At 43.3% G+C, this 243,793-nt stretch overlaps 1 protein-coding gene across 1 annotated transcript; it reads right to left on the bottom strand.

The window, feature by feature from the left end:
- Positions 1 to 4,357: 4,357 nt before the first annotated feature.
- cftr (CF transmembrane conductance regulator) lies at positions 4,358 to 150,057 on the bottom strand. Its single transcript, XM_041215962.1, has 27 exons — positions 149,982 to 150,057; positions 137,881 to 137,991; positions 129,344 to 129,455; positions 124,620 to 124,835; positions 118,219 to 118,308; positions 114,736 to 114,899; positions 111,294 to 111,419; positions 110,725 to 110,971; positions 107,968 to 108,060; positions 99,901 to 100,083; positions 94,373 to 94,564; positions 77,095 to 77,189; positions 70,286 to 70,372; positions 68,430 to 69,177; positions 64,120 to 64,248; positions 52,689 to 52,726; positions 38,181 to 38,446; positions 36,139 to 36,218; positions 34,107 to 34,257; positions 27,684 to 27,911; positions 25,034 to 25,134; positions 23,269 to 23,505; positions 19,976 to 20,131; positions 17,977 to 18,066; positions 6,355 to 6,527; positions 5,452 to 5,557; positions 4,358 to 4,795 (listed from the first exon to the last, which is right to left on the bottom strand). Exons 1-27 carry the CDS (start codon positions 150,032 to 150,034, stop codon positions 4,589 to 4,591), a joined length of 4,479 nt encoding a protein of 1,492 aa, XP_041071896.1. The 5' UTR covers positions 150,035 to 150,057; the 3' UTR covers positions 4,358 to 4,588.
- Positions 150,058 to 243,793: the final 93,736 nt, after the last annotated feature.

Raw genomic sequence — 243,793 nt, 5'->3', positions numbered from 1 at the left:
TTCAACAAAGAAAAATCAGGGAGACAAATCAAGGGAGAAAGAGAAATATTGAGGTTGAGGGACGGAGAAAAAAAGATTTGGGAGGGAGACAAAGTGAACCCCAATACTTTCACATTCCCAAACATTTTCCATTACGGTGTTAGATCATTGCACTTTTCATACAATCAAGCACCAATCACCCACCACAATCACCTCAAAACCATGCTTTCAGTCCCACTTCAGAAAATTGACTACAAATCTAGGCTGACATTCCGATGCAAGTACTGAAGGAATACTGCATTGTCAGAAGTGCTGTCTTTCAGATGTGATGTCAAAGTGAGGCCCCATTTCCCTCCCATGGCATTACTTTAAAGAATACCAGGTGTCTTAGTGTCCTGGCCAACATTTATCCCTCAACCAACTTCACTGAAACAAATTATCTAGTGTTAATCAATTGCTACTTATGGGAGTTTGCTGTGCACAAATTGGCTATCGTGTTTCTTACATTGCAACAGCAACTAGACTCCAAAACTACCTAATAGTCTGTTAAGTGCACTGAGTTATCCTGCATTGAGTGAAAGGTGCTATTTATATGCTAGTCTTTCTTCTATTCACTGCCAACACTCTCCTGTCACCTCTTACCTCAAGTGCCCAAATTTGTTGGACCTCTGTCTATACCTTGCTGCATTTATTGCTGTGTATGCATGTGGCCTTATGTGGTCACCCCCCCAGATTAGTGTTTCATTCTAAGATATGGCCGGTGCTGCTCTTGGCATGCCCTGTAACACCTTCCATTAAACCATGATTAATTTCTTGGATTGATAGTGATGAGTAGTAGAAATATGGAACACATGCTCCCAAAATGCTGTGCATGTTAACTTCAATTTCCATGACCAAACAATCTTTGTAAAAAGTTTCAAGGGTTCAGATCAACCATGATCGGATTGAATTGTGTAACGAGCTCAAGTGGCTAACTGCTGTTCTTAATTCTTATAGGTGTTCAAACTGGGGACATGTTTGAGAACTAATTTGATATGAGGAAAGTGAAATGAATATAGCAAAAATACACAATTGTTTAATTTTACCCATTTACCTTAAAACATTTTTCCACTATTTGCCATTTCCAGAAATTCTACTGTTGAAAATAGGAATTGCATTTTTCTAATGTTTTCCTGTAATTATTCCATACACTTCAAAAAAAATCTTAATGGTGTTCACCATGGTGAGTGGTTCAAAAGCAGCAAACATACATGAAAAAATTGATCAGAATTTTTGCACCCAAAGACCAATTGAACATTAGAGTAAGCTACAAGGGAAGGTACTTAAAGTAGACAGTATAAATCAAATTGAATTAATTAGATGCATTTCAGGAGAAGGGCTAGATTGAGATATATGCACAATCACAAAATATTTCCGGTTGGTAGTTTGTTCTTTTCATAAACAATGCCGTGTACTGCATAATATTAGTCTGTCTCAGCACTAGACATGCCTATGTATGTGCATACCTGTATATTAAACATACTACTCCATTAAACCAGCTGAACATTTTGTAATGAATTTACATACACAGAAACATAATCCCACGTTGAGTAGGATTATAAATAAAATCCATTTTTAGAAAGTCAAATTCAAATGTATATACTTTTAAATTATTGAATACTTTGACATAAGCTCCATTTTGATGCAGTACATTAAAATCAATGTGCTGAAATTTGGCAACAGTTAAATACAAGTAAATGTGAAATTATGGAAATCTTTGGAAATGGCGTAACAGTGTTAATGCTTGAAATGACAAAGAAGTGATTTTAATATAAGCAGTATGTAATACAAGAACAGAGTTTAAATCCTTTCAGCAATTCAGCAGTTTCAACTTTCAGTGGCAGCAATCTCACTTCTGAGTTAAAGGTCTTGAGTTCAAGACCTATTCTGGAGACTTGAGCACAATCTTTGCTGACATTTCAGTATATTACTGAGGAAATTGGAGGTGCCATCTTTCAAATGAGGCATTAAACTGAAGCCCCATCTGCCACCTCTGATAGATGAAAAGATCCTATGGCACTATTCAAAGAGCAGGGGAATTTTCCTAGGACCCTGGCCAAAAGCTATCCCTCAACCAACACTCTCAAGCATATTTGGGCATTATCTCATTGCTGCTTCTGGGACCTTGCTGCATGCAAATTGGCTGCAGCATCTCCTTAGATTATGTCATTGACCACACTTAGCTATAAATACTTTGGGATGTTGTGAGGTTATAAAAGGCCCTAAATTCAAATTCCTTCCATCCTCTTTTCAGCATGAACTTCTGGCATCATTATATAGGTTAGAATAAATCACAGAAAATGACTCGGTAAGTGCTTCATTCCTGCACTTCCTTTATATTAAAGACTGACAATCTATTTTGAAGTTTGCAGTTTATATTCATTTTATGAAAGAATTAACTTTATCAATAGCAATATAATGTTCACTTTTACATTACGCAATATACAAATATTGGCCAAGTGGCTAAGGTAGCACCCTTATTTTTAAAGGGTTGCATAACTAACTTGTGAATTACAAGCCAGCTGACTTAAAAATTCAAATTTCTTTCCTACAATAAATATTCATTAAAGATCTTGATAAAGAGAAAATAGTTAGAAGCAGCCAGCACTGATTACTTGGGTTGATTGAAAGTTACTTTTCCAGTCTTTTTTTCTCAAAACTGTTTAGATTTGGATATTTGAAGCATTTGATCAAACAGGACTATATATACAAAGTATGTGAATTAGATTTAATTTGCACAGTTACTCCAGAGTTAAAATGAAATAATTATGTAACGTATGTGTTATTGAAACATTTTTATTTCACACAATTTTTGTTTCACATAAACAATAGTTTCTCTTCAAAGTGATTAAATTTCCCAACATATACTAATTACTTAGGCATGATTTTTGCAGAATGTGTTGGTCACTCAATGACAGAAGTAATTTCAAACAAAACATGGCTATTTACTTGCTTCTGACATATTTGCATTAAGCCAAATCGGTAGACAATTCTAAGTTTAATTGTAGAATTGAGAAAGAAATTATTCTTTGCATTATAATAGTTTACTATTTGAATTCAAATAATTTTGTGAAAAATTCCTAGCATTAAGAAACCACAGTTTATTTTTAAAATATTGATTGAAGTTGTATAAAAAGTATACATTTGTTTACAGTGCAAGAGATTAAGTTCTTTTCTTTTAAAATACTGAACACGACTTAAGATTATTACTGTTTAAAGGTAATAAAGTACTAAAAAAATCTATTGCTGTTAAAGGTTAAGCTTGAACTGTGAAGGCAATTTTATATTAAATGAGTGGAGACATTTTCCTGATACCAGTTTTCTGTTTTCCACATGGAAATTTGTTACACAGTCATCATTTTAGTTTATAACATCATATTTTCCATCAATGGAACAGCTATAAAACAGGAAGATGAGTAACGTTACTCCATTTTAATTTGTGTAAAACATTTTAAATAAACAGTTCCAACGACAACCACCACCCGGAAGAATGAAATGGGTGCATGGGAACATCATCTCCTCCAAGTCACACACCTTCCTGACTTGGACGTATATCACTGTTACTTTGTGGTCGTTGGGTCAAAATCCTGGAACTTCTGATCAAACAACACTGTGGGTGCACCTTCACCATATGGACTGCAATGATTCAAGCAGACTCACCACCACTTTATAGAGGACATTTCAGATGGGCAATAAATGCTGGCCTTGCTACTAATATTCACAAACCAAGAACAAATCTTTAAAAAGTTCTGCAAAACTATATATCTTGTAGAATCTAAATTGCTATGCCTTTGTGGGTGGGGTTTGAATGACTACAGAATACTCTCTAATAATCACTGAATAAATATAAAATTGTAATCTTGTATTTCATATTGATACAAAATGTTACCATAGCCTTGGCAGGGTTAATAATTTGGAATAAATGTTTAAAAATACAAAGTTATCTCAAGCCTTCTACATATTACTTTCTGAATTATAGTTTAAATATAAGGCTTAGAGCAACACAAAGGACAACTTTACAATGCATCCCCTCCTTTGCAATCATTTTGTTCCTTCTCATGCTTAAGTTATGTAGAGTGGCACATAAATGTATTCATGAAACACCATTAGCAAATACTGTGTACAAGGTGTAAAACTTGTAGTTTGGTGCCAACACTGAGTATTTTGACTTCTTTAAACCCAACTATGACCATTAACAGATGTCGTCACACTGGTAACTGACAAAAAGCTCCTGTACTGACAGCAATGGAAGGCAGTTGGCTCTTAGTAGAGAAGCCCTTAATTTTAAAAGAACTTTGCCAAGCCAGTAGAATTTTGTTGAACTGTTTTCCTACATTAAGTTCCATGTGCAGTCATCCAGTATATAATATGGATTAACTTCAATCCAGATATGTAATTACACTCTTGACCCCAGAATACTTGAAGGTTGGATAAAAGCCTTGATCAGGGTACCTTTATTTAGCTAGCAGTTTCTAAGAGTAATGAAGAGTTCTGTGCTGTAGATACAGTTGTCACAGTTCTTTGTTGGGAACTGCTCATGAGTATTTTGTGCATTTTGTTCTTTGTAGCTTTATAACCTTGTTTCTTGGAGGTCTTCTTCTGCCTCTTCCTGTAAGGCACTTATTTTTGGCCGTGTTTTCCTTTTGCTCGAGTTCCTTCTGTGAGTGGTAAATAGCTTTGCACGGTCCAAATGTCCAAAAACCTGCTTGAAAAGGCTTGCTTCAGTTAAAAGTTTCTGCAGAGCATCAAACTGTTTAACTGAACATCCTTCAATTACCTAAAATGAAATTTAACATATGATCAGACATTAGACAATAGAGGTCCATTACAAGTCATCTTCACATAATTTAACTCTGGTTTTAATCAATTGAAGTCTAATATATTATTTTACTAACAGCGCTTTCAATTGATTGCTGTTGCCAAAAAAATAAGACAGATATTGTCAAGTGAGGACACAAACTGCAGCTGGGTTGAGAGTGAAAAGCTCTCATTTTCTCACAAGATTTGTTTAAAATGAATTATTTATTTTCTCTAAAACAGCACTTTTTGGCAATCTTTTAATCCCGTAAAGTGATTACTAAAGGTGACCCATTGAGAAATTGTTCTCTCATGGCATAACAGTTGACTTATGAATTGGATATAAAGCTGCTCTAGAAGACACATACTTTAAGTGGTAATAAAAATGTTGGTCTGGGTGAATGCACAAGTCTTTCAGGAAAGTGTGCTGCATCAAATTTTATTTCCTGTCTTTTTCACTGATCTGCTAGATATCAGTAGTGATATCCTTCCCAAGGTCTAATGGCTGGGCCAAACTTTCCTCTTCCTGCCAAACACTGCTCCATCTCTGCTTCAATACATACTGCACACCATGGTTCATGTAAAAATGTTACTCAAGCCAACTACAAGGGATAGAAGACAAACAAAAGAACATACCAGAAATTGCTGACACTCGAGTAGAGCTTCCACTCTGTGTTCTGAGAGTATAACAGTACAATTTGAAAATGTATGTTTAAGCGTTTTCCTTATAATTTGGAATGTTCTATCACAGAAAAGAACAGAAAATTCAGTTTGGAATTTTTCATGTTTTATCTAATGTAATATAAACTCATCTTTGCTGGTAAATCTTAATTAACTGCCCAAGAATCTCTTAATACAATGGATTTGATATAAAATAATAGGTACAACCCTTTGAGAATTATCATTCTTCTATGTACAATTAGTTATATGTTTTTTAATTCATTCATGGGATGTGGGCATCACTGACTGTGCCAGCATTTATTGCCCATCCCTAATTGCCCTGAGTGGCTTGCTAGGCCACTCCAGAGGGCACTTAGGAGTCAACCACATTACTGTGGGTCTTGAAGTTATATATAGGCCAGACCAGGTAAAAATGGCAGATTTCCTTCCCTAAAGGGTGTTAGTGAACCAGATGGGTTTTTACGACAATCGACAATGGTTTTATAGTCATCATTAGATTCCAGATTTTTTACTTTCACCATCTGCCATGGTGGAAATAAAACCCAGATTCCCACAGAATTACCCTGGGTCTCTGGAGTACTAGTCCAGTGACAATACCACTATCCCCTTCATGTCAGTTATCAATTAGAAACTACAAAATGAAATTGGAAATAATAATGGTACAAAATTATTTTCAGGAGCAGAGAAACAACTCTGGTATATCAACCATTTAGCAGTTCTTAATATTTGAACTTCAAAATGAATGCAATCCAAAAATGAACAAAACGAATGTTTATTATTTATTATCTGTAAGGAGCGAATTGGCTACTTGTAGTCATCATTGTTTCAATCTATTCACACTTTGTAGCTCAAACTTACACAGGGTCCAGATGAGCAGTAGGTTCATCCAGAAGTAGGATTTTGGCCTTGCTGAGAATGGATCGAGCCAAACACATGAGTTGTTTGTGGCCATTGCTGAGAATATAGCCACCATCCACCAAAACAAAGTTAAGATTATCTGGAAATTGCTCAATCATTGATTTCAAGCCAACCTGCAGTAATATAATTAGCATCAGTAAGCCAGTCTGTAGAACTCATTAATAATAACATAAGAAACAGGAGCAGGAGTTGGCCATTTGAACCCATGAGCCTGCTCTATCATTCAATAAGATCATGGCTGATCTGATCTTCGCCTCAACCCCACTTTCCTACTGTTCCCCATAATCCTTGACTTCCCTATAATTCAAGAATCTATCTCAGCCTTGAATATATCCAGTGACAGCCTCCACAGCTCTCTGGATTAGTGAATTCCAAAGATTCACAACCCTCAGAGAAGAAATTCCTCCTCATTTCCATCTTAAATGAGCGACCCCTTATTCTGAAACTATGGTCCCTAGTTCTAGAATCTTCCACAAACATCTATCCTTTCAGCTCTTCCATATGTTTCAATAAGATCACCTCTCATTCTTCTAAACTCCAATGAGTATAACCCAATCTGTTCAACCTTTCCTCATAAGACAACTCTTTCATCCCAGTAACCAACCTAGTGAAACCCCTCTGAACTGACTCCAATGTAAACATCTCCCTCCTTAAATAAGACCAAAATTGAACTAGGTGTGGCCTCATCAATGCCTCAAACAACTGTAGCATGCCCTACTTTCGTACTCATCCCCCTTGCAATGAAGGCCAACATTCCATTTGTCTTCTGAATTACTTGCTGTGCCTGCATGCTAATAGTTTGCTTTTCTATTCTTCCTACCAAAGTCATGATCTCACATTTTCCCACATCATTTCCATTGCCAAATGTTTTCCCACTCACTTAGCCTATCCATATCCTTTTACAGACTCTTTGTCCTCACAACTTGCTTTCCGACCTATCTTGGATGGTCAAAAAATTTTGCTACAATACACTTGGTCCCTTCATCCAAATTATTAATAGAGATTATAAGCAGTTGAGGCCCCAGCATTGATCCCTGTGGCACCTCACTAGTTACAATTTGCCAACCTGAAAATGATTCATCCATCTCTTCTGTTTTCTATTAGTTAGCTAATCCTCTATCCAAAGCTAATTTAATACTCCAAACACCAAGAGCTCTTATCTTATGTGGCACCTTATTGAATGTTTTTTTGGAAAACCAAAAACACAACATCTACTGGAGAGGGTGGGGGATTGGGGTGGGGTGGGGGGGAGAGGTGGTGGGTGGCGGTGGTGGGGTGGAGAGTTTGTTTGGGAGGCAGAGCGTGGTGGGTTCCTTTTTATCCACCCTGTTCATTACATCCTCACAGAACTTTAATAAATTTGTCAAACACAATTCCCTTTCATAAAACCATGTTGACTCTGCTTGATTGTATTATTTCTTTTTCCAAATTGCCTGCTACTTCCTTAATAATGGATTCCTGCATTTTCCCAATGACATATGTTAGGCTAACTCATCTCTAGTTTCCTGCTTTCGGTCTCCCTCCTTTCTTGAATAAGGCATCACATTTGCGGTTTTCTACTCTGCTGGGACTTTCCAGAATTGGAAGATTAAAAGCAATGGATCTAAACTCAGATTGCGACAGAGAGAATTATGGTAGGTTCATATGAAATCTGAATGCATCTCTTTAATTCAAAGAAGATTCATTTGTATTTCGCTGTCCTCCCTGAATCTCCTGGCAATGTATAGATTCCCTCATAAGGATTATCTATATTTTGCGCCACTGGGCCTATGGATTTTTTATATAACACTGTATCACGGTGCACAGTTGGACAGAGAAACAATTGCAAACTTTAATGGAAAAAGCTTGAGTTTTCATGAGTTTCTTGCCATGCTTGAGCTCCTTGCCAGGGTTAAGCTCAGCTCCTCAGCCAGAATCAGCGTCCGTCACGGTTCTGTTCTCAAAAGGGTTGTAGCCAGATAACGGTCAAGTGCACACAAGCTCATGAAGTCAGAATATTTTGCACCACACTACATCGTACTACTCTCAAACTACTATGATAATTCTTTTGTTACTCATTTGTTTTGCTCCTTTGGCACTCATACAAGTGTGAGCCCCCTCTTATTGCATGTCCTAATTTCTTTTCTACTTTTGCGCTCTCTCATCAACTGATATCTGAAATATCAATTTATTATCTACATTTCACATTTCACACCAATATTGAGCCAACTTAGAATCTAATCAAAAATATATATTTTTTGCAACATGTTTTTATTCTTAAAGAACCCTAATCTTATTTTCTGATAATCACCCATCTGAAAGTACAAGCATCAGAAAATAACAAATTAAGCTGTTATTTCAAAGAATTTTATCCTGTTTTAATTCCATTGCATTTTTCATATGAAAACTGCCATTTAAATCTATGATGAAAGCAAAATACTACGGATGCTGGAAATCTGGAATAGAAACAAAAAAAAATGCTACAAAAACTCAGCAGGTCTGGCAGCATCTATAGAGAGAGGAACAGAGTTAATGTTTCGAGTCCGTATTACGACTGTTCTTCAGAGCTAAAGAGAAGTAGATATGTAATGGATTTTATACTGTTTAAGAGGGGGTCGGGCAGATGGAGCAAGATAGATGGCCAAGGATAGGCAGGAGCTAAGGAGAGATTGACAAAGATGTCATGCGCACAAGACAAAGGGAATTTTAACAGCAGTGGTAAAGGCTAAAGAAAGTGCTGATAATGGCATAAAGGTAAGAGCAGAATGTGTTAGTGGCAGAACAAGGGTCAACTCTCTGTGAAAGCACAACATAGAAACCAGTGACAGATGGCCCTCTGGGGTGGGTTGGGGAAAGGATTTAAATAAATAAATTAAATTAAAACTAAAAAAAAAAACTCCTTTCAGGTGAAGCAGCACTTCAATTGCATCTCCTTCAATTTGGTCTACTCTATTCACTGCTCCCAACGCGTTCTGCTCTACACCAGGGAGACTAGATGCAGACTGGGTGACTGCTTTGCGGAACACCTTTGCTCAGTCCTCAAGCATGGCCCAGACCTTCCTGTCACTTGCGATTTCAACATACCATCCTGCTCTCATGCCCACATATCCATCCTTGGCCTACTGCAATGTTCCAGTGAAGTCCAGTGCAAGCTGGAGGAACAGCACCTCATCTTTCTATTTGGCACTTAACAGCCTTCTGGACTTAACATTGAGTTCAACAACTTCAGACCATGAACTCTCTCCTCCCCCTTTACCCCCTTTTTAATCCAAGAGTTTTTTTTGTTTTTTATGTTAATTTTAATTTTTAAAAATTTATTTTATTTATTCATTTTTTAAATCCCTTTTCCTCCAAACCAACCCACCCCACACAGGGCCATTTGGTATTGATTTCTACGTTGTGCTTTCACAGAATGCTGACTCTTGTTCCACTATTAACACATTCTGCTCTTACCTTTATGACACCATCAGCACCTTCTTTAGTCTTTAACACTACCGTTAACACTCCCTTAGTCTTGTGCCCACAACATCTTTGTCAATCTCTCCTTAGCTCCCACCTACCCCTGACCTTCTGTCTTGCTCCATCTGATCTACCCCCTCTCAAACAGCATAAAATCCATCACATTTCTGCTTCTCTTCAGCTCTGAAGAAGTCATACGGACTCAAAGTGTTAACCCTGTTTCTCTCTGCACAGATGCTGCCAGACCTGCTCAGTTTTTACAGCATTTTTTGTTTTTATTTAAATCTATGATTTTTACAATGTGATTTGGATTTATCAGGCTGCGTTGTGATAAGCAAATATAATATTTGCAAGGGAACTTCTGTCATAAAATAATTCATTATCCAGTGAGTAGCTCAGCCACACAGACTAGGAAAGTTGGATCCTTGGTCTGTGTTGTATGAATAGAAAAGAGCAACTTGGTTTTATGAAAAAGAATTCATGTCTAAAATTTTATTATAGAGTTGTCTGAGGATGTCATGAGTAGAATAGATAAAGGGGACCAGTAGATGTCGTGTACTTGGATTTCCAAAAGACATTTGATAAGATGCCGCACAAAAAGTTAGAATACAAGCTGATTGCTCATGGTGTTAGGAGTAATATTTTAGCATGAATGGAGGATTGGTTAATGGACAGGAAGCAGGCTGTAGGGATAAATGGGGCATTTTCTATTTGGCAGGCTGTGACTAATGTAATGCCACAATGATCGGTGATGGGGGCTCAGCTATTTACAATCTATATTAATTACTTAGATGAAGAGATCAAGAGTAACATATTTAAGTTTGCTAACAATGCAAAGTTAGTTGGAATGTGTGTTGAGAGGAGGACACAAAGAGGCTGCAAAGAGACATCGACAGGTTAATTGAACGGGCAACAAGATGATGGAGTATAATGTGGGGAATTGTGAGGGTATTCATTTTGCTAATCAGAATAACAAACAATATTTTTTAAAAGGCATGAAACTGTTAAATGTTGATATTCAGAGAGACCTGAATGTACCTGTAAATGAACACAGAAATTTAGTAAAAGCAAAATACTGCGGAAGCTGGAAATCTGAAACAAAAACAGAAGATGCTGGAAAAACACAGCAGGTCTAATAGCATCTGTGGAGAGAAAGAGGGGGGTGTGCTTTGGGGTGGGGGGGCGGTGGGGGGAGAGCGGTGGAGGTGGAATGGGGGTTGGGGTAGGAGCATAAAAAAGGATAGAAAACAAATAAAAAGATAAAATGTATATAAATGTATAAATGAAATAAACATAAATGTAAAAAGAAGTTGGATTAAAAAAGGGGTAAAGATGGAGGAGAGAGTTCATGGTCTGATGTTGTTGAACTCAATGTTAAATCCATAAGGCTGTAAAGTGCCTAGTTGGAAGATGAGGTGCTGTTAAAGTCTCTCATCTTCCGATTAGGCACTTTACAGCTTTCTGTACTTACCGTTGAGTTCAGCAACTTCGGCATGAACCCTCTCCTCCATCTTTACCACTTTTTTAAATCGAATTTTAAAATTTATTTTTATTTTTTGATTTGTTTATTTTTATTTATTTATTTCTACTCTTTAAAAAATCTTTTTCTCTATCCTCTTTCCCCAAACCCCACCCACCCTCCCACAGGGCCATCTGTCATTTCTTTCTCACCCTCCCCCTTTTCTCAACAGCATAAAACACATGGCATTTCTGCCTCTCTTCACTTTTGAAGAAGAGTCATATTGTACTGGGAACATTAACTCTGTCTTTCTCACCACAGATGTTGCCAGACCTGCTGAGTTATTCTAGCACCTTTTGTTTCTGTTATGATCGATTTAGGGGCTGGTTTTCAATTGCAGGTTCTAGCAATGAAAACTGTGTCCATGGATGGCATCGCTGGATCCTAATGCCCCTGAAATGTGAAAGAAATTTCTAAGCATGGGTTGGTTGAGGGGGAGGGGGTGGGGGGAGAGCCAGGAATCCACATTTCTCCAATTCACTGGTTGTTGAGCTCATGAAAAGGCCTCAGAGAAGCAGTTTGAAATTTTCAATCAACAGGTATGGGGACGCACCCAGGGTGCAGCTGTTGTGCACACAATGGGGAATGACAAGGGTTAATGAACGCATTGGTCAACATATTTGTCCTGGCCAGAAGGCATGAAGGAAAATACACATATATATATATATATATATACATATATATATGTGTGTGTGTGTGTGTGTGTACCTATGTCAGCCTGGCTACTTTGTAAAATTATTATTTTTATTTAAAAAATGGACAAGGCTTTACCCTAAGTAGACATGACTCATAACAGAGAAGTGTCTAACTTTCAGAAACCAGCAGGGACCTTTTTATCTATAAAGAGGTGCTAATGCCCTCTGTGACTGCCAACAATCAAATTCCAAAGAAATGCACCAACCTCCTTTTACATTTCTAAGGTACATCTCCAGCCAATGGAGACAGTATGTCTGCAAAGGACAAAAGGGACCCTGATTCCTCTATTAAACACCTCAAGATTCCAGACCTGGAAAAATACATCTTTTGTCCAACACCCAGGAGAAGTGGTGGTGGTGGGGGTGGGGGTATGTCACATGACCTCCCCCAAGCTGCTAGAACCTGTAATATTGCCGTGTGGAACTGAACCCAGGCAGTCTACCATTTTATTATCTAACAGTTATAAGCAGAAAGCGTTCTGTCCAGGTGAAGTGCCTGGCACTCATCTACACTGTGAACTATTGGAACATTGGAACTTCTGTATCTGTGCCTTCCAGACTAATTCATCTTTATATGCCTTCTCCCATCGCGGCAAGTCCTCGCTTCTGGAAATTCGGGATCACCCTGCAATAGTTTTAGCCTGCTAACCTCTGAAGGAATACCCCACTGGATCTTTTGATTCTGGACTCTGGACTCACATGAAACCAGAACTCTTATTTTTATCATGGTCTTGTCCTATATGCCTTTCTTTCCTTTATCTCTCTTTTATTGTATGAGTGCAAAAAAGGGGCAGACATTGCGAAACCCCTTACCACGTTTTGTGTGTGTGTAAAATAAATCAATCCTCTTACTTTACCTTATCTCGAGTTTGCTGTGGGGTTTTTAATAGAATACTGTATAACTCCAGACTGAAGGGTTGGGCAAAACGTGCCACCACTTATAAAGGGGGAAATCAGAAATCAAAAAACATCTTTCTGTTTACGGCCAAGTAACGAGAAGAGAAATCAGGCTGTTCGAAATTAATCCCCCTCCTGTCCATAGCATTTAAGAAACAAAGAATAATGCTCAGCTGCTCAAGCAATGGCACAGAGCTGCTATCGCTGGCACTGAGAAGTTTGTATTGCTGAGCAGTGGGTAGTAGGAATCGTGAGAGAGACGTGAGGCTCATGGCACCACCTGGGCAGCACAGGTTGACAGAAGAAGCCCTGGTGAATGAATGAGTACCAGCTGAGGCAGTTAAAATCAGAGCAGGCTATTCTGACTTTGGACAGGGTAAGGAGGAGGACCTTCAGTAGATGTAGTGTCCTGGTCAGGAGAAAGTCAGAGGAGCACAGACTGGGGCTGCAAAGAGAAGAAGGTGCTACCCAAGACATTGGGTGTACCACCCAAGAGTCAGCTGCCTACAAATGACAGAATACCAGTCCCATTGGAGGTTGCGTCTATCCAGCAGATGGTCTAAGACATTTGCACTCTGATACTTCATGGCGCCCATGGTCATCCCCTATCTGCAGCTGTAAGGACACCTTTGCCGTGAATGTTTATGTTTCCAGGTCATTCCAGGAATCAGCTGTGGACTTGGGTGGAAACTTCTAGTCGACAGCTCACCATTTCCTCAGGCTGGTCACAGATGTCCTCTTTTGGAGGGCAGAGGCCTACATCTATTTTGTGACAGATTGTCCAGTGCAGGCACAGGAGGCATTGGGCTTTGCTGCCATTGATGGGTTCCCCAAGGTCTAAGGGTCATCAATTTTACCCATTCTATTTCAAGACACCGACAGCCCAGCCAGCCAGATTCCTGAAATGAGAAGGTTTCCACCTTTGAAGGTCCAGGTGGTCTATGACATCTTGCAAGTGTGTACTCAGTTCCTGAGCAGCTGTCATGATTCCTTCATCCTGCCAGGTTACACACCACTTCAGGCCAACATCCAGATTCCGTGGGTGGTGGTTGGGGGTTAAGGGTTATCCATTCCCCAAAGAGGTTGCTCCTGATCCCTGTCTGGTATTCAGACACAGAAGCAGAGAGGCATTGCAACCAGATCCATCTATGAACATGAACCTGCATTGAACAGACCATCTACGTGATCAAGCAACACTTCTGTCGACTCAGCTGGTGGGATGATGTCCTCCAGTATGAGTAGGCCAGGGTGTCTTATACTGTGGTCATCTGCTGCACGCTGCACGACATAACAATACAAGGAGGATGGATGGAGGGGAGGACCTAGAACACTATTCCTTCTTGAAGGAGGACAGGAAGGGGGAGGTGATGTCGCAAACCTGGACAACCTGACACCGATGAAGGAGGCAGTACTGGACACTGCAAGTGTGCCATTATGTCAGGCCTTGGACAATGGCAAGAAAGGAGAATGTGAAGAGCAGGCTTCTCCATTGTACCTGCATCTGGCTAAGATGCCAGACATTGGAGGAAGACCACTGAGGCCATCACAGGCAGCTAACAGTGGAACACCTTGATTTCATGCCCACCCCTACACGATGCTCCCCACTGTAGCTGAGGATAAGGTGGAGGCAGCCTCCTCCATTGGACTTGCATTCGGCTGAGATGCCCGTGGCTTCCATCCTCATCACAAAGGTGCCCATGGGGGCCACCCACAGGCAGTTACCCTTAACGTCACTGCACGGACAGCCTGTCACAGGGCACTGTGGCATAGGTAGTTCCTGACTTGGAATAGCATGGAGAAAATTCCTGCCCAATTCGTGCCATGACTCTTCAACCCGCTGTCATCTATTGGATTGATTGTTCTTGTTGAGTAGCCTGAGTCCTCATCACAACTTTCTCGTATCTCCCACAGGGCCAGCAGCAGAGGCTGGGCAGAGCGGTACTGCACAGTTGTCACCGGCCTCCTCGGCAAGGGGATATTCTCCTCAGAGGCCAAACCATCACATCATGACTCCACACCATCCACCAGCACAGATACATTCACCTGGGCTGATTAGAATGGGGAGCACTGGGTGAGTGGTACCTTACCAGTGAGCAGGAGGAGGAAAGTGAAGTAGAGTGAGCAGTGGGTAGTTCCCCCTGGAGGACAGAGGACAGACATAGCCATGCTCCAGTGGGTAAAGTTGCTGATCCTTGGGTGTCACAAACATGGAGGGTCAGATGAGCTACGATGGTCAGAGATCTCTGAAGCATTGTAGAGCCATGAACAGACATTGGATGAGTCCATGCAGTGCAAGTCTGGTAATGTCTCTGGGATTTGCATGCATGAGAGAATGGCCACCCTCTTGGAGAGCCATATATAGCAACTGGGTGCATGCAGCAGCAGGATGCTGACACACATAGAAAGAGTGAGAGTCTCTATAGCATGAACTGCTCAGTGTCTCTGATGGCACAGAGATGTTTGGAGTGGATGCCAGCCGTATCCCAGCTGAAGGCCCCATTCAGCATTCCAGAGCGCCATAAAAGGGTGAAAAAAGCTGAGGTGGGGGCCAATACCGAGAGGGACCGGCAACACCCTTCACCTCCTCGGCCATTTCAGTCAGGAACTACCCATGCCACAGTGCCCTGTGACAGGCTGTCCGTGCAGTGACGTTAAGAGTAGCTGCCTGGGGTGGCCCCCATGGGCACCTTTGTGATGAGGATGGAAGCCACGGGCATCTTAGCCGGATGCAGGTACAATGGAGGAGGCTGCTCTTCACAGACTCTTGTCTTGCCATTGTCCAAGGGCTGACATAATGGCACGCTCGCAATGTCTAGTACTGCCTCCTTCATCGGTGTCAGGTTGTCCAGGTATGTGACATCCCCACCCATTCGAGATATCTTGTGACTGTTGTGCAATGCCTTTTCCTGCATCGTGAGTAGCCTGGCCTCCCTCACCTATTCCAGCATGACATTGACATGAGCTGTTGTGTTCCTCAGTCATTCTCCCTTCTCAGATGTCTCCCGTATGTGAGGGTGGCTGACTTCTCAGTGATGCAGCTGGCCACTTGCTCTGACAACGTAAGGGAGAATTATGGTCAGTCAGTTTGTTTGACCTGTGTGCATGCTGTATAGAGAGCTAGAGGCTTTCATTCAGGTGTCACTCGCTATTTATCTTTACAGATATTTTCAGGCCCTTGAATCTCTTTTGACGCTGTACCCATGTCTTTATGATTACTCCTATGCTGCTGACCTCTGTTGCCACCTCCATTCAGCTCCTTCTAGAGTCTCTGGGTGGGTTTCTTCAGCCAGAAGCCAGGAATATCTCTCATCTCTCAGCTATTGCCTTGGTTAATGCCTCAACAGAGGAATCTGAGAATCTTGGCACCTCCCGTGGGTGCTGGGCCTCCAGGAACCCCCTGTGCCATCTCCTCAGCAAATGGCAAGCCCAATCTTAGCAGCCGCTCGCATTTTCAAATGCCGTCCATTACCAGGTCATGCCCCCAGGCTGCTCCCAGCACCAGTAATTTGGTGCTAAACTTGCCCCCAGGTCTAATAGGCCATTTTTATTTCAAAATCTAGGCACGCAATAATACTGACACGACATGGGGTGGGGACCCGGAAACATTCCAGATGTCAGGTTCCTGACCCTGTATTGAAAATAGAGCCCCTGATCTCTCAAAGAATCATGGAACAAAGGGAGTGGGCAGGGAAGTGGAATTGAAATATGATTGTATTGAATGGCGGAACAGATTTGAGGGGCCGAATGGTCCATTCCTACTCCTATTGCTTATGTTCTTATGTTGAGTTGTCTACTCTCAGTCAGAACAGCAGTAGCTATGGAGTCAGAATCCCTGGGTTAAAGAAAAATCAGCCCCAACTCCTAATAATTATTTCTGTTTAACAACTCTGCTGGAAATGCACATGTGTAGGTATCAGGTCAGAACAGAGTTAAACTCACCTATAATCAGCCTGTATAAAACACTAGTTCAGCCTCAACTGGAGTACTGTGTCCAATTCTGAAATTCTGGGCACTGCACTTTAAGAAGGATGTGAAGGCTTTAGAGGCAGTGCAGAAAAGGTTAATGAGAATGGTCCCAGGGATGAGGGACTTCAATTATATGGATAGATTGGAGAAGTTGGAATTGTTCTCCTTGGGGAAGATAAGATTGAGGGGAGGTTTGATAGAGATATTCAAAATCAAGAGGGATTTGCACAGAATAGTTAGAAATTGTTCCCATCGGTGGAAGGTCAAGAACAGTTTGACATTAATTTAAGGTGATTGACCAAAGAACCAATAGTGACATAAAGAAAAACATTTCTACACAGGGAGTGGTCTGTGACTGTGGTGGAGGCAGATTCGATCATGACTTTCAAAGGGGAATTGCATAAGCATTGGGGAAAGGGCAGAGAACCGGCATTGACACAACAGGCCAAATGCCCTCTTTCTGTTCCATAACTACCTACAATGCCAAAAAATGGAAAATAGTTTGGGCACTAGGCATTGTCTAGGGTCAAAGGTGAATATTGGTCATTTGAGTGAGTTGCTGGATAACAACCAGGCAACCATGCCCCAACAAAGAGTCAAAACCTTCAAACAGGAATTAGGAGAAAGTGAAGTACTTTTCTTTTTGTGGAAAAATACATTAGGAAAGAAACAATTAATGCTAGATTAAGACTTCTCACTTTGATATTACTTGTGTAAGAAAAAATCAATCTACAGCAAATAGCTTGAATTCACATGCTGGTTAAAATAGAAAGCAGTTTGCTCAATGTGAACACAGCAGATGTATGCAGAATACAAAGAAATCATGAGTAATCATGCTGTGAACTTTGGAGTGTACTCTCCAATGTCTTAGTTATTTTTCAATTTGATGTAAAGGACATTATTTGTAATGTGAAAAAATTCAATTAAATTACAGTTATTTATTCTGAAATTTGGCATATTGGCATCGCAGTTGTTTCAGTCCATCCAGGGTAGTGAATGATGTACTGTATTTATAATTATCACCCTACAAAGTGACATATGGTTTACCTCTTCAGTGACATTCCAGATCTCCTCATCACTCCACTGTTCATAAGGATCCAAGTTCTTCCGGAAAGTCCCAGAGAACACAAAGACTTTCTGTAAGGTGGAATATTGAATGACAGTTGTTTTTCTGAGGGATTTTGTACACGTTTATTACTGTTTTGATGGATATCATCATCAGTGTGTCATCACAGGATGAGAAGGTTGGAAAAACAGAAGGCCTTTCAATTCATTCTCTATTGTTTAGCCAGTGGTCCTCAAACTTGTTTGGTTGAAGGACACATTTTCAAATGAATTAATAATCACGAACCTCCCATTTAAATGATAACACTATATAATGCTCATAACATGAAGCTGCTGCATATAAAGACAATATTAATAATTTTAAGTAATCAGGTATTTACTTACAGCTATCAATGAAATGGGTGTGCCTGCTTCTCACTGCAGAGGCTGTCTATCTTTAGAAAGGCAGGAGTGTAGAAAGAGCAGGAGGCAAGAGGAAGAAAAGCATGGAGAGCGAACAGGAGCATGGGGAGATCAGAGCACAGAGATAGCAACTGGGGAGCAAGTGGAGAACAGCAGCAGGGTGAAGGGTGGGGGTGCGGGTGCAAGGAGCTAAGCATGAAGGGAGAGAAAGCCCAAGACAGCTGGAGCACAGAGGGAGCAGGAGCATGGGGTGGGGTTGGGGGGCGGTGAGCAGGAACACAGGAAGGGGGGAGTAAGAGCATGGGGGGGAGAGCAGGAACATGGCGGGGGGGGCAGTGGGGGGGGGAGCGGGGAGGGGTGGGGGAGAAGGGGGAGCAGGAACACAGAGGGGAGGAACCAGAACACAGTGGGTAGAAGCAGGAATACAGGTGGGGGGAAGCAGGAATATGGGGAGGTGGGAGCAGGAACACCGGGGGTAGTGGTGGGGTGGGAGGGAGGATAAATGCAAGCAGCGAGCACTATGGTAGTGAGGGAGAGCAGGAGCATGCACAGAGCAGGAGCGTGCACAGAGCAGAGCATGCACAGAGGAGGAGGAGCATACACAGATAAGGAGAAGCATGCGCAGAGCATTCACAGAGCAGGAGGAGCGTGCACAGAGCAGGAACATGCACAGAGCAGAGCATGCAGAGAGCAGGAGCATGCACAGAGCAGGAACATGCACAGAGCAGAGTATGCACAGAGCAGGAGCATGCACAGAGCAGGAGCATGCACAGAACAGGAAGACCGTGTAGAGCAGAGCATGCCTCCAGCCACTACTCATTCATTCCTTTTGAGCACAATGTCCTAAATAATGTTTCGCTGGCTGTGGGGTCTAGAATCAGAAAACACGGTCTCAGAATAAGAGGCAGGCCATTTAGGACTGAGATAAGGAGGAAGTTCTTCACTCAGAGGGTGGTGAATCTTTGGAATTCTCCACATCAGAGGGCTGTGGAGGGTCAGTTGCTGAATATATTCAAGACAGGGATTGTTAGATTCTTAGATATTAAAGATATCAAGCGATATGGGGTAAGTGGCCTTGAGGTAAGTCGGCATGACCTAGTTGAATGGTGCAGAAGGCTCGAGGGGCCAAATGGCCTGTTCTTATGTTCCTATGATTGCTCACATTGCCAACCTGTAAGGTTGGCCCTGTGTCCTGGACCCCATGGAAAGCCTCTACAGATCCAAGCTTGAGAGACAAATCCAGTCCTGTCATAGCATAGCATGACCTGGACTCATGCGCCAAATCCTAATACTGTTCTACAACCTTTGTGTGTGCCATTTTAAATGAACATCTGCTAGAAGCTAATGAAAATCCCAAATTCTTGAAACAGCTCTTAAGGAAGGAAAATAATTCAAATTTTCTCCTTGAATTTGAAAACTGCTGTAATCTTTATCCTCAGTCTAGGAAAAATCATCACACAATATCCAATATCATTGCATTCATATTAATGAAAGAAAATCAATAAGTGACCATCACTGATATGCGGTACATCTTCTATTCAAAAGTCTTTGCAACTGCCTGCATTTTAGAATGCATTACCTGTGGAATGACGCCGAATGCTTTTCTCCACTTCTGCAAGGAGACTGAATTCCAGGATATCCCATCAATCAGGATGTCCCCTTCAGTAGACAAGAGACGCAGAAAAGCAGAAAGTAATGTGCTTTTTCCAGCACCTGTCCGTCCCAGCAGTCCAACCTGTTGTATCCAGAGCACAGTGCTCAAAAAACAGAACTAAACTAACACAGGTAATGGGCTGAACCTATTTAAAGAGGTAGGTACGATATGGTAACAATGCAACTAAATTTTGTCGCAGAGCAAATCACTTCTAGTGCTTTACTGTATTTCAGAAGTGATTCATCAAACAACTGTTATGATAAATAACTGCTGCAAGGAAACATCTTGGAACCTATCGCTTACAGGTGCCATTAGGTTTTATAATAAAATAGACTCATGACTATTTACTTAGTATTTATGTGAAATAACTTTCTATAATTCTAATAGCGAACCCAAATCTTGCATCAATTTCCAACATGGTTACATAAAAACTGGCAAATAACAGGATACAATTACTGAAGAACTCGTAAAGACTCTGCTGGCCGCAGCCTGTTTCAAAGGATTCTGGGTCTTCTATTGACAATACACATAGAGAAGACATACTAAAAAATTGTAATATTGCAAGTTGGTAAGCCACCTGGTCCAAATGGAATACATCCTAGGTTGCTGAAAGAAGCAAAAGGTAAAAACAGCAGAGGCATTGGTCACAACCTCTCGATCCTCATTTTATACTGGATAACTTAATGTTTCACCACTATTTGAGAAACGGGAGTAGGATAAATCAGGAAACTACAGGCCAGTCAATCTAACTTCAGTGGTGGGGAAGTTATTTAAAAGCGCTATCAAGGGAAAAATAAACTTTAATTTGGAAAGGCATGGGTTTATTAAGAAGAGCCAGCATGGATTTATTAAATGCAAATTATGTCTCACTAACTTGATGGAATCTTTTGCTGAGGTAACAGAGAAGGTTGAACAAGAAAGGCAGCCAACAAAGTACCATACAGGAGGCTTATTAAAGAAAGAAAGAAAGATTGACTTGCATTATATAATGTCTTTTGCAACCTCTGGACATTCCAAAGTGCCTTACAGCCAATGAAGTACTTTTGAAGTAATGACTGTAGTAATGTATGAATAATGGCAGCCAATTTGTGCAATGCAAGCTCCCACAAACAGCAATGTGATGATGACTGAATAGTCTGCTTTGTGGTGTTGGCTGAAGGATAAATATTGGCCAGGACCCTGGGAATAACTCCCCTCCTCTCTCCTCTTCTTCGAAATAGTACCACAAGTCTATCTTAGAGGTCAAGCAGCAAGATGAAATCTCTGCCAGTGCAATACTCCCTTAGTACAGCACTGGAACATCAGCCTTGATATTTATGCTTAAGGACAGAATCTTCGGGTCAGCGAGCGGGGGCAGGGCCGGCTTACTGTGGCGTAAAATGACGTGCGGTGATGTTGGCCATCCACCCTAACTTCACTGCGCGTCATTCAGATTTTCAGTTTGGCAGGCGCTCATCCGAATTGGCTGTGCGCCCACTGAACTGTCAAAGGCTTATTAAGGCCAGTTAACTATCAATTAAAACAATAAACTGAGATGTCCATCCAACCTTAAGGTTGGTGGACAGGCGAAGAGCCCAGGCGGCCTTCGCATTTTTCATGGAACCTCAGGATGAGGTCTCATGAAGGTTTTTAAAGGTTTGAAAAATTTTCACATAAAATTCATAGACATGCCCCAGCTCTTGTGACAGTTTCACATGAGGGGACATGTCCTAAAAAATTTTTTTTTCCTTTATTAAAATATTTTAAACTTAAACTAATCTCCCCTGAGGCAGCTCTGTGCCTCAGGGAGATTTCTGTGCTCTTTCATGTGCGAAAGAGCACAGGGCCCGACTCAGGCAACCGCCCATCCCCCACCTGGAGTGCTCAGTGCTTCCGGGTGTGCGTCACGCTGGGTGGGCCAATTCCATAAAATGGCAGCGCCCAGCCAATCATGGGCGGCAATCAGCTGCATGCCCGCCCACACCCACTCCCACACAACCCCACTCTTGATGGAGAGAAAATTCCCCTCCAAGTTTCTAGAGTAGGACTTGAACCCACTCAGATGCAAGAATGCTATCAAGTGAGCCACATCTGACGCACAAAGATTATTAAAAAGATGAAAGTCCATGGGATTAAGGGGAAACTGGGGTTAGGGATACAAAGTTGGCTCAGTGACATGAAGAAAAGGATATTGAGGGTTGGATATTCTCGATACTGGGAGGAGATTTGCCAGTGGTGTTCCCTAGGGTCAGTTTTGAGTCAATTATGCTTTGCAATTTTTGTAAAGAACTTAGACTCGGTTGTATGGATCAGCATGATAAAGTTTGCAGCTTATAGGAAACTTGATGCTGAGGGTAGTTATAGGCTCCAGGATGACACACATGGGATGGTGAAATGGGTAGAAGCATGGCAGATGGAGAATACAGAGAAGTGTGAAGTGATTTACTTTGGGAGGATTAATGTTGAAAGAATATACAAAAATGGCATGATTTTGAGAAGCATAGATAAGCAGAGAAACATTGGTGTCCATATACAAAAATTTTTAAAGATGGTACCACAAGTTGATAAGGGGGATAAAATGTATATGGGTCACTAGTGTTTATAAATTGAGGAATGGAATATGAAAGCAAAGATATCATGTTAGAACTTTATAAATCACTGATTAGGCCTCAGCTATAATATTGTGGACAGTTCTGGACATCACTCTTCAGGAAAGATTTAAAGGCCCTAGAAAAGGTACAGAGGAGGTTTACCAGGGATGAGGGACTTCAGTTATGGGGAAGGGTTGAAAAAGTTAGGACAGTTCTCCTGGGAGTAAAGAAGGTTAAGAGGTTATCTAATTGAAGTGTACAAGATGATGAGAGGTTTAGATAGGGTAGATAGAAAAAAACCTATTTCCTTTGGCAAGTGGGCCATAGATTCAAAATTATTGGCAAAGGAGCTAGAGAGAAGATGAGGAGAGTGTTTCTCACTCAGTGTTGTACATTTTGTACCTGAAAATGTGATGGAAGCTGATTCCATAAATAATTTAAAAAGCGACAGTACTTGAGGATTAAAAACTTTGAGGGGTATGGATAAAAAGTGGGACGTGTTTCTGATCATGACTACTCTTTCAAAGTGCCAGCCAGGTACTATGGGCTGAATGACTTCATTCTTTATTCTATGATTCTATAATGTCACGAAAGAACATTGGTTTAAGAGATAATTCTTGCATTGCAATGGATGTATTTACTCCTTACCCGTTGTCCTGCATTTACAGAGAAGGAAAGGTCCTGCAGCACTGGGCGCCCATCATTGGTATACTTGGCTGTGAGGTTATTCACCATCATTTGGCCTCCAGATGGCCATTCATTGGTGAGGTACTTGTTTTCAATTACAAGCACATCCGAGGGGTTGTTGAGATTATGTTGGTCCTTGGTTTCAAATCCTTCCGGGGGTATGTCAACATATTTAAAAACACGACTTACAGACCTCATCTGAAGGAAGAACATTTTAAGGGTCAATATAAATGTATAAGCTTAAAGATTCCATTGGTCCTCAATTATGATTGCCAATTGTTTAAATTTGCAAAAAATTCACCAAATTCAACTATTCACAAATTTTATTTTTTGAGTTTGTAAGTAATATGCTGTAATGTACTATAAACAGGTATGCAATGGTATAATTCAACTTGGGGGTCGAAGTGATCAGTTCTTAACCATTTGACAATATTGAATCATGGTGACTTGTAAAGACTGGAAGTTCTTGACTTTGAACCTCTCAGGTAGAACCTGTAACATACATGGTCATAAGTCAACTGAAAATGTTTTTATTACAAATGGTATCATCAATGCCAATCAATGTACAGCTGACATTCATCAAGAGCAGCTCAATACGATTATTTTGTATAATTGTTGGTCATCTCCCTGGCTTCACATAATAGATAACAGACTTTGTAAAATCAGCCCATCTCTTAATCATATTCCTCAGGATTTGACCTTTTTTTTCATAGTTTGATGCCCTCTTTAAAATTCAAAAGGCACTTTTCTTCTTTTTTCCATTTTGTCTGCTGGGAAGGTGTATGTGTGACCTTCACTCAGGTATTCCCCAATATCTCTCAGGAGCAAGGAAGTCTTACTGCAGCTATACAGGGCCTTGGTGAGACCACACCTGGAGTATTGTGTGCAGTTTTGGTCTCCTTACCTAAGAAAGGATATACTTGCCATAGAGGGAGTGCAGAAAGGTTCGCCAGACTGATTCCTGGGATGGCAGGATTATTGTATGAGGTGAGATTGAGCCAACTAAGCCTCTATTCACTGGAGTTTATAAGAATGAGAGGAGATCTCATTGAAACATATAAAATTCTGACAGGGATGGACAGACTGGATGCAGGGAGGATATTTCCTCTGGTTGGGGAGTCTGGAACAAGGGGTCACAGCCTCAGGATATGGTGTAGACCATTTAGGACTGTGACGAGGAGAAGCTTCTTCACTCAGAGGGTGGTGAACCTATGGAATTCTCTACTGCAGAAGGCTGTGGAGGCCAAGTCACTGAATATATTTAAGAAGGAAACAGATTTCTGGACGCTAAAAGCGTGAAGAAGCATGGGGAGAGTGCAGGAGTACGGTGTTGAGATAGAGGATCAGCCATGACCATATTGAATAGCGGAGCAGGCTCGAAGGGCCAAATTACCTACTTCTCCTATGTTTCTTGTTTCTACAACCAGTTACTTGGATGTGCACAATGTTATGACTGTCTATGATTTTTCTCTCCATGTGGAGAGGTATCAGGCCTTGCTTGATGTCTATAATGTTGCTAATTTTTACCTAAAAGTAGGACTACTGAACATGTGATTTTGCTGTGTTTTCACAGGCATTTTAGATTTTCAGCAGGAAACGAGTCTTTCAACATAACCTTGCCAATGGCTCATTATAACATCATTTGACCAGTGCATTAAATTACAATATGACTTCATGAATCATTAAACATATCCAAAAACAAAAGCATATTCTGAGTATTCTTTACCAGACTATCCACGTCTATGCTTGAATTGACAGCCCACTGCAGAGTGCTTGTGATGTTCATGGCTAAGGTGAGGACAATTCCAACTTTTCCTTCCCCGACATCTAAAGAAAACAATTGATTTGTAAATTCATAAGACTCTGGAATTCCCTAAACATCACCACCTCTAAGCCTATCCCTTCCTTTAAGACCTAGCTTCAATCTATTATGTTGACTAATCTTTTAGTCACCTCTTCTAATATGTCCTTGTTTGGACTGTGTTTTTGTCTGAATACACTTTTGCCTCAGGATGTTGAACCATGTTAAATGTGCTTTAGGCAAGATGGGCCAAACGACCTCTTTCTGTGCTGTATCATTCTAAGTATCATTCAATACACGAAAGGTAAGTTATTGTTAAAGCCTTGTTTCAATATTTATTGAACCAGCCACATCCAACTCTTATTTACATATGAAGGTAAGCATAACAGTCTGAATTTTTTCATATTCATTCAAGTGATGTGGGCTTCACTGGCTGGGCCAGCATTAGGACCATTCCTAGTTGCGCTTGAGAAGGTGGTGATGAGCTGCCTTCTGGAGTTCCAGGATTTTGACCCAGCGACAGTGAAGGAACGGAGATTATATTTCCACATCAGGGTAGTGAGTGGCTTTGAGGGGAACTTCCAGGTGGTGGTGCTCCCGTGTATCTGCTGCCCTTGTCCTTCTAGATGGTAGTGGTCGTGGGTTTGGAAGGCACTGTCTAAGGAGCCTTGGTGTGTTTCTGCAGTTCATCTTGTAGGTGGTACACACTACTGCTATTGTGCGTCGGTGGTAGAGGGAGTGAATTTTATGGATGGGCTGCCAATCAAGCGGGCTGCTTTGTCCTGGATGGTATCAAGCTTCTTGAGTGTTGTTGGAGCTGCACTCCTCCAGGCAAGGGGAGAGTATTCCATCAGACTCCTGACTTGTGCCTTGTAGATGGTAGTCAGACTTTGGGGAGTTAGGAGGTGAGTTACTTGTTGCAAGATTCCTAGCCTCTGATCTGCTCTTGTAGCAACAGTAGTCATATGGTTGGTCCAGTTCAGTTTCTGGTCAATGGCAACCCCCAGGATGTTGATAGTGGGGGATTCAGCAACGGTAATGCTATTGAATGTCAAGGGGTGATGGTTTGATTCACTCTTGTTGGAGATGGTCATTGTCTGGCACTTGTGTGGTGCAAATGTTACTTGCCACTTGTCAGCCCAAGCCTGTATGTTGTCCAGGTTTTGCTGCATTTGGACATGGACTGCTTCAGTATCTGAGGAGTTGTGAATGGTGCAGAACATTATGCAATCCTCAGTGAACTTTCCCACTTCTGACCTTATGATGGAAGGAAGGTCATTGATGAGGCAGCTGAAGATGGTTGGGCCTAGGATACTACCCTGAGGAAGTCTTGCAGTGATGTCCTGGAACTGAGATGTTTGACCTCCAACAACCATAACCATCTTCCATTGTCCTAGGTATGACTCCAACCAGCAGAGAGTATTCCCCCTGATTCCCACTGACTCCAGTTTTCTACGGCTCCTTGATGCCACACTCAGTCAAATGCAGCCTTGATGTCAAGGGCAGTCACTCTCATCTTACCTCTGGAGTTCAGTTCTTTTGTCCAAGTTTGAACCAAGGCTGTAATGAGTGGCCCAGGTAGAACCCAAAATGAGCACCAGTGAGCAGGTTATTGCTAAGCAAGCGCTGCCTGATAGCACTGTTGATGACCCCTTCCATCACTTTACTGAAATTGTCACTTTAGGCAAGAAAATTATATAAATAGGCACAAAATATGGTGCAAAAATTTCAGGTAGTACCTATCTATTTACCAGTATTTTATACACATTAAATTTTAAGAGAAATGACTTAGGTTAATGTTCCTGAAAATTGGTGACCATAAGTTCGGTGAGATTTCACTGACATGGCCAGAAACTGGGCTTGGACTCAGCTTTGAGCCCAAGTTTTCAGGAAGGCTTATTGGGGGTTGAGCCACCGTAACTATTCTAAGGGCATCACCATAAGGGAAATAGGGTAGGGTGTGGACTGCAAATTCCATGGAATTATTTTTGGAATTTGGTTGATGCTACTGGGCAACCAATGGATTAATGTAGGGCCATCCTCCATGATCATGACCTGGACCTCAAAGATTAAAATGATTTAATGGTGATTACTTTATAATGGGGAGCACAGGGTTAGCTGCAAGCTGTTTTTGAGGGGATGGACTCTTCTAGCTTTGGGACTCTTCAACTGAGCTTTTCAGTCACGTTAGCATGAGCTTGCTAAAGTCATAATACCCCATGAATTTGGGAGGGTCAGAGGGCAGGTGACAAAGGGTGCTCTCAGTACAAAGATGTGCTACCCTCTGGACATTTGAGGCCAATATTTACTAGTATGTATACATTATGTAAAAAGGTTGAGGTAAGGAATTTAAGGGCTAAGAAGAGTTAAGGGCCTCTTCCAAATATTATATCCCAGCTACATTATTTAACATTCAGTCAGTGCTTCAATTATACAAGAATTATAAAGAAAAATTACATCAATTAAGCTTGGTCACAAGGGCTTCTGATGAAAGGCCCACACATGAAACATTAACCAACCATTACTCTTTGGTGTTGATGGATGTGCTGCATGTTTTCTTTTTATCTCAACTTACTGTGTGTTGCTATGGAGATAAAAGTAATTGCAATAAAGAAGAGGACAAATACAATATCAATCCTCATCTGGAACCAACGCAGTGTTGAGAGGTAGAGAAACCAGTTTGCAGTGTGAAGGTTCAGAGCCTTGTGAAAAAGTGTTTCAAAGTAAGACTGTCGTCCAAATGCTCTTACTGTCCACAGTCCTCTCAAGGATGTGATGAGATGGCTGAAAATAGGGCTGCGAGCTATAACAAAACAGATGTAAATACAGATATTGTTATTAGCACAGCCTCCAATGGTGGATTAATGCCAAAATTATGGGGGAGAATTTCCACATGGTACATTTGCAATTATACTATTAACATTTCTTTTGCACCCACTGGAAATCAGCAGAGGTACTTACACACTTTACAGGGTCAACTCACTTGCATTATCTCTGGAGGAATTGTTGATGTAAATCTCATATAAAATGCATGTACACTGTTCAAATATATTCAAAAACAGCCTTTTAAAAAGGCATCGCAAGCTGCACATCTCAGCACCAAACTGTGGAATAACCATATAAGTAAGAAGCATTGTTTGGCTCACTCAATTGGCCCTTAGATAATTTCTCATTGATATTTTTATCATACTTTTCAAAAATGCCTCAAGCAGGAGCCTCTGATATAGGTAGCTATATCAGAGGCATCAGGATGTGGTATCCAGATACAATAGAACATAGAATTTTTCTAATGCAGACGTTCAAGTCCTCCTTGAGTAAATTTGACATTTTAATTCTATTTTATTCTCTGAATATGGAGGTCACTAGAAAGGTTGACATATATTGCCTATTCTTAGTTTCTGTTGAGAATATGGTGCTGCAGTCCATTTGTGAAGGTACTCCCACAAGTAGGGAGTTTGAGGAATTTGACCTAGCAACAACGAAGGAATGGTGATGTATGTCCGAGTCAGGATGGGTGTATGACTTGGAGGGGAACATGGAGGTGATGGCGTTCCCACATATCTGCAGAGGTATCTCTGACAATGAACTGCAGACCAGTGCTAAGGAAAATAAATAACCTCACCAGGACAGGTCAGATAAAACAAGGGACCATCTTTTTCTTATTCCTTACCTAGACTGAACTCTCTTCCTTTTAGTCCATCCCGTTTTAAATCAAAACTTGGATAACTAACCCACCATGATTAAGGACTTGAACCTGGCATCTTGCACTATATCTAGAAGCTGCCACTGGCATTCATTTTGATATATGCAAATAATATCAGCTAGAACTCAACGGGTAGATCATGGAAATGTTCATAAAGCACAAGGGAGTTCAGGGAAGCATTTTCATAGATTCTGCCTGATTTTCCTGCCAAAATAATTTCCTGCACCATTTATCCACTGCTGATCTACTGAAAGCCACAAAGAAACTCACCCGCGTCTGACAAGCAATTAATATCATTGAGTGTGGGGGATAGGGTACCTTAAATGTGAAGTGTGCCAGCTGGAAAAAAGTAGCAGAATTATTAGAAATATATGTATTTATATATAGTAAATATGGAAACCATTAAAGGTGATTAGGATTGTCCAATGGAATAGGATAGTTTCACTTCTAGATCCTAAGTTCAAATCCTACACAGGCTGATGAGAAAAAAGCCTCCTCCCTCTCTGGTGGTTATAAAATGGGTTATCTCAGCTTGCAGTATTTTCATTGTGTCTGGACATTGCAAGTTCCAAATATAGAGAATTGATTGTAGAAGAGATTAGGGTGAAAAGGATAACACTACAATATGTTCACACGTATTTAAGTGTCTGTTAAAATGTAAAATTGATTATTGGGTGATTTTGTTGTTAAAAAAAAACTACACAGAAAATTACTGGAGTGCTAACAGAACACCTTTTTTCAGATAATATACTCAGAATATCACCACAGAATAAAATATTAGCATTATAATTGTTGTATCTGCCTTTAAGGGGTAGCAGTATGCCATTGTAGTATAAAGGTGTTAGGCAGAGCAAGGGTTAATGTGGGACCGGAATGTCATCCACAATATGATGTATAAAGTCAAATGATAGTGGACTGTGGCGTAAAGTCCAGAAGGGCCCAGCATGGAGGCAGCACCCATGCATGTCAGTATCTGGAACATTTTCACAGTTATGGGTTAACAATAAATGGTTTATGTTTAAACATACAAGTATCCAGATCTCTTAGTGACACTAAACGAACCTTTACAATGTGGTGAGCATGAAGGATGGACACTAAAATCCCAAAGTAGCTGTAGAAGAAATCCAGATTCTCGAAGCATGAAGTAATAAAGGAACTGAAGACTGACCTGAGCATAGAGTGCCTAAACTGAAGAGACAGTTGGAGATCACATAAAAAGAAATTGAGGACACAGTTGGAGATTGCCTAAATAAAAAGGTCCATTACAGACGTGGAGACTGAAGGGCTCCACCAGAGCACATGGAGGTCCATGGCCAGGCATGATCAGAAAAAGGCAGAGTCAAGAAAACTGGCCTGATCATTAAAAAAAGGCTGAGCAATTTTTTTTTAAAAAGGTAAAAAAGGTGAAACAAGAAGAATCCACTGTAAAGAGCAATCCATTGTGTAGGTGAAGAGCAGACATGAATGAAGGCACAGTCCAAGAGGCATAGCCAATTCAGAAGAAGGGTGAGCAAAATACAAAAAAAGAGCTGAACTTACCTTTTAAGATAAACGGTAGTCTCAGGATCAGCACATCCAGAGGGCAGCTGAGGGAGAGCTGCAGAGGAGGGGTCTACAGCCGGCACCAAAACATGAGGTGGCCGAGCTGGATTGTAGTTAAAAAAGAGAAGTTTTTTTAAAAATAGCAGGTGGAATAAAGGGTAAGAATCACCCTGAAAAGTGATTTTCACAGCTTGGAGGAGCAAATTGCTGCAGTTTTACAAGCTTTTTCTTGTGCTGCACACAATTTTTTTAAAAAAAAGGCCTGCAATTGAAGCAGGAGCCCACCAAACCTGACAAGCTATGGTAAGTTCTGAGAAAAAAAAACAATAGTTGTGGAGCCATCTTGAAAATAGATTAAAAAAACCAGTCCCTGCACAGATATTCTTAAAAGGGCAATTATATTTTAAGCAGTAGCTACAAAAAAAATTAAAAACAGCTATGGAGAGAAAATTAAAACCACCAGACCCATTTTGGCTATAGCAAAGGCTAAACCAGACCCAATATTAAGAGTCTTGAAGAAAAAATTTTTTAGATTAGAAGAGTATATAGGATTAAGTAAGAAATTAGAAGAAGTACAAGTTAATGAGTTTCTCTACTTGCTTGGTATATGTGGAAAGAACAGACCTTAAAATATCTAGAACACCTCCAACAAAGCACTGAAGGGGTAAGGCGACGCCAGGCCATGGAAGATCTCAGAGCGAGGGAGGCAGGAGACCCCAGAGTGAGAGACACAGGAGACCCCAGAGCAAGGGAGATGATACTCAAGCAAACCACAAGATGGTCGCAGACTATGTCAGTACAATGAAGTGCACAAGCTGAAGAGTTTAGTTCAGAAGAAAGAAAAGGCTGAGAAACAGCCAAAAGACTTAAAAATACCCAAAATGTTACGTGGAATGAGCAGATGGCTGTGAATGAGTGAAAACTATCTAAGGTAACCCCAAAAGAAACAAAACCTGCAAAAAGAGAGTAAAGCTACCCCACAGGAAAATGCTCCCTTCAAAGCTGAACTGGAAGATTTAAAGAGCCAAGATTCAAGCTGAGTATATACCTTTGAAAATGCACGATAAACTGAAGTCTTCACTTAACCAAGCTGTTTGAGATTTGAACAAACATATTTCAGAGATGACACAAATGTACCAGGAGTAAAAAAGGACCCTCAATTCCACAGTTGGCAAATAGAAGCAAGAGTTGAGAAAATTCAATCAAATGTACAACAGCCAGGCAGAAAAGCAGATAGAAAAGGCACTCAAAGAAGTTGCAACCCTGAAAGACTCTTTGAAGAGTCAATGTGTAGCCATGGAAAAACATGGGGAGCTAAAAAGGGTGTTGAATACTACTTCAGAAAAAGCTGCATTAGAACTATCAGTAGCAACAAGGCAATGCACTAAAGCATAGTGTGAGTTGACAAAAGGTCACCAAAAAATAAATAGTTGAAAGAACAATTTATTGTCCTTCCAGATTAAATACAAAAGAAGTACGTAACCCTTCAGCAGAATGAAGAAATGAAGACTGTCTTAAATAGCAGAATGTAAGAACAGCAGAAGAAACTTGAGGATATGCTGCCGAATTATAAGAAAACTCAAGACGAAGCAATCAAACTTCGCAAAAAAAGGATCTTCACATTTAAAAAGATCCCTTTGGTCAGAGTTTGCTCCTCTAGAAAATTACAAAGAGAAGCAAAATGAATTAACGCCACTCTGAAAAAACTGAAGGACCATTGGCAGAGAAGACTCAGCAATGTTCAGTATTCCAGGAGGAAGCCAAAAGGTACAAGAAAGAGACTGAAGAACTGAAGAACCAGCTGAATGGAAAAGAGGAGGCATTGAAAAGAAGAGTTATAGAACTTTCCAAGCTGCAAGCAGATAATGAGGCCACGAGAAGCATGATTACAGAACAGAAACAATTTAAGACTTCAGCAGAGGCAGACCTGGTCAACAGTAAAACCAAAATGAAGGACAAGGACAAAGCTCTGCTGCAGGAAGAGAAAGAAAAGATACAAATAAGATGGGAAAATGTAAACCTAATGCTGAAGCTCATGGAACTAGAAGAAGAATCACTGGATGCCTCAAACATACCGAGAACAACTAAGTTATTGAAAAATGACATGGCTGAAATGAAAATCAAGAATCTAGAATGTAAGGATAAAGGTGAACAGTTGCAAGGAAAAGTAGAAGTTCCCACAAAGCAGTGTGAGGAGTCTCAGAAAGAATGAGCAAAAGTAAAATTGAAGAATGTGACTCTGAAGGATAGCACACATGAATCAGGCTCTGCTAAGGAAAAGCTGGTCATTGTAGAGAACCAACTTTCGCGTACGGAAATGAGTTTGATGAAATATTGGAACTTTATCATGAAAAGAGCAATGAAATGCTTGAATATCGATCCAATCTGTAGAATACGAAAGATTAAATGAGCAGTATGGAAGAGCAAATCCAGACTTTAAAAGCAGAAAAGGAAAGTTCTAAGAAACAGATTGATGATCTAGCAAGTGAATTGGAAGAATCTAAGGAGCAGTCAATGACTATGGAAGAAGGACTCCAAAAGGAACTGAATGCCCAGGTGAAGGTGTTAAGTATAAGGATCTCACAGATAATTCTGAAACAAAGACAACTGAACTCACCAGAGTAGTTGCTGAGCTGAATGAAAAGATTCAAAAGCTTGCAAAAGGATTGGAAAATAAGAGAGTAACAAATATTTGGTTGAAATTGTGCAACAAGTTTAAAGAAAGGTTCCATTGGTGAAACGTCAATGACCAGCAAGAACATGGTGGACCCCATAGCTAAAGAAAATCAAAGTCCACTCTAGGAATGATTGAAGTGCACATTCTCTTCGGAAGGAATGGTGTCCGTGGTGTCCGAACAAAGCAGATGGGCTGTCGATAAAGAGAAATACACCTCAAAGGAACAGATAAAGCAAATCAAATGGAGACAGCCAAGTACTGGAAACACAGCAAGTCAACCCAAAGCAACTGATACTACTATTCCTCCAAACATGACAGATCAAGATGTGGAAGAATTGTCAAGCCTCAACACCATCTGAATTTATAAAGTCAGAGACTTGAGCGGGGGAGAAGGGGTAGCAAGTAAAGTATTGTAGATAGTTATACCTCATTGGAAGGGAGGGGTTTCTTTAGAAAAAGGGGGATGTTGTATCTGCTTTTAAGGGGTAGCAGCATGCCACTGTGGTATAAAGGTGTTAGGCAGAGCAAGGATTATTGTGGGACTGGAGAAAAGTACCGTCCACGATATGATGCATAGAGTCACATGATAGTAGGCTGTGGAGTAAAGTCTGGAAGGATCCAGCATGGAGGCAGCACCCATGCATGTCAGTACCTGAGATATATACATAGTTATGGGTTGACAATAAATGGTTTATATTTAATTATACAAGTCTCCAGAACTCTTAGTGAGACACTAAACAAATCTTTACAACAATAAGGAATGGATATAAGACCCTGTAGAGCGGATCTTCTAACTGTTTTTTCAAGAGTCAGAGTACAGGTAAATTATACAGAACTAAGGTTACAAATCTCCCAGTTCATTGTCTGGCTCCCATGGTGATTCTACTGATTATAAAGATTAACCACTGAAAAATAGCTTTGTCTCTCAGCTAATAGCCAAGAGAGCTGGATTTGAGTCTGTACTCTGGAGTTCTAAAAGAGACAGGCTCCATCCATGATTTTGTTTCATATTGTTTTCATTTTCACTGCAGAATATTTCCTAATGAGAGGTTTGTATCTGCTCTATATGTGCTTACCTTCAGACTCCAGTTGCTTGAGCTGCTGTGACGTGCGCAGGAAGTAGGCCCTCAACATGATGAAAATAACTGCCACTGGAATTGCCGCCAATAGAGTGTAGGGTTGTAGCACAGATACCACACAGATGGCCCCCACAACAATTAGTATCAACTGTAAATGGAATGCAAAACCATTAAACCTCTAGCAATTTATCAACTAAAACTATACACCTTGTACAACTAGTAAGAGCCAAAGAGTCAGAGTGTCCCTAGCTTTCCCCCTTTGGTGTTCACCAGAGATTATGCTCCAGTGTCCAAGAAGTAGAATGAATAGCCTACTTCCATATCTCTGGTAATACTGCTCTTTTCCAAAAGGATGATCCAGGTTTGATTTATTGAACACTCCCTATCTGATATCTACCTTCCTCTTGTGAGAAGGTTCTGTTCATAATAGCTCCGTTAAGATCAAAAATCAGTGGCATGAAAATAAAACTTTCATCCTCCCACTCCAGGATGCTGCATGTGCATGCATGTCCTCCTAATATACTCTACTTTAGGAATTCTAAAACAGAATCCACCCATTCATAAATATGTAACATATAAATACTTCGTGTAATGCCCCAAGTGCTAACATCAGATATACACTAGTCTCTTTGCTTTCAGCAAAATACCCAGATGAAATGTGATTTCAGTCTTATTCATCACTCGTCAACCTCAAGTGGCCTAGGCTCATGTTGTGTCAGTGAATATGGTCACGCTCTTTCTCCTGATTTCTCCATGTTGTTGATTCGCTCTGTCTTCTTCTGCTTCTGTCTCTCTTTCTCTTCTTGACTGTTTCTCTTTCTTTAATTTTTCCTCATCTGCTCCTGTGTTCATTAATGTGCTCCTTACTTGAAAGTACAATGTGGCAGGTGATATGCAAAGTATGGCATTGAGAGAACTGGAGTATTATTGGGTATTTTGGTGACCTGATCTTTCTCTTTTCCAAAGCTTTCTGGACTAAGGTTAAATGGGTTGTCTCGATACATGAAGAGTGTGTGCACTTCATACCAGGCAAAGAGAATATATAATTGTGTGAGTTTCTCAGTAGCTTAGTTTAGAGAACCCTTAAACGTAATGCTTTTTATTCTATGTACAGGTTTAATACAACCGAGTGGCTTGCTGGGTCACTTCAGAGGGCAATTAAGAGTCAACCAGATTGCTGAAGAACTGAAAATATAAATAAAAACAAAAACTTCTGGAAAAGCTCAGCAGGTCTGGCAGCATCTGTGGAGAGAGAAACAAAGTTAATGTTTTGGGTACAATATGACTCTCCTTCAAACTGAAGAGAGGCAGAAATGTGATGGATTATATATTGTCGAGAAAAGAGGAAGATCAGGTGGAGCAAGATGGGAAGGTCAGGGATAGACTAGAGGGCAGGGCAGATGAAATTACAAAGATGTCATGAAACAAAAGGAAAGAGAGTGGGAATGGTAGTATAAAAGGAAGAAAGCATTGGTCCAGAGTAGGTGTTAACAGCTTAACAGAGTTGGTTTCAACAGCATAAAACCCAACACATTTCTGCCTCTCCAGTTTCAACTGGACTCGAAATGTTAACTTTGTTTCTCTCTTCACAGATGCTGCCAGACCTGCTGAGTTTCTCCAGCATTTTTTTTAAAAAATTCAGATCTTCAGTATCTGCAGTAGTTTGCTTTTATTTATATGTATGACTATAGGACAGTCCAGGTAAGGACAGCAAATTTCCTTTTCTAAAGGGCATTAATGATGCACATATGGTTTTTATGACAATCTGGCAGCTTCATGGGCACTTTTATTAATACCAGATTTTTTATTTCATATTTTCTAAGCTGAATACTAATTCTCAAATTATTACGGTGGGACTGAATTCACATTCTATGGATAGTTAGTCCAAACCTCTCGATTTCTAGCGGAATAACATAACCATAAAAACTACTGTGCCTAGAACTTCATACATGTTCTAGATATAAAACCAATTTTTGGTACACAGAAATTAATGAGACATTAGAAAGAAGTTCATCTTAAATTCGCTGACCTGCACAAAGTCAAAGGCGGTGAGTGGCAACATGTCATCTATTATGGCAGTATCTTTGATGAATCGATTTAGAATTCTGCCTGCAATTTTAAAAAAAAGCTATAAAGAATTATCTGAAACAACTTTTTTTGAACAAAAGTAATTATTTTGTTGCCTTGAAAGTTACCAGGTTTTTCTCTGTTTTATCCTGGTTGTTTTAAATATTATGCCAATGCACACATTCCATCAAATAATAGACATTTGAGAGGGTAAGAAAAGTACCTTGACTAAGGGAAGGATTATTAACACAAGCCCTTCCAAAGTAGCTAAAGGTTTATGAATCCACTTCTAATGTGTTGGCATTATAGGGTGTGCCGATGGAAAGTTTATTGTACAGATGATATTCATAGCTGCTCTCACTGCACAGGAGGGCAGTGCAGAATAGAAATTAATGGAGAAAGATTTTTCATAGTGCAGCCAATCCTTGGAATGAGGACAGATGGAAGACAAGACAAGCAAGACAGGTGATAAATTGGTGACCCAGCAGCTACATTATTATCTAGCCAAAAAAAGCAGCCAGTTTGCACACAGTAATGTTTTGCAAGCCGCAAATGAATGAATGACCAGATAATCTATTTTTGGTGTTGTTAAATTAAGGGAGAAATGTTGCCCAGAACACTGTGAGAGTTCCGGCTCTTCTTCAAATAGTGCCGCAGGGTTTTTAACATCCAGCCGAGTAGGCAGACAGAATGGGTATTTAATATTTAATCGAAAAGACGGCACCCTCAACAATACAATATTCCCTCAATACTACTCTAATATATCAGCCTAGATTATGTACTAATGTTTGGAATAGGACTTGATTTCACAACCTTCTGATTCAAGTGAAAGTGCATCATTTGGCAACACACCATCCTTCATGTCCAAAAGACATCCCTTCTAAAGTCACAAAAATCTGTAGAAAGGTGTAGCTTATCACTGAATTGTGTAGCCTTTGTCAGATTCAGCTATAGTTGCAAATTCACCAAAGTCAGATAAGAGACACGCATCATTTGTAGTACAGAAGTCCCCCATGCTGCCACTCTATAATGTGTTTTTTGTTACGTGTAGATTTATGCATTCTGATTTTGAATGCACATTTACTCTAGAATGCTTTAAATTGCTACAGCTTTCAACTTTAATTTCTTTTCAGTTTAATTCAAGGCCACAGAAATAAAAGGCAGACTTGCCAACATGTGTGACACTTATGCCTTGCAAATAGCTTAATTTAACTGTAAATTTTATGTTTAATTTACATGTCCATTATCTTACGTTCTGCCCTCTAGACCCTGGTAGATTTGTGGTAAATGTAGAAGATAAAGCACAGCTAAAGCTAATTAATAATCAAATTCAAACCATCAAATCAATCAGCTTCTTAAATTTATTGTCAAGTTAACCTCTTGCAGAGGAGAAAGTCCAATTTTTAATCCTATTTGCTGGCACAATTTTCTTTTGATGTTATTTTATTAATTTTGAAACTATTTGCAGTACTCCAGCATAGTGAAACCTATGGGGCCTGTATGAAAATTAGAGAACAACAGCAAAGGATCCAAGTGATACAGTCTTAAAATTTGACAGCAAAGCAATTTTTGACTATTCCTGCTTTATTTAAAAGCTATGACAAAAATACTACAAGAAGCAAAGATAATTAAAAGTTTCAGTGCAGTAGATCCCACTGAAGTTTTCCTCAAAACCCAGCCTCATTCAGTAAGATAAAACAAATTAATTTAAATGTCTGATGCATGTTTCATATAGCAGCTAAAACAGCACACTAAAACAATGACACTCACTGTGGTAAAAATAACATGCTACCAAACACATTAAGGGCTAGCCTTTTATTCTCTCAAAGTATCGCACATGTCTGAATGTCAGATTTCCATGAATTACAAATAGTTCTCATCAAAGGACTACCTCTCTCCACGTTTGTACTTCATTGAACAAAATTCTGGCAAATAAAATCCAAACTTTACTTTCAAAAATGGAATTAATGCTTACAGACATGAGTTATTCCATAAAATTAATACCTGCTTTCATTTGGTTGAAGACAGTCATGGGTGCTTGGAGAACTGAGTGCAACATTCGTTTATGCAGGTCTTTGGAGACTGTAACAAGAGTGTGGACCAGAGGCAGTCCTCGAATAACACCGAGTGCGAGGAAGCTGTCTGCAAGTCCCACGTAGATGTAAAATATATAATAACAGCTGCCATTGGTAATAAATTTAGAAAATACAGTAAGGTGGGAGAGGTCTGTTGAGGAGGCATTGGTTTGTGAGCCATTGTCTTCTGCTAATCTGAAACAAGCAAACATACACAATAACTGAGAAAGATGTACTTTTTTACTTGACAGATTGATTGCTGAATATCACTAACTCCTTTTTTTTTAACCTACCAACCTTTTGTTGTGTTCAGTCTGAAACTGTGATGAGGGTATAACCCAAGAGTGGTGAATTCATTTGAGCTGAATCAGCCTAAATTGTCATGATGAAATATATACAATTTAGTGGTCAAAAATGGCTAAAACTACACTAGCTTTGAATATAGCCTTTAACATTTGCTTAAAGCTTTAGGAGTGAAAGGCAAGTTATGAAAGAGTGTGACAGGAGCTTCAACCATTCCTGAATTTCCTGATCATTCTTAAATTTCCTTAGTAATTCAACATTGCAAGCAAGTCCAATTGTACCCTGGAATGAAAACATTAATACTACAAAAATACAGTATATGTGCAGAAATATAAACATCTGCTTTACCATTTCGGGAACAAAGACAGCTGTAAAAATTTATCTTTTAAGTGATATTTTTAAAGTCAAGGGACAAAGTTTGAGGTAGGCATCAGGGATTTTGTGTACTGGCTTGGGAGCACCTCTTTTCGGGAGGCCTGCCACAAGTTGTTATGTTTACTATGGGGTCACTTTGCTTGTGAACTGGTTACACGCTTATCTGTCAGCAGTTGAGTCGATTACAATATACTGCAGACGCAGAGACCAAATAAAATGAGGCACATGCTATTTATTTACACAGACAACAGAGCACTGACATGATGTGTGCTTCTCCAACCAGGCCTTACTTTAGACTAACATTAACATGGTAGCCCATGCTACACAGCTACAGTCTTACAGTCATGTGGTCAATCAGTACACATTCTCTTAAAGGTGTATTACACCTCAGATTACCACAAGTGCCAATCAGACAATTAACTGGGTGGACCTTTCCTGGGACTGAGGTCCCCAGGGCAGAAAACCCTCGAGGGCTGCAGGCCAATCAGTGGCCAGCAGTTGTGATTGCGGGCAGTGCTAGTGGGAGTGGTGGGAGATGTCAGCTATGCACCCACCCAAGGCTCAGGATAGCCACACGTGAGTGATGACTAGAGTGGGCTCATGGGATAGGCATTGAGAGGGATGAGGGAGAAAGCAGCAAGGGCAGGGGGTGGCTCTCAATGGGCCCCCCTCCCCAGTGTTAGGTCCATCAATCAGGTACTGAGTACCTTTGAATGAGAGACTCCTTTAGAAGCCTCCAGCAACCCCAAAAGGGATTTATTTTTGGGTTTCCTAGCTAGCAAGTCCCCACCAGCTGTTGGATGAATACCAGTGGCAGCGAGGTGAAACCCTTAAATGAGCATTAATTGCCCACTTAAGGGGCTCAATTGGCCGGGGGGGCGCGGGAATGGTGGGAAGGCCATCCATGAACTTTGCAAAAGTAAGAAACTCTACCAAAACCTTATATTAAGGTTATTCCAGTGTTCTTATGGCTGGCCTCCTAACTTACAAACTCCGTAAACTTGAGCCCATGCAAAATTGCCTGCCTATTTCCTAACTCACACAAAGTCCTATTCACCCCTTGCTCCTGTGCTTGCTGATCTTCATTGTCTCCAAGTCTGCCGACGGCTTTTTTTCAGACCCCTCCATGACTTTGCCCCTACCTGGTGTCCCCCTTTTGCCCTAATATCTCCTTATGTAGCTTGGTGTCAGATTCTGTTTGATAATGCTCTTGTGAAATTTCTTGGGGTCTTTTCACTATGTTAAAGGCAGTATGTAAATGCAGGGTGCTGCTGTATCAATTGCACATGATGGCTGGGAATTCATAGGGCCCCAGGGAGAGTATTGGGAGGCAGATGGAGCAGCCTATGGTAGGGTGAGAGGTGGCATGCCCATCACATTCTGGCCTCTACTGGTGTAGCCTGGCAGTTTTCTTGTGGCTTTGGTGGGGTGCCTCCTGATCTGACATCCAGTGAGCCACAGAGGGCCACCTGGTAGCACCTCCCACTGCCCTCACAAATGCCTCCCCTTCACCAGGATCCTTCTCAGTGAGTCCAACCCCATTTACCTGAGTTGCAGGGCCACCTTCTATCCTTGCTGCTGCTGCCTGATAGCAATCCGAGCAGTGGCCACTGCTCCCTGTGGTGTTGCTAGGACAAAAGTGCTGCCAGCCATCCAACTTAAAGGGTCAAGTTCCCTGACTGCAGGTAGTCAATTGTTTGCTGCATGTAAAATGGGGTGGGGGTCCCATGACTGGCTGTGGCAGGCTAGCCCCTGACTTTCCAGCCAATGGATGGGACAACATATCCCAGCTGGTATGTACAATTGCCTTCCATACACAGTCTTATAACACTTGGAACACTTCTAATAGAGTAGGGTACAATTCACAGCCGTTCCTTTCACTGTTCCTACTCTAGCATTGTCAATGCTTTCCCCACGACAAATCATTACACCTACTTAATACAAGTTTATATTATCAGACCCATTAGTTCTATCATGCAGATAAATAGGTAACCCTGTACTTTTTGCAATTTCAATGTGCCAAACCTTTCAACACTTGTGTACGTCAGCTTCAACTGAATATCATGCATACACAGAAGTAGGTTCCCTCAAAGGTACTGAGAGAGCAGGAAATGGGGAAGTAGGAGACTGGGACCCAGCTTAAGACTTGTGACAAACTCTGTTCTTTTTTTCAACACTATTGACTCATTCTCTGAAAGCAAACCTGTTGGATCCAGTGCCCTTGGTTTGTTGTGGCTAAAGGGTCCAGGTTGCACGCTTTGTTCAGGGTGACCGAGTCGGTACAGAGACAAAGAACATCTGGAGATAGTTGTTAGAATAAACACATGCTGTTTATTTACAAACTAACTCTACCAGTATACTTGTGTGCTCACAACATAAAACTCTGTCTTCACTCTTCAGTGACTAACTCAAGACTCTTTCACATAGAGGTAGCCCACGCTACTCTGCTATTAGACAATAAGATAATGTGACCTTACATTACAATATTTGTCTTAAAGGTATATTACATCTCAGGTTACTACATCCCTTCCCCCCTTTGCTGAAAAATACATTTTACAATTTTTCAATACATCAAGTTATTTAGACAGTTCAATTATTTACAAAGTCAGTCTCTCTGGGGGTTTCCTTATGCATGAAGAACGTCTCAACTCTACAGCTTCTGAAGTTTGCTTTGGAGTCTCCCTTACTGAAGTCACCTGAACTTCAGGTTCTACAGCAGGTACCTGTAAATTTGTTTCTTTGACTCTTTCAGGTACAGTTGACCCATTTGTACTTGGTTGAGTTCTTTCAACAGGAAATGTTGATTCAGTCTCGACAACTGGTGGAATCACTTCTGGATATTTGGCTTCTCCACTTCGTATGTGTTCCACATGTCTTCTTATTATTTGATCTCAACTTTTACATGGTAGGAAAGAGCAGCACTAATTTCACCAAACAGCCATGTTGGTCCTTCTCTAAAATTTTTCACAAAAACTTTCTCTCCTACATTAAATGTTCTGCTCCAACTGTGACAATCATGTCCCATTTTCTGATTTTCCTGCCTTCTTTCTACTTCCCCCCCCCGCAAATTTGGCATAACTAGGCTCAGTCTCGATTGGAGATGGCGCTTCATCAACAATTCCGCAGGTGTGACACCTGTTGTTGAATGAGGGGCGGTTTGATAATAGAGTAGAAATCGTGCTAATTTAGTCGCTATCGAATAGCAGGACAATTTCTTTATACCAGGTTTGAATGTCTGAACCGCTCTCTCGGTGAGTCCATTGGGAGAATGATGGTATAGAAATGTTTTCACATGAACAATACCATTGAGGCTTGTAAATCAGTTGTGAATACTGTTCCATTATCTGATATTAGCACTTCAAGTAATCCATTTGTAGCGAAGCTTTGTCGTAGTTTGTCTATTGTCGCTGAATATGTGGGTGACCTTACTTCATATATGTCCATCCATTTTGAATGCATGTCTATTATAAGGAGAAACATTGTTCCCATAAAAGGTCCCACATAATCAATGTGTACACGTACTCATGGTCCTCCTGGCCACTCCCAGGAGTGTAATGGAGCTGTTGCAGGTAATTTTGACACTACATACAACTTTTTACTAGGTTTTCTATCTCTCCACCCATTCACAACCACCACATATAGCTATATGCTATTGTCTTCATTTTAGAAATTCCAGGATGTGAACTGAGAAGCTTAGATAACAATGGTTTTCGTCCTTTCAGAGGAACAATTATACGAGCTCCCCACAATAAAACACCTCCTTGGATGGTTATCTTGTATCTTTTCTGGAAATACAGTTTTATTTCATCGGATTCTTGTTTGTGACCACCCAGAAAGAACTTGTTTTCTCACTTTGGATAAGACTGGGTCACAGTTCGTCCAACCTTTCATTTGTTTAGCACATATCGCTAATGAGTCCGGGAGGTTTAATAACAAGATGTATTCTTGAGGAATTGTAACATTCTCAACTTTTATCTCAAGAGTAAACAACTGAGTGCATCTGCATTTAAATTTGACTTCTGGGTCTATGAATAAAAGTATACTCACATGCTGCCAAGATCAACGCTCGTCTTTGTACTCTTGCCGAGGCTATAGTGGGCATAGCCTTGTCTTCCCCGAATAGCCCTAATAATGGCTTGTGGTCTGTTATGATAGCAAAGTGATGACCTTGCACAAATTGATTAAACCTTTTAACACCGAAAATGATTGCCAGGCAGGCCTTCTTTTTCAATTTGAGAGTACTTTTTCTCTGCTGTAATAAGTGTTCTTGACACATAACCTATAGGTTGTTCTAATCCATCATGCACTCGATGAGAAAGCACCACTCCCACTCTATAAGCTGATTCATCACACGTTATTATCAATTCTTTCTCTGGATCAAAATGTACTAGAAGTGTAGATGACTGTAACAACTTTTAACTTTTGTGAAATCTTCTTCTTATGGTGTTTGCCATGACCATCTCTGATTTTTCTTGAGCAAACAATATAATGGTGCCAGTTCTGTCAATAGGTTAGGCAAGAAGTGTCCATAGTAGTTAATCATGCCCAAGAATGATTTCAATTCGGTTGTATCCTTCAGTTCTGGAATTCTTTAATTCTTTCACCTTTTTTTCAAGTGGATGTAGGCCTTGTGAATCGACCTTGTGACCTGGGTAAGTTACCTCTTTCACCTGGAATGTGCACTTATCTTTCCTCAATCTCACTGCAACCTGCGAAAAAAAACTTTAGAACTTCCTCCAGGTTCATCAAATGTTCTTTTCTGTGAGTCCAGTCATAAAAACGTCATCCAGATAAAGTACAACATGGGGCAGTCCCTGTAACAAACTTTTCATGGTTCTTTGGAACATGGTGCAAGCAGAAGATACGCCAAATGGTAAACGGGTGTATTGATATAATCCCTTATGTGTACTTATGTTGATAAACTTTCAGGATATCTGCTCTCATTCCAATTGCTGGTAGGCATGACTCAAATCTAACTTCGTGTTAGCCTTTCCATCTGCCGAATTAGTGTATAAATCTTCAATTTTAGGTATGGGGTGTCTATCTTATTTTGCAACTTGATTGACTGTTAATTTATAGCCCCTGCATATTCTAATGCTTTGGCCAGGTTTGAGAACAGGTACAATTGGAGCAGCCCACCCTGAAAATTGTACTGGTTGTATCACCCCCAGTTTTTCTAATCTGTCCAGTTCTGCTTCTACCTTATCCCGCATTGCATAAGGTACTGGTCTTGCCTGCATGAATCTCGGTGTTGCCTTGGTATCTACATGAATTTTTGCTTACAGACCTTCAATTTTTCCAAATCTGGCAGCATCTGTGGAGTTAACATTTCGAGTCCGCATGACTCTTCAGCAGAACTAAGGAAAAATAGAAAAGGGGTGAGATATAAGCTGGTTTAAGGGGGCAGGGGGGTTGGGACAAGAAAAGCAGGATAGAAGGCCAGTGATAGGTGAAGATAACCAAAATATATCACAGATAAAAGGACAAAGAGGTGTTGAAGGTGGTGATATTATCTAAAGGAATGTGCTAATTAAGGGTAGAAAGCAGGACATTCCTTTAGATAATATCACCAGCTTCAACACCTCTTTGTCCTTTTGACTGTGATATCTTTCAGTTATCTCCACCTATCACTGGCCCTCTATCCAGCTCTTCTTCTCCCAACTACCCCCCCCCCCACCCTTAAATTTATATTTCACCCTTTTCTATTTTTTCTTAGTTCTGCTGAAGAGTCATGCAGACTTGAAACGTTAACTGTGCTCCTCTCCACAGATGCTGCCAAACCTGCTGAGTTTTTCCAGATATTTTTGTTTTTGTTTTGGATTTCCAGCATCTGCCGTATTTTGCTTTTATTTCAATTTTTCCGAGTTCTTCCCTGAAAACTGAGGCATATTTCTGTAGTAGCTGTGAAATTCCATTAGTTCTTAGTTGGAAGATTTCATTTTCATTCCAATTTAATTTATTTCAGCTAGTTTCATCCGAGAAGACCAGGTCCCTTGCCTGCTTCTACCATCAAGGGTAATCTTACTGTTTGACCTTTATAATTTACTGAGACTTTACATACGCCCTTGATTTGTATGCTTTCTCCTGTATAAGTCTTTAGTTGTTCAACAGTTTCTTCTCATTCAGCTTGCGTTCTCCATGATTCAAGTATTGAAGAGTATGCTCTCCATTCATCACAGTAGCTGCACCAGTATCCACCTCCAGTCTGATAGGCTTCTCATTCACTCTCATGGATACATAGATATGCTTTGTTCTTCCTGCCTTTAAATTATACAGTGAACAGATATCAGCATCTATTACTGCAGGCTTTTCAATGCTGTCTATCTCATTGGATTTTTGCCTCTGTCTGACAGTCCGCCTGATTCCACCTTTACAATGTCTCTTGAGGTGTCCATATCGATGGCAGAAGAAACATTCAATATTTTAAAATTGTGTTTCATTACAGGGCTGTCTACTTCCATCTCCGATACCATGATGCCATGCTTTTGCTGCTGAGATTCCCTTTTTAATTTGTCTGCCATCAGTGGCTGCTTCCCGCTTTGGAACAAAGCTCTGCACTTTCAGGCTGTTTTTGGTTGAAGCTCCCCGCCCAGCATGGAGGACAGCACCATTTTGTGCTCCTCAAATGGCTTCTGAGTCTCGCACTGCACCTTCCATTGCCAGAGTGATTTCCAGCGCCTTCAGAGAATCTAGATTTGTTTCAGCCAACAATCTCCTCTGGATAACATTTTCATTTATGTCGCACACCAACCGATCCCTAAGCATATCATTGATTAGAGTACCGGACTCTCAATATTCACTTAATTGCTTCGGACTCGCTACATAAGAAGCAGCTGTCTCCCCTGCAGCTCTGATTCTTGAGTTGAATTTAAATCTTTGTATGGTCACTGATGGCTTGGTCTGGTAATGATTTCTTACGAGGTTCATTAAATCATCAAACCTTTGGAGTCTGGGGCACTGGGCACCAACAGGTTTCGAATTAGCCCATATTTCTTACTCCCACACATGGACAGAAGGATCGTGCACCCTTTCTCCTCCCCTAGTGTTGTTTGCCTATAGGAAGAACATGAGGCGTTCAACAAAGTGAGACCAGTTGTCCGAGGTTGGATCGAATGGCTCTACTCTTCTGAATTGCAGCATCTCTTAGGAATTAATTTGATGCTCAGAAGGAAATTTTCTTTAACTTACAACTATTGTGTGAGGTATGGTCTGGAGATCAGTTGTTCTGGTTTCGTTTGTTTTTCTCTCTCACTTTTTACCTTGGTTTTCGTTATTTTTGATGATTTTACTCTCATCGTCAGTTTGTTGATCCCAGTGCCCTTGGTTTGTAGGGGCTAAAGGATCAGGATACATGATTTGTTCAGGGTGACTGAGTTGGTACAGAGACAGAGAACATCCGGAGATTGTTGTTAGAATGAACACATGCTGTTTATTTACAATCTAACCCTACAACTATACTTGTGTGCTCACAACATAAAACTCTGTCTTCACTCATCAGTGACTAACTCAAGTCTCTCTCACATTGAGGTTCCCGTGCTACTCTGCTATTGGACAATAAGATCATGTGACCTTGCAGTACAATACTTGTCTTAAAGGTAAATTACATCTCAGGTTACTACAAAACCATATGCTGTTTAATCAATTTGATGTCAATCATTTAATGAAAAACTATATCTCAAGAGTTGACATCAAGAGATCATTGAAAAAAACAATTTGCCTTTGCATAGGATCTTTCACAACCTCAGGGTATCCAAAACTGATTCACAGTCAATGTAGTATTTTTGAAATGTAGGTCATTGTTGTTGAGTTTATGTGCTCTGGTCCTAGGATGGGCCACGGGACTCAATGCCATTTGGGTTATAGACAGGAATGCTACCATTGAACTAAGGACATTCTTCGTAACATGCGTTCTTCTTTTCTGTTTCTATGTGAAGCTAAGGGCAGAATGTTCCTTGCCCACTGCAGTCAGGCATCACGGTAGGCATGGGTGGGCAATATGGGGGTAGGGGGGAAGGAGTAACCTTGGTTTCACAACGTTATGAAACCAGTTTGCAATTGTTTGCTCTGCCCATCAATGGCGGGCCACGTTTCCCGCCATCAGGAACTTCATTGTAATACACCTGCATATCATTACAAGCCCAGCTCACGAGAATCATTCCCCTCCATGCTGGATCATCCAAGCACCTTAGTGTGATAGCACACCAACATGTTTCACAACAGCATAAGGTATGCACCTGGCGAGCTGCACTTTGACGGGAACTCGGAGGTGAGTGCACAGTAACGTTGAGCAGCACCCGCGATGGTCACCTGTTGAACTTCAAAGTCGAGGTGCCAGACATTCAGGCAAAGGCACAGGCAAGTCATTATTTCCAGGCTAGCTGACAGTGCGGTGCCAGGGCAAGGGCTGCCCTGCGGTTGTGGTAGGTTACGGGGTGGGGGGTGGGGGGAGGCAAGGGCTGCACTGCGGTTGTGGTAGGTTACGGGATGGGGGGAGGCAAGGGCTGCCCTGCAGTTGTGGTAGGTTACGGGATGGGGGGAGGCAAGGGCTGCCCTGCGGTTGTGGTAGGTTACGGGATGGGGGGAGGCAAGGGCTGCCCTGCGGTTGTGGTAGGTTACGGGATGGGGGGAGACAAGGGCTGCCCTGCGGTTGTGGTAGGTTACGGGATTGGGGGAGGCAAGGGCTGCCCTGCGGTTGTGGTAGGTTACGGGGTGGGGGGAGGCAAGGGCTGCCCTGCGGTTGTGGTAGAGCATAAGCACATGAGGGTGGAGGAAGCAGCTACATATTAAGGGAACCTTGTATAAAGTGACCATTCCTCCACTGCTAACACAGTTCAGGCACAGCCATATTGATGTGCTTGGAGTTGGGCCTCTAGCTTACCTGCCCACTCAAGCAACGCAGAGGAGTGAAAGTTCCACCAAATGCTCCAGAGCTTTTCACCCCTCGGGCACAGACTGCAAACTAATGAGCATTTTAGTGGGCTGCAGGACAGTTGGACACCTGCACATGTTGTACAATCTCCTTGCTAAAGCTGGGGGTAGAGCAGTCACTGGTGGAGGTGCTCACAGCCCCTGGCAATGTCATCATTCAGGTTTGGAGCAGTCTCTCCTATGGTTCAAGCTAACAGTGCAGCCTTGCAGTGTGGCTTAGGGGAATGCCTGCACCTGAGCTGAAAGCATAGCATGCAGTCCAATGGGCAAAGCTGCCGCCGAACAGTCAGGTGGAGTCGGGCAGAGTTGGTTGGGGTGTCGGACAGCCATGCAGCGCACCAAACTCTGGCCATCCAAGTGGTGGACAGCACTCTCTGGGATGCATTAAGGGGCCTTCAGACTTAACCAAGAAAGGTTCTTAGAACACCCATGCTAACCCATATGTCTCTCTCTCTTTCATCTTGCAGGAGGAGTACATCAGGAGCATGGAGCCTGGTGACATAGCTGTATACATCATGGCTTACAGAGAGTGGAGACGAAGGAGAAGAGAGTGACGGAGGTGTCTGGCTGGGCAGAGAACAGCACCCTCAGGAAGAAGGGACAGCTGGGGCTCCCATGCACATGCTGAAGAGCCACAGCAAGGTCACTGGTCGGGTCCTAGCTAGAACAAGGGTCTATAGACGCTGCCTTTCTTCCTGCAGATGACCAAGAACCAGTGTCACAGAAGACTGTGTATGTCTAGGGAACTGGTTGGTCATATCTGCCATCTGCTGCACCTGTTGGTGCCAGGGGGTCATGGAGGGCATCCACTGCCAGTGGCCATGAAAGTGACAGTGACACTCAATTTTTAGGCCAGAGGCTCCTTTCAGGGCTCCGCAGATGACGTCTGTGGGATATTGCAAGCCTCCACACACAAATGCATCCATGAGGTCAGGGATGCCATCTTCGCGAAGGCCACACAACTTAGTGTGCATTACACCTGGAACCAGGAAAGCCAGGATGCCGAAGCATCCAGACTTTCCCAGATTTCAGGTTTCCTACAGGTGCAGGGGGTCATCAACTGCACTCATGTGGTGCTCAGATCTCCATGGCAACAAGCGGTCAACTATGTCAACCACGAGGGTTTCCACTCACTGAATGTTCAGCTGGTGTGCAACCACCACAAAGGTATCCCGCACGTCAGCCATGATTGAATGGCGGAGCAGACTCGATGGGCTGAATGGCCTAATTTCTGCTCCTATGTCTTATGGTCTTATGACGGCCAAATCAGAGGCCACCAGCCATCAAAACAGCGTGTTTCCTGGGAATGCATGATTAATGAGGTGGGTTGTGGCGTGAAAAGCCGCCATTGTGGCCGGTTGGTAAAACATTCTTTTCCCGGCCCGCTACTGCGTACAAATCTGGGATGTTTCCACCCTGAATTATGGTTTATAGAGTTGGAGAGTGCCAGCACCTCACAGTATATGTTGACTCTTAATTTTGAAAAGCACCAGTTCAGCTATATCCTGCTGGGTTACTTTAAGAGTGAGCTTGAGGAGAGTGCGCTGTGTGATACATAGAGCATGAGTGGTTGCAGGGTTTGGGGGAGGAGAAGTAGGAACCTGTTTTCTGAAAAGGCAACTCAATCTATCCTCAGTTGCCATATAAATGCAAGATGTATGTTTGGCAGTTCAGTCAGCATTGGAAATCATCTGTGTATGCAATTTGAAAGCACGCTTGAAAATTCCTCTTCAAATGACTTTGTATTAAGAAGTGCATAACAGCAACTCTAAATACTCAGTTGATGCAATTGAAATTATGACATGTATTTCTGGAGTAAAGGCCAGAAAATGATATTAATGTCTAACTGATGACACTGTTGCCATATTAGCATAATATAGTGATTTACACTTAGTCTTAGTTCCTCCAATCCCATGCAGGACAATGGGCAGCAAGACTCTGCCTTCTGCCCTGGTGCAGCACAATCTCTTTTGCTTCTGAACTGCAGGATGAAAGTGTGTTTCCATTAAGAGTCTGGGGGCTCCCAACTGAGGGTGTTCAATTGCGTAGTGTTTCCACGTTATGTGTGCAGTTTCTGACTGAGTGGGGTCCCATGGTTCTCTGGGCGTTCTGGTTATGTTTGGAGTGGGGAGCAAATGTTGCTCAGGATACAGATAGTAGTAGGGAGGGTGCAATGGTGGTCCAATGAGAGTCAGGTTGCAAATGGTGGCCAGGAGAGATTTAATGGCGGTCGAGGGAGATTACCGTCATTTAGAAAAATATTAATTAAAATGAACTGTTATGTCTAAAAATGAGTGTTAAAAATAGAATCTACACAATTTACATAAAGCTTTACAGTAAACTGAGCAATCTGAATTCCGTAAATTGTGGCATATAAGTCGACCCAGTGTATACGATGATGCCATTTTTCAGGCATCAAAAATCATGCGTTTGCATATACTTGGCGTATAAAGCAACCCCCCGTTTTGAGCACAACATGTATATTCGCATAAGTAGTCAGTAATATTTTCACCTCACAAATACATATTTTACTTACCAGTACCTTATAACTGGGGGCAAGGGATTAAGCAGGCAATACAGGCTGTATTGCGAAGACCTGCATGAGTTTAAGATACATGTAGTCTTTGCATCAGAGGCCAATGACATTTCAAAATGGTGGCCACCCACACCTTTATACTCAAGTGTATAAGTTTACCCTGTTTTTGGATGGGTTTTTCCAAGCCTTCAAAGGCTAACTTATACACTGACATCTACGGTATATGAAGGCACATCAAAACATTGTGCAGGCTGTGTATTTCAATTTGATAGAAGTGCTTGTATCTCTGGCAGAGGTTCCTACAGTGGGGCATATGGGTGAGGATGGGAGCAGAAAGAGGAGGTTTCCTAGCAGCCTGTTGTTCTACAAGCAGTACTGTAAAGGCACAAGCCCCTCTCACCTTTCAGCTGCCTGGCTCTGGAAACCTGCGAAACCTGGCCTCCTATAAATAGATGCCTGTTAAAGTGAAGGCATGAGGCCTCATTGTAATATTTAAATGTCCAACCTGCTTCCTGCAAGTGGGATTGTTGCCCACTCTTCATCCCACTTCCACAAATGGGAAGTGGATGGGTTCAGTTCCTGTTCCAGATTTTTTTCCATTTTAATCTCTGACATGACTCTAATCACTTTAGCAAGTTAGAATTCAGCCCAAAGAGATTGAAAATGATAAGACTGCTTTATGTGCAGCAAATACATCAGCATAAGATAAAAGCAAAAAACTGCAGATACTGGAAATCTGAAACAAAAACAAAAATACCTGGAAAAGCACAAGAGCTGTTTTATCTCGCAAAAAGCATTTTATTTTTAAAAATAACACAGCTCCAGAGGCCAGGTCAAGGCCATTTTACACACACATTTCTAGGATGATGCAGCAAAGCATTTAAAAAGGGTCCGTGTTCCGGAACCATTTTAACTCTCAACCCAATCCTTATGGAACAAATTGTTCTTGTTCTTTCACTCATGAGAGAAACCTTCATAATTCATTCACAGCTTGGGAGGTCTGGAATCACACTGCCAGTAGTGAAATATTCTATATACTTATTTTATGTTTAATTGATCTGTGTCTGGAGATTACAGGGGGCCACTTTTGCAATCACTATCACTGCCAATGGGGATAAAAGGGAAATTGTTTGAAGTCACTTGTTGGATTGCGCTAAATATACAACCATTGTGCCAAAAGTCAATTGAAAGAAAAGGGCTCAAAAGGCTCAGCCTTCATGAACATGAACACTTTTTATTAATTGTTTCTATGCATGTCGTGTGTAATGCCCACTGGATACCAATAGAACCTAACTTATTAAAAGGTCAAACACAAACTTATTCTTCTGAATCTGGCAAATGTAAAAATTAGGTGAAAGAAAGGTTTTAGCTTTTGAAGTGTCACTTCTCTCATTCTATCCAATGAATGCTGTCAATTAAAAATTGTCCACTTGAGAAGGGAAAGGCTTAGCATTCTAACAACTCAAGATGCAACATTTAATAATGTACTGTCTGAGTGCATGCACCTCTTCATTAATAAAGTTACTGGAAACAGAGCAGCAATCAGGAATATTGGGATTTCACAAGGGCATATGCAAATAGTGTTAAACTGAACAATTGCAGGAGAGCTTAGAAAACATGAACCGGGTTAAAAGGAGCCAAAGCAAAGGCAGCAATTGTAACTATTGTAAATGATTGAGAATAACTGAAGTTAGTGTTTATTGCTGAAAGGTGATTAGAAACAGGAAGCATACTCATTACAATAAGTCATCATATAAATTGACTGGAACATTAAAGAGTGAACAATAAACCAGAGGTGATTTTTCCCTGTTTAACTTGCATGTGTAACATTGCTTAAAACCTTTTTTAAAATAGGAGCCTTATGTGAAACCAACACAAAGGAAATCTAGAACTTGTACAGATTGGAGAATGCCACTGACATAATAAAGTGTATTAACAATGCATAAAGCATTTAATTCATTTACATTTCTCAAGATTGGAGCCAACAGCTGCACTTTCCTGAAATGCACTTTGAAACAGATGACTCATATATACTGGTCATGTTTCTCTTTTAGGGCAGAGGTTTGCATTAATGATTATAAGGAGCTCAAGTAAAATATTAAAAATTGGTCTGAGGAAATAGTTTCTGTCAGTACATGCTATTGTATTAAACAATTAGTCTGGTAAAGTCTTAGCAACTTCTGTTTAGTAGTCTGGTCGATACAGCATCCGAGTCATCTGCTGATAACATGTAATCACTAAACAATACATAGGTACAATTATGTTCCCCAAATTGCAAGCTTCATTTCTACTTACCCATTGACTATCCAAAGTCCAATCAAAGAGGCAGCCACCTTCAAAGAAACAATGAAAATGGTGATATTAAAATTTTGTTATATTGTATCAGAGAACACAAAACAATTTCGTAAACCACAAGAAAATAAGCTCTTTTGTCTCCTGTTGAATTATATGTATTTCGCACTGCTAATGTATATCAGCAATTATCAGTAAAAGTACACCTCTTAACCTTCATAACATAGGGAACATTCTCTTTAAAAAAATTCAATAAATTTGCAGACATCAGGGTAGAAATTCTTATGCATGGCACAAATATTTCAGATGCAAAGCATATCAGTTTAGCTGTTGAATGACATGTGTCCGATCTATGCAGTTGTTGGCTCTACTGTTAGATTCATAGGACCCATATATTAGGCATGCAAACAGATGCGAGGTTCCTTGAATATGTAAATTAGGGACCTAATGCCCGTTGGGAGGCCTTTAAGAAATTTGTTTTCGTTAAGAGGCACATTCATAATTCTTCAGTGGCCCCAGCAACCACTGGAATCATGATATTTGAAGTGACCCAGCTTCATACAACATCATACAACCTCAATTAGTGAAATCAGGAAAGTATCTAAATGGGGTTTGCCATTGTTACTTTTAAACAGCTGCTTAGATGTGTGTGAAAGCATTCAAACTCTCTGTCTTATCTTTTTTAGTGTTTCTCGTATGCACTCCACACCAACAACAAACTTTGATGCAACAAAGCAACACAAGGCATTTTACAAGGGGTTGAAGAAGAGGGAAAAAAGTGAGAAGAAATGACCAAAGGTACTGAGAGTTACTGTTAACTTCACCAGCAGGATGTTAAACTGGCAGAGCGGATCACCCACCCACTGCAGAATCTGCTTGATTTTCAACCCATTGGCCAGGATTTTTCGCTGAGTGGGCGAGTGTCCCAACATCATCGCGCACTTGTGCGATATTTTGCTTGGTGGGCACACGTGGCAGTCAGAGCCATGCCCGCCATTAATTAACAGGCCAGTTAAGGCCCTTGACATCCCAACTGATGGCAATTTAACGTTACCTGTGTGATTTCTTTGCTCATCGCAAGGGCAAAACGGGCAGGTAGGCAGCCTACAACTTGTAAAACCTCATCCACAGGCAGGATAAGAAAGGTCAGCAGCATCATCAATGTGAGGAGAGGAGTTTTGGAGATAACTGGCTGCTGGTGGCGTATTGAGACTTGGCAGCTTAATCTCTGATCGGGGCATCATTCTTAGCATTCCCATGTGTCATTTCTAGACTCATTGGTGTCTTCCAGGCTCCCTGAAGATTCGGACCATGTGGACCCTTCCAGATATCAGACACCCTTCCATTTCCCTGTTAATGAGGATTGTGGTCTCTGCTAGAGGCACCTCCTCTGAGGAGAAAGCGAGGGACAGAAGGGAGAGGAGGCCATGTGTCCCAGTGCAGCTTCTAAGGGAGCCAGGAGAGGCATAGGCACAAGGGGTGCAGGGCTAGTAGATAGTCCAAGGCAGAAGGGGCTGCAGAAGATGCCACTATCCTGCTGCCAGGGTTTACAGGCAGCGATGCAGCTGCCTCAATATGTCTGAGGTGTAATGCTGAAGGAGGCTCCACCTCACAAGGGAGGCTGTGACCTCCATTTGTCAGATGATTGGGCCTGAGATCAACTTCGGCTGTGTGGGTGGAGACCCCATGCCAGTGGCTCTGAAGGTCACAGTGACCCTCAACTTCTATCCCTCTGGGTCTTTCCAGGACTCAGTGGGGGATCTGTGTGGAGCGTCCCAATCAGCTGTCCACAGTTGCATCAAGCTGGTGACAGAAGCTCTGTTCAGGCGTGCATTGACTTTCATTCACTTCCATAAGGATGAGGCCAGCCAGGCTGAGCGAGCCAGAGGCTTTGCAGTGATTACTGGGTTCCCCTGCATCCAGGGTGCAATTGACTGCACACATGTGGCCATCAAGGTGCCAGCAGGTGAACCGGGTGCCTTCGTCAACAGGAAGGGATTTCACTCCATGAGTGTGCAGATAATGTGTGACCACTGGATGCAGATTCTGCAAGTCTGTGCAAGGTACCCAGGCAGCTCCCATGATGCGTACATCCTGAGACACTCCCAGATGTCGGGGCTGTTCAGTGCTCCAGCCCCTGGATGGATGGCTGCTGGGTGACAACAGCTATCCCTTGAAAAGGTGGCTCATGACGCTTCTCCGCCACCCAAGAACAGAGGCAGAGCAGCGATGCAACAGGAGCCACGCCTCCACAAGGGCGATGCTAGAGAGAACCATAGGTCTTTTCAAGATGCGCTTCCAATGCCTGGACCATTCAGGGGCCGCACTGCAATAACTCCCCAGACTGGGTGTTACCAACAGTGGTCGCATGCTGTGCTCTCCACAAACTGGCACTGGCAAGGGTGGACCCACTGGAAGAAGAGGATCTTAACGCAGCTCCCAGGCCACAGATGGTGAATCCAGTTGTGAGTCAGAAGAGGAGCACAGTGAGGAGCATGTTGAGGGCATGGAGCCAGACCTCAGTAACCTCCAGGGAGGCAGGGACACAAGGGACACCTTGATCCAACGCTTCTTCAGCTAGGCTACCAGTTAAGAACTACCACCTCATGCCAGGGTTGCCGCCTCCACCCTGGATCACAGAAATAACCCTTTCCTTGGCCCCCAAGATACACTCAGTTCCTGTGCAATAAAGTTTTGAGCCACCCACGTCCAGCATTTCATACTAACCTACCCTGCAACTACAAAACAAATGAAGCATATTCAGACCAATAACACAAAAGCAAATGTACGTTAATGTTGCAACTCACATAGTATTGAACAGAACAATATCTGGTGTTGGCCTTCACACTATTAAAAAAGAAAAACAAAATATGGGAACAAAAGATCACCTGTGATCAGTCCCTCTTGTGCTTAAGGTGCATTAAACTTATACTTACGGGTGCTACGTCTAGGTGCTCCCCTCTCGCTTGCACTGGCATTGGAGACAGCCCACTGACTCTGCTGTCCTATTGGCCTTGATGACCTTGGCAGTCGTCCTCTGGCCAGGGAGCCTGTGCTGGCCCCGTCTGGGAGGGAGTGGCCAGTGCCACGGCTGGCAATTCCCCCATTGTTGCAGCTTCATCAGATGCGACAGTCACTGGCAGAGGAGCGGAGGAGCTGCTGCAGTCATCAAGAGCTCCACGAGAGGAGCCCACAGAGATGCCAGGCAGCTCGTGCGCTAACGTGAGGATGCTGTAGACCTCACTGCTCACCACTGATGGGTGGGCACCTAGCTGGGATACTGGGTGCCCCATCCATCTCACACATGGACACTGACCAGCAGAGGTCAGTGCCTGTGTGAGGGCTTGTATGTCTGGATGTAACCCCAGGAACCCTGATCCTGTTCCTCTCGCCACTCTCTCCATGGAGGAGGCGATGCGCTCGGCCATGAGGGTCAATGCAGTGCTCATGCTCCGCAGGGACTCCTCCACAACGGACACCATGGTACACATTCCCTCATGTATCTCCGCCAGATTCTCCCGCACACCCCACTGGACATCCAGCATCTGCTGCCCAATGGACAACTCCAGAGGTTCAACATCAGCCTTTGACTGAGCACCATTCTGGTCTTCAGCAGTCATCTGACTCCTGCTGCCCTGGACACTCTCTGCTTCCACCTGCACCTCAAGCAAGTCTGAAATGCCCTCACCAATGTGCACCGAGATATTAGCTGCCGAACTAATGCCCACTGAGGTGCCAGTATCTGCGCTGGTGCCTGGTTCAGCGAGTGGGAGTGACACAGGTGCTTGGGGAGCATGATGGTCGTCCAGGGTCAGGGGTGGTCCTTCAGAGACCGGAGAGCAAACACCTGCTGGCGAACCTAAAAGAGAGAAGGAGAAAGTTAAAGTCATCACTCTGTCACTGTGCATGCCAGGCACCCTGGTGAGACAATGGAAATCTGTATCATGGTGCCCTCGTCTTTCAATGATTAATGGGGATCCCAGTTTGAGGCTCATATCAATGAAGAGGCTACGCCAGAATGGCCGCACATCTCACTGCACTGCCCTCTTACCTGCGTCTGACACCACGGCCATTTGACCGAGGTGCATGGCGCTTCTCGAGCTTCAAGGCCTCCTGCTCATACCGGGAGAGGATAAGGAGGTGTGGGTGGTCCTCTGCCAGTCCACGACCTCTCAATATTGTTATGGGGTGTCTTCTCCAGAAAGGACAGAGGAGCATTGATTAGTCCACTCTCTACTTGCAGCGCCATTGCAGCCTGACCATCCCCAGCTGCGTTGTGGCCCTCAAACCGCAAGGCACTCAGTCAAAGCAGCCAGGGCTCAGCCCCTTGGCCAGCGCTGGTGTGATTGACAGTTGGCACTCAGACTCTAACACCCCTGAACTCCACGGGGGGATGGCCAGCCCAAAACAATTCAACACACTGACGTGTGCCAACATGGTACTCCTTCCTGAGCGCAGCAAGTCACTGAAGCACTTCCGGCACTGCACCCAGATGTGCCGCACCACGTTTTGGCTGCTCATCTGGATTGCCATCTCCTCCCATGGCCTCTTTGTGAGGTGCAGTGGCCTCCTCTTCCCATCTCTGGGGACAAGGGTGTCCCTCTTGGCAGCCACCTCCTCCAGCAGGGCCGCAAGGCACTCATTGGAAAAATGGGGAGCTGAGCACCCACCTGACTTGCCCTCCCACCTAGCTTGCTGACGAACTCGAGTCCATCTTTACAACGGCAGACAGATGTCCTCCCCGGGCAGCCTTTCCGGAGCTGCCTGGGCTGTTTTTAAACTGGCCGCCAGATCTCTGCCCCCGCTCCGCCCTTCCCGACCAGTGCCGAGTTGTGTTTAGCGCTGGGCGGGCCTTAATTAGCCTGCCAGCGTGAAATCACGGTCGGGCCCCGATTGCGGGTGGCAGTTGGCTTCCCACCCGCTCCTGCTGAGTTCACCCGATGAGGGCAAAATTCTGCCCATTGATTTCTAAAAGATCACAAAGACAAAAATCCCCTTCCCTCCTCAATGCCACAGCACAGCAGAGCGGGAATCGTACCCACAAGTGAGATGAGAGCATGACCGGATTGGAGCTGCCAGGTTTATGCCATTTTTGCAATGCAGACTGGCACCTGTGGAAGCATTGGCACAAGTTGGGCACCATATGGCAGTAAAATCTTGTCTGCAATACTGGCAGGACTGCCCTTGAACATCTGATTAATTTGAAATTGTCCCTTTTTGTTAGAGGGTTAATATCACAGAAGTTGACAGTTGTCACCTGGAGTGTTCCATGTTATGACCAGAGAATGAATCACGTCAGTCGGCCCCACGTATTTTATTCTTGTCAACTGGATGATGGTATCTTTTGCAGTATTTGTTTGTTTGGGGCAGAGGAGGATGAGAGCAGTGGGAATGTGTTAAATTCCCATTTAAGATGGTAAGATGCCATCCTGCCAGTCCTGTTTCTTTTCTGGCTCCTCCAGAAAATTTGGGGCCTACATCTAAATCACTTCAAGATTTTGCTGGCAATAAGAGAAATGAAGATATTGAATTTAGTCCATTCAGACTCCTATGTCCAGTTTCTAGGATTACACAATTCAATTCTCGGGGGACAATTTCAATTTTATCTGCCTCGCCTGGATAGTGTCACTCCTGGGGCTGAAGTTTACGTGCCCCCAGTGGGCATGTTCCCACGATGGGTGCATATAAAATGAGGTGGGCACCCATCCCACTACCTTCCCGTTCACCTCGGAGCTCATCCCCATAATAGAGGGGGCAGACAGGCAGCGAAATCGGCAGCCCACCCGCTATATTAAAATCACCAATCAAGGGTCAATTAAGCTTGTTATCAAGACTACTGACCCTAACGTTATGATCCAAGCTGATGTTATTACTGGACAAATCAGATCCCAGAGTGGAGCCTGGCTTAATAGATCCTAACTTTTATTTTTTGTTTAGAAACATGGAGGGTAGCCACTGAACAGAGTCACAGGAGTCTGCTAATGAACTTCTAACAAAAGAATAAAACATTTATTAAACAAGAAAAGGATGAACTATATTAGTCCTTCACCCACAACTATAACTTTACAGATATATACAGATTCGTAAGAATAACACAAATTGCGAAATTTATCTTATACTCTAATGTTCATAATAATATACAGTCCATGTAAACCAATAGGTGATCTAGTCGGATACACCACATTCCAAGATCGAGTGACAGATGCCACCCAAAGCAGATGCTATGGATCTGTCAACAACTTCCCCAGATGCTCATCGCACTGTGAGACAACTGGTATCAGGGAAACTATATCTTTCACATGAGGGTTTCCAAACTCCACTCTCGAAGAACTAGCCTTGGAATCTTCTCCCAAACGATGCTTTCTCTTGGATGTCTTCCATAAGGGTCCACCTCCTGGGTTTCAGTCTCTCCTTCCGATGTTCCTTTAACTTCCACTGAACAGGATCCGTTCCAGATTCCTGTCCTTGTCCTTTGACTTAACTGTCTTCTTGGGATCTATCTCCTGTTCCACTCCCTGGTTTTAGGACATTTCTTTCTCGTTCTAAGGGACCTGCTCCCTGCAGCTCCCTCTCCTGTGCCCAGCTTCTCCTGGATCCTTCTTCCAACTGAACTAAAATGGCTTTCTGCTTCTCCCTGTCTCTCTATGGGCCTACTGTTGCTAGGCAACAGTGTAATTTTTTTCTACTTTGTTTTAACTTCCCTAAACCACTCACCCTGTGGTAACACAGCTTTCCATTTCAAGGGTCATAAAAACTGATTAACAATGAGGGAAGGTGGTGGCATAATGGTATTGTCACTGGCCTAATACTTGATAAGTAATACTCTGGGGGCCCAGGTTCAAATCCCACCATGGCAGATAAAAGTCTAATGATGGTCATAAAACCATTGTCAATTGTCATAAAAACACATCTGGTTCACTAATGCCCTTTCAAGAAGGAAATCTGCAATCCTAACATATGACTCCAAACGCAACAGCAATGTGGTTGACTCTTAGAATGCCCTCTGAACTAGGAACAATAAATATAAAAACAAAAAACTGCAGATGCTGGAAATCAAAAACAGAATTACCTGGAAAAACTCAGCAGGTCTGGCAGCAGCAGCAAAGAAGACAAGAGTTGATGTTTTGAATCCTCATGACCCTTCAACAGAACTGATTGAACCTGTTCTGTTGAAGGGTCATGAGGACTTGAAACGTCAACTCTTATCTTCTCCGCCGATGCTGCCAGACCTGCTGAGTTTATCCAGGTGATTCTGTTTTTGTTTAGGAACAATAAATGTTGGCCAAGCCAGTCATGCCCACATCCCATGAATGAATAAAAAAGGCTTACAACCTGAGCTTCAGACTCGCTGCCTCCATTCTAAAGTGAAACCAAATTCCAAACTTGCCCTTCTTAATATATAACTTAAAGCTATAGCTTATTCCTAACAAAAACAACTATAATTATTTAAAACTATCTCTAGTTCCTAACTCTAATAATATACTGCACATATATACGTTTGGAAGTGGGGGGCACAATTTTTAACCTGAAATGGTTAAAGGCAGGAAGGAAGGTGGAGGCTGGCCTTCGCCAATCTCGGGGCAGCCCCCCCTTAGACTGAACCCCCCTTTGTTTCTACCCGCTCCCTCTCTTAAACTCATCCTCTTCCCACCCACTGCCCCTGTCCTTAATGCTCCCAAACCCAGCCCCCCCCCACCCCCGCCCAAGTATGCACACTTACCTTCTTAGGGATCCTAGGCCTTGGGCTCCACTTCTCACCTGCAACCCTGGCAGCTGCCACTGATGCCCTTCTGGCATTGCCAGGTCTGACAGAGCTGCCAGGCAATCAGATTTGCCTCAATGAGGGGCAGAAGTCCCATCCAGCCCTGGTTAATGAGACCCACAGCACTTTATGGCTATGGGGTTGATCGGCTTGTTTTCAGTCAGCTTCACGTCAACATGGCTTCTGGGACAGGGTGTGCCATCCACTACCCCAGCCAATCCCCACCCCGTATTATTCAGCCCCTGGTCTCAGAGACTCCAGGATATGCGAGAGCAACCACTCTTGATTGTCACGTGTGTACATGAGCACTTTGATTAGCTGCCCTAGTACCTCTTGATGTGGCTCATTGTCAAATTTTGTTTGATATTGGCTCCTGTAAAGTGCCTCAGGACATCTTACTATGTTGAAGACACTATAAAAATGCAAGATTTTGCTGTTCTGACTCTACTGCCAACATACATTAAAAAATTGCACTGAGTGCAGTGCTTAAGATCTGCTGTCCTTAGGACATCCCAACCAATGGATTACTTTTGAAATGGAGAAATTGTTATTTATGTGTGAAAATGCAGCAGGTCATTAGCACAAAGCTTGATTCCATAAACAGTAAATAATGAATAACCAGAAATAATTTGTTTTTGGTGGAGAAGTGTTTTCATCTCCAAGGAAGCACGAATCATTAAATGATAATTTTAAGAATAAATATGATCCATGTACTGGAAACGTTGGCAACACAAGAAATGTGTAGGTTGCTTAGTGAGATCTTTGAATTTTTAATTCCTGCAACCTAAAACTCTATTTACCTACATTTTTGTGTTTTTAAGATGCTACATGGAGAATAGACAATAGAAAGCAGATAAGGCTAAAATGATTATGAATTTGGATGAAGACTTTAAAAATGTGTACAAAAACGTTCTTACAGGTTACTTTGTAGCTGAACATTATGCATTTATATGGTAGGGTGGATAATTCAAGCTTAGTTGTTAAGCCCTACATGGTACTATATGTGTCTCTGAGCTTCCTGCGCATGACCTACCTGTCTAGAATAGAGCCTGAGTTGTAATTCAGCACTGGTTCCTCTCCTCCTCATGACCAATGAGGGGAAACAAGCAATTGCTATTTGGGACAGGAATATCCTGGCATCATAACACAAAAGGGACTTAATCATACATAGATTTAATAGAACTGTCAGGCCAGTGACTTTGTTTTCCTTTTAATGTGAAATATCGCCAGACTTCCTTTTGGATGAGTTGTGGGCATCTTACAGCATAGATGAATTTAAGGTAAATATTAAATACATGAGGGAGAAATGAATAGAAAGATACGTTGATGGACTGAGATGAAGTAAGGTGGGAGGAAGTTCATGTGGATCATGAATAATGGCATAAACCTGGTGGACTGAATACCCTGTTTATGTGCTGTAAAATTCTATTTTTAAGCACTGTTCAGACTGCATTAAAACCAGTCATTATTAGCTCATGAACAAAAGCTTAATAATACAACTACACACAGTTGCATTCCTCAATCTTGCCCCAAAACAGGATCAAAAGCTGGTGGATACAATTATTGTGTGGCCAAATCAAAGCAATAGTGGGTTTTTAATGCATTCTATAAGATGAGTTTTGTTCTGCTTTGAAACACAATGGGCAAAATTTTACTGACCTGAGCTGCATACTGTTGATTTTCAACTCCACAGTGTGTTTCCGACATCGCGGATTGCTACTCAACCAGAGGCCCCGCCTGATTGACAGCTGCACCTTCAGTTGGGTAGGGAGCTGGTTTCTGACAAGCACATTAAGATATAGGTTTGCACTGGGAACAGGGTGTCAACTTGCGATGGGGATTAATCAGGGTAAGGGATGGGTGAGTGATCAATTAAGAGGGGGGATATGCCAAGGTGGGGTCAACTGAAGTTGGGTTTGATCAGGGGACAGGAGACATGACCAAGGGTGGTGGGCCAGATCCATAGAGGGGGGTCAATCGGGGAGCGCAATGATTTTTGGGGGCTGCTGACCTCAAGGGATGGGGAGGTCAGGATGCAGGGAGATCAGAGGCCTTGTGCTCAAGTATGGGTTTGTGGGAAATAAGGGCTTTGTGGTGGTGGTGGGGGGAGGATGGGGCTCGATGAGGGTCGGGAAAAGGTCAGAGTTCTCAGAGGGCAAGTTGTTGAGGGCAGGACATCAATTGTGGAGGGTCCTTAGGCAGGCACCTTGATCCAGGAGATGAGTGTAAAGACTCTTATGTCCTGAATCCACCAAATCCACCCCTCAAGAAACGTGCCAGATCCCTGTACTCATCTAATTCTGGCCTCTTGATTTTAATCACTCCACTATTGGTGGCAGTGCCTTCAGCTGTCTAGGCTCCAAGCTCTTGAATTCCCTCCTTAAATTTCTCTGATACTCTGTCTCTCTTCCTTTAAAACATTCCTTAAAACCTATTTCTTTGACCAAACTTTTAGTCATCTTCCCTAATATTGTCATAGTTGGCTCAGTGTTTAGTTTTGCTTTATAATGCTCCTATAAAGCACCTTGAGACATTTTATTATGTTAAAGGTGCTATATAAATAAATGTTATCATTGCTATAATCAATTGTGCAAGTACAACATGATGAATTTTCCTGAAAATGGTAAAGTGATTGTCTATCTCACTTTAAGAAAGTTTCAGGATTTCTAAATGTGGCTTTCATTTTTGTTGGTAAATTAAGAAGATCCAACATCTACTTTGTTCAAGCATTTCCTCAATAGGGTCTTCTATTAATTTGCTGCTGGACCTCATATAAGTCTGCATTAACTGAATATGGTGCAAAACTTGAATGTCATATGTGGAAGGCAACATTTCATAGGTAATGAGTTAATAATTTTGCATCTGCAGCTTGTTCAAATGTATCAGAAAAATAGTGCCAAAAGGTATTGTAATGAGTTCTAGCGAAATGTATCAGTGAAGGGGGACATCAGAGGCAGCAGTAAGGAACACTAATAATGAGCTATGAAACGTCAGCCTGTCAATGTTCAGAGACAGAGTGAATGGCTAGATAGTATCAAGGCAAAGACTCCTGACTTCCAATCTAAACCTGCTGGTCAAATTTTACTGCATTACTCTAGCTCAAAACATTCTGCAGTTAATTAATTGGAAAATAATTAACATAATTAATCTAATCTCCTTTACCATTGTTGCATCCAGCATTTTTGAATTGGCCCTCAATGGCTATTCCTGTATCTAGTTTCAAAGGCATCGCAAAAATAATTTTTCTTTTCCGAAAAATCCAGGTGTGCAAAACTTGTAAAATGCAAAGGGTAAGAATTCAAGTACTAACTTTACTTAAAGGAGAAATATGTAATAATAATCTTTGGAAAAACATTTTTGTGTTACAAATTCATGCCACAATGATAAAATGCAAAACTGCATCAGGTATGCATGAGCTTATTATAATCTAAATGATATATGGCCCATCTCCCTCTCAAACATAAAGGGTCTGTTAAATACTTTTTAGTTTTAATATTTCTGCATTTATTGTCAGTGGCTGTTTTAAGGTGACAATTTATAGTAATTGTCCTTGTACAGAGCATAAAATGTGTTTACATTTTATTAAATAAATGGAACTATATGGAGAAAAAGGAAAACACTGAAAAGATAAATAGCTCATTATTTCCACTGTACTTCTATTTATTATCTTACCTCTGCTAAAAATATAACAAGGCAAAGGATGAGGACAAAAACCAAGCTGCGATTAATTGTAACATATCTGAGGTAAGTGCTCCATGTGGTGGTAACATTACGGATTTCCTCTTCATCAACAAAACATTCCTAAAGCAAAACAGAGAGGTGCTCAAACAACAAATAAAATACTATTTAGACAATAATTACTGAGTCCTTCAGTTTCAGCAATGTTTAAATTGCAGAATTACTTCTTTTTTGAAGGATTAATTTCAATCCCAGTAACGTATTTGCCATATCCTCGAATCTAAACATAGAAGCTCTTTAATTGTTGAACCGTCTTTGAACTTAGCTGACACCTTGTTTGCCAGTTGCCTGAGAAAATACTCATTAAATCTGTAGCGAACCTGCCAGTTCTTAACGCTTTGATTATACATATAGTACACAATTAAGGACGGGATGAAAAGGAATTACTTAAAGGACATTTTGAAACTATTTCCCAACCACATCACAAAGTGAGCTTTTTAGTCGCTATGCTACTCTTCTTTAGAAGGTGTGAGAATGAACTTCTCCATGGATGGGTCAATGTCACTTCTTGACCTGCCAGTAGAATGCTTGAGTGGTATGAAAAGGAGACTCTGGCTAGTTTATATTGTTTGGCTCAGGTGACCTGCCCAAGGCTATTAAACTTGCCAAAAGGGAAACCCAAGTGTGCAATGACATTTAAGAGGGAATTTGAATAGGTGCGTTAAGTGTACCAGTCATTTAGTATTATAAACAATGTGTAAGAATGACACTGGTTTCACAAACATTTTTCACTGATTTATGCTTTTCATAAAAGTCTCCCAATTGAAATTTGTATTTCACAATAGAAAATCTCATTTTAGTGGAATGTGATGCTGCTGAATAAAGGTGGGTCAAGGCACATTATGTAAGGCAAAGTGCAGGGAGTGCTACTTGTTATCTATCTATGTCTTATCTAGCACAGCAATGCTTTATAGAGCCAAGGCAGGTGGTTAGAGTTAAAAGATATATCAGCCATGATCACACTAATTGTTGGAATAGGTTTGAGGGGCTCAATATTACTCCTGTTCTTATGATTTTATGTTTATGCTGATACTGAGTGGCCAAAATGTTTTTCCAGCACTAGCATTCTTTATCTTTATGAGTACAAATAAAGGATTTATTTTTCATTTCCTCTTGCACCTCAGAATGATTTCACAGGAAGGAATAAAAATGAAAAATGACAAAACCCAATCAATTTAATGCTTTTGATGAATGGAAATATGAAAAAGCTCAATGCTGTGAAGGGTTTTTTTTTATTCTTGACAATCATTGCCACACATTCAGATCCCATATAGCATTATGTCAGTTCAAATCAAGTCTGCCTGCTCAATTATGCTGGTCCTTTTCAGTGCAATTTCACCCAAATAATTCAAAATGACACAGAAGAGAGTGGAATCTTAAGTGCAATTTGCGTTTTACGCAACTCGAGTTTCCACAATCCTTTGCACTTGTTTAAAAAACATTGCACCAGAGGTTGACCCCATCCACAAAATTAGCCACGCCCCCAAATCAGATTAATCACCATTGGGAGTTTCTGCTAATTGCACTTGTTGGCAGGCCTTCCAGGAGGCTCAAGGAATGAAGCTGGATCATTTGGGTGCACTCATTTTAAAAAGTTTTAAATGTTTTTCTTTTAATTTGCTAAGTAACCGACTACTGTACCACATTCTAACTAGAAAATAGTTTTGTACATTTTTCAAAAGACATTTTCAATCATTTAAAATCAGGTGCACTGATTGAAAATGATCATTTTTGTGATAAGTCCATTTGCAGCTGTATTGATCAAACTTTATCAAGTTTAAGCTCTTGAATATTACCAAGGAATATTTTAAAGCAAAAAGTTACTTTAAAAAGTTATGTTTTAATTTGCACTGGCTCATTCCAGATTTTGCACCCCATGGCTTGCAAATGAGATTGAACAGAAACTCGTGTTGGGGGTGGGGGGAAACACTTTTCAAAACAGTTGCAGTTTTGTGCACAATTTATATTGGAATCACCAATTGCGCCCAAAGCAGAAACTTTACCTCTACGTCTTTACCTCTTCTTACTTTTGTTGCATGGATGTGAGTCACATGTTAGTTAAATAATGTTAACATTGCAATTAAATGACATAAATTTGCATCACTGCTATCCTCCAGTTCAGTTACATTGGGATTAGCAGAAATAATGCCTCTTGTGCCCAAGATAAGGTCCAACTAGAAATTAACCAAAGGGATGTCTAGACCCATGTTGTCCAATAGGATGTTGATGCTCACCAAACTTGTGACAGTCAGGTCACCATATTTGCCACAATATATAAAATATATGCTAAGAATGGGGGGAATCTTGTAACAATCTCCCAAAGATGAACTGAGATTGAGGAACAGGACATAAGATTAGCAATAGTGCACTGCACTGTGACAGCAGCTCTGTCAAAGAATATTTTTAGCAGCAACCAATCACTACACAGCATCCAGCCATGGTACAGCAACTAAAATATTTCAACATGCTTTCACTTCCTTCAAGGGGATGGGCAGGGGAGAGCAACTTTACCACGTGCTTTCATGGAGCTAGGCTGCAGTTTTTTGATGTTAAGGATTGCTTGTCCTGCGGGATTTTCGAATTACTTTTGACATAGCCACGGATTGTGTCAGGCAGAATCTGGAACAACATCCTCATTCAAATGGGGAGCCACAGGATCCTTATGTCCTCCTGGTTAAAATCTTTCACCTGATGAAGAGCATCAATTTGCCACATGTGGTGGGTGAGTTGGGAGCATATTGGTCCCACTAGATTAGATAAACAAGGGGAACATTTTTGTAGTTGGAATTAAAGTTCCATTATGTTGCAATAATCAAAACCACAATTATGGTCACATAAAACCAACACAGGAGAAAAACTTGCCAATATTGGTGGCTTCACCACTACTGACACTGGGTCATGCTGTAGTAAACCTTTTAAAACCCTGTGATCAAACTACTTTAAGATAACCTAGATACCAGATCATCACAGCAAGATTTAGTTTGTTGTAAATATTTGTAAAATTGCTGCTAAAATACATGCCATTTACATCAGCAGCATAAATGGCTTGTGATAGAGACACATGGAAATTTCAAACAAAAGTTGCTGAAATTGAAATGAACATTAAATGTTGAAAAAGTCTTTAAAATATTAACATTTTGTGAACGAATGTACAGAAAAGAGGTACATTTGCTGTTGCAGTTCTATATTAAAGCTTTAGGTGCTGTACTGTTCCAGTCTATTAACAAATCAAATAACTCTGCTTATGTTATCTTTACATATCTCTGTTATGTTTACAGTACAAAAACAACACTCATTGCCTTTCTTTGAAGAATAACTTCACTATTACTTTCTTAAGACAATCTGAATTGATTCTGCTACAGAAGGCATAATCGATGTATCCTGCAATGGTACATGTAAGCAAATTGAATTCAGTGAAATAACATAGTTCCTGTAAGCTCCTTATACTCTATTCCTAACTATATATCTTTGTTCAAGAATTGTTTCTAAATGTTTTCCTGATATGTCCATCTCAAGTCAATTGTTAAAGTTCAACACAAAACATAAACAAAATCCTGTTAAAATATTTCAGGCCATCCTGTTAAGCTCAAACTCATGTTTTGCAATGGAACTTTGCCATACAGTTTTTTGTTCTTTGACTCTTCAACTCAGTACTGCAGGAGCACAGTACTGTAATGGTTATGCTACTGGATCAATAATCCAAAAACCTGGATTAATAATGCAGAGTCATGCATTCATGTCCCAAGGAGAATTCAAAATGAATTAACTAAATCTGGAAATAAAATCAGTAATGGTGACCTTGAAATAAGCAGATTGTCATTAAAAACCAATTTGCCTCACTAACATCCTTTAGAATGAAAATCTGTGACTTTACCTGATCTGGCTTATATTTGACTCCAGGCCCACAGCAATGTAGTTTATTCTTAATTAGCCTCTGAATTGGCTTACAAGACAATCAGTTATACACAAAGAGGTGGTCGGTCCACTATCACAAATTCAAGGGCAATTAGAGATGGGCACTAAATGCTAACATCCCATGAATTAATATTTTAAAAAGTACTAATTCTTCATGCAGCCAATTTGTATAGGTCATCAATATTCTAAACAGGATTTTGTTTCTTTTATATTAGCTTGTGTTTTTTTAAAAAATTGGCTGTGATTCTTGGAAGACTATTGAGAGTCTTTGTTGTTTTACATGGAAAATGTCAAATTATAACTTTCATTGTTGGAGTATTTTAACATACCTTTAGATCTTCTTCATTTATTTCTTCACTAATTTCGAAACTTCCGTCTTCAGACAAGCGCCTTGAGTAAATATCTATCTCAGAAGAAGTATAGTTGGTTTGAGAAGCCATAGACATTTTGCGTACAGTGCTGCGTCGTGCATGAATCTTGTTCGGAGATGCTGAAGACTTAGTCATGAGTGCCAGTACAGATTGTCGTCTGTGTGCCTGAAATGGAACCTCACCTTTGAATATATTACTCCGGGGCTGTATGGGTTCCCCCAGTTCATTTTCTGGAATGAGAGAAAAATGCCTTTCACTTGGCTCACTGACAGCATCTTCTATACCATTCGCCTGAGGGTATGACATAGCTGTTTGTACGAGGGAAAATTTTTTGTTGGATGTTATTGGATTGATTATAAGTGATGATTTTCTTTTCTCATTGAATTCTGTTGGTGGCTGCTTAAATGATGCTTTTCGAGTTTCGTTGAAGCTTCCCAAACCAGCCCCATCTCCAGAGGACACAGAGCACCGGCGAAGGGTTTCAGTGAGAATTGAGCTTCTTCTTTCAGCGCTAAAGCTATCGAAACCCTCAGAACCCAGCAGCTGTGAACTGAAGTCAGGCTTTTCACCCTGAAGCTCAGAAAAAGTCCCGTAGAAATAGCAGTGCCCCTCGTGCAAGAGCAGAATTTTATCTGCCTTCTTCAAGTGTTCCAACTTTGAAGTCACCAGGATTCGAATTTTGTTAACCATCAGCTTACAAAGACAACTATTAAAAAGAAATACGTTATAATCTGGTCCATTTGCATCATAGTAGTTAGAATTAATTCATTTAATTTTTGAGACATTAATCTAAATGTAAGCAATTGTGTATAATTAAAGTTTCATGTTTGTGCTTTGAGTATTTATTGATGTACATAAAGTGAATGGATTATATATCATTTGTTTGAGGGTGCAATTTAACAGCTGAAATATACACAATGAAGGTAAGGTAGGCAACAATCTTACAATTGACTATTTTATTCCAATTTCCTGATCATATAATCAGTTTTCCGGGTAACTTTATTTGTTGTTGATTATCATATTAACTGCAGTGCCCTGGAATAGTATGGGGAGTAACAACAGGTCAGTCAAATATGAAATTACCGAATCTGCAAATAATTTATAGAATTCCAATTCAATTGGAAATGGCTCAATCAGTGAACACTGGAAAATAATATCACAGCTCATTCTTGTTGATTTAATAAAACAATCAGCTTTCTGTAAGTGCAACACAGATGAAAACTATTGTATAACTAACATATTAAAGATGTACCAAAACACGATATTGTTTTTGGCTATCAGAAGCCTAACCTATAAAAAGAAAACAATCCAGAACTATTGTAACTTCAGTATTAAAAGCCACCACTTCCATCTTTCAGAAAGTATTGAATGGGTGGAATGGCCAATTTAAATGTTTTTTAAAAATTCAAGTAATTACTTTCAGCAAGAAATTTACTGTCTTCGAGCAAGTGAGTTATTAACAGATTTGAATAAATTAAATAAAATGTTTAGTTTAAAGTAACTGAATACCCTATCTGTGTAGCAGAGTTAGATTAGTATTTGCCATTCACAAACAAAGTTGTCATCTTCTACCCTTACTGGAATACCTAATCCTATGAATCCTATTTCTACTGCTAATTTGTAAAGTGGACTACTGTTGAAGGAAGTCACATCTCATTAATTACCTCGTTCACTTTGTAATGATACATTTATAGAGCTCCCATCTCAATTATAATTTGATTTATTTATAGGTACTACATTCTGTGTTTAAAAAAATGACATTAAATACATTTGCAGAGAATTGTTGTATTTGTTTATTAGTTTCTACAAGATACCTTTCAAATATGTCCTTTTCTGTAGTTACATCAAGATGACTGAAAGGTGAATCCAGTAGATACAGATCAGCATCTTTATATAGTGCTCTACAGACAGGAAGAAACAGTAATAGACAGGTTAGCCAATAATGTTTTTATAGCTTGGCTTGAAAATGAGAAGAACCTAAATGACACCAGATAAATTAAGTTACAGTCAAGCAACCAGTTTGCTGGTAAATTGGCAACAATGTTAGTGTCTTAATAACCAATTCTGTGAATTTGTTGATTTTACCACTATTTTGTCTTATAAAACTTAGCAAAACAATAGCCGCTTGTGTTTAAAAGGCTGTGAGAAATCCTATGAGTTACTAAGCACATTTTTAGTTCAGTTGAGTTTTTTAACTTCAAGATACCAAATAGAAGTTTTTGAAATCTTGACATTTGCTAAGAAAGCATTCCCTAAACGGAAATGCAGTGCTAGCTTAATATTTCTGATGTTGATTGGATCAATAAAAAGATTGGAATCAACCTTATGCATGTAGCCTTATACAATAATTTCCAGGACAAGCTAGAATGACAGTTGATCAAGAGATACTGCCATGGTTATAGGAGAAGAGGCATTGGGTTCAAGTGAGAGCTCGCATTGAGGCTTGCTGAACATCATGGTTTCATTGTATATGGAACAGTCAGACTGGAATTGACCTTTTCCTCGATCATTTCAGCTAAAGGAGCACATCTGGCATTAACTTTCTCATGTCAGAGAAATGGATTTATATGCTATCAACTGATGACCCAGTACATTAGAAAATAAGATAGTGTCTTTAGGTCAATTCATTGCACACATATGGCTTTCAACCGACTATTTAAAGAGTGCATCAGAATATCAGTGGTATTAAATGATTCCTTCAGTCATATTCTTGTGTCTGAATGTTGTCTTTTATATCTTGCTCTGCCTGTAATGATACATGCTGGATTTTCTTAGTGTACTGCTTCAGCTTTGTGGATATCAGTGATGGTATTATCTTCTTGGAAGATTTTGTAACTTTTCCACAAACTTTGGCCATATTTTATGCCTATATCACTGATCCAACCTGAGGCTGACACAGTCAAAGTTGACTCTAAGCTGGGGCAAATGAATGGCAGGCCAATTTATCTTCAATTTCAGCACAATTGTGGATTGATAAAAATGCCAGCAAACTAATTGATGAATTACATTATACTATTCATCAACACAAACAGGCATGGTAGAAAAGTTAGCCACCAGGCAAATATTCTATGTAAACATGATTGGGTTCCGTGTTTTATGGTACACCATCTGCAAGGATTAAGTCTGCTTCTGCAGAAAGATATTAGATTCGTATCCTGATTAGCGGAAATTTAAAAAAGTAATTAAAATATGCCATGTTAACATTTCATCTTAGGGTAGATCTTTTTGTCTCGCCCACATTGGGGGAACCTCAGAGCAAACTATACTTGTGTCAAAACACATCGCTCTAAATGATAATGGGAAAGCTGAAGTGACAACCTTAACATATGCAGCTATCCACCAAGGATGAACTTCGCCTGAATTTTACCTTCGGCGTGCATACACGCCCGACACGCCGGAACGTAATATGATGCGTGATGACACCGGGCGTGCGTCCTGATGTCATCGCGCACTTGCACGATACTTTGTTCGGTGGGCTCAAGCTGGAGTCGGCTGCCTGTCCGCCAATAATTGAAAGGCCTATTAAAGTCTTTAAGACCTAATTAACTTGAAATTTACGCTGCCTGTCCAACCTAACGGTTGGCGGGCAGGCGAAAAGTTCCAAGCAACCTTTACATTTTTAGAGGAAACCTCATCCACGAACAGGATGAGATTTCCTAAAGCTATTACAAATGAAATAAAAACTTTCTTTTGAAATTAAAATCATGTCCCATCTCATGTGACAAAGCCCCAGAGGATTGGAGAACGGTCAATCTAACACCATTATTCAAAAAGGGAGGGAGACAAAAAATAAGTAACTATAGGCCAGTTGGCTTAACATCCGTCATTGGGAAAATGTTGGAGTCTTTTATAAAGGCTATAATAACAGAGCATTTAGAAATACATAATCTAATCAAGCAGAGTCAAAATGGCTTCATGAAGGGGAAATCATACCTAACAAATTTAGTAGAATTCTTTGAGGAGGTAACAAGCAGGATAGATATAGGGGAACCAGTAGACGTAATATATTTAGTTTTCCAAAAGGCGTTTGATAAGGTACTGCACATAAGGCTACTTAATAAGATAAGAGCCCATGGTATTAGGGGTAGTATATTAGCATGGATAGAGGATTAGCTAACTAATAGAAGACAGGGAGTTGGGATAAAGGGGGTATTTTTGGTTGGCAACCTGTAACTAGTAGAGTGCCACAGAGATCAGTTCTGGGGCCTCAGTTATTTACAATATATATTAATGACTTAGGTGAAGGAAGTGAATGTACTATCGCCAAATTTGCGATGATACAAAAATAGGTGGGAAGGCAAGTAGTGAGGATGACACAAGGATATAGACAGATTAAGTGAATGGGCAAAAACGTGGCAGATGAAATATAATGTGGGAAAATGTGAGGTTATGCACTTTGGCAGGAAGAATAGAGGAGCTGAATATTATTTAAATGGAGAAATACTACAGAAGGCTACAGCACAGGGGGATTTGGGAGTCCTTGCGCATGAATCACAAAAAGCTAACATACAAGTTCAACAAGCAATAGGGAAGGCAACTGGAATGTTGGCCCTTATTTCAAAGGGAGTGGAGTATAAAAATAGGTAAGTCTTGCTAAGACTATATAAGGCAGTAGTTAGACCACACCTAGAACACTGTGAACTATTTTGGTCCCCTTATCTAAGGAAAGATATACTGGCATTGGAGGCAGTCCAGAGAAGGTTCACTAGGTTGATCCCAGATATGGAGGGATTTTCCTGCAAGGAGAAGTTGAGTAGGTTGGGTCTGTACTCATCAGAATTTAGAAGAATGAGAGGTAGCCTTATTGAAACATATAAGATTCTTAGGTGGCTTGACAGGGTAGATGCTGGGAGGCTGTTTCCCCTTGTGGGGGAGTCTAGGACCAGAGGGCATAATCTCAGAGTAAGAGGGCACCCATTTAAAACAAAGATGAGGAGGACTTCCTTTTCTCAGAGGGTAGTCAATCTGTGGAATTCTTTACCGCAGAGAGCTGTAGAGGCTGGGCTGTTAAGTATATTCAAGGCTGAGATGGACAGATTTTTAATCAGTAAGGGAATAAAGTGTTATGGAGAAAAGGTGGGAAAGTGGAGTTAAGGCTTATCAGATCAGCCATGATCTCACTGAATGGCAGAGCTGACTGTTATGGGCTGAATGGCTTACTTCTGCTCCTACTTCTTATGGTCTTATGGACAGGACTTGACTGCAGGAGCAAGGATGTCTTACTGCAGCTATACAGGGCTTTGGTGAGACCACACCTGGAGTATTGTGTGCAGTTTTGGTCTCCTTACCTAAATAAAGATATACTTGCCATAGAAGGAGTGTAGCAAAGGTTACCAGACTGATTTCTGGGATGGCAGGGTTGTTGTTTGAGGAGAGATTGGGCTGACTAGGCCTGTATTCACTGGAGTATAGAAGAATGAGAGAGCATCTCATTGAAATGTACAAAATTCTGACAGGGCTGGACAGAATGAATGCAGGAATGATGTTTCCTCTGGCTGGGGGGTCTAGAACAAGTGGTCACAATCTCAGGATATGGGGTAGGCCATTAAGGACTGAGATGAGGAGAAACTTCTTCAATCAGAGGGTGGCGAACCTGTGGAATTCTCTACCACAGAAGGCTGTGGGGGCCAAGTCGCTGAATATATTTAAGAAGAAAATAGATAGATTTCTAGACTCTAAAGACTTCAAGGGGCATGGGGAGAGAGCAGGAGTATGGCATTGTGATAGAGGATCAGCCGTGATCATATTGAATGACAGAGCAGGCTCATAGGGCTGAGTGACCTGCTCCTGCTTCTATTTTTCTATGTTTATCTATTTCTATGGCCCATGGGTGGGCAGGAGTCCTGTTGGCTCTCCTGTCACTGGTAAAATTGCAATGGGGCAGGCGAGTAGCCAGGGGCCATGACAGTTGAGGACCCGTTCCGTCAATCTGCTGCCTGGGGGGTCCATAAATTCTGACCCATAAATGCAGAAAAATATTGCTGTTCTTAAAAAATACAATTTTTTAATTTCTTTGATGTAACAATGATTGATTGATTACTTGTTCAAGAAGTAATGTTTCCTTTTGATGGCGAAATTTGTAGGTGATAATTAACCTAGTTCTAATAGCTAAGCTGTGTAGCAACAAAAAACGGCAAATGAGCAGCAAATTGCATCAACAGAGAATATATAGGGGAGAATTTTCTCCCTGTCGGGCAGGCTGGGAGAGAGCTGTTGTGCAGCCGGTCACCGCCCGTGCCTGGCTGCGCGCCATTTTACGTGGGTGGGCCAATTAAGGCCCACCCAGCGTGACGTGGCCCGGAAGTGCTCAACGCTATCTGTATGGGCGGAGGGAGGAGGGAGAGTTGGGGCCTGCACCCTTTCATACATGTGCGAGAAAGAACACAGAAATCTTCCTGAGGTACGACGCTGCCTCAGGGAGATTAAATTGATTGTGAAAAATTGAAAAAAAGAATTAAAAAAATTATTCCGACATGTCCCCTCATGTGACAGTGTCACATGAGCTGGGGCATGTCTAGGAATTTTAATAAAAATATTTTATTAAAGTCATAAACCCTTCATGAAACCTTATCCGGCCCATAGATGAGATTCCATGAAAAATGCGAAGGACGCCTGGGCTCTTCGCCTGCCCAACAACCTTAAGATTGGACAGGCAGTCCTGACAAGTACTTCAATTAGTTGATCAATGACCTTAATAGGCCTTTGACAGTTCGGCAGGCGCACAGCCAACTCCAGTGTGCGCCCGCCGAACTGAAGATTGGAATGACGCACAGTGATGTCGGGACGCACGCCTGACATCACCGTGCGTCATTTTATGCATCGGTGTGCAGGGCCCACCCCCACACGCTGACCAGAAGATTCTGTCCATAGCTTATGATTCTCCTGCTGTGAATAAATATCTATGGAATAATTAGAACATGAAAGGGCAGTATAACCTATTGAGAAGCTATCACATGTTATGATTAATGCTTTTTGGCTTTTAATTTAAAGTTTATTGAAAACATTGAGCAGTCCACATACACACCAATCTGTTAGACTCTTATACACTTTTTGATGGGAACTTCCATTAGACCTTAAACAAAAACTGTATGCAGCCACAATGTGTTATTGACATCTTTAGTGCTAACTAAGAAACCTACTAGTTGTGAGATTGAGGCACTCCCTGAATAAAGTTAACTTTGTGACCTGTAACACTAGCATGTCAGGAGCTGCTCAGATGAAGCCCTATGCTGCTCTTTTATTTGTTCCAAGGGTAGCAGTGACAGATTATCAGAAACTGCATGCAATAACAAATCCTCATTAATCACTTAGATTATTTTGGGGAACACACTACTACCTTGTTTCTGGAATCTAAAATTAGTTGCCAGCCTGCAGGTACAGACTGAATAGATTTTAGTTCATAAACTATAGCATTATCTTACTGAACACCAATCAAAAAAAATTATTCAGTCACTTGTGTTAATTACTGCACTGTCCCAGTTCATCAGACTCAACATTAAACTGTACTTGGGAATATATTGTTACACAGTACTGCATTAGCATCCCTTAATGACTTCAGTAATGTTAATCTCACTCTTACATTAGTGCTATTTGGACTGTATGAAATGCTTTCCTGTCTCTCTGTGTTAGCTGAGATAAATACCAGAGAAAACTATTATCTCAGAATGGAGTTGAAGCCTCATCAACTACAGTGTGACTAACATTATGATGGCCAAAAGTAGCTAGTAATACTACAGCAGCAACAGCTCTACAATAGTACATGCATGTACACTATTCAAAGAGCAAATTTAATCCATGTGACGACATTTTTCCCTGTTCATTTTTATGGCACTAAATATGTATTTAATAAAAACAATTACAAATATTTTCTTGAGGCGAGGAATGCTATATTATAAGATGCAGGTGCTCCAATACACTTGAGTCAGATTGAAAGAGGTAACTTGGTGGACAAAGTTACCTTACTGTGGCTGATTCAGTTGGAATATTACAGAAGGCATTTTATTACATGGCTATAGGTTATTACAGGATGATTACTGAGGCAAATTTGAGAATTTTAAAAATCACATGTTTTCTTAGGAACTGATATAATAATTTGTATTTGTTTTTACTCTTAATGGTTTCAACTGTAAAATGTGATACTACTCATGTACAGCTCCTAGTAATGTTCAGTTATTGGTGACCTGCCCAACTTCTCAAATGTGAAATGTAGCATGGCACGCACCAGGAGATTGCATTTTAAAATGGAAACCATTAACAATAAAAACAAATACAAATTATTTTATTGGTTCCAAAAAACATGTGATTTTTAAAATTCTTAAATCTGTCTCAGGAATCAACCTGTAATGATCCATAGCCGTGTAACAAAATGCATTTACCTTCTGTAATATCCTGACTGAATCAGCCACAGTGGAAAGGCAATCTCCTGATGAAAGAATTGTCAGTCAGGACTAGGCTGCTGTTATATCCTATTTCTTGATAAAATAAATCATCTGTGGAGGGTTCTATTATAAAAGGATGATCATACCAGGAACAATGAGTTTCTCAGTAGAAAGAACTTCATAATCAAACACATCAGCTCCCTTTTTAAAAAACTTATTGTTACAATGTTATTTGTAATACCAACCTTGCCAAGGAGATTCTTGCCCGTTGACCTCCACTGAGAGTAATCCCTCCATCTCCTAGAACAGTCTTATCCTTGTTAGGAAACACTGTGATATCCTAGGGGAAAAGAGTGAAAAGCCAATGTGTCAGCAATCCTTATTTTGCAGTAATGAAAGTGGTTACTTTCAATGATATGTTCTGAGCAACTGGGTATGTGACCTTGTTACTTTCATTTGACTAAAATGCCAATAATGGCTATCCAATCCAGTTCAATGTTGAATTCCTTGAAATAACATTCAAGGTGAACTTTTTGGCCAAAGTGGGATGTTGGTACAACATAAATGCAGTGCAGTAACATGTGGATTTTTGCTCAGGGTTTCCTGTGTTCACACCCTCAGCTGTGCCATTGGAAGATAATGTTCAACAGGTAAAATCAGGGAAAATTGGATAGTTTTTTTGAGCCATTCTCATCAATCTCTTACCAGCTGGTTAGAGGTTCAATCTCCTGTCCAGAGAATAGAAAGTGGTGCAGAAAAGGGAAGAAAATTTTACATTATCAGTGTTCTGGATTTGGAATCAAATTATCTGATAGCGTTGCGGAAACAGATTTAATATTAACTTCCACAAGGGAATTGGATACGTACCTGAAAGAGGAAAAAGTACAGGGATATAGGGAAAGAGTCAGGCAGTGGGACTAGCTGAATTGCTCTTCAAAAGAGTCAGCACAGATTGCCTCCTTCTTTGCTGCACTATTCTATATGTTTCTATGATAAAATAGAAAGGACATATACATAACAAAATGAAATGTAAATCAGTAGCATTCAGATTACTATTAAATAATAATGGGCCATAATTTCCTATTGCAGGGCATCTAAAGGCATCTCAGAACCATAGAAAAGTTCAGGCATAGAAAGAGGCCATTCAGGCCATCATGTCTGCAGGGCCAAAAGAGAGAAAATAAAAGAAACTAGCCATTCATTTTAATCCCACTTTCCAGCACCTGGTCCATAGCCTTGCAGGTTACAACACTTCAGTTGCAGATCCAGTTTCCTTTTAAATGAGTTGAGCATTTCAGCCTCAACCACCAATTCAGGCAGTGAATTCCAGACACCCACCACCCTCTTAGTGAAAAATCTTTTCCTCATGTCCTCTCTAATCCTTCTACCAATAACCTGAATTCTATGCCCCCTGGTAATTGACCCCTCAGCTAGGGGAAACAGGTCTTTCCTGTCTACCCTATCTGGGCCCCTCATAATTTTGTACACCTCAATTCAGCCTCCTCTATTCTAAGGAAAATAATCCTAGCCTATCCAATCTTTCCTTATAGCTGCTATTTTCAAACCTTGGCAACATTCTTGTAAATCTCTTCTGCACTCTCTCCAGAGCAATTATGACCTTCCTGTAATGTGGTGACCAGAACTGTACACAAAATTCTAGATGTAGCTTAATCAGTGTTTTATACAGTTTGAGAATTGCATCCCTGCTTTGTATTCAATACCTTGTCCAATAAAGGAAAGCATTCCATATGCTTACTTTAACACCTTATCCACCTGTCCTGCCACCTTCAGGGACCTGTTGACAGGGGGAAAAATTGTCCCAGGTTTGCACTTAAGTGCGGTAGTGGGTGGGTAAAACAATGATTTATCCACTGGCCTCAATGGCGCGTTTTCACGCCCTAACATCCCTAACCTGCCGCATTACTTATGCATTCCCAGGAAACACGCCGTTTCCATGGCAGGCAGGCTTCCATTCACCCTCCACACCATCACCTCACCGCTTCATCACACCGAGCGCCATATTTAAAGTGCAACCGCACGCACACATCTCAGTGCTTCCAGCCCACGACTGCTGAAAGGAAAATGTCCATGAAGGGCAAAAAGACTGCAGCCCCAAGGTTCAGTAACGTGTCCTTTTGGATGCCGTGGAGGTCTGCCACAACGTCCTCTACCCCCGCTCTGGCCACTGGATGGGCAGCGGTATCACCAATCCAGCATGGCAGGAGGAGGTCAGCGCCAATGCCCTGCAAAACAGGACAGCCACCCAGTGCCACTGCAGGATGAATGGTCTCATCCGTTCCGCCAGGGTAACTGACTCTTCTCATCACTCGCAACTCACACTCTCACAAATCCATTACACATCCACAGGGATTTCACACCTCAAGAGACAACACCACTAACTCTCACACTCACCATCACATTCCATCAGGTTCATATCCTCTCGAGCTCGAGTCCTCATCCCGTCCATAGTTCCGCTCACCACACAAACGTTCCGTGCCTCCTGCTCACACTCTCACCGTCTGTTTTCATGTAGGAGAAGGTGGTTCACAACAGCAGGGGGAAGTCTCAGACCAGGGATGGAGGGGCCCACATTAGACCCTTCACTCACTTTGAGGAGTGTGCTATCGTGCTGACTGGTGAGGACATGGACTGTGCCTGCGGCAACCGTGAGGTCAGCGGTGAACTCCCACCTGAGAATCCTGCGCCCCATCATCCCTCCCTCAACGCAATTGTGAGTGCTCTCTCTCCTGCTTTTGACTGCTGCCATGCACTAAAGATCTCTATGTTGATTCACAGGGAGCTCTACCAAGGGACTGATACCCTCAGCCAGCATGTCCCTCAGCCCCGTCCACATCTTCATCGTCAGCCAAGAGGACACCTCCTCCAATGAAGAGGTGGAAATAAGCTGCCTGGAAGACCCGTCACAGCGCTTGCCCAGACCCTGCATCAGCTCAGTCACACATCTCAGTGGGACCTAAATCTAGAGCAGGCTCGGGTTCACAACCCGGTGGTCACTGCACCGACATATGTCCACAGCAGGTTCAGCTGAGCTCCACAGCACTCGGAGGACTGCTAGGGAGGAGGCAGTTGTGAGGTCTGAGTCAGATGTTGAACCTCTGGATTTGGCCTTCCAACTCATTGTGGAGAGTCAGCAGAAGGCAGGGGAACATCATGTAGAGCTGTTGAAAGCCCTCAACAGAGTGGCATGCAAGTTGGAGGAGTGTATCTGCCTGCTCTCTGTTGCAGTGGCACCCACACGTGCACATATGGAGCCTCCATGGGAAGGATGGCAGATGCCATGGAGACCCTGGTCCAGTAGAATGCAGAGATGTGCGCAGACCTGCACTCCATCACGGGAGCCATGGGTGAGTTCCTGCATTGGCAATGCGAGAGGGAAACAGGGCACCTTGACATCCCTCCCGCTGCTCCTTCCCCTCAAGGGCTCAGGACTGGGCCCTCGGGCACCCGAGGAGAGGAGAAGTGACATTTGACACCCCTGTGTCATCCACTCAGGAATCTCAGAGACTGTCCTCTCCCTCCGAGTTCCCTTTGCCTGTGCCCCTTCAACATAGGGGGAACAGTTGGTCCACGATTGATTATAGAGGAAGAAGTGTGTGTGCGGCAGGGCGTGTAGGAGCCTTGTGCAAGCACTCTCCCAAGCACGCGGATCCTTCATGATACACACTCATCTCCAAGGTCCTGTGCACTTTGAATGCTGGTTGCTGGGGTTCACTTTCAGTTGTCCATCTGAGCTGGCGTGCATCTCCGCCCATCCACTGATCACTCTCCCATGCAGCACTTGATCTCACCCACCACGACTCTCATTTCACTTTCAAAACAAACGTGGTCTCGTTTCACTGCATTGCATGCTCCCCTGTCTTTTCCCCTCCCCCGGTCACCCATTTCCTTTCCCCCATTGTAGTTGACCCCCCCAACGGCATCACATTCCACCTCCCCTTCGTGACCTATCAGCCATAACCCTTTACTTTTGAAAATGTCCAGGTGAACATGTACGTTCCCTTCCTTCCCAAAAATCCCACCCCCCACCCCCATCCACATTCACCTCCCCGACCTCCTCCTTCTCACCCCCAGGGTCCATGTCTACCTCCAGGTCCCCACCAACCATCCTCACCATCCCTTCTGTTGCCACTGTCGGCCCCCCCATCCTCTCACCCTACAGCCTCACTCTGCCCTCAGCTATTCTCACCCTTCCTCCAAACCATGCCCACCCTCAGTCCGCTCCCCAGGAGGCAGACATAGACCTATCTGACCCCTCCCATGCACGTTCAACTGCACGTCCCCCGCTCTGCAGCCCTTCCCCCCTTTGCAGCCTTCCTCCCCTGGAACCCCTTCCCTCCCCCACGCCAGTCCTCCTATCACCCCCACCCCCAGACTCCCCTCCCCTTAGTCCCTCCCCCTTCCTGACTCCTTCCGCCAGCCTTACTCCTACCTCTTTCCTGACTCCTTCCTCCTCTCTTACTTCTTCCTCCACCTTTACTCCCTCCCCTCTCCTCACACCTCCCTCCCACCGGACAACCTCCCGTCTCCTCATCCCTTCCTCCCTCTGGACACCCACCCCTCAGCAAACCCTTCCTCCCGCTGGAAACTACCCCCTCTCTGCACTCCTTCCCTCTCCACACTCCTTCCCTTACATCTTCCACCCCCTTATACCTACCTCCCCAGTTGCCATCTTTTCCCCCTTCTTCTCCTCATTCTCCCTCTCCCTTCCCAATTTCCCCCCGACACCTTCATTCCCCCCTCTCAACCTCACCCCCCCAATACCTTCATTCGCCCTCCTCTAAACCCCTTCCTCCGACAACTTCATTCCCCCCTCCCAACCTCAACCCCTGACTCCTCTTCCTCTCCCAACCGATCCTACACCTTCGTCTCCCACCCCCTTGACCATCATCTGTTGTGAGCAACAAAGGTGACTTTCTAACTTCTGTGAGCTGTTTCGCAGCAGAGCCATGTCCATGAGAATCCACCCAGCATGCATATTCCTCCAATGTGCCATTGGTGTTGGGGTCCAGCATCTGCTGCTCCTCGGATGTCCACAATGTGAGCAAGGCCCTGGCAGGTAAATCCCAACCTCTGCACATCGCACTTGTCAAAACGCGTTCTACACTGACACGTTTTCCCGCCAGCGTGGGCCGACAATCCAGCGGAGGGAGGACAATTCCAGCGGGTACACCTAATAATGATATGCTGATGTATTACAATGAGGTTCCCGATGTCTGATGGCAGAGAGCATGGCCCTCCATTGGCGGGCTGAGCAGACAATCGCAAACTGGTTACATGCTGTCGTGAAATTGATTGCGCCATATTGTCCGCTCACACCAACGAACACACCTGACACCAGCGGGCATGGAAAATCCTGGCCATGCGCTCCAAGATTTCTTATTTCTTCTACTCCCCTCAATATCCTCTCGTTTATTGAGTATTCCCTTGCTTTGCTGGGTCCAGTAACCAAAGTTGGAGAAAAACCTTTGGAATTCCACTGTTGTGTGGGTGCTGTGGTAAAGTTGCTGGATTGCCTATCCAAATTTAAAATCTCTTTTGGACTGTTGCCTTAAACAGGGTGTGTAGTCTAATTTTTGGCTACTTAAAGACACTGCCTCAAAGCAGTTTCTCACTAGCCAATGAGGTTGTGTTTCTCCCATGATGTCACTCCTAGGTTTTTTTCCAAACTCAGCCCTCTCATGCAGCTTTTCAACTCCTGGGGCAGGATTTTACCATCGGCCAGCAGGAGCAGGGCCCACTCGCCGAAGCATAAAATGACGCGGGATGACATCGGGTCAAAATCCCGACATCACCCCGCCCCATTTAAATTTTCAGGAAGGCGGTACCGCAGCAAAATCAACTGCGGGACCGCCGATCTGTCATTGGCCAATTAAGACCTTTGACAGGATCAATTAAGCAGTTAAAGGACCTGCCCATCCAACCTGAAGGTTGGTGGGCAGGCCAGGAGCCCCGGCAGCAACTAGAAAAAACATGAAACCTCATCCACCGGCAGGATGAGGTTTCAAGTAGGGTTTTAAAAATTTTAATAAAGTTGTTATGGAAATTATGAACATGTCCCAACTCATGTGACATTGTTACATGAGGGGACATGTAAGGGAATTTTTCTTTTTCTCTATTTTAAGTATTGTTGAAAGTAGAGTCGATCACCCTGAGGCTGCACTTAGCCTCAGGGAGATGAGTGCGCTCTTTCAAGCGCATGCAGAAAGAGTGCTCTCTCGATTTTAGGGAACCCCCCCCCCCCACCCGCACAGGAAGCACATAGTGCTTCCCTGCGGACATCAGGCTGGGCGAGCCTTAATTGTCCGCACCTGCCTGCAATTGAGTTAGCTCTGCCTACCCGACAAACAGAAAATTCAACCTCTAATCTCCAAACTCGCAGAAATTACCCTCTGTACCAGCTGCACTCCATCATCTTCCATTAGTTAAACTTGTTCTTGCATGATAAGGCTTTTAAGTTTTTTGCATGATAAGTTACTGAAAGTGTGAGCTGATAATGATGAAACTAGGGAAACTGGCCATTTGGTACTGAGTGAACAAGGCAAGCAACTTGGTATTTCTTTAACAAATCAGATTGAAGGATTGTAAAATTAACCACACAAGGATTGAGAAGGAAGTGTAAATTAGAATGGGTGAATTCAATGTCAAATCAAATGCAGAAAGAGAAATAAAGAGAAGGAAAGAAAGATTATATTGAGAAAAAGAGAGAAAAGGATAGAAAGAAAAAGTGAAAAAGAAAAGTTTCAATTAAGAAAATTGAAGTCTCTAACAACTATTAATTCCTGAAGGACTGAGACTCCATGTTTGTAACAGTTAATTTGCAATGGTAAAGACATTGATTGGCAGTAATTAACATATTGTTGAAAGGATAGTTAGACTTAAAATAACAAAACTTCCTGTGGAGAGTTTAGTTTGTATTTAATGTGCAAATCCAGGAGCTTCATGCTAATCAATGAATTTCAATGGTGAGGCAGACAGTGAGATATCGTTTTCACTAAGCTATTGGCAGAGTGGCACAACTCAAAGAACAACCTTTCAATATTCACAGCCAAGTTCTCACCTGAAGTTTCTGGGCTACTTGCACATAAATAACAATGAGTGCTATTAGCCTTACTGTTTCTTGACAGAAAATTTTAGCCAAGACTTTCATGCGATAGGATATTTTGTGTGGGTGTGAAGCACACCTTTAATTTAGGAGTTGTGAATTTTTACCTTTGACTATTACAGGAAGAAATAAAGTGTGGAAATTGTATGAAAACTTGAAGCCAATAACTGGTATATCAAATGAATAGAAATTTAATAAGTGTTTGAAGTTCACACACTGATGACCACATCAAGAAATGACAATTAATTGATCAAAAAGTGTCCACTTGCAAAAATTCTTTTCATTCATTTACGGGATGTGGACATCGCTGGCTGGGCCAGCATTTATTGTCCATCCCTAGTTGCCCTTGAGAAGGTGCTTTCTTGAACCGCTGCAGTCCATGTGGTGTAGGTACACCCACGGTGCTGTTAGGAAGGGAGTTCCACGATTTTGACCCAGCAACAGTGAACGAACGGCGATATACATTATATAATAATGCTTTTCTTTCTTGGCTAGCCTTTCTGTTTACAGCCTATAATAGATTGCATTCTAAATTGCTTTATTGATGTTAACTTGCTATGATTTATTTCCACATTAGGTCATGTTTGGAAGTGTGCTCTGTATTCAGTGTTAAATATTTATTTATTTAAATTGGGATTCTTATAACTTGCTCAGTGACAGCCTGTCCTTGCTTTTCAATGATAAAATCATTTTAAGCAGTCAAGGAATTACTGTTTTTTTTATGGGAAGAATTTTCCTGTCGATGAGCGGGGCTGGGTCCGCTTGCTGATACGTAAAATGATGCACAGTGAGTTTGGGCGTGTGTCCCGACATCACTGCGCATCATTTAGATTGTCATTTTGGCGGGCACGCAGCCATCATGGCTGTGTGTGTGCTGAACTGTCAAAGGCCTATTAAGGCCATTAACAAAGTAATTAAAGTTGTTAAGAATGCTGCCCGTCCAACCTTCACATTTTTCATGAAACCTCATCCAAGGGCGGGATGAAGTTTCGTGAAGGGTTTATTATTTAAATAAAATTTTTTGAAAAAGTTAATGGACATGTCCCAGCTCATCTGACAGTTTCACGTCTTAAAAGATTTTTTCACCTTTATTAAATGTTCCAAAACTTAAACTGATCTCCCTGAGGCACCTCCATGCCTCAGGGAGATTTCTACACTCTTTTGTGTGCATGCACGCAAGATTACAGGCCCCGACTCAGGGAATCCCCCCCCCCTCAACCACCCACACAGGGAGCGCATAGCACTTCCGTGCACGCGTCACACTGGGTGGGCCATAATTGGCCCACCCATGTAAAATGGTGGCGTGCATCCGATCAGAGCTGCCAACTGGGCTCACGCCCACCCCCGCACAACCTCCCCCCAACGGGTGGAAAATTTTTCCCATATGATGCAGGCTAGCACAAAATAGAGGAGATGGTGTGAAAACATGAATGCCTAATTCATACAGCGGCCTTATTGCTTGAAGAACCCAGCTCTTTGTGAATTATTTTGCCACAATGGTTTGAGTTTTCTGAGGCCTCATTGTTCCTCATTGTCAATTATTAAACCATCAACCATAAAAGAATATTGCATGTCAGAGTAATTTAAAAAATGAACTGCTTGTGATTAAGAGCAAAGCACAAATGATCAACTTAAATGATTCGTTTGTTAATGAACTAAACCATAAATTCCGAGAAGAAAATGGTAATACTACATTTCCCAAAGGCTGGACTTGATCGTTTAAAGCTGAATGACTGGAGACATTGCTGTGCAAACACGGATATAGAGAAATTTCAGACTCTCACTTTGATATCGGTCATGTGCATCCAGGTAATGGTGTCTGGAGTGCAATAATGTGACATCACCAAGGTTTTCTTATTGTGTGCCAACATGTTTAACTCAGCCTCATGTGAAGTGGGCGCAGTTCAAATTGTAAAAGGAAGTCACATGGAGTAACTACCTATTTGGTCCAAAGTTCTCAAAAGTTACAATCCAATCCTTTTTCACAATAAAACCGTTTCTATATTGCATAATATGGGAAAAAATATATTGTTTTTTTTTGGAGAAACTAAGTTGAAAGACCAAGGTCCACTGTGCACAATACCACCTAGGCTGAAAGGTTACAAGCAAAGATTAGGGAAATTGGCAGCCTGTATTTTGGTGATGGGAAACTTTGGTTTTAAAAACCTAAGGATTGTAGGAATAATGCAAAACTCAGATCATTCCAAAATTTTGAAATGCTGGAAAGAATGTGTTACAGAAGGAGTATGTGTAGCGAGCCCTGATTTGAACGCAGTGGGGTGCAGAGGAAGACAGAGCATGTAGGATAGTGTTCATTAGAAGGAACAAAATAGAAATTTTTAGAGGATCACTGATCATAATGGTATTGATAGAGTATAACCAAAGTACACTCAAAAAAGAAGCTAAGAGAGGAATCAGCTAACAAAGAGCAAACTAGTTGCTGGCTATATCCTGAAAGCAGTGAGAATGAGGAGCTGTAAACGTCTCCTCAAATAAAGGAACAGTAATTACATTTTGGATGGGCTTGTTTAGGGGAGAAGAAGTGCTTAAAATAGGAAACCTAAGCATGTTGGGAGCAGCTTAAGCAATGGACTAGATATAGGAGTCCCACTCAAGGTCAGAGACAATAGTGAGACTAAAAATATAAATAATGGCTAATGAAACCACTAATGGTCAGGTGATGCTGGCTGTTGGTTACTCTTGTAAGGTAGATGATTAAACTTTCTTTTTGAATTCTAAAAACTAAAATTTCCATTGCCCCACTGAAGGGCATGGAGAAGAACAATATGCAGCTATTCAGCCATTGCAGTGATATGGTAAAGTGGAGTACCATGTATTTTTAAGAGAATGCAAGTGGACTAACCATGTGACAGTCAATGTACAGCATGGGCTACTGGTTGACTGTAGATCCAAAGCTTTACAGCTTTGGGGAGCATGCAAGGATTTAGCGCACTGCCTCCTGTTGTAATAATCACAGCTTGTTCTTATGTTGGTCTCTCTCTGTCATTGATAGTGAGCATCAACTAACAAGTGTATATGAAGGCGTGCAATTCGAGTTTACTCAAATAGTGAACTCATAGACTTAAGACATGAAAAGTGAGAAGACAAGGAGCACTGAGTGAATGCAATGTGCACACCATTGTTGCATGCAGAGGTAATCGTAAACAAGATTGGATAAGAGTTAGGTGATAAATGGAAGAGACTATTAATGTAACGAAGTGGCATGGAGGTGCATCACTATGCAATATTTATGAAGAAAGGGTTTTCCAGTTTGTTCAATCCTATTATAGGCAACTCAGTTATTATTGTTTATATTTACGCAGGCTTCTTCCTGTTTCTTTCCTTCACCTTTCCCCTGCTTTATGGTTTATTTCCCTGAAATCAAGCATCACCAGGAATACTACATACATGGCAATAAAATGTAAAGGCATTTTTGATATTTGGCTTCAATGGAATCATGCTTTCATCAAGATAACTGTGCTTTAATTATTTTAGCCATTTGGAATGGTTAAATACATTTGTGGCAACAATTATTAGTAACTAGATTTAAGAAAATAGTGAGCCAGTGTTTGATTTTTAAATTGTTAAGTATAGTCCTTTTTTGGTGTTGAAGATGCCTGATATAACTTAAGTAAGCTTATCATTCAAATGAATGTTTGCAGGTTAACATGACCTTTGGTGAGCTACTCTGCCCATTGTAAGTTTTCTCCTTTGTTTTGCCTTCATTGGGATAGGCTTTCTGTTTCATTACCAGCAGATGATATGAGTTAATTTTTATTTTGTAAATGTGTATCATTGTTAATATTTTCACCTGTGCATCATATCATTTTGCCTAATGGCAAAAATTATCCCAGAATATTAAACCATATGAGTGAATAGTTGAGAGCTAATTGGTTGAAGGGAAATTTTATATTATCTAGGAAGGCCTGTATTTGACTGCCTGATAACTCAACACTAATTTGTTGTTTTAGGTAGAACAATTTCCAATCATGTTAGTCTTTTATTTAATGGGCATAATATTATCAAATAAACACTATTGACAATATTAGCAAACACTTAATGAGTTTGTGTGGCACTTGACAATATATTACTTTGCTTGAGGCATTAACACTTTTAAAATAAAGAGGCTAAAATCTTTATTACAAGTGTGGACAGAGGAATGTTCCGTGGATAAGCAAACCGTTCATCCACTAATATCACCAATAACAGTTTGATGAGGGTTAAGTTTTCTATCTTTGAATTAACCTGTTCAACTTATTTTTTTATATTCTACAGAATCTAAAGTGATGAGTGGTGGGAAGTTTTGGTATAAGCTATCCGTGGTAAAGTGAGGTACCCTGTCCCTTTAAGAGAATGCAAGTGTACTGATCATGTGACAACACTGACAAATCACTGTACAATGTGGGCAACTGGGAACTGGAAGTTTAGTTCTGGAGGTTTCTGAGTAAGCATGTATGATCTGGTGCTCTGCCCTATTTCTCAAAAAACCATCACTGCTTACTCTTACATCAGTCTCTCCCCATTATTGATTGCAAGCAGCAATTGAGGAGAACATAGGAAGGCTTGCAGCTAGAGTTTGGCTGGCCAACAAACTCATTTACCCAAGACATAAAACTATCCATGATGAGTGACAGTCTCAGAAACAATGCAACACGAATCATCATTCTTGCACCAACCTCAATCAAATAAATAGCCAGGTATTCTTCTCATTCACATGGCACACAGTTCTTGACCAGGAATCATCAGAGAAATCCCTGGAGGTGAAATTTGTCTACAGCAGCAACATGAAACAGGCTCATAGTGAACCTGCAGCCATTTTGTTTACCAAGTCTGATCTTCTTTCCACTGAAGGTCACAGAATAGTAGTCCAGGCTCTTTGAAGACTCATTTTCTAGTCTCATTGTTACTTTTACTTAGTTTGAAATTAAAAATCGTGGCAATATTTTTCAAGTCAATGGAAAATAAAAGCTGGAACAGTGAATAACAGGCTACTAATTCACCACCAGCCTGTTTCTCACTGCTTTAATTGTTCGTACTTTATGATTGCCATGGAAAAATGTACAGTATTGTAGAAAACAGTAAACAACAAGATCGTTATAAATGCATTTTAAAGGAACACTGGGCTGAACCTTAAGTCCCTTGGCTGGGGCCATGTCAAAGGTTAAAATGTAAAAAGTCTGGAACTGGAACCAAACCTGTCTGAAAGCTGTCCATTTTCATTTTTAATGCAGGCAGAACAAGAGAAGAAGCAGACTGATCATTTAAATATTATAATACGGCTGCCTAGCTTTTTCAATTTTAACCACAAGCAGCCAACTTTCACAAACCTCATAACACTCAGCAGCTTAAATGAGACGACAAGGGCTGAATTCATGAGCTAAGTGCCTTTACAGCACTACTTGGGGGTCAGAAGGAGCAGGAGTGTTTCCTCCAGGCCCATTAAGCTACCAGTAAAATCCACACACCCACTGCGATCAGTGTGCTCCCCATCCACCAGCAGAATGGGATCCCCCCGCTGCGAAAACCACCTGCTCCATACAACCATCAGGTCTTGTGACCATCATCAGACCATCCCCCTGCAATTGGACAGTCCTCGACCAGAATACAATCTGTTCTGCACAATCAGGGGCTGCCAACAATCCAGATATCATAGCTCACCATTGGACCCCTTCTTCCCCATCATCCGAATGGTTCAGGGGCCCCTCCCAACCTCCCATGATCTCTATCACTCTCCAAATACACCTACCTGCCCTCACATGCTTTGGCCTTCTGAAGGAGGCTCCCTGTCTGAGAGATTTCCAGCCTGTCACTCAAGCTACCTGTAGGTGGGTACCTCACTTAAGAGAGGCCTGTAGATGAATCCTGCTGGACATTTTTCCAGGTTTACCAATCTCACAACAGCCTTCCTGCACAAAGCTCCCTGTAGACCAAATTCTAGGCCACTTTCTTCATGCAAAAGTATGTCAACATAGGAACACTGGAATAAATAATGCAAAAACTCAACAACATGCTGTATAGTGGTGATGCACTAGGGTTGTCATTTCCTCTGGCTTCCAACTACCTCACTCCTACAATTCCACAATTGGTTGCCTGATGGATCCACCCTTGTGACCAGCTTTGCACACCAAATAGGAAACAAACTGACTCTTCAGCCAGAATTTTTCCGTCGGCGAGTTGGGGCCGGGGCCCGCTCGCCGGCGCAAAAATGACGCGGGAACCCACGATGTCATCCCGGTCCATTTAAATATTCAGGAAGGTGGGCGGACAGCGAAATCAGCTGTCCACCTGCCGACCTGTCAATGGCCAATTGAGGCCACTGACAGGACAATTAAGCCAATTAAAGGGTCTGTCCGTCCAACCTTAAGGCTGGCGGGCAGGCCAGGAGTTCCAGAGGGCTTCTGATAAAAAATGAAACATCATCCACTGGCGGGATGAGGTTTCATGTCTGTTTTAAAAAACTTTAATAAACTTTATGTGATATTTATTAACATGTCCCATCTCATGTGACATTGTCACAAAAGGGGGACATGTTAATAATTTTTTTATTTTTCTATTTTTTAAGTATTTAACACTTTCAGTGATCACCCTGAGACAGCAATTAGTCTCAGGGAGCTGTGTGTTCTTTCACGCGCATGCACAAAAGAGCGCACTTTGACAGTTGGGGAATCCCTCCCCACCCCCCCCAGCACAGGAAATGCTTCCCATCAGGTGGCCCACTGGGTGGGCCTTAATTGGCCCGCCCGCCCATCAAAGGCAAACTTCTGCCCTTCGTTACCCAATTGGATGAGTCTTAGCTGTCGGTGATACAGCCTTTTTCCCCATCTTTCATATTATCATGACTAATAAATAAAAGTGATCAAAGAAAATGGAAAATAGAACACAATTTTAATGCCTCTATGAACTCGCAGCAGTTTTCAAGGAGATTATCTTTAAATGCAGGTGAGTTCAAGGCGATCCTGGAGGATCAATAACCCTGTGACACATTTCAGTCTCTCCTCCCTCTTCAAACAATGGAACCTGACTGAATATTGGGTGAGGCATATAGCAGGTGGCTGATTTAATAATGCCCATATTGTACCATTGCCTAGGACAGGTTTCTACCCCATTGCATCCAGTAAGAACAGAATGAAGCACAAAACAAATGCGATTGTTTTGCACTCACATTAGTTCCCCTACCTTCAAGGGGCAGAACTTTCCGCTTGTCCGACCCGACCGAGCATAAAATGACGCGTGATGACATCAGGCGAGTGTACTGATGTCATCGCGCACTTGCTCAAGATTTTGGTTGGCAGGCGCGCGTGGGAGTCAGCAGCACGCCCACCAACAATTAACAGGCCCATTAAGGCCATTAAAGTACCAATTGAATTAAATTTTTCACTCTCTGCCTTCAGGGAGCTTTCTCTTAGAGTTCGCCCATGCCCGCGCTGACCTTAGCACCCGCCCTCCGCCCACCCCCACCCTGGCAGCGCTGAGCCAGCCAGTGTGAAATCGTGGTTGGGGGCCGATCGCAGTCGGTGGCCCATTCCCCGGCTGATCCCGGAGCTGCCGATCGCACCTGCCGGCTGACCTAAAAATTCTACCCCTGGTTTCCTCTCTTTACCAAACACTTCTTTGCCCCCTCAATTCCTTTTCAGCTAAAGTCTGCCAAGACTTGGATCCTGTTGTCATATTTGGGGAGGTTTGGGACAGGATCCAAGAAAAGAGTTATCTTTTCTCTCCATTGCAATCTTTTTTTTATTGACAATATTACTAATTAGATGGCCCTACAAAGTACATAGGTTCAAAAGGCTGAATGATCTCCATTTGTGCTGTATTAATCTACAATTCTACAATTCCATGCTGTGGTCATAACTCCTTCTAAGCTTTAGATAAGCCATCCTACAAGCCCAGTCCTCTAACTAACTCATCTCTCCTGAGCTTTAAAATGGTGGATATATTCCTATCACTTAGTCTTTCCTTTCTCTGCAGTTTTCAGTCTTTGAGAACCAAAGCATGGTGTCATTAATTCCTTAATCATTCCATCTTTACTGCTATCTCGTTTGAATCTTCATGCTATTGTAGAAAATGCACATTAGTAGTGCTGAAGCAATCTATGCCCCTTCCCCTCCCACTGGCTCATGGACCTGTAGAAGGGTAGGAGGTGAATAGACAAAAAACATTTATACTATAAGAGGAGCCTTGTTAACTTTTTAAGAATTATTTTCTGGCCAAAATATTTTGCGGAGGCGGTGGTCCCCTGGCTGAAAAGTTAGAGGTGAGCCCGTCTCTATATGCTCAGGAAGCCCTGATCTGATTTAAAGGCCGTCGGCCTATTAGTTGGCTCAGGTCATGGCTTCTGCCCCATCTTGAAAGAAGTCCCACCTCCAAGAGCCGCTAACTAATCAGATGGCTGGCAGCTCCCCTGTCCCAGCAGCCCCACAGGAGTGGTGGCCACAGCTGGGATTGCAGCCAGTCCTCCACGAGAAGAGTCGCTGGAGGCCAGCCACGAAGGCAGGTATCGCAGTGGCACCGGGGCCAGTCAGGCAGGTCCTGGCGAAGGGGGGGAGGGGAGGGGAGGGAATGGAAGGCTGTAATTGGGTGATCAACTGTTCAGCACAAGAAGCCCAAACAGGAGGAAAGTCCCCAAGTCCGCTGCCGGGCTGCCAAGGTTACCTGATGGACTTGCCACCTGGTATGGGTGCCCCCACCGCTAGTAAAATACTTTTAATGGTGGGAGAATTAGCCACTTAAGGGCCTCAATTATATAAGGCTGAATGGGTCACCCAACACCTACCCCATTACTGGTAAAATTCCAGGAGAAGTGCATAGGTGCCTCCTGCCATGTTAACCAATTTTACGTCGCACCCACTTAGCAGCCTTCTCCTGTCGGGTGGCAGAGCGGGGGGTGAGGCGGCGGGGGTGGGGGGGGGTATAAATTTCCAGCTAATGTTTACCCTCTGTTTGCAACATTGACACTGAAATCTTACAGAATAGGTACCTTGTAACAGACATGAAAATGACCTATATAAAAGAAACAGAGCACTCAAAGAGTTAATGACAATAAAACCAGTGATATAAAAAACTACTTGAAGCTGACTTTCTACTGTTTAACTACAAATGTTATTATTATAAAAGCTACAGAAAGAAAACCAAAGACCAAACCAAACCAATGAACTTACTTATTTCACTGGTATTATGGAGATTAATTTGTACCCAGAGGTGACAACGGGGCAGGAAAAACAATGGAAGCATTCTGGAAATGTCATAATTCACTGGAGTCCAGGTTGAGCAGCTATAAACTGTCAACTGAACTATTCAATCAGAATAGATTTGTATTCCTCTCTGAAATGTGTTATAATTCATTTTAGGGGTTTTATTCTGTTTTTGGTCAACCTTGGTATGAGGAATGGTTTGAGCATCATTTTCTTGCTGCTTGGTGATATTCATAGAAAAGAATAAACAATTGGTCACCTTATTATCTCATCAACCTGAAAAGTGCTCAGTCCACCTCAGATTACCCTGGAAAGGTGAGGTGCCTCAAAGATTTGAGTAACTGGTGAAGCTACTGTTCCACGCTGTTACTATGCAGTAGCAACACAAGTAGTATTCACCGCTAACAGAATGTTGCTGTCAAGCCAGAAAGATGTTCAGCCTATCACACAAATGAGCAATGTAGAATATGAATCTCAGTGTTGGTGTGATACCAGGTATGTAGGTCGTACATCCCAACAACTATTGGATTGTATCAAACAGCATGTCTCTTCGGCTATTCGCAACAGGCAAAGTACTCAGTGTACCCAACCAGCCAGTGCTTGAAAACTCAAAGCATAGTGCCCAACATTAGATGTGATACTGCAATTGGACAGCACTTGCTAAACAATATTGACTGTGCTAAAAGAAACCACTGACAACCCCAATTTAAGATTATCAGTCAGGCTGATGGTGTGACTCCCTTACACATGCTAGAAGCTACATATATTCACACATAAGGTCCTGTCCTTTGCAGCCAGAAGGAGCATGCCCATGAATTTCACCTCTTCCAGTGAAACAAAAGCTCATGGGAAAGCCATTCCCTGGTTCATTCCCAATGGCAATGCCCTGACCAATCAGAGTCAACTTGCCTGTTTTGAATTTAAACAAAAGCTTAGCAGTTAATTGTTCATTGGTGCATTCTCCACAGCAATGCCTCTACCAATCTGAATCCACTTGTCAATTTAGCACTCTCTTCTCATGTAATATAAATTCTTGTTCCCTTTACAGTGGTGTGAGTGTAAGACAAAAAGTTTTGATCACGTTTCTTTTCTCAGCAAAACATTTTATGTAAAAACATTTTTGTCACTATATATTATAAATAAAATATTATGAAATATCAGTCTGTACTCCAATGCATTGTTTTAAAGAATGCTAAAGGACAAGCTTACCTCTTCAAGCTGGCATGCATTGATAACACTGGTATATCTGTACTCATCATATGAAAGTCCAAATATGATGTTTTCCTTAATAGTTCCAGGCATGATCCAAGGCACCTGGGGTGAGAAGGAGATTCTGCCACTGTGTTTAATTTTACCCTCTGATGGCTCCAACTCTCCCATTATCATCATCAAAAGCGAGCTCTAAATTAGACATGATAGAAATAAGAACTGTTAATGCATTATTGCCCAAAACCCCATTGCTTGAGTTAAAATAAGTAATTTCTCAGTTTAGCTGCTGTTTGAACCTGCTGTCTAATTCCAAAGCGACTTACTTGGGTTTTTCCTCTCTGCCTTACAACAATCGGAACCAACAGGACATCAGTGCAATAGAAAATCATCGCATATTGGGAGAAGAGTAGTAGAAAGCTCTGGGTATTGCTCACTGGTAGCCTGGAGTGCAAGTCTAGCATCTATTGCAGACCCAATAAACCCAAAACACTTACTATTCACTCATCATATCACAAGTTTCCTAAAGACATTGCATGACTGAGACAAGTTAAAAACTTTATGGGTGCAAAATCTGTAGCTTTGTGGATGGTAGAGGGCCTCCAAGTGAGGAGTACAGCACCTCCAACTGCTTCCATAGCAGCCCACGTGCCACCCTCATGTTAGAAAGGGCACCCACACGGCATTCCCACATGCACCAGAAGCCTTCGAATTGGTGCTTTTGAGACGTCACTCAGTTGTATCAGCTGATTTGATGCTCTATTTGTGAACTTGGGCTGTGCATGTCCATTCAATGTATTCACTTGTCAGTCACCAAAGAACATACTTTCAGGTGCAAGAGGGGGCTAGAATGAGCATTATTGGAAGGACCAAGCATCCAATTTGCAGGTAAAGAAATCTGGAATCACTCCTGTCATTGCAAAACCTCTGGAAGTACTGTAGTGTTGTTGGAGGTGCGGTGAATTCCACGATTTGGCAGGGCATGTTGCTGTATCCTCCCAGGGAGGGCAGAGGCTTTGAAGAGCTGTCCACACAAAGACTACAATAAGTATGTGGGCTGCAGTTGCAGTGCCTCTGGGTCTGCAACAAAACAATCAGATAGAGTTGAGTGTGCCAAGAGTCTGGGCGAAGCCCTCTGCCAAGTTGGAGCAGGACTCCTCCACGTTCTTTGACAGTGACAGAAGGCTGCCTGGGAAGCCAACCAATGCTCCCAGCATCTCAGTGTGAATCCTCAACAACTTTCTCATTTATGCGCCCCCATCGAGGTCCTCATCTGAGTCCTCAGTAGCAGAACTCATTTGCAACCTTGCCCTCCGGTGAACTGGCACACAAATTATCTTTTCCCCCAGTCAGACGGCAGCCCAGTTGTGCCCAGTGGCTCACCACATGCTGATTTTGCCTCTATACGAGCCTCTAAGGTAAGTGCTCTGCCAGTATCTGAGCTGATGGCTGCAAGTGTCAGGTCCAGTGATGCGACCTCTTCAGTAGTGCTATGCTGTTACTCTCTTTCCTCCTCCTGGGGGCTGCTGTGGCTGGGCAGGCAGCAGTTTGTTGGCGTCTAAAAGTAGGAAAGCAGAAAGGGAAAGGTTGATGTGAGGGAAGGGGTGGGGTGTGTGGGGTCAGGGGTGGTGGGGTAGAAAGCAAGAGGTCCATGGTTACACCATCACCAGACTGATTGTTGTGTCAGATAGCAGGATAAGGGTGAGCTGGAAGTTGAGAAGGGGCATAAGTCACAAACATACCATCATCCTCAACGCTCTGATAAGAAAATAAGAAACAGGAGCAGGAGATGATCATAAAGTCCATTGAGCCTGCTCTGCCATTCAATATGATCATGGCTGGTCTTCTGCCTCAATTCCATTTTCCCACCCGCTTCTCATATCCTTTGATTGCACGAGACACAAAAAATCTGCCTATTTCAGAGCACTGGAGGACTCACAACAGCCTGGCATGGGCAATTCCTAAGGTTCACAACACTCTCACTAGAGAAACTTCTCTTCATCTCAGTCCTAAATGATCAGTCCTTAATCCTGAGACTGCCCCAATGTTCTAGATTCCCCAGCAAGGGAAAGCAACCTCTCAGCGCTCATGCTGTCAAGTCCTGTCAGAATCTTAAAAGCAAAATACTGCAGATGCTGGAAATCTGAAATAAAAACAGAAAATGCTGAAAAAACCCACCGGTCTGGCAGCATCTGTGGAGAGAGAAACAGATCTCAAAGCTCTGAAGAAATCATACAGACTCAAAACATTAACTCTGTCTCTCTCTCCACAGATACTGCCAAACTTGCTGAGTTTTACCAGCATTTTCTGTATTTATTCCTGTCAGAATCTTGTTTGTTTTAATGAGATCGCTTCTCATTCTGATAAGCTCAATAGGGTATAGGCCCAATTTATTCAGCCTTTCATCATAGGACAACCCTCTCACACCAAAAATCCACCCAGTGAACATTTGCTGTACAGTCTCCAACGCAAGTATATTTTTCCAATATGGAGACCAAAATTGCAGTCAGTATTCCAAATGTGTTCTCATCAAAGCCCTGTATAATTGTAGCACAACTTCCTTATTCTTGTACTCCAAACCCCTTGTAATAAAGGCCAACATGCCATTTGCCTTCCCAATTGCTTGCTGCACCTGCATGCTAACTTTCTGTGTTCTTTATATGAGTGCACCCAAATCTCTCTGAACATCAGCATTTGCAACTTTCGTGCCTTTTTAAAACATTCTGCTTTTCAGTTCTTACTACCAAAGTGAATAACCTCACAACTCTCTCAGTGATGTCAGATGCTATAGGCTCTGTTGCAGGCCCTCCTCATGATGTGGAGATTCCCTCCTTAGGGCTCATGAGATGTGTCCTTGTACCTACCAGCTCTGCTCAGCTCTCTTCTGTTGGGTGCCACCTTGTCTTGCAAGTGAGAGAACAGAATGTCAATGATTGTGTTACATTATTTTTGGATGACATGCCTACCAAAACTGAATAGCTGGAAATATGTGGAAGCATTGGGAGATGGGGGGAGTCTGGCACCATTGGCATGTATGTGAGAACAAGGGGGAGTATCTGGATGTTAGGAATCCTGAGGGTCAGGGAGTGTCTGCTGGCTGAATTATGGGTGTATGGTGCCGTAGGCAGTTTGAGAGGTTGGTGGTGTGATGTGTAGCCGTCATGTGAAGATGCATTCCCTGATCTTAACCACCATAAGATCATTAGACCTTTTGTGGCACTGCTGCTAGGTGCTTGGGTTCGGACTCTGGGAATTGATCTCCCTAGCCACCTGCTCCCAGTCCCTTCTGAGCGTGATCCTTGTGGGTCTTCTGGGCCCCACGGAACCATGGTACCTCTCTTCCTGTCCACTTCCCTGCCTTCTGTGTCACATTCATTAACCTGGTGTCCCTCTCTCTCCCCTAGGGCTCCATTTTCCTATTTCAGAATTGCAGCAGTAACTTCAGCAACAGCCTCCTGTGGTTCACTGCAACTTTCCTTTAAGAGGTCCGTCTGCCTTTAAGAAGAGCAGGCTGGCTGCAACACATGCTATCAATATGTACTACATGGTTTCCTGTTGAGCACTCAGGCAGTTAACAGCATGGGGTGTGCTCAGACCAAGGGTGCAATCACATAAAGAAAGAGGCAGCACCAAATTTTCATGCTACTTACCTCCTCGGCAAGGCAAGGCAGATTACATGTCATGAATCCCATGCCCAAAAAATGGCACAGACCAATTTCTAGACCTATGCAACTTACTGAAACAAGCTTCAGAGATATTTTGTGATACTTTTTAATTTGCTGTTATACAAAACTTGCTTAAGTTACATGTAACAGCTTTTCTCTCACTAAACCCTTATTCCTAGTAGTCACCAGCTTTTACATTTATTTCCAACTGTGAATTTGCAATATTTGCATAACGTTTTTTTTATTTCTTCCTTGCTTCCTCAATAAGACTTTTTACCTTTTTCTCACTTAGTTACCTGAATATAAAAGGTATTTTCATTCCCTTATGTTTACATTAGAATGCAATTCTTGTTGAAGTTTTCATTGATTGCAGAGACATGGTATTCCACTGTTGGATTTCCAATGACTCTTATCCTGAATTGAATGTGGCTGATTGACTGACTCCAGTTCCAATGCCTGAAGCTCATGTGCAAATGCTAATCTCCTGAGTGACACAAAAAACACTCAGCCTAAACCATCCTTCCTGTTTGGTTATTTTATTTAATGGCTTAAGCTATAAAACACAGGAAAAATTAAACTTATTGGTTGTCAGTATTTTTGCAAATACACATGCATCAGTTGCTTTTGATTTTTTTTGCCTGATTGTCTTTCTGAGTACTGTAGTTTCATCAGAGCAGTGTGGAAACTTGAATTTAAACTTTTGAGACACATATCTCTACCATACATCCAATTTATCAACTAGAGCTATAGTCCCTTAGTCAGGTTCCACCATATTGTCATATGTTAAAGCTTACAGAGATACACTGGGTACTGTAGTTCCATGGGAACAGAGTGAAAATGGCATTTCCCATGATACATGTCACACACACATACTGGGCTTGGTTTAAAAGTGTGCTGGGGCCCCCATCCCTCAGCAAAAAAGCTGGGAGTGGGGCGGCAAGACCACTCCCACTCTGGCGAGTTGCCCAACAGCCATTTAACACTGGGCTGTTTAAGACGGGACTTCCGTCCCCATCTGGGCAGAAAGTCCAGCCTCTGAGAGCTACTGTCCAAATGGTTGGCAGTTCTCCGCTCCCAGTAGTGCCACTGCATCTAGTCTCCAACAGCAAGGAGCCATGAAGCTAAAGTTAAAGGCAAGTGGGGAGTAGATTTTGGTGAGTTCAGGCTAGAAGTCCCAGTGAAGAGAGTGAGAAAGATGGGAGGGCCAGGGTAGAAGGGCTGGTGTGGGGGGGGTGGGGTGGGGTGGGAGAACCTGGCAGGGGGGCCTTGGTAGCCCAGGGGCCCATTAAGGAGGCCCCCCACCCAACACCAGCCCACAGAGTGAAAGCTGCCAGGGTGGATGCTTGGAGTCGGCCTCTGCTCCCATTATTTAAATCCTAGTGGCCACTGAATGGCCCACGGGCTGATGGACCTCCCAACGCCTTCCCCTCCATTTAGTAACATTTCAATGGGGTGGATAGGTGGTGGGTATGACACCCATGACATGGCATCTCCTTTTGCAGGGCCCCCCACCTGCAAACACTGTCCCAGGGGGTCGTAAATTCCAGCCCATAGGGACACACAAAAAATTTTATGCACATGCACATGTACATGGAATCTGTCCTCATCAACTGAGAATCTCCAACACTCAAGGCTCATTTTAAATGTAGTCTTAAGAGCTGGAAGAGCCCTTTCAGACACTGTCCAGTTCTGTTTTCAACTATCTCTGCTTCATGCAACCGGTACATTGGCATGTTTAATAATGTATGCTGCTTTTAAGTGTATGAAAACTGCCTTGCTTATTTTGTGAGTTTACCATTACCTTCAGAGGTACCTTTAGTGACATATTACTAATATAAATGCATTATTAAAGATTTAATCTCTTACCTTTCCAGATCCTGTGGATCCAGCCACTGCCAGCAGTTCTCCTTTCTCTAACTTAAAGCTGATGTTTTTCAAGACAGGTGTAACGTGCAGAGAGAAGTTACTGAAAAACAGTCCATCGTCCCCATTCACCATCTTACGCTCGGAGTCATTCTGTTTTACCTTTTCAAACAATTCTCCAATTCCCTGTTTGTTTTTTTTTAAAAAAAAAAAATTCTTTGGTATTGCTTGCGGTCCTTTAATAGCTTTTCTTCAAAGTGTTGCAATGCAAAAACAAATATCTTAATTATTCCTTCATTTATCATTTCTCCATTTCTCCTAATCCCAACAAGACCCAGCTCAGAAATAGCAGGAATCATGTACAAAACAAAACTTCTCTTACTCTGTCCAAATAAAGTTTCTGGATCCTTCCTCCTAATCCCTAATACACCTGTATGAATAGGTGCATTTCTCATACTGGCTATCTTCTGTCTTTCTGATGTGGGGATTAAAGAGGAAAGGTGGGGATGTAAATCATGTTAGATGTCCCTCCTCATAGTGCACATTATTTGTGCAGGGTATAAATCTGAAGGATTGGAAATGTCCACAGAAATGTAGAAGGATATGATGTAATCTATAGTGTCTGCGCCAGCTGTTTGCTGCGAAATTTTAAATGTTAACTACTGTCTTTCATAGTCCTGCACCTTCCTTGTTGTATGTTGGTTGTTACTGACTAGGAATCATTGCAGATACATAGATATGTCTGACCAGTAACCGGTTTATTGGAGGAACACAACTATTTACAGATATACAAGACTAGGTGCTACTCACTCTAAGCCATGGGTATCACCTGCCAGATTCTTGATCATATGACTCTCTCTTGCATCATCATGTGGGTGGTACTGTTTCTCCAGTCCCACACATTAACCTTTTCAGCCCTAATACTATATCTCCCCCAAGTCTTGGTCCAAATATATTTTACATTTACGTTTACATACTACCTCTTCACCCTGCCCGGTCTCTGAATTCATAGGTTTAATCAATCTGGAGGTTTCATGACTCTCCCTGTGAGGCTTGGAAGATCAGTAATCTCCCTTTGGACATCTTTGCTGTGGCTTGGTTAGTCTTTGGTAAGATTTGGAGTATCTGGTGCATTCAGTTTGACTTTCAACATCTGGTTCTCCCATAGGTATAATGGAAGGTTCTCTTTGAGGAATGAAGATAAGTTGTTCCTTTGTATTGTGCCTTCTGGGATATGTATCAAGTAAGATCATTGTTGATTGTCATCCCTTTGGACAATGATGCCCTCTCTGCCTAGGTCTCTAATCCAAACCTTGTCTCCTTTTTTCAGTTTGGGCAGGTTTCTGGTATGGTACTTTCTATTGTAAGTGGAGGCTTGTTGTTTTCAGTTAGACTCTTCTTGCTCCCAAATGTTCTGATAGTTCTGGACTGCTAACCCTTGGGATCTGAGTTCGAAGCATTCTGCCCATCAGCAGTTCAGATGGTGCCAATTGACATTTTTAAAATTCATTTACAGGATGAGGGTGTCACTGGCTAGGCTAGCATTTATTGCCCATTCCCCCACATTGCAGTGGAGTAGACCTGTATGTTAAAAGTGCCACTGGAAAATCCTCAATGCTCAAGAGAGAGTTTTAATAGTGCAGGCACCCTTTTCTGCTTCACCACTGGATTGAGGATACCTTAGGGAACTGGTGAGATGTAGGAATCCATGGCACTCAGTGAAATGGGTGAAGTAGTCATTAGCGAATTGCGGGCAGTTGTCAGACACCACCTGGTCCAGAATGCCACATGTTGTGAAGACTTTTGTCAATGGCCTCATGGTCGACTCCTGTGGTCGTTTTGTGTAAATACTTCACCTCGATCCACCTGGAGAAATAGTCGACAATGATAAGGAAGGATTTCCCATTGATAAGTGTATCTATTCCCAGATTTTTCCACAGTCTGGTAGAGAACTGAATGGGAATAAAGGGCTCCCTTTGGTCTGGTTTGTGCAGTGCGCACACTTAGCACTGTGAAATCATCTCTTCTATCACTCTTGATATTCCCGGCCACCACACAGCAGACTGGGCTCAGGCTCTGCAATTTGTGATGCCCATGTGGCCCTGGTGGATTCTTTGCAGAAGCTCTGGTCAGGGTGAGACGGGAGTTACTAACTGTTCATCGTATACCAGCAGGTCTTCAATTACAGCAAAGTGTTTTCGTCGTGTGAAGTTTATTTTCATGACCATTCCACTGAGTTGCTGCTGTGGCCAAGCTCGCATGCAGTATTGACAGATGTAGATGCGATCCTCATCCTGCATCTGCTCTTGGCGTATTTGTTGTATCTTTTTGGATTTTGCTGGCAATTGTGTTGCCATGAACTGGGAATAGGATGCGACTTAGTTGACCAGATTAATGCCCTGTGTTGCTGGATTGTCGATTGTGGCCCTGAACAATGTGTCAGCAGTTTTTTATGGTTTGCTCTGAACATACACTGTCCCATAAGTGAAAAGGATTAGTACCAAGCGGAGTCTCTGGATCCTCAGGCAAGTTCCTTTTTGTCCAGTAATGAAACTAATGGTTTGTGGTCTGTCTCAATGACCATTTTCAGCTCGATGATATAAGCTGAGAATTTCTCACAAGTCCATGTGACTGTGAGAACCTCTTTTCCTATAATCGTTTATCTCATTTCTGTGTCAGATAGCACCCGAGACTGGTCAATGGCACCCATTCAGTTGCTTTTGAAACAGTTCTGCCCCTAGCCCTTAAGGGACAGTGTATGTTCAGAGCAAACTATAAACTACTGCGGACACATTGTTCAGGGCCACAGTCGACAATCCAGCAACACAGGGCGTTAATCTTGTCAACCAAGTCGCATCCTATTCCCAGTTCGTGGCAACACAATTGCCAGCAAAATCCAAAAAGATACAACAAGAGCAGATGCAGGATGAGGATCGCATCCACATCTGTCAATACTGCATGCGAGGTTGGCCACAGCAGCAACCCAGTGGAGTGGTCATGAAAATAAACTTCACACGACGAAAACACTTTGCTGTAATTGATGACCTGCTGGTATATGATGAATGGTTGGTAACTCCCGTCTCACCCTGACCTAGCCCTGTAGATGAGGCATCAGCAGTGGTTGGTATCATCGATTGTGGTCGATAGGGATGGGTTGTGTTGAGCCAGGATGTCTGGTGGGACCAGCATGCCTTTAATCTGGCAGAATGCTTGCTCCTGGTGTGCATCCCAACACCATACTTGAGCCTTCTTCAATAGGTGTCTCAAGGACTCCTTGACTTGTGCAAGTTCACGAGAATTTTGCCAGCTGGTTTACCATAACCAGGAATTGCTGAATGTCTTGAATGGATGACGGGTTGGAAATTCATTGATGGCCCTTACATTTTGCAGGTTTGCCATTATGCCTTTGCTGCTCACCATGTGGCTTAAAAATCAAATGGCTGTTTTGGAGAATTCACAGTTATCGTTATGCGTCAGTCCTACTTCTTGCAAATGGTTCAAGACAGCTTAAAGTCCCAGCTCATTTTCTTTGGCAGTTGCTTTGTGGACCAGGAGTTCATCCATGTGGCACATTACCCCTTTGAGGCCTTTTAAGATGGAATAACGTTGTTTGATGAAAAATTTCATTACTGCCTTGTCTTGCTACCATGTCATCAGCAATTGCTCCAATGGAGTAAAATAATGTATTGATTTGTTCAGCCTCTGATTTATTGTTCAAACTGGATGAAATTCTAAATCTTAAAAATCTCTTCCTCCATAATGCCCGATTTTATGTCAGTTCTGGTCCTTTCATGCGCCCAAATCGATCTGGCATTGTGAATTTGGAATCCATAACTGTTTTCAGCTCTTAGCAGGTCTGCCTGGATTTTTGAAAACTCTGTTGCAGTAATGGAGTTTTCCTGCACTGATCAGCCTTCCTCTGATTTCTCCTACCTTTGCTGACCCTTAATGGTAATTGATCCTAAACTTTGTTTTTTAAATTATCACTGGAAGTGACTATTAAGCTCTGTACACTGTTTCCTCCCACTGGGGGAATCGTTTTTAAGCAGCCAATTTTTTTCGAATGCTGCCACACGGTTACCATGTGTAATGGCGCCGACCTTGGATTCAAAGCTGTGGGGTGTATCGCCTGCCCTTCCCAGTGCTGCCTATTTACTGCGCTGCTAATTCAAAGATTTTGAGCCTTTTTCAAGCTTTGCTCAGTCTTCCTTGATTGAGGCTAGGTTCCTTGACCCTGCTGCTGGATCGGGATTTTTCAAGGACCACCAAATGCTATTGTGTAGCCCTTATTAAGCTGAACAGTTGATTTTTTTTCATTGCCTCTCAGCTTCCACATCTTCTATGGAGCTTCTTTGGCAATTTTCAACTGTCTTATCGCAGTCTTCACCTTTGGAGCCTTTCTTTCAGGTCAGACTTGCAAACTTTTTTTTAAATGTTGATTTTCAGAGTTTTAAGGGTCCTTAACTACTTCTTTTCTAAAGTTGATTTTCAGAGATTTTGGGGTGTTTCACTGCCACCACAAAGTTGTATGTTACTGACTAAGGAATGATTGCAGAGACATAGATATGTCTGAACAGTAACTGGTTTATTGGAGGAACAGAACTATTGATAGATGTACAAGGCTCGGTGTTACTCGGTATAAGCCATGAGCATTCTCCTTCTGGACTCTTAATCATGTGACTCTCTTCTTACATCATCATGTGGGCGGTACTGTTTGTCCAGTCCCACACATTAACCCTTTCAGCCCTGAACACCGTAATATTACATTTCAGTTTCAAACATTTATTTAATTTTCTTTTAAAATATAAAATGATGTCTGCATCATTACTAAAGCATTCCATGCACTAACAGACTTCTCCTAACCTTTCTCTAAGGATCTTGCCCCAGCCCCAAGTTATTGCATACTTGAAGCTGTATGTCAGTGATTCATGAAATACAGTGCGAATCCAGCGAGCAGACCTGACTTTTGATTTAGTGTATATAAATGGCATTGCAACTGCTAATTGGCTTAGTATATTCATGGGATCCACTACAAGCATCAATGTAAAGCAATATTACTAACAAATGATATTCCTTTTTCTTCATTTATTGGAGTCTTAAAAGTGTAAATTTATATATATATTTTATAAAGCTCTTGGGAAAAATCCGCCCCCCCCCCCCCCGTTGGGGCGGAAGTGCGGGAGCGGGTATGCCTCCAATCGGTGCCCCCAAATGGGGGCACACTGCCATTTTATGTGGGCGGGGCAATCAAGGCCGGCCCAGCGTGATGTCCGCCAAGAAGCACTATGCGCTCCCTGTGTGGGCGGTGGTGGGGGGGGGGATTCCTTCAGCCGGGAGTGTGCTCTTTCACACACATGTGCAAAAGAGCACACTGATCTCCCTGAGGCTAAGTGCTGCCTCAGGGAGATCGGCTCCGAATTAAAAATTGTAATACGAATGATAGAAAAATTTCCCTGTTTCCCTACCATGTCCCCTCACGTCAACTGTCACATGAGTTGTGACATGTCCATAGCATTTTTTGAAACCTTTATTAAAAATGTTAAAACCCTCATGAAACCTTATCCCGCCCGTGGATGAGGTTTTGTGCTTTTTCTGAAGCCTGCCGGGGCTCCTGGCCTGCCCACCAATCTTAAGGTTGGACGGGCAGGTCCATTAATGATTTTAATTAGTTTCTCAATGGCTTCAATAGACCATTGACAGGTCGGCAGGCGCACAGCTGATTTGGCTGCATCCCCGCCGACCTGAAAATGGAAATGGCACAGGGTGACGTCGTGAGTTCCACCTGACATCATCCCGCATCATTTTACACATCCGCGAGTGGGCCCCACCCCAGCTCGCTGATGGAAAATTCTTCCCATTGTATACTTTACACAGCATTTGTGCAAAGTTCATAGTAGCATGCAAGTTTCTAGGGGCAGAAGTTTTCCCTTAGTGGGCATGTGGGCCCCACCAGCTTGACGGCGGGCAGACAGCTGACCCCTGCTGCCAAAATGGGGCCCACCGCCATTTTGAGTGGGCGGGCCAATTAAGGCCCTCCCAGCAACCTGGCCGACAGGAAGTGCTAGGCACGGGGGGTGAAGGGAATCTCCATCATGAAAGAGCGCACTGCTCCCTGAGACAAAGTCCTGTCTCAGGGAGTTTATTGACAGGTAAGAAAAGTCAAAAAATAGGGAAATATTAAAATTATTAATAACTCCCCCTCATGTGACCATGTCACATGAGATGGGCCATGTTAATAAGAAACACATAAAGTTTATTAAATTTTTAAAAAACGAACATGAAACTTCATCCCGCCAGTGGATGAAGTTTCATGAATAATCTGGAGCTCGCTGGGGCTCCTGGCCTGTCCCCCAGCCTTAAGCTTGGACAGGCAGGTCTTTAACAAGGTTAATTAGCCTGTCAATGGCCTTAATTCTCAATTAAGAACCAGGCTGCACCATCGCGGGTTCCTCCTGACGTCATCCTGTGTCATTTTCCCCTCGGCGAACAGGCCCCGCCCCCAAATCGCCGAGGGGAAAATCCTGGTGTAGGTCTTTATGCGCTTGTGCCGGTAGTAATGCAAGTTAAGGCATTGAATCAACTTGTTCATTCTTAATTTCTGGGACTAATAGGCCTAGAAATGGGAGTGAGGGTGATAGAGTTAGGCTCTGTATATAAACGATCATGTCGGTTTGCTTTGTAGTCCTTTATAGTCAATGATTGGGTTGCTGAGCTGGGGGCAGGTTGTGCTGAGCTGAACCTCTAACAATGGGTTTTCTGCAATCCTATGTGGATTCCAGGAATTACTTACAGAGACCATAAGACCATAAGACATCGGAGCAGAAATTAGGCCATTTGGCCCATCAAGTCTGCTCCGCCATTCAATCATGGCTGATAAGTTTCTCAACCCCATTCTCCCGCCTTCTCCCCATAAACTTTGATCCCCTTACCAATCAAGAACCTATCTATCTCGGTCTTAAATACACTCAATGACCTGACCTTCACAGCCTTCTGTGGCAATGAATTCCATAGATTCACCACTCTCCGGCTAAAGAAGTTACTCCTCATCTCTGTTCTAAAAGGTCTTCCCTTTACTCTGAGGCTGTGCCCTCGGGTCCTAGTCTCTCCTACTAATTGAAACATCTTCCCCACTTCCACTCTATCCAGGCCTTTCAGTATTCTGTAAGTTTCAATAAGGTCCCCCCTCATCCTTCTAAACTGCATCGAGTATAGACCCAGAGTCCTCAAATATTCCTCATATATTAAGCCTTTCATTCCTGGGATCATTCTCGTAAACCTCCTCTGGACCCTCTCCAGGGCCAGCACATCCTTCCTGAGATACGGGGCCCAAAATTGCTCACAATATTCTAAATGTGGTCTGACCAGAGCCTTATAAAGCCTCAGCAGCACATCCCTGCTTTTATATTCTAGTCCTCTCGAAATAAATGCCAACATTGCATTTGCCTTCCTAACTACTGACTCAACATGCAAGTTTACCTTAAGAGAATCCTGGACTAGGACTCCCAAGTCCCTTTGCACTCCAGATTTCTGAATTCTCTCCCCATTTAGAAAATAGTCTATACTTCTATTCTTCCTACCAAAGTGCATGACCTCACACTTCCCCACATTGTATTCCATCTGCCACTTCTTTGCCCATTCTCGTAACCTGTCTAAATCCTTCTGCAGCCTCCCCGCCCCCTCAATACTACCTGTCCCTCCACCTATCTTTGTATCATTTGCAAACTTAGCCAGAATGCCCTCAGTTCCTTCACCTAGATCATTAATGTACAATGTGAAAAGTAACGGTCCCAACACTGACCCTTGCAGAACTCCACTAGTCACTGGCCGCCATCCTGAGAATGATCCCCTTATCCCCACTCTCTGCCTCCTGCCACACAGACAATAGAGGTCATAATTTAATTGGAAAATTTATGATGGTATGTTGGAATGGGTTCCAATTTGATCTTCAACTTACTCAATATGGCAGCTTAAGAGCTACAAAGCAAAAACTGGTTGGCTCACTGTTTATATAATCACAAATCTACAGGAATTGTCAAAATATTCCAAATACTTTAGAGAATTAATTCTAACCTCATCCCAAGAAGCTGTCACATTTATCATCTCAACCTCTTTTGTTGTTAAGTTGTATTCCACAGTCTTGTGTTCATCTTTATGTAGGAAGTCCTGAAAGACAAAATTATTATTGAGCCTTGGTTGTTGACATCTGAAGATTAGGTATAGCCAATGGTTTGAGTTGGCTGATTTTTGCATCCATCTGTAAGAATCAGAATTTGACAAACCAACAACAGGGTACTATAGATCGTTTGAATCATAATTTGAAAATAGCTCAATTAATTTATAGTTATATTGTATTCACCCAACAATTTAAATGATAGTAAAAGTTGATTGTTATGTATTTTAACTGAACTTTACTCAGTCAAGGGTGTGATTATTTTTACTGCTCTATCAGAAAGTAATACTTAGACTGTAGTTATCCCATCAGTGCCAGTGCCAGCTTGAACACATGCAAAGAACTCCACTAATACTTTATGTCATTAGAGAAAAGTCTGGAGGCTACAGAGCTGGGGAGGCAGTGAGGACGTGATACTGTCACTAGGATAGTAATCTGGAGGCCCGGGCTAAACTTGTAGGGCATGGGTTCAAATCCCAGCACAGCAGCTGGTGGAAATTAAATTCAATTAATTAAAAACCTGGAACTAAAAGCATGAAACTATCACTGATTGATAGGGCACACCAGCTTTCCATCAAAAAAGAAAATGGTGGCATAACTGTAGTCTTAAGTTCTCTGTTCTAAGTGGTTTTGAACATCATGGCCTGAATGTTCAACCTCGAGGCAGGTAGCAGGAGTTGGGAAAATCCTGGCCCAGCCCACCCGCCTCAGGAGAAAGTGCCTGGAAATATGGGATCTTCATTGCCAAGGGAACAACCCAGGAAAACATTTGGATACAGCCACAAGTGTTGCCGAGTGTCAAGGTGGGTTGTTTCAAAGGGCTGCCTCAATATTATGGGACTTTGTCTCCTTTAAAATAAAAACAAAAAGATCCTCCAGCCTTTGCTCCTCACAGCCCCTCACCCCCCATGCCCCCACCCATCCTATATGGCTCCTCATACCCCAATGCCAAGCTATGGCACTTCCATTCCCATACACTGTATAGAACCAATGAGCCCTATAGTGACAGTAGGATGTGTGAAAAAAACTGCTTTTAAAAAAGTAACTCATTCATAACTTTCTACTATGTTAAAAAATGTCATTTCACTTAGAAGACAATAAAAGTGTAAATCATCCAGACACTTTAAAGCTTCAATAATAAAATCCATTTAACCACGTGTAAATAAGCTTTGTGAAATTGACTGCTTAGCTGAGACCCCAGACACCCATTACAATTGAAACAGCTGCACCCTAGGGAAAACATTGCTTGATTGGCAGCTCGGGCACTTTGATCTCTACAGCCAATTTCGCAATGTATATTTATGTAAGGTTAGATGGTTTCAAGGGCTTGCGGTTTTTCTTTGTTATTGATATTTTAAAGGATCTGGATGATTGACAGTTTCATAGCCTTCTAAGTGAAATGGCTCTTTTTTAACATAGTAGAAAGTTATAAATGAATTTCTTTTTTAAAGCTTCTTTTTCCATATCCTACTGTCACATAGGGTTAATTCAATCTATATAGTGTATAGTGGGTCAGCTGGCATGGAAGTGCTATAACTTGGCATTGGGGATATGAGGGGCCATTGGGGGGTGGGTGGAAGGGCACAGCTTGGCATAGGGTGCATGAGGGGCCATGGGGGTGTGGGGGTGCACAGCCTGGCGTGGAGTGCATGAGGACAACTTTTTGAACTGACCTTTTAAAGAGCTGCCTCGTGCAGACAAACAAGGGTTCAGAGCTCCCCTGAGGGGCCATGAACCAAAACTCTTTAAAACCCTGGCCTGACTTCATGAAAATTGCAGAGTTTCTGCAAGAGAGCCGGCCAAGTTGGGGGGTTCTAACAGGAACCAGGCTGCACCCTTTAAAGGCACTCTCTAAAATCAGACAGCCTAGGAATGGGGCCAGGAACTGTGGAATCAGGACCCACCTGCCCACCATTTATAAAGGGGTCTTATGTCAAACTGACTCAGTAAAAATCAAGATCCATGCATACAATATTCCAAAGGATTAGTTTGCGCAGCATATAGTGCAAATGTTAAGACAGGAATTTGGTTGATGGGAACCAAGCATGGTTTATCTTTCAAGGAGGTGTGTGGAGAATTTCCTACAGTAAATATAGCCAGAAAATGCTGGGAAACCAGATTAATTCCTGTTATAATATAAAATGCTTTCAATCCATTTTATTTATCTATTATTAACAATCTTATTTATATAAGTGCTATTTATCACTAGATGGATACATGGAAACACTTCTCTCCTGAGACTTTGAAAAAAAAAGTGATGCATAGTTTAACCAATCAAATAATTTAATCTCATTTCACAAAGCAAGTAACCTTCCTTTCATAACAATCTGTCCCACTAGGCTTGGAGGGAGCTCCACTATAAATTAGCAGCATGTTTTAAATCTAGATTAGAGGAAGCCTGAAAACACTTACACTGACTATGCTAGTTTGAAACAAAAAGGCATGAATGTATGTAAATGTCATATACTTATAGTACTCACATAATAAAATGAGCAATTGGTGAACAGTTGCATCCTATTCTGGTAAAAGCAACAACCACAAAAGAATTCTGAATATTAACCACAGAATTATTAAGTAGAAAAAATATATTTTGTATTTATATTGGAGGTATTGTTATTTTTATAAACTCCTTTCCCAGCATTATTCTACTGACATACCTGTATTTTACGTATAGCTCCCAAAGAATCATACCACGTTTGTATAGCAGATGGAAACTGTCTGGTGACTGTCATACGAAGGACAATGTTGTATGAAATGGTGGTGAATATCCTCCGCAGTTTTATGGTATGAGTGAAAGCATAAGGCACCACAGACAGAAACACAACAAAAAAGCCTGAGAAAAAGAAAGCTGAACTACTGAAGTATCTGCAGTAGGCAACTTTTCTGGTCAGCTTTAGTTCAACCCTGTCAGATTAGAATGAACACAAAAAAGATTACACTGGAAACATCATAATGACCTTTTTATGTAAAACTCATGATAACATAATAAGCAAGAGAGCACAACAAAAACACTTTTTATTGTTGATTTGAGTGTTGGCTATGATTTCAAAAATGGAGCATGGATTAAAAATTAATAATTTGGCCTGCCCAAAGCCTACCACCAAGTCTATGGTTAATTAGGTTTAAATAGCATGACAAAAATAGTTGACTTCCATGAAATACATTAATTCAGAAACTAGATATTTTCTGAATGTAAATTATAGAACAGAATCAAAATGTAACTTACTGCCTTATATTATCAATAATCTTTTCCATAGCATCTTCCCAGCAGTACACCTTCACTGACTGGATATTATCAATAATTTCAGAGGTGATTGCAAGTCGTTCATTTATTTTTCCTGCACGTTTGTCTCTGTTTATTTGTAAAAAGGTAACCAATTATTTTCTAATATATTTATAGTATTTACTAATACAGTATGATCTGTTCTGAATCACTTAATTATATTTTCCTTTACTTTCAATGTGTCTTTGCCTTCTCTTTACCTCGCTTCCTCCCCGACACACACCTTGCAGCATACTCTAAACTAGGAAAAGAGGAAGTCAGGCTGCTACAAGCCTCTACCAAAACCTGCTGTGTATCTGAACACTGGGTGCACTGGAGCAACGCAGGTATGATCACCCTCAAATTCTCATTCCGTTTCTCAGTTTAGACAGTCATTCATTTCTACTTGGAGTTGCCCAGTGATAACTCATTGGGACACCAGTTCATCTTGCCTCTGAACTCCAAGCATTTTATGCACAAAATACATCAAAAAATGGAAATAAAAAGGAAGGTTTAATCATGAACACTCACATTGGTGGATAATAAAACCCTGAAATGTTTATCAGAATTCATCAATGACAAGTTTAATGGGCTATTATTTTCACTTTAAATTGGTATTCTACAGAGCGGAAAATGCAGGAATGGCTTAAGGCTATAATTATGTTTGTCAGAGACTCATTAATAAATGAAAGAGTCATTAGCAGAAGAACATCATGACTTGCAGCAGTGTATTTAATTGAATAATTGGGTTCATTTTAGCCCCTCAATCACACAGTGAATGTGGGGTATTTTACATTGGCCCACACGCAGAGGAACTGCCACCATTGCAAGATGTAATCGCTATCACGTCATTCTGTAATTGCTTTCAGTGACGCACAAGCTCAAGTCTGACATTATTAATTATGCCACCTTAGAGTCTCCATTGTTAACTTCCAATAACACAGGGAGAAAATATGAGGTTTCGATGCCACAATGAGGCAAATGATCTAAGGGTCTTTACAGCTTTTTTTTTAACTTTTAAATAAACAAATGACTTTCTTCAAATGGGAATAGGGAATGATTTATTATAACTGAATGTTATTTATGGCCATTTCTCATGAAATACTACAGAACAAGAAGGAGATTTAAATTGGAATATAATCACTTATCCAGTCAGAATAAAATACCCTTCGAGGAGCCAAAGTGAGTAATCTTTAGGCATTGTAGTACTGCCAATAGCTATGAGCATTGGACCAAGTTGTAAGAATAAAAAAAATTCCTATTAGGTCTAATTTTAAGGTGTAATGCATAGGTTAAGGATATTGTTTGATTCATGGGCCAAAATTTGTTGGCAAAATAATGGTGCTTAATGAGCATACTGTTATTAAAGTATAAATTGTTCAATAATTTGTGGTGAGGAAGAGTTGTGAATTGCCATGAGTTGCTGAACGATTTGCACTACTCCACTGTTAGCCACACAAAGATGGCAGCTCACCATCAACCTCCCCATGGGCAAAATTTTTAGCTCGGCAGGTGGGCGCGTGTGTGACTCACTGGAGGGTAAAATGACATACGTTGATGTCAGGCAAGCGTCATGACATCAATGTGCAGTCACACGATTTTTCAGTTGGCGGGTGCGCAACGGAGTCGGCAGCATGCCCGTCGACAATTAAAAGGCCTATTAAGGCCATTAACAAGGTTATTAATTTACATTTTTCACTGCCTGTCCAACCTTAAGGTTGGCAGGCAGGCGAAAAAGCCAAGGGACCTTTGCAATTTTTAGGAAAACTTATCTGTAGGCAGGATGAGGTTCCCTAAAGCAAATAAAACTCAAATAAAAGTTTTAAAATTTAATTAATAATATGTCCCCACATGTTTTATTACATTTTTCCAGTTCTTTGTTTTTTTGAAAACTCTTCATCTCCCTGAGGCGGTTCTGTACCTCAGGGAGATTCTGAAGTGTGCACTCATACCCATGTATGAAATTCATGCTCACCCCACTTGCCCTCCTCCCCCGGCCTGCACAGGCTGCGCTGAGTGCTACCGCTCGCACTTCACGCTGGGTGGGCCTTAATTGGCCCACCATTGTGAAATCACCTTCCAGCCTCGATCTCAGGCGGCGGGCGGCTTCCCAACTGCCCCCACCGGGGCCACCCAACGAGGGCTAAATTCTGCCCCATGAGTTTCAAGGAATTGTTGTACTTGTACATTCATCACCAATTAAAATTGCCATAAAATGTCTGGGCTGCCAATTAACAGCATAAGGACCCTTTTAATAACTAGGTGTATGCTCCTGTAATGCCACTCAACCTCTCTAACAATAGAAAGGGAATAATGGAAACTATAGCATCTCATTCCTTCAAGTAGTAAGTTGTTATTCAAGGTTTTTAAAATTTATATTTTAGACTTTAATATTCTTTCCTAATTCCCCTTTTTGTACCTTTTATCTCTCTCTCTCTTAACCTAATTGATTTGACTCTAATTCACCCGAATTCCTCCTCTGCCATTCCTCTGTTTCTTCTTTAATACTTAACTCTCATTGGTTATGGAAATAGGTTGTTGGTCCCACCATTACCAAGGCTTCAGCTGTCTTGTTGGCCTCACCATGCTTGCACTTGTAGCACAGAAGTGTTTCGAGTAGAAGGGTGTTGGGCAAGGTCTAAGTAATGGAGCATGCTGCATGATGCCCCACTCCAGCAAAACTAGTTAAACTTAGCATGTTTTTTAAGCACAGACTGTTGAGTTTTGGCAGTTCTTCAAAACAAAATATCTACTGAATGAATATGTTTATAAGCCCCAATTCTGAAAAGGACTGTAGAATCCTGAATTCAATTATAGCTGTTTTACATTGTGATTGTTATTTTGGAACCAGAGTGGATGAAAAATACTTGTATTATGTGTATAGCTCTTTATTACATCCTCACTACGTTCCAAAGTACTTTACGCTCAATGAATTACTTTTGAAGTGCAGTCAATGTTGGCATGCAGGACGACACAGCAACCAACTTGTGTGAAGCAAAATCTACAAACAATAAATAATTATATGGTCAGCTAATTTCTTTTCGCTGTTGTTTGAGGGAAAAATGTTGACCAGGACATAGGAAGAACAACAAATTCTTCTTCAAAAACGACAATGTGATCTTTATGCCCATCCGAGCTGACAGACACCTTGTCCAAAAGGCAGTATCTCTACCAATGTAGCATTCTCTCTGTATTTCACCAAAACACCCTAGCTGCATAAAACATTTAGGTCATAGCGGACAATCTTTTGGCTCAGAGGCAAGAGTGCCAGCTGAGCTAAATTGACATTTGTGTAGAAGTACATATAAAAGCCATGAAAACATGCACAAAGAAATGATTTATACTGTAAATTTTACTTCAGTTAATCAATTAGTTCTTGCTAATAATTACTGAAAGAATTTGTCACCTGTAGTGCATCATCTTCTTCCCCAGCCAGGCTTGGAAAAGGGCAAGCATTATTAGGAATCCCAATCCGCAAAATGCAAATTCAGTCAGTTCATTCCAGAGTAATCCCATTAAAAGAACTACTTGCACTGGTGCAATCCAGACATAGTGAACAACTGCTAAGCCCTGCAAAAAAAGCACAAGTCCATGTATTACACACGGGCAATTTATCTAAATAAATCCACGACAAATGATGTGTTTGTCGAGGGAATTAAGAGCACAAATGGATAAACTGACATTTAATGCTCATTCATTAGAATAACCCATGGTAGCGAGTGGCAGTGGATCCATGCCCAGGTTCATTTTTAGGGTAAATGCCAGAGGCGGTGGGAAAATGGGGTGAAACACAGTTCTTCTTGGATTCTGTCGCAGTTCAGAAGAGGTTTCAAATATTCCACTTACCCCCTCCATCAAGGGGTTGCATCTGATAAATTTCCCAGGAAATTCTTCCCTTTCTGCCTCCTGGTGAATTCCCTGATGCTACAAGGAACCTCTGAATATCAGGGAAGATGTCATTCATAGTTACAGGCACCTGTAGCCTACCCTGGTTATATTAATGATTCTAGGCAATCAATTTGAAGCGGGGTCCATAGCAGGCTTCCTAAATGGAAAAGACTTCTTCTCCATTGCACTTCCACTGGCATTTTGGGCCCTGAAAGCCCATTCAACTCTTGTAAAAAAACAGTAAGCATAAAATGAAGAAATGGATGTTGACAGAGAGAATGGGTGAAAATTTTATCTTATTTCAACAATAAACTATCTTTAACATGCAACAGTGAGGCCGATAACAAGCCAGGGACCATTTGGTCCAGTAGTGGGATTCAACATGGCTCTTGAAAGGCCAGATATTAATTCGGGTTTTCTGTCCAATCAGAGAGGGCAGGTTGGATGATGTGCCAAATATGTCAGGGAGGATTTCTAGTTAAAGGGACCCCATTTCGGTTAGAATGGCGGAGCTTCACATTGATCCGTGAGTCTTCAGCAACCACAGGAATGGGAATGAGACCTGGGATGGCTGTTCTTGGATCTCCAATTCTCACCTGCTGTGAGATTTGAACAACTAAACTGAGGTGATGTTTACCAAAGATGGGAAGAAGACAAGCAGGCATCGATGGAAGTGGTCAAGGAAGTGAGCAGCAGGAGTCGGTCCCTTAAACCTGGAGGCAGTGCACAAGATGTTCAAGGACCTCATGAGGGTAGGAAAGGTGAGTGGCATCCCATTTTCAGGTGCCATGTACCACATCCTTACCTCCTCAGCATTCTCCTGCTCAAACTCCTCAGATCAACACACCTTATAGCTCAGCTCATTCCTCTTTGTCGAGACACCTCCTCGCATCTCCATCTGAATAGCCAACTCTCCAACTCAGCCTTATGTTTGTGCCACCTCACACCCATCCCTTACAGTGATCCTCCGCAAATGTTGTCAATGCCTCCTCATCTCAGTCCATTTCTCACACTCACAACTGTCTGCCTTCTCTCCATGTAGAAGGTAGAAAAGAACTCCAGAAGGAGGGAGATCACCAGGATGGGAAGGTTATGGTGGCCTTCCAGTGACAGCCACTTGACGGCCACTAGCAATGTGTGCCCACCTGGTTCACTGGGAAGGAGGTCTTATTGCAGGGGACTGCAAATGTCAGCAGTGATCTACCATGAGAACCTGAGTCTCCTGAGGCACTTGTGCTCAAACATGTCAAGAGATCTGATCTTCTGCCTTTAGACCCTGTGTTTGGGGTCAAGCCTCCCTCCACTTGGGTCTCAATGTCCGTCCCCTTGCCCTGTGGAGTGACATGTGGCTGAGGAGAAGGCAGCTGGTGCTGCTACTGGTGCTGTCCCTGCTGCTGTTGATATTGCTGGTGCTGCTCCTTTTATTCCACATCAGAGGTCCAAAGGAGGGCTGCATAAGTTGCTGCCATGCTGCAGTGAAGGTTGGCAGTAGGGAAGACCAGATCATGGTTAGTAAAGTCCAAAACTAAAGTCAAAGACAATGAAAATCACCTATCAAACAGTAAGGGCACACTCCCAGAAGGTGATGCGAGCGCCAGTCTTTAACCTAAGCAGGGCTACAGCTACTCAGTTTTACTGTTTAAAGACTTCCCAGCCTGCCAGTTTCAATAAAGTAGCACACCTCACTATGCCCTTGCATTGTTCACCCTGCTGAGTTCCACACAGCTCGGGAAACCCATGCACTGGTTATTAAAGCCAGAAAGTTTGGTTAATTCCTGAATTAATTGCCTCTTGGAATATCTTACTTACTTACCCAACAGCAGTACAAGGATTCCCTGCTTGGCTGCAAACTCACCAGAATAAAGCCTGAAGCGGGCAAGACAATGTCAGGTTCCTGATTCAATGGCACTCTCCAGAGCTTTTACCCTTCTGCCCACAATCAAACCCACCTCCCCTTGGCGGTTAAAATTCTACCCATTAATTTAATAAAGTGGGAATAGAGAGAGAGAGAGCTTTTGTGCCTATGTATTTTGATCCCTTGTATCAGGAATGGAGAATTCAAGGAGAAATGTCAACATTAATAATGTAGGAAAACATCTCAAGGTGCTTTATACATCTGCAATCAACAAAACGGCCACCAAGCTCAGTAAGGAGATATTAGGAGGGATAACCAAAATCTTTTTAAGGAGGACAGGGAGATGCTGGAGCATTGGATTTAGTCTGGGACTTTGAAACTAATCAAATGGCTGATAAATTGATTAATTAATTAATTGATTGATTGTTCTTTATTGAACTAGTCTGTTGCACAGCAATGCTATACGTGGTGTTTTTAATGTGATATTTTATACCTAATTCAAATGAACAATAAACTTTTGTAAGTTTGTTACGCAGCAACAGAAATACACAACTGCTATGTGTAAGCTCTTCCAACACTGCCTTTGTTTTTTGTTAGTATACAAATTTACATGGGCAAATATTTAATGGATTAACAAATATTTTGGTAAAAGATAGGGCAGAACTAGGATCTTGAGTAAGTCACATTTAAGTTTATTAACAAAAGATGATACATTACCTAGGATGACCTGAGAGACAATATTTAAAGTGGTCTCCCTGTTATATTTCTTACAGGTACTTGGGATTTTATTACAGAAATGGACAGTGAAAATTTTCCAATGAAAGTTCTGATAAAGTGAATTTAGTAATGAATAATATTGGGTACATATTTAATTAGTAAGGTAAGTTCATATTTCAATGCTTTAGGTTAATAAGGAGAACTCTTGCTGTGACTGAGATTATTGTCATCAAATGTGAATGCTAAATCACTCAGTAGCATGGACAATGGTTCCATGCTTAGGCTTTACCTCTTTATGAAGTACAGAAGAACATTTGACCCTGTGTTCACACCGTATATTAAAATCAGAATGGCATCTTCTATTAAAATGGGCTACAGCAAAACAAACCTTTATTTGTACATTGTGAACTGCACACACTATTTACCTACCTCATCAAATTTGTTGAGATTGTTGGATAGAAGACTAACAAGCTGTCCAGTGTCAATTTTATCTAGCACTCTGCTTGACATTTTTAAGATCTGTTGAGAAAGAACATTGAAAATTTAGGAAAACAGGCATTTAAAGTGTTGCTGTTTTCATGATCGCAATTTAATATAGGGACGTACTTGGAAAATGCTGTTTAATTAAGAGACTAATTATATAGGTTATATTACATATAAACTATAATAAATATATATTTCAAAATTTTAAATATACATTTAAAGCAGTTGATTATAATTGTCCTGCTCAATGGCACTGTTCAGTTGGCCAAACTGATATAGCTTGTCCTCACTTTTGAAAACTGAAGTCATATAAAGGCTTGTTAATGTTCTCCAGGAAATTTCTGAGCTGGTAAAGGACTCAGAATAATACCCTACATTGGGGTACGCCCACAAATTCTATAGAATTTTGTCTGCTATATTAAGCAAGTAGAAATGTGTCAGAGTACTCTGCCTATGCAGTGCTGTGGCCATTGAACTTCAAGGCAGTAGGTAGATACTGGGGGGAATCAGCCCAGATTTGCATTGTGTGGTAGCAAGCAGAAAAAAACGATGTTTTACCTGCCAGCCACAATGACAGCTTCTCACACTGTATCATCCCAATCCTGCTGCATTAATTACGCATTCCCGGGAAATGCGTTATTTCGAAGGTGGGCGCGCTCTCATTCACCTGCCACACCATCACCTTGCCACTTCCTCATGCAAAGCACCATAGTTAAAGTGCATCCGTGCGCACACCTCTCAGTGCTTCCAGACCAGGACTGCTGCATGGAAGACATGGCCTCAAAAGGCAAGGAGATTGCAGTTCCCCGGATTAATGACACGTCCCCTCGAGCGCCTTTCAGACGCAGTGGAGGCCAACTGTGATGCCCCCTCTCCCCGCTCAACCCAGCAGGATGGGCAACAACATCACCAATCCAGCATGGGAGGCAGTGGCAGCAGTAATCAGCGCCAATGTCCTGCAAAAGAGGACAGCCACCCAGTGCCGAAAAAGGATGAATGATCTCCTCCATGCTGCAAAGGTAATTCACTCTTCTTATCACCCTCAACTCACACTCACAAACCCATCACACATCCACAGAGCCCTCACTCAGTGCCAGTTCAAGGGACATCATCATTCACTCTCTCATACGCACCTTCATTGTCCTCATCCCATCCTTGGGGCCACACACCATCCACACATGCTGGGCAAACTTATCATCAGGCCTAGCAGGCATGCTGCTTACACTCTCTTCATCTCCATTCATGCAGGACAAGCTGACACACAACAAGAGGGAGAGCTTGCAGACTGTTGGAGGAATACCTGAAAGCAATGTCCTCACAAACTTTGAAAATAGATCCATCCAGCTGGCCAGCGAGGATCTGGACCGTTCCTGTGCTGACGGTGAGGTCGGCAGTGCTCTACCAAGTGAGGATCTAGCAGTGCAACATCCATTAGACAATTATGCTGTGAGTGATGTGTCCTGTTTCACAGGCCACTGCCATGCACTAATTATCTCCTTGCTTTTGCAGACACATCCAAGGGGTCCACGACCCCGGTTCTTGACTCAAGCCCTGAAGAAACCTCTGAAGATGAATCTGAAGGCACCTTCATTGAAGACCTGTCACAGTGCTCACCCATACCCTCCACCAGTGCAAAGACACACCCCTCAGTGGGACCTACCTTTAGAGTAGCCTCAGGATCACAATCTGGTGAGCACATCACACTGTCTGATCCACAGCAGGCGGCAGCAGGGACTTCCGAGGTTTCCAGCACTTGGAGGACTGTTGGAGTGCAGAAGGTTGCTGTGTCTGAGTCAGATGAGGAACCCCTGGACTTGGTCATATCTCAATTGCTGGAGCTGCAAAGGCAACATCAGGAAGCGATGTCCACTGCACTCCTTAGATTGCAAGGCACGATGGAGGAGTCTGTCCACCTTCAGGCTGAGGTGTTAGCGCCAGCTTGCTAATGCACCGAGGTCAACACTGGTAGGATGGCAGCCGCCATGGGGGCCTTGGTCCAGGACGTCACTCCTGCAGTGCTGCGCGGGATGAGCTCCATTGCTGATGCCATAATTGGCCTCCAACAGTGTCAACGTGAGAGGGGTATGGAGCAGCTCCATCTCACTCCAGCTAGCCCTTCTCCTCAAGGAGTCAGCCAGGGGCACTTGGGCACCCATAGGGAGGAGGATCAGCAGCTGCACACCCCAGGGCCATCCACCCAGGTGACTCCAGGAGTGCCTGGCCCATCGAATCTCCTCTTCCTGTGACCCCAGTAGCTCTAGCTCCACAGGCCGACGAGGGTGCCACTGCTACACAGCAGAACCTTGACAGCAGGCTGGGGCTTTCCAGGTCTCGGCCCTCCAAAGGACGCCCGCCAAGATAATCACAGACAGGGCGTATCGGTCAGCAGGCTGTCTCCACCTTGGTTGTGGTTGCCTAAGGCTCCTTGTTCTGATGAGCAGTGTTCGTGTCACTCCTGCACAAGATAGAGGCAGGTGTCTCAGTCCAGGGCCTCTTTCCTGTGCTTTGTGCAGCCTTCAGACCAAAGTGATGGCCCAGCCTCACACTCCCTAGACACATTAGTGTTGCCTGCACCTCAGTAGTGCTCGTTATTGCTGCTAGAATATCATGGGCAAGCGTCACAGAGTTCTGTCATTCTCTCTGTGTGCTGTCAGCACCTTTAAGGTGGGGCTTGCACCCATCTTGTCAGCATCTGTGACCAGTGACGCTGTGCTCCTGAAGAGGTCAGGTGCTGGAGGTGGACAAAGGATCAGGTGCATTTAAATTTCCACAGCTGCATCTCTATGATATGACCCTGATCACAGAGCACAAGTGAGCTGCCCTCAGCCAGACAGGAGTCAGACATTCTCAGAGGCTATGTGAAGATCTACGGAGTGTCCTCACTGCATGTTGCCATCATCCTTCTGCAATCGAGCAACTATTAAGGCCTCCACTGAATCTCCATGACAGGAGCGTTATCACAGAGGGTATGTGCGCTGCTGTCAGCCAGAATGGAGTCAAACATTCATAGATGCAATGTGAGGATCTGTAGTGTCTGCTCGCTGCATGTCGTTTTCATCCTCCACAAATCTAGCAGCTATGAGGGTCTCCTGAGTGCGCCTGCCTCGTCTGGCCAGTGCAATGGCCTCATCGCCTTCATTGTCACTTTCAAGGACCTCCTCACCCTCATCTCCATCAACATCCTCCTCATCGGAGGAGACCTCCAGCTCTTCCTCGACCAGGTCCTCTGCCAGGTTGTAAAGGGTGCAGCAGGCGACAATGATGCGTGACACCCTCTGTGGACTGTATTGCAAGGCTCCATCAGCCTGGTCCAGGCACTGGAAACCCATTTTCAGCATCCCGAACAGCTTGCTCCTCCACGGTGCAGGTTGCAGCATGAGCCTTATTATACCTTCGCTCTGCTGCAGTCTGAGGCCGCCACACGGGTGTCATTAGCCACGGCCTCTGCAGGTAGCCCTTGTCCCCAAGGATCCATCCCTGAAGCCCCTGTGGACCCTGACAGAAACCAGGGATCTGTGGCCGACTGAAAATGTAGGAGTTGTGGACACTCCCTGGAAACCGTGCGCAGACCTGCAGGATGTGTTTGTGGTGGGCGCACACCAGCTGCACATTCGGCGAATGGAAACCCTTGCAGTTGACATAGTTGACCACCTGTTGTGACGGAGATCTGAGCGCCATGTGACTGCAGCTGATGGTACCCTGCATCTGTAGAAAACCCAAGATCTGGGCAAATCCAATTGCTCTTGCATCCTGGCTCTCCTGATCTCAGGCAAGATACACAAAGTTGTGTGCCCTTGAGAATATGGCATCTGTGACCTCATGGATACATTTGTGGGTAGAAGCTTGCGATATCGCACAGAGGTCACCTGTGGAGCCCCGAAAAGAGCCACTGGCATAAAAATTGAGTGCCGCAGTCACTTTCACAGCCACTGGCAGTGGAAGCCCTCCATGTCTACGTAGCACCAAATCCTGCAGTAGCTGGCAGGTCACCGACCAGTTCCTTAGGCAGTTCCTTAGTCTTCAGCAACACTTGTTCTTGGTCATCTGCAGGAATGAAATGTGGCATCTATAGACCCAGGTCTAGCTATGTGCTGACTAGTGATTGCTCGCTGTGGATCTTCAGAGGCATGTGCAGGACCCCCAGCCAACCCTTCTTCCTGAGGGTGCAGTTTCTTTGCGCAGTCAAACTCCTCCATCACTCTCTTCTCTGTCACCTTTGCTCTCTGTATGCCACGAGGCATACAGTTAGTTCACCAGGCTCCATGCTCCTGATGTACTTCTCCTGCAGGATGAAAGAGAGACAAATGGGTTAGCTTGGGTGTTCTAAGAACCTCTCTTGGTTAAGTCTGAAGGCCCCTTAACGCATCCCAGAGAGCACTGGCCACCACTTGGATGGTCAGAGTTTAGCGTGCTGCACGCCTGCCCAAAACATCACCCTCCTCTGCCCCACTCCACCTGACTGATTGGCAGCAGCTTTGCCCACTGGACTGCATGCTGTGCTCTCAGCTCAGGCTCAGGCATTCTCCTAACCCACACTGCAAACTGCACTGTTAGCTTAACCAAGGGGGAGACTGGTCCGAGCAGGGATGATGACGTTACAAGGGGCTGTGAGAGCCTCCACCAGTGACTGCTCCAAGGTCAGCTTTAGCAAAGAGATTGTACAATGTCTGCAGTCGTCCAACTATTCTGCAGTCCACAAAAATGCTCATTAGTTTGCAGTCTGTGCCCAAGGGGTGAAAAGTTCTGGAGCATTTGGTGACACTTTCATGCCTCTGCTTTGCTTGGGTGGGCAGATAATCTAGAGGCCCAACTCAAAGCATGTCAACGTGGCTGTGTCTGAACTGTCTCAGCTATGGAGGAATGGTCACTTTATACAAGGTTTCCCTGATGCGTGGTTGGTTCCCTCCTCGCCACCCCACATGTGCTTGTGCACCACCATTAACTGCAGGGCAGCCCTTGCGCACCGCCCCCCCCGCCACCCGCCCCCCCCCAACTCACCTCAACCTCAACATCCAACAGGCAACCCTCGCGAATGCTGCGCAATGTTACTGTGCACTCATCCCTGAATTCCCCTCAAAGTGCAGCCTGCCAAGTGCACGCTGTTTATATGCTGTTGTGAAGCACATCAGTGTGTTTTCCTTGGGGGATCGAACGATCCCGCGTGGGGGGATGATTCTGGCGAGCTGAGTTTATAATGAGGTGCAGATGTATTACAATGAGGTTCCCGACATCTGAAGGTGGGAAATGCAGTCCGCCATTGACGGGTAAAGCGAACGATTGCAACCTGGTTTCACGACTTTGTAAAGCTGATTTTCTGCCTTCTTGCCATATTGTCCGCTCATGCTGCTGAACGCGCCCAACACCAGCAGCATGGAAAATTCCACGCAGTTATTTATTTAAAAAATCTGACTCACTAGCCTATTAAAGGCAGTTGTTAAGGATGAAAGGAATTGTCCAATGCAAATGTCTCAAATTACCTGTATATTCTATTGTAAGTTATTGCTTTCTGAAAGAAATGTATCTAATTTGCATTTGAATGATTTACTTCCATATCTCTGTAGGCAGCTGGTTCTGTAACTGTTTCTGCAAATTAGTTTTGAATTTATCCCTCTTCAATCACAGACTGTGTCCTTTGGTTCCGCTGTCTGGAGGAGATGAAACAGCTTGTAGTGGTCTCCATTAACTCAGCCTTTTAGAACCCTACAAACAGTAATGATATCCCTTTTCAAGCTTTTCTTTTCCAGTGAGAACAAGCCCTATCTGCATAATCACTCTTCATAAGCGAATCCCTACAAAATAAAAGCAGAGGTCTGATGTTCAGTTCACTGTCAAACAGGGCAGTAAGATTGTCTGCTGATGGTTGAATGTAGGATGCAGAGATAGACAGGATGGTTCTAGGCTTGCTGACCCTGAGTTGGAGAAAGCACTTGTAAATTCATGATCTGATGTTGGACAAACAATTGCTTAGCTTATTAAGGTCATTGCATCAAGAATGGTGTCAGAGAGGTAGAACTTACTGTTGTCAAGTTACACATGGAAGCTGAATCCATTCCTCTTGATGATATTGCCATTAAGCAGCAATATGTAACAAAGGAAAGATGAAACCGTGGAATAGTCCTGAAGTGACTGTGTGGGACAGGAGGTGTGCTGGCTATATTAGGTGAAACCAGGCAAGCACGGTGCCGTGGAACTGCTATTGCAGCCAAGTATTCTAGAAAAATCTACCAAATGATTCTAGACAGGAGGAAGGAATGGGCAATCTCTCAATCCCTCCTTCTCCTATCTTATAAATCAAGCTGACTAGATATGTGAAACAAAATTACATAAATGCAAATGAATGTTAGTACCTTTTTATAAATTAAACTGAACAGTGCTATTCTCATCTTCATTCCCAGATGCTGGAGACCAAAGACAGCAGGATGTAGAAAGAGAGTCCTCACAACAAACAGCAGGCAGAGCCCTAAGGCAAGGTAGTATGCTATTTCACGCTCATAGGTATTTTTCACATTATATGATGCTATTATTCGTCCAAGACAGAGAGGCTGTACAGCTTTAGTGAATTCCTGTTGAAATCAAATGGAAAATTATAAAAAAATACTAAAATTCACTATTAAGACAAAATGTACACAAGCTAATCCACAGGCTATCATATTGACTAGACAGATTATGCCAAGGAAACTTAATCAGTTACTGGTATTTTTATCATATCATCAGTTTGTGTGCAATCATAGACAGCTCATGTTGACTGGGTCTAACAGGCAAGCTCTCTATAATTAGAGTTCTCAAATCTAGCTTTTGTAGTTATCTTAAGATTTAAGATCTGAGCCCCTCTTAGCAGAGGATCAAAGACACAATGCAGCCTAAATTCCTTACAACCCCCAAGTGTGTGTGGGAAGGAGGCAATTGAGAGGAGCGCGAGGGTCCGCTGACAATGGCCTGAAATGGACCTGGATAAGAACATATTCTCCTTCTGAAGTCACAAAGTACAAGTATTTGTGAAGATCTGACTAGTGTTAATGAATATACCAATCCAGGTCAGAAATTAGTGCAGAAGTCACTTTATAATATTGAAAAAGCCCATGATCATTTCAAGTAGCCTCTGGGGGTGTCTAAAAACTTTGCAGACTGGTGTGGGCCTCTGACCTGTTAGATTGGCTCTCATTGCACCTGTTCTAGCCCCAGAAAATGGGCACAAATACATTAAATTTAGACCCCTGCAGCTTTTCAAAGGCTTTAATATCCTTCCTATAATGTAGTGCACAGAACTGCACACAATTCTCCAACGGTGCACTAACAAATGTCTTCTACAAATTTAACATCACTCCCTTGCTTTCTTTACACATACAAGCCCAATCCTGTTGTCCTTTTTATAGCCTTTTCTACCTGCAAAGATCTACAAATCTTCACCCCTGGACTTCCTCTTCACTCTGTTAAGGATGTGAAGTTTGTGGATTGTAGGTGTAACGTGGCTTGAAGGGTGTCACAGCAATCCAGCAATCTGCCCTCCAATAGATTACTAGTGTAGCTGAGGCACCACTGCAGGGGAGTGGCAGTGGCTTATGGAGATCAAACCTGCTGGCCTCTCTCAGGAGACAGCATGTATTCTCCCACCTTTGCCATTCTGCCAAAGCCCCTTGCTGTTGCCTGCCAGCTAGCCAACCAGCCCAGAGTGCTGCTGCCCATGTCGAGATAGTGCAGCCCAAAGCCAGGCCTCCTAGGCTCAGAGCTGCTCTAGTGCATCCTGCGAGCCCGTCAACAGCCTTTTGACAGCCATACTGTAGCCACAAGGGTAACACTGGATAGGAGAATGAGGCAAAGACACAAGGAATACAGACAATAAGGAAAAGCACAAGGGCAATTATTGATGGTTGCATGCAATGTGGCATGATTTTATTTATAAATTTGGCTTTGTATGATTCTTTCATGGCAGCTTTTATTTTTGCATTGCGGCCAAGAGGACAATGGGATAATCAGTGAGAGAGGGAAGGCAAGATGAGGGACTGTTGTTCTGGAGAATTGGGGTTGTGGTTACTGGTGTCACATTCAGATGACTTCTTCAAGGAGCCTTCTTCTTCTTCATGTTCGTGCCCCTAAGCTGCACATCATTTTGCTGATGCCAAGGGCTGTGCCCTTATGATGCTGAGGTTGAGCAGCATGGAGCGGACCATCATGAATCTTGACAGGTGCTCTGCCAAACACCACAGAGCTTTCCAGACTGGCCTAGGCATGCTGCTGATGTGTGCATGAGTTGGGCATCAGAGTCATGAATCATCAGCAGATAGGCCTTCTTGCCCAGTAGCACCCACACCGCCCCCCACTTTGGTTTTGGTTTGCTGTGGTGGCTGAAATTCAGCTGGCACAGCAGACTGGCACAGAATGAAGGCATCTTAACACTTGCTAGATAGCAAACATTTGCATGATATGTTGCATATGTTCACATACCAACTGGACACTGAGGGAGTGGCAGCCCTTTCAGTTTAAGTATAGGGAAGATTTGACAACTTAAAGTGATCTGTGTGCAGTCAATTGCACCCTGCATTATATGGAAGGTTGCAATTATCTGGAAGCCACCTACTTGCTCTACCAGCTGCTCTTTGGCAAGAAAGAATAAAATGCAATTAGCTTTGCTTGAGTATGGGGCCTCAGTGACCTCCCTTACACACCAGTGGACTGCCATCTGTTGAGAAGTTGCAATTATCTCCAGCTCTGGCATAGAAGGAGTATGACAGGTGCAGAGAGGTGATGGTGGGATAACTTTGCCCCTGTTCTCTCATTTCTTGGTTGTTTTTGGAGGGAGTGTTCTTAACACCCTTTTAGGTATTGTGATTTTTTAAATAATCGACAGGAAATAGGCTTTCTAGAAAGTTTAAATCAGAAAAGAAAATAACCATTTATTCATACAACACCTGCAATGTAAAAGCAACAAAATGCCACTCCCAGACTGAACTACCCTGGCTAGCCCTTGGAATAATATGTTATCTGAAGTCAGTTTCGATCATGTGACCACATATCAATACTTCTATTGTCCACACAAATGATTTGAAATTAGAAGACATTGCTAGACAATGGAGAATGAATGGTGGCCATCCACACCGGCATGTGATACTGGCTTCTTCATACCTCCCTTCTTAAGTTTTGAGTTCACAGACACTGAGTCTAGAGTGACCATTGAATTTAAGTTTCAGCAAACATTCAGACAGTAGGAGCTGTACATTCCACAAATGATCTTGCATTTTGAATTTATTTTCAAGGGAAGGGACTCCACCCACAGACATTTATGTTTTCATGACTTTCGAGAAGCATGTTCAGGCATGAGTTAATTCTTGTCTGTTTAGAAAAGACAAACAGTGGTCATCTGACTTTCTGACAGTGATTTTGGGAGAGTATGGTGTCCATTATTCTATATTTCTTCCTTTTCTTTTAAAAAATAGAGTTTGTATCTAACAAGTAAGGAATACATCTTTATTGGGCATGGCAGGAGGTAGACACATAAAAGTTCATCACCACGGTCGCATTCACAGTCATTGGCAATGTGGTCCTTGCCCTGCTCTGAGGTTGCAGCTGGAGTACTGCCAGCAGCAGATTTCAGCGAGGACACCCTTACTGTACGAATGTCTGACACATTGTTCCTCACTGATTCAGGTGGATAATTGAGCCATAAGCACCCTGGACAGATCCAGCCTCCTGTCCTTCTCCTCCTCCTCCTTACTCTTCCAGCAGTTTGTCCTGCTCTGGGTGAGTTCTGTTCATTTTCCCAGTTGCACTGTATTGAAAGGGAGATATGTACTAGTGCATCCATATCTTGGAGCAGCTGGTTTATGCAGAAGCTTTGAGGTCAGCAAAAACTTGTTCAGCACCTCCCACACCACTCCTGTAGATGTTTTCAACTTTAAACATGTATAGAAAGCCCTAAACATCTGCAGAATCAAAGCAACCACCAGGGGAAAGCAACTACCAACTAACCTGTTAGTAGTTGATGATCCTTTTAAAAAGCACTGTTGTGGGGTCCTCCCTGCTGCTGAATGCATGTTCAGCCATGAGAGATTAAGTGAGGGAATTAGCTGGAGCGTTGAGCTCCAAAATTGCAGCGCTGGAGTCCAATCAGCAATGCACACTTATTGACGTCATGGCCTGCCTGTTCTGCTTACTTCTGAGAGGCATTCACTGCTTTTGAGCTAACGCCCTCACAAAAATCGTGTCAAGTGTGATTCATCCCATGTGCCACGGATGTAACTTTGGAGCACTAAGTGAACTTTTAACGCCCAATAAATGGGAGCCACCAAGCCCAATTTTCACCCTCTTTGTCCGTCGTGGGTCAGTCTTAAAAGAGAAACAGTATAAAATAACCATTATCCATGTTAAGCATGCATCTGTTTCTCAATGTTTATTTTATTAAATCCATACTCTCTCAATCCTTATAGAGAATATTAGCTTGAGGGGAAATTCTAGCCAGTTTTTGATTTATGTGACATATATCTTATAGTATAACAGGAAAAACAGTGGTAACCAAGCTTGAATATTATGCTATACGTTGGTGTGGTGCTTTTAGTTCATTGATGGCATTGGCACCCTGTTTGTACTGTTGACTTCATGGTAAATTGTAAAAGAGATACACAATGGTATATGGAAGGGAGTAGAATAACTAAAGAGAAAAAAGAAAATAAAAGTTACAAATAAAATATTGGAAACACAGGCCGCAGTTGCCCAGCCTTCATGCCGGCGGGATCTTCTAGTCCCGCCGATGTGAATGGAGTTTTCAGTAGCTCGCCGGCCCCATCATCGGGGAACTTGCTGCAGAGGAAGATTCCGGTCACACAATCAGAAAAGAGAAATCGCACATTAGCAGCTCGGTTGAACAAGAAAGGGGATTCTACCCAAATCTATCCACACAGATTTTAGATGTTGACTGACTTGCTGTGTACTTCCAGAATCATCCATTCTTATCAGGCAACATAAATTATTTTCACAGTTGCAAAATGCATTTTAATCATCAAGTTGTTTTGCTGCAATTCACAACAATTTGACACTTCATTGTTCAGTTAGTAGGATCTGTTATTGAACAAAATCTCACCACAAAATAAAGCAGAATTCCATAAAACAAAAATCTCCAGAAAAAGCATCGGCGAAGTGCATTGACAAGTTTGGGATTTTTCTTTGATGTTGCTAACTCTCTATCCCATTCTCTGCAAACAAATGAAAACAAGTTGATTAATTCAAACGTACAAGTCTTTTAAGGAACAACAGGGATCTCTGAAATATTTTATTCTGCTTAAGCATAGCCAGGGAGATTTGGCAAAGGTAACTAATTAGATAGCAAAAAAAAAGCAGGAGGAGACTTTGAAGATCTAACCTTAGCAAACATCATAATTGAATGAAAGTTCAAATTCCAATTGGGCCACATTTTTGGCAGATTAAAAACACCCAACCATATATCACACTGTAGGGGTTTAATTATTTAAAAGGTCATGTTCAATGCTTATTTAGAATGTTACTGAGAGTCTGAAGGGCAGTGGCACAAATTACAAGCAAATAAAAGCTTTTGGAATTTTTCCAGTCTCTTGGAAGGAGAAATCAGAGCAAACAAGCCCAAAGCTTAGACTATTTAGAAATAGTGCACTTACTCACTACAGGAACATTGACCTCTTGAAAGGACAGGTCCTTTTAATATCATTGTTTAATATCAAGAGAACTGATTAAGCATTATGTGTTCTTGTCAAAAGCCTTTCGATATCAATGACCTAGGATGATTTAACTTGAAACTAGCAACATATAAATAAAACAAGTTCTTTATAACATTAATTTGCTCCTGGTTGATGGGCAACAATTTTGTTATAACACAATGGAGGCATCCTTGCAAGAAACAGTCTCCCCATTTAAGTGGTCATTCCTATTAAACAAACTGTGGAACTTGGTAAGTACTTGATTTCCATTTAAACAATTGTTCCTGTAAGTGAGAGCATTCCTGTTAACAGAGCTACCTATTTAATAAAATTAAAGTTTAATAATGGTTAGATTTAAACAGGAATTCATTGCAATCACAACAACAAACAGCTTTTTGCTAAGCGGAGAGTAAGGTTATTAGAGCAAGATCTGGGGCCCAGTCTGTCAGAGCCACTTTAACTTATTGTCTCAATGATTTACCTCCCTTGCTCTTTCTCATAAATTCAGTAGGTTGGTGGGGTCACCTGATAACCATTAAACACTGTAATACCTCCCCTAGCTTTGATTTGACAAGCTTTGTATTCAACTCCCCTTTCCCCTAGCAACGTACCCACTAACTCTAGTGTTTCCATGCCTAAATAATGCTGTTCCATGCTTTTCATAGCTGTGCAATGTGAAGTTTATCCCGATTCTTCATTGTCGTTTTATGGTTATTTCAGTACAAGATCTTGAATAAAAGCTGTTAAATGCTGTTTGCACCATGCTTAGAATTAAATATAAATAATTTCAAACACAAATACACAACAATATACAAACATGTAAATTGCATCTGAGTAATTGTTATTTCCTAGCCAATGCTGTATAATGTAGGTGAGAAATATACAATGATCTGTGAATCTTATTTACGTTCCAGTGCTATTAACCAATAAATCAGCAATTTCTGCCAGTGTGATATCAAAGAAATGAAACCTGATATTCAAGTGTCAACTTTGCTAACCATTGTATTAATATTCTCCATTTTACTCTCCCAGTTATCCAAGTAATTATTTTAATTAATTTTAATATATTCCTTATCGCCAATGGACCTCAAAGGAAAAGATTGACTGTTATATGGTAAATTGTTCAGCATCTATGAAAGAAATAGAAGAGGCTATACTATTCTTTGAATTTTAATTAGTTTCAACTGACTGACACTATTCAACATTAAGTGGATAATCATTGTCTTACATTTCTTAGTAGTTCCATTTATGTTGACTTATTGGCAAAAAATATGTTCTCAAAGTTCTCATAATATCCCTAGCTGCTGTTATCTATTTTAGCTTTACATAACAAGCACAGATTCCTGCAAACTGAACATTGACGCATCATTTTAACATTAGTAATTCTTTGTTTTTTTTAAAAAATTGCTACCAAATCTCTTTTCAATATTTGTGTGATTAAATGCTCAGTGATGTTGGTTTACAATTTATAATAAAACTTCATTCAAGGCATCCAATTTTTTTTTATTCATTCATGGGATGTAGGTGTTGCTGGCTAGGTCAGCATTTATTGCCCATCCCTAATTGCCCTTGTTCAGACAGCATTTAAGAGGAAACCACATTTTGTCTGGAGTCACATGTAGGCCAGCCCATGTAAGGACAGCATTATTGGCAATGAGGTTTCATGGTCATCATTAGACTGTTAATTCCAGATTTTTTTTAACTGAATTCAAATTCCACCATCTGCTGCAGCAGGATTCAAACCCAGGTCCCCAGAGCATTACCTTAGGTCTCTGTTTACTAGTCCAGCAACAGCACCACTACACCATTGCCTCATTAAGACTGCCTCTGTTCTGTTGAAGGGTCATGAGGACTTGAAACGTCAACTCTTTTCTTCTCTGCCGATGCTGCCAGACCTGCTGAGTTTTTCCAGGTAATTCTGTTTTTGTTTCAGAAGCCTGTCTTATTACCTGATGTCATTCATTATTTGGATTATTATGCACCTTAACCATGGATTAGCCAATTGCCAAAGTCCAGTAATACATCTTTTAGTAACTACTAAAAACTAGTCAAGCTATCCAAAAGTAGTGAGAAGCCCACCAAATTTCACAGTTCAATCCTTTCTTCTGAGCTTCTAGTTGTACATCAAGGTATTTGACCCCGAATACAAAGTAGCAAATATAATAATGCTATTCAGATCGAAGGAAGGAGTTACAACTTTAGCAAAAATAAATGCAGGGGAACTAAAAAGATGGTTATTATGGACGAGATTTTAACTAATTCAAAACCCATCCATTTTCAGAGTTAAAATCAGGCCGTATAAGTCACTGCCTTGGGAAGGGCAAGAAGAGGCACAAATCGGCATGCAAACAGACTTAAAAGAAATATCTATTATGTTTCAAAATAATTGCAACATTCTAATGGCTTTCTGCATGTAAATGGAAATTGAGCATAACTTTACGTCACCTAATGTTACATGCCTGCCAATCAACTGAACACAACCCTTTCTGCCTAAGCAAACAGTAGTATTAAAACTCTCCACTTGGTGGCTCAGCAGTGCTATTACAGGCTAATACCAAACATCTAAACTAAATGCCGGTAAATGAAAAGCAAGTATATAACTCTCCAGCCCATAGCAGGGAAAGTCAGGCTAGAAGATAAAAACATGGAATGAATGAAGCATGAACATGGAATGCAAGGGCACAATATTATCTGAAGTTGTCAAGACAGCGTGCACACAGCACAATGGAAAGTGAGAACTAGAGGCACAGATAATGTGTTAACAGCTGGCATTCACACCAACACCCACCCTGCCACCCACTGAGCAGCTTTTCAACAGCTGGCACTCTCTCCCCTCGCTCACTGAGAACCTGATAATGCCCTCTCCCTTCTATTGGTGAGATTTTTTAACAACTTCTCCCATTGTGGAAAGTCTTTCAATATCTGGAACTCTCCCCTGTATAATGAACAATGAATTCCCCAATTCCACACTCACTTCTCTCCCTCTCTCTCTTTCCTCTTCCTCTATCTCTCCTCATAACCACCTTCAAAATAATACCTGTGAGTGAAGAGCAAAATATGATTCTACTTCTATAGGTGGCGGCGATCTAAAATACAGAAAGTTGAATGCATTCTTGCTTTTCATTGAACAAATTAGCTTGCTGTTTAAACAGCCTTGCTTGTTCACTTAATTTTCTCACTGGGCCCTATTGTTAGAATAGAAAACAACTGAGTGCTAGAACTAATGCTTGTATTGTTCTTGGATAAAAGCAAAATACTGCGGATGCTGGAAATCTAGAACAAAAACAAAAATACCTGGAAAAACTCAGCAGGTCTAACAGCATCTCTGGAGATGGACACAGTTGATGTTTCGAGTCTGGATGACCCTTCATCAGAACTAAGACATATTTTTGTTTTTGTTCTTGTATTGTTCTTGAAAGTTGAGGTGGTAAGACATCAATGATGCTACAAGGTGGTGGAAAATTTAATTTTTGGTTCCCTGGGTACTGAAAGGATATTTTCATTCCAAAGCTATTTTTCCTGCTCATGGTCATGTTTTCCCTGACTTTTCCAATATGAACAAGTAAACAAATGTTCAGCAGATGCATTAATCTTAGGCAAATATTATATATGTCTGCAAAAAAATACACAATGGACCTTGTTGATCAGATATACTGGCTTTGCAAATACTTTTAAACTGCTTGTAAAAACAATGCTGTTGTTTTAATATATGTCAATAAACTAGTTTAAGTAAAGCATTTTGGGAGCCCCTAAGGTCATGAATGGTGCAATATGAATGCAAGTCTTTTTTTATTGCTGCTTCTTAGAACCTATACCTTTGACCAAGCAGTCACTTGACCTGATACTATGTGGTTCAGGGTCATATTTTATTTCATAATGCTCTTGTGAGGTGCCTTGGGCGGCTTTATTATGTTAAAAGTACTATATAAATATAAATTGTTGTTGCTGTTCACTGAAGATAACTCAAGGGGAAAAGCTAAAGCTAAGCTAGTTTCATCAAGAAGTTAGTGGGCTGAATCTTCAGCTCAGCGAGCGGGGGTGGGGCCCATTCACCGAGGCGTAAAATGACAGGTGGTGATGTTGGGTGTGCATCCCAACATCACGGCGCATCATTCAGACTTTCAGTTTGGCAGGCGCGCACCCAAGTCGGCTGTGCGCCCAGCGAACTGTCAAAGGCCTATTAAGGCCATTTAACTCTCAATTAAAATAATTAACAGAGCTGCCCGTCCAACCTTAAGATTGGTATGCAGGCGAAGAGCCCAGGTGGCCTTCGCATTTTTCATGGAACCTTATCCACAGGCGGGACCTGTCTGCACCCGCTCCCCCCCAACCCACCCGACAGGCAGAAAATTCTGCCCAGTGTATTGTTTCAGCCTTATTGCTCTCAATCAACACTTGCTTTTAATGTACTTAAGAGTCACAGGGATTCCAGTTTCTTTTCTCTCTTCAAATTGTCCGGTCTATAGTATATGTCCAAACTGAACTACAGAGCACACAACCTTAGTTCTCTCATAGAACAACAACTGAAATCCTTTAAGTAGAAATTAAATAGATTGCGTAAGCACTCTTCCAACTGCAACTTTGGTAATGCTTATCAGGAGTTAATTCTGTTCTATCAGTTCTAAGTAGAAACATTTGGTCTATCCAGGAAACTTGCTAATGCAATCCTTCATTGGTAGTGTCAGGACAATTCCTTATAAACAACAGATGAATCCATTATGCCTGACCCCAGTGAATCACTTACCATGATTATATGATTAAAATGACATATATATTTTAATAAATTTTATGCAAATTGTGACATTGCAATTTCTAACCAACTTTCCCTTTCCCTATCTGTCTGAAGAAAATGATAGGGTTGTTGTTACCTGGAAAGAGGTAATTAAGCTGATAAGACACGTTTAATAAGTGCAATAATGAAACAATATCTTATTTGTAGGGAAAGATAAATAACTTTCCCTGTTAATTGTAATAATGCTTACAAATAAGAAACTGTGAAAATGAGATTGGCTAGCATAGAGGGTTGGCAAGCACCCTTTCATTTCTGAGGCACAAGGTTGAATCCAACTCTGGATAGATGGGATGAGAGCCCACTTTGGCTACCAGCTGACCCAGCTGTGATTAAGCACCTTGGGACATTTTACTATGTTGGCGGTCTATATGAATACAAGTTATTACTGTCGTTGTTCTAATTGTCCAAAGTGAAATGAATTGGGTTGTCACAATTGAGCTACCTGTGGCCAGGAATTTTCAGTACCAGCTATCCATCAATGAAACAGAATTGTCTAAGAAAAATGGCCAGGTCAGCTGATGAAAAAAACGAAAAAACTTCACATTGGCATAGTAATCCACATTCTCTCCGATAACACTATTCAGATGAATTGTTGGACTAGAGCAGTGGGAGCTATTTAACTTGAATGCGATACTGCGCGGTGACACTGCGTAAGTGGAAAGGGTTTCAATCCCCAGCACAGATGGCCATGTCTTAACGAGCAAAAAAAATCCGTGTAAAAAGCAGCACATGGGCTATCAAGATGCAGAAGAATTTTAAAAGGTCACTTCAAGGTGTTGGCAGGATCTGTTAAACACCAAGCAAACACTAAAAACTTTACACATAATTCACATTACACTCCCAATAGGGAGCACATGTAAGTAATCTGGATGTTTGTTAGGAATGATTCTGTAACTATTGAAATTGAAGGTGAAAACATTGCATGCAGCACACGCACTAATGTCCAATGTATGCTCCTGACAGGAGAGGCCCCCAGCCAGGTATACAAAGTCAGTACATTAACATTATGGCCTGAAATTTTCAGGCAAAGTGCGGGGGTGGGCCTGACACGACGGCGCGTAAAGTGACACGTGATGATGTTGGGTGTGCGTCCTGATGTCAGCGCACTGTCTCATTTGGTGAACGCGTGCTAGAGTCGGCTGCGTGCCCTCCAATAACTGTTAGGCCTATTAGGACCATTAATTAATTAATTAATGTAACTGTGTACGCTGCCCATCCAACCTTAATGTTGGCGAGTCGGCGAAAAGGGCAAGCAGCCTTCACGTTTTTTAGGAAACCTCAACCACGAGCAGGATGAGGTTTCCTAAAGCTCTTACCAATTGAATAAAAACATTTCCTGAAATATAAAAACATGTCCCATTTCACATGACACAGTCACATGGGGGGACATGTTTAATTACATTTTCAAACCATTTATTTATTTAGTTCGAAAGCGCTTCAATCTCCCTGAGACAGCTCCGTGCCTCAGGGAGATTGAAGCACTCTTTCACGTGCGTGCGCGAACTGCGTGCTGGACCCAACTCTCCCTCCTGCCCCCGTCTATACAGGTAGCACTGAGTGCTACAGCTCACGTCTTACACTGGGTGGGCCTTAATTGGCCTGCGTGCGTAAAATGGTGGCGCGGAGCCAATCATGGGCCGTGCTCAGCTCCGTGGCCGCCCCCGCCTGTCCCCGTCAAGCCCACCGGCCGACTGAAAAATTCAAGCCTATTTCTCAGATAAAAGTAAAATCCTGCAGATGCTAGAAACCTGAAATAAAAACAGAAAAAGCTGAAAAAACTCAGCAGGTCTGGCAGCATCAATGGAGAGAGAAATAGATTTAACATTTCAAATCTGTATGACAGATCTGAAGAAGAGTCATATGTTAACTCTGTTTCTCTCTCCACAGATGCTGCCAGACATGCTGAGTTTTTCCAGCATTTTCTGTTTTTATTTAACATGATATTCCAGTTGTGCCTATAATGTATTCATTTGGATCATTGATCAGAATTAGAAGCCAATTTGCATGCAGCTTTCCAAAATGATTAATATGTTTGTGTTTTGGGCCTTGTGAATGGTCTCAAATCTCCTTCAAGTCTGCTCACAAAGTGTTTCTCAATTTCATTCAATGCTTTATACATTTGGCTTATCCCTAACTGTGGGAAAAAAAATAATAAAACATGAGAAATAATTACTTATGAAAGAATAGTTTGTCCTTCTCCTTGGAGTGATACCAACATTATTTATTTATTTTAGCAATATTAATTCAGTATTTTATACTTCCATGACTGTATGACATAGTTGCGATTGTTAATCCTTCCACCACCATGACCTGGATGCTTAACTTTGTGGAAAATGATTATAGAACAGAGATGAGTTTCATGGGCATTGGCCTGAATTTTTCTCTAGCAGGATTCATTGCCAGAGGATGGTGGAACAAGACTTCCACTTGTCGCTTGGCCTTGTCATGACCCAAACCTAATTTTCTGGATCAAAACTGCAGTACTGACTCCCTGTTAAATCAGCACTGTCATAGAGAGCTTTCCAATGGTAGAGAAGAAGATGGAGTGAGTATCTCAGGCATCCTTGATTTCATGAAAATGAATACAAGTATAGATCTTAGACTGAGCTGAGGCCTAAATATGGTAGGTTTGAGGTATGAGGAGAGGGAGAAATGCTTATTACTGGATCTTTATGTGCCAGAAAAGTTTCAGCTGGCCTCTGCTGCTTCCCCAAGGTCTATTGTTTCCCCTCTTCTAGAAATCCCTAGAATTGTTGGTAGTAGCATTGCAAGGTTGTGGAAATCAGTTACGTTTCTGGGCCCCACCTCCTTCTGTTCTTTACACAGGATGGCCAAGGAGTGGTTGGCCTCTTTTCCTGCTGCAGCACAGGGAGGTAAATCTGTGAAGGCAGTAATGAGCCTCTCCAGTTGATTTCCCTTGATATTTTGCCACCAAGCTGCCTAATTTTGTGTGGTGTAGCAAAGGTAAATCCAATCTATTCTCTTTCGACATCTTGGGAAGACCTTATCCCAATGGTAACTTCATTGATTCATTTAACTAATATGAAACTTTTACAGACTTTATAATTGAATGGTCATCACCACCCATTCATATTTAGTATAAATTATTAAGCACTATATTAAAAAAAACTTTATTAGTGTAATTCTATCACGTACCTTTCTAACATCTCAGAAAGCTCGTCTGCAGAGTCAGATGAAGGAATCTGGTAGATGTCTGACAGTTCCAGCTTCTGTCTGTAGCCTTTTGTCAAAATGGGTCTTGGCCATCTAAAGAATGCAATATTAACAAAAAAAATTATTTGAATATAAAACCATGGTCATTGCCATGGTGTGCTGGGACACAATTTAAAAGTCTTCCATTTTTAAAGAGGTAAATGTTCCATTTTTTATGGTCATGGTGGACAGGATCTCACAAGCTGGGAGAGCACAATTTCACTGTATGGATCCCCAGAGTGCCAGGAATACATAAGTGGAATTTATACACCATGTTACAAACCTCAGCCACAGCTCTCTATCGGTTTCCCAGACTTAGGCCAAGTAGCTCTACTTGGATAGGGCTAATCATGAAAAAAGTCATCCCAAGGCCCTTGTTATATGTCTCCTAGCTTATATGTCTCCTAGCACTAACTACTGAGCAGCATCAGTGGAGGGTTGAATACAAATTCAACTGGTCCTCAAAGGGAGTAGTGGAGACTGCTGACCAAAGGCTCATAATCTTGATAAGTTAGTACATTGTGAAGTTAGGAGGAGGTGTAGTGTTCCTCCACACTCCACAAAACACCCCAACCCAGCATCATCTCCACTCTCATAGGACCTACCTGAGAGCTGCTGCCGGCTTTGCAGCCAGCCCTTATTGTTGTTGTTGATAGCAGCAAGCTGCACAGACTGGTGCACAGGGAGGTACATCTGAGAAGGCAGTAATGAGCATCTCCAGTTGATTTCCCTTGATATTTTGCCACTAAGCTGCCTAATTTTGTGTGGTGTAGCAAAGGAAAATCCAATCTATTCTCTTTTGAAATCTTGGGAAGACCTTAACCACTCTGCTGACTTGCCATCTGTTTCATGTGCAAGTCCAATTTCTTCCCAATATTTGCAAATATAATGTGGCACCACATTAATGGTAAATAACATCAGAAGAAAGAAGATTATTAGCATTTTTCAATTATATTTTGCTCTCCATGTCCTCAGGACATCCCAAAGTGCTTCACAGCCAACTAATTGCTTTTGAAATGCAGTCACTGTTTTTACATTTGGTGGCAACCAATTTGCAACAGCAAGATCACAGAAATAGAAAATAAAATGAATGACCAAAGAAACTATTTCCAGTGATGTTAATTGAATTTTGGACAGAATACTAAGAGAACCATTTACTCTTCTTCAAACAATTCAATTGAAGATTTGGAAGATTGGACTTTAGTTTAATGCCTTGTAATAATTCAGCACTATCTCAGTATAACCCTCACGTATTAGCCTCGATAATGTGCACCTACGCAGGAGACTGGAATCCACCCTTTATGACTGAGAGGCAAGAGTGTTACCGAATGAATCAAACTGACATAAGAATACAGATACAATATTGGCCAAGAGTGTCTGCTTTTGCAATTGGTGATCAGGCACAAACTGCACTCAAAATTGCATTAGTTTTTCAAAGTGATCTTTTCGCTCACATTGCCACTCAAACTTATTTGCATATCTTGGAAAGCAAATAAAGGGCAGAATCTTCTGGTCGGCTCCGCACACTGGTGCATAAAATGATGCGCGGTGAAGTTGGGCTTGCACCCCAATGTCACCACTCGTCATTCTGACCTTCCATTTGGCGGCGCACACTAGATCCAGCTGTGCGCCCGGCAAACTGTCAAAGGCCTGTTAAAGCCATTAATGACCTAATTAAAGTACTTGTCACGCTGCCAGTCCAACCTTAAGGTTGGCAGGCAGGCGAAGAACCAGGCGGCCTTTGCATTTTTCATGAAACTGCATCTACTGGCGGGCTGAGATTTCATGAAGTGTTTATAACTTAAATAAAAATTTTTATTAAAATTCATAGACATGTCCCAGCTCATGTGACACTGTCACATGAGGAGACATGTCTGAATCATTTTTAAAGTTCTTTTATTCAACTTTTCAGGATGAAATTAATCTCCCTGAGGCAGCTCTGTGCCTCAGGAAGATTTCTGCACTCTTTCGCGGGTGTGTGTGAAAGAGCGCAGGCCCCGACTCTCCCTCCTCCCCTGCCCACACAGGTAGCGCTGAGCGCTTCTGGGTGTCTGTCACGTTGGGCGGGCCTTAACTGGCCCACCCACGTAAAATGGCGGCGCACAGCCAATCGCGGGCGGCGATCAGCTCCGCGCCCGCTCCCGCTCCCGGCTGGCTGGCCCTACGGGGAGCAAATTCTCCCTAAAATCTTTCAATGTAATTGGGCAGCATTTTAGTATGTATTTTTGTAAAAATTTGCCTTAAAATATTCCTTGACATATTTAAAAGTGGTAACTTAGTGCAGATTCAACAGAAAATGAATTTATCATAAAAAGTGAACATTTTTAATGCGTCTAGGCTGCCACCTGTAAATGTCCTGATTTTTAAGTGACAGTAAATAACGTCAAAAGCTGTGCAGAGCCAGCTCCTAGGAACATTGGGCCGTGCTGCAGTAGCTCCATTCTTGGTAAGTTAAAGAAACATTAAAAGGGTGCCCTTGCACCTAAATAAATCACCTTAATTTTAAGAACCTCTTCAAAGGTTTGAGAATGGTGGTTAACAGAAACTCATCATAGTGATTAATTCCATCCGAAGGAGTGGCCAATTTTATTGCAGGGCCGGTTTCCAGTAACACTTTTTAAACTAGCACAGAAGCGTAATGGAAACACAATTTACACTGGGCATAATTTCCATTTGAATTTCCTCGATCATTTGCGCAGGTTTGACTGACATTGGGGTGCATTGCACTGGAAATACCAGCGCAACCTAATGAAAACGCCCTTATCTATTAACGTATTAAAATCTTGCAACTGCATGCAATTCCTGTCAATTTTCTATTGCAAAATCTTATATGTCCACATAAAACAGTTTCAGTCCTAATACGTAAACAGGCAGCAATATTTTTATAAAATATTTTTATAAAATAAAATCTGAAAGTGCTGGAAAAACTTAGCAGGTCTGGCAGCATCTGTGGAGAGGAGAATGGTCAACCTTTCGAGCCTAGTGTGACTCGTCTTTGGAACTCCGGCAATACTTTCAAATCAGTAATATAATATCTAATCTATTGACATATTACAAATCTTGCACCTGCATCCATTTCCTTCAGATTTCTGCTCCACAGTTATGATACAAATTGTTTACTTAAAACTTGACAGGCTGTAATTAACACACTGGCCCTAGCGAAGGTGCTGCAACTCCACCCATGACAGGAAAGTGTAATCACAGTGTGGCAAGTTTGCATGGGCAGTTTGAATTATAAATGTGGGCACAGGAAATTATAATGGAAAATACTCAAATAAAGACAGAATATATTACTTCAAAATGAGGACTGAATTACATCCGCATTAGCCCCTATCCTCTGATCCATTTTCAGCTGAAGACTACGCTTGATCTTGACTCCCTGTGTACAGCAGCACTGGAGGGCAACTAGAATTAAGTTGCATTATGTTCTCTGAATGTTTTTTGTTCTCCTATGTATAGTATTTCCCATATTTTCCAATGTCTATGCTGTACATTTACTAAATGCCATTTAAGATGCCCGACTACATTTGAGTAAAAATATTTTTAATAAAGGGTTACACTTTAAATGTTAACTTGTCCTTTCTCTTTACAAATACTGACTGACTCATGTACAATTACAATGGTTTGATAGCTCTCACATGTACACTACTGATAATGCAGAATGCAGAACTGCTCCAATCTGGATCCACAATTTCCGAGAACTTAATTCATTTGGATCACTAATGAACGAAAGACAAAGGCAGAGGACAGTTCTCAGAGGCATTTGTTTTAGCCACATTTCCATGTATTATGCATTAAGATAGGATATGAGTTGTGCAAGGGGAAGCTTTTAGATTCATTAAAGTAAAAACTAAATTTGTATTAATTGTAGAGATCTTGAAAGCCTTGTATTTTCAATTGCATATCAGCATAAAACAGTTTCTAATGCACAAAAAATATAAGTTTAACTTGGGAGTTCATTTGATGATTTGACACTCCCAACTGAATGCTCTTAACATTAAAAATTAACCTGTTCATTCTCTTAACCTGAATGTGAAGCAAGGCAACAGCAGAGTATTTCTTTGCTGCTGAGTTAGTGTGAAATCAGAATAACTTAGTTTGCCAGTGGCACATCACACTGTAAAGACCAGTATCTCTACCATAGTGGCATCCTTAAAAATAGGAAACAATTTTATCATTTCCTTATGTGCTTTAAAATCCATTATACTGTCTCCTAAACAGAAAAGATAGAATTGATACCAGTTACTAGGTGAAAGCAATTTATTCTTCTGGAGGGTAAGAATTCTTTTTTTCTAATTATTTCTGTTGGGTTCACTGAAAAATCCTTGAAAAAAACCTTCCTATATATTTAGGGAAGGTTTTGCTGCATTTTCATTGGGTGCCCATTGTAAGGTGAAAGATTTGTGTAGTAAAATTATAGCTGGGGCGGCTATCATCATTTGGCTGCTCTCAAATTCACAACTTTACTTCAGGTACCATGCTCTGCCAGGGCAGTGGCAGCCATGGACTGGTCTACTATTATGTTTGGCAAAGTACTGCAGTGGTTTGCCATTGCCTTTTGCAGTATGGCTGACCAGGAAACTCTCCTGCTCTTTGCCACCTGCCATCAGGTGTATTGAAAGAATTTGCAGGCTGGGAATCAACCTATCTGACCACATTATAGACATATCTTCCTTAGCATCAAATCCTAAAGTGGGACTTGAACCCAAAGCTTCAAGCCCAGAGATAGGGATGCTACCACTGCACCACAAGACCTCCCCTCCAACTTCACAAATTTTCTCAAAAGAAACCCAAAGATTTCCAATTTTTGTCAGGAACGTTTTGAGTACTTTCCACAGTTTACATTGATGTGCCAGCAGATATGGTAATGCATTGACAAACATTTCGGTGTTTTGTACAATCATCCCTTGGGGGACTACTGCTAAATAATTTGTATGCAACAATTACATTGCCTATTTGAGACCAAATTCAACTTTTCACAATTAATGATAATGTACAGAATTCAATTTTTGGGGGTTTTACTATGTAATCAGATGCCTATTCATCTGCTATTGATGCAGTTAGGCTATTTGCTAAGCAGAATTAGTTGAAATACAATTTCTGCAACTTATTTCATTACTTACTTTAGACTGTGCTTTGGTATATGACTGATTATTTTAATCAATCATATAGCAATGCTATGGTAATAATACAACTTTGAAGCTAATCCAATGTTACTTATATTTTAGTGAGGAATGGGTTCCTCAATAAATACTGGTCACTAAACCATGAAATCACAGGACATGTTCACAATGCATTTGTCAACATAAGATTTTTCAACATACCTAACATCCATACTCATAAATCAAGCTGACATTCATTTTGTAAATCACAAAATACTGTACTATATTTGAAATTAAGACAGAAAAAGAGTATTTTTTCAGAGCTGTTTTGCTCCATTCATTAGAAAACTCATTACAAATGCCATGTAGGACATAGATGCTCATAGCTGTGAGTATGATGAGAGATTCCTCACATCCCAGCATTAGTTCCAGTAGTGTTTAAACTCAAACCTTGTTTTGTTCAGAGTTTTAGTTTCTTACTCACTTTGAACAATGCAAGGTGTTATTAATATTTAAAGCAATGTTTTCCCTTTTGAACTTCCCTCCTTTAAGATACTCCTTAAAATCTAGTTCTTTGGGCAAAATTTTTACCCCGGCGGGCGGGTGCGTGCCCAACCTGCTCGAGCGTAAAATGACGCGCGTTGACATCGGGCAAGCATCCTGACGTTAATGCGTGGTCGAGTGATATTTCAGTTGGCGGGCATGCGCCAGAGTCAGCAGTGTGTCTGCTGACAATTAAAAGGCCAATTAAGGCTATTAAAGGATCAATTAAAAAGGATTTTCCGCTGCCCATCCAACCTTATGGTTGGCAGGCAGGCGAAAAGGCCAGGCGGCCTTTGCACTTTTTTGGAAACCTCATCCATGGTCCAACATCAAATAAAAATGAAATTAAATTTTCAGACTTTACTTACAACACATCCCTGCTCATGTGACAGAGTCACATGAGAGGATATGTTTTATAACATTTTTTCTAAGCCTTATTTTTTTTAAGTTCCTCATCTCCCTGAGGCAGATCTGCACCTCAGAGAGATTCTCAAGTGCAGGCTCACACACATGCATGAAGTTCATGCTCGACCCGCTCGCACTCTCACCCCCCTGTCCCTGCACAGGCTGAGCACTGCCGCTTGCGTTTCATGCTGGAGGCTCGCCAGCATGAAATCACCTCCTGGCCTCGAACGTGGGCAGCTGTTGGCTTCCCAACCACCCGGCCTATCCCCACCGAGCCCGCCTGACCAAGGGCTAAATTCTGCCCTTTGACTAAGCTTTTGGTTATCAACCCTAATATCTCCATATGTGGCTCGGTGCCAAGTTTTGTTTGATAATACTCCTGTGAAGTGTCTTTCAGCATTTTCACCAGACTTGTTCCTGGGATGGCAGGACTGTCCTATGAAGAGAGTTTGGGAAAACTGGGCCTGTATTCAGTTTTGAAGAACGAGAGCTGATCTCATTGAAACCTGCAAAATACTTAAAGGAATAGACAGGGTAGATGGAGGTTATATGTTTCCCCTGGCTGGGGAGTCTAGAGCCAGGGTACATAATTTCAAAATAAGGGGGAAGTTACTTAGGACTGAGATGAGGAGATTTTAAAAATTTTTTACTTAGAGGGTTGTGAATCTTTGGAGTTCTCTACCCTACAGGGCTGTGGAAGCTCAGTCATTGAGTATGTTTAAAGCAGAGATTGACAGATTTCTAAATGGCAATAACATAAAGGGATATGGGAAATATGTGGGGAAAAAGGCATTGAAGTGGATGATCAGCCATGATCATATAGAATGGTGGAGCAGGCTCAATGAGCTGAATGGCCAACTACTGCTCCTATGTTCCCATGTAAAGGTGCTATATTTACACACGTTGTTGTTGTAATATTCCTTGGCTAACAGGAGCAGGGATACTGTAACAATTCCTCACACACTGTGTCACTAGAGCTCAGGTAAATCATTGCCTATGCTGTGAAGAAACATTTAACCCCAATGTGCAACTGCTGTGTCACAACTGATAGCAATAAGTTCATCAGCATTTGTAGAATCATGGGTGTCACCCCATAATCCTGTTACTCTTTCATCCAGCACATTCGTACACTAAACTGCTGCTTCATTGTGGATGGCTAAGTACAAGCTGAATTGCAAGAGAGCATTATTATTGTTAAAGTAAAATCTCGGGTCAAATCTAGACCGTTGTGTTTATCAGGCCTGTGCTCTTTTTGTCTTCATTTTAATTGCCATGTGACTTATATGGCTGAGGGTCACCTTAAAAAATATTATTAAGAATATTGCTATGCTAAAAATTAAACAATTTTATGCTGATAAAATTGAGTCAACGCTGAAAAGTAGTGATTCAGCAATACGTTTGTACTCTACAGAACAGAACAACATAACATCCAATGGCTTTTACCTACCAATGAGCAATCACTGAGCTTAATTAGGTTGTTGTGAACCTGTTCCAAAATGTCACTGTACAGAATTAGGAATCACAGTACCCTGTTAGAATGTGAATTTGCACCTGTACATAAAATCAAAGCTCTGGTATTGTTCTGTTAGTTTATTATTGTCATGCACAACCAGTAAACATCAATGCACTGACAGTTAATTCTTTTCACAACAATTTAAAGTGTGTTCTTTCTATATGGAGTTTATGTGCAAGGGGATTGATTATTAATTCAGCCTTTGTATGTTAAAGAGTTTAGTTAAATTATCTAACATAGTGATAAAGGCCCTGATTTTAAAGTGGAGCTGGGGATGGAGTGTGAGATTATAGATAGAGGACAGGGAATGCAAGGAGTCTGAGACATGGAGGCCTGGCTGATTTTTAATAGTAGCTCCAGCCTAACTGCCCAATTCACCACTTGGTCAATGGGCAGGAAGGAAAACTTGACAGCATGAGGCCACAACCCCTGCTCCTCGTGGCCTTCGAGGAAAGCTGCATTTTTTTAAAAAGTTCAGAGTTTCTTGCTGGGCCTCTGCTGGCCCTTGATCGGCTCCCAGAAAACCTGGCCTGATGCCACTTCTGACCCACTCAAGCCATCAATTAATACTGCAGTCAGGTCCCACTGGCATCATCGGAACCTGATCTGCACATTGGAAGATGACCACCATTTCCTTCCTGCAGGTGTCACTCTCACCTGCTCAGAGGAGTGGATTAAGCAGGTCACAGTGGAAAGGCAGAGTAGTTAGATGGATTAAGTGAGTGGATTCATTTTAACTGCCCCCTGTCTGGTTTCTGCCAGACTGGAGGAGTTAAAATCAGGGCCTTATAAACAATTTTACATTCATTGTCAAAACCAAAAATAACCACTTTTCAAAGAATGTAAGTCTATTGTTTCATCATTAAGTATGAACAATTCTACGGGCATGATGTACAAACATTTGGAAAAATAAAAATCAAAGAACTTAACAGCACAGCAACAAACCATTTGGCCCATCAAGTTTGAGCTGGTGTTTTTCCCCACATGAATCAACTAGTTTAATTCCGCTTTCCCGATTGTTCCCCATACTCTTTAACAGGGAGTCACTGTAAAATAAAGAGATTCCTGTAGTGTTGTTGATGGGTAGTTTGCTGCATGTACTGAATATGTGGGAGCCGGTTCACTTGGATGGCTAGTGTGTGGTTCAGAGTAAATCCAACAGCATGGGCTCAATTCCCCTTCTGACTGAAGTAGACCTGGGAGCTGCCTCCCCATGCTTGATGCAGAGTTATATAAATCACTGTCTCATTCTAATAGGGAGAAATGTCTATGGTCCCTCATGGACTATGGTTAATTGTCTACTGTATATGTGACTTGCACTGAGCTAATGCTACTCCTTTCTTTCTCATCAAGTTCTTGTACAATTATTGTCATAGAGTTATACAGCAAAGAAACAGGCCCTTCGGCCCATAGTGTCCATTGGTTATCCATTGGCGTGGGCATGGAGACTGGAGCATTTGGAGTTGTCCCTTGGAGAATTGGATTCTGCTGATGCTGCTTGTTTTGTGCTTTCCAAATGTTTGGGGGGAGACCTGACCACTACTGTGACTGACAGTCAGACTCATGTGATTGTCTAGACGACTACTGGGAAACATGGTCACATTAAGAGATTTGACGACCCGAAGAACGACTGCTCTTTGTTCGTCTATCTCTATTATCCTCTCCTTTTCTGGTCTCGAACAAACATAAATTTAATAATAATGCATTTAATGTCCCCGCTTTTAAAACTCCAAGACCTGTCGTTCTTTGGTCTGTTTGTATCTGCGCATGTACTTATCCAGCGCACCGCTCGGAATTTAAGTGACAACATGCAACTTTCCGCACATGGCAATATCAAATATCATATTCACCATTGCCCAGAACGTGTTTCAGTAAATTCCGTCATTGGGATAACATTAAATTCAAGATACGTTGTGGCATAGCTTTATGTTTGCATTCTCTCCGTATTCCAAATCGCTTGAATAATCTGATAGATCAGGGCTCCCTTATTCTCATTCCTTCTGTATTTTACTCAATTCTCTTCCAGTTTCTTTGTTTTTTTTAAATTTTTTGTTGTCGTCTTCTCATTTCTCTGTTACAGTTCCCATTTCTTTCTCTCGCTCTCTGTTGATATCTCATTTCTGTCTCGCTGCTCTGGCTCCTTCCTCTGTTAAACGAGGAATATCTGTCAAAAATACGCTCTTTTCCTCAACTGCCAAGTGTTCTAATTGTCGAAACCAGAGTTGCAGGAACTGGGAATGAGGTTGTAGGTAGAAGATGCTGAGCGAGAGAAAATGGGAGCGTGGGCAATGGCCACAGCTAGCATTAAAGAGTGGGGATGAACAGAGGCATGGACACCGCGGAGTACGCTTCTAAGTTGCTGCACACATGCAACCATGTTACATAGGAGCGGGAGTAGGCCATTCGGCCCACCGAGCCTGCTCGTTCATTAAAACAAAGCAAGCCTGATCATCTACCTCAACGCCATTTTCCCCACCATCCCATATCCCTTGATGTCATTAGTATCCAGTAATTTAGCAAACTGTCTTGAATATACTCTGACTGAGCTTCCACATCCCTCTGGGGTAGAGAATTCCAAAGATTCACCACCCTCTAAGTGAAGAAATTCCTCCTCATCTCTGTCTTAAATGGCCTACCTTTTATTCTGAAACTGTGTCCCTTGGTTCTAGACCACCCCCCACCTCCCCCCCCCGCCCCTAGCCAGATGAAACATCTACTTAGGATGCCAGCCCCGAAATAAGCTTGACCATGGAGTTCAGGGATGTACTTTACAAAGGGTTGAGGATATTGTTTTTGCTAAGGAGATGAGACGGGGACAAGGCTGGGAGGTAGGATGAAGAAGTTTGTAATTTTCTGTAAATTATGACTGGGATACTGGAGTTGTTTTCCCTTAGAGCCGGGAAGGTTAAGGTAAGATTTAATAGAACAGTCCAAAATTATGGAGTTTTGATAGAATGGGTATGAGGACATTGTTTCCACTAATAGGATGGTAACCAGAGGACGTGGATTTAACAACATTGGGAAAGGGGCTAGAAGGGAATAGAGGAGAATTTGTTTTACACATCGAGTTATTATGAACTGGAATTCACCACTGCAAAGGTTGGTGAAAGCAGTTTCGAAAGGTATTTGGGCATTGTACTTGGAAAAGAAAAATGCCCGAGCCATTGGGAAAACACGAGCTAATTGGATAGCTGGTCCAAACAGCTGACACAGGTAGGCCTTTGTGCTGTGTCATTCTGTTATTAAATATTTTATGTTAATTGTGTGATAACGGTTATATTTTAGGGAAAGTTAGTTTCTTCATTGACTATGATTTATCGTTTTTTCTGACTGAGACCATCCGAAATGACAAAACTGAAATGGAGGATCCTGCTCCCAGCTTTGAGAATCTGAGATAAGGACAATGGGCTGCAGGGTTTCATTGACTGAAATTCTAGAATGTGATTGGTTGAAGGGATTCTGCAATGTGATTGGTGGGACTCCAGGTTCTCACAGTCAGAGTTCAGGAAAGGATTTCAAGTTGACGGCGTTATATACATTAATACAGCAACTATATACAATAATATAAACAGCTTTTAAAACCCAATGATGGACAAATGAGTCACCCCAAAGTAAATAGTTTTCATTTAGATTTCTAACTTTTAATCGATAGAAATTGTTTAGTTTCTCCATTCAGTCCAGGACTGATCTTGCATTCACCTTGTACACAACTAACCCGTCACTTACATAAAAAGAGATTTTACATCTCGGTAAATGTCTACTCCTGAAAACATAAAGGAGCACATGATTCCAGGACACGACCGCACTCTCCGAAAGAGACGCGACCAATTTATCACAAGTGAAATAATTGCAAATCAGACCCGAGCGCCAAACTGCATAACGTTCTCACTCAGCTTTAAGAGCTGTACATTCAGTAACTTAACGGCATGATATTATACTTGCTTTTCAGTACAGCAATAAACGTCTAAATGAACTCGTGATTTTTGGCCTCTGTGCCGTCAAGGTCTATGAAAAAAGGTTGTAGCGAGGTTTCGCAAGGCTTTTGAAAAGGAAAGAGCAGACTGTTTAAGCGTTTTAGAGTGAGAACCCTGGGCAGCGCAGCTAAAGCTATCGTCTCCACAGTGAGTGGGGACTGATTTGCAAACAGTAGGCTAAGAAAGGTCAGTGCAACTGGTAGGAGCCGTTGCCAGTTAGTGAACTGTGACAAATGTTCTTCTAAAGTTTCAAGTTCCTTTATCTGTGGACCTTGATATCCCTCAATTCAGCAACACCCGCGTTAACTATACATCGACATGACATTACAGCTCGGGCAGCGGAAGAAACAATGTCCAAATCAGAGGGAAATGTACCGGCATTTTAATAAATGTGAACTCTGCATAATTGCTGTAAAAGTGCCACCTTAGAAAGGTTAGTTTTTGCTGTGAGGAACAAGAGGAGTGAGATAGAGAGAGGTGGCTCGGAATGCGGAAGAACGGCCTTACCTGAAGAAGAGTTTCGAGAAGGCATTGGCTTTTTCAATGGGCGATCTCTGCATTGTTGTCCAGTGAAGAGTTTCGAGTACCTGAGCACAGTCTGCTCGCACCCCACCTTATTAACACTGCCTGATGATGTCACTGCTCAGCGCAGAGAGAGAGAGAGAACGAAAGAGAGAGAGAGAAAACTTGAAAGTTGACAGCAGTGTGCCTTCCCCAAATGACAAAACTCTGCTGGAACTTAAATTGTTCAAATTGGTGTCTATTTCTCTGTAATCATTGACGACAGCAAGACAATTGGGAAATGTGACTTATTAATGGTTAACACACTGAATATATTGCCATATTAATGTTTATATTCTAATCATCATGAATAACAGTTCCTTAATCAAAAGTTGGGTTGTATTTCCCCATTGAGTCAGCTCAGGAAGTTACTCATTCCACCCCCACCCTCCCCCCTTCCACCCCCACCCAAAAAACCTCTCTGTCTTGCTGAAAGACGGAAGTTACACTGAGAGAATCACTTCACCTGCTCCCTTGTATGCTCGTTACTTTCTTACACCGATTTCTGGCAACAAAATTAGTCTTTTTTTTAACGAAAACTGTTGATTCGAGATAGCCGAACTCTTTTTAAGGCCACAGTAAGACGTAAAGCCCCGCAGGTATTTGATCTTTAATCAACGAGACATTCGTGACAGTTTAAGTCGAATGGTCTCACATTTTATCTGCAGCGCGCTGGCTCGTTTATGTTTACAGGGCACTTCATGTGTGAAGCCAAGTTTATAATCAGCCATTGGTTCACTATCTCGGCAGAAAACAAAGCAAATACGCCGCTTCCTTTTTATTGAGGAGTTTATTAAAAGGTATCAAATGAATCTCGCTGTATCAGTATTCACAAGGATGACTGAACACTTCCAAAGGGCAGCAGCAGCGTTCTGCATCCAACAGAGAGACAGATCCACAATACAATTGTTTTAAGCAAGCAGCAAGTGATACTTTTCTGCTCCTCCAACCCAACTTTTGATGGAGTTAGCGAGCTCCCCCAGCCTTGTCTCTGTTAGTATTATTTTAAGATACTTAAAGGTGAAATCGACCCCAATTTGCCAATAAAATTAGGTTATTTAAAGGGTCCTTTCTTTATTTGAAGCAAAAACAGAAAACGCTGGAAAAGCTCAGCAGGCCTGACAGCATCTGTGGAGAGAAAGGCAGGTTTAACATTTCGAGTCCCTACGACTCTTCTTCAGAGCTTTATCTTCTCGATATGTGCCTTGCTTTTGAATAGTCCTGCCTGGGGATCCCATCAGCCTACCGACAGTGTTCAAACATTATACCAAACCTTTGAGTTTGATTTTCATTTAACTCCTGAATGCTTGAATTTTATTTTTGTTCATTCACGGGATGTGGGTGTTGCTGGGTGGGTCAGCATTTATTGCCCAACCCTAGTTGCCCCTGAGAAGGTGGTGGTGAGCTGCCTTCTTGAACAGCTGCAGTCCATGTGGTGTAGGTACACCCACAGTGCTATTAGTAAGGGAGCTCCATGATTTTGACCCAGCGACAATGAAGGAACGGCAACATATTTCCAAGTCAGGATGGTGAGTGACTTGGAGGGGACCTTCCAGGTGGTGGTGTTCCCATCTTTCTGCTGCCCTTGCCCTTCTAGGTGGTAGTGGTCTTGGATTTGGAAGGTGTTGTCTAAGGAGCTTTGGTTAATTCCTGCAGTGCATCTTGTAGATGGTACACACTGCTGCTACCGCACATCAGTGGTGGAGGGAGTGAATATTTGTGGATGTGGTGCCAATCAAGTGAACTGCTTTGTCTTGGATGATGTCCAGCTTCTTCAGTGTTGTAGAAGCTGCACTCATCCAGGCAATTTAGGAGTATTCTATCACACTCCTGAGTTGTGCCTTGTAGGTGGTGGACAGGCTTTGGGGAGTCAGGAGGTGAGTTATTCATCACCAGATTTCTAGCCTCTGACCTGCTCTTGTAGCCACAGTATTTATACGGCTAGTCCAGTTCAGTTTCTGGTCAATGGTAACCCCCTAGGATGTTGATGGTGGGGGTTTCAGTGATGGTAATGCCATTGAACATCAAGGGGCCATGGGTGGGTTCTCCCTTGTTGGAGATGGTCATTGCCTGACACTTGTGTGGCATGAATGTTACTTGCCACTTGTCAGCCCAAGCCTGGATATTGTCCAGGTCTTGCTGCATTTGGACATGGACTGCTTCAGCATCTGAGGAGTCACGAATGGTGCTGAACATTGTGCAATAATCAGTGAACATCCCCACTTCTGACCTTATGATGGAAGGATGGTCATTTAGGGGGAGGCAATGGCTTAGTGGTATTGTTGCTGGACTAGTCATCCAAAGACTTAGGGTGATGCTTTAGGGACCCAGGCTCAAATCCCATCATGGCAGATGGTGGAATTTGAATTCAATAAAAATCTGGAATTAAAAGTCTAATGATGACCATGAAACCATTGTTGTAAAGACCCATCTGGTTCACTAATGTCTGTTGTCCTTACCTGGTCTGGCCTACATGTGAATCCAGACCCACAGCAATGTGGTTGACTCTTAAATGCCCCCTGAAATGACCTAGCAAGCCACTCAGTTGTAACAAAACTGCTACAAAGACTCAAAGAAGGAATGAAACCAAACCAACCACCTGGCATTGACCTAGGCACTAGAAACGACAACGGCAATCGCAGCCCTGCCGACCCTACAAAGTCCTCCTTACTACATCTAGAGGCTAGTGCCAAAATTGGGAGAGCTGCCTCATACACTAGTTAAGCAACAGTCTGACATAGTCATCCCCACGGAATCATACTTGAATCTACATTAATGTTTTCAAATGAAGTTAAGCATTGGCATTTTCATCAGGAATCCCCTATGAGCAAGCATGTCCATTTCACTCCATTTGATTGATTTGTGCCATGTTTGTTTCCAGAAGTTAAGATTCTACATCGCCGGGTCAAACGAGAAGCCAGTATGAGGGAGAAAGAACGTGGTCTGCCATACACGGCATCAGCAGCAGTGCGGAACCACACAGGTACAAACACGAACAGTACTGGATGAGTGTAAAACAAAAACAGAATTACCTGGAAAAACTCAGCAGGTCTGGCAGCATCGGCGGAGAAGAAAAGAGTTGACGTTTCGAGTCCTCATGACCCTTCGACAGAACTTGAGTTCGAGTCCAGGAAAGAGCTGAAATATAAGCTGGTTTAAGGTGTGTGTGCCCCACACACACACACCTTAAACCAGCTTATATTTCAGCTCTTTCCTGGACTCGAACTCAAGTTCTGTCGAAGGGTCATGAGGACTCGAAACGTCAACTCTTTTCTTCTCCGCCGATGCTGCCAGACCTGCTGAGTTTTTCCAGGTAATTCTGTTTTTGTTTTGGATTTCCAGCATCCGCAGTTTTTTTGTTTTTTTCACTGGATGAGTGTAACTGGTTAACATGAAGGCCAGTTCGTTTTTTGTAAACCCTAAGCTAAGTTTAGTTATTATTGTTTCAGATTTTGAAGAGAACACTTGAATGCACCTTTAAAGCTTATTTATTTTATTGGCGGATTGAAACCATACTTCGGACCCAAATGTGAGCACATATTTCAAGACGCAAATTTAGGGGAGAATGTGTTTCAAGGCGCTTTGAAGCGTGATTTTCTATAGACCGTGACAAATACAGCAGCCGATCGTGGTGGTTTGTATCAGAACCTGCCGATGTGATGGGAATAAATGTGTAGCAAATCTGCACCAGGTAAATCAGTAAGAGTTAATTGTCCTGTTACAAAACAAAAACAGAACTACCTGGAAAAACTCAGCAGGTCCGGCAGCATCGGCGGAGAAGAGTCGACGTTTCGAGTCCTCATGACACTTTCACAAAATTGTCCTGTTAGTCCATCTTAACTTTAGTATCTGATCTTTGTCGACTTGTTGATAAAAGCTGTAAGGCTTTAATGGCATCCTTATAATGAAGAAGACTACTACACCCCTGAAGAATAACTCTTTAAGATTATCCCGTTGATTATTAAGAACTTTCCCTTTCTCATGTTGGAATTGCTCAATAGGTTACAGTGAAGACTCCCTGGAGGGTTTAAATTACGTTTTTTTTGTGGTTGGGCGATATAAAGGTCAGATCAAAATTCATTGTATGAGCTGATCTGATTATTATAGTTTTGCTATATGTGTTCATTATTCAGTAATCGGTTCATACTTTGCGTATACTCGATGGGCTCTCCTTGTAAGGACATTTTAATTTAGAGATTGTGCAATATTCTCCACAAATGCTGCGCTAGAGATCGCCCAGAACTGTTGTCCGTTTCACACGTACCACCTTCCCCACTGGCGGGACAGTTGCTCTGGTCCTTAGTTCTTCACTACATGAAGAAAGTTTGTCCTCCAAAGAGGGGATTAGGAAACTTTCAGCATTCTTAGCTTTTATGAGCCGCTACTTAAATCGTGTTTGAAAACATTCCCATTTTCTCTGACAATGCTTTCACGTACTGCCTGAGTAATTTTACTAGAATGGCCATTTCCGTATATGTTAAAATCGAAACATTAGAGTAAAAATGACAGAAGACGATATTGGTGTTGTAAAATAGAGAAATCAGATTGATTCAGGAGTTGTCTGTCTCCATTAGTTCCATGTGTCCAGTGCAATGTACGACCACTTAACAGATGAGATAGCAGTGAATGGTGGGAACTATGACAAAACCATATTGACACACAGGCCTGGAGTTTCACCAAATCGGGAGCCCTTTAAAAATGGCGGGAACTCCCGACCCAATTCCCGGGTTGTCTGATTTTCGGGAGTGCCTTTAAAGGCGTACAGTCTTCTACCAAAAGCCAGCATTCGGCACTCCCGACCTGGCCGGCTGCATTGCGGAGATAGGTATGTTCCACCCTCCGCAATTTTCATGGAGTCCGCCCACGGCTTGAAAGAGTCTCGATTCACATTTCCTCAGAGGAGCCATGAACCCTAGTCTGCATGAGGGAACCCTTTAAAAGGTAAGTTCAGAAGGTTCTCCCATGCCCCCTATGTCAAGCTCTGCCCTTCCATCTACCCCCAATGGCCCCTTATGACCCCCATGCTAAGCTCTGCCCTTCCACTCAACCTCCACGGACCCTTTTGCAACCCCCCCAAACCCCAGGCCAAGCTATGGCACTTCCAGTGTTTCACTGGGGCAAAGATGGTTCAACAAGAGTAATAGTTGTCTGGTGTTATGTTCCTTCTATTGGATTGCTTTGCTCAGTGAACACAGTTGCATGCCTATCTACCAGTGAGTGAGTTGGTAATCAAGATGATGCCGATGAAGAAACCTCTGTGAGGTGAAACACAGACTGTTTATTCACATAGTAATGGAGCACTAACCCATGCATGCTTTTCAAACCCAAATACTATTCTACAACTACTGATTGACAATGTAGCCCGCACTACACAGCAATTGGGTAATACAATCTGGTCAATCTGCTCACATTCTCTGCACCTCAGATGACCATATTCCTCCCCCTTTACTTGAAGGTACAATTTGCAATCTTTACAATATATCAAATATTTACATAAATAAACTATTTACAAATTCACTCTCTCTGGAGGTTTCTTCAAATGTGTTGAACTTCGTAGTTCTTCTACTTCAGACTCCCTCTCAGGAGCCATCTGTCCACTAGGCTCTCCAGGAGTAACCTGTAAGCTTGTTTCGTCGACTGCCTCAGGCTCAATGGATCCTACAAGTATTTCCAAACCAAGGGGACTTTCTTCCACAAATGGTGTAGACTTAAACAGGGATGTTTGGCAATCTTTTCTTGTAGATCTGTTTCCCTTTTTCTAAGGTGATCTATGTGTCTCCTAATTATCTAACCTTCGGCCAATGTATGATAGGAAAGAGGTCCTGTCACTGCACCAACTTCATCTGATAGTCATTTAGGCCCATCTCCAAAGCTCTTTGCAAAAATTGTGTCTCCAACAGTGAAGCTTTTTTCACGACTGTGGTAATCATGCCCACTTTTCTGGGCCTCCTGACTTTTCTCTACCCCTTCCCCTAAATTTGGGCTTATGAGACTCAATCGTGTCTTGAGACGTCTCTTCATCAATAACCGCAATACCGATGGTCATGTGTGGCGTAGTCCTATAGTTGAATAGGAAACATGATAATCTAATTGCAATAGAGTCTCAATCTAGTTTTTTCATTCCGGACTTGAAGGTCTTGACTGCCCTCTCAGCCAAACCATTGGGTGCAGAGTGGTATGACGGGGTCTTAACATGTGTTATGCCATTGAGACTTGCAAATCTTTGGAATCCCCAACTGGTGAATGCCGTTTCATTATCAGACACTATTATCTCCGGTAACCCATGTATCACAAAACTCTGATGCAGTCAGTCTATGGTGGTGGCAGAAGTGGGTGACCTTATGACCCTTTCCTTCTTTCAGCATGTCAACTTGACATAATGGACAAAGGTATATTCTTACAAAAAATCTTAATCAATTTGACCTTTTATTTAATACTCAAGACACTTAAAACATACAAGCTTTTAAGTGTACACATTTAATTGATTATTCTTATTAATCCCTGCTTATAGTAAATCACAAGACTCACGGCTTGGATTCAGATACTACCCATGCAAGGTGAACTGGCCAGGCTCCCTCCGATGGGTCGTAATCTTCTCTGAGTACTGAACTCAGGGTCCCTCCTTTGCGATGGTTGTTCCTGGGCTGTCGCTGCTGAGGCTTCAAAGCCTCCTATTTTTATACATTTTCTTCTGGTCTCCAGAATGTTTGGGAAGGTTACATCATCCAAGATCCCTGAGGTCATCCTTCAATTCAGTGGTCGTTACAAACAGGATGCATCTGTTCTATTGTTGCTCCCTTTACCTGTCCTTAATTTAGCGACTTTTACCTCCAGAGGTTTTGTGTTGAGCAACCATTAGTACGAGGAGTCTGCTCAGCAGATTAGTTCCTCAAACTGCAATCTCAGTCTTTGGTTCGTCCCCTGGAATGGCCACCTTCCCATCATGCTCTGAGGGCTTTACTTGTTAGCCATTCGGCTATAGTCATATACATTAATCCACTTCGAATGAGCGTTTATAATCAAGAGGAACATTATGCCCATTGTAGTCAATGTGGAGGTGGACCCATGGCCTTCCTGCCATTCCCAAGAATGCAATGGAGCCGAAGGGGAAAATTCCTGTGCCTGTTGTCACTGTATGCAGCTGTTTACTAAGTTTTTGATTTCTGTGTCCATCCCTGGCTGCCATAAGTAGCTGCACCTCAACATTTTCATTCTAGAGATGTCAGGGTGAGCACTATGCAGTTTGGTCAATAATGGCTTTCTTCCTCTCGGAGACACAATGATCCTCGCTTCCCACAACAGAATGCCACTCTGGCAGATGAGATCATATCTCTTATTAAAATAGGGCTTCGTTTCATCAGACTTTGGATTGTTAGACCATCCCTGTAAGATTGTTTCCTTATGTGGGACAAAACTGGATTGCGGTTTGTCCACTCTCTTATTTGTTTGGCATGCGCTGGTGATGAATCCAGAAAGTTTAATACAAAGATAAGTTCTTGGGGAATTGGGATGTTCATATTGCTATCTTTTAGAGGTAATCAGCTCGGTGCGATGGCATTTGCAACCTGGCTTCCTGGCTGGTGGATAAAGGTATATTCGTAAGTAGCTAGAATCAGTGCCCGCCTTTGGATGGGTGGAGAGGCAATTGGGGGCATTGCCTTGTCTTCACCAACAAGCTTAGTAGTGGCTTGTGGTCAGATATAATGGTAAAGTGGTGACCATGGATGTATTGGTGGAACTTCTTAATACCAAATATAATGGATAATCCTTCCTTCTCTATTTATGAGTATCTTCGTTCTGCAACACTGAGTGTCCTTGAGATATAACCAAGGGCCATTTGAAGCCCTCCACCATCCAGTGGGAGAGTACTGCCCCTACTCCAGATTTTTATACTTGCATATACCTCTTACTCATATGTCTTTACCAGTATACATCTTTTATTTAGCATCTGAATTTTCCATCTTTAATGGGTGGTCTCTTCCATTCAGATATTTGAATGTATGTTACCCTATGACTGTTGTGGATACCCCTGTAACCACATCCATTCAGATGGGTTTCTCATTGACTCTCCCTGTCACGTATATTGGCTCTGCTTTACCTATTTTTAGTGAGTAAATGTCTGACTCTGTTTCTTCTGGTTCTTCTATTATTTGGATTTCACGATTTCTACCTATTTGCTTAAAGTTTTGTCTTAATCTGTCTTTACAATGTCGCATAATGTGTCCATTATGATAGCAGAGGAAACATTCAATTCCTTTAAATTGTTTGTTTGCAGTCTGGCTCCATTTTCGTTGTTATTATTTCAGGTTTTCTCTGTTAAGCCATTGCTTTTTACTGGCCTGTTAATGGTGGCTGTTTCTTGCCTTTCCATGGAGCCCTGTGCTTTTGCATCATTTCTAACTGGTGCTTCCCTCCCAACGTGAAGGATGGCACCATTTTGTGCTCCCTTGATTGCTTCTGAATCCCTGACTGCGCTTTCCATTGCGAGTGCCAACTCCTGTGCCTTGCTGAAGCCTAAATTTGGTTCTGACAACAACCTTTTTTGAATGGTGTCTTCATTTGTCCCACATATTAATCAGTCTCTTAACATGTTGTTAATCGACATCCCAAACACACAATGCTCTGTCAGCTGTCTTAAGGCTGCTACGTAGTAAGCAACTGTCTTTCCAGGGGCATGACACCTCGAATTAAATTTAAAATGCTTTATTGTTACTGAGGGTTTCAGCTGAAAGTGGCTTTTCACAAGATTTATCAACTCATCAAAGCTCCTGGAATCTGGGGCATTGGGTGCCATTAGACTACGAATTAGGCCATATGTTTTACTGCCACATGTAAATAAGAGGATTGCTCGCCTCTTCTCCTCCCCTGATATATATCGCTGGCCAAAAAGAAGAACGCATGGTGTTCAATGTAATGTGACCAGTCATCAGTGGCCTGATCAAATGGTTTGACCCGGCCAAACTGTAGCATGCTGAATGGAGATAATTTCAATGATTATGATGAAAGCTGTACTTACAATCGCCTTGCAAGGCATGGCTGATTTACTTCTGTTTGATTTTCATGGCTTCCTTGAGTGCCATCGACTGGTCTTGATTTTCCTCATCGCCCGTTGTTATTTTCCTTCTATTGAGTCACTTTGCTCAGTGAACATGGTTGCATGCCTATCTGCTGGTGAATGAGTTGGTAATCAAGATGATCCAATGAAGAGACCATTGTATGAGCTTCATTAAAGTTTCCGTGTATGAGCTTCATTAAAGTTTCGGATAGCCGCCTGCCCATTGCGCCCATGCGACAAGCCGAATATCGCAGGGGCACCTTAAAATCCATGACAATTGGAGCGTCAACTACCTTAATTGGCCAGGTAATTACTGGCGGGCTTACAACGGACATCATCACCCAACGTCACCACACATTATTTTATGCATTGGCTTGCGGTTCCTGCCCCCGATGGCAAAATTCTGCCCTTGATTTCAAAGTAAGCATGTTTAAAACTAGCACAGCGTAGACAATGGAATTATTAATTGCATATTACAGGCATATAAGAATAAATACCTGTAATTGTTTTGAATATATTTTACAAACAAATGAATCCCTCTATATAATCTGCAAAGTCAAGGGTAAACAAGAATAAATATTTCTCAAATCACACATCTGGACAGACACAGATGTCAGTATTAGACGTCAATGTTCCAGTTTGTTGCACAAGGAAATTCGGCATGGAAAAACCATAAACAAACACAAGAATAACATGGAGAATAGCGTTTTTTTGAATAAGTTTTTAAAATACTTGTCTAGAAATTCTGTGCCTATCTTACAGGCATAGAATGGGTACCTAAGTGTCCAATACAGCAGGTGGCACATGTGAATCTGCTCCACACCAAAAGTGCACTGCCCATCATGTAGTTGCCTAGGCCATATGACTAAAAAATTCAGGACATTTATTATGATACTTGAAAAGGACCTGACTCTTGTAGAACCCGCTTGTGAAATTGGCCCTCTGACAGCGACTCTCACACCTGATGGGGCTGCGATGATTGGGGAGATGCCAATCGTGGCACTAGTCACTCCCTCCCAGGCAGGGCCACACAAGATCCACTGGACAGAGGCCGACCGCCAAGGTCATCAAGGCCAATAGGACAGCAGAGTCAGCAGCAAAAACAAAACTTGCTGGAAAAACTCAGCAGGTCTGACAGCATCTGTGGAGAGAAAGACAGAGTTAATGTTTCAAGTCCAAATGGCTCTTCTTCAGGACAAAACATTAAATCTGCCTTTCTCTCCACAGAGTCAGACCTGCTGAGGTTTTCCAGCAATTTTTGCTTTTTTTTCCGGATTTCCAGCATCCGCAGTATTTTGCTTTAACCAGTCAGCAGGCTGCCTCCAATGCTGGCGCCAGCAAAGTGAGGGGCAGCAAGACATAACACCCACAAACGTAAGTTGAAAACACTATGAGCATGAGAGGGACAGTTCACGGATGATTTTTTTTGTTCATTTATATTTGGTTTATATTTCTGCTGATGTGGGCAACAACACCAGTAATTGTAATGTCATAATGATTTCAATGTGATGGTAACATTAAATTTGCTTTGGTTCTGATGGCTTGAGTATGCGTCACATTTTTTCTTTCTGGTGCAGGGTACACCAGTATGTAATGCTGGACATGAGTGGCTGGTTACTTTATTACACAGGCACTGAGTGGACTTTGGGTGCAAATGAAAGGATCATTTCAGGCACCCGGGATGGAGGTGGCAGCCTTTGCGTGAGGTTGAAGCTGATCTTTGGCAGCCTAGCTGAAGGAGCTTTGGATCAAGGCATCCCTGGTGTCCCTGTCTCCCTGGAGGTTACTGAGGTCTGCCTCCACTCCCTCAGCGTTCTCCTCACCATGTTCCTCTTCTGACTCACTACTGGATTTATCATCTGTGGCCTGTGCAGCTGCGTCAAGATCCTCTTCCTCCAGTGGCTCCCCCTTGCCAGTGCCAGATTGTGGACAGCACAGCATGCGACCACTATCAGTGATACCCACTCTGGGGGGTATTGTAGTGCTCCCCCTGAATGGTCCAGGCATTGGAAGTGCATCTTCAGAAGACCTATGGTCCTCTGTACCACTGCCCTTGTGGAACCATGACACATATTGTAACGCTTCTCTGCATCATAAGCCATCTTTTCAAAGGATAGCCCTTGTCACCCAGCAGCCATCCATCCAGTCCATCTGGAGCACTGAAGAGCCTCAGTACCTGGGAGTGACTCAGAATGTAAGCGTCGTGGGTGCTGCCACGGTACCTTGCACAGACTTGCAGAATCAGCATCCTATGGACACACACTATCTGTACGTTCATTGAGTGGAATCCCCTCTTGTTGACGCAGGCACCCGGCTGACCCGCTGGCACCTTGATGGCCACATGTGTGCAGTCGAATACACACCTGGACACAGGGAAACCCAGCAATTGCTGCAAAGCCATTGGCTCGCTCAGCCTGGCTGCCTTCATATGTACAGTAAAGAATAAAGGTCAGTCCTGCCTGAACAGAGTCTCTGTCACCAGTTTGTGGACAGTCAATTGGGAGACTCCACTGACCTCTGGAAAGAGCTGGAGGCATAGAAATTGATGGCCACTGTGACCTTCAGAGCCACTGGCATGGGGTGTCCACTCACACAGTCGGAGCTGACCTCAGGCCCAATCATCTGACAAATGGAGGTCACAGTCTCCCTTGAGAGACATATTGAGGCAGCTACATCACCACCTGTAAACCCTGGCAGCAGGATAGTGGTGTCTTCTGTGGCCCCTTCTGCCTTGGACTTTCTGCTGGCCCTGCGCCTCTTGTGCCTGCGCCTCTCCTCCCACAGGTCCCTCCCCTGGAAGCTGCATTGGGTCACCTGGCCTCCTCTCCCTTCTGCCCCTCTCTTCCTCCTCAGAGGAGGTGCCACAATTTTCATTACCATGGTAAGGGAAGGCTGTCTGATACCTGGAAGAGTCTATAAGGCCTGGATCTTCCAGGACCTTGGAGACACCAAGGAGTCCTGAAATGAAGCCTAAAAATGCTAACAATGAAGCCTCAGAGATGAAGCTGCTAAGTACCAGTAAGTCACAATCCACAAACCATGTCTCAAAGTCCCCACTATTAATACTGGCAATACTGCTCACTCCTTTTATCCCACCCATGGATGAGGTTTTTGAAATTGTTGGCTGGCCGCCTGCCGTTTTGACCATGCAATGAGTGTGAAATCTCACGAGCAATGAAAAATTGCCACTAATTGGCTTTTTAATTGCCTTGGGGGCCTCTTAATTAATGGTGGGCATGGCTCTGGCATCTGCTCGCGCCCGCCGACCAAAATATCACGTGAGTGCGCGATGACGTTGGGACTCCCGCCTGACGTTATCGTGCACGATTTTATGCCCGACTGGGTCAGGCTTGTGCCCTCCCATGGGACATAAAATTCTGCCCATGGAGTCTCAGTGCTACTGTGTACTGCCTTCAATATGGCTACTGTGAGGAAGAGACTGTCGCCTACCTCCTTCGAGAACGTGTCTTTGCAAAGAAGTTCTGGAAAGGGATGCAGTGATTTTGTCAAGGTGCACCCCAAGAAACTCTGTTACACAGTACTCTCTATTCTAGGTACTGTTCCCAGAGAAAGACACTGAGACAAGCATTAACTGCTGCTGGAGAGCCAGCAACTCAAGGAAAGACACTCTTTGGTCTGCCTGAAACTTGCTGGTCCTCAGTGCAAAGAGCTGTCTATGACTGAGTGTTGCATCAGGCATATTCCAAGGTATAGGATTATGTGCTGAGGAATGCACTGAATCTTGGGGAAGTCGCCACAAAGGCTCAATCAGGAAAGGTGACAGCCTAAGGCCCTCCGGCCATAATATACCAAGCAGTGAGAACCCATGTAAAATCCCTTAGGTTGTATGTGCTAGAGAATGTTTGGCATGAAATATAAATGTATATTGTAAGCTTAACATGTAATTATAAGTGCAGTGAAGCACCTCAGAATGTCACATGTTGTATTGAAAGAAATTGAACTATATTGCATTTCATATAATGTCAAACTTGAACAGTTATATAATATATTTTTACAAATTTTATGAATAATGCACATTTTTGAAAGAAAAAAATAATCTGTATGTAAGTTTATAAAATATCCAGAAATGGCTCCTGAAAATATTGCAAATTTTGTTACCTTACCGTGTTATATTCCAGGCAGCGCAAACTCAATTGTTATAAGACTACATCTTCGGTGACCTTCAAAGTCAGGCTGGAACTTGATTCTGCAGTTATAGAACAACGCCTGTGTTACTATGGAATAGAAACTGCTTAGCAGCTGTGATAAAGTTGCTGTATAAAAGCACCCTCAGACTGTAAATCTTTCATTGGTATGCCAGGAACATTGCACTGATCCAATGCAAGACCTGAAACATGCAAAATGTTATTGTGTCTCATTATTAATGTTTTGTAAGAGGTTATAATGCATCATCATGCTACATTTTTGTTTCTTCCTTAATCCATCCTATATAACAGAGTTCAATGTAATAAAATGACATTTTATAATTTCAACTATTTATACGCTAAGATTTGAGGGGCAGAATTTTCTGGATGGGAGGGGAGCAGAGTGGGAGCGGGCATGGGTGGGCGTGGACTCGATCACCGATCGCCAATTAAGGCCTGCCCAGCGTGCTTCGTGACTCCCATGCGTAGCGGGTGTGGGCGGGCAGCAGTGGGCGTGCTCAGCCCACCGGGTCCAAGGGCGACCCAGCGGCCTGTATAAAAGAAGGCCTGGCAGCCTTAGAAAGGACGTTCGCACAGGTTGGATGAACGGCTTTGCAGAGGGGCAATGGATGTTATGCAAGTCCAGAGGATGGGCCATCAAGGCAGGCCAGGCCGGAGGGCAGGGTGGGGGGCCAGTATGCCCCTCATTTTTCCAATGACTGCCTTGCTGCCCTCCTCGAGGAGGTGGCAGCATGGCAGGAGGTGCTGGTTCCCCAGGACAGGAGGATGAGGCCACACGACGAAATGTGCCTGGGAGGAGGTGGCGGAGGTGATGAACTCCCATGACGTGGTGCGGCACACCTGGGTCCAGTGTCACAAGTGCTTAAGGACTTATTGCGCTCTGGAAGGGTGAGGACAATGTTGGCATTGGGCATTTAACCCAGCAGGTCAGCTTACCCCCGTACTGCCACCAACCACCCCCCACCCCCCCTCCCCCCAAGTCTGAGTGTAGTGACTGCATTGAATCATTGACGGGAGTTAGAACATTGGCTAGTGTCCTGGGGCACAGTGGTGAGGGCACTTCACAGTCATTGGAGGATCTGGCAGAGACAGAGAGTGCACTTGGCACCAGCAGTCGGAGGACTGCAGGGGACCAGGTACATTCAGTGCCTGATGATGTGCATCTGGAGTCGTCCACGACGCAGCAGGGGCATGAAATGCGGCCTGGTGTGCGGGAGCATCTGGGGGAGATGCATGAGGCTATGCTTGGCTTGGTCTCCGTAGTGGAGGAGTCTACGCGGACGATTGCCAAAGCAATGAGCCACATGTCCAAGTGCCATGCGTCCCCCTTGGAGAGAGTGGTGACACTCATGGAGAGCCTCCTCTAAAGGACCCATCAGGGATTCCTGGGGATGCACTCTGACCAGCAAGGCCTCAAGTCGGCATTGACCTCAGCTGGTCAGTACCAATGTGGGAGATGGTGTGGGCACCAAGTTTCCCAGCTCGATGCCCATCCATCCACACTGAGTAGGGAGGTCCGAAGCATTTCTGGGAAAGGTGGGACCAGTATAAGCGGGGCAGTCTACATCTGAACCAGAGCGGGACTAGCATCCTTGCGGGTGGGTTTGCTAGTGTTGTTGGAAGGAGTTTAAACTAATTTGGCAGCGGGATGGGACACAGAATGTTAGCACAATAGGGACATATCATAATACAGTAAAACAATCAAGTCAGAGGGAATACAGCTGCATTAAGTTTCAAGGGAGTAAGGCAAGGCTGGATGGCCTCTACTTTAATGCCAGGAGTATTACAGGTAAAACGGATGAGTTAAGGGTGAGGATTGACACGAGGAATTGTGATATAGTAGCCATCACTGAGACATGGTTGAGGGAGGGGCAGGATTGGCAGCTCAATATTCTGGGATATGGAATCTTCAGGCGAGACAGGGGAGGGGATAAACCTGCAGACCCATAAAAGATTCCTCACTGCAGAGTGCTGACCTGAAGGTTAAGAGTTCAGACAAAGCAGCTGGTATGTGTTTTGAAGTATTGCAGATCATACAGGCAAGTTTCAAAAACTTTGAAAAATCAATACTTGAGAGAGCACATTCACAACCCCAGTGAGCCCTCTTATCCTGCCCGTGGTGAGGTTTGTACAAATGTGTCCTATCCGCCTGCCCGTTGTGCCCATGTGCTGAACCAAAGATTACATGGGCGCTGAAAAATCAGTGGCAATGGTGAGTCAAGGGCCTTAAGTGATCCGTTAATTAATGGCGGGCGTGCAGTGGATCTCATTGTGCGTCCGCCCAACAAAATATTGCGATGGCGTGCGGTGATGTTGGGACGCCTGCCCGATGTCACCGTGCATCATTTTACCCGTGGACGTGAGGGGCCCACTCTCACATGACAACAGGAAAATTCTGCCCAAGGGGTAGTAAGCTACTGGAGTACTATATTAATGAACGTTATAAAGCACTGTTGCTAAATGTTGCGACCTGAGGAGATCTAATTTGCTCTTTTTTTGTGAAAAGGCATGCTGTGCAGCATGAGCTAGAAAAAAATAACTTGTAAGAATTACTCAGTACAGGTGACATTTGTTCGGAAAGTTGGTATTTTTGCCAAACCTGATCCTATCATCAACCACATTCTAGTTTTTCCATATATTGTCAAGGAAGACAAACCTTTTCTTCTGGGGAAGATTGTATCTGACAGAATCTGAGAGGGTTAATGTATTTTTTTATTTGTTCCTGAGATATAATTCATACTGGCAAGGTAGTATTTAACTCCTATTACATTGGCCTGAGTAGATAAAGGATGATGATTAGGGAACCATGCCTCTTCTTCAGTGGCATTCACATGTTTCAGCTAGATTGTTGTTAAGACAGGAAAACAGTTGTAAATTGTCTTTTTTAGATTACTAGTTCCTGCTTGAACTCATATAAAATGACAAGTAAAGGAAACAAACAATGGGTTAACTGATTTGAGTGCCCAGACGGGTATATGAAACAACAACAAAAAAAGCATTTTCATCATTGATTGACAGGAGCATTGGCAGATGGTTTAGACAGAAAATTCATGCGCTCATAATCACATTGTGTCGTTATGGCTTAGTGACTCATGGCTTACTACGCTTGTGCCTGAGTCAAAAGATGGTGCCTTCAAATTCCACAACAGGAACAGCAGCACATAATCCAGGCTGATGCTCCAATCAGTACTGAGGGAGTGTTGCATTGGCAGAGGTGCCATCTTTCAAAGGAGATGTTAAACAAAGGCTCCACCTGCCCTCTCAGGTGAACATAAGAATAAAGAAAATCGAATCAAGGAGCAACAAAGGCTGTTTGCACTGCACCAAGTGACACAGGTTGACCATCCACAGAATAAGGAACATTGCTACAGGATGAAAGCAATTTTAGAAGGTCACACCAGAGACAAAACTGCTTGATGTCATTTTTAACATGGACTTCCTCTTTAAAATGATGTAAAATAAAGACACAATTGTTAACTTGGTCACAAAGCTAATGCTGTGTGATCTGGGTAATCTTGAGCTATGTGAACCATAGAAATGCCATACCAAGGAAAACAATTGGTTCAGGATAAATCATAGTGGATATAAGCAGTCTTGCTGTTGTCAACCATAGTTAGGAGGAAGACATAGATTAAAATTATTGATATTAAAATTAAATACATTAATTAACCAATTATGATGATTAAATCTAATATTTGAGATATAAAAAACATATCTAAAATAAATTTCATATGATTTCTAGGAGTAGAGCACTGGTCTGAGGTCCTCAACTTTTGGAATGTTGGAAATTGAAGGTGATAGTTTATTTTTTAACATTTATTATGATATTGTGGATTGTGTGAGAATCAAGCAATTATGTCATGTTGCAACATAAATTTTGAAAATATTCCTAAAAAGATTATAATAAAAAGCTGTAAAGATAAAATTAAATTTTTGGTTGAGTAGCTCTAAGACTGAAAGTAAAACCTCTAAATGTTAGGAATAAAAGAACATCTTCTGAAGTTTATAAGCAAAATAAAATTTGAGGTTCCAAGATGAAACTAAAACTAAAGTTAGAGTTAATTCTATAATAACTTTAAATTTTAAATAGGCATTCTAGAATTTCATTTAATTTAACTTTGGAGTCAGAAGCAACTGATTTTTTATTTGTTCACGGGATGTAAGCATTACTGACAAGGCCAGCATTTATTGCCCATCTCTAATGCCCTTCTTTTAAGAACCATTTGCAGAATATCTTTGTGACAGTTTCTTGGAGCAATACACTGGAACCAACTAGGGATAAAACTTTCTTGGATCTAGGATTGTGTAATGAAGAAGGGTTAATTAGTAATGTCATAGTAAAAGGTCCACTGAGAAATAGTGATCATAATACCAATGAATTCCATGTTAAGTTTGAAAGTGAGATACTCCAATCACAAACAAAGAATATAAACTTAAAAAAAGCCAGTTACATAGGCATGAGGGAGAAATAGCTAAGGTTAATTGGTTAAATAGACTAAAACATACGGAGGTAAATGAATAGTGGGGAGCATTTGAAGAACAAATTCAAAAGGTTAGCAAAAATACATTCCACTGAAAGACAAAAGCTCAGCAAGAAAGTCGTATCTGTGGCTCACTCAGGAAATTAAGGATAGTATTAGATTAAAAGAAAAGGCTTACAATTTTGCAAAAACAGTAGCAACCTGAGGATTGAGAACATTTTAGGAACCAGAAAAGGGCCACCAAAAACTTAATAAAAGAAAACTTAGCATATGGGAATAAACTAGCCAGAAATCTAGAGCTGCATTGTAAGATCTTTTATAAGTATATAAAAAGGGATTAGCTAATGTAAGTGTTTGTCTCTTAGAAGCAGAGACAGGAGAAAACATCAGCTGTTGAGAAAATGCTGGAATCTATTCTTAAGGAAATCTTAACAATGCACTTAGGAAAGCATAGTATGATTAGAACAAGTCAACATGGTTTTACTAAAGGGGCATCCTGTTTGACAAATTTATTAGAGCTTTTTAAGGATGTAACTAGTACATTAGATAAAGGGAAATCAGTAAATGTAGTATATCTGGATTTCCTAAAGGCAATCGATAAGGCACCACACAAAAGGTGAATAGGCAAGATAATGGCTCATTGAGTTGAGGGTAATATATTAGCATAGATAGAGGATATGTTAACAGACAGAAAGTAGAGAGATGGGATAAATGGGGCTTTTTCAAGTTGGCAGGCAGTGAATAGAGGAATGCTGCAGTGATCAGCTCTGGGGCTTCAGCTATTACAACCTATATTAATGACTTAGATGAAGAGACGGAGAATAAAGTATCTAAGTTTGCTGATGATAGCAAGCTGGGTGGAAAGGGAAGCTGTGGGGAGGACACAGAAAGGCTGCAAAGAGATATAGGCAGGCTAAGTGAGTGGGTAACAAGACAGAAGATGGCATATAATATAGGAAGTGTAAAGTTATGCACTTTGGTGGTAAGAATAGAAAAGTAGAATATTTTTTAAAAGGTGTGAAACATTTTAGTGCTGATGATCAAAGGGACTTGGGTATGCTTGTAAAGGAACACAGAGGGCAGAATTTTCCCATTGTTGTGCGGGACCGGGCCCTGCACATCTGTGCATAAAATGATAATCAGTGATGTCGGGCGAGCGTCCCGACGTCACCACGTGACATCACAATATTTCACTAGGCAGGCACTCTATGATGTCCGATGTGCACCTGCCATTAATTAACGGGCCACTTAAGGCCCTTGAGTGTTCAATCGACGATGATTTTTTGGCACCCGTGCAATCTTCTGGTCGGTGCACATGTGCAACGGGCAGGCGGGTAGGACACATTTGTATTAACTTCAACCACGGACGGGGTCGTGAGTGTGCACAGTCAAGTATTTATGTTTGAAAGTTTTTCAAACTTGCCTGTGTGATCTGCAGTACTTCAAAACGCATACATGCTGCTTTTTCTGACTCTTACCCTTCAGGTCAGCACTCTGCAGTGAGGAATCGTTTCTGGGCCTGCAGGTTTCAGGAAGCCTTCCCTTAGCCTGAGAATGGGAGCTGAACTGTCCACTGGAGGCAGCTCTTCTGAGGAGGAAGGGACGACTAGAAGTGGGAGGAGGCCAGGAGTGTGAATTCAGCCTCCAGGGGAGCCACCTTTGGGAGGTCAGGTGCAGGGTGGAGGGCCAAGAGGAAGTCTAAGGCGGGTGCAGGGCCAAGAGGAAGTCTAAGGCAGGTGCAGGGCCAAGAGGAAGTCTAAGGCGGAAGGTGCTGCAGAAGATGCCATTATCCTGCTGCCAGGGTATACAGGTGGTGAAGCAGCTACCTCAATACCTCTGAGGCGCAGTGCCAAAGGAAGCTCCATCTCTCAAGGGAGACAGTCAACTCCATCTGTCAATTGATTGGGCCTGAGATCTCTGCGAATTATGTGGGTGGAGACCCCATGCCAGTGGCTCTAAAGGTCACAGCTGCCCTCGACCTCTTTGCCTCTGGCTCCTTCCAGGGGTTGATGGGTGATCTTTGAGGTGTCTCCCAATCAGCTCCCAAACACTTGTATCAAGCAGGTGACAGACGTTCTGTTCAGACGTGCATTGACCTTCATCCACTTCCATTGGGACCAGGCAAGCCAGACACAGCGAGCCAGAGGCTTTGCGGCCATTGCTGGCTTCTCCTGCATCCAGGGTGCGATAGACTGTACACATGTGGCCAGCAAGGTGCCAGCAGGTGAGCCTGGTGCCTTCGCCAACAGGAAGGGCTTCCTCTCCATGAACGTGCAGATGGCATGTGATCGCAGGATGCAGATTGTGCAAGTCTGTGCAAGGTACCCAGGCAGCTCCCACGAAGCCTACATCCTCAAATACTCCCAAGTGCCGGGGCTCTTTAGTGCTCTGGCCCGGCTTGATGGATGGCTGCTGGGTGACAAGGGCTATCCCCTCAGAAGGTGGCTCATGATGCCTCTCTACCATCCAGGAACAGAAGCTGAGCAGCGGTACAATAGGAGCCATGCCTCCACAAGGGCTGTGGTGGAGAAAACCATCAGTCTTTTCAAGATGCGCTTCCAATGCCTTGACCGCTCAGGGGGCGCACTCCAGTACCCCCCAGATTGTGTGGCGGTGATAATGGTTGCATGCTGCGCTCTACACAATCTTGCACTGGAAAGGGGGGATGCAGTGGATGATAAAGACGTCAATACAATGGCTGTGGCCGCAGACGATGAGTCCAGCTGTGATTCCGAGGATGAGCAGGCGCAGGGAAATGCTGAGGGGGTAGACGCTGACCCAGGCATACTCCAGGGAGACAGGGACACCCGGGAGGCTTTAATCCAATGAACCTTCAGTAGCACAGCACAGATGTTCCACCAGGACAAGCCTGGGCTGTCGGCTCGATACTCAACACCTAAGTGCAAAATCTTCCAGGTTAGCAACAGTAACTAAAGGCCTTAAAGCCGAATGTCCAACACAGCACTCATTACAGTTTTGGAAACCATACACGTGCAGAAGAAAAGAGGCACCTTCAGCCATGGTGATATATCTGAATTTAACGTATCAAGCAAAGCAATTTATTACAAAAAATACATAACAGTGTTACAAATCAAATAAAACCATAAGGGCCTCATCTCAGGCCAACACAAAAGCACCAGTGAAAAACCCGTGGTGTGTCTAAGGTGCCTTATGCTTTCGTTTCCGGGTGCTACCTCTTGGTGCAGCCCTATCACTCGGAGTGGCATCTGAGCCAGCCAGCTGATTCTGCTGTCCTGTTGACCTCGATGACCTTGGCTGTCATCCTCTGGCCTGTGGAGCCAGTGCTGGCCCCACTGGGAGGGATCTGCCAGGTCCACAGCTGGCATCTCCCCAGTTGTCGCAGCCTCACCGGATGATACGGTCACTGGGAGAGGGGCGGAGGAGCTGCCGCCCTCATCTGGAACACACTGAGAGGAGCTCGCAGAGAAAACAGGCAGCTGCAGTGCTGACTTGAGGCCACTTTGGACCTCTCTGCACGTTGTGGATGGATGGGCACCGAGCTGGGAAACTTGATGCCCACACCATCTCCTACATTGGAACTGACCATCTGAGTTCAATGCCGATGTGAGACCTTGCTGGTCAGAGCGCATCCCCAGGAAGCCCTGACAGGTCTCCTGGAGTATGCTCTCCATGAGAGTTGCCACTCTCTCCAAGGAGGACGCATGGCGCTCGGACACGTGGCTCATTGCTTCAGCAAGTGTCCGTGTGGACTCCTCCAACTCGGCGACCAAGCCAAGCATAGCCTCATGTATCACCCCAGATGCTCCTGCACACCCGGCTGCATTTCCTTTACCTGCTGTATCGTGGACGACTCCAGAGGCAAATCCTCAGGCACCGACTGAGCATGTGCTTGGTCCCCTGCAGTCCACTAACTGCTGGCACCATGGGCACTCTCTGTCTCTGCTAGCTCCTCCAGTGACTGTGAAGTGCCCTCACCGCTGTACCCCGGGACACTAGCCATTGTTCGAATTCCTACCGAGGTGTTAGTATCTGCGCTGGTCTCTGCCTGACAGAGATGATGAGATGCTGGTGAGATTTCAGACCTCTCAAGTGTGAGAGAGGGCCTCTGCTGCTCCTTGTCCCAACCCTGCTCCGCTGATGCTGAAAGGAAGAACAAGGACATTGGATCATTTAGGGTGGGGAGAATGACAAATTGCATCCCTGTCCCCTGGATCATTATGCGCTCATCCTTCCATAACCAATGGCCAAGCCATGGTGCAAAATTATATCATGTAACATTCAGCAGTGCTATGGCTGTTGGGAGAACAATGCTGACCTCACTGTTGGGCATAAATACCTGGCTGTGGCATCCCAGCCTCACCTGCTGGGTTAAATGCCCAATGCCGACACGGCACTCACTCTGCCAGAGCGCAACAAGTTGTTGAAGCACTTGCGACACTGGATCCAGGTGCACCATACCATGCCACCACCTCCTCCTAGGCGCGTTTCATCATGTGGGGTGGGGGGGCTTCCTCCTCCCATCCTGGGGAACCAGCACCTCCCACCATGCAGCCACCTCCTCAAGGAGGACAGCAAGGCAGTCATCCAAGAAACGAGGGGCACACCGCCCTATCCTCCAGCCTGGCCTGTCCCGCTGCCCTACCCTCCAGCCTGGCCCACTCCACTGCCTGACCCTCCAACCTGGTCTACTCACCAGAAGCCCTCTGCTGTGGCCTTGCACTTGCCATTGTGAGCAGCCTAGAAAAGGCCTTCATTTAAACAGGCTGCTGGGTCTCCATTGGACCCGGCGGTCTGTGCACACCCACCGCCGCCTGCCCACTCCCTCTATCCTTGGGAATTGAGAAATACGATGGGCGGACCTTAATTGGCCCACCTGCGTAAAATGGCAGAGCGGACCTGAATGTGTGCGGTGATCGGTCCACGTCTACCTGCGCCCACACCCGCTCTACCCCACCACCGCCCCCCCCCGCCCCCCCACTCCCAGCCCGAAAATTCAGGCCAGAAAGTTAGCATGCGGGTACAGCAAGAAATTAAGAGGACAAATCACATGTTGGCATTTATTGCAAGGGGATAGGAGCTCAGGAACAAAGAAGCCTTGCTACATTGTGTATGGTTTGGGAGACACCACATCTGGAACACTTGTGCCGTTTTGGTCTCCACATTTAAGAAAGGATATACCTGCACTGGAAGCGGTAGAATGAAGGTTCACTAACTTGGCTCCTGGGATGAGAGGGTTGTCCTATGATGGGAGGCTGAGTAAATTGGGCCCAGGTTTTCTGTAGTTTAGACGAATGAGAGGTGATCTCATTGAAATCTACAAAATTCTGAAGAGGCTTGATAGGGTAGGCTCTGAGATTGTTTCCACTGGCTGGGGAATCCAAAACATGGAGGCACAGTGACAGGAAAAGGGGCCAAACATTTAGCACTCAGATTATTTTTAATTATTTCTAATTATTCAACAATTTTACATATTTTACAAATGCAATTATTCCATTTCAAAAGTTTAATTGTAACTTTATTGTTAAAATGTTACTTCAGCATAATCAATTCTTAAGGATTTGCCTGTAAAGTATCCTTAGCAAAAATAGATTTAGATATCATTTTATAAGATAAAATCTGTGATATATTGAAGACTTGGGGACCAGCTGTGACAGTTGGGTCATGATGCCATGGTCTATGATCCATAGTTTGCAGTCCATGAGCTGGCACTGAACTAGACCACAGCTAAGGTTGATAATGAAGTACCATAATTGCATAGATTATAAATCTCAGTTACTCAGCAATCTAACTCTGAATACAAGCTGGGTAAAATTAAATTCTTTATTTATCAAAGCTCACCCATTTGAAGCTCAGCGTGAGCCAGAGAACAGGACTCAATAGAATCAATCAGTGTGGAAAAGCATTTCTTTTTTTGAGGGGTGTTGGCTTCATAATCTAAGATTTGCCAGTACAAGGTGAAAAAAATCTGATACCAGTATCTCTTACACTCTATTCTTCATGGACCCTAATCTAATAAAAATCCATCAGAGGGACATTGTGAATTAAAGAAGACTGGATGTTGGGTGGACAGTCTTCCAATACAGGGAATGGAGGGATGGAGAAAGGTGAGTGGAGACGTAAAGCTGGGTGACATCAGCATGCATGTGGAAGCTGATCCTATGCTTATAAATGATCTCACCAAGGGGCTACATATAGATGAGAAGGAGATGGAAGCCAAGGATTCCTGGATAGACTCCAGAAGTGATGGGGAAGATGCTTCAGTTACAATTGAATACAATAAGAGTGGAATCAAGTGTGGGCAATTCCTTTGTGCTGGACAACATAGGAGAGATGTTTGAGGAGAATGGTATGGTTGACATGTCAAAGGTTGTGGAGAGAACGAGCAAGGATAATGTATCACTGTCACAATTACAGTGAATGTAGTTTAAGGCCTTGTTTAGGGCTGTATCAGTGTTGTGACCAGGGCAACAACCTGATGGAAAAATTCAACTGGAGAGCTATGTAAAACATGAGTACAGATTTGGGCAGCAACAACACGTTCAATGATTTTGGAAATGAAAGGAAGATTGAAGAAGGGTGCTAGTCGATGGCAAATGTGAGAGGGAGTTGAGAAGAAACCATTCACAATGCCATCTAGCTTGGCTGCAATGAAAGGAAGTTGGGTCATTGGGGAATGGGATCAAAGAAACAGGAAATGTGTCTCATCGATGAGATGAGCTTGGAGAAGGGTGTAATAGAAAAGGAAAGTGGATAGAATCATGGAATGTAATCCAAAAAGCACATGAGAAAATATTGGCATATCATATAATAAAAATTGAATTTTGCCTACTCATTCCCATGAACCAGTAGACCTGTCAGTAGCCTTTTCAACCCTAACCTCCTTAGGTCAAATTATCCTATTCAGTCTCACATTTTTAATGTGCACAGTCTCTATCTTTCTCTCTGTGGCTCTGTATGTCACTCTCGCTCTCTTTCTTTCTTTTTTGTCTTACATGGCAATTGGACACAAATACATTCATATCATATTCAAAGCAAGAATGTTTATTTACTTTGCTGTAAAGCTCTTGATGTCTCAAGTTTGATTGAAGTACCTGTAACTTACCATAAACCTGCTACTGTCAATGCATTACCTGCAAAAGAAAACAACTTGTTAAACCCAAAATCTGCAGGATTGCCTCGATTCGCCAAGCAATTCATCCTTAAACAATTTTCTTTCTCTCCCTGTTCACTTGCTACAACATAGCATTATCTCATCAGAAACCAAATAAATAAAAGTTCAGGTTTTTGCCAACACCTTTTGCTAATGTAAACAGCTTGACTGCAGTTTCTGTAAGCAGATCGCATCTTTAGTTCTCTGTCACATTGAGTTAATGTAGCCCAGGTCTGACATTGAATACTGATCATGGTAAACAGACATAGTGAGGGCAGGCACAGGCATGCGGGGGCGGGGCCCGCATTCCAATGTGTAAAATGACACATGGTGACATCAGATGAGCGTCACGACATTACCGCGTGCCATCGCGATATTTCCGTGGGCGGGCGATGATCTCCGATGCTCGTCCACCATTAATTAACGGGGCACTTAAAGCACTTGAGGCAGCAATTGATGGCACTTTTTTGGGGTCCGTGCGATCTTCAGGTTGTCGCATGGGTGCAACGGGCAGGTGGGTAGGAAACATTTGTATAAACCTCATCCACAGGCAGGATAAGAAGGGTCGGTGTGCTCTGTCAAATATTTAATTTGGAAAGTTACTGATACTTTCCTGTGTGAGCAGAAATGCTTCAAAACTCATAACAGCTGCTTGGACAGGACTCACAACCTTCAGGTCAGCACTCTACAGCGAAGATCCTTTTTGGGGCCTCCAGGTTTCAGGAAGCCATCCCTTAGCCTGGGAATGGGAATTGGAGGCACCTCCTCTGAGGGGAAGGGAGGGCCAGAAGGGGGAGGAGGCCAGGAGTACACATTCAGCCTCCAGGGGAGCCACCTTTGGAAGGAGAGGCACAGTCACAAGGGGTGCAGGGCCAACAGGAAGTCTAAGGCGGAGGGAGCTGCAGAAGATGCCACTACCCTCCTGCAAGGGTATACAGGCGGTGAAGCAGCTACCTCAATATGCCTGAGGTGCAGTGCCAAAGAAGGCTCCGTCTCTCAAGGGAGACAGTCAACTCTATCTGTCAGATGATAGGCCCTGAGATCTCCGCTAACTGTGTGGGTGGACATCCCATGCCAGTGGCTCTAAAGGTCACAGCTGCTCTCAACTTCTATGCCTCTGGCTCCTTCCAGGGGTCGGTGGGTGATCTTTGCAGTGTCTCCCAATCAGCTGTCCACACTTGTGTCAAGCAGGTGACAGACACTCTATTCAGCTGGGCATTGACCTTCATCCACTACCGCAGGGACCAGGCAAGCCAGAGACAGCGAGCCAGAGGCTTCGCAGCCATTGCTGGCTTCCCTCGTGTCCAAGGTGCAATAGACTGTACACATGTGGTCATCAAGGCGCCAGTAGGTGAGCCCGGTGCCTTCATCAACAGGAAGGGCTTCCACTCCATGAACGTGCAGATAGTGTGTGATCGCAGGATGCAGATTCTACAAGTTTGTGCAAGGTACCCAGGCAGTTCCCACATCCTCAGACACTCCCAGGTGCCAGGCTCTTCAGTGTTCCAGCCTGGCTGAATGGATGGCTGCTGGGTGACAAGGACTATCCCCTCAGAAGGTGGATCGTGACACCTCTCCACCATCCAAGAACAGAGGTTGAGCAGCGGTACAATAGGAGCCACGGCTCCATAAGGGCTGTGGTGGAGAGAACCATCGGTCTTCTCAAGATGCCCTTCTGATGCCTGGACTGCACTCCAGTACCCCCCAGATTGTGTGTCACTGATAGTGGTTGCATGCTGCGCTCTCCACAATCTTGCGCTGGAAAGGGATGAAGAAGATGTAGACGGAGTTTCTGTGGCTGCAGCCGATGAGTCCAGCAGTGAGTCCTAGGATGAGCATGCACAGGGAAATGCCAAAGGGGTAGGTGCTGACCCAGGCATACTCCATGGAGGCAGGGACACCCAGGACGTTTTAATCCAACGATCCTTCAGTTAGAACATCACAGATGGACGTCCAACAAAAGCCTGTGGTGCAGGCTCCATACTCGATACCAGAGTACTAAATCTGCCTGGATAGGAACATTAACTAAGGGCCTTGTCAATAAAGCTCAATGTGACATAACGCATTCATAACATCATGGGTAACCATCCATCTGCAGAGGAAAAGAGGCACCCTCAGCCATGGTCACATGTCTAAATTTAATGATATAACAAAATGACAAAGGTGTTAAACACCACACCAACTAATCATGACCTCATTGCGGGGCACCACAAAAGCACCAGTGAGAAGCCCATGGCGTGCCTTAAATTTATGCTTTTGGGTGCTCCATCTAGGTGCTGTCCCCATGTTGGCACTGGCATCTGAAACAGCCTTCTCACTGTGCTGTCCTGTTAGCCTCGATGACCTTGGCAGTCGTCCTTTGGCCCATGGAGCCCGTGCTGGCCCCGCTTGGGAGGAATCTGCCAGTTCCACAGCTGACATCTTCCTGGTCGTCACAGCCTCATCGGATGTTACGGTCACTGGGAAAGGGGCGGAGGAGCTGCTGCCCTCATCCGGAGCGCCCTGGGAGGAGCCCGCAGAGACGACAGGCAGCTGCTGCACCGACGTGAGGTTGCTTTGGACCTTCCTGCTCATCGGATGGGCACTGAGCTGGGAAACCTAATGACCAGACCATCTCCCACACTGGCACTGACCAGCTGAGGTCAATGCCAATGTGAGGGCTTGCTGGTCAGAGCGCATCTCCAGGAAGCCCTGGCGGGTCTCCTGGAGGAGTCTCTCCACGCGAGTCGCCACTCTCTCCATGGAGGAAGCATGGCACTCGGCTTTGAGGCTCATTGCATTGGTGATAGTCCGCGTAGACTCCTCCACCACTGGAGACCAAGCCAAGCATAGCCTCATGTATCTCCGCCAGATCCTCCTGAACACCCTGCTGGATTTCCAGCATTTGTGCCTCATGGACGACTCCAGAGGCATATCATTAGTCACCGACTGAGCATGTGCCTAGTCCCCAGCAGTCCTCCGGCTGCTGGCGCCATGGGCACTCTCTGTCTCCGCCAGCTCCTCCAGTGACTGTGAAGTGCCCTCACTACTGTGCCCCGGGGCACTAGCTGATGATCTAATTCCCACCAAGGTGCTAGTATCTGCGCTGGTGCCTGCCTGGCAGAGATTGTGTGACACTGGTGGGTCAGGTACTTCAGGATCCTCAGGTGTGAGAGGGGGCCCCTGTGCCTTCTCCTCCTGGCCCTGTCTGCTAATGCTGAAACAAAGAAGGACATTTGATTAGTTAACATGGAGACAACATCCCTGTCCCCTGGATCATTATGCGCTCATCCTTCCATAAGCAATGGTCAAGCCATGTTGCATACTTCAATCACTGAATATTCAGCACTGCCATGGTTGCTGGGACACTAATAGCGACCTCAGTGCTGGGCAAATATAGGCACCCCAGCCTCACCGACACCACATGGTGTGTCTCCAGACTGAGGGCCTCCTGCTCGAACCTGGAAATGATGGCCAACTGTACCGGCCCTCCACCATTCCTCAACTGCTCGGTGGCATTATGAGCATTCTTCTCCTGAAAAGGAGAGAAGAGCATTGATTTGTGCAACTTGTACCTGGAATCTCATCTCTGCCATCCCACTCCAACCAGAGTGGGACATTGCAGGGCTCCAGTGCCTCCTCACCCCGCTGCTGCACTCACACAAAGATGCTAGGCCTGTCTCCCACCCCTTGGCCAACTGCAGTCTATATCACATTTGGCATCACATGGTCCAATCTTGCAAAGCAAGGAGGCGCAAGCACATGGATCGCAGAGGTCAGCAGATCGATCAGTGCCCCTCCACCTGGAAGCTCCCCTCCCAGCATGTCATCACCCTGTCTTTGACATGTCCTGGAATTCCAGTACTACACCTAGGTACAGCTCCTCCAGGATGCCCCCAAAACAGTAATGTGGGTGTCACTGTACCACTTGCTGCGGGTGCAGAACCCATCTCATCACCATCCTCTCAGGGTGACCTCAGCATGGGCAATATCTGCTGGCCCACCCAGTGAAGGCCAATGATTCAATGCAGTCACTATACTCAGAGTTGGGAGGGTTGCTGCCAGGGGGGAAAGCCTACCTGCTGGTTTAAGTGACCAATGCCAACATGATACTCATGCTTCCAGAGCATAAAAGGTCATTAAAATGCTTACAGCACTGGATCCAGGTGTGCTGCACCACGTCCCGGGAGCTCACCACCTCCGCCACCTTCTCCCAGGCACGTTTGGTCATGTGGCAGGCCTCCTCCTCCCATCCCTGGGAACGAGGACCTCCTGCTGTGCTGCTGCCTCCTCGAGGAGGGCAGCAAGGCAATCATCTGAGAAACGAGGGGCACAGTGCCCCTCTGCCCTACCCTCCTGCTTGGCCTGCTCACCAGCAGCGCTCTGGGGAGCCCTTCTGCTGGCCATATTTGACAGCCTTTGCAAGGCTGTAGGAGCACTTTTAAACAGGCCACCAGGTCGCCATTAGACCCGGCGGTCATAGCAGCCCTGCCGCTGCCCGCCCACTCCTGCTATTCTCGGGAGCCATAATTGGCCCGCCCACGTAAAGTGGCCCACGCCCACCCATGCCCGCTCCTACACGGCCCACCCAACAGGCAGAAAATTCTGCCCTTGTTGTTGTAGAAGGACTTGAACTTTTAAGGGACAAACTTTTATCTTCTTGGAGGTTCTTCTGGCTATTCTATTCTGCCATGAGGACAAGGGGTAACAGCAAGAGGAAGGAGCAATCAGTGGTGTAGGGAGAACATATTTGAGGCCTGCTTGCAGGACTCCTTACCCTCCTAACAGATCTTTTAGGCCCAGGCCAATAAACCTGAGGAACAATAGAAAAAGACACTGCACTTCACTAGGGAAACTGTGACAAGGTTGGATCACCTTGCAGCAAGTCCTAGAATCTAGCAAGAGGTAGCACAGCCCATCAGTTGCACTCAAGGACATTACAGCCATCAGCTTCTCCTCCAGCTCATTTCAAGCTGCCACAGTAACTTCAGTCAGTTCATGCTTGAATAAAGTCAGTGATTGATACCATGTTTGCCAAGAGCAAACATATTCCCCATGGACAGCTAGAAACAACACAACAGGGCCTTTCACAGAGTGTAGGTATCTCCAAGTTCAGGGCCTCATTCCTTGCAGCCATATCACCCTATGGCCCTTTAGACAACCCCACAACCTTCATGAATTGCAAAGGCTTCCAGTCCATTAATGCACAATGGATTTGTGCCCATCTTCATGATAACTGACATGACACTTTTATATAGTGACAATCCTCCCTTGATCCATTCCTCATCCCTGCACAGAAAATGACAGCCTGGCTTCTTGGGAACCAGGGTTATCCCTGTATACTTGGCTCAAACCTCTTCTCATGAAACCCATGTCTAGCAATTGAACTGCACTACAATCAGATCCATGACTCAACACATCCCTCTTAGAGCAGATCATTGAAGTCCTTTAGTCACAGATCCAATGCCTAGACTGATCCACTGGCTTTCCACAAAACAATATGTTACATGCTCATAACAACATAAGGTGGAATTTTACGGCCCTGTTGTGGTGGAAGCGGGGCCATAAAATGCAGCAAGCTGTTCAAAAGTCCATTGACTTCAAAAGAGATTCACCAGGCTGATTCCTGGGATGAAGGGGTTGACTTATCAAGAATGACAAAACAGGCTGGGCCTTTATCCATTAGAGTTTAGAAGAGTGAGAGGTGATCTTATTGAAACATGCAAGATTCTGAGGCGATTTGACAGGGTAGGTGTTGAGAAGATGTTTCCGCTAGTGGGAGAATCTCGAACTAGGGAACATAATTACAGAATAAGGGGACACTCATTTAAAGCTGAGATGCAAAGGAATTTCTTTTCTCAGAGGGTATTGAATGACTGGAATTCTCTACTTCAGAGAGTTGTGGAGGCTAGATCACTGAAAGTATTTAAAGAGGAGGTAGATAGACTTTTAAACTATTGGGGAGTTGAGGACTATGAGGAGCTGGCATGATAGAGAAGTTGAGGCCTGGGGCAGATTAGCCATGATCTTATTGAATGACGGGGAAGGTTTGAGGGGCCGAATGGCCTACTCATGCTCCTATTTCTTAAGTTATGTTCTTATTTAGCCTCTAAAGCCTGTTCCACCCTTTAATAAGGTCATCACTGAAATGTGGACTTTTCCCCATATCCTTTAAAACCTTTGGATAGTAAGATTCTATCAGTCTCAGATTTAAAATTAATTATTGGCGTACCATCACTTGCCATTTGCAGAAGAAATTTCCAAACTACTACTACTATCTTTTGGTCTGCAATGGAGCTAACACATAGCACCATCTTGGACAAAGATCTTGAGTAGGATGAACAAGAGGATGCTGATGCCATAGACAATGCTGATAAAATGAGAGCTTCAACAGTTATCACTCTAATTCAATGCATACTCCTCTGAAGCAGCCCAGGCTCTGAAATTTAGTGATTTGCATTAGCAGGAGTGAAGAGCCCACCTGCGTTATAAGAGAATGATCGTGGTAAACATAACCACATAGATTACCTGTGAGCAATGCCGCAGGAAATGTGCTAGTGTATGATAAATAAGTCAGCAGTACATTATAAATAAATTGCAGCAGTATTTCTATCAAGGAATGTTGACAACATTATGTAAACTCTGAATTCAATTATTGACTGTATCTTACTGCCAATCATTTATAATGCCAGGAACATTACATATGGCAGTACAGTGAAAAGAACAATGTGAAAGTTCATTCTTACTTGGACAGCATTATAATTTACTAGTAATATTGCCTCATGAGATTTAACAGATATTCAAAAATGATTTACAGTCCTCATGAAGGGTCAAGCAGGACTGGTAGTTAGGCGCGTGACCATCATATCTTTGGCTAAAAGTGACTTTGTTTTCACCACCATTATATTTTAGGTGACAGGAATGTCAATTCAGAAATCATACTGTGTCCCCCAGGCATTTGGAAATCTGCTGAAAAAGCACATTTCCTTTAGGTTAATTTTTTTTCCCCATGTTCAGTGTATTTGTTCAAAAAAGTTAGCATTGTGCAAAACAAGTTTAGTCACTGAGTCACAAGGCTCCAGTTCAAGTCCCACTCCAAGACTTCAGCAGAAAAATCAAGGCTGATTTTCCAGTGCAGTACTGAGGGAGTGCATTTTTCGGATGACATGTTAAACCGCGAGCTCCATTTGCCTGCTCAGATACGGCCCGTCCAGCCTGCTCTGCCATTCAATAAGATCATGGTTGATCTGATTGTGGCCTCAACTCCACATTCCCACCTACCTCAAATAGCCTCTGACTCCCTTGTTAGTCAAGAATCCATCTATCTCTGCCTTAAAAATATCAATTGATCTTGCCTCCACCAGTCTCTGGGAAAGAGAATTGCAAAGGTTCATGATCCTCTGAGAAAAATAATTCTCCTCATCCCCATCTTAAATGGGAGAGCCCTTATTTTTAAGCCATGTCCCCTAGTTCAAATCTCTCCCACAAGGAGAAACATCCTTTCAGCATCCACCTGTCAAGTCCTGTTAGGATCTTATATAAATGTGAAAGAACCCATAGCACTATTTTGACGACGAGGCAGGGGAATTATCTTTACTGTCCAGCCAATATTTATCCCCCAATCAACATGACAAAAACAGATTATCTGATCATTGTTACACTGCTGCTTGTGGGAGTTTTCTGAGCACAGACTGACTGCACTGTTTTCTACATTACAATAGTGACTACACTTCAAAATTACTTTATTCGCTATAAAATGCTTTGAGGCTTCCAATGGTCATGAAAATGCAAGAAAAATGCAAGTCTTTCTTTCTTTTTAATAATAATCAAGCCAATTGGCCATTAAAGAGCATACTGTAATTATATAGATTTCAGGAATCTCTCATTGAATCTCCACCTGGATCAACATCCTGGGGGTTACTATTGACCAGAAACTAACTGGATGAGCCATATAAATTCTGTGGCTACAGGAGCAGGTCAGAGACTGGGAATTCTGCAGCGAGTATCTCACCTCTTGACTCTCCAAAGCCTGACACTATTTACAAAGCACAAGTCAGGAGTGTGATGGAATACTCGCCACTTGTCTGGATGAGACCAGCTCCCACAACACTCAAGAAGCTTGACACCATCCAGAACAAAGAAGCCTGCTTGATCAGCACCCCAGCAGCACCTTAAACATTCACTCCCTCCAACACCAGCACACAATGGCAGTAGTGTGCACCACCTACAAGATGCATTGTAGCAACTCACCAAGGCTCCTTTTACAGCACCTTCCAAACCCATGTTACCATCTAGAAGGAAGGGCAGCAAATGCATGGGAACACCACCACCTGCAAGATCCCCCAGAGCAGGCACCATTCTGACTTGGAACTATGTTCCTTCAATGTCGCTGGGTCAAAATCTTGGAATGCCCTCCCCTACACCATGTACCTACACCACATGGACCGCAGCAGTTCACCACCACCTTCTCAAGCCACCAGTAACTCTCCCATCAGATGAAAGAATAAAAAAAACTGTCAGAAATGGCTCAAGAAGATGTCCTACAATTATAACAAAGCAGAAAGTGTTCACACTGTTGATGAGGCCTTAAAAAGCATGCAGACTTTTTATATTTGGAACGGTAAACATTTCCAGATTCCTGATAAAGAGAAATCCTAGGATGAAACTGAATGTAAATTTTAGCCAAGATGAACATTTGAAATTTAGCTTCCAAACTGAAAGTCTAACACTCTATCGCAAGTTTAAAATCTTTTCACTTATAGTCAGTGTGATACACCTACAATGTTCTTTTGTTACTTGTTATTACTGGTGAAAGCACCTAAAATCTATTGTTTCAATTAAAAATAACTTACTACTGACCCTGTTACTGTAATAATTTTCTCAACTACTCTTGACTAATAAAAATTGCTGTACCACTAAAGAGGCCAAGTAAAAGTTAAATTCATTGAACAAACCAAGTTCAAAGGTGAATACATCAAAAGGTTGCTTAACATACCAAACTCGTGAATAAAATGAGGTAAAATAAATGTCCACTAATGTGCCACAGGGTGGCATTAGGCATACATATTGACTATACAAATTCAGCACAATAATGTTATTAAATATATGACGGCAAATAAGAAGTTATGTTTTACTCTATAACCTCCTTGCTATATTTAGAATAATTTGCTGAAATCACTGGCCAGAATTTTATGCCCCTTCCACCAGCGAGATTTTCCGTCCTGCCAAAGTCAACAAAGTCAATGAAGTCAATCTGAGCGGCTCGCCGCATTTTATGACCCCGCCTCCGCCATGACAGGGCCGTAAAATTCCACCCACCGTGTTTTTTACTGAGAAGCTACTTGATTTATCTGCACACTCTCCTTGTTTCTCAAACTCATTTTTTTCCACTAGAATTTGTTTGTTTTGCCTTACACATTTTAATTAATTTAAAAATTTACTTACATGACATTCCAGAGTGTAAATATATGTGATATGGAAACGTCAGTGTAAATATGGTGGTTGATTGTTTTACAGATTGAAAGGGGGGTGGGTGGATCTTAGCACCAAGGAGGGATGGGAAAGGGGCAGGGGGTTTGTTAAATGTTTCAAATGAGAAATGCGGCCCCACACGCTGCTACATGCCATTTCGGTTTAACGCAGATGGATCGGGGGACCAATAAGTAAAGTGCTCCCATGAGGTGGGTCAGTAATTTTAAAATGTTATTGGGGTTCCATGCCTCGGATTTAGCAGCCATTTGGATTTAGCAACTGTTCGGCCTGGTTTCCCCAGGCTTGAAAAACCCAGCAGTTGAGAGAAAGCAAGGATTGCTGAATCCAGCAGGTAACTGTTTTCCAGGTCAGAATTTTTGCCTCCACTTTTTTTTGTGTTTCTTTGCTGCTTTGTTTCTTTTCTCCCTCGTTTCTTTCTTATTTCCTTCATTTTGTGTTCAGCCGGCAGCTATTCTGTCATCCACGCCTCCTCTAGAGACATCTTTTATTTCAGCACTTGTCCCATTACCACTCCCTTTGGCCTTGCACAATGAAACCTTTTGTCATTTAATCTCTCCTGCCCTCCACCTTATCATAGGTCTTCCCTTTTGTTCTTCTTCCAACCCCTTCCCCTTTCACTTGCTCAAAATCTACATTTCCAACTTTTCCCAGTTTTGATGAAAGGTCATCGAACTGAAACAATATTTACGTTACCCTTGCCACAGATGCTGCCAGACCTGCTGTGTATTACCAGCATTTTCTATTTTCAATCTATTTTCAGTTGCTTACAACTGATATTTTTGCAGTTCCATGAATACGCTTTGAAAAAGACTTACTGGATCTCAATCCTCTGAGTTTTAAGCAATTTTAATGGTCTGAATATTATTTTGCTTTGAGCACATGTTGCCTTGGTCAATATTCAGATTTTGGTGGATCACATTCTATCTGGTGCCCAGAATTTAGTTATCAGCTATATGTTTCCATTCAGCCTGTTAATATTCTTTTTCCCTTCTCCATGACCCCTTGTTTGATATTATGTATTTTGGTGTGTGTTTGTGTCATTGATGAAAGTCACATTTGCAGCACGCTCATATCAGCACTTAAATTCTTGTGTTACACGTTCATTCGAAATTAGCTGCCATTATTGAGTGTAATTGATTAATTTAGACATTTAATGGCATTTAAGGTGAGTCTTGCTAAGAGTGACCACCAGGTAAATGTTTTCAAATGGTTTAACACAGGACTGGACTTCAGATAGGGGATGGTCATTTTTATAATGGAAGCATTACAGGATCTCAGTTTAAGGTAATATAAAAATGATGACATATTTCCAGCAACAATAAACATTACTGAGATAGATGACTATTGCATTTCAAAAGAAAGTCAGAAAATTCAAATTTGTAACAGTTACTGCCATTATAATTGCTTTTATAGATTCCAAGGGAGTGAAATACAACTTTGGTGATAAATGGGTGGTAGCAAATCAGACACACATTAACCAACCTACCAAATTTCCCTTTCCATTGACTTGAAAGGAAAGGAAAATGGGGTGGGCTGTATAACAGGTGGACTGTCCGCTACAGCCAGTTTTGTGCCATTGATGAAATATGAATTTCAACAGCAAAATGTCTTACAGCCGAACAATTAATTGAAAATATACAACAATGACTTATATTTATATATCAGATTTAATGCAAATAAAATTGTCAAAAAAGGAGAATAAGTCAGCATCTTCCCCTGCCTCAGGTTGAACTAGACTGTTGACAATCTTCAAGTTTTATTTAAATTCAAGCTGAGTTTCAGGCCTCATATCCTCACCATCAGAAAGACCATTTACTTCCACTTACGTAAGATTGCCTCGCCTCTGCCTCGACCCATCTACGGCTGAAACCCTTATCCATATCCTTGTGAATTTCAAACGCAACTATTCCATGCTGTTCTGTCCACCCTTGATTCAAAACTGTTTTTTTTTAAACTACATTTGATATGTCCTATTTCTTTCCCATTGTAAATTAACCAAATGAGAACAGAGTTGAATAAAACCAAAAAAACTGCGGATGCTGGAACTCCAAAACAAAAACAGAATTACCTGGAAAAACTCAGCAGGTCTGGCAGCATCAGCGGAGAAGAAAAAAGTTGACGTTTCGAGTCCTCATGACCCTTCGACAGAACTTGAGTTTGAGTCCAAGAAAGAGTTGAAATATAAGCTGGTTTGAGGTGTGTGTGTGTGTGTGTGTGTGTGTGTGTGTGGGGGGGGGGGGGGGGGGGGGGGGGGGGGGGGGGGGGGGGGGGGGGGGATGGGGGGGTGCGGAGAGAGAGAGAGAGAGAGAAGTGGAGGGGGTTGGTGTGGTTGTAGGGACAAACAAGCAGTGATAGAAGCAGATCATCAAAAGATGTCACCAACAATAGAACAAAAGAACACATAGGTGTTAAAGTTAGTGATATTATCCAAACAAATGTGCTAAGTAAGAATGGATGGTAGGGCACTCAAGGTATAGCTCTATTGGGGGTGGGGAGAGCATAAAAGATTTTAAAATATTTAAAAATAATGGAAATAGGTGGGAAAAGAAAAATCTATATAATTTATTGGAAAAAAACAAAAGGAAGGGGGAAGAAGAAAGGGGGTGGGGATGGGGGAGGGAGCTCAAGACCTAAAGTTGTTGAATTCAATATTCAGTCCGGAAGGCTGTAAAGTGCCTAGTCGAAAAATGAGGTGTTGTTCCTCCAGTTTGCGTTGGGCTTCACTGGAACAATGCAGCAAGCCAAGGACAGACATGTGGGCAAGAGAGCAGGGTGGAGTGTTAAAATGGCAAGCGACAGAGAGGTTTGGGTCATTCTTGCGGACAGACCGCAGGTGTTCTGCAAAGCGGTCGCCCAGTTTACGTTTGGTCTCTCCAATGTAGAGGAGACCACATTGGGAGCAACGAATGCAGTAGACTAAGTTGGGGGAAATGCAAGTGAAATGCTGCTTCACTTGAAAGGAGTGTTTGGGCCCTTGGACGGTGAGGAGAGAGGCAGGTGTTACATCTTTTGCGTGGGCATGGGGTGGGCATGGGGAGGGGGTTGAGGAGTAGGGGGTGATGGAGGAGTGGACCAGGGTGTCCCGGAGGGAGCGATCCCTACGGAATGCTGATAGGGGGGGTGAAGGGGGTGGTGGCATCATGCTGGAGTTGGCGGAAATGCGGAGGATTATCCTTTGAATGCGGAGGCTGCTGGGGTGATAAGTGAGGACAAGGGGGACCCTATCATGTTTCTGGGAGGGAGGAGAAGGCGTGAGGGCGGATGCGCGGGAGATGGGCCGGACACGGTTGAGCGCCCTGTCAACGACCGTGGGTGGAAAACCTCGGTTAAGGAAGAAGGAGGACATGTCAGAGGAACTGTTTTTGAAGGTAGCATCATCAGATCAGATGCGACGGAGGCGAAGGAACTGAGAGAATGGGATGGAGTCCTTACAGGAAGCGGGATGTGAGGAGCTGTAGTCGAGGTAGCTGTGGGAGTCGGTGGGTTTGTAGTGGATATTGGTGGACAGTCTATCACCAGAGATTGAGACAGAGAGGTCAAGGAAGGGAAGGGAAGTGTCAGAGATGGACCACGTGAAAATGATGGAGGGGTGGAGATTGGAAGCAAAATTAATAAATTTTTGAATACTCTGTTAAGTAACAGATAGATTTATGGAGATTTTGAGATTAGGCATACTTGATGAATAGAAGATTGAAAATCATGACTATGTATATTTAGCATGGTGACATTCCAGTATCCTTGCAGCTTTTTTCATTAACCACCACTCCCTTATATCAATTTTCAGAGGTACACTACCTAATTGATGTTAGGAGTTAAAAACAAAAAACTGCGGATGCTGGAAATCCAAAACAAAAACAGAATTACCTGGAAAAACTCAGCAGGTCTGGCAGCATCAGCAAAGAAGAAAAGAATTGACGTTTCGAGTCCTCATGACCCTTCTGTTGAAGGGTCATGAGGACTCGAAACGTCAACTCTTTTCTTCTCAGCCGATGTTAGGAGTGTTCATCATATGATGACATATCCGGACTTATAATCGTGAGGGTGAATATAATTCTAAACTACAAGTTACAAGACACAAATGATCCCATTTCAGGTTATTTTCCCAAAAAATCAATTACATTAGTCAAGAATTATTTATTCCTTTACATTATTAATCCCTTTCTTTATCTGCAAATAATAGGTAAACAGATGTCATGCTCCAAATCTTTGCCCCAGTGTATTTGCTGGATAAGAAGTAAGATAGGTCCAAGATGATTTATCCTCTCATTGTCTCTCTCTTTCTTTCTCTTTTTAGAATAAGCTCAATCCTTTGCTTGATGCCTGCTCCTGACAGCCTAGGAAAAATCAGTATTCAGCATTCGTGGATCACATGTTGTACCACACCATGTTCCATCATATTGGCATATTGATGCTCCACACCTTTTGGCAATTCGGGGCACACCCAATTTAATTTCAGTCCTCCAAATAGATTTAAGGTCTTTCAGCCTGAATTTGACTTAAACAAACTTTAACACCTTCAACTGATTTTGATTTCCTGCATGAAATTTGCAAGAACAAACAGCAGAAGTTAGCCAAATATCCTGCTGTGTGTCACCTCTACACTTGCCATATCCAATTCTGCAATTCTGCTTGATGTTGACTGCATTGAAGCGAGAGATTGCAATGTGGTTATATCTCTCCAGTTCTCCCAGTCTTGCTTCTATGTGCGCAAACTTGTCTTACAACAAGAGTGGATGGAGATTGATATGCAGCTTTAAAAGGTTGTGAAGATGCATTAGGCAGCTTAGAGAAATGTGCACAGTGTGTGAATATGGCAGCAAGTTTATGCAAGATATGAAGGTTGTTGAATAAAAGATAACACAGTTGCAAAATCAGGTTCTGTAGCCTGTAGTTCCAGTGCTACAGGAGCCAGTTAAGGAAAGAAATTGTAAGGTGGTCTGCTCCCATTCCTGGCACAGCCCACCCCAATCACCATATCATAGAGGACAATAGTACAAGTGTCCCATTCTTGTGCCAGAAGTATATAGAGTGGGCTGCTTGTGAATCAATCAACATCTCATGCTGACTTGATGCCCAACCTGCTATTTTGAGCATCATTGCTTCTATTAGTGCAGTCTTTTAAGAATGCACCACACACATGTGCATGAAGGAACCCCATATGTGCTCTTTAAAGTCTTCACCATTCAACTTGCTGGACAGTTCCTTTTGACTAGCTGCTGCTGCAGAGTTAATGGAAGTGCTTGTTTCTGGAAGGGATGAGAAACTGTGTATTTCTGAGGGGAGTGGCACTGAATCTTTGGAAGGCTTTAATTTTGAAAGTCCTCAGAGTACACCACTTGTTCCCAATCATGGGGGGTATCATTGTAGTTCCCTTGGGTTTCAACATCAGAGGGAGATAGAGCAGAGAAGACAAGCTTCTCACAGAGGGAGGAGCAGCAGTGTTTTCAGGAGGAGGCCTGAACCGATTGTCCTCAAAAAGCATTTCTTCTACCAGGTAGGCTCTCCGTTGTGGCGAAAATGGTGGATGAGCCCAGAAATCTTAAGTCCCACCCCGGAACACAGCACTTCCTATTTTTGCAGGGGTGGGACTGGAGTCAAGCTGGTGTTCATGCATATGCATTCTACAGAGGCAGCTGGCCATTTAATTAATCAGCTGCCTCCACTGTAGTGGGATTGTGGGAGAGGTAAGGCACCCTTTTGGAGAGATAAGGCAACCTTCGAGATTGTTCAAAGTGAACATGGTAAAGTAAAGTCAGCATGGCTCCTGAGGTTTGCCCACAGTGGATACTAGGTGAGTTGGCATGGAGGGAGTAAGGGAAAAGTGTGATGGGTGGGGGGGCATGGACTGGCATGAGTTAGCACTAAGTTGGCAAAGGGGCTATAAAGGGCCTTGGGAATGTGGGAATAGGGGGTATGAGGAGCCATGGAAGGGTGGGTAGGGGTGCAAGGGCTGGCATAGATTGACGTGGATGATGCATGGGGATGGTGTCGGCAGAGGGTGAGGGATGAGGGTTGGAGGGATGATTTTTGTTTCAATCATTTTATTTTATTGAATTCAACAAAGTTCCAGAGCACAGAGGCAGGACTTCCGCTAAATCCGTCTCCGCATCCATCAGCCTCTGCACTTATTCCAGGGGTGGCAGGCCTGATTTCTAATCCAACCTGCAGCCCTAGAAAGAAAATAGGAACTGCGGGCTGCCATTTTTAAAGGTTGGGTTTGCAGAGATGGGAAATCTTTACCCAGGAGCGAAAATCTGGGCCTAAGTCCCATCTTCACACTGAGGACACACTCCATCATGTTGTGTGGTACTACCACAGTACTAAAAGGGATACATTCAGAACAAATGTAGCAGCTCAAAACTGGGCATGTGACATTGTGGGCCATCAGCAGCAGCAGATTGTATTCTGCCACAATTTGTAATATCATGGCCTACTTATCTCTCACTCTACCACTAACATCAGGCCAGGAGAGTAACCCTGGTTCTTTGAGGAGTGTAAGAGAGCATGTCAGGAACAGAACCAAGCATGCCTAAAAAATGAGGTCCCAACCTGATGAAGCTATAACAAAGGATTCTGTGCATACTAAAGAGTGGAAACGGCATACCATAGACAGCTATGTGATTCCACAACCAATGGATCAGATCAAAGCTGTGTAGTCCTGCCACATCCTGTTGTATTCTTTTTATTCACTCATAGGATGTGGGCATCGCTGGCTAGGCCAACATTTATTGCCCATCCCTAATTGCCCTTGAGAAGGTGGTGGTAAGCTGCCTTCTTGAAATGCTGCAGTCCATGTGGTTAGGTACACCCCAAAGCTGTTAGAGAGGGAGTTCCAGGATTTTGACCCAGTGACAGTGAGGGAACAGCAATATATTTCCAAGTTAGGATGGTGAGTGACTTGGAGGTGAACTCCCAAGTGGTGGAGTTCCCATGTGTCTGCTGCCCTTGTCCTTCTTGATGGTGGTGGTTGTGGGTTTGGAAGATGCTTCCTAAGAAGCCTTGGTGAGTTCCTGCAGTGCATCTTGTAGATGGTACACACTGCTGCCACTGTGCATCAGTGGTGAAGGGAGTGAATGTTTGTGCATGGGGTGCCAATTAAATGGGCTGCTTTGTCCTGGATGGTGTCAAGTTTCTTGAGTGTTGTTGGAGTCGCACTTATCCAGGCAAGTGAAGAGTACTCCTGACTTGTGCCTTATAGATGGTGGGCACACTTTGGGGAGTCAGGAGGTGAATTACTTGCTGCAGGATTCCTAGCCTCTGACTTGCTCTTGTAGCCACAGTATTTATATGGCTAGTCCATTTCAGTTCCTGGTCAATAGTAACCCCCAGGATGTTGATAGCGAGGGATTCAATGGTGGTAATGCCATTGAATATCAAGAGGCAACAGTTAGATTCTCTCTTGTTGGAGATGGTCATTGCCTTGCGCTTAAGTGGCACGAATGTCACTTGTCATTTGTCAGCCCAAACCTGGATATTGTCCAGGTCTTGTTGTATTTGGACATGGACAGCTTCAGTATCTGAGGAGCCGTGAATGGTGCTGAACATTGTGCAACCATCAGTGAAATCCCCACATCTGAACTTATGATGGACAGAAGGTCATTGATGAAGCAGCTGAAGATGTTTGGGCCAAGGACAGTACCCTTAGGAACTCCTGCAGTGACGTCCTAGAACTGAGATGATTGACTTCCAAAAACCACAACTATCTTCCTTTGTGCTAGGTATGACTCCAACCAGCAAACAGTCTTCCCCCTGATTCCCATTGAGTTCAGTTTTGCTAGGGGCGCCTTGATGCCACACTCGGCCAAATGCTGCCTTAATGTCAAGGGCAGTAACTGTCACCTCACCTCGGGAGTTCAGCTCTTTTGTCCATGTTTAAGCCAAGGCTGTAATGAGGCCAGGAGCTGAGTGGTCCTGGCAGAACCCAAACTGAGCATCAGTGAGCAGGTTATTGCTAAGCAAGTGCAGCTTGATAGCACTGTTGATGACCCCTTCCATCACTTTACTGATGATGGAGAGTAGACTGATGATGTGGTAATTGGCTATGTTGGATTTGTCCTGCTTTTTGTGTACAGGACATACCTGGACAATTTTCCACATAGCCGGGTAGATGCCAGTGTTGTAGCTGTACAGGAACAGCTTGGCTAGGGGCGCAGCAAGTTCTGGAGCACAAGTCTTTAGTATTATTGCCGCAGTGTTGTCAGGGCCCCATAGCCTTTGCAGTATCCAGTGCCTTCAGCCATTTCTTGATATCTCGTGGAGTGAATCAAATTGGTTGAAGACTGGCATCTGTGATGCTGGGGACATGTGGAGGAGGCTGAGATGGATCATTCACTTGGCACTTCTAGCTAAAAATTGTTGTGAATGCTACAGCCTTATCTTTTGCACTGATGTGCTGGGCCTCTCCATCATTGAGGATGGGGATATTTGTGGAACCTCCTCCTCCAATGAGTTGTTTAACTGTCCACCCCCACTCATGACTGGATGTGGCAGGACTGCAGAGCTTAGATCTGATCCATTGGTTGTGGAATCACTTAGCTCTGCCTATCACTTGCTGCTTATGCTGTTCGGCATGCAAGTAGTCCTGTGTTGTAGCTTCACCAGATTGACACCTCATTTTTAGGTATGCCTGGTGTTGATCTTGGCATGCCCTCCTACACTCTTCATTGAACCAATGTTGATCCCCCGGCTTGATGGTAATGGTAGAGTGGGGGATATGCCGGGCCATGAGGTTACAGATTGTGGTTGAGTACAATTCTGCTGTTGCTAATGGCCCACAGCGCCTCATGGATGCCCAGTCTTGAGTTGCTAGATTTGTTTGAAATCTATCCCATTTAGCACAGTGGTAGTGCCGCCGTTGGTGGACAATTAATCAAATAACCAGAAGAGGAGGTTCAAAAAAATCAACATGGGCAATAAATGTTGGCCTTGCCAGCAACAGTCACATGAATAAAATAGAAGAAAGGTGATCACAGAACTATGCTACCTCCTCAAATTGGACCTGCTATCTCAGAGCAGGGTGACAACAAACAGCCAAAGGCTATCAAGGGCCTTATTGAATCTTTAGCCACATTAGGGTTGGCAACTGTGATCAAATGTATTCCTGGAAGTTTTATCACCCCCAGGCTCCAGCTATTTTCCAGCCAACAACATCCATCCTTTTGACACACTGCCTTCTTATGCCAGCTGGAATGCAAAAAGACACGTAACCCAATTGGATGATGCTTGACTGTCAGCCAAACACATTTTTTTCTATCTTCAATATTTTTATATCTGGTAGAGAAAAATGTTCAAGGAAAATAACAAAATAAAAACAAACTTTTTTAAAGCCGCAATGATTTTTCTCCAGGCTTACGCACAGCAGTGCCCTGGAAATCAATCTTCGATTCCTGAGACTCCTGGTCAATCCTGGATGGTTGGCAACCCTAAGCCCCATAAATTTAACAGAAATGTTAGAATTAATCAAAGGCCAAATAAACTAAACAAAAAATGCTGTTTGCATCAGTTTTTTGGGTAGTAGTGGGTAGTGAAATGTCACATTGTGATTGCAGGAGAGGTTTGTGCACGAGCCAGAAGAGGACTGGTAGTGCTGTGGGGAAAATGTAATCTTGCGGGGCTATCTCTTGAGTAAGAGAGATGTGAAGATGAAACTTACTTTGGCAGATGTGGTAAAGTTCTTTAATTTTTTCTGGCTCTGGAATAATGGTACTTTCACTGACATACATTGTCATGTCTCTCCATGCTAACTCATCTGCCATGGCACTTGTCTACCATTTGAGACATACAGGATCTTCTTCTTGGCCCTGCCTTAATTAGTAAACATCTCCATGACATTATTCAAAAATAGAGGTGCGCTGGCAATTGCCATTGTGCCTGCTGTTTCAAAAATTTTCACCATAAATGAAAACTCCCAACTCCCATTTAAGAGTTGCAGGCTGGCTTAAAGAAGTGACAATAAAATTAGTTTAAATTATTGTTTATTCATCACTATGATGAGCAGTCCCTGACATCAATTAAGTGATCCACACATATATAAATGTTGACATGAGGTGGTAGTGATTATGGCAAAGTGCTGGAAGAATGCTTGAATGTCACCATGCTACATGCACATTGTAGTGATTTACAAGCTTCTATTCATCAAGTATGAAAAGGAGCTACATGATCTTAAAACCTCAATAAATCTGTCCATTAGTTAATAGAATGCTCAACTCCATTCTTATTTTGTTAATTTACAATGGGAAACAAATAGGATTTATATCAAATGTAGTGAAGTCTGGCCAGAATAGCTTTGGAATAGTTGAGCCTAGAGTTAATAAGGGTATGGATGAGGGTTTCGGTAGCAGATGGTCTGAAGCAGACACAGGCAATCTTATGTACATGGAAGCAGGTGGTGATTGGGATGAAGGGTATGTGGGGTCAGACCTCAGCTAGGGGTTGAATAAAACATGAAGGCTGTGCATAGTATGCTTCACCCCGAGACAGTGGCCAGGAAAGGTTTTGGCTCATTCTTCATTTTTATATGATTAAGCTTTGAAACATTTCTATATGTGAAAGCTGCAATATAAATGCAAGTTGTTGATGTTCTGTATTTTTCCTTGATTGTTGATCTGCAAAACTAAATTATAATGGTAATAATGGTTACAGATTTGAATGCTTCCTTTCGAAATTCATTTATGTCTGGAGTATTTCCTTTTGATGGAAATATGACATTTTTATTATTATGGATCTTAAACCAAGAACCTGTGATGCTTCCAGTATGAAAATGATCATCTTCTGATTAAAGTCCAGATCTAGTTAAACAACTTTAAAATATATTACTTATTTTACTGAAGACTTCATCAGTAGCTAGAATGTTCTTCAATGCCATGAAAAATCTGAAATTAGATTCATCAATTCCACTCAGTAATGACAACTAATTTATTAGAAACATGTAGCATAAAACAGTAAATACTGATGAGCTTGATCCAAATGCGATTTCTAACTATAATACAAACACATGCCAAAATGTATAATGTTGAACAAGATGTCACGGAGATGGGAAAAAGAATATTGAAGAATATAATAGAAACACTTAGCGGATGAATAAAGTCAGATAGTGGCTCAGACCATCTGGTCTCCGCATCATCAGAGACTGGATGTACCCCCCAAGATATGCATTGGGACCCCTCGGAAATATCAACGCACTGACACCATAGGAATTGCCCAGGAAGATTGAACTTCCGATGTGCAATTCCCCTGCTTCCCAGGACCCTCCAAAAACGTCTCCAACTGAGTTAAGAGTCAAAGACTTTTGCTGGTTCCAACTTACTTAACTGGATAGTTACACAAGAAAAGCTAGATAGAAAAATCCTAGCCTAACCCTTGGGTAACTATACAACTAACCCCTCAATCACTCACGCTGATCATCCCCAACTCCTCCCTCGACCCGCCTACTATTCCTTCTTGACCCCCAATTCCCCTCAAGCCCCTGGCTCCCCCATGCCCAACCTGACCTGATCTCACCGCCCATTTCCCCCTGTGACCCCCCCCGACCAACTCCCTGACCCTCTGATGACCAGACCTGACCCAAATATGGCAGCTAGAGCTGTAAAAAGGGGGGTGTGACTTGTCTGCCCCCAGACGCTCCTGCGCGACAGGCAAGCAGTTGGATTGAAAGTACTATCCACATTTCTGAAGAAGCCAGGATCAGAAGTCATGACCAGAAATGAAGAGCTGAAGGTGATTGCCACTTCTCAGAAGATATGTGACCTACCAAAATCTAAATATTTGACCAAGGCAAAATGTGCTCAGTGCTAAATAATTTTAAGGCTGTTAAACTTTCTCATCACTCACAATATCCTGTCTGAATCAGCTGTTTTTTAAAATAGATTGAAATATTTTAAAAATGTTATTCCCATTTTTGTGAGGAATTGTAGAAGTTTAAGTCACAGAAGGAAGCCATTCGGTTCATTGTGCCTATGCCGACAAAAAAGAGCTATCCAACTTAACCCCTCACTTCCCAGCTCTTGATCCATAGTCTTGTAGGCAATTCAAGTGCATATCCAGGTACTTCGAAATGCAATTAGAGTTTCTGCCTCTACCACACTTCCAGGCAGTGAGCTCCAAAACCCTACCACTATTTGGGTGAAAAGGTTTCTCCTCAACTCCCCTCTAATGCATATACCAATTATTTTAAATCTATATCCTGTGGTTATTGACCTCTTGGCTGGTGGAAATGACATTGTACCATTGTTTAAAAAGAGAGAAAGGGATAGATTGTGTAATTACAGGCCTGTTAGCCTAACTTTGTGAGCCAATTATTAGAACAATTTTGAGGGGGATATTAATTGTCATTTAGAAAGACACAGATTAATCAAGGACAGTCAACATGGATTTGTTCAGGAAATAAAAATTCATTAAGCCTATTACTGCTCACTCTGTCGACTAGAGACATTGAAACCATTTCTGCCTGCCCTTCTTCCCACATGCCTTGAGACTATTTTGCTCCAAATGCTGGTTAGTACTCTGGATTCAGCATGGCACCTGGGTGACATTAATTTAGAAGGGAAAAGAATTCAGGAACAACTTGTGCAGTACCAAATGCCTCTGATTTGCAGTCTTCTCCAACTGCAGAACATCCAGTCTTGCTCTATTAAGTGCACACAGGTTTTTAGATATTTTCAAAGGAGATGCAACCTCCAAATCTACAACATGAAGCATTTTATTGCCAATTGAGATAATCAGTATCTTCAAATACATCTAAACAACCCACATTCCCTAAAGCATCGGTCAAGGAATACTGCTTAGATTTTTAAAATTTCTTCCTGTGTAAATCTGTGTAAAGCTGAAAGAGAGGTTAAACATATCACACAGAATCACAGAATCATAGTGCAGAAGAGGCCCTTCGGCCCATCAAGTCTGCATCGACACATGAGAAACATCTGACCTACCTACCTAATCCCATTTACCAGCACTTGGCCCATAGCCTTGAATGTTATAATGTGCCAAATGCTCATCCAGGTACTTTTTAAAGGATGTGAGGCAACCCGCCTCCACCACACTCCCAGGCATTGCATTCCAGACTATCACCGCCCTCTGGGTAAAAAAGTATTTCCTCACATCCCCCCTAAACCTCCTGCCCCTCACCTTGAACTTATGCCCCCTTGTGACTGCCCCTTCAACTAAGGGGAATAGCTGTTCCCTATCCACCCTGTCCATGCCCCTCATAATCTTGTACACCTCGATCAGGTTGCCCCCCAGTCTTCTCTGCTCCAATGAAAACAACCCAAGTCTATCCAACCTCTCTTCATAATTTAAATGTTTCATCCCAGGCAACATCCTGGTGAATCTCCTCTGCACCCCCTCCAGTGCAATCACATCCTTCCTATAATGTGGCGACCAGAAATGCACACAATACTCCAGCTGTGGCCTCATTAAGGTTCTATACAACTCTAACATAACTTCCCTACTTTTGTGATCTATGCCTCGATTGATAAAGGTAAGTGTCCCATATGCCTTTTTCACTACCCACTAACATGCCCCTCTGCCTTCAGAGATCTATGGACACACACGCCAAGGTCCCTTTGTTCCTCAGAAGTTACTAGTGTCATGCCGTTCAGTGAATACTTCTTTGTCAAATTACTCCTTCCAAAATGTATCACCTCACACTTTGCAGGGTTAAATTCCATCTGCCACTTATCTGCCCATTTGACCATCCCGTCTATATCTGTCTGTAGCCCAAGACACTCAACCTCACTGTTAACCACCCGGCCAATCTTTGTGTCATCCGCAAACTTACTAATCCTACCCCCCACATAGTCATCTATGTCGTTTACATAAATGACAAATAATAGGGGACCGAGCACAGATCCCTGTGGTACGTCACTGGACACTGGCTTCCAGTCACTAAAGCATCCTTCTGTCATCACCCTCTGTCTCCTACAGCTAAGCCAATTTTGAATCCACCTTATCAAATTACCCTGTATCCCATGTGCATTTGCCTTCTTTATAAGTCTGCCATGTGGGACCTTGTCAAAGGCTTTGCTGAAATCCATATAAACTACATCAACTACACTACCCTCACCTACATACCTGGTCACCTCTTCAAAAAATTCAATCAAATTTGTTAGGCATGACCTCCCTCTGACAAAGCCATGCTGACTATCCCTGATCAAACCTTGCCTCTCCAAGTGGAGATCGATACTCTCCTTCAGAACTTTCTCCAATTGTTTCCTGACCACTGATGTTAGACTCACTGGCTTATAGTTCCCTGGCTTATCTCTACAACCCTTCTTAAATAGCGGAACCACATTAGCTGTTCTCCAGTCCTCTGGCACCTCCCCTGTGGCCAGAGAGGAATTAAAAATTTGGGTCAGAGCCCCTGCGATCTCCTCCCTTGCCTCCCTCAGTGTACTTTGGGACACAAATCATATGAATGAAGGTGAAAACACAGAAAGTGCATCAGCATCTTCTAAGCCGTGATGGCTACTGAGTCAGACCATACAAATGATTCAAGATAATTGGCAAAAAAAAGAGGGCACATGAGGAGAATTTATTTTATGCAGGAAGTTATTACGATCTGGAATGCACTGTCAGAAAGGGTGATGGACGTGGTTTCAATAGTAACTTTCAAAAGGAATTGGACATCCACTTGGAAAGGAAATATTTGCAGAGCCATGGAGAAGGGCACGATTGCCTGAAAGACCTTGTGCTGTGCTGTATGATTTTATGCATTAGAACAAATTGGCAGTTGTTTAATTCACTCATAAACAGGTGGAAAACCGTTCACCTTTCAAATTAAACCTAATTTGGGGCAGGGCTGGATAAAGTGACACGTTATGCACAATTTAGTGGCATGACTAATGTTTCATTCTCCAAATCCCAGAACTATCCTTGATGTTTCTCCAAGCCCCTTCAGCAGAATGTTATGTTTGCTGTTCAGACGACTGTCCCTCCCACCCCTCCGTAATATTGGCATCATGATGTCATGTCTGGTCCCTGACATCATGGCACCTGACTGCAGTAATATGGAAGGCAAGCAGACACAAATTTGGAAGCCTTCTGAAAAAGGCCAATTAACAGATGTTTGAGGCAATTAAATTGTTGATTAACTTTGATTTTTTTTTTCCATGTGCAATTTTATACTGCTCGCACGGGCTGCAAGGTGGGGAGGGGATGGCGGCAGGGCCAACTCAGCAGCACATAGGGTTGTAGGGTTATAGAGATTTAAGGGCTAATGAGAAGAGGACAATGAAGATGGAAAATGCAGGTGTGAGAGGTGAAGAAATTGTTCTTACGTCACTTTGTGTATTCTTTTGAAGGAGAGCACTGAAGGATTAATCTGGAAGGGAGTTTGTTTAAGAGGGGCTTCAGCAATAGAGGGACCCTTACAGGGTAGGCTGACACAAAGGAATCACAGGGAGCTGGGAATAGAAATAGTGCATTCACAGGAATGGGTATAGTGCATTCCAGTGGAGACTCTTCAGGGAGGAAGAGAAAAAGAAATAGAGGGAGAGGAGTTCAATTGCCCAGGGGCAACTGCAACCTGCTTGTCAGCCACTTGCACGACATAGTGATGCTGATGGCTCAAAAGTTTTCAGAGAAGACTGTGGGTATGGCTGCCCAAGGAAAAGAGCCTACCCTGAAGGAAGGGTGTATGGGCAGAGCTCAAATTATCTCCAGATATCCGAGCACCAGTGTCTTAGGCAGCTGTGTCGCACCAGGGAGGCAGTCACATCGATTTGCAAGACATTTGCAGGGGATATAAGCTCAAATTGGGCTGGCATCCATCTGATGCCTGTGGCTCTGAAGATCATGGGGGCCTTGAATTTCTGTGCCCCGAGAGCCTTTCAAGGATCAGACGGACATCTCTGTGGCATATCACAATCAGCAGTTCATCACTAAATTAGGCTTGATACTGATGCAATGTTCAGGAGAGTGGAGAATTACATCGAATTCAGCACTGATGAGGACAGTTAGGCCAAGAGCGCAAAAGGATTTGGGGCCATCGTTGGATTCCCTAAAGTGCAAGGGGCAATCGATTGTATGCGTATGACCATTAGGTCACCTGCAGCCCAACCAGGGGGTTCATCAAACTAAAGGAATTACACTCACTTAATGTTCAGATTGTTTGTGACTGCCAGCGGATCCTGCAGATGTGCGTACGGGACCCTAGGAATAGCCATGATGCTTATATCCTCATGCAGTTCCAGATGCCACAGCTTTTTGCGCCACCAGTACAACAAGATGGCTGAATACTTGAAGATAAAGGCCATCTTAAAGGCCACTCATGATGCTGGTCGGGCATTTACTTTCTGATGTAGAGGAAAGATACAATGTGAGCTATGCTTCTTTCAGGGTGACTATTGAGACCACCATTGACCTTCTAAAAATGAGATGCCTGGATCAACCTGCTGACACCCTGCAGTAACCACCCGCTTAGGTCTCCCTGATCTTGGTCAGTCGCTGCACAATCTGGCATTGAAGAAGGAGCAAGAACTGGCAGATGAGGACATCATGCATCACCAAGCCTCTTCAGATGAAGAATAAAATGATGATTCAGAAGGGGACATCAGGATCCAGGCCAGCATGCCGCAGCTCATGAGGGTCAGTAGAGAATGGATGCCAGGAATTCCTAATAATGAGGTGATTCATATAATGAATTGGAGGTCCATCACCAATAACAGTCAAGAAATTCCATCTTATGTCCATCAACACCAATTGATAAGACACAGACCACATCCCTAAGGCCCATATCGCCACGTTTCTCATTGAGGGAGCCTCTGAAATCTATCAAAAGCAGCTATGGGCTTGCCACCCTTCTTGCTATCATGTAGCCATGAGACCCCTCACAAAGATGACGCAATCTTAATAGGTGACAATCATTTAATAAAGCACACCTGAACAACCTAACACTCAGCTTAAAACTAGGAGCAAGCACCCGCCCCTCCGCACTACATGTGATGACCCATGTGTGTCTACAGTGACTTCTTCATTTGTTTACTCGTGCTCTGGTGCTCCACCTTCGCTGCCAACTGGAGGCAGGTTGCTGACCTTGATGCCCCATTGGCCTGGGATGATGTGAGTCCTGCCCAGTGACAGGAGTCTCCTCTGTCTCTGCAGCCCCCTGCGCTGCTGGTGTTACAGGCAGAAGGGCAGGGGAGCCAATGTCACCATCAGGGGTGCCCTGAGAGGAGCCCCCAGATGCAGGCAGCTGTTGCTCATCTGCTATCATGTGATTCAACTGTACATCCCTATTACCTGAGAGGGACGAGGACCTGGTTGAGACTCCAGGGTTCCATGTCCCTCCCTCACACTGGCATTGCCTGCTTGAGCTTAGTGACAATGTGAAGGCTTGCAAGTCGGCATGTATATGCAGCATCCCCTCCATAGGTCTGCACCTACATGGAGAACTAGGATCCCCTCACTCACCTTTGCAGTACGGTGAAGGTCATTCAGCCTTTTGTGGCACTGTAGCCAGATCCTATGGACATTCCCAATGATTATTGACCTCCCTTCCTACTTGCATCCAAGCTTTCTTGCTCAGCTGGGGATGCCTCCTCTTCTCATCCCACAGGAGGAGAACCTCCTACCTCCCTCCAGGTTACAGCCTGGAGAAGGACTTACAGGAATCATCATCAAATCATCCGGCTGCCCACTTCTCTGTCGCTGCTCTAGGTAGGCAGTCGCATTGTCTTTCCTCAATCAGTAATGCTGGGTGAAGATCTGGATACACTGTCATTGAGAGCACCTCAGGATAACTGGGTCTGGCAAGGATGGTGGTAGCCCCTCTGTTTGTAGCAGATTTTTAATGTCTGCCCTTACACTGCATGCTGTCATCCTGATGCAGCCCCTCTATTGCCGTGATACACACTGCTGGTGGCCCTTCAACCCGGCCGACAGCAGCTGTTGAGTGCCCGCCCCCTGTCACTGCCTGACAACCCATCCTAGGCCACCAATTTGCTGACAGACCCCAGTCAGCTGCTAATTGGCTGGCTGGTGCTTAATCATGGCGGGACCAGGTGGGAGAGGGTGGGCTGGGTGCTTCTGCTTCTGCTGAGATCAACTCTCCACTGAACTTAAAATCCCTTTATGTGTATTTGTACGTCTCCATTAAGGTATAGTTGAAGGCCATTCTCACTTATCCATATCAATTGTAAAATATTCAGATAAACCCTGGTAAGGAGGTTGAAGCAGGTTCTAACAACATTGGATGTAATCAGATAGACTTTCTTAAGGCATGTCTTTGATTAAAGATTGTGCTGTGTTAGCCCATTAACCCAATATTTATGGAGAGGCAACTGGACAACCTTCAGTGCTCTGGAAACCTGGAATATCTGGGAGTGTGGCAGCCCTGCTGAATTTGACGGCAGGATCATCTGAATTTTATTTATCTACTTTCCCAACAGGCAGCTGTCCAGATTGAGAGGCACACTGCCTGTCAGCTGGGAAGTCCTGCTGCCGAAGACTGCAGTCAAAAAAGAGAGGGGAAAGGAGAGAGAGATTGAGAGGGGAGAAGATCTTGTGGGGAATGAAAAGGTCACAGGGCTGGTCATAGTGTTCCAAAGCTTAAGCACAGGAAAATGGTCACTGAGCTGAAACCCTTGCTATCTCAAATTGAAATAGACTCTGCACAGTCTCCATGTTTTATTTGACCCCATGCTGATCTTCTGACCCCACATGCTCTCCATTCCCATGACCACTTACTTCCACTTACATAGGATTGCCTCAGCCCATCAGCTGCTGAAACCTTCACCCATATCCTTGTGAACTCCAAATCCAATGGGCAGGTATTACGCTTCTCCGCTGGTGAGTTTGAAGGCTGGGATCATGCCATATGAGAGCCCCAGTAGTTTTAGCTGCGTGGGCTGCTGTTGGGAAAGGGAAAAGGGGAGGCCCTCCTTTTGAGGGCCTCTTGGCCCATCAGAAGCTTCCTCCCCATTATTTCCCCCAATTTTAACCCACCCCAAACTTTTGGACCTTATGGTTCCTCACACCCTTCGCCAAGATGCCCAACCCAGGACTTAACTCGGCTCCTCGGCATGGTGGAACTCCCAACTGGTGCTGCTAAGACTATGGAGCTGATGGCCATCCAATTAGCTGGCAGCTTTCCAAAATGAGACTGAGAATAAGTGTCACTGAAGACTGCGCATGTCTGGAAACTGGTCAGTCACATCCGTCAGCTACTGCAGGATTTAGTGCCATGGGGGTATGGAGGGCATCTACTTCCAGTGGCTGTGAAAGTGACCACGGCGCTCAATTTTTACGCCAGTGGTTCCTTTCAGGGCTCCACCAGTGACCTCTGTGGGATTTCACAAGCCACCACCCACAAATGCATCCATGAGGTCACAGATGCCATCTTCATGAGGGCACACAACTTTTTGCATTTTGCCCAGGACCAGGAGAGCCAGGGTACAAAACCGATTGGATTCGCTGATCTCAGATTTCCCACCGGTACTATCAACTGCATTTATGTGGCGTTCAGATCTCTGTCGCAACACATGGTCAACTCTGTCAAATACAGCTGAATGTGCAGCTGGTGTGTGATCGCCACAAATGCATCCTGCAGGTCTGTGTGCGGTTTCCAAAGAGAGTGCATGACTCCAACATCCTCAGTCAGTTACAGATCCCCGACATCTTCCAGGGTCCATAGAAGCTGCAAGGATGGCTCCTCAGGGACAAGGGCTACCCGCAGAGGTCATGGCTGATGACACCCGTGCAGTGGCCTCAGACTGCAGCAGAGTGATGCTATAATGAGGCTCATGCTGCAACTCGCAACTTGGTGGAGCAGACCATCGGGATGCTGAAGATACGGTTCTGGTGCCTGGACTGGTCTGGTGGAGCCCTGCAATACCGTCCGCAGAGGGTATCACGTATCACCATCAGCTGCTGCACCCATTACAAACTGGCGCTCCAATGGGCAGATGAGCTGGCTGAGGAGGATATGCAGGAGCTGGAGGTCTCGTCAGATGAGGAGGACGCCAACGGGGATGAGGGTGAAGAGGTCCTCGAAGGCAGCGTTGATGGGGATGAGACACTTCCAACTGCCTAGACGAGGCAGGCGGCTCGGGAGGACCTGATTGCTACTATATTTGTGGAGGATGATGACAACATGCAGTGAGGTGACTCCCATAGATCCTCACATTGCATCTGTGAACGTTTGACTCTAGTCTGGCTTATGGCAGCACACATAACCTCTGTAAGAATGCTCTAATCGTGGAAACGCAGTGAAGGCTCTAATAGTCATTCGATTGCAGGAGGATGATGACAACATGCAGTGGGGGCACTCCCTAGATCTTCACATAGCCTCTAAGAATGTCTGACTCCTATCTGGTTGAGGGCAGCTCACTTGCGCTCTATGATCAGGGCCATCTCAGACACGCAGCCATGAAACTTTAGAAGCATCTGATCCTTTGTTCACCTTCAGCACCTCAGCCCTTCAGGAGCACAGCATAACTGGTCATAGACACTGAAGCCCCACCTTAAATGTGCTGAGAGCATGCAGAGAGAATGACGGAACTCTATGACGCCTGCCCACAACATTCCAGCAGCAATGACAAGCACCATCAAGGTGCAGGCATCAGTAATGTGGCCAGGGAGTGTGAGGTCGGACCATCACTTTGGTCTGAAGGTTGCACAGAGCACAGGGAAGAGGCCCTGGACTTGGACACCTACATTTATCTTGTGCAGAAAGTTTTCATATCTGAGTGACAAGAACACCGTTCATCAGGACAAGGAGCCATAGGCAGGGAAACATTCTTGGGAGCTTATTGACAATTGCGCACAGTATCTACAAGTGGTTAATACCCATGCCCAGGCTGTGCAACTAACTCCTCTTAACTTTCCTAACCCTGCCACTACAACCTGGTGCTCCCCGGCCATCAACATGGGGAAGTGAAGGCAGCCTGCTGACTGCAATGCCCTGTCTGTGTTGACCTTGGTGGGCGTTCTCTGGAGGGCTGAGACTTGGAGGGCCACGGCCTCCTTCTGGGGTCCTGCTGTGTGGCAGTGGCACCCTCCTTGGCCTGTGGAGTTGGAGCTGTTGAGGTCACAGGAAGAAGGGATTTGGATGGGCTGGACAGTCCCAGAGTCACCTACATGGATGGCCCTGGAGTGCGCACCTGTTCATCCTCCTCTTATCGGTGCCTAAAGGCCCTTGGCTGACTCCTTGAGGAGAAGGGGTTGCTGGAGTGACAGGGAGCTACCCAGCACCCTTTTCACATACGCTGTTAGAAGCCAACTATGGCATCAGTGATGAAGTTGAGCCCGTGCAGCAGTGCAGGATCAATGTCCTGGACGAAGGTCTCCATGGCACCCGCCATCCTGTTGACCTTAATGCGTTGGCATGCCGGCACTATCACCTCAGAGTGAAGGCGAACGGAATCCCCCATTGTGCCTTGCAATCTGAGGAGTGCAGTGCACATTGCTTCCTGATGTTCCCAAGCTTGCATTTGCAGCTCCAGCAACTGTGACATGACCAAGTTCAGACACTCATCATCTGACTCAGACTCAGCAAATTTCTGGCCTCCAGCAGTCCTCTGAGTGCCAGGCACCAGAGAAGTCCCTGCCGCCGCCTGCTGTGGATCGGACTGTGCAATGTGCTCACCAGATTGTGATCCCGAGGCTACTCTAAAGCTAGGTCTCACCGAGGTGTGTGTCCCTGCACTGGTGGAGTGTATGGGTGAGCGCTGTGATGGGACTTCAAGGAGGGTACCTCCAGATTCCTCTTCAGAGCTTGATTGGAGGCCAGGGTCATGGACTCCGTCGGCTGTTTTCCAGATGTACCTGCGGAAACAGGGGAGGTAATTAGTGCATGGCAGTGAGCTGTGATACAGGACACATCACTCACAGCATGGTTGTCTGTTGGATGTTGCACTGCTGGACCTCATTTGATAGAGCAGCACCGACCTGACTGTCAGCACAGGACTGGTCCAGATTGTCTCCACCAGCTGGATGGCTCTGTTTCCAAAGTCCGTGAATACCTTGATTTCAGGCATTCTGCCACCAGTCCGCAACCTCTCCCTGTTGTTGTGTGCCAGCTTGTCCTGCATGAAAAGAGATGGAGAAAGTGTAATCAGGACACCTGCCAAGCCGGATGATAAGGTGGCCTGGCATGTATGGGTGGTGAGTGGTCCCATAGACGGGATGAGGACAATGACGGTGAATGTGAGAGAGTGAATGGTGATGTCCCTTGAACTGTCCCCTGAACTGCCAGTGAGTGAGGGCCCTGTGGATGTGTGATGGGTTTGTGAGTGTGTGTGTTGAGAGTGATGAGAAGAGCGGCTTACCCTGGCGGAATGGAGGAGCTCATTCATCCTCTTGCGGTACTGGGTGGCTGTCCTCATTTGAAGGACATTGGAGCTGACCATCACTGCCACCACCTCCCATCCTGCGGCCAGAGAGGGGGTAGAGGACTTCTTGGCGGGACTCGGCGGCATCTAAAAGGCATTTCAAAAATGCATCATTCAACCGGGGGGCTGCAGTCTTTTTGTCTTTCATGGACATCTTCCCTGCAGCTATCGTGGGCTGGAAGCACTGAGATGCGTGCGCTTGGCTGGACTTTAAATATGGCACCTGGCATGATGAGGCGGCCAGGTGATGGCGGGCAGGAGACTGAGAGCCCACCCTCCATGGAAACAATTCCCAGGAAGCCATAAATAATGTGGCGGGTTTGGGACCATACGGTGTGAAAACCTGCCATCACAGCCGATGGGTAAAACATCGTTTTACCCGCCTGCTACCGCACTTAGCGCAAATCTGGAATGATTCCGCCCTTGGACAGTAAATAATGATCTGTGAAAGAAAGTAGTGACCTTTGAAATGTGGATGCAGATGTGTGCTTAATATTCCATTTACAGACCATAAGACAAATGGAGAGGTGCTTGAAATATCAAGAGCATAAAAACTCTAAAAAGTGACATCCAGAAAAGAAAATGTCAATATCTCGGCCATTTGATCAGAGCTGAAAAGCTACAGAGATCTCTTCAACAGAGCAAAATGGAGGGCAGCAGAAAGAGGGGTTACCCTAGGTGTCGTTGGATGTCACAGAGTGATTACAGATGAGCTACAGTGGATGTGTGAGGTTGGCACAAGACAGACAAGCGTGACATACCATGACAGCAGAGCTCCTGGCAGGAGTAGCTACATGCAGCAGGAGCAGCAGCCGAAAGTGTTGAGTAGGGGCGGCTCTGTGGACGATAATACGAGCATTTTGCCGATGTTCATTAACTCCATTCTGCCATTTCTTTCTAATTTGAGCTGTGTACTTGTTATTCTTTCTGAAAGGCTTCATGATACACCATATGGTTCACATTAGACATCGATTGGCAGACGAAAACTCTAAAGGTTGCCACGCGTGCCTTTTACTCGATGAACCATAGTAATTACCGTAAATTAATTAAAATCACAACATGGCTTGATCCCTGAAAAACTAGGGTCAAATTTTACATGAGGTATATGAAAAGTTACAGTTTTTAGGCCTAAGTACCTAGGGTTAGCTTATACATTAGATCAACTTCTACATGAGTCTATATAGAATATCTTTCTTGTAATTCAGTGGCCAAAACTGAACACAGTACTCTAGATAGGTGTCTGACAATGACACTACAATTTTAGAATTGCTTCCTCACTTTTGTGTTCTAATCCCCTTGATCCCATGTCACTATTTAAAAACCAGGAGTGTTCTTCAGGTATCTTGACCTAATTGTAGGAGAAACCAGAATGGGGGGGGCCATAAACATAAGATAGTCACTTATAAATCCAATAGGGAATGCAGGAGAAACTTCTTTACCCAGAGAGTGATTAGAATGTGGAACATGCAATTGCAAGGAGTAGTTGAGATGATGAATACAGATGAATTTAAGGGGAAGCTAGATAAATACATGAGGGGGAAAAGATTAGAAGAGTATGTTGGTAGGGTTGAATGAAGTAGGGTGGGAAGAGACTCTTGTGGAGTATAAACACCAGCATGGATCTGCTGGGCTGAATGGTCTTTTTCTGTGCTGTAAATGCATTATAAGCAATATTATCAAAACCATCATACACAGATTATCTGTTCATTTATTTCATTGCTGTTTGCAGGACTTTGCACAAGTTGATTGCTATCTTACAACAGTAACTACTCTTTAAACACTTAAATAGTTGTGAAACACTTTGAGGCACCATGGGCAGTGAGATGCACTATGTAAATGCAAGTTATTTTTTGCTTTCTCTGACATACAGTTGTATTTCCTGGCAGATTGTCCAATGCATTGACCAATTATTGGAAAGTATTTTGAAAGCAGGGCTACTAAAGTCTGCATCTCTGTGCTCTTCCATGAGGCCAAGAACTGAGATGGGCCTCTACAGGTACAGTACCTGAACTCTGGCACACTCAGGACCAAGGCCATGCCATTTTAGGATATTGCTGGATTTTGGGTTGTGCAGTTCAGGCAGTGGGCTGTTCAGGTCAAGTCGGGTCGGATCGGGTCAAGGATCACTCGGACCGAGGGATAGAATGGTGCACGAAGCAGCAAAGCTGCCAACTAATCAGGTGCCACACCGTGCCAATGCAATGCCTAGCTGTATTGTCCAGATAAGTTTTTTTTTAACTTCACTGAGTTAAAGTTGATGCACAGAACATTATAAAAATGTCCACTTTTTGGACATCACCCATTTTCAGATAGTCGGATTTGAGGTAGTCTAGCTGCAGTAAGCTTTTTCTAGGGCTGTCTTTTCCAATTGCACCTCCTCCTGCTCAATTGTGCTGTGAATCAGACTGTGCAGAACCCTCTAATTCACTATCTATAACCAGCCAGGATATTAATACCTGTACTGGGGCATGGGAAGGTGTGAGCAAGCGATGGTGCATCTTTGCAACTGGTCGACACCCTTCTCCATCTGCATGGCTGGGCCGTCCAAATCTTTAAAGAACCTGGGGAAAGGTCTGAGGGTCAAAGTTTAAGGGTTTAAGTAGCAGATGAATGGCAGCCAAATTTGGCTCCAGAGGGCAATATATGCGTAAGAGAGGAGTGTGAGAGACAGAACGTAAAATAAAAAGAGTAAAGGAAGTGAAAATGGTCAAACACATTGCTGTGGGGATGACCTAAGGTCTCACCCTCTCCAACTCTGCTTGTCCTCACACTGTCAATGACATCAATAGCACTGAAGTTCGATTTTGCAAAGTAGCTGCATCTGCCCAGTTCTGCCTGTCTCCTCTCTATTATGTGCAAACTTGTCCTACTACAAGAGTTGGTGTAGATTAATGTGCAACATGTGAAAAGTCTGTGAAGATGCCTGAGGCAGCTTACCAGAGTGTTCATGGTGAGAGGAAATATTAACAAATGAATGTAAGAGACAAAAACCATTGGACAAAAAATAGTATATATTTAACTGAAATGTCAAAATTTATCAACAGCCGAAGAAAACAAATGGAAAATGTTATTTTGTGCAGTTTTAAGGTATTGTGCAGGTGTTGAGTGTGGGAGTTTAGTTGACAAAGGTGTAAGTGTAGTGCACTATTGCGATTATAGGAGCAGCTTGGGGATGAAAGGTCTGGAGTTTGATCGCAGGAGTCGGGGCAGTGTTGTCAGTAATCTTGGAGTGGAGGCCTGACCATGGGGGAATCTGATGACAGGTGCCAGTGACCACAAAAGGTTGGGTCTGACCATGAGGCCTCCTGTAGTGGGCAGGGAAGCACGATAAGGTTGGTGGGGATGGAAGAAATATTACACCTCTTCCTGGCCCACATGCAATGCTGTAAGGGCACTTAACGTCTGCCACGAAGCAGTCCTTGCTTCCCAGTTGCCAGATTTCCTGAAGCCCAGGAAATAAGCCCAGCCTGGGTTAAACCTGGAAGAAAATTTAAATCTGAGGCAAGCAGCCTTACTTTCATATTTAAATGGCCAATTTAACCCCTGGAAGTGCGTTAGCACATGTCACCCTCACTCCTTGCCCCCATCCCCCCACTGTCCCACCTCTGTTGAAACCAGAGTGGACAGGTTAGACACTAATACAAAAGCAAAATACTGTAGATGCTGATAATGTGAAATAATAACACTAAAAGTACTGGAAATACTCAGCAGGTCAGGCAACATCTGTGGAGAGAAACAGAGTTAACTTTTCAGGGCAATGACCTTTTTATTTAGGCACGTTAGATGTAGGTTGGGGTCATGTTTGAGATTTTTAAAACCTTCCATATTTCACCCAACCCACCCATTTTTGGAGGCTGAAATTTTCTCCTTAAACCTGTTTAAGATGTTCATGATAGCTTTAAGAAGCCTGCTAGTTTTCCTACTCTCGTAAATGGTTAATTGCCTATAAGTAGTGTGATTGGCACTGACAGCTTGCCACTCAAATTTGATTGAGGTCCATTGAGGAAAATCTGTCAGGTTTCCTGCTGATACCATTGCATTGGTGAAGCAGACAACTTGTTCACCTCTTGGCCAATGCATGCACATGAAAATCAGTCCCATTCTGTGCCACCATGTGATCTGTTTAACGCCACAAAAGGATATTAAACACTATTTCTCATAATGATATGATGTGGTGACATGTCAGGATTCCAAATGATAGGTATTTTGCTGGTTGGGATATACTCCAGCATTTGAAGGTGTTGTACCTGTAATTGTTACACACTCATTTTAAACATATAGCTATCAGTTACATTGCTAAACAGGGTGGAGCCATTTTTATATGCAGTACATGGCTGGGTGGATGTACCTTCCACCTCACACCCAGGTTGGGGGGGGTGTGGTGGTGGGATGGGTGGGGAGCGAGTGGGGCAATGAACAGTTATTTTTTTTTAAATGTATTCCCACTGCCACATTTTTCTATGTAAAATGACATTCAACAGATATTATCATATTAAACCACTCATTTAATCCTGAGAGCAGCCTGAATAAAGATTTTGCATTAATATTGTGCCTTTAATGACCTCAAGATATCCAAAGTGCTTCACAACCAATTACATACTTTGATGTTGAAGTGTAGTCACTGTTGCAATGTTTGAAACATAGGAGTCAAATTCTTCGCTGCAAGGTCCAACAAACTGAAATGAAATAACTGACCAGACAATCCGCTATCATGATGTTCCCACTTATACCAAGTGATTGTAATATCACAATCTAACTATCTATGGTACTTACACTTGTATAAGTTAAAATTTCTCCCTTGCCACTGCACGTGAACAAGGAGACAGTTCAAAGTCAATTAAGAAAATGCAGTCTCATGTTCTGTGTTCTTTTGGCAGGGGACAAAAGATTCATTGAACATAGATTTTCAATATAAAATATTGTCGTTAGTTATATGCCCTATTATAAAATGTTTGTTGTCGTCTATCTGCCAAAGGTAGGGAGAACCAGTTGGAGTTCAGTCTGAGATATTGGCCCATTTTCAACATCCAGGCGTCTCTGAAGTTTTCTGGCATAGAAAATATTTAAGGACACGTTAACTTTTTCTAATCTGTAAAGCTTTGCAAAGTGCAGCCACTTGCTGTTTTTATGCCCTCCTGTTCCAGTGAATGGTTAGGGGTCACAAAGATATTTAAAATTTTTTTTGATATGTTGGTGAGCTATAGAATTTGGGTTCTGTAGCAGGAACAATCCTTTCAAAGATTCTAGCGATAGCAAGAATGATGTAATAAATAATTTGCACTACTCTACTTTCAATGGGATATTAATGAAGCCTGGTAAGTAAAAATTTCAAAATGCAAAATGTACCTTTGAATAGAAAACTATAGATGATCATGATACAGTATTATCTGTATGTAAGACTATCCTTTAAAAAGGACGTGGGATTTCTATTTGTGCATTTGCCAGTTTATGACTTCCCAACAGTCATTTTCATTGAAGGGAAAGCCGTGGGCTGTAGAAAATAAACGTGCAGTACCCCAGCAACACTACTACAAGACTTAGCAGAAGACATGTGTACTTTACCAAATAGTCAGAGTCCGGGGTTGGGAATGGAGATACAACTGGAAGGGTGGCAGGTGTGGCTAACAGTGGCCCACAATCTTAGTGTGCAGTGAGAGAAGCAGTCCTGCTTCACAAATAGGTGGCGACCTCCAGCAATTCCTTTAAGATCTGTTGATTTGATTACTGAGCACCTAAAGAAACTGATCGCAACATGCAAGGAGCATGGCACATTCATTTGCTGTCCAATTTCACAAAGGGGCTTGAAGCCAGTATTAAGCCTTCCATTTGCTTAAGCAGTGGGCCTAACACCAGTTTCAGGTATATACCTTGGGTGTTTACAGAGGAATCCTAACCACAACAGTGTTGCCATACTTTTTGTGCACACCTACCATATTGGACCCTAGTTGCCTGTTTTACCCCTATTAATATGATCCATTTTCAAGGTCTTCATATTAGATTTCAGAACAACAACAAGTTTTGGATATTTTGCAAAGAAATGAGACCTCTTATAGTGTGCAGGTTTCAGCTGTTTCATTATTATTTTGTGCTCTACAATGGCCTAATATTAGACTAATAAGCTAAGCAGTTAAGTCCCAACGCAAAGAGTGTAATATTCAACATTATAGCTAAAAGCAAAATACTGCAAATGTTGGAAATCTGAAACAAAAACAGAAAATGCTGCAAAAACTCAGCAGGTCCAGCAGCATCTGTGGAGAGAGAAATAGAGTTAATGTTTCGAGTCCACATGACCCTTCTTCAGCATTCTGTTTAAATTCAGCTACTGTTTAAATTAGTATTCATCATAAGGGTGCATTTTTGTCGATATTTAGCTGTCATTATCCAGCAGCGAGACATTAGAAGGAGGAAATTCAAATGAGACTTGATCATTGTGCTTCACAGTGAAAGGCTGTAATACTTCATGTGCTAGGAAACAAATAATCTTCTCGGTATCTATTCTCTGCCTATTTCCCATCTGACAGGAATTTGGAATGTCAGTGGCTAACCTGGCTTTTCATTGAAATGGGGCTAGTTTGAAGTACTCACCTCCAATGTTTATATGGGCACAGTCATTTCTCCACAGTGGTGGAATCTGTGCAGTTTAGCACATTACTGCATGGGAGGTGGATCAAATCAACTGTTGTGTCAGTCCACCATTATTTAAACCTATGTACATGGAAAATTCATAAACTACAGCAGCCCTTTCCAAAAATATAGTCTTACATTCAAAATATCATTTGCGCATTATACTGTCAATGCATAATTCATTTATCCCATAAGCGAATACGAATGAAGAAAATCCAGAATGGCAAAGGAATGACAAAAAAAAATTGATACAAAATCTTTAATTTCAAACAGCATATACTTTTACATTAAGCATCAAATATCTGGATGATGACTTCCCTATCTGGGGGGAGATAGGAAGGTGACAGGATCTCCACTCCTCACCTCCCTCCCTGATTAAACATCCCCCACCTTCCCCCAACCTCCTAGCCCACCTCCAGTGGAGAATAAACTTCCAACAATAGAAATCTACAGCACAGAATGAGGCCATTCAAACCATCAAGTCCAAAGCAGTATTTCTTTTCTCATTATCAATCAAATTTAATCCCACTCTCCTGATCATTTTCATTGAACTTGTGTTCTTTTTCAAGCATTAATTAATTGCCTTTTGAAAGAAATTAGGGGTTCTACTTCAAAAATTGTAACAGCGAATACCACATTCTAACTACTCTGATGCAAGGAAATTTCCTTAACCTCCCCTGCAACTCTTCTAGTAATTAACTCAAACTTGTGCCCTCTCGAATGTTTATGAAATAATTGGCGTAATGGTGTTAGTGGTAATTTATAAGAGTTACTGGGGTTAATTTGTAGGAGCCCATGGAGGTAATTTACCCCCAGGACTTCCTATAATACCCATGACCACCTGGGGACCAGGAGGGAATCAGCCTGTTGATGGCAACAGAAGGTTGACAGCAGTGTCCACCCACTGCAAATTGCACTTGAAGAGGTAGTTGGATGGCCCTCATCGGTAAACCACCAACTGAGAAAGGTGGCAGGCAAGTTCAGTTGAGCTGTGGCATGTTCAACCTGATTTCTCATTGAAAGATTGCATGTTTTCCTGCTTGCAGCTCTGGGTACGTGGAAATTTTCCCACACTTTGAGATACATTCACTAGTTTAAATTCTGACTGAAAACGTCTGTTGTTGGAACCCAGTGTGCAAATGAAAATAAGCAAGGATTTTAAATGGAGATTGGTCTTACCATTGTGCGTTGCACGGTAAAGTTACAGCAGAATAGAGGGTTCTTCAATCTTGTGATAATCAAAGCTTTGGTCCATATTCTTTTAAGAAAATGGGGCAGAAATGTCATTGAACAAAATTTTGTGGTTCGTAACTGTTTTCTTCAAAAATTGGGTGTCTTAATAGAGTTGCCAACTCTGACTGGCTATATGCCAGAAGATGTCATCACATGACCTTCCACCCTTAACTGCCCCTCCCCCAGACTCTTGCCATTTGTTATCCAACATGTGCATCATGGTGGAGTCCTGCCTTCCAGGCTTTTCAACGTGTTCTTGTTTTGACTTTGGAAAGTTTAGCCACCCTATTCTCATTAGCACCTTGAAACCAGTGGAAATAACTTGTCCATGTTTACTTTATTATAACCCTTAATAATCTTGAAGATCTCTATCACCTTTAACCTTCTCAGCCCTAATGAAAATAATGTGTTCTTAATTATAATCCTTCGTTCCTGATTATATCTGAATTAATCTTCACAGGATCTTTTCTGTTGTGTTTATATTCTTCTAGAATGGAATGCTCAAAGCTGCATAAAAGATTCCAACAACGGCCTAACTGAGATAAAAGCAAAATAGTGCAGATGCTGGAAATCTGAAACAAAAACAGAAAATGCTGGAAAAACTCAGCACCTGTGGAGAGAAAAACAGAGTTAACGTTTTGAGTCCATATGACTTCTTCAGAGCCTAACTGAGGCTTTGTTCATATTCAACATTATTTCCTTTGTTTTGTACGCTATATGCAAGCCCAAGGATTCTATTTGCCATTTTTAGCTTTATCTATTTGTTCTGTGACCTTTAACAATCTCTGTATCTGCCACCAAATTTCCTCTGATCCTCTACTCCATTTACAACCTTACCATTCAAGGTACCTCACCCTACCAAAACTCACTACTTCTCAACTTTCTGCTGACAGCACCTGTTCCACCCTATCCACTCATTGCAAAGATCTGAGTCCTCTCACATTCTCTCAAAATCCTCATATACTAATCAATTTGTTAAATTCCCCCACTCCGTACCTGTAAATTACAATATTGTTTCTTCAATTCCATAGTTAAGATCATTACCACACACCACACCTTTTACTATTATTCTTTCTTTCTCATAGAACTATGAAGATGAATTTCTGTCTGGGTTCTCCCATTCATCTGCCTTTGCAGATGCTGTGGCATCTTGACACAGCTTGATCGAAGAGCCACAAAAACCCTGAAAATAGTGATCCCACAGCTCTTCCACTGAAGTTACAACAAAGGAGCGTGAAAACCCCGGAAGAAATTAATTCCTTATCTCTCTATCTGTGTGGCTACCTTCCTTTTAATACCAAATGCCATTATCTTGATTCTTTTATGTGGTATCTCGTTAAATTTAGTCAAAAATCCTTAAAACCAAAATGTTTGCATGTCCTTTGTATATCTTCACTGTTATTTCTTCAAAGAATTCCACAAGATTGATCAAGCATGACATGATCTTTGGAAATCCCTATTGATTGGCCTTGATCAAATAACGGAAGGAATTTTCCGTGCCCGCTGTCGTCGGCCGTGTTCGGTGGTGTGAGCAGACGATATGGCAAGAAGGCCAAAAATTGGTTTCATGACATCGTAAAACCAGTTTGCAATGATCCGCTCAGCTGGTCGATGGCGGGCTGCGTTTCCTGGTGTCAGGGGTCAGGGAAGTCATTGCAATATATCTGTATATTGTTATAAGCCCAGCCTGACGGACTCATCCCTCCCACCTGCCTGCCGGATCGTCTGCCCACATCGGCGTGATTGCACACCAATATGTTTCACAATAGCACATAGCGGTCTGCACTTTGAGTGGAACTCAGGGGTAAGTGCACAGTAATGATGCGCAGTGCTCACCAGGGTTGCCTGGTGTGGGGGAGGGAAGGGGCTGCCCTGTGGTGACATGTGTTGCGGGGGAGAAAGGACTGCCCTGCGATTGAGGGCAAAGCACAAACATGTACGGGGTGGGGGGGAGGGAAGCGGCCCCACATTAGGGAAACTATGTATAAAGTGACCATTCCTCTGCAGCTGAGACAGGTCAGACACAGCCACATTGATATATGTGAAGTAGGGCCTCTAGCTTATCTGCCCACTCAAGCATCGCAGAAGCATAAAAATGCCACCAAATGCTCCAGAGCTTTTCACCCCTTGGGCACAGGCTGCAAACTAATGAGCATTTTAGAGGACTGCAGAACAGTTGGATGACAGGGCATGTTGTACAATTTTCTTGCCAAAGCTGGCTGTGGAGCAGTCACTGCTGGAGCGCTCACAGCCCCTTGCAAAGTCATTATCCCAGTTTGGACCAGTCTCCCCCATGGTTCAAGCTAACAGTGCAGCCTTGCAGTGCAGGCTAGGAGAATGCCTGTGCCTGAGCTGAGAGCACAGCATGCAGTCCAATGGGCAAAGCTGCCACCAATTGGTCAGATGGAGTGGGGCAGAGGAGGGTAGGGTTTCAGGCAGCCATGCAGCGCACTAAACTCTGGCCATCCAAGTGGTGGCCAGCACTTTTCAGGATGCGTTAAGGGGCCTTCAGGCTTAACCAAGAGAGTTTCTTGGAACACCCAAGCTAACCCATGTGTCTCTCCGTTTCACCCTGAAGGAGAAGTACATCAGAAACTTGGAGCCTGGTGAACTAGCTGCATGCCTCGTGGCATACAGAGAGCAAAGACAATGGAGAAGATAGTAACAGAGGCGCCTGGCTGTGCAGACGGAGAAGCAGCACCCTCAGGAAGAAGGGGTAGCTGGGGCTCCCACACATGCCGATGAAGAGACACAGTGAGCCATCGCTGGTTGGAGCCTAGATAGACCCAGGGTCTATAGGCGTCGCCTTTCATTCCTGTGGATGACCAAGAACCAGTGTTGCCGAAGACTGCGCATGTCTAGGGAACTGGTCAGTCATGTCTGCCACTTGCTGCAGGATTTTGTGCCACGTGGACATGGAGGGCATCCACTGCCCTTGGCCGTGAAAGTGACCGCAGTGCTCAATATTTATGCCAGTGCCTCCTTTCAGGGCTCTGCAGATGACTCTGTGGGATATCACAAGCCCCCACTCACAAATGCATCCATGAGGTTACAGATGCCATCTTCGCGAGGGCACACAACTTTGTTCATTTTGCCCGGGACCAGGACAGCCAGGATGCAGGAGTGCTGGGATTTGCTCAGATCTCAGGTTTCCCACAGATGCAGGGCGCCATTGACTCACGTGGCGCTCAGATCTCCGTCGCAAAAAGCATTCAACTATGTCAACCACAAGGGCTTCCTTTCGCTGATTGTGCAGCTGGTGTGCAACCACCACAAACACATCCTGCAGATCTGCACATGTCTTCAGGAAATGTCCGCAACTCTTACATTCTAAGTTGGTCACAGATCCCTGATGTCTTCCAGGGCCCACAGAGGCTGCAGGGATGGTTCCTTGGGGACAAAGTCTACCCGCAGAAGATGCGGCTGATGACACCCGTGTGGTGGCCTCAGACTACAGCAGAGTGAAGGTATAACGAGGCTCATGCTGCAGCTCACACCTTTGTGGAGCAAACCATCGGGGTGCTGAAAATGAGGTTCTGGTGCCTGGACCAGTCTGGTGGAGTCCACAGAGGGTGTCACAGATCATCGTCACCTGCTACCCGCTTCACAACCTGGAACTGCAATGGGGAGAGGAGCTGGCTGAGAGGGATTTGGAGGAACTTGAGGTCTCCACTGATGAGGAGGACGTTGACGGGAATGAGGATGAGGTGGTCCCCAAAGGTGACAATGGTAACGATGAGGCCCTTGCACTGGCCAGACAAAACAGGCGTGCTCGGGAGGCCCTCACAGCTGCTAGATTTGTGAAGGATGATGATGCCATGCAGTGAGGAGAGACCATATGATCCTCACATTGCAGCTATGAACGCTTGACTCCAATCTGGTTTATGGCAGCGCACATGTCTTCTGTGATAATGCTCCTGTCATGGAGACGCTGTGGATGCCCTAATAGTTGCTCGATTAATGGAGGATGATGAGGACATGCAGTGAGGACACTCCATAGATCTTCATGTTGCCCCTGTGAATGTCTGACTCCTGTGTGGCTGAGGGCAGCTCGCTTGTGCTCAGTGATCAGGGTCATATTATAGACACAGCCATGAAATTTTAAAAGCACCTGTTCCTTGTCTGCCTTCAGCACCTGAGCCCTTCAGGAGCACAGCATTCCTGGTCGCATATGTGGAAGCGATGGGGGCCAGCCCCACCATAAATGTGCTGAGAGCAAACAGGGAGATTGACGGAACTCTGTGACATGTGTCCACAACATCCTGGCAGCATCGACAAGCACCATTGTGTCCAGGGAGTGTGAGGCTGGACCATCACTTTGTTTTGAAGGCTGCACAAAGCACAGGGAAGAGGCCCTGGACGTTCCCTGCCTTTACCTTGTGCATAAAGTCTTCACATCTGAGTGCCATGAACACTGCTCATCAGAACAAGGAGCCATAGGCAGGGAGACATTGTTCAGAGTTTATTTACAATAGTGAACATTAATGAACAATGATTGACACCCATGCCCAGGCTGTGCAACTACATCTTCTTAACCTTCCTAACCCTGCCACTACATCTTGGTGCTCCTCAGACATCGACAGTGGAGGTGGAGACAGCCTGCTGACTGCTATGCCCTGTCTGTGATGATCTCGGCAGGTGTCTTCTGGAGGGCTGAGACCTGGAGGGCCCCAGCCCAATTTTGGGGTCCTGCTGTGTGTCAGTGGCACCTTCCTTGACCTGTGGAACTGGAGCTGCTGGGGTCAAAGGAAGAAGGGATTCAGATGGGCCAGACATTCCCAGAGTCACCTGGGTGGATGGCCCGGGGGTGTGCACCTGTTGATCCTCCTCCCTATGGATACCTGGGGCCCCTGGCTGACTCCTTGAGGAGAAGGGGAAGCTGAAGTGAGATTGAGCTGCCTGGAACCCTTCTCACACACACACTGTTGGAGGCCAACTATGGCATCAGTGATGGGGTTGAGGCATTGCAGCATTGCAGGACCATGGTCTCCATTGCGGCCGCCACCTTATCAGTAATAGACACATTGACCTTGGTGCACTGGTCTGCTGGTGCTATCACCTCAGCCTGAAGGTGAATGGTCTCTTCCATCATGCCTTGCAATCTGAGGAGTGCAGTAGACACCCCTTCCTGATTTTCCTGAGCTTGCCTTTGCAGCTCCAACAACTGAGGTATGACCGAGTCCAGAGGCTCATCATCTGACTCGGACTCAGCAATGTTCTAGCCTCCAGCGTCCTCTGAGTGCCGGACACCAGGGAAGTCCTTGTCGCCGCCTGCTGTGTATCAAACAGTGCAGATTGTGATCCCGAGGTTACTCTAAAGCTAGGTCCCACTGAGGTTTGTGTCTCTGTGCTGGTGGTGGGTGTGGGTGAGCGCTGTGATGGGACTTCAGGAAGGTGCTTTCAGATTCCTCTTCGAAGGTTTCTTCAAGGCTTGATTGGGGGCCCTGGGTCATGGACTCTTTTGGCTGGTTCCCAGATGTGCCTGCCAAAGCAAGGAGAGATAACTAATGCATGGCAGTGGCCTGTAAAACAGGACACATCACACACAGCATGGCTGTCTGATGGATGTTGCATTGCTGGATCCTCACTTGGTTGAGCACCGCCGACTTCACCGTCAGCACAGGACCGGTCCAGATCCTCACTGGCCAGCTGGATGGCTCTGTTTTCAATGCTCATGAGGACCTTGATTTCAGACATTCCTCTACCAGTCTATGACCTCTGCCTGTTGTTGTGTGCCAGCTTACCCTGTGTGAATAGAGATCGAGACAGTGTAAGCAGGACACCTGCCAGACCAGATGGTAAGTATGCTGGCCTGTGTGGGTGGTGAGTCATCCCATGGACGGGATGAGGACAGTGACAGTGTGTGTGAGAGAATGAATGGTGATGTGCCTTGAGCTGGCAGTGAGTGAGGGCCCTGTGGATGTGTGATGGGTTTGTGAGTGTAATCAAAAGAGTGACTTACCCTGGCAGAATGGAGGAGCTCATTCATCCTTTTTCAGCACTGGCTGGCTCTCCTTTTATGCAGGGCGTTGGCGCTGACTAGTACAGTCACTGCCTCCCAAGCTGTATTGGTGATGTTGCTGCCCATCCTGTGGCCAGAGCAGGAGTAGAGGACATCACTACACCTAAAAGGCACTCAAGGAACACGTCATTAAGCTTAGGTGCTGTAGCCATTTTGCCTTTTGGGGCCATATCTTCCATGCAGCAGTCATGGGCTGAAAGCACTGAGAGATGTGCATGCAGCTGCACTTTAAATATGGTGCCCACTGTGATGAAGTGGTGAGGTGATGGCATGGTGGGCAAATGAAAGCTCACCTGCCATCGAAACGGCATGCTTCCCAGGAATGCATAATAATGCGGTGGGACTGGGACAACGTGGCATAAGAAGCTGTCATTGTGGCTGACGGATAAACCTTTGTTTTCTCAGCTGATACTGCATTTAGTGCAAATCTGGGACAATTCCGCCCAACGTTTCTTCAAAAGCTTCATTGTCAGTTGTCCCTCGATTCGACAATGATGTCTAATCAGGGTTGTGCGTTTCTGCCATGAGTTTTTATGGTGACTGAACAGGCTGATTCTTGACCTGCAGATCTTTGATCACATGGGCTGGGAGCTCCTTCGAGGTAGTAGGACCCAGAGTGCAGGATCTGCTTCCTTTCCTTTCCCGCTTTGGCACCACTGTCTCATCAGGGATGTTGTGACTCAAAGCATGATCAGCTTGATGGACAAGTTGTTTCTATTTTGAACTATTGGTGGCAAGCTACTTTCAATCATTAATGTCAATATTGTCGCACTTCAAGGAGAGCTTCAGAGCGTATTTGAAGCATTTTCTTTGTCCTCTCCTGGAACGCTGGCCATTTGAGAGTTGAGAAAACAGGATCTGGTGGAGTTGAATGCTGTTCTTCAAAAGATTAGTAATGGGATCTCATAGATTCTAGGAGCTGAATTTCCCTCCACCCATTAGATAAGTGTTACAGCAGGACTTCCGCTTGTTATGCTGACACCACTGTAACCTTAATCAGCTGCCGAACCAGAAGAGAGTTGGCCATTTAAAGGAGTTCAGCCCATTGATTTTTCTTTTAGGGGTCGAACTGAGTTGAGATCTAAAAAGTAGTCACATATTCCACTACCCATTCCTCAAGCACAATTACCCTTTCCACAGAATTATAGCCATATCTTCACTGGCATCAATGTGAAGCTTCAGAATCAACCATTAGGCCTACCTTAAGTTTGAGAAACATCCTTAGTACTATTTCTCTTTGAATAACAACCTTCATCAACTTTTTTAATACTTTACTCTGGTAGTTCAATATTCACCTGGTTTGTGAAAATTGAGGCAGTTGTATTAAATATTAGAAGCATTTTTCTTAATTAATGGGGAAGGTGTGAGGTGGGGGCGGTGGGGGGGGGGGGGGGGGGGGCGGCGGGGGGAGGCGGTGGGGTGGGGGGGCGGGGGGGTAGTCCATGTGTCAACCGTGGTTCAGCTTGTAGCACTCTTGCCTCTTGGTCAGAAAGATATGAGTTCAAGATGCCACTCCAGGACTTGAGCATAAAAGTCAAAGCTGACACTGTACCGCAGTACTGAGGGAGTGCTACACTGTTAGAGGTGTTGTCTTTTGGGTGAGACATTAAATCAAGGTCCCGTCTGTCCTCTTGGATGACCAATCTCCATGGCACTATTTTGAAGAAGAGTAGGGGAGTTATCCCTAGAGTCCTGCCCAATATTTATCTCTTAATCAACATCACAAAATCAGATTATTTGATTGTAATCACATTGCTGTACACAAATTGGATGCCACATTTCCTACATTACAACAGTAACTGCACTTCAAAAGCACTTCATTGACTGTAAATCTTTTGAGACATCCTATGGTCATGTAAGGTACCATATAAATGCAAGTCTTTTTAGAAACAAAAATATCAGGGCTGGGAGTTACTGTTGCAGATGTTAGAAAGCTACTTCTAACTATATTTTTATGACACTTTTCTGTCTGCATTAATGCATTTCAAATAAAATATTTAACATCTGCATTAAGATAGCATTCACAGTACTTTCATAAACTGACTTTGTCCACTTTAATGCTTTAAAGAGTAATTTCTAGACTTAAACTACAATAAGACTCTTGTCAGAATTCTGAATATCAGAAATGACTATTTTGAACTTGTAAAAAAGGAAATTTTAAGAACATTGATGAATATAAGATTTGAGGGACATGCAAAAGTTTAATATTTAGACACATTGGGCACAAAATCAGCTCCGAAGCATTTACATGGCCCGCATGTTGCTGTATTCTAGTAAGGACACAAGTTCAGGCATGCCACACATGTTGGGAGTTTTTGCACCATGCACACTGTGTTGTCAAACAACCTCTCCGGCTGATTTGACACATGTTCTGCAAACTTGGATCGCTCAGGTCTAGTGAACACCTGTGCTAACAACTCACAGCTGAATATGTATGAGAGACACAATCCCCACCATACCCCACCCTGCGCCTCACCCACTAATGCCATCTAAAGGGCCAGTCATCTAACTTGCAGGTGAGCTGCTTTTGATTTACTGGGCAGAATGTAATGAGACCTGCAGAGGTGAGAGGGAAACCCCAAAAGTTGCTGTCGAGTTGGCGGGACAATGCACTCCTGCCTCCAAGCGATCTTACTGGAGGTGGACGGCAACAGAAGTGGTCACCCACCTTATACCCTTTTTCCCCTGCCACCACCCCTGCAAATCTCCAGTCCCTGGCACTATCCCTGTGTTTAAGGAAGATTGGAAGTTTATTGCCATGTATCCACAATTCTTACCCTTACTTCCCTCTGTATCCTTGATGCACCTCATCCTGTCCTTGCAATTTCTCAGCTTTAAGAACTGCCAACCTTTCTAATTCCTCCTTTTTATCAACTTTTAGCTCATCCAGTATCTTAACTACCTCTTCTTTCATGATAACTTTGACAGAATCTTCTTCCTCAGTAAAGACAAATGCAACATATTAACCTAAACCTCAGCCATGCCCTTTGACTCCATGCATAAACCCAATAGAACCAAAGAAAAGTTACAGCACAGAAGGAGACCATTCAGCCCATCTTGTCCATGCCAGCCCGAGGACACCCAGGTGCCCTTTCTAATCCCACCTTCCTGTACCCGGCCCATAGCCCTGAACCTTCAGCACTTAAGGTGCAGATCCAGGTACTTTTTATAAGAGTTTAGAGTTTCTGCCTCTACCACCAACTCAGGCAGCAAATTCCAGACACCCACTACCCTCTGCATAAAAAAAGTTCTTCCTCATGTCCCCCCTACACCTTCTGCCACTTATCTTGAATCTATGTCCCCTGATTCTAGAATTCTCCACCAAGGGAAACAATTTTATCCTGTTCACTCTATCTATTCCCCTCATAATTTTGTACACCTCAATCAAGTCACCTCTCAGCCTTCCTTGTTCTAAGAAAAATAACCCCAACCTATCCAATCTCTCCTTGTAGCTACACTTTTCTAACCCTGGCAACATTCTAGTAAACCTCCTCTGCACTCTCTCCAGAGCTATTATGCCCTTCCTGTAATGCGGTGACCAGAACTGCACACAATACTCCAGTTGTGGCCTCACTAGTGTTTTATACAATTCCAAAATTATATCCTTACTTTTATATTTTATACCTCTGCCAATGAGGGAGAGCATTACATATGGCTTCTTTATAACCTTGAACTGTTGCCTTCAGTGACCTGTGTACTTGTACACGAAGATCTCTCACTTCATCTACCCCTCTTAATATATTCCCATTTATTGTGTAATCCTTGTAACTGTTTGACCTCCCTAAATGTATGACCTCACACTTCTCTATGTTAAAATCCATCTGCCACTTTACCACCCCCTCCACCACCAACCCATCTATATCATTTTGGAGATTATGGCTATCCTCTACACTATCCAATATTCGACCAATCTTTGTGTCATCTGCAAATTTCCCAATCGTGCCCCCCACATTCACGTTCAAATCGTTAAAATATAACACAAACAGCAAGGGTCCCAACAGCGAGCCCTGTGGAACACCACTTGAGACAACTTTCAATTCGCAAGGGCATCCATCGACAATTACCCTTTGTTTCCTGTTACAAAACCAACTTTTTATCCAGTTTGCCACATTACACTGAATCCCATGGGCTTTTACTTTCCTGACCAATCTGCCACGTGGGACCTTGTCAAATGCTTGCTAAAATCCATGTACACAACATCCACTGCACTACCTTCATCAACCCTTCTTGTCACTTGCTCAAAGACTTCAATCAAATTTTTGAGGCAAGACCTTCCTTTAACGAATCCATACTGACCATCCCTAACTAGTCCATGCCTTTCCACATGACAGCCCCACCCCTTCTCTTAGTACCTTTTTGATATTTATATGTCTATGAAAGTCTTTTGGATTCCATTTTATGTTAGCTGCCAGTCCCTTTTCATACTCTTTCTTTGCTTTTGCTTGATAGTATCTTCATTATCCCTCTGAACTTTCTATATTCATCCTGGTTCCCACTTGTATTATGAACCCATCTGTCATTTATACCATATTTCTGCCTCATTTTTCTATCTATCTCTTCTCTCATCAAGGGAACAGGTCTGTCTGACCTTTACCCCTTGTGGAAATGTACTTCAACTGTACCCAAAGCATCTTCTCTTTAAAGGCACCCCATTGTTCCATTACAGTTTTGACTGCCAATCTTTGATTCTAATTTACATGGGCCAGATTGTTCTCACTGCCCTAAAACTGGCCCTCTCCTAATTAATTTTTGTTGTTTTAGTATGCTCCCTATCCTTTTCCATAGCTAGCCTAAAATTTATGGTGCTATGATCACTGTCACCTAAGTGTTCCACGACTGCCACTTGATCTACTTAACGCCATCATCCCCCCAAACTAGATCCAGCAAAACCTCCTTCCTCATTGGACTGGAACCATACTGATCTAGAAAGTTCTCCTGAACAAACTTCATAGACTCTTCCTTCTCTGCCTTTTATGTTGCTGCTTCCCCAGTCTATGTTAGGATAATTAAAATCCCCAATTATAATTATCCTATAGTTTTTACAATTCTCTGTAATTTTCTTACAAATTTGTTCCCCCATATCTTTGCCGACAGTTGGTGGCCTGCAGAATACATCAGTAGTTTACGAATATCCCCAAAGGGAAAAATAACAGTAAAATTTGGAACTGAAGGGTACCAGTAAAACTTGTCCAAACTGGTCTTGTATACCTTAAAATTAAACTCCAGTTTTGCTGATTTTTACTGGGACTTAAACATTTTGAACCGGTTTTTCCTTCTGGGCCTCTATTCTGCTCGGGGGTGAGTAATAGGGGTATGATGTATTGAGCAGTGTTGTTGGTACAAAGTGTCTTTTAAAGCTGCATTCACTGTCCTTGACCACTGTGAAGTTCTTGATAAGAAACAGTAAGATATTCAGTAAGAAGCATTCAGAATCAGGATTGCACATGCTACTAAAACACGAATGCTTTTTATTTCCTCTAGGCTCCCTCTGTTGGTATAAGTGTATATGGTAGCCTTAAGTGGACAAAATGCACAATGCAATTTTCAATACACTATAACCACCCATGTGAAGTTGTTGAACTTCCTGCAGCACTGATGCCAGGTCTTCGTAGCCAGGCTTCAGGTGATGCCTTCATGGCCACTTCCTCCTGTTCTCTTCACAGGGTGTTGCTTGAGGGCCTCCTGGATCCCATGAAAACATAGCATCTCTCACCCTGTCATCTTCCTGGACTGCAGAACTGCATGTGAGAACTGAGGAACCATCATTTCCCTATTGTTCTATTTGAGATGCTTCTCCTTACAGCTAATCCCTGTGGAGACAGTCAGCAGTAATCTCCTTACAATCAGACCTCTTTTAAAAGATGCAGGCTAACTAAAACATGTGCTAGCCATGAGGGTCATGCTTGGCTGTACACCAACAATGAAATGAAGAGGCTACATGGGATTTGCATGCTGCCTGCCTCAATGAGACCGGGGATGGGCTAGTCACGAGTTTTGACCACTAGAGCAATTGAATTTTTAGCCCATTATTTTAGAGGTTAGGATAACAGCTGAGACTGTACTTTCTGACTTACTAAAACTGGTTTAATACAATACTGTGTCTCAAAGGAAATATCGGACCCATGTTCCATAACGCAGAATACAATAGATACCCTTTACTGTACCCACATTAATATTTTGCATTGGTGTGTTCCATTATAGTTATTTTCCTAATGAAAGGTAAATATTTACCTAGTGATGCATTTTAAGTCACTAATATACTTAACAATCTTCAGGTTTTTGAATAACTTTTGAAATCACAGAGTCACATGCCAGGATGCTGAGGTTGGCGAGCGGGGCAGCGGGGGCGGGGCCGACTCGCCAACACGTAAAATGACACAGGAAGACGTTGGGCGGAATTCCTGACATCACACCCCGCCTCATTTCAATTTTCAGGTCGGCGGGGGCCGAATCAGCTGTGCGCCTGCCAACCTGTCAACAGCCTATTGAGGCCATTTAAAAACTAATTCAAGTAGTTAACGGATCTGCCCGTCCAACTTTAAGGTTGGTGGGAAGGCTGGAATCCTTGGTGTGCTTCAGAAAAAGCCACGGGCAGGATGAGGTTTCATGAAGGTCTTTAAAAATTTAATAAAGGTTTGAGTTAAAGTGATGGACATGTCCCAATTCATGTGACAGTGTCACATGAGGGGACATGTCAGGGGAATATTATGTTTGTACATTGACCATTTTTGAATTTGACGCCGATTTCCCTGAGGCAGCACTTAACCTCAGGGAGATGAGTGCGTTCTTTCGTGCTCATGTGCGAAAAAGCGCACTCCCGGCTTAGGGAATCCCCCCACCCCCGCCGCCCGCACAGGGAGCACATAGCACTTCCTGGCAGACATCACGCTGGGCGGGCCTTAATTGGCCCACCCACGTAAAATGGCGGCGCACTCCCGATTGGGGGCACCAATCGGAGATGCGCCTGCACTTGCCTGCTCCTGCACTTCCCCCCCAATGGGGGGGAATATTCTTACCATAGGATGGTACAGCACAGAAGGAGTTCATTAGGCCCATTATGCCGGTGTCAGCTCTTTTGTAAGGTTATCAACTGAATCCAACCCCCTTGCTCTTTCTCCGTAGCCCTAAAATTTCTTTCCCTTCATGTATTTACCCAATTCTCGTTTGAATATTACTGTTGCATTTACTTTCCCCAAGCAGTGCATTCCCAACAAGTCACTGTGTAAAAAAACACTTCCATAAAATCTCCTCTTTTATCCTTTTCTGCTCTCAGATGAACAATCCCAGCTTCCCCAGTAAATCTACATAAGCTGAACTCCCTCACCCCTCTGCCATTTTAATAAATCTCTTCTGCAGCCTCATCTAGGCCTTGACATACTTCCTAAGGTGTGGTGCCCAATATTGAACATAACACTCCGGTTGAGGACTAACTAGTGTTTTATAAAGTTTAGGTATAACTTCCTTGCTTTTTTACTCTATTCATTTATTAATAATCCTATGCATCCCATATGCCTTTTTTAACAACCATCTCAACCTTTCCATCCACCTTTAAAAATTTGAGTACATACACACCCAAGTTTCTCTGTTCCTGCACCCTCTTCAAAATTGTACCATTTAGTTAATTTTGCCTCTCCAAATATTTCTTACTACAATGTGTCACATAACACCTCTCTGCATTAAATTTCATTTGTTATGTCTCTGTCCATTTTATTCATCTGCCTACGTCCTCCTAAAGTCTGTTACTATTCTTTTCATTGTTTACTACATTTCTGAGTTTCTTATCATCTGCAAACTTTGGAACTATCCCCTCTATATCCAAGTTTGGGTCATTAGTATGTATAAAAATTGTTGGGTTTTTTTGGCAATAATATTCATTGTTATATTGGTGTTTGTCAGTTTGTCATTTTGCTTTTTGTGCCTAAGAGGGAGATGAAATTTGTCTTGCAAGCACACATGGTGGTAAAATTCTTTTTTAAAACTATAAACAAAAGAAAGCTCTTTTTCTCCACAAGTAATTTATAGGGATGCCAACCCTTTAGATTGGCCAGGAGTCTCCAAGAATTGAAAATCAATCTCCAGGGCACTGCTGTGTGCAACCCTGGAGTAAATTCATTGGGACATCAAAAAAGTTTTTTTTTGTCATTTTTTTTGAACATTTCTCTTTTTCAGCTATAAAAATATTGAAAATGGTTGGGGGGGGGGCCTCAAAAGGCTGTTTGACTGACAGTCAAGCATCATCCAATTGTAATGAGTCTTTTTGCTTTCCAATTATTATAGGAAGGCAGTGTGTCACAAGGATGGATGTGTTGCCCAACTAATGAGTTGAGTGCGGGGGAAAGTCATGTGATGAAACCTCCAGGAATACATTTAATCACAAGTGGCAACCCTCATAAACGACCTACTATTGAAATTGCTGAAATATGCAACGTTGAGAAATGTGATTTCTAAGGATGCAATTTTTTTTAATTCATTCATGGGGATGTGGGCATTGCTGGCCAGGCCAGCATTTATTAACCATCCCTAGTTGCCCTAGTTCAGACGACATTTAAGTGTCACATGTGGGCCAGACCAGGTAAGGACAGCAGATTTCCATCCCTAAAGGGCACTAGTGAACCAGATGGGCTTTTACAACAATCATTTCATGGTCACGGCCATGGCTTTTAATCCCAGATTTTTATTGAATTCAAATTCCACCATCTGCCATGGTGGAATTCAATACCGGGCCCCCAGGGCATTATCTTGGGTCTCTGGATTACTAGTCCAGCAACAATACCACTATGCCTACATAAAAGAGTATTTTTCATAAAAATAATTCTGTCCCATAAATCTATCATGAAAATTTCAGGTATGCATTGCTTGTGACTTTGGTGAATGCCATATTCTTCTGCATACAGCCTGTGTGAAGTAGAACACTCCGTTGCATTGATAAAATGGTTGACTTCCAATTGTTAAGGCGGTAAATGTCAAGTTCGGCTCACTTATCTGGATCCCTTAATTTTATACCCTCATGAAAAACCTTTTCTAACAGTACCTTTTTTTGCAATGACACAGTGGCCGATTCATTGTTGATAATGGGCAGATTTTTCCCTTCCGAACCAGTTGAACGTATGTCAAAAGTGACTATCTACCCATAACTTGAATGTTAGCTGCTTGTTAAGTTCTTGATCCCAACTGCATTAATATGGAAAGGCACTGAGCAAGACCCAGTGCTTCCTCACCGCCATTCAAATGATGCCTTAATGCACCTCCTTGTATTCAATTTAATTGCTTAAGACTTGCCATAGCCTGTTTTTTTAAGGTAGAAAAGTGCAAGGCACAAGGAAATCCGAAAGAAAGGTGAAATCTCACCTAGAGCCAGCAAGAGATCTGCGGTGCCTCTTTTTGGGAAGGCTTCCCTAACCACTTGCTAATCAGGCAGCGGCAAGGCGACTGGCAGGTGTTCCAGTGGAATCAAGGCACTGAGGGGGGCGTGGAAGTCCTGCCCAGCAAGAGCTACTGGCCAATCCTGCACTCAGCAACACCACTGAGCAAGCCATGGCTGCTGCTGGGAGTGCAGGCACCAGAGTTCCAGAATTATGAAGAGACCCAGGCCATAGGTAAGTAATGCGGGGTGGTGTTGGGGTAGGGGGGTGGGGGGGGGGGGGGGGGGGGGGGGTGTGGTGGGGGATGATATTGTGTGGTGTCGCTCATGGGGATAGGGGTGAAGGAGGATCAGAAACCAGGGCAGGGTGATACTTTCAGTGGATCAGCCCCCTTCCCAATGTCCAATCCCTCAATCAGGCACTGATTGCCTTTGATCGAGGGACCGCACCCCACTCTCCCACCCCCTCCTCCGAGAATACAAGTGGCCCTCACAGTTTTGCCCTGTTTTGTGTGACCATGCCTGGAGACAGGCCCACTTGCAGCTGGGTTAATGCCAGTAGTGGGAGGATGAGACCCTTAAGTAGTCATTAATTGGCCACTTAAGGGCCTCAATTGGCGGTGGGACAGGAAAGTTGGCCACAGCCCTTCCTGCCCGGAACTTAATTCTGGCAGAGGTGGAAAGGTGGGGGGTTTTATGTGTGCTACCACACTGCAAAAGTAAATGCTCTTCCCACCTTCAAGCTCGCCATCAGTGAGAGCACAAGGTTCTGCTCAAGGATTGGAAAACACACCAAAAACCTTGTCATTCTTAAAAAAGTACTGGTAAGAGTAACCCCAAACCAAATCCACCTGCTGACTGCAGAACAGCATCAATGGAAGCCTTGTGAAGCATCTCGCCATTCTTCACTCCTGGCTAGAAAAGCAAACCTGACAGCTTGTGATCCGGAATGGAGAAAACAGGCAAACAATCTCAAATAAATCATTAATAATGCTACACTTGCACAGTTACTTCAGATCCATCAATGTGAAGTTCCCATCTTATAGTCACGACTTGCAGAGCCAGCATCTCCATGATCTTCGGTTAGGTTTAATAATTAATTGTGTGCAAGTAGGGGCATGATCTAATGGTATTATGTCAATTCTTGCTGCCAGAAGTCCAGGCACCATAATTGTTTTCAAATGTTGATAAGGATCGTGTACTAACGTAGAATTCAAAATATCACTCCCCTTGGGGTATGCCTTTTTCAACAATGCAGAGCTGTGGGATTATAGAAACTCCAAAGTATAGCTGCCCAGTAAATGTTATAATCTTACTCTGTACCCAATACTATCCCCTTCCCCAAAAATAAACAACAAATTTCTCTGTTATCCGCACAAATTAAATCCTATCCGCTATCAATGGAGATGCATTCCCAAATATGTTGCCCTCTGCTGTCCAAGAGAAGACCAGTATTATACAATCTACTGCCTCCATTTAGACAGACTATGCTTCTTCCCCTGTCAGAGTTTTGGCATCCCCAGAATATTCTGTATTTGCTGAGCTGGCTACTTTTTGAAGATCTCTTTTCAGACATCATGAGACACAATAATTACATTAATATGACAGTATTAATATGAGAGGTTAGGAGTCACTTCATAACCTCATCCATGCTTTTATTATCTGTTCACACAACCATTCCAATGTGCTCCTGGCCAGCAGCCCATCTTGTACCCTTAATAAACTTGAACTCATCCAAGACTCTGTTACCAATATGCTGACTTGCATTAATTACTAGTCACCTACCATCCTTGCTGAACTCTACTGGCTCCCAGTCCAGCAAATGCCTCCCTGGCCATGCCCCTTTCTACCTCTGCAACGTCCTCCAGTCTAACAACCTTTCAGGAACTCTTCACTCCTCCAGTTCTGGTTTCTTATGCATCACCAATTTATTTTGACCCTCCATTAGTGGCCATGGCTTCAGCTGCCTAGTCCTAACCTCTAGAATTCTCTCTCTAAACCTCTCCAGCTCTCTTCTCTCCTCCTCAAAGGTATTTTTTTTAAATCTAAGTCTTTGACCAAGCTTCCGTCACTTCCTTAATTTGTCCTTACATGGTTTTGTATCAAATGTTAACTGAAAGCTCTCTTGTGTGCTGCTTTGGAATATTTGACCACATTCAGTGTGCTATATAAATGCATGTTGTTGGTGTTGATGATGTTATAAGATTCACAAATTACACCTGCCCCATATAAAGCTGAACCATTCTAAAACATTTTCCTGGCCAGAAGACAGGAAGGAATACCTATGTCAACCTGGCTACCTTATAAAATTATCACTTTTATTTTAAAAATGGACAAGGCGTTACCTTGACTAGATGTGACTCATATCAGAGGAATTTCTAACCTCCAGAAACCAGCAAGGACCTTGTTATCTTTAAAGAGGTGCTAATGCCCCCTGTGACAGTTGGCAATCAAATTCCAAAGAAATGCACCCACCCTGTTTATGTATCTAAGGCAGGCAGCATGTCTGCAAAGGACAAAAGAGACCCTGACGCCTCTATTAAACACCTCGAGATTCCAGATGTGGAAATACATCCTTTGTCCAATGCCCAGGAGAAGAAGTGGGAGGTATGACACATGACCTCCCCAAGCTGCTAGAACCTGTAATATTGCTGTGTGGAACAGAACACAGGTAGTCTACCATTTTATCATCTAACAGGTAACAGCGGAAAGAGCTCTGTCCAGATGAAGTTCTTGGCCCTCATCTACACTGTGAACTACAGGAACATTGGAACTTCTGTATCTGTGCCTTCCAGACCAATTCATCTCCACGTGCCTTCTCCCATCGTGGAAGTCCTCACTTCTGGAAAGTCGGATCACCCAACAACAGTTTCAGCCTGCTAACCTCTGAAAGAATACCCCACTAGATCTTTTGATTTTGCACTCTGGATTCATGTGAAACCATAACTCTTATTGTGGTCTTGCCCTGTGCCTCTTTATTTTCCTCATTCTTCTTTTATTGTATGAGTGCAAAAAGGGGCGGTTGTTGTGAAACCCCTTTCCCTCATTTTGTGTGTGTGTAAAATAAAACAAACCTCTTATTTTACCTTATCTCGAGTTTGCTCTGGGGTTATTGATAAAAGATTGGATCACTCCAAACTGAAGGTTTGGTGATAACACACCACCACTTATAAAGGGGGCAATTAAAAATCAAAAAACACCTTTCTGTTTACGGATAGTTAGGGTCCTGGAGAACCCAAAACCCAATTTGAATTTGACCAGAGTCTAAGTTACACAGGAGCCAAATTAGAGAAAAAAAAGTTGGAAGCCAAAATAGGGAAATTTTGGAGGCTGGAACTAATTTTAAGACATGTAACTTACCAGAGCCAATTCCTTGTCCTAACAGAAAGAAAATTGCAACCTTTGATGCCCAAATGTCTGTTCAGCAAGAGAATTTAAGCAGAGAAAGTTTGAAGACCCTTAGCACAGATCAATTTAAAGCTGTAGCTAGGGAGATTTGGCTCAAGTTGCCCAGCAAAATCAAAAAAAAAGGAACGAATCCTGGTGTTGGTAGAATGCCTGGATCTGACGTTACCAGTAGAGCAGTCAGATGGAGAGCTTAATCATAAGTCTGAATCCCCTCCTCTAGTCAATTTCGTGCTGGCAAAGCTTAAACTGGAGCTAGAATTTAAGGAGAGGGAAAGAGAGAAAGAGAGGGAAGCTTAGGAGGGGGAAAGAGAAAAAGAGAGGGAAACTCAAAAGCAGGGAAAGAAATAGTGAGGTTGATGGCCCATGTAGCCCAACAGCCTGAAAGGAGTTATTAGGCCTGGAAAAGAAAAGCTTAAGGACTTGCCTGAAGTATGGCTGGCAGAAACCTTCTTTCCGGCATTAAATAGGGGCGAAGGGATTTTCCAAATCAATAGGCAGATAGGGGGGAGATGCCTCCCCCTAGTCGAACAGCCACCAGGAATGGTAGCTGGAGCTGCACCTCCACTTGAGTGCTGTGCTGTTCCAGAGGACATGGAATATGTTAGGGGAGCGCCACCTCCAAAGCCAAAGGCCCCGGCTCAGAAGCCAGTGATTGATTTCGCTGACCACTTTATGGCGAATTTAAATGTGGAGCAGAAAAGTTCCCAAACTGTCCCAGAAAGAGTGAGGGTGATGCCTCACCCAGTTGGTAAGCCATCTGGATGTACAGCAAGAGTTGACCATCCACCTGAGTACAGTAGTGTCACAAAAGACACAATGCCTACATCCCTGACTGACCAGCAGAGGAACCCCAACAAGATTGCACCCCATGCTCACCCACCATTATGCAGAACTGCAAGAGGGCTGGACAGAGTTAACCATCCCATTTAAAATAATCCACAACTCCCCCTGCAGGCTACAGCCCTGTCGCCATATCCAGTGCGGATGCAGAAAAGCCCCCTGGCCTCCTGGCACCTGTCAGAAGGCCATCTTCCTGTCATCCTGGCCCAGAAAGGCTGCCCCAAGTTCAGGGGCCAACTGCCTACCTGTTGCTGTGCCAACCAAAAGTACCTAGCACCGGAAACTAGAGCTCTCCAGTTGTGTTAGCACCTGAGCCAGACCCCAAACCAGAATCCCCTCAAGAGGCCAAGATCTCTTTAAAACACCCCATTCTCCTGACCCTCAGCCAAAGCCCAGTCTCTGTGTCCGAATACCTGAGCCCACAGGTTATCAAAGTGGACAGGCAGGAGCTAGGCTGGACAAGAGCAGCTCAGTCCGATGATCCCAGGGCCTGGCACCCATAGAGTGAGATGTCCAGCACTCCCCTGCAGATTGCCCAGAGCAGCTTGACCATCACTTGACCCCTTAGTGCTAACGGACATGTAAAACTCCCAGGCCCCTTCAAAGATACTTAATCAGGAGGTTGGAATGCCTGATCTCCAACAGAGGGAATTCAGAATTATAGCACTGAATAGGCTTCCCCAGGCAAATGAATTTCAAATCCTCCCAAGTCACTTCAACCTTCCCAAATCCCAGGACAATGTCCTTTCAGATGCTTTGTCCCTGGTTTAAACCACTGAACAAAAGTGTAGCAAGGCAATGCTATTTCTCCTGTTACTGTGTGTCTGGTGTGTCAGTGTGAATGAGAGAATGCTTGTATTCTTCTGCAGTTCCTATTCTTCCTTCTCTAAGACCACATTAAAAAAATGAAATGAAATAGAATTCATTTCATTTTACCCTGGCTAGTTATGACTCATACCAGAGGAATTTCTAACCTTCAGAAATCAGCAGGGACCTTGTTATCTTAAAGAGGTGCTAATGCCCTCTGTGATGGCTGGCAACCAAATTCCAAAGAAATGCACCCATCGTCTTTACATGTCTAAGGCAGAGCTCCGGCTTCAGCTAGTTTGGAGAAAACATGTCACCACTTATCAAGGGGGAAATCAGAAATCAAAAATACCTTTCTGTTTAAGTACAGGTAGTGAAAGAAGAAACCAAAATACTGCTGATGCTGGAAATCTGAAACAAAAACAGAAAATGCTGGAAAAACTCAGCAAGTCTGACAGCATCTGTGGAGAGAGCTCTGAAGAGGGGTCATACAGACTCGAAACAACAACTCTGTTTCTCCCTCCACAGATGCTATCAGACCCGTGGAGTTTTTTCCATCATTTGCTGTTTTTGTTGTCATGAGAACAGAAATCAGGACTGTTTAAATTAATCCCCCTCCTGTCCGTAACTCGTTGCTCCTACTCTTTTTACGCCTGCATTTTATTTTCTCTTTTCTATTTATTATTTTATCTTCTATCTTTCAAACTTGCCAGCTGATCTCTGCACGTGTTCACCCAATGTTATTTTGAGAGCTGGGATTATATCTTCGAAAAACAATTGAGATCCCCTATCAATACAAAGCCATCAGGATAATTCCCATTCCTGAGGTCTTTCTGCCTTTTCTCCATCACTGTTCCCGGCCAAGACAGCATTTTGTTTTCTTTGCCCGATTTCCCACGCCTGCTGTGCTGTAAGAGATTACACCTATCTGGGCCCACCTTTTGTTTCTGTACTTGTATCATTATCACATACTCTCGCCTTGCACTATCATCACTTTTGTCATATAATAACAGCTGCTCACCACTCTATCATGACCTTTACTTTTTGTTTTTTACCTGCCCCTTTCCCTGACTTGAAAGTTATCCCAAACATCATCCAGTTTTGATTAAAAATCATCGACCTGAAATCTTAATTCTGCTTCTGTCTCCACAGGCCCTGCCTGGTCTGCTAGGTATTTCTGTTTTTGCAACTTATATTTTTCTGTTTTGTATTTAAAATCACCAGTTTGATTGCCTGTAAACTGTTTCCAATGTCCACTAACCAGGATTAAGTAATATGGTTCAGTTGATTCAGCAGAATGACAAGTCAGCAACGGCAACATATTGTTGAGAATGGGCGGAGTCATTCCAGGTTTGCACTAAGTGTGGGAGTGGGCAAGAAAAAAGACATTTTACCCGCCAGCCGCAATGATGGCTTTTCACGCTGAATCGTCCCATTCCCGCCTCATTAATTATGCATTCCCGGAAACATGCTGGATCGCTGGCAGGATGGCCTCTGAGTCGTCCACCCCGCCGTCACCTCAGGCCTTCAGTAAACCAGGCGCCATATTTAACGGCTGCCTCGGTGTAGAGCTAGCACTCCTCAAGGGACAGGAAGCTGCTGGGAACTGATGGCTGTCAAAGGGGGGAATCATGCTGCCCCCGATTAGTGACGCCTCCCTCAGGCACCTACTGGATGCAGTGGAGGCCCACTGCAAAGCCCTCTACTTCCACTCTGGGTGAAGACCAGCAAGCAATGTCACCAATCAAATATGGGAGGCAGTGGCAGCAGTGGTCAACGCCAACACCCTGAAAAAGAGAACTGCCATCCAGTGCATGAAGAGGGTGCATGGCCTCATCTGTTCCCCCAGGGTAAGCTACTCTTCTCATCACTCTCAACTCACACACTCACAAACCCATCAGAAATCCACAGGGATCTCAGACCTCAAAGGACAATACCACTAACTCTCACACACACCCTCACATCTCCATCAGGCTCATATCCTCTGGAACTCACATCCCCATCCCATCCATGGCTCCGCTCACCACTCAAACATTCCACGCAGTGCCACGTCCTGCTCACAGTCTCTCTATCTGTTTTCATGCAGGAGAATCTGGCTTACAACAGCAGGGAGAGGTTCCAGACTGGGGATGGAGTGGCCCACATTAGACCTCTTGCTCACTTTGAGGACTGTGCCATTGCACTGACTGGTGAGGGCATAGACCGTGCCTGCTGCAACAGTCAGTTCGGCAGTGAACACCCATGTGAGGATCCTGCACCACATTATCCCCCTCTCAATGCAACTGTGAGTGCTCTCTCTCCTGCTTTTGACTCTGCTGCCATGCACTAATTATCTCTACTTTGGTCCATAGTGAGCTCTGCCAAGTGACCAACACCCTCAGCAAGTCAGTCCCTCAGCACTATCCAGGTCCTCACCTCCTCCATTGAAGAGCTGGAAATAAGAAGCCTCGAAGACCCATCACAGCCCTTACCCACACCCTCCACCAGCACAGACACACTCCTCAGTGGGACCTAGATCTAGAGCAGGCTCAGGTTCACAACCTGGTGGTCACTGCACAGACACATGTCCGCAGCAGGAGGAGATAGGTTCAGCTGAGCTCCTTGCCACTTGGAGGACTGCTGGGGAAGAGGCATCTGTAAACTCCGAGTCAGATGATGAGCCTCTGGATTCAACATTTCAACTCATTATGGAGAGACAGCAGAAGGCAGGACAGCATCACACAGAGCTATTGGAAGCTCTCAACAGAGTGACACGTGAGTCGGAGGAGTGCATCCGCCAGCTCTCAAATGAAGTGGTGCCCACATGTGTGCATTTGAAGGTCTCTATGGGAAGAATAGCGGACGCCATGGAGACCCTGATCCAGCAGAATGCAAAAATGTGCGCAGACTTGCACTCCATCGCAGCAGCCATTGGTGAGCTCCTGCAGTGGTAATGAAAGAATGAAACAGGGCACCTTGATGTCCCTCCAGGCACTCCTTCCCATCAAGGAGTCAGGCCGGGGCACTCAGGTACCTGAAGGCAGGAGGAACAGCAGCTGGACACCCCAGGATAATCCACTCAGGAATCCCAAAGGCAGTCCTTTCCCTCCAACTCCACTTTGCCTGTGACCCCCTCAACCTCGTCCTCTGTCACTGCAAAGGGAGCAGTTAGCCCAGAGGAGGACAGCCAAAGCAAGCTGGGGCCCTCAATGCCTCAACTCTCTAGGGCACCCACACCAAGGTCATCAAAGACAACGTGGACAACCATTGCGCAGACTGTTCCACGCCTGCTGCAGATATCAGGACAGCACATGGAAGAAGTGGTAGGCCTAGAAAAGTTATGAATTTCTGGTCACAAGTGGTGGCATAGGTGAAATCATTTTGTCACTTGATAACCTGAAAATATATTAACTTCCACTGAGTAATATATAATGGTGTCTTTCAGCTTCATTTACAGACTTTGAAAGTATTTTCCCCACATACTGCCCTGCCACCATCGCACCCCATCAACCCCCCACCCCTCCCCGACCCCCCACCACCCGTGTCTGCCTCCGAGTCCCCACCAACCACCTTTGCTGTCCCTTTTACCGCTACCATGGCACTCTCACCCTACCAGCTCACTCTGCCATCTCTCGTACTCACCATTCCCTCCTGGCATGCCCACCCTCAGTTCGCACCTCCGCCCCCCCCCCCCCCCCCCCCCCCGCCCCACCCTCCCCCCACCCACCCCAGGAGGGAGTCATTGACTCTACAGACCTCCCTTGCACTTTTGCCTGGACATCCCCCCCATGACTCCTTGATCCACCCTTATTCTTTGGTCCACCCTTACTTCCTCCCCCTCCGAGCTCCTTCCTTCCCCTGAAGTCTTGCCCTCTCCAAACTCCTTCCCTCCACCTAACCCCTTCCCTTACACCTCCCCCACCTCATAACCTCCTCAGTTGCCACATCATCCCATTCCACCCTCCTCCCCATACTTCCTTTTCCCCTCCCAACCTCATCCCGTTGTTCACTGCCTCCCAACCTCACCTCCCGCCACCATCATTCCCCCCTCCCAACCAAACCACCCCCCCCCCCCCCACTGACGCCTTCATTCACTCCCTCCCAAACTCACTCCCCCACCTCGGTACACCTTTCTCTCCCAATCAAACCGAGACCTTCCTCTCCATCCCCTTGATGATCACCTGTAGCAGGCCACGGCCAAAACCCTGATGTCCCAAAGCAGACCCCAGACATCAATGGTGACCTTCCACCTTCCGTGAGCTGCTTCGCGGTGGAGCCATGTCCATGAAAATCCACCCAGTACGTGATGCACGTGTTCCTCCATGGTCCAATTGCTGTAGACAATCTTCTGCTCCTCGGATGTCCGCAATGTGAGCAAGACCCTAATAGTCAGTCTCGATATGTGCACGTCGCACTTGTTAAGACATGTTCTGAGCCGACGTGTTTTCCTGCTGACATGGCTGGATGATCCAGCATTGGGTGGGGGGGGGGGGGTGGAGTTGATTCTGGTGAACAGGGCTTCTAATTATATGCAGATGTATTAAAATGACGTTCCTGACTTGAGGTGGTGGGAAAGGCATTGACAGTGGAGCGGATAGTCGCAAACAGGTTTCACAATATCATGAAACCGGTTTTTGGCCTTCTCGCCATATCGTCCGTCATGACGCCCAATGTCAACGGAGATGGAAAATTCCAGCCAATGTGTTTATAGAGCACTTTTAGCATAGAAAATCTTTACAGTACTTTGTAGATTCATAGCCAAAACTATGGATTCCGAGCCAGAGAAGGAAATTTTAGGAGGTGTGATCAAAATCTTGGTCAGAGAGATGGTATATTAGGAAGCTCTTAAAGAATGCAAGAGAGGTGGAGAAGTGATAGCCTAAGGGAGGGTCTGAGGCCCAAGTAGCGGAAAGCATGATCGACAATGGTGGGGCAGAGAGCAGAAAATGTTGGAAATGGTCGGTAGGCCAGGCAGCATTTGTGGAGAGAGCAATAGAGTTAATGGGCTGAATCTTCTGGCTGATGTGCGGCTGGTGGAGTCTGCACGCCAGTGCTTAAAACGTTGTGCGCTGATGTCGTGCGAGCGTCCTGATGTCAGCGCGCGGCATTGCGATGTTTCGGTTGGCGGGCGCACTATGCAGCGCGACGTGCGCCCGCCATTAATTAAAGGCCTTGTTAAGGCCATTAAGTGACCAATCAACCAGGATTTTGAGGAGCCCGTGCGAACTTCGGCTCGGCGCATGGACCCAACGGGCAGGCGGGCAAGTGATTTTTTCACAAACCTCATCCAGTGGCGGGATGAGGTTTGATTTTGGTTTTAAAATACTTTACTAAAGTTTTTGTGTACTTCATTATCATGTCCCATCTCGTGTGACATTTTCACATGAGGGCGACACGTTAATGATTTTTTATTTTTCTACTTTTGAACTTTCACCACATTTCAGCGATCTCCACTGAGCCTCAGGGAGATGTGCGCTCTTTCATGAGAAAGAGCACACTCTCGCAGTTGGGGAATCCCCCTCTGCCCGCACAGGAATCGCGTAGTGCTTCCCGTCAGGCAGACCGCTGGGCGGGCTTTAATTGGCCCGCCCACATAAAATGGCAGCGGGGCCCAATTTCGGCAGCGTCAATTGGCTGCCCGCCTGCTGTCGAGTCATTCGGGCCAGCCCGCCCATCAAGAGCAAAACTCTGCCCAATGTTTCTGGTCGATGACTTTTGTCAAAACTCATTTAATCAATAGTTCTGCCAAAAGGTCATTAACCTGAAAGGTTAACTCTATTCCTCTTTCCACAGATGCTACCTGAACTGATGAACACTTTTTGTTTCTAACTTCAGTTTTCCAAAACACACACTGTCTTACTTTTGTGAGATACACAAGAAACCCGTATCAGAAGTACAGCAGATTTTTGCAGGGGTAAGGGTAGAACTGGAGGAGATTGCCAAGGTAGGATGGGAGATTTAAACATAAAGATGAGAATTTTAAATTTGAGGTATTTGGAGCCAGGGAGCCAATGTAGATCAGCAAGGGTGATGAGTGAGTGGGGCTTGGTGCAGGATAGGTTATGGGGAACAGATCTTTGGAGGAGCTGAATTTTATGGAGGGTGTCAGATGGGCGGATGGCCAAAAGACCTTTCAAATAGTTAGTCTAAAGGTAGCAAAGATATGAAAGAAAGATTCAAAGCAGTCAGGCTGATAAAGAACAGAGGTGGGCACAGGACTGCAAGCAGATGGCCCTTGTGATGGAGGAGTATAGGGTGGAAATCTCAGTTGGAGTTGAATAGAGTTCCAGTGTTGTGAACAGTCCGGTTCAGGCTGAGACAGTAGCCGAGGAGTGGAATAGAATTGTTGGCAAGGGTAGAGTTTGTAGTAAGGTCCAAACACCGCAGCAACATAAATGGCTATAAAAACAAAAAACTGCGGATGCTGGAAATCCAAAACAAAGACAGAATTACCTGGAAAAACTCAACAGGTCTGGCAGCATCGGCGGAGAAGAAAAGAGTTGACGTTTCAAGTCCTCATGACCCTTCAACAGAACTAGGTGAATCCAAGGAAAGGGGTGAAATATAAGCTGGTTTAAGGTGCGGGGGGGTTGGTGTTGGGGATTGGGTGGGGGGAGAGAAGTGGAGGGGGGGTGTGGTTGTAGGGACAAGCAAGCAGTGATAGGAGCAGATAATCAAAAGATGTCTCAGACAAAAGAACAAAAGGACACAGAGGTGTTGAAGTTGGTGATATTATCTAAATGAATGTGCTAATTAGGAATGGATGGTAGGGCACACAAGGTATAGCTCTAGTGGGGGTGGGGGGGCATAAAAGATTTAAAAATAATGGAAATAGGTGGGAAAAGAAAAATCTATATAAGTTATTGGAAAAAAACAAAAGGAAGGGGGAAGAAACAGAAAGGGGGTGGGGATGGAGGAGGGAGTTCAAGACCTAAAGTTGTTGAATTCAATATTCAGTTCGGAAGACTGTAAAGTGCCTAGTCAGAAGATCAGGTGCTGTTCCTCCAGTTTGCGTTGGGCTTCACTGGAACAATGCAGCAAGCCAAGGACAGACATGTGGGCAAGAGAGCAGGGTGGAGTGTTAAAATGGCAAGCGACAGGGAGGTTTGGGTCATTCTTGCGGACAGACCGCAGGTGTTCTGCAAAGCGGTCGCCCAGTTTACGTTTGGTCTCTCCAATGTAGAGGAGACCGCATTGGGAGCAACGAATGCAGTAGAATAAGATGGGAGAAATGCAAATGAAATGCTACTTCACTTGAAAGGAGTGTTTGGGCCCTTGGACGGTGAGGAGAGAGGAAGTGAAGGGGCAGGTGTTACATCTTTTGCGTGGGCATGGGGAGGTGCCATTGGTGGGGGGGTGAGGAGTAGGGGCTGATGGAGGAGTGGACCAGGGTGTCCCGGAGTGACCGATCCCTACGGAATGCCACCGGGGGGGTGAAGGGAAGGTGTTTGGTGGTGGCATCATGCTGGAGTTGGTGGAAATGGCGGAGGATGATCCTTTGAATGCGGAGGCTGGTGGGATGATAAGTGAGGACAGGGGGGACCCTATCATGTTTCTGGGAGGGAGGAGAAGGCATGAGGGCAGATGCGCGGGAGATGGGCCGGACATGATTGAGGGCCCTGTCAACGACCGTGGGTGGAAAACCTCGGTTAAGGAAGAAGGAGGACATGTCAGAGGAACTGTTTTTGAAGGTAGCGTCATCAGAACAGATGCGACATAGGTGAAGGAACTGAGAGAATGGGATGGAGTCCTTACAGGAAGCGGGGTGTGAGGAGCTGTAGTTGAGGTAGCTGTGGGAGTCGGTAGGCTTGTAATGAATATTGGTGGACAGTCTATCACCAGAGATTGAGACAGAGAGGTCAAGGAAGGGAAGGGAAGTGTCAGAGATGGACCACGTGAAAATAATGGAGGGGTGGAGATTGGAAGCAAAATTAATAAATTTTTCCAAGTCCCGATGAGAGTATGAAGATAAATGGCTACATCAGCTTTCAAATAGCTATTCATTAAAGTTAAATGAGTAGCTGGTGAGTTTATTTATTTAAGTCTCAACTTTATCTTTGTTAAGTTTGTTAATAGCCTAATAAGCAAAGCTTTGCATGACACTGCGGTCCTGCGAAGTGCACATCCTGTTCCATGTGAGAACTCCAGGATGGTTCTCATGGTCTGGAAAACCACGTGTTCAGGAAGTATCATCAGCTAGACCAGCTCGAGCTCTGGGTTTCTGAGTTTGAGCAGAAGTTGGTGCCACTGCTGCGCATTGGAGTGGCTGAGAGTTTGGTGCATAGTATATTTCTAGAGGTGGTTACCTGCAACTTAAGAGTGTGCAGGAACTGGAGGAATGGGTGACCGCCAGGCAGTCAAGGAGGACCAGGCAGGTACTGCAGGGGCCCCTTAGCGCATCTCATTCTGCAACCAGTATTCCACTCTGAATGCTGGTGAGAAAGATGGTTCATCTGGTGAAGTGCACCCAGAGGCAATTTCACAGCACCTCAACTGGCTTAGGAGAGGGCAGAGGGTGGCAGAGCTAGTTGTGTGCAGGAGGAAGTTTGGAAAAACTTTAGTGTTGGGGATTCTATCATTAGGGGAGCAGTCAAGCATTTCAGACTTGAATTCAATATAGTATATTGCCTTCCCCTGTTGTCAGGGTCAAGGGTTGCAAAGGAGGGAAGGTGATTCATATCGTCACTGCAGGGTAGTTTACTAGTGCTATTGGGGAGGGTTTAAACTAGTTTATCAGTGTTTGGGAACCAGGAAGTAATATTAGAGAAGATTAAAGGATTTGGAGACAGAGATAGCATTAGAGTGAGAAATAGTAAATATTACATGGGGTCAGAGTAAGAGGGAATGCAATAAG

Source organism: Carcharodon carcharias, chromosome 21, assembly GCF_017639515.1.
Source record: "Carcharodon carcharias isolate sCarCar2 chromosome 21, sCarCar2.pri, whole genome shotgun sequence".
Taxonomy (NCBI): Eukaryota; Metazoa; Chordata; class Chondrichthyes; order Lamniformes; family Lamnidae; genus Carcharodon; species Carcharodon carcharias.
This window is presented reverse-complemented; position numbering and strand designations above follow the sequence as displayed.

Excerpts from the sequence above, each read along its gene's own strand:
- cftr (XM_041215962.1), bottom strand. The coding sequence starts at position 150,034 with ATGCAGAGATCGCCCATTGAAAAAGCCAATGCCTTCTCGAAACTCTTC. Across the intron at positions 70,373-77,094 it reads GCAAGAATCTCCTTGGCAAG|AGCACTATATAAAGATGCTG; the intron begins GTTGGTATTACA and ends TCCTGTCTGTAG. Across the intron at positions 25,135-27,683 it reads TATCTCCATAGCAACACACA|ATGTCGGGGAAGGAAAAGTT; the intron begins GTAAGTTGAGAT and ends TGTTTTCTTTAG.